Source organism: Lathamus discolor, chromosome 6 (genome assembly GCF_037157495.1).
Source record: "Lathamus discolor isolate bLatDis1 chromosome 6, bLatDis1.hap1, whole genome shotgun sequence".
Lineage (NCBI taxonomy): Eukaryota > Metazoa > Chordata > Aves > Psittaciformes > Psittacidae > Lathamus > Lathamus discolor.
Genome location: NC_088889.1, coordinates 20,785,372 through 21,032,052, shown reverse-complemented (window position 1 = coordinate 21,032,052; position 246,681 = coordinate 20,785,372). Strand labels below are relative to the sequence as shown.

The 246,681-nt window shown below is 40.6% G+C and overlaps 2 protein-coding genes across 6 annotated transcripts; one reads left to right on the top strand and one right to left on the bottom strand.

Moving 5' to 3' along the window:
- The first annotated feature begins 8,087 nt into the window (after positions 1-8,087).
- Positions 8,088-67,544, top strand: ESR2 (estrogen receptor 2). 5 transcript variants are annotated; one of them, XM_065683132.1, is made up of 10 exons: positions 19,583-19,654; positions 27,597-27,687; positions 31,016-31,488; positions 37,540-37,715; positions 40,446-40,562; positions 52,606-52,905; positions 57,883-58,021; positions 59,366-59,499; positions 61,145-61,319; positions 62,449-67,544. In XM_065683132.1, exons 2-10 carry the CDS (start codon positions 27,685-27,687, stop codon positions 62,636-62,638), a joined length of 1,707 nt encoding a protein of 568 aa, XP_065539204.1. In that variant the 5' UTR covers positions 19,583-19,654; positions 27,597-27,684; the 3' UTR covers positions 62,639-67,544. The 5 variants fall into 5 exon arrangements, with proteins under 5 accessions (XP_065539206.1, XP_065539205.1, XP_065539204.1 ...); XM_065683131.1 differs by lacking the exon at positions 19,583-19,654 and adding an exon at positions 25,594-25,676; XM_065683134.1 differs by lacking the exons at positions 19,583-19,654; positions 27,597-27,687 and adding an exon at positions 8,088-8,133.
- Positions 67,545-68,832: 1,288 nt separating this feature from the next.
- SYNE2 (spectrin repeat containing nuclear envelope protein 2) lies at positions 68,833-244,410 on the bottom strand. Its single transcript, XM_065683130.1, has 113 exons — positions 244,295-244,410; positions 235,066-235,127; positions 234,332-234,427; positions 233,985-234,062; positions 233,802-233,894; positions 232,294-232,475; positions 230,914-231,110; positions 230,341-230,441; positions 229,477-229,578; positions 228,555-228,692; positions 227,383-227,547; positions 225,358-225,470; positions 224,497-224,653; positions 222,710-222,806; positions 222,361-222,548; positions 222,051-222,215; positions 220,643-220,816; positions 218,717-218,872; positions 218,271-218,444; positions 216,938-217,072; positions 216,624-216,779; positions 215,236-215,447; positions 214,904-214,979; positions 213,720-213,838; positions 213,031-213,154; positions 212,014-212,171; positions 211,411-211,558; positions 209,095-209,693; positions 208,051-208,230; positions 206,950-207,100; positions 204,256-204,414; positions 203,408-203,569; positions 200,830-200,931; positions 198,246-198,446; positions 197,095-197,260; positions 196,257-196,369; positions 195,288-195,490; positions 194,800-194,919; positions 194,418-194,706; positions 193,495-193,664; positions 191,308-191,620; positions 190,394-190,558; positions 189,118-189,474; positions 187,526-187,687; positions 186,169-186,315; positions 183,146-183,283; positions 182,478-182,743; positions 179,243-181,352; positions 177,412-177,734; positions 175,649-175,793; positions 174,690-174,905; positions 174,066-174,331; positions 173,219-173,372; positions 170,240-170,395; positions 167,255-167,395; positions 166,698-166,880; positions 166,020-166,157; positions 164,419-164,604; positions 162,915-163,037; positions 161,412-161,594; positions 154,056-154,181; positions 151,580-151,774; positions 150,920-150,994; positions 149,738-149,857; positions 148,978-149,085; positions 145,498-145,713; positions 143,540-143,707; positions 141,143-141,255; positions 140,772-140,913; positions 139,688-139,819; positions 138,958-139,110; positions 138,511-138,717; positions 137,213-137,314; positions 136,019-136,138; positions 135,650-135,850; positions 133,957-134,130; positions 133,273-133,404; positions 131,768-131,964; positions 130,594-130,726; positions 129,495-129,677; positions 128,924-129,070; positions 127,386-127,562; positions 125,476-125,631; positions 123,141-123,290; positions 118,952-119,122; positions 117,986-118,119; positions 117,472-117,676; positions 115,344-115,523; positions 114,582-114,710; positions 113,365-113,519; positions 112,902-113,043; positions 111,631-111,725; positions 109,167-109,401; positions 107,536-107,730; positions 106,688-106,813; positions 104,676-104,831; positions 100,818-100,976; positions 99,638-99,804; positions 87,695-87,857; positions 83,614-83,801; positions 83,301-83,451; positions 82,625-82,807; positions 81,336-81,473; positions 77,364-77,558; positions 76,283-76,565; positions 75,858-75,926; positions 74,919-75,055; positions 73,886-74,012; positions 72,519-72,730; positions 71,846-72,034; positions 71,074-71,163; positions 70,825-70,871; positions 68,833-69,869 (listed from the first exon to the last, which is right to left on the bottom strand). The coding sequence occupies exons 1-113, from the start codon at positions 244,371-244,373 to the stop codon at positions 69,644-69,646; spliced, it is 20,406 nt and encodes a 6,801-aa protein (XP_065539202.1). The 5' UTR covers positions 244,374-244,410; the 3' UTR covers positions 68,833-69,643.
- Between the last annotated feature and the right edge of the window lie 2,271 nt (positions 244,411-246,681).

Genomic DNA, 246,681 nt, shown 5'->3' with positions numbered 1-246,681 from the left:
GAGGGATGGAGCAAATGACGCAGAAGGAGAAGCTGGCTGAGCAGGAGTTTTTCAGTCTGAAGAAGAGAAAGGGATGATCTAATTAATCTAGTTCAAAACCTCTATAAACAACCACTAGAAAACACAGCCAGATTCTCCATTCATGTGAACAATGAAGGGACAGCAACAGAAACAAATAGCAGCAAGGAAATTTCCTATCATGTATAAAGAGGAAAATTCTTCACAAGAATGAACTAGCACTGTTACAAGCAGCTCAGAGGGGTCCTGGAACTTTGGTCCTTTGAGATTCTCAGAATTGGACTGCCCTGAGCAACATGATGTAACTACAGAGAATCCTGCTTTGAGCAGTGGGGTTGGACCGAATGACTTAAATTATCCAGTTACTCTAAAAAAATTCCATCACTAGGGTGTTGTCTAGAACAGCAGTGAGATCCCTACCACAAGGCTCTGAGGACAACTTTAAGCCAGAGGTGAACTTCAAAAATTTGAAAAGCTCAGAAAAGAAAGCTTGAGGGGGAAAGTTCGTATACAGAGACAGCAAGATTCAAAAGAAAGAATAGTGGGCCTTGTTAAAGCCACTGTCTTATTCTGGCAATAGCAGGCCTGACATCCTGCTGACTAATTTGCACTATATTGAGCCTTAATGAGGTAGCAGCACTGGGTATAAAGGAGGAGGGGACTAGCCTTAAGGGCACTGGCAACTCTCAAATTCCATAGGTGTTTTAAAACACTCAACACTTCCAGTGAGAAGTGACAGATTTTGACAAGGCAAAAGAAGAGCCCTGTGAGCAAATGAACTGGGAACTCTGTTACAATTTCCTTTCACTACATTTTCCCCCTTAGTCCTGTTTTTTCATTATGCTTTTTCTCATTTCTCTTACCTATTGCTTTCTATGATGTTTCATCCAATCATACACATCCATTTCTTCTAGGATGTTACATATGGGGCTGTGAGAAGATAAGGAGTAAATGCATTTGGCACTTCTGTCAATTTCGGTGTCCTGTCTGCATCCTATCATTTGCTGCTGTGCAGAGTATGAAGGAACATCTGATTATATGCTTTATGCCTAGGTACATCTCTTAACTGGATAATCAAATAGAATTGAGGTATTTTGATTCTATGGGGTTAAAGCTTTTATGACATTTCCTACACTTACAGTAGACACCATCATTCTGTCTTCGCATAATATCTGAGATAATATTCCTTAAAGACAGGGGGTTTCAAAAAGGAAGGAAAATGCTAAGTAGATTTCGAAAAGATAGAGACTGTTGGCTGATTTCTTAGTAATCTTGCCTAGAAGAATAGAAAATTTAACTCTGTTTACTGTCATGTTTTCTGAACACACAAGGAAGAAAGCTGGTGGATGCTGGAGATAAGGGAGTTAATTTTAACAGAGCTCTGGATTCTTACGGTGTTCTTGGAAAAAGTGCAACAGCTTAATGAACAAGACCAGACTATTTCTGCCAGAACAAATTGCACATCTAACCTACAGGGAAAATCAGTGTAAATTTTCAGTTTCACAAGTAAAATCCAGTCTGATTGATTTCTCCTATCTTAAGGTGGCAAATCAGTACTACCAGACTGGGGTAGTCTTACGTCAATTGCTGTGATTCTGTGGTAAACCATGTAGGAATGGGATGAGCAGAAACTTAATACCTTGACAACTGGATTATGAATCTAATGAATATTCATTAATTAAAGTTAAAAATACAAACAAATATTCCCCTTTCAACTACAAACCCTTCCTATGGGGTTCAGGTATTTGTAACTTTAATCTGCAAGTACTTCAGATATAATATCAGGTGGCGAAGTACTCCTTAAAAGGCAACAGTATGTTCTATATATTAAGGCAAGTTTTCTTGGAAGAAAAATTCGGATGAAAAATCTGATCACTAGAGTTGAAAATAGAGTCTGTCTTTGGTGATCTTATCTGAGAGTAGAGAGAGAGCAATCACACATGAATCTCACCTGTGTCTTTGACAGTATTTTCTTGCTGAGCCTCTTGATGGAGGCAAGTTGGGTCTTCCTACTGTTTTAGAAGAGGAGCAGACAGCTTTTCTTCCTCAGAGATTGCTAGAGCATTAGGACATTTTCACTGCTTAGAAACAATTCTAGTTTACTTCCCAAAAATCACGTAAGCTATTAACTGTTACTAAAACAGTAAATTCATAAATCCATGAAAGCATTTTGGGATAGTAATATAGGTATGTTGAGAAGCAACTGTGTCATCTTGCCCTTTCATTCAAAACCTGTTTATCAGATTGTCCTTGTTTTATGGAAGGGATGTCAGATATTAATGGGAGAAATTCTAGTTTTTCATAGCACATGCTGTATAAAATTAATTCTCATAATATGGGTAAGGTTTCCAAAGAGGGGTAATAAATAATAAATCTGCAGAATAGCAGATAATCAAATACAAGAGATTTAAGCAGCCTGAAAAGATGGAGAGCAACAACTTGGCTTGAATGCTGTAAGTTTCTCAGAACCTCAAAACTCACAATGATGCTGAGAAACTTCAGGAATAACTCTGTGAAAGGAAGATGGCAAATCTGCAGGCTCAATTTACAATCTGAACATTAAGTACAGCAATCCTATTAATTGACCAGGTAGAGGACCTTGCTGCAGATTGCTAACACAGTAGCACCAAGGCAGACAATTTTAAGCAGCTCTTTGCAAGTCAGATGACTGAGCATAACGTTACCCAAGTTACGAGAGTGAAGAAAAGCAGTTAGCTGATGCAGTTTTAACATTTTAATCCAAATCTGTACCAGCTGGAACAAGATGTCTATAATTTGATCGTAAGTGCTTCAAGCAAATCAGAAGGTATGTCTGATTCAGTAGGTAGGTTCTTTTAGGACCCGCATATTTCCCAAACTTTAGATAAACATTTGAAGATTTGCCCCATCTTATTCTTCCCACTTTAAACTGCTTATTTGATTAATTACACCAAACGTGTCTGACAAAGTAACTAGTTTGGGGAATTTAGCTCCTTGTTCATAATTTGAATGTTTGAATGCAATTTCTCATCTATTTCCTGTCTTTTTGAAATATATTTTGAGGAAAAAATATCATAGCAGAATCCTAAGTTTTTTGGAAGGATTTTAGAAGACTAGAGAAAAAGAAGTATCTATCTGGAAAGGTGATCAGTTTGAAAACAGAGCAAGCTCCACAGACTATGAAATAGAGAAAGATGAAGAAGGCATATGCTGGAAGCAGTCATTAGTGAGCTACACTCAGCCAAAAGGGCACTTGAAGAAATAGCAAGGTGAAGAAAAAAGAGCCAGGTGCATTTTTTCTCTGTATTGTTATTACAGCAAATCATTAAGGTCTCTTAAACTCTTTAAAAGCTTATTAAACAGTTTTTGGGGTGATCTAGCTAATACAAGTTGAATCTCTGTTCATCTGATGGTAGCTTAAGGAGTTTTTAAGAGACCAGGCCTGGCAGGTGGGGAGGGGGAATTGCCCTTTATGTTAGGGATAGGCTGGAGAGTATGGAACTCTGTCTGGGGACAGGTGAGCAGTTTACAGAGAGTTTGTGGGTCAGGGTTAAAGGGAAAACAGCCGTGGGAGACATTACTGTGGGGATCTGTTACAGGCCGCCTGATCAAGGAGAACCTGCGGATGAAGCACTCTACAGACAGATAGGAAAAGCCTCACGCTCAAGGCCCTTGTTCTCATGGGGGGACTTCAACCACCCTGACATCTGTTGGAGGATGCAAGCAATCCAGGAGGTTCCTCGATTGTGTGGAAGACAACTTCCTTCTGCAAGTAATAGAGGAGCCGACAAGGAGAGGTGCCATGCTTGACCTTGTGCTCACCAACAGGGAAGGGCTTGTTGAGAATGTGGTACTCCAGGGCAGCCTTGGATGCAGCGATCACGAGATGGTTGAATTCGAGATCCCCAGGACAGTGAGAAGAGTGTGCAGCAAGCTCACTGCCCTGGACTGCAAGAGAGCAGACTTTGGCCTCTTCAGGAGCCTGCTTAGTAAGGTTCCATGGGATATAGCCCTGGAGGGCAGGGGGGCCCAAGATTCTTGGTTGATATTCAAGGATCACCTGCTACAAGCTCAGGAGTGCTGCATCCCAACTAGAAGGAAGTGCAGCAGGAGGGCCAGGAGACTTCCTTGGATGGATAAGGAACTGCTGAGGAAAATTCAAAGGAAAAAAGAGGCTTATAAAAACTGGAAGCAAGGACAGGGGGCCTGGGAAGAGTACAGGGACATTGCCTGGGAAACTAGGGACCAGGTTAGGAAAGCTAAGGCCCAGTTAGAATGAAACTTGTCTAGGGATGTTAAGGATAACAGGAAGGGATTCTACAGGTACGTAGCAAATAAAAACAGACTAGGGACAACGTAGGCCCCCTCCAGTAGCCATTCGGAGAACTGGCTACCCTGGATTTGGAGAAGGCTGAGGTTCTGAATGACTTCTTTGCAGCAGGTCGAAGGAGGTGATCCTGCCCCTCTACTCAGCTCTTGTGAGACCTTACCTGGAGTATTGTGTGCAGTTCTGGTGTCCTCAACATAAAAAGGACATGGAACTGTTGGTACAAGTCCAGAGGAGGGCCATGAGGATGACCAGAGGACTGGAGCACCTCCCGTATGAAGACAGACTGAGCAAGTTGGGGCTGTTCAGCCTGAAGAAGAGAAGGCTGCATGGAGACCTCATAGCAGCCTTCCAGTATCTGAAGGGGGCCTATAGGGATGCTGGGGAGGGACTCTTCATCAGGGACTGTAGTGACAGGACAAGGGGTAATGGGTTAAAGCTTAAACAGGGGAAGTTTAGATTGGATATAAGGAAGAAATTCTTTCCTGTTAGGGTGGTGCGGCACTAGAGTGGGCTGCCTAGGGAGGTTGTGAATGCTCCATCTCTGGCAGTGTTCAAGGCCACATTGGATAAAGACTTGGGTGGTATGGTTTAGTGTGAGATGTCCCTGACCATGGCAGGGGAGTTGGAACTAGATGATCTTAAGGTACTTTCCAACCTTAACTATTCTATGATTTTTCAGCAACCTGAAAGAATGATTTTTGTCACAAAGAGATATAATATATATTGCAGAAGAAAAGTACTGTTTGTAAGAGAGGAGTTACAAGAACTGTATTGTTCCCTTAAAAGGCAATCAGGAGTTGGTTTATTCAGTGTCTTAAAAAATGAACAACAATTTTAGAGGTTTAGCTAAAAAGAATCTTGCTATTTTATTAAAACTCATTCTAGTAAGAGTTTCACTGATTTCATACTGTGATAATTATTAGCACATTGCTGTGACAGTGAACATTCACTGGTGCACTACAGCTTGCTGGCTTCAGAGAATATGTAAGAAAGATAACGTGCTTTAATATAAATGCATTGGTGGTATCATATGTAAACATTACAGTAACTGTTGAGATTACTTAAAGAATTCATTAGAACGTTCAAACTGTTGCCATCCATTTCTTTAGCATCAGAGTAACGTGGATGTCAGGAATTCTGTTCAGTAAAATCAGAAAATCCATCCTTGGCAGTGTTCAAGGCCAGGTGGGATGGAGTCTTGGGTGACACGGATTAATGTGTGGTGTCCATGTGCATGGCAGGGGAGCTGGAACTTGATGGAACTAGATGATCTTAAGGTTTTTTCCAACTCTAAGTATACTGTGATTCTGTGATTCTATGATTCTATTCTGTAAGAGAAACCTAGGGATTACAAACTATGTGGAATATCGTAAGGCGTCAAGCAAACACTCACAGTTTAGAAAGTAATTTAAGCAACTTGTATCTAGATTAAATGTCTCATATTCCAGAACCTGGAAAATATTTACAGTGTGCTTCTCCAGTTATGATTGTACAAATTGTATAGTAGCCTAATCCACTTTTCACAGTATGGAAAATTGGAAGAAACTAAAATAAGGTAAAAATCAAAATAAGTACAAGTTGGAGTCAGGAGATAATTACCTATTCCATGTGGGACTAATTCATGTATTTTTTCTTCCCCAAAAATGCAACTTGGAAAATAGTAGCCAAGTTCAGTCTTACTGCACACTCTGTCATGGTAAAATAATCTGTTTCTCCGAAGCTTTGAATTGTGACCTTTCAGTACAAATATTTTTGCTACCTTTGGATCACCTTCAAGCTGGTATGTTTTTGATTATATATGTTAGTAGTGTATTCCAGCTATGAAAGACATGTTTAATCAAGGGGGTTTCACTAATGAGAGAGGAGTTTGACGTGACGTTGTCCCACTCTTGAGGTACTCACATGATGAGCCCTTGGCAAGTGTGTGCAGTCAAGGCAAAGAAGATGGTTGAGACTTCTGGGGCTTCACTGAGCATCCCTCTAGCATCCCACAGGTGGTTTTAGTTTCCCTAAGGCACAGAAGTAATCTTCAATCAGCCTTCAAATCAAAACCTGTTATGGTGATATAAACCCTCATTTTTTTTGGGAAGCTAACTGTCTTCAGGACATTTACATGCTGGGAGCCTGAATATGCTATTTGTGCTTGCTCTTCTTTGGTTATTTTTGTCACAGAATGCAAGTAAAGCCTAGTCAGTGAAGTCTTGGGATTATTCGGGATTTTGAATGTTAATTTTGCTGCAGTTCAATCCCATATGGAAGTAGAGATCCTGGCCCTGGTGGATTTAATAGCAAAACTTCCACTGACTTCAGTGAGGACAGAACTTCTAGAAGAGACTGTGCCCTTCCGCCAGAAATGGTTTCATAGAGCTAAGAATTTGGAGCCAGATAATAAAAATATCTAGAAAGGAGGTTCAGAAAAAAATCACCGAAATAGTTTTGAAAATGATTTCCTAACACTAATAAAGAAAATGTAATAGACCATTTTATGTTCCTGTCCTCAGCCTATGCCTTATACCATGATTAATATAAAAGAAAATTAGATTTCCTTGATTACTCATTCAAGCAGAAAATGAGTTCTGTTACCTGAAAATTTAGAAGTTTCCTGAGTAATTGGGTAGCCTTTGTACATCTTCAATTTTTTGATGTTATTGGGTAGTTTATGTTATTTACTAAGATGTTTTAGCCTAATCATTTTTTGACAGGATAAAATATCACCATTACAGAGGGAACATTCTCCTGACAGATGAAACAATTTAACAAATTAGATGCTGAATGCAATTTGCTGGTCAGCAATGCAGAATATACAATGTGCAAGAAATAGTTTAAATATCAACCAGAAATAACTATGTAAATTACACAAAAGCATCCTTCATTGTGCTGTCTTTCTCTTTCTTCCAAGACTGCCAAAAGCAGAAATAATTTGAATGTCTCAAATACGCTGTATAGAAATCTGTCTGCTTCAGGATTGCAGGCTTTTCTTTCAGTGCTGAGCACACTAAAAAAATCTAGTTTGACATTTGGAGAAGAGCATATTGACCATCAGTATTCACTTAATTTTTCCTGGTACTTCTACCATAGTCGTCAGCTTTTAGGAGTGGCTACCAAAGATAGGCTCATATCTTTCAAAGCCTTCAGAGGAAAGGTCTGTGAGTCTCCTTGAGGTACACTAGCCCTGTTTGAATTTGTGACTAGTGCATTACCCAGCAACAACAGCAATTCAGCAAGTGCCAGAGACAGATTTCCTGGTCCTTGCACCTGCTGAAGTTTCAGTAGTGAGCAGAGGCAAACCAGAGATGAAATAAAACATTCTTGTATTTGCATCTAAAAATTGACTGAATACCATGATCTTCCAACAGATACTGTTTGCTTGAAGCAGAAAGTAGCATGGTAAAGATGCAACAGGACACAGACTGCTGTTATTTCTAGATTTTATCTGTGGTCCCAGGAGATGGGGCTGTCACTTAGTGAAAGACATACAAGTAGCTGCAGCTGCCCTTCAATTCTGTAACATGAAACATGTGCTGCGGGGTATAAAATGGAATAGTTTACCTCCAGCCTCCTTCTTCTCTATAAAATTGATTCAGTTGTCCTAAATGCTGTCGCTGTTAAAGCTTCAGTGCTCCTAGGATCTCTGTTTAGCTATTTTGAGCATATGTACTTCAAATAATTAAAGGACCTAGTGTGTTCAAGTGTAAGTGCTCAAAGAAAAATAATGAGAGCTTGTTAAGCATTGATCCTAGGTCATCTTTGCTAATAGAGGGTGCCTCTCTACCGTCATCCTATGAGAGATGTGTTGAGAAACTGAGGTAAGAGACAATGAAATGCAGATCCTTGAGTGCCTTTTGCTCCTTGCTGGGAAGACAAAATTTTTCATTTGCTCTCATCCCACATGGACCACTCTTGTGAGAATTGGTTGAAGCTTTCGTCTACTTCGTGGGGGGCTCAGCAATTGCACGGAATCATTCTTTGTCAGTGGAATAAGGAAGTGCGCTGGACTGTACAGAAGCCAAAAGGTCTTTTCTAATATAGAACAAGCTCAGACTATATGGTAAATTTTAAATATGTTTGGACAATTAACGGGTGGGGGGGGGGGTCCCTTTAAGTTGTGGTCATTAGATTGTAATGTTGCCAGAAACCATCTGAAATCCATATATGTAACTAGAGAGTTTGGAATCAGTCTGAGGATGCTGCACGTATGGAGGGGGGAGACAGGAGAAGTAAAGACAGTTTTGTTCTCTAGCTCATCTACAGAACCACCTAAAAAAATAAAAAAAGGTAACCTGGTCGAGATCTGTGCCGTTTATCCCTATATTTTTCCCCGTAATCCACTTCTGATATTTTACTTTCTTCTTTAGGCAGTGTGCTCTGGTATTGTCTTATGTGTAATTTCCCTGTTTGATACATTTTTTCATTGTAGTTTCCCTGTTAGATGTCTCTAGATTCCCTAGACTGGATTCATTTTTATCTTGTTTCTTTTGACTGTGTCTTCATATATACACACTTCTGACTTTTTTCTCTAAATCTCTCGAAAGAGACATATTCACCAGATGTCTTCAGTTTACATGTTACAAAGGTTTGATCTGTATGGAATAACAGTCTTTATTTTATGTGTTAAGTTTGTTCAGGCATGGGCTTCTAATTCCTACCATTATCTATTACTACATCTCTTCATATTGCTGCCCAGAGAGAGACTGACAAAATAAAAGATTAATTGATGAAATGCTTCTAATGTTTATGAATTTTTTGGCTATTCAAGATAAAATGGCTTTGAGAGATAAGTATGAATATGTTTTTGCTCAACTACAGCCACTGTTGCTAGTCTCTAACACCCTATTTATTATTCATAACTGGTGCAGCAGAAGTAAGTGCTGTCTGTGCTGTTTTCAGTGTTCATAATCCTGTGGATTCTGTGAATGTCTTTTGCTATCTTTCTTCCTGCCTCCTGGTTCATGTGAGGATCTCTCAGGTCTCTGTTCTTCATTTTATAGAAGGAGAAAACTGACAGAAAGAGATTAAGGTTAGAATGTCAGGTTTCTCTCAATTTTTGGTGCTGATTTTATGTGTCCAGGCCCCGATCCTTTCAAGTGCACTCTGCGTTATTGGACTTTAAGATGAAAGCTGACCTTTGAAAACTAGCCATTGTTGCTTCTTGCTTTTCACATCCTTCAAGGCTGGGTAAAAATCTCCTTTAAGATGATGGGTGTGCTAGTTGCTTTCCATTCTGGCTGAAAGTGGGAACAATGATATGCCCCTTTGTTTAACAGTAATTGAAACATGGGAAGCTACTTCTGAGACCACTTTGAATGCCAAGCACAAACTGGAAAGTTTTGATCTGCTTGTGGGTGCATGTTTAAAAGTAAGCAAGGAAAGAGGCAACTAAAAAGAGAAGTGCTTCTACTATGGGCTTGGGAAGAAAATTGCTTGGAGCTTTTTGTGCAGAGTATTTCTGGAGGAGCAAAAAGAACTTCTGATTGATTGCTGCCCTGATTAGAGAAGTAGTTTTATATGTGCTATGCAAATAAATGGTCAAAGACAAAAGACTGCAGACCCCACATAGTATAAAAGCGTGGGCTTAGGAACAATAAACATTTAAAATTGTTTAATGAGCACTTAGATTAAAAACATTAGGGATGTGGTAATGTGGAAGTCCTGGAACTGAGCTTACTAGGACAGTCTCCATTTAGGTGCCAAGTATCTTCTGTATTTAACTTCCTAATGTTGCGCTGAGCCACACAGTCCTCTCTTTAAACTGTGCTCCAGGAATGAATACAGGAGGAGTACTGAAAGATGCAGTTCCCTTGATTGTCTTGGCGTCATATCTTGTTAACATGTTAATGTATAAGAAACAGGTTCCTTCTAGAAAAAGGGATAAAACAGTTAAATGGCTCCAAATACTGTATTTTGTGCTGCCAATGTATTATGTAGCACTAGGTGATTTTTTAAAAATGGAGTGGTCTGGTTGTTTATCTGCTGCTACTCTCTTTTCCCATGGCTGTCCCCCTCTAGTAGAGAATATAAGTCTGGTCCTTCCAGCTTTGAGAAACTAGGCTACACACGGGGAAGAATTCAAAAAAGCAAGTGTGAAACCAGAGCCAGTCATCCAGCTGATTATCCCTGTTAATCCCCTAAACTAGATAGCCAGACATCTTTGAGATTACAGATTGTTTGGTTTGGGTTTTTATTCCTAAAGTTATATTTTTTCACCAGTTCAAGCAAATAAGACTCTGCTACTTCCCTTTCCCCCAGTTGTGTTTTCTTTAACAATGTAATAGGTGAAAAGAACATGTTCTGTACTAATCCACTGGCAGTAGATTTTCTCTAAACTTCTATTACATTTAAAACCTATTTGTATTTATGGTGTTGCCTAAATTCCTAGTGATTCTGGATGAAAAGCAAAACTGCTTAGTCTTGGAATATACTAGATCCTCTGTCCCTCAGGAGTTATCCTGGTTGAAAATCTGGAGCTGCTTTCTTGGGAGAATGCAGAAGTCATGTCCCCCTGTAGGAATGTAACTCATTCCAAAATGTTCTGTCTCTGCATCAGAGCACTTCGACTTTACTTTTTCCCAGTAAAGCAGTAATGTACATAACATGCTGTTGTTTCATGACTCCACTGAATATAATGTTTCCGTTTTATTACAGCATTCATTATGGAGAGTTGTTTTTTGTTAGAATTCATCTATTTCTCTGTTTCCTTGAGAAAGTGATGTTTAATTTTGTGGGTTTTCGTTGTTTTTTTTTTATTTTGGTTTTGATTTTTTCCCACCACGTAAGTTTGAATCTGAATCCCTTCTCTGCTCTACAAAGCAATGTGAATAGAAGGAGGAAGGAATGTCATCTGGGAGGGTGGATGTTGGTCATGGATCAGCTATTTAGAAAGGAAAGGGTTGTGGTGTAAGAAGTGGGAGGAGGCTGGTGTAGAGTGAAACTGAAGTGAAGGCAGTGCAGGAATGTGCTGTGGAAGAAAGACACACGAGCACAGTGTGTTTCAAGGGTCTTCCAAGCCCCAGAGAACAGAATCATAGAATCACAGAATGGTTTGGGTTGGAAAGGACCTTTAAATGTCATCTAGTCCAATCCCCCTGCAATGGATACCCTAATGTTGGTTTTGTGACACCTCATGTTGGCTCCTGTTGCCCATTGTCCAGCTTTTTTGCTGGATTTTCTTTGTAGCTTTACTTCCCTGGGTGGCAGAGGGGCGTTTGCTTGGGGAGCAAGGGTAAGAGGGATGGTTGCTAAAGGGTTTGGGCAGCGGGCTGACTCCTCCACAGTTAGGGATGGTGGGGATAGGGAATAGGGGTGCATACAGAACGTGTGGCCTGACTTCAATCTAATTTTGTCCAGTCAGTGCCTCAGCCATAGCTAGAAGTCCTCCTTGCAGGAAGAAAGGAACTGATCTGATCTAACAGTTTGCAGTCAGGCATAGGAGCAGTCTTTCTTCCCCCACTCCTGACGGTGCAGCCCTGCCTTTCTCTTGGTTTGCCATTTGTCTGACCTGTCAAGGAGTAGATTCATCTTACTAGCCCAGCAGTGAGATGAAAAAAGAAAACAAAAAAAGGAGAAACTCCCCCTCTACCTCCTTCTCATTCCTTCTCCTTTCGCTGGGATAGCTTTCTATAAAGTTCCCCAGCTGAAGTGGCTTCTCCTGGGTCAGGTGAGCTGCAGAGCCAGTACAAAGCATGGGGCGGGGGCCACGTGGACCTGAGAAGGCAAAGGAGAGACACTGCTGCTGGTGATGGCATTGAGCCGTCAGACAAAAGGAGATGACCCAATCTGACCTCAGCTGCTGCCATTGAATAATGATTATTTTTTGAAGGGGAAGTTGAAATAAACTTACTGCAAAATGAGGTCTGATCCAGAAAACTGTGAATTAAAAAGATATGTGAGAAGAGTAACCTTTTTTTTTTTTATCTACTTCTTCGTGGTAACATCGAACAGAAAAACAGGACTTTTTACCACTGTGATGTTTCTGGTAGTTTGATTTCTTTTTAAACAGACTCCTTAAAGGGTAAGTTGTTTTTAAGTGTCTGTATTGATCAAAGAACAAAGCTCAGTTGCTTCAATTGTAAATACTTTAGGAATCTTTTAGCCACTTCATACGGCTCTGTAATTCTCTTTTCTCTTGTTCTTCCACTGGCATTATCTTCTGCATCTTGAACTTTGCTTTGCTAGTTAGATTCATGTTGTCTGCTAAGGAAAGAAAAAGTATTTCAGTTTGCTCGAGTGTTTTAGTTGTATTGTAAGAGACTCTGAAGTAAGGACAGCTGTTCTTCATGTCTGTTGAAAAGCTGTTGAAGAGCAGTGGGTGTGACCAATTACATTTCATTCCCATACCAAAGCCACTTCTTTAGTGATTGCTTTGAGCTAGCAGGCCTTCCCTGTCTTGCCCAGCTATTCTTCCTCCTCCTATTGCCTACTTTACCTTAAAATCATAGCAAGAAAAGGAGTCAGCAATTATTTGCAAGCTTAGGTTGAGTAGATCTAGTAAACAGGTGTATGACATGAGTCATGTCCTGCATAGTGGTTGTTATCTTCTGTAACTGCATGGTTCATATTTTATATCACCTGCCAGTATATGTAAAGTACTTCGCTTGCTCTGCTTTATTTATTTATTTATTTACTTATTTATTTATTTATTTATTTATTTTTGTTGCTTTATGGAAAGGAGCCTTTTTAAAGGCTCCTACATTATAATGAATATGAATATGTATAATTTTTTTTTCCTGAACTTGTCTAGTAGACTAAGTGTAACTAGATTAAAGAAAAAGGAATTGTGAAGACCCTTCTCAAAAGACAGTTTGGCTGGTGTAACTGCAGGGTGGGTAGGTATATTCAAGGCAAAGAGGTCCAAGGGAAGATACAGCAATAGGCTGCAAGACCATGAGCCATGGCTGAGAGCTGCATCTGGAATGATTTAAATGAGGACAGAAAAGAGTTTGAGCTGTGGTAGCAGAGGAAATTGTTTGGACCCAGCAGACAAAATCTCCTCTTTAGTAAATATCCTGTTTTGTATGTGTGATACAGAGACTTGTTTTTTCATGTATGATTTATATAAAAGTTTTGAATCTGAGTATTTAGGAACCCATCTTTCCTATATTTAAAAGCCAACCTATGTTGAACCAGTCTTGGATGAGGTAAATTGGAGGAAGAGAGAATTCTCTTTTGTACATAATCAAGAAACACATATTCAACTTGCTCAGTCAGTGACTTTCAGCCTTTGCTGCCAAAACTGCAATTAATTGAAAAGAGAGTAAGATACTGCATCAATCTTAAATCCTAGTGTATGTTGCAATAATTTAATATTAAACATTTAAAACTTTAAATTTTTTTTCTCTCTAAAGGATGAACTTACAAGATACTGTTTTCTTGTATTCCAGCCTACTAGATGAGAGTCTTGTTTAAAAACGGAAAGATAGGGATTCCTTGAAATGCAGGCAAGAATGAATCCTTAGCAGTATAGACACCATATGTTTATTGGTCTCTTGCTAGTACAATGGCAGAGATGCTTATCACTGCAGCTGAGCTTCGAAAGAGTGGACCTTCAGAGCCTGCAGGTGGCATTGGGTACTATCTGTATGTATTGCAGCATCCATACATGTCTGTGCTCAGCTTTAAGCTAGGAGCCTCAAGGAGAGGGCTTAGTATGGCAGCAAAAAAAATTTCCTCAAAGTTTAGTTCTTTTTATGGGTGTCTCAGATACTGTAGCTTTTTTTTTTTTTTTTTTCCAGCTATAAGAAGGTGTTCTTAAGGAGATTGCCAGGGGAGTTTAATAATAAGCATGCAAGAACATATAACAACTGATGAACACTGCCCAGAAAGATGCTCTTTGCAGTTCTGTTTCGGCCCTTTTTCTTCACTTCTCCTTCAGTACAAGGAGTCCTTTTTCTATAACAGCTTTAAAACTTGTGGGAGGTGGTGAAAAGCTTTTTTGTTAGATGAATCTTCAAGTTAAACCACTCTTCAGATTGCTTGTATGGAGTGAATTTGCTAGAAAGCCAGGTCATGACTGTGACATCTGGGATGCTATATGTAGTGGGAATGCTGAGAAGAAAACTTGGTGCTATACTTGTGGAGTATACAGACAGTATATACCATACAATCGGCATGGTGAATCTTTTGGTTCAAGGAACTGCTCAGCCTTAAATACTCTCAGATGATAATTATATAAGTAACTCTTTGTGTTAGGCACAAGATAAAATCCATTCATCAATGACGGGCCTGGGGTGCTGAGCATTTACCCATTTTATTCACAACATCGTTGTCTAAAGGAACTGCTTTTGAATCTATTGGCACAAATGTATTCTCCTTCATGCACTTGTACATGCAGGGGAGCATACTATCCTGAGCTACGTCCTATTTGGACTTTTTTTGTCTTCCATCTTGTCCCAAGGCTCCTTGTAGCTGTTTCACATGCCTGCTGGACAGGTGCTGCTCTGGTTACAAACTGCTGTAATTCAGAGTCCTTTCTACGTGTGGAAACTGCTGTCTTGATGCTCATTCCCCCCAAAAAAATTTATCATGAAAATACATTAATTACAAGCCTTTTCATTTTATATTGTTTTAGGAAATAACAATATGTGTTATATATATATAAAAGAGAGAAGAGAAATTACCTTATTTTTCTTTGTCTACTGACAGCTGTTCCTGATTGTTTATCTTGTTGCTTTTTGTTCCATCTGGTTATCTAGCACAAAATCCTTAATACAATCTGAATTTCCCTTGATTGAAGACTTTTGTTTATGTTACCCAAAATAGCTGTGGCTCCTAACTAAGACAAGATGTGAATGGAGAGGAAAGGTACAATTCACAGGTAACTGCTTAATGCTGCTCCTAATGCTTATTTCGTGTCCACAGTCCTTGTTCCCTTTTTCCCCTCCTAAGTCTTCATTTTGTGGACACTTCTGCAGAGCTGCAGGCCTAATCTTAGGCCTGTCTACCAGGCAGAGCATGTACACTAGTTCTTAGATAGGCCTGTGGCAACACATCTGGAAGTTGTTGAAGGTAGTCAAGTACAGAACAGTTTTTTTCTGCAGAATCTGGTGTGCTGTAACGTGACTAATGGCAGGGACTGCTGTAGTTTCTGGTAGATTTACCTGTAAAATGGTAGGTGTCTATTTTACTAGTTGATTTCCTCTGGATTTCATGGAGAGAAAAAACAGGCATAAGGATCTTTTGAGCCCATTGATGTCCTCACAAATCCAACTTCTGCTCATGGCTATGGGTAGCATCCCCTCTCTTCTTCCTGATTCTGGAAGTTTTTGCCATCCATTTGTGGAAAAGGAGGGGCCCTTTAGCAATAGAGTCTCTACTGTTGTCTTGAGAAAAGATCAGGAAGACAGTTGCTATAAATAGGGGGAGCTTTGGCAAGGGTCAGTTATTTAGAGTAAAGGGACTTGCAGGATCAGGGCCTGGTACAGGTGGTTTCAGAGCTATGCCAGGATGTGAGGGGAAAGCAGCTCTTACATGTATGAACAACTAAGATGCACTTCTGTAGTATTTAGCAGTAAACCTTTACCTTGCTATCCCATTAGTACTGAGGATGGTACGGAACGTGACTTTGCCCTGAAACAGTGATTGTCGGTTACCACAGGCATAAATAGGGTTGGATAGAGACAGGTTCAACTCTGTATAAGAACTAATCATTAGACAGTGCTGGCACTAGGGATTTAAATCCTCTGTAGCTTGCAAAAGGCTTTATCTGTTAAACACAAAGATTTTGAGATTAAAAGCAGCTGTGTTTGGACCTGAAAAATAGTAATGAGAGGAGATGGAGAGGCTCAAGAAAGGTGAAGACGCAAGGTAGAAAGAGAAATCTGATGCTGAGGAAAAATTGCATCAGCATAAGGTAATTATGGGAATGACTGACTTAGCGGGTAGTAATACTACCTTGGTTTGGTCCTGGCTATGCTTGCAGAGAAGCTGAAGATAGCAAAGGGGGCAGGACTGTTTCAGCTACGTGGGTTGACAACAGTAAATTTCCTAATTCACGTGAGATTTCAGAACATTATGTAAACTTTGAGGTATTATGGGTTCTAAAATGTAATGGTGAGTAACATGAGGCTTTATCCAAGAAAAATTTGCAAGCATGTCAGCTTCTCTAGAGTAAATTAAATTAATGCTGTGCAACTAATCAAGAATTTTGAAAGCAATCTCAATGTATAATTGAGAATTGAACCTTGCTGCGAGACTCCAGTTTTTTTGTAATAAATGTTAACTTGGTGTGCTTGTTTCGTCTGTGGTAGAGTTGATTTTCTTCATAGTAGCTAGTATGGGGCTATGTTTTGGATTTGTGCTGGAAACAGTGCTGATAATACAGAGGTGTTTTAGTTATTGCTGAGCAGAGTTAAGGCCTTTTCTGCTCCTCACCTCACCCCACCACCAGTGGGAAGGCTGTGGATTCACAAGGAGTAGGGAGGGGAAACAGGAGAGCTGACTGCAGCTGACCAAAGGGATACTCCATACCATATGGTGCCATGCTCAGCATATAAAGCTGGAGGAAGAAGAAGGAAGGGGGAGACGTTCAGAGTGATGGCGTTTTGTCTTTCCAAGTAATGGTTATATGTGATGAAGCCCTGCTGCCTTGGAGATGGCTGAACACCCGCCTGCCAATGGGAAGTGGTGAATGAATTCCTTGTTCTGTTTTGCTTGCATGCACAGCTTTAGCTTTACTTATGAAACTCTCTTTATCTCAACCCATGAGTTTTCTTAATTCACTCCTCCGATTCTCTCCTGAATCCCACTGCGGGGGAATATGAGCAAGTGGCTATGTGGGGCTTCGTTGCCAGCTGAGTTTAAACCAGAAGAGTCTGTTTTGGAACCCAGTGTTGGGCTTGAAGGAGTTGAGATAATGACAAATTTGTCTAGAATGTGCTAGATCAAATAAATAGCTATTGTTGCTGTTTAGCTATTAATCCAGAGGCTTCTGTGCTTGCCATGAGGCTTGCTTGTCTAGCTGTATATTTGAGTCTAGTGCTCATTAGTGGCTGCTTTTTGCTTTGCTGCTTGCTGCCCTGCTTATCGGCTTACTCTGCAGTGCCTGGGAACATTTTATTAACAGCAATGGCCATGCGCCTGGGCTGGCAGATATCCAGGATATTGCTGCTGTTTGTGCTGTTCTATGGGTCAGGCTGGAACTCCAGTGTGAACTGGAGTTGAAGGGACTGTGACCTGTGGATGAATCCATGTGGCAGCAGGACAATCAGAAGCATCTCTGGCTGTGGATAAGTCCATGCTGTAGCAGGTGCATCTTGAAGCATCAGTAGCTATGCATGAAGTCATGCTGGAGTAGCTCAGAGCATGTGGCCATGGATAAGCACATAACAGATCAGGTTCAGCTCTGGAGGGACTGCTGCCATACGTAAGACCATGTTGGAGCAGGCTTGCTTTGAAGGGACTGTGGCTGAGGGTAAGGCTGTGCTGGAGCAAGTGGATCTCTGAAGGCATTGTGGCCAGTGGATAAGGCCACACTGGAACAGGTGCACTTCAAAGCAACTGTCACTGTCAATAAGCCTATGCTGCCACAGGTATACCCCTGCAGGGACTTTGGCTTGTAGGTAAGGTTTCACTTAGAGCAGGTACAACCTGAAGGGCCTGCAGTTTGTGGATAAGTGAAAACCTATGGTGTGGTCCAAAGGGACCAGGCATGGAGATTGCAATAGATATACTTTTAAATTGCTGTAGCCTATGACTTGAGTTGCACGTTATAGGAATTACTATAGCAGAACCACCTGAACCAATGGAGGACAAGCCTTACGAGAAGTAGTGTGAGCACAACAGTAACCGAACTTGAGCTGGCTTTGGTGCACAGTAGCTCCATGTAACATGTCCTCTCTCCTGTCCTGAGTGACCACCATAGGAGTTGGAGCCCAAAATCATGAACTAAATGAACTCAATGGACATTCTGTGGACATTGATGGACGTTTTACAGACATTTCATAGGGGTGATCCATAAACTAAAGGAATATCTGCCTATCAAAGGATTGGCAGGGTGGTGATGGGTAAGTGAGGATGTACTGGATAATGCAGGACCCCAGATTACGTAAATGGTATGCAATGAGGGGTGGACAATATGCTGGTTTTGGCTGGGTAGAGTTGATTTTCTTCATAGTAGCTAGTATGGGGCTATGTTTTGGATTTGTGCTGGAAACAGTGCTGATAATACAGAGATGTTTTAGTTATTGCTGAGCAGAGTCAAGGCCTTTTCTGCTCCTCACCCCACCCCACTAGTGGGAAGGCTGGGGATTCACAAGAAGCAGAGAGGGGAAACAGTCAGAACAGCTGACCACAACTAACCAAAGGGATACCCCATACTATATAGTGTCATGCTCAGCATATAAAGCTGGAGGAAGGAAGGGAGAGACGTTCAGAGTGATGGCGTTTTGTCTTTCCAAGTAATGGCTATATTTGATGGAGCCCTGCTGTCTTGGAGATGACTAAACACCCGCCTGCCAATGGGAAGTGGTGAATGAATTCCTCGTTTTGCTTTGCTTGCATGCACAGCTTTTGCTTTACTTATGAAACTCTCTTTATCTCAACCCATGAGTTTTCTTAATTCACTCTTCTGATTCTCTCCTGAATCTTACTGCGGGGTGTGAACGAGTGGCCATGTGGGGCGTAGTGCCAGCTGGGATTAAACCACGACACTTACTAAAATAAGGATATTAACTTAAATGGCTTCTAGATAATTTGCTTTGTTTCAAAAAGAATGTAGTTACATTAAAAGAAATAATCTCTACTCGTCTGTGTTTATGCATCTGGTGTTTAAAATCAGTGCCAAAGTAGTTTATTCATTGTGCTACCCAAAATGTCTAAAATGAGTACATTGCTGGTTCAGAGCAAATGCTAATTATGTTTCAGCTTTTTCTGTGACAAAGATATAAAAAGTTTGATTTAGCTTTTAAAATCTCAGTATTTACTTCTAGTATTGCTGGTTAGTTAATCATTCATATTTCTGTGCTAAATATGAAAATGCTTGGCTTATAAAACGATTCAATCATGTAAGAGCTTTAACTGCAGTGAACAACAAATTCAGAAGCATGTTATGTCAGAAAGGAGGAGGAGGAACTTCTGTTTAGGTCTTGCCTTCACAGGGAAAGGAAACACTGATAGTATCTGTGTAACCTTGCACTGATGAGCGGGCATCACGTTGCTTTGAAAAGATTCATATTTGAGATCTGATGACTAAGTGGTGGTGGGCACAGCTGCTTTAGAATCAGAGATGAAGGAAAGAAGGAAAACAAATCCAGAACTGCTATGTGAAAGCCTTGCTGACATGTAATGCTGTCAGAACATTTATAAAGAGCAGAAACCCTATTCAGTGTCAATCAGGTATGTGCTCTATTGAATGAAATCTTTATTATTTTAAATGTTGCCAAAGGTCTGCAATTGATTGCCTCTGGATTTATGAACAATAACCTGTATAAGTAAAATGGCATAGTTAAATTTCAGAGAGTTTTTGTTTTGGTTCCAGTGAAAATTTGTTCTTAAAGTCTGACAATGTATGCAGATTAAATGGTATTTCAGTAGGCTTATGTTTTAAAAATTCTCTGAGGATCAGAGAAAATTGTCAAAGTTTGCTGTATTCTAAAATTGTGGAAGTTTGCTATTCCTAAGACAAGTCTTAAGAATCTAGTTAGGATTGCTGAACTAAATACAGGAGGATTATTTTGTACGTACATTTAGGGGTTGTATTTTTTGAGGTTTTTGGAAAATTGCACAAATGAATATGCCAATAAAAGGTAAAAGCCACTGCTTAGCATCATAGTGTTTTTCTTTTGGACCTGATCCAAAACAAATTGGAATTATTGGAAGTCTCTTCATTGACTCAGGTGGACTTTGGATCAGGCTTTTAAAATTCCAGGTCCCATACTGATAAATGTCTCAGGTTTTGGTCTTACAGTTGCTATGTCTACGTAAGTAGTTTTCCCACATTCAGGTTTGCATTCTTTTAATGAGAACTTGAGTTTTGAAAAGACTTTTCCTAATTAGACAAGAAGGTACAGGCTGATTTCTTAAGTTTGTTTTTGGCAGTGCTAAAAAATATATTTAACAATAGGTAAAGATTGGACAGCATGTGTGTAAATCTTCATCAAACCTATCAGAACCTCTGTCTGAATGCTTGTAAAGACTTTTGGCTAGCAGTGACAAGAATGATTCAGTCTTTTTGTCTTGGAGGTTTTAAAAGCGAGATTTTATTACAGAAAATAAATTTCAATCTGGAGAGAGGATGGGATAAACAGCAAATTATGCAATTTAGACCTTGGAATGGGTGGTAAATGTGCTATTTTTTGGGGAAAGAGTTCAGCCTTGTCATATGGAGAATGATGCACAGTTCACATTTATATGCAGAGAAAGTTTTGATAAGGTTGTTAGCTGCATGAGAAACTGCTTTTGAACATCAAATCATTTAGCATTTGATTCTGATGTGCTGAGTATTACCAGCAATCTGTTTCCTCATCTGTATCCTTGAAATTCCTTGCTCATCTGTTGTCCCCCGAAGAGGAGGAGAAATCTGAGACCAAAATATGATGCCTTTACTGAAGCAACAAATGCATTTTGTATTCCTAATTAAAAGCTTTGGAACTTGTATTTGCTATTTCAGAACTTTTTCAAAATTCCTCTTTATGTTTGAGAATGAAGTTCAAACATAGAATCACCCCTCTATTGCTGTCCTCCTTTTTGCATTTCTTTCTTAACTTCCCTGTATCTTTTTAAACAGGATATAACTTACATTTTGCAGACACAGTGACTGTAACACAGTGTTAGAGAAAGACAGCTGTAGTGTCTCCATTCTGACTGGTAACTGTGTGTGTGTGTGTGTGTGTGAACAGCTCAGCTTCCTCGGACTTTCACAGGAGAAATAACAACAAAAATCTAAGACCTGGAGGGATAGACTAAATCTGATGCTTCTTTACTGTTGATCTCTTAAGAGCTATGGTTTATGAGAATCAGTTACCAGAGCTTCAAGTATTGCTGGTGAAAGTTGAATTACAAAAATTTGTTTGTTGGTGACCTGATAAAATATTACAGGAAGAAAATACCCATAGTTTTAGAGATGTTCTTAAAATGCTGCAGTGGCAGAACTGCTTTCAATAACTCAGCCACTGAGAGTGCCTATGATGATATTCTGGTAAAGAACGGATTAAAATAAATTTTTTATAACCACTATAAATCCGTGTTAGTGTATTATCTCTTTAAATACTCTTAATTTTAGTTCTGGTTCTTGAATATTGGCTTAAAGGTAGGAGTGGCAAAGAACTTGCAGGGAAAAGGAATAGTGATCTAGGGGGCTGAATAAATTTTATGTCCACTATGTTATTGTGCTCTTCTTCAGTTATCTGCAACATGCTTTTGCTAGCAGCAAGAAATATTCACATAGAAGAGTTTGCTGATCCATTCCTCCAGGGTCAGGAAATATCAAACTTAGAGAACAGAAATCCCGGACTAATTTCAGCATTTCATTTTCATAAGACCAGGAAAACATTAAAGTTTAGTCATTATTAATATATAAGATAAATGTCCACCTCTGTGAATCAACAATGGAATTCTGACTAACTCAGTTGAGACAGGGTTTTACTCACAGTGAAAGGCACGTTTTCATGTCCAGGTTAATGATGAGACAAATCTAGAACAGCTTTTTTTTGTTCAAGAGACTCAAATGTATACACAAACTTTGGTTATCTGTGAATGATGTTAAATGTATCTGATCTGGGATTTCATGCAGCATTATAACAATGTTTCATAGCTTGAAAGACAAGAATAAGCAATACTTTTATTTCAGTGAATTAGTGATGGTGGGGGAAAAGTTATGGCATAATTATTAATTTTTTAAAGAAGCTAGAATTGAATTTTCTGTTAATGCGAAGATGCATTGCAAAATGAATGTAAGTGAAGTAGTATTTTACGTAAATTCCAATAAGGAAACAAACTGACTTATAGCTAAATCCAAAAAAGCAGCTAAAACTGTGTTGCATCTCACCCATATTCATACAGATTTCATTTCTAACTGATTGTAGAAAAAGTTGTTTATTCGGGCTTTGTGACCAGAAGACAAAAGTTTGCTTTATGCAGTAAAAGGTATGGTAACCATGTATTAGGTAAGGGAGCTTCATATTTATGAACTGTGTGTTTTGGATGCTGAGTAGAGCAAGACATGAACTGGACATTCCTTGCTGTCATAGTCACACAAACATAGCAAGTCTCTCATGTCTCCCAAAGTGCAGTTCAACTCAACAGCTTCATCAGCTGCCTCAGTGGCAATGATGGAAAAGGCATCTTGCATGTGACATGCTTTTCTTGGACAGACACACTAGGTTGTCTTGAAAACAGTGCTGACAAGTGCTGTTAGTTGAAAAGGGTTTGGGCATGTTGCTTAGTAAGACCACTAGTGAAACAGACTCTTTTGCTGTGTAAATTAATCCTACAGCATAATAAATTGCATAGTAAAGAGTCTGTCTGGGGAAAGAAAAAAAAAAAGGTAATTTTGTTTGGGAAAGAGATAATGGAGTATGGGATATGGCATATAGGTCTGACAGGAAAAAGTCTGCTTCAGGCCACCTAGATCTAAAAATAATGATTCCCTGGCAACATGTTTTCAGGAAAGGTTTTCTTATGGCAAAGATAACTGTGGTTATCACTGTTGCTTCTTGGTCTCATAAAGCAAGCGGTAATTTGAGGAGCCTGAGACATGGCGTGCTCAAGGGAACAGCCAATGCATCATATCTGCTTGGCCAGGAGAAATTAAATGCTGTATTTGCTGATATACATGACAAACAGAAACTCACACCCTGTGTTTTGGAGCTATAGCAGATCAGATCCTCGGGTGGTATGGCATTTGCTGCAGAAATAAATGAGTTCATGCTATTTGGGTATATGTCGTGTTTATCTACCCACCTATATAATCTTGTTGCCTATAGATTGCCATGGGGTCTAGGTTTTAGGGGCAGTTATGAGCTTACTTTGTTGTACATTGGCCAAAGGGCTCTTAAATCTCATCACAGGTTTTTATACCTAGTGATGTACAGCTGCTGCCAGGAAAAACCTCTCAACTTAGGTTTCCTCAGAAAGCAAGACAAACGGTCTCTCTGCCTGAGACATTAGGAAGTTTCAATTCCTGCTCTATTCCTATTACCTGATTTACTTGGTTTTCTTCACATATTGACTTTTTCCTTCCCTCCCTTTTCTCTCGGATTTCTGTCTGGCATGAGTGCATTGCTGCTGGCACTGCTCTGTGTGTGCCTGCCGTATATCCTCAAAGGCTTGCATGGGGGAACTGCTGAGGGAATAGGGAAAAAATGGTATTTTAAGACTCTAATTTATGCATTTATAATACAGGAGCTGCTGAATTGTTATAAGAGTAAACAAAACAAACTTGACTGGAGTCAAAGAATCTCAGCTCCTGTGTCAGCTTATGTCTACACCATGACAATAACTAAGAGACAGTTGTTCAGTAACCCTGCAAACTGCGTAGAAGTCCTACTGGGCAAAATGAGGCTATTTATCTATATATGTTTGTCCTTTTTGATGGCAGATGATTGAGTGTGGTACTCTGTTTCTCAGCAGTTACACAAACTAAAGGTGTCCCTCAATATGATTGGCAAATAGCATCCTTCGTGGGTTGATACTGAGATAAGCGCTGTTTCACATCTTGGTCAGTGGCATGGACAGTGGCACTGGGTGCAGCCTCAGCAAGTCTGTGGATAATACCAAGCTGTGTGGTGTGGTTGATACTCTAGAAAGAAGGGATGTCATCCAGAGGAAGCTTGACAGGCTTGAGAGGTGGACCTATGTGAACTTCATGAAGTTCCACAAGGACAAGTGCAAGTTCCTGCACCTGGGCCAGGACAATCCCAAGCACAGATAGAGGCTGGGAGGATGATGGATTGAGAACAGCCCTGAGAAGAAGGACTTGGGGCTGTTGGTTGACCAGAAGCTCAATGTGACCTGTCAGTGTGCACTGGTATCCCAGAAAGCCAACTGTATGCTGGGCTGCATCAAAAGGAGAATTATGAGGAGGTTAAGGGAGGTGATTCTTCCCCCTACCCCACTGTTATGAGACCCAATCTGGAGTACTGTGTTCAGCTCTAAGGTCCTCAACATTAGAGAGACATGGACCTGTTGGAGCGAGTCCAGAGGAGGGTCACAAAGATGATCAGAGGGCTGAAGAACCTTTCCTACGAAGAAAGGCTGAGAGAGCTGGAGTTGTTCAACCTGGAGAAGGCTCCAGGGAGACCTTAGAGCAGCTTCCAATACCTAAAGGAAGCCTATAAGAAATCCAGAGAGGGACATTTTACAAGAGCCTGTAGAGATAAGACAGGGGGTAGTGGAAGATAATAGATTTAGATTAGATATTAGGAGGAGTTTCTTCACTGTAAAGGTGGTGAGATGCTGGAACACGTTGCCCCAAGAACCTGTGGCTGCCCCATCTCTGGAAGTGTGCAAGGCCATGTTTGGTGAGTCTTTGAGCAACCTGCTGTAGTGGGTAGAACTAGGTGGTCCCTTCCAACCCAAACCATTTTATGATGATTCTATGAATACAAGCTTTGCTAATGACTAGAAAGTAACGGTGTGGAAGAAGGCTGGAAGGCTCCTATATGCTTATTCTAGGGTACAGTCAGTAAGGGAGAAATAGTGATTGAAGGTGGTAATCCCTCCTGGATCCCTGCCCTTCCTTGCATCAGAGGGAGATGCTTTCTTCATTGTCGAAAGTTTTTATCGGACAAGGGGGATATTCTATAAACTGGCTTCTGCCATGATACTTCTGTGGATTGAAACATGATTACAGAATCCTGAGATCCTTGTAATTGTTACTTGTGTAATACTTGTAATAAATATTTATTTTCTAATGGAACATGGTAAAATTTTCACACTGAAATTCAAATATTTTTTTTGTTCGAATACGCATTGCGTGTCCATGCTGTACTTTGAAGTAATGACATGGAGAGCAAAGGAGCTGAAGTTTCTCAGCTTGAGTTTGTGTACTTTAGCAGAACAGTGGCTTTTCATTTGTCTGAATCCCAGGTTTATGAAACATAGTTAAAAATGCAAATCATAGCTTAAATCCATTCTGAGGTCTGATAGCATTTTAAGGGTCTACAAATTGGAAGTATAGAAACCACTGCAATCATAACTCTAGTTTGAACTGAGATCAAAAATCTTCTCCAGTGCTAGGCTTACCTTCTAGTGAACTAATCCCATTACAGTATATACAAGACAGCTATCGTAATGTACCATGAAGTGTTAAAAGCTGGTTGTCTTTTGACAGAACCCACAGCTCTTACCTTCTTGAACAAAGTTGACAAGGTGGCCAGTGTCCATGACCCTTTCATATGCTTCATTCTTTCCAGTACAGGTAAAATGGAATTTCCTCTGTTATGATTATTTCCAGTAGTGGGAAGTTGGGAAGGGACATTTGGAGAGCAAGTGTTCCGGCATCCTGTTCAAAGTGAGATCAGGTTGCTCAGGGCCTTTTTCAATCTGGTGGGTTTTTTTTACTATCTCCAAAGATGGAGATTTCACAGCCTTTTCTGGGTATCCTGTTCCTGTACTTAACTTTCACTGTCGAGAATTTTGTCATATATGTGCTGGAATTTCCCTTGTGCTGATTTGTGACTGTAACCCCTTGTCCTGGCTTGTGCACTTTTTCTGAAGAGTCTGGCTTTGTTGTCTTTCTAACTCCACTTGCACTCAGACCCTCCTTGTGTTCCTCTGGTGGTACAAACCAAGTTCCCTTGGTGCCTCTGTGTATGTCATGTATTGGGCCCTGATATAAATTTATAAATGTTTAAAATAACCTAGAAGTTGCCAGTGTCCTCAGTAGGACTAAGACAGGCCAATGAGAGTGCTTATTTTGCTTAAGCATTTCAAAGTGTTCTTGCCTGTGTGCTTTTAATCTGCAGTATTTTCATAGAATCATAGAATGGTTTGGAAGGAAACTTAAAGATCATCCGGTTCCAACCCCCCTGCCACAGACAGGGACACCTTCCAATAAAGCAGATTGCCTAAAGTCCCATCCAACCTGGCCTTGAACGTTCCCAGGGATGGGGAATCTACAGCTTCTCTGGTCAACCTGTTCTTGTGTCTCACCACCCTCTCAGTGAAGAATTTCTTTCTAATATCTAATCTGAATCTATCTTTTTCCAGTTTAAAGCCATTCCTCCTTGTCCCATTGCTACTTGCTCTTGAAAAAAGCCCCTCTCTGGATTTCTTGTAGGCCACTTTAGGTACTGGAAGGTGGCTCCAAGGTCTTCCCAAAACCTTCTCCTGATGCATTTTCCTCAGAGGTCTTTTCGCCTTTGACTGTTGAGAACATGCTATTCGTTTTGTTGGAATGAGTACAATATCTGAGGTCTGGACAGATAGCTTTGTTTTCATTTTGCTTCCTTATCTGTCCCCTATTTGTTGCATCTAGTCCTTTTCAGGTAATAATAAACTTGTTTACTTATATGCCTTCTGTTGGCAGTATGTGGCACTGCTGTGTTTAATGAGTAATAAGTTTTTCACAAAACTTGAAGCACATGTGCCGTGTTATGCACCAGGAATGACTTTCCTTTAATGATCAAATGAGAAAATGATTCAGTTCATTGTTACAAAGAGTTGTGTAAAATGTAACTTAGCAGAATATTAATAGAATGCTTTACAAGATGACTGCAGGGCTTAGGCTCTGGGGCAGTAGAGTGCCTATTAAAATGAAAGGAAGAATGATTGCACTTTAATCTAAGCCTAACAGAGGAAAAGGTCATCTTAATTCTCTATTGGAAAAAAGTCTACTCAAATACATGACTTGTCTAGAAAATTCTAAGCGTGTTGTAGTGTATGTGGATGGAAGTGTGCCTGAGAACATCCGTCATTCTCTTGCTTTTTTCGGTGTTGCATTTCTCTAGGAAAAGTTATCGTATTTATACATTTCCAAGCAGGCTATAAAACACGGCAGCCTGCCCTCTCTACCTATTTTTTCCCCTTTCCAAAATTAAAAAACTTAAATTAGTTATTTCATTCAAGGCTTTTAAAAAGATACTTGGTGTAGGTAATGTGCAATAACTAGCTTTTGAGTTTGTTCAAATAGGTCAGATGGCTTAATTATTTACCCATGTATCTGTTTGACTATGACATCTAAACCAGCTCTTGTGTCTGATCTGGTGTGTCTTGTGTGGTGACTCTCAAGATGCATTGAGTTCAGTATGCAGACCTAAAGACAAAAAGGTTTTTTGTTTTGTGTTGTGGAGAACATTGATAACATCACTTTTTCTTTTTCCTGCATCCTTATGGATAGTGATATCAGCCTCTGGGTACTAGAGCCAATGGAACTGTTTTTTCCTATGCCAGACGTGAACCCTGCCCATGGTGTCTTAGATATGTGAATGGTAAGTGTTACTCAAGGAACTGGACAGAACGGCTATTTACTTAATAATGGCATTTTGATTGTTGAGTGTCCTGCTAAGCTAAACTGACTTAAGTGGATTGAAACATTTGCAGACTCCCAAAAGACTAATATAAAAATAACAGGTACCTGGTTTTTTCTATGTCTGTTACACATCTAGTGCAGTGCTGATAGAGTAGATCTAAATAGTGTACTTTATAGCTGAATCTTGGTTTTAAAAATCTTTCTTCAGAGAAAAAGAGGGTGTTGGGACAGGAATTCACTTTGTGAAGAAGTTAATTTCTGTTTAATGAATGGTGCTTAAAATATGAGGATGGTGTACCAGGATGGAACACATTTATTAGCCTGTTGCACTACTTATTGTAATCCTTGGCTTAAATGTGGTCATGCTTTCTTCTGAGGTATTGGTGTTGGTGGAGCCTTTAATATTAAGATCTGGTTATCTCAATCTGCAGTCCTTTAAGACATAGAACTTCACAGTCTATCAGTCAATTTTTAGGACCTTCTTAGTAATACTGTATAAATTTAGCAGTCCTACTTTATTTGTGAGGCTCTGGGCTTCCCATGCTAAATTGTATGGGTATAAGGAAACGTGACCAACTTGATCTCATGCAGGTCCATGGTCTACTGTGGCTAAACTATTTCTTCTACCCAAGTTAATTGTCTTAAGTTAATGCTGTTATTTTTTTCACTATATTGCAGTCTGCTGAAGACCATAAGTACAGCTTTCTTTAACCTCCTGGAACCCACGGTCCCTTCTCTTCTAAATAACTTATGCCTGAGCAGCCAGTTTTTGAGGAAGGCTGTACTGACTTTTCATACCCACTTCAACTCCTCCCTCTAATACAAACTCCTCTCTTGCTTCTCGTAACTTCTGGGTATGTTTCCAAATCCTTTATGTAGTGCTTTGGAGACAGTATGTCCTGCTAAATACGCAGTTATCCTGCATACCACACTAGTGGATTACCTCTACAGAAAAACACAACCTCAATCTCTGCTCATTTCAGTTCATAAAATTGTGCAGTACCATCTCTGTGTTCTCTCTGCTTCTACAGCTTCTATGCATACGTTTTCCAAATGTCTGAGGGAAAACACACAACCAGTTGCCTGCCACACGAACTATTGTAGTATCACAGGAATGTCTCTAGCTGGCTAGAACAGAGATGTGTAATTCTCCTCAGGTCCTTCCCTCCAAAGGGCTTGGGGTTACCCTGCACTGTGTGCCCTTTCAAGGGGGGCAGAGGGATGCAGTTGGCACAGTCAGCTCTTGCTGGACACTCCAGATGCTCTTGCAGAGTGTCCATATGCATTTGAATGTGCACAGCCTCTAAGACTGCAAATGGTATACAGCTTTACCCATGCAGAGCCTTTAAATGTATTTTGAATTCAGTGTGCTCACTGGGCCCATTCATAGTAACCACTGAAAATAGTCTTAGGATCATTTCTTAGTTCCATCATTTCCTGCTTAAAAATTATTTGGGCTACCCCACCATTATGGTGGAGTGAAAGCACCTTTGAGATTTTCAGTGCTTTTTGCAGTGAAAATTGAATGATGCATGTTTCTTTTAGTGAAGCATGTGGCTGGAGCAAATGAAGCATGCAGATTGTGTGAGGAGTGAGGTCAAATTCTCCTCCTTTGCATTGGAGTTCCAGTCCAACAACTGCTGGACATAAACAGCTGCTGAGATATCTCTTTCCTGTTTCCCACAAAGGAAAAAACAGCAGCTGGGTCTGAAGTGCCTCATCTGATTTAGACGAGTTCCTGGTTATTTCTACAGATAGATACCTTCAGTTTCATCGACAGAGTGCAAAGTAAAAATGAAGGATAGACTGTAAACTATGCCTTTTATTAAAAAATACTATTTCTTATATGTTTTGTTAATGCTTCTACCCTCGGTCCTGGCCTTAGAGGAGAAAAATGTGTCAATGCCTTAAGGTGGCATACTAGGAATTGCATCTGGCTGAAAATTTTTTTGGGACAGGGAGATTATTGGTACTTCAGCAAACCTGTGGTTTAATCTTCCTCGTCTTGCTTTATGGTCATGTGAGGTGAAAAAAGGTAAGAATATTTAGCATCAATACATTGGCCACTTCTGGAATTAGCAAAGCTGTGGGTGTCTTTGAAATTATCCTGTGATTTTTCTTGTTAAGATCTTACTACCATCTCTAAAAGTACACTACAATATCAGTTCTGGGGGCTGGAATTTGCTGGTTTGGAAATAGAATTATTTTGGATTGCAAGCTATGGGAGGGCTGCATGTCTGTCTTCAAAGCTGAAATGAACTGCAGGTGAAATCCTTACTGAAAAATGAAAAAGAAATCTTTTTAAATGCTACTGTAAAATGAACACTTCCAGGACGGGGGTTATGTATTAGGAGGATGCTTTTTGTCAGCTCTTTTTTTTATTACTATTTTTTTCTCCCTTAAATAATTTGGGTATACATAAATCTGGCAAAGATTATTTGCTGTGAGCAAATTAAGGTGCCTGTTTCGATAGCTGGTTCAGATGGGAGGAAGGATGGAGAGTAGTTGAGATGCAGATGGAGAGTGGCAGGAAATAATATGACTTCCAGACCTTATGAAATTGTGCAAGTTCTGTGTTGTCAGCTTTGGAAATCAGCATTTTGCAATTTCTGCATTTATAATGGCTCTGTTCAGAGGTGCCGTATCCAGGGACCTCTCAGTGATGAAGTTGCATTGCTTACTGACATCCATTACATGTCTTCCTCCTTTGTGATGAGGTGTGTGCAGTGGAATTCTGGGTTTGTAAGGAGACGGGGGTGTGTTTGTGTGTTTTTAAAATACCTGCTGTTACATGTTCGTGCTGATAAAGGGAAGGCTGAAGTAGTACACTTATAGTGAGAGCAGGAGGTAATGAGTTCTTACGAAGAGAATTGATTTTTCAGGGCACTCACCCCATAGTTGTGGACCACAGGGTAATTTTGCCTCTGCCACAGAGCAGTTTTATCCTGGTTGTAAGGAGCTACTTGTGTTAAGATCCAAGTTGTCACCTGCATCTTTGTTTCACACTTCAAGTGATATTTTGTTTTGTTTTCATTTTATAAGGTAGTCTAAGCTCAACATCTATCTTAGCCTTTATTTTTAAGGAAGTTCTAGAAAGCTTTCTTTTTCTTAAAGGTAGCAAATTTGTACACATTGACTGTTTAAGTGCATTTGGTATGTAATCTGTTTTAACAGGATCTTTTTATATTTTCTCATTTAATGATTCCTTTTTTTATTCTTTTATAGAAAAGACTTAATACAGAACTTTCTTACTTTTTAATTCAATTTTTTATACCTTCCCACCTTAGGATGAATATTTAAACAGCAGTCTTCAGTCTTGCTTCAAAATGTCCCTGTGTGCATCTTCTCACAAGGATTTTTCTCAGTTGCTGCCACTTCAGGATATTGGATGCAATAAGACAGAAATTAAAAACTCACCTACTAGCATCGTCTCTGCAGTTCCCTACAGTTGTAATCAGTCCACGCTGACAGCAGAACACAGTCCAGTCTATATTCCCTCATCTTACGTGGAAACCAGACATGAATATTCTGCAATGGCATTCTGCAGTCCTGCTATGATGAATTACAACATTTCCAGCAATTTTGGTGATTCGGAAACTGCATCCACGAGGCAAACGTCAAGCCCCAATGTGTTATGGTCTGCTCCCAGCCATCTCTCCCCTCTGACACTACACTGTCAGTCATCGCTTCTGTATGCAGAGCAGCCGAAGAGTCCATGGTGTGAAGCAAGACCAATGGAGCCTGTTCTACCTGTGACCAGGTCAGTACTACTCACTCCCTTAAAACTTTGCTGAAAAATATTTACTGTTTCTTTAGTTGTTTTAAATCTTTTTTTTTTTACACTTGACTTCTCTGTGCTGGTCTCTCTGAAAAACAATACAAAATAAACCCTCCACCAAACACCAAATCAGGCCTGGGTTTTATAGGGTTTTTTACATGTAACTGCTGAAATTGGATTACTTTTTTTTTTTCAATACCTTCTTAGACAACTGCACACCAAACAAAAGTTCAAGACTACTAGGTACTAATTTGTGTTATAAAAATGACTTTTGCTCTGGCAAATTAAGTCCTTTGAGTGAAAGAAGTAAAGATTCATTCTTTTTTCCTTTCCATACAATGTTGTTTGTGTTCCATTTTACCTGTATTTTTTTACAGAATCTAACAGTTATGAAGGGTTTTCATGAACTTAGAATTCAAGGGAAATGTTTTCTTGATTTTGTTTTTTTTTCCTGGTTTTAGTATTAACAGTCCCGCAGTAGCATGCACCATGTTCAAAGTGATACTGCTGCTGAAAAATTATGGCACTTCCTTGTTTGCTCTTCTCAACCGACTCTATAAAGGCATTGTGAACAGCAGATTCATAGCCTCAATTTTAAGCTGTAAAGAAGCTGTATTTGCAAAAACATGTTCCCATTCTGCACATTCACTCATATTACAAACCATAAGCCATGTGTATGTATCAGTAGATGAACTCTATTCATGGGCACAACAGGTATTGGATGGATAAAAGCTCAAGGTTTTGGAGGTGCTGTTCCTGTTTTAGCAGCTGTGTGTTTATTCATAGGGCTCCGATTTAACTTCAGCAGTCATTGTGAGTATGAAAAATAGTGTGTTCTGGCAACAGTTTTAGTTCAATTTATAATAAAAAATTGGTGCTATTTTTGTGACTACCCACTTTCCTTCTGCAATAGATGGGCCTTATGTTGTCTGCACAGGGCTAAGGCGTGAGATCTGTTCTACTCCTGACTTGTAGGCTGCACATATCTTAAGCCTGGTCACCTGACTATTCCGTATTTGGACTCAGCAGAGGGTAGCAGGCAGTTCTGCAGTGCAACTACTTAAGTGCAGGCGTGTGGATTGGGATTCCATAAGAATTCCATAAGAATTCCCCAAGCAGGTCTAATGCAAATGGGGCTAACATCCATGCTCTTCCCGCTTGTGTTAATCTTTTAAAACTTTGACAGCCCTGGGAAGGCTGTGGTAGGTTAATGTCTGAAGCAGTCCAGATGATGGGACAGCAGCTGGGAAAACCCAAGAGCACATCATCTGATGCTCTACAAACCTGTCACACTAGAGCTTAAGTAAATAAGTTTTCTGCCAGTTGTAGAGATCCATATGGACTACTGCTCTTGTAGCTAAGTGGAGAAATCAATGAAATCTAGAGTCTAAATTTAGGAATGATCTATGGATGATCTTTGTTGATCAGCAGCAAGTAACTGCTGTGCTGCTTGGTAGCTGGACCTTCTCAGGGGTTCATTTGTCTCTGCATGATGCATTTTCATCTCCCATGTGTGTACAGAAGTTGTAAAAAAGAAAAAAAACTTTGATTTGACATGGAAACACAAAAAGCAAGAGCTGTATTTCCCCTTATTGTGGATATCTGTTCTGAAATAAAGCTCTAAAGAAAAACCCCAAAATCCTGTGTTTCCTTTTGCTTTATCCCTTGGTGAGATCTTAGACTAATGTCATAAACACTGTATTTATTATCATGGGAACAAAGACTGTGACACTACAGATTTGTAGATTACGCCTTAAAGGAAGAATTCTTGGGATTGAAACTTAAAGGAATAGCTCTGTGAGAAGGGAGAGACTAAGGATGTAAACCGTAATTTTAAAGTGTAGTTTGAGAAAAGGGATTTTCTTTTAAAAAAATGAGTAAGAAAGCATTGCTACATATTTAAATCTGTTACGCAGTTCATTTTACCTTCCAAAATGAAGCAAGAGTCTCTCAGTGAGTATTTTCCCTGGGTGTAAAATTCTGTTGATGTTAGCTAAACTAATGTGATCTACTTTACTAAAACTGATCACTGTGTAATTTGGATCTCCTTGTACATGAGCTTAAAATAAGGGAATGCTGAGAATTCAGGTTCCTTTTCTCACAAATAGGTGCATTACATGAATTTAAAAGGAATGTATTTAACTGTGAAATGCAAATGTTATACAGTGTAGTGTTACTTTGCACCAATAGTTCAGCAAAAATGAATTGTATTTCTTATAAAAATAGGCATGAAGATAAAAGGAATATGACAGACTACTTTAAAATATAATTACACTGAAATTTATTTCTGCCTTTGTCCTCTAAACAAAAGGTTTTAATTAAAGAAATCAAAAGTTTATATTCAAAATGAAAAGAAAAATTGCTTTCTAAAAAGCATTAGGAAACTTCAATGAAGTTGCTGGAGTGATGTTTCTGGAACTTAATTTGTTCTCTTTTCCTATTATTTTTCTTGTGCTTCTGACTAATTGCAGCTAGAGTACGTAAGTAAAGGGGTTTGGGTACATAGGCTAGTAACGCTTACTTAGAATTATTTAGTAACTTTGTTTTCTTCCCTATGCGCTCATATTTTATCTTGCTTAAACTTTTGTCTGAAGCCATAATTATTTGCATTATTCTTTTATGCTTTTTTTTTTTTTTTTTTAAATTGTGTTAATTCTGTAGAAGCAGTTGAAAGTATCATGAAGTGTCTTTGAGGTGATGGATTGGCATCTCTTTTATGGTGGAATAGTTATAGAGATTAAGGAAAAATGTCTCTTAATTTTGAGATAGCTATGTCCTGATTTTCATCATAATAATGTTTGGAGCGCAGCAGAACTTGTGCTTTGGAGAGATAAATACTGACAGTTGTCTGGTATTAACAATTCTAGAAGTTATATGGGGGGAGTCTCTAGAAAATGAGGAAGATAAAGAATGAAAAGTGTTCTTCAGCTGGTTTTTACCTATCATTTTACACACATTCTTGGAGAAGGGAGAAGCCTTCTTCAATCCTACAGCTTTGGCTTGTATGAGATAGTTTGAATTATCTCTATGCACTGAATGAGAAATTTTGAGTTAGAAATGTTTTTCCTCAGTGGTTTTGTTTTGTTTTGTTTAATTTCTCTCATTCTTTTTATACTATAGAGTAGTTTAAGTTTTTTAAAAAAACCTGACAGACAAGAAATGCCATGAGCAAATGTAGCTACTTTCTGGGTCAAATCCTTGTCACCCTTTTCCATTTTTAATAAAATGTTGGGTTTATGTTCAAGTTTTCCAGGTGTGACACGCACAAAACACTTGTGGCAAAGCTAGAGGTAATTAGGAGACTTGATAGATACTGAATAACATAAATGGTCTTACTAATTCCTTCTTTAGGGTAATCATCCTGCCACTGTTGATGACTAGTAGGAAATCACTGACCTGTTACTTTAAAAAAAATTCTTTATTGTTTTTATGGAAACATAACATCTCTATATAGAAACCATCATCATAAAATAGGAGTATTAGGAGGTGTAAAGCGAACGTATGTGGTTCCTCGGAAGCAGCCAGGGAACATCCCCCATTGCCCTTCATCCTTTGGCGCAGAAGCTTTGTGGGCATCCAGCCAGCTACGGCCAGTTCTTCTGGAGGACCTGGCAACTCAGTCATCTCCTGAGCATACTGGAGTGCACCAGTCCCAAGAGCATTTCCCAAGGAGTTGGTCTCTAACCTGCTCCAATTCACTATTGTGTGGATACACTGTCTGATTTTGAGGTTCATATGGTAAAGAATGTGTACCTTAAAGCTCTCATCTATTTCCTAGTTCTGTTGACCATAAAGACAACAGTAACAAAATGACTGGGTTTGAACCCCCTGCTGTGCTGCTGCAGCTATCAGAGATGAGTAGATTTGATGCCACTTTGGTGCACAGGAGGATTTCACTCCAGATTGTTGCTTTGTGTGCAAGCTGTGTGCCACAGCCTGTGGAAGTCACACAGCTTGCACGTGTGTCGGGTGACTGTCGTTAAACTTTTAGGCAGGGAAAGAAAAAGTGTTTTTAAAACAGTTGTCATGTCTGGCAGGTGGAAAGTAACACTCCTCAGTGAGGTGTTGCAGTGTGTGCTTTTTCTTTATTTTCATCCATAACATCTTGATGCTTTAACAGTGGGAATAATTATTGCTCTCTACAGCATATCGATCAGTCACTGAGGTGCTCTCTGGATAATTTTGATTATTTTCTGGCTGTCATGGTTGGATTATGATTTCCAAGTAGAGCTTAAAACCATACCTCATTTGCTAATTGAAATGCTGAATTACTTTTTCTTCCAAATACAGGGAAACAAAAAGGAACAACAATGCTTTTTCCTCCTTGCATTAGCAGCATATTAGGTGTGTGTGATACAGTCCCTTTATTCTAAGGGGAGTTCCCCACACTGGTCTTCCTAGCATGGCAGAAGGGGAAATAATTAGTGATTCAACAATCCATTAGCAGGGCTCCGTGTGTAGTTAAAGACCGGGAACATGAAGGAACATTATTTAGAAGCTTGCAGTAACTTCATGAAACAACAAATACCATAATTTTTCTGTTTGGAATTTGCTCAGAGAACCACCTTTCTTCTTTTCCAGACTTTCTACTGGGAAATTGAGCACATTCTCCTCAAATACATATGAACTTGGTGATATTTATTTGGCACGTGGGTGTGTTTGTCCTTATCATCTGTCATGAATCCAGCACAAAGTCTATGTTAGCTAAAGTCTCTTTGATAGCATTTTCAGCATGTTTCTACTGTTCTGTTTAAACTTGCTCTTGTTAGTGAATAGGTTTCTTCTGCCTTGACAATGTGCTTTAGAAGTCATAAACCATGCTACCTCCTGTCTTATCCAAACTTATATTTCTTCTCCTTCATAAACCATCTGGAAGTTGGGATGAGGAAAACTCTAGAGTTTCTAACTTCTGCCTCTGTGTTTAAGTTCATACCTATAAATTGATTCTCAGGTTTCTTTTGTCAAACTGCTGCTGAGCATTTGCACATGACACTATTTTCTCTCTGTCTTGGAACCGTTTACTATTGGATTTTATGATCTTAAAGGTCTTTTCCAACCTCAATAATGCTATGATTCTGCAAAGGTAAAACATGCCAAAACCACTGAGAAATGAGGCCCTGATAAAAAAATACAATGGATGTGCTTCCTATATATAAAAACCTCTCCACTGATAATATAAGTTCCTTTCCTCTGTTGTTTGTTTACAGGATCTTGTTGTCAGGAATTGGCTGTTATTTCATGTGTCTATCCTGTCCTAATTTTAATCCAGTTGATAAGAATAGTTCCATTAAGTTGTAACTATTTGCAGCACTTTAGGAATGCATATGTATTACTAATTTATACGGAGAATTTTTTCTTTTAATGTATGGAAGTATTTTATTAATTGTGTTTTTCCATTCTTCTTGTATTCACCTTTTACTTAGCATTAGGGTGATCAGTGTAGGTTGTCACCTTGAACAGAAAGCTTTATCTAACATTGTGACTTCATCTTGTAGCCTGAGGTTCATATCTCAAGATATTTGTCTCCAGCATCTCACTGAATGAAAAAAGCCTCATTTAAAGGATGACATACTCAAAACTAGATATGTGTGTATTGCTCCATCTAGAATTTTGCCTTGCAAACAGTACAAAGCAGTTGCTCCTCTGCTTGTGGTAGCATTTATCACGTCCAACTGAGCTGTCTGAGTTCACACTTTCCATGCAAAGCTTCCCAAAGGCAAAGTCCACTTGATTTGCAAATTCCTTTTTTTCCCAGAGTTCATGTGAATAACACAATCAGCAGTCCAGTTTTATGCCTGTAAGTATTTTAAAACTTTTTAGTTTCTCAACATTGAAAGCTCTGGGAATCAGACTTTATGCTTTAAATAACCATAGCAGAAAAAGGCTTATCCTGTGAAACACTATCCTGTGTTCAATAATAGGAAGACTCTATAGAGGGAGAATAGAAGACAATGGAAAATAATGAAACTATTTGCAATGTAGATTAACTTTTTCCCTCTTTTATAACAGATGATTTATTTTTTTTTCCATCAGAGAAACATTGAAAAGAAAAACTAATGGCAATGACTGTACAAGCCCAATTGCAAATACTCCTGGCTCAAAACGGGATGCCCACTTCTGTGCAGTCTGCAGTGACTATGCTTCAGGATACCACTATGGGGTCTGGTCATGTGAAGGCTGCAAAGCATTCTTTAAAAGAAGTATTCAAGGTAGGACTATCAGCTTTTGATAACTTCACTCAAAAATGTTGTTTCAGGGTTGCAGTGGTTGATCTAGTAATGAGTTGACCAAAAATCCTGGCATATGGTGCTGCAAGCTGAAAATAGAGCAACATGTGATTTAACTAACTTAACTTTTGTCTCTTATGTTATCAAGATCTGGAAACATTACAAAGTGAGCAGTTGATTTCTTTAGAGAAGAGGTGAAATACACAGCATGGGAAAGTCCTGCAGCAAAGGCCTCAATGGGATGGCACTGCAGACCTGTGAATTTGATTGTGGTTTGTGTCCCAAAGTAGATACAGTAATTGTGATTTTTTTATAATAGACACAGAGTAGGTAAATATCTGGAGTCTTTTCTAGCCAGGAGCTATTCTTGACAAGAGCGTGTTGCCTGGAGCTGTTGAGTCATATAGCACATAATACCTACATAATATGTAGGTATTATAAATAGGTATACCATAAAAATATGTGGAGCAAGTATTAGGTAAAAAAACGATTTTTGTTATTTCTCAGCCCTCCACCCCCGAGAGCCTACACTGCAGGATTTCTTCCACTGCCAGATCTCTCCAAGATTTGTACTTCAGTGTTTTAATCCTTAAATATTTGGTATTTAGTTCAAATTTGCGGAATGTCTGCAGTATGAAATAAATGTAGGACTCCACATTTGTTATCATAGCCTATGGGCGGTGATTTACGCACTGTGTTGGAGCTTTGGACCCCTTAATTTCTTGAAACATAGCTCTAGTTAACATGTTGTTTGGCTTCACTTGGGGTCTCTTGGTGGAAGCTTACTTCTATTGACACTGGATACTACATGCAGATACTAATAGAAAATCCTGTCATTTTTCAGTTTATAATGTTCCTTTCCTCTTCTGCACACAAAGCCTTTAGCAGTCTTGAGACTTTTTGGGGTTTTGGCTCAATATGGCAGAGTTGGTGTCACCATTAGTATCAATTTTAATTCAAAACTTGTTTGGCTTTTCAACTTACTGTGCAAGTTCTGCATGGATGAATAACAGCCTCTATACACTAGTGCAGGTACTTTTGATTTATAAAGTAATTGAAGAGAACTTTGTCTTCCATTTTTCACAAATGGATTTGATCTCAGAGTGTTTTCTGTCAGGAAAATTATTTGCTTGCTCTGGGTTGCTCACACATGCTTTGGCCATGAACAAGGTACCCATTGTGGCCTTTTGTACATCTTAATGTACCTGTCAGGTAACGTTTGCTTGTAATTCAAGTAAATGAAAATAAGTTCTTGGCATAAAACACTAGCAAGCACTCAGTTGTAACTGTTGTTATGAGGGGTACTGCTTATAAACCCAAAAATCTCCTGGGCCTACTTGTAGACCAAAACATTGGGCCAATCTCTAATTAAATGGTATGACTGAGCAACTGTGTGTGGTCTCCTCTGCTTGCCCAAGTTTGTACTGTAGTGTATTTGTCCCACAGCCCTAAGCATCTGCCTGCAGGCTAAATTATCCCAAGGTCACAGGAGTTTTACACCACTTTATACTCCTGTATGCTTGGGTTATGGTTCAACAGAAAGCTTCTTCCTCCTTTGCCCCGCATGTTGTGTGAAAAGTGATAAAACAGTAATTTGTTTTTCAGTCATATCTGCCAGTAGGAAATGGGACAAACTGTAACCTGATCTTTTTAAAATTGCCAGTGCAAAAATTCAAGGTTAAAATTATTTTAATTTTGCAAGGAAATAGTCACAATGGTTCAGTTAAACAGTTACTCTTTGGGACATGAATTCTTGGACTTCCATCAAGTAAAAAAAAAGCTTCTAGTAACACTATCTTCGCCTAATCTATTCTTAAAGTTTGACAAAGTAACTTTAAAACCCACGAACTGAGAGAAGTAAGAACTGTAAACGAGTGAATGTTTTTTTCATCATTTGCAGTATTTGGCAGGAAGTTATTCGACTGTATTTACACCCAGAGCACCCCCTAGTTTACAGTAACAAAACTTCGGGACCAGATTACTGATTAATGAAATACGATAACGTAGAGGAATTTGGGTAGGGGTGACATGAGGTGGGAGAAAAGGAGAAGAGAACAGAAGAGGCTGTAGTGGAAACTGGTAAAACTAAGAGAAACACTTGTCCAGAGTATCTATAAGTTATACCTTCTGCTTGTGCTTTTCTTTGTGCTAATCAGTACAAGTCATTTTAAACTAGTCTGCTTTCTAGCTTGAGCTGCTTTTTAAAGTAACTTTGATCCAGAGTCAATCGTCCAAAGGCTTCTTCATTCCTGGAACTCACCAAGTCAGAGAGTGCAGTTAAATAGAGCTGTAGTTTACCTTAATCTTTGCAGGACTAGAGCTGTGTGCACTGACTGCTGTTTTCAACTCTGCTAAGGAAAAAAATAATTTACTATCTGCCACCTGTAAGTGTTCCAGTAAGAAGTTGGAGGTTGGGAGCAAATTTCCACAAGACTGTATGTCTCATTTTCATTAATGAGTTGATAATTACAAGGTGCTTAGTTGTCTAACAGTCATCACTAAAACCTGGTGTATGTGCCTGGTTACTTTTTGAGGCCACAGATTGATGTTTTCGGTAAAAGTAAACATACATTTCTTTATCAGTTAAATTAGTGGAGCTTAGATAGATGCATGTGAAGAAGTTGCGATGCTTAAAACCAAGGTGGTCTTGGTTTGGGAAATGACAGAGAGACTGTTGAAGATATTAAATTTACTCCTCTTCCTCTTCTGCAGGACATAATGATTACATCTGCCCAGCTACCAATCAGTGCACGATAGATAAAAACAGGCGCAAAAGCTGCCAGGCATGCCGGCTACGGAAATGTTATGAAGTGGGAATGATGAAATGCGGTGAGTTTTGCATGTCTGTGTTGATTGCTTGGTTTTGCTGGCTTTTTTTTTTTTTTTCTTTTTTCTTCTTCTTGGAATCCTGAAAAGGCACAACAGGCAATTAAAGCAAGGTTTAAGCTGGTTTTATAGGAAGAAATATACCAATTCTTAATGCAAAAGGTTTTCATTTTCAGAAGAAAACCTGTGGGAAGATGTAAGGTGTAGGTTGGGCACATGAAAACCATAGTACCTCTGCAGAGCTCTCTGAAGGCAGTTTACTTCCATGCTGTGTTTTGCAGAATGGGAACCCAAGACTAGCTGCTGCCTGAGCCTCTGATCAGACTGAAATCCTTTCTAATATGGGGTAGATGAACCTGTACTATGCTCTGCTGGCTGAATGTAAGGCAACAACAGCAGTGCCTCATCAAAGCAGTAGTTAATTAACCCAGTATTCTACCTTTAACAATGGCTTTGGGAGGAGTGTAAGAATGAGACTGGCACCTGTGTGAAACTACTGCTGACAACTCAGCTCCCAGAAATTAGCAGTTGAGGACTTCTGGTTTAGAAGAGGTTTCTTGTATGTCTTAATATGTTAAGAGAATGGCAACTTTTCCATTGTCCCTCTTTTTAGTCCTATAAAGTCTTAGCATCCACAACATCCCACAGCAGCTTGACCACCTCTCATGTGAAGAACCAGATCCCTGCTTGCCAGGCTTCTTTGTGGGGCTTTGGTGGGGCAGTGAGGGGAAGGCAGAGGGTAGTCTGTTCTTTTTTACAGCAAGCTATTTTCAGATGATGCCATGCAGCAATTCTATCAAAAGAAGCAGTAAACAAACACTCTTTGTTACTGCACTGTTCAGAATTGTCTAACTTTTTCTCTTTTCCTGTCTTGTACTTGCAGTGACGTGACTCCAATGCAGTTGCACATTTACAGATTGTATTTTAAAGGTTACTTTTAAGAAGAAAGTAACTTGAAAGATATTTCAATATCTAATACACTTTCACAACCAAGGTCTGTTGTTGGTTCTTACGGATTCTCCAGTGTACATGATAGAAATAGGCTGGGAAAACATTATATAGGAACACTGGAGTGAAAAAAAGAAGGGCCCTGTGCTTGGTCTGCTGTGATTTGCAGGCATGCATCTCATTCATCTCATTTAATGTAGATACCTATTTCTATTTCAGGGCTAAGCACTGTTTTAATCCTCCCACTGCTTTAATCTGAAGGCTGTTTGCAGAATATTATTTCTTTTATTAGGAGGATTCTTTAGAATTCCAGCCTCCATTTATTGCTGGACAATTAATGCCCATTTGTTCTCGTGGCAACATTGTCTTGTAGCTCCTCTTTATTGTTAATGGTCTGGTTGTGTTTATGGTCTACATCACAACTGCTCACAATCTTTGTTTTATTATGCTTCATAAACCAAAAAGTCTCCTCTTTTTGCAAAATAGGAAAGTATCTGAAAGTCATCAGGGTAATTTATCCCTCAATCTGCTCCAGAATTAATCCATTTTTCACTTGGATGATCAGAATCATGGAGAGTGTTCCTGTGAACTCTCTTCACAGTAGTAACACCAGTATCTCTTACCATGGGAGCTTTTCCCTGCGTATAACCCAGGATCTTATTTGTCTTGCTCGTAGTTGATTTCAGCTTCCCTATTCATTTCTAACTGATAACTCCCAGCTTAGAGCTACAATTTCAATTGTTCCTTGTATTATTTTTGTACTTGTGAAGTACATTTAGTTTCTGTTGCTCAAGTGATCTAGTTCTTGCTATATGAAGCTCCTTTCTTTTTCTGCACTGATGATGCGTCTCAAAATTACGGATGTTTTTCATTATTACGGTCTTAGTTGCCTTTGCTGTCTGGCCTCCAGAAAGGAAAACCTTACGCTTGCAAATGAGACTCCTTTGAAACCTTATTTTTTGAATGGTGTTACTGTCTTTTTTTTGATCTATGATATTTTATGCAAAGTTTTTTTGAACAGGGCTTTCTATCAAGCCCCAGTTCTAGAGTTGGAGAGTTTTTGCAAAGATTGATTCCAGTATGATATTATAAGGTAGTCCTCCCCAATGCTTTCCTTAAGCTAATGTTTTCTTTCTAATTGTCCAGGAAGTCCTGGTTTGTGATTAGACCTCATAAGCACTATGGTATTACAAGTAATAAATAACAATATGTACTTATGTCAAGTAATAAATAACAATATGTACTTATGTCTTAGCCTGCGTTCTTTTAAATCTTGTCACATATTATAAGCATGTTTTCCTACAGTAATGAATGTTGTAGGACATTAATGACTGTGCCAGACATATGATACTTTGAAACTGTGTCGTGGTTTAAACCCAGGACAAACTGTTAACAGGAATTCTATTTGAAAAAAAAATAGTTTTCTAAGTATTAGCACTGAAATTTGAGACTCCTGAGAATTTTATTTGAAAATCTTAACAGTTTAATTTCCAAAAAATGAATATAAAAAAAATTCAGAATTTTCTGGGTTGCCTGATCAGTTAAGTGGCGTCTGTGAGTAATGCTGATGCATGGACACATCGTGACAGCCATTTAAAGTAGACAGATTTTAAGACTGTATTTCTTGCATAAAATGTAAATGCCATTTCCTGCAGACCAGAGTGATTATCTTTCAAATTCTGTCTTGTTAGAGCCATACTTTAATACCAATTTTTCGTTGTAGAAAGCTGTAAAAGAGTATGTTTTCTTTTTAATGGAGGTTTTTCCCCCATCTCTGCTCCTTTTCTAGGTCACTTAGTGAACACATTGGCTCGCATCTGCTAAAACTGTGAATAAGATAGAATGGTTTGTAAGTGCGTTTTTGCTCAGTGGAGACTTGTTGTCCAGCAGAAGTGATAAAAGAACCTCAATTACTACTTTGTAGTTTATGAAAGCTCTCCATAAAAATTCTGTGCTATTTGGATCAAATCTTTAAGTCCTTATTTTGCATCTTATCAATAGACACCTTGAGGAAAAAAATGTATGTGAATAGCATACGTTTCTGCGTGTAAATGTGATTACGCACTACATGTCATTTTTAAAAGAGGAGGAGACAGTAGGCAAATGTGGCTTTGGAGTTGCCTGGTCTGGAGTTCTTTTGGATGGCATAATATTCGTAAACATTGAGAATCAACCCAACAAGCCATACATATTTCAGTGGAAGCTAGCTGGGGGTTCTTTGTGTTAATGTGATAATGAATTTTCTTACAAAATGTACCATCATTGCCAAAAGCACTATGAGGGGCTTGGACGCTGCAGCTGCCAATTTCACTGTAGGAAGTCTGTTGTGTGTTCTTCCAATCAAGAACAGTACTGCCAGATTTTGGCACTAGGACTACCAGCAATGATAGAAAAATAATTGCAAGGCACTGTGAACAGGAACAAGGAAAACAGAAACACTGCAGTAAACTCTTCCCAGCAAACTCAAATAAACCAGACTGGGATAAAATTGATTTTCTCTTGGAGTTTTCTGGTGTTTACCTGAGCAGCTGAAATGGACTATAGGCTGTTTGCCAAAGGCAGTAACGAAGACAGGAGTTACTTCATCACTTAGCTATAGCCACTCTTGCAGCAGCTATACTTGTGCTTTTCTTCATTGGTTCTTTAGCCTCAAATAGACCTTCCTCCATACGGAGTTCCTAGGCTTACCTTTTATTCCTCCGCTCCATCCCACTCCTTTTCTCCCAGGTGCCAGCTCTCAACATATTGAAAATGTTCCAAAAGTTCCTCCTTTCTGCCCCCTCCCTGCCCCAAGTGAGGAGGCTGAGGAGTCATACTAAGAAGTGACAGAGAGATGCTGCCCTTGAATACTGGCATTATTCAACAAGCTTGCAGAAAGAAAACCAGAACTCTCTGTGGGCTGATATGGTTCAGGAGTTGGCTCTTTTTATGTCCTGTGTGTGGCTACTGTGTGCAGTTTCCGGAGAGCACTTTGGAATGCTATAAATTACTTTCATACAGAAAGTAAGTGGGGCAAAAATATTTCATGGCATTTGCTGGACATAAGATTTATTAATTATATTTTAGCTATTATAGAAATTACTGTAATTTCAGCTCGTATTCCCGTGTGTGCATGGCAGATGGCAGCTTCTTTGTCAGTAGGTCTGCTCTGTGAATACAGGTGTACTGACCAGATTTGCGTTTGCTTTCAAGGGACACTGGAATGATAATGATTTACTAATGTATACTTGAGTAAGTTTTAAGTTCAAACACTTACGAAACTGGTTATAATATATTCAGTGGTAGAACCTGCAGTTGCTGCTGAACTGGTTAGTTAAATTAGCAGTTGCTAGGGACCAAAATCAATATCAAGAGCAATATGCCATGTAACTGCCAACCATTACAAACAACGTTTGCCATTTTCAAAGGATTTGTAAAGCAGGGGTTGCTTAAAAAATAGCGTGTTTCCCTGCCAATGATACTTGTTGTGGCTTGTTCATGGGTGAGTGAACAGGCTCATTTTAATAACTTCTTTTTCAGTGTGTCTTATTTCTTATCTTCCTGTGATCGTATACCCATGTGGTCTATGATGCTGTAGTTTGAGGTCTTGCCCTTGGCTCAATGTTCTCAGCTGAATACAGCTATTTTCTTGTGCAAATAATAGATCTAAATAAGGAGAGTGCTGTAGGAAGGAGGAGGTATTTTATCTTGTGCGTTTCTGTAGTTGCCTGAATTACCTTTACATGAATGAGTATTAGCTCTTAAGTACAGTTAGGGAATTTGTGGCGAAGTCGGAAATAGTCCCTTATCTGGGAAGCATTATGTATTTTAATACAATGACTTTGCACAGATTGATCCACATCTCTGTGTCTCGTTAAGCCAAACATAAAGCTGGCCTATAATTGTTTACAATATATAGTTTTATAAGCACTTAAACATGCCTGTTGGATGCTAACAGACATACATGTATGATTTCTGGGTCCTGCCTAAATTTTGGATTTGATTAGAAAGTACTGAAGTTCCTTTCTGTTGTTAAAATGTGTGTTAATTGGAAAGGCTGCTACTTTCTGATGTGTTAGTTGACAAGCAATTAGCAACCTTAAATATTTTCATAGTTGTGGAGCAGTTGGTATTTTTTGATAGCCCAAGAAAATTTCTCTTCTGTACTGCCTACAGCTTTTAGTTCCTCTGTGCTATTTTTCTTGTTCTGTCCTTCAAGATACCCGTTTTCAATGTTCTTCTGCTTTCGCAACAGTAGAAATAATGTGCGGGGTATTTTCTTCCCTTAGTTTGGATGCCTCCTCGTGGTTACTGTCTCTACAATACACATTCATATGGAAATCAACTATGGATCTCTGTAGAGAGATCACCCTGATATCTAGGTATTTCCTCATCTCTCTAGAGTTGTACTTTTGTTCCAGTTGCTTAGCTCACTGTTGACCTTTCCTCTTTGTCTTCCCTGGTGGAAAATATTTATGTGCTTTTGTGCGTGACATGAGTCTGCAGCCCACTGGGCCATTCTGGTTTTCTGAAGCTGACAAAGCACTTTAAGATTTTCCTCTTGACCTTTGTGCATTACTCCAAAATGAGGCTTAGCACAGAGTTCTCTGAGGCTTATTGAAACTTTCACTACACCGTCCAAGTGTCTTTGTAGAAATTAGTCTATGTCTTGCTGTCCTTTGACTCTCTAATGAAGAAAAGGATTTGCCCAGACAAATGGTTGAAGAAATTGCTCTGTGACTTGCACAGTTCTCCAGCTAACCTTTTTTTTTTTTTTTTTTGCTGGAGCATCATCATCAAGTCTGATTTCATAAACACACCATAACATAGAACCGTAGAATAGTTAGGGTTGGAAAGGACCTTAAGATCATTTAGTTCCAACCCCCATGCCATGGGCAGGGATACCTCACGCTAAACCATGTCACACAAGGCTTCATCCAACCTGGCCTTGAACACCGCCAGGGATGGAGCACTCACAACCTCCCTGGGCAACCCATTCCAGTGCCTCACCACCCGAACAGAAAAGAATTTCCTCCTTATATCCAATCTAAACTTCCCCTGTTTAAGTTTGAACCCATTACCCCTTGTCCTGTCACTACAGTCCCTGACGAAGAGTCCCTCCCCAGCATCCCTGTAGGCCCCCTTCAGATACTGGAAGGCTGCCATGAGGTATCCACGCAGCCTTCTCTTCTCCAGGCTAAACAGCCCCAAACATTCTCAGCCTGTCTTCATACAGGAGGTGCTCCATTCCCCTGATCATCCTCGTGGCCCTCCTCTGGACTTGTTCCAAGAGTTCCATGTCCTTTTTATGTTGAGGACACCAGAACTGCACACAATACTCCAGGTGAGGTCTCACAAGAGCAGAGTAGAGGGGCAGGATCACCTCCTTCGACCTGCTGGTCACGCTCCTTTTGATGCAGCCCAGGATACGGTTGGCTTTCTGGGCTGCGAGCGCACACTGAAGCCGGCTCATGTTCATTTTGTCATCGACCAGCAGCCCCAAGTCCTTCTCTGCAGGGCCGCTCTGAATCTCTTCTCTGCCCAACCTGTAGCTGTGCCTGGGATTGCTCCGACCCAGGTGTAGGACCTTGCGCTTGGCGTGGTTAAACTTCATAAGGTTGGCATCAGCCCACCTCAGAAGCGTGTCAAGGTCCCTCTGGATGGCATTCCTTCCCTCCAGCATTATCAACCGAACCACACAGCTTGGTGTCATCAGCAAACTTGCTGAGGGCACACTCAATCCCACTGTCCATGTCAGCGATGAAGATGTTAAACAAGACCGGTCCCAACACCGATCCCTGAGGGACACCACTCGTTACTGGTCTCCAGCTGGACATTGAGCCATTGGCCACAACTCTTTGTGTGCAGCCATCCAGCCAGTTCTTTATCCACCGAGTGGTCCATCCATCAAATTGATGTCACTTCAATTTAGAGACAAGGATGTCATGTGGGACAGTGTTGAACGCTTTGCACAAGTCCAGGTAGATGACATCAACTGCTCTACCCCTGTCCATCAGTTCTGTAGCCCCATCATAGAAGGCCACCAAATTGTTCAGGCAGGATTCCCCGTTACTGAAGCCATGCTGGCTGTCACCAAGCACCTTGTTGTTTTTCATGTGCCTTAGCATGCCTTCCAGGAGAATGTGCTCCAAGATTTTGCCAGGCACAGAGGTGAGACTGACTGGTCTGTAATTCCCTGGGTCTTCCATTTTCCCCTTCTTGAAAATGGGGGTTATATTTCCCTTTTTCCAGTCGTTGGGAACTTCACCTGACTGCCATGATTTTTCAAATACGATGGCCAGTGGCTTAGCAACTTCATTCACCAGCTCCTTCAGGACCCGCGGATGGATTCCATCAGGTCCCATGGACTTGTGTACGTTCAGGTTTTCAAAATGGTCTCAAACCAGATCCTCTCCTACAGTGGGCCCAGGGTCTCCATTCTCACAGTCCCTGTGTCTGCCTTCCAGGACTTGGGTGGTGCAGTCAGAGCCTTTGCCAGTGAAGACTGAGGCAAAGAAGCCATTCAGAACCTCAGCTTTCTCCAAATCCAGGGTAGCCAGTTCTCCCAAGAGCTACTGGAGGGGGCGTATGTTGTCCCTAGTCTGTTTTTCATTCGCTACGTACCTGTAGAATCCCTTCCTGTTATCCTTAACATCCCTAGACAAGTTTAATTCTAACTGGGCCTTAGCCTTCCTAACCTGGTCCCTAGCTTCCCGGACAACATCCCTGTATTCTTCCCAGGCCGCCTGTCCTTGCTTCCACTTTTTATAAGCCTCTTTTTCACTTTGAATTTTCCTCAGCAGCTCCTTATCCATCCAAGGAGGTGTCCTGGCCCTCCTGCTGCACTTCCTTCTAGTTGGGATGCAGCACTCCTGAGCTTGTAGCAGGTGATCCTTGAATATCAACCAAGAGTCTTGGGCCCCCCTGCTCTCCAGGGCTATATCCCATGGAACCTTACTAAGCAGGCTCCTGAAGAGGCCAAAGTCTGCTCTCTTGCAGTCCAGGGCAGTGAGCTTGCTGCACACTCCTTCTCACTGTCCTGGGGATCTCAAATTCGACCATCTCGTGATCGCTGCATCCAAGGCTGCACTGGAGCATCACATTTCCAACGAGCCCTTCCCTGTTGGTGAGCACAAGGTCAAGCGTGGCACCTCTCCTTGTCGGCTCCCCTATTACTTGCAAAAGGAAGTTGTCTTCCACACAATCGAGGAACCTCCTGGATTGCTTGCATCCTCCAACAGATGTCAGGGTGGTTGAAGTCCCCCCATGAGAGCAAGGGCCTTGAGCGTGAGGCTTTTCCTATCTGTCTGTAGAGTGCTTCATCCGCAGGTTCTCCTTGATCAGGCGGCCTGTAACAGATCCCCACAGTAACGTCTCCCACGGCTGTTTTCCCTTTAACCCTGACCCACAAACTCTCTGTAAACTGCTCACCTGCCCCCAGACAGAGTTCCATACTCTCCAGCCTATCCCTAACATAAAGGGCAACTCCCCCTCCTCGCTTACTGGGCCTGTCTTTTCTAAAGAGCCTGTAACCTTCCACTCCAACACTTCAGTCATAGGAGCCATCCCACCATGTTTCTGTGATGCCTATTACATCATACCCCTGTAGATGTGCACACATCTCTAATTCCTCTTGTTTGTTCCCCATACTATGGGCATTTGTTTAAAGGCATCTGAGCCAAGCTCCAAATGAAGCCGGCTCGTTGGCTGGAGCAGCTGGAATAGATCTACATTGTTCCAAGCATTTATTATAGGTGCTGGCAACTGACTGGGTGTGTTGGGATGGAATGATGCTCCCCTCCCCCAACACATCTTGTTTAAAGCCTCCTTGACCAGTCTGGCAAGCTTCCTACCAAAACTGCTCTTCCCCTTCTTTACCATCAGACCAGCCCCACCAGCCCCCAGTAGACCTGGCCTACAAACTTCGGTCCCGTGTTCAAGACGCCCAATCCCCTGACTATGACACCACCCTTTTAACCATTTATTAACCTGGCCAATCCTCCTAGCTTTTTTTAGGTCCTCCCCTGTATCCTGGAGAATTGACAAAAAGACTATCTGAGCTCCAGTGCCCCTAACCACCCCTCCCAGGGCTCTGTAGTCTTTCTTTATGTTCCCCAGGCTACTACTGTCTAAATCCCTAGCACCCACATGTCTCAAGTTCTGATTGTCTTTGCTGGTACGTTATCTTTACATAAGTTCGCCTGCTCTGGCAACTTCTAGCTAGATGTCATTTGCCCAAGCATTTGGTTCTGCAAATCACTGGTTGTTTTCCTTCAGTCCATTATTTGTGCAAATATCCTGTCTGTTCTCAACCTGTTTTATCCTATCCATATTCCTTTTAAGGATGCAAAACCAGCCTTGCCCCAAATTGTGCAGACTTTCAAGCTGGACTTCCAGCTGATTATGCTTCCAGTTTCAAATGCCTTCTTACACTTGGATTCCTCCATGACTGAGGACTGTTTATTGAACCAGCATTGCCTACTTGTCTTCAGTGTCTCACATTTCCAGGTAGAGGGTGTTATCTGGTATTGAGAACTTCTGTAGTGATCATCCTGTTCTCTTTTCCATTAGAAGTGGTTTAATAAACATGCAGCAAGTGAGAATGATAGCAATATGCAGTTGAGAGTTCCACATCCTTAAAGTCTATCCTTATCCATTCTTTTCAATGTCTTCAGGGTGTCCCCAGCTGGCCTTTGCATCTCACCCTTTTCATGGGTTGACTCAAATGGTGCTTGATAGCTGAAGACAAGCCGTGATTATGACCTGAAAAGCCACTTCATCTGAGGAACTTCCACCACTGAGAGGCTGCATTCACCCAGCATCTTATTTAGCAAGACAAAGCCTTGTCACTAATTTCAGCATCTGAAATTAATTTTTTTTTGTGGCCCCACTGCCTTTATTTTTAATTTGGCTTATGTTTGAATCTCTTTGCTAATTGAAACCCACGGCCAGAATTGCATTGCCTGGATGGAATTTAGACAATGCATGGTGGCTGTGGATGAAGAATGGTAGGAATCACTGAATCCAGTAACTTGACAAGGGAGACTGCCACATTCCCATGTCCACAAGTAGTGAGTCTGAGTGTGTACATATATTAGGCACATATTCACACAATACCTGTATCTGCAGTCAGCCACATGGACCAGCAGAAATAGAAAATATAGTCCTCATGCAAACAAGCAGTGGAAAATACATGCATTCATACAATATGAATCCTTTCAGTAGCTGGGTTTAGACACTCTGTCAAGTAGTTGGCCAGTGGATCCCAATATTTCCTAAGCTGATGGCTTCTGGGACTGCAGCCTCATCCCAGTTGCTGGTATTCAGCCCTTCCCTTCCACAAATGACTGCAGAAACATACATGTGCTATGGATCCCTCCAGTAAGTGGCTTTAGAGAGTCAGTGTCATCCAGTAGCTGGCCTCTGGACCCTCTGTTCTTCTAGGTGCAAACACTCCTGTGTGCATGAGCACACAAAAACACACACATGCAAAACCAGGTCCATGGCAGCATGGTCCAAACCTACTGCCTTACCAGAAGCTGACACCCAGGTCCTCTGGTCTTTCTGGTAGGTGGCTTGGAGTACCTGGTCTCTCCAGGTGAACTGAAAAGCCTTTGCTGTTGACTTGTCTGCAGGGTGTTGTGCCCAGACCATAGGCTGAATATTCTCCTTTGATAGCCCTGAAAGTAGCCTAGGCAGTGTGTTTTTTGTCACTGATTACAAGTTCTTAGAATTCTTCCATCTTCATCATTCCTTTACTTCTTTGTCCTCAAACACTTTATGAAGCCTTTAGTTACATAACCTATTGAAGAAGAACCAGTCTGTGACCAGGGCATGAAGTCTTCAGGCAATATGCTGAAAAGAGTTCATAAATATAGTAATGTCAAAGTAGTAGCAGTAGCAAAAAAGATGCTTTTGTCAAATTTATTGTGGAATTGAAACCAAACGAAAGAACTTATTGCGCTGTAAGACTCCATTAGTCTCTATGCATGCAATACTAAATGTTGATGTAGTATAGATTTATGTTAGCACAGGCATTTTAATATCTATGAAAATTCAACTTTTGAGTATCATATGTCAGTAAAAGTGTTGATGACCAGCACAAAAAATTAACTTCTGAAAGATTTAGAGGACAATTTAGCTGTGATATTAGACATGTTAAGTGCTGAAAGATTCCAGTTGAAGGATCTCTTCAGTAACTTAATATTTTTAAATATCCTGGGTTTCAATACGGTACAATCTATGGTGCATTAGTTACTGCCAAGAATTGTCTGTAAATCAGTAAACATAGTCCTTGTTATAGAATATGCTGAAGGGGTGAGTGAAGCAGAAGCCATGACTGAGTGCTTTAGCAAATACCCATAGCATTTTTTTGGAGATACTTTTAGACTCTTTCCATGGCATCTATGCAAGAACAGGTAACAGTGATCCCACCAATAACACTGACCGAGAATTGGAGAATGTTTGGTGTTAATAGAATGAACAACAAATAAAGTCCAAGAATTTAAAGGGATCCTTGCAATAGTGATAGCATTCTGCATGCAGAACCCTCCAAACAAGGGGCTTGCTCTTTCTAGCTGTAGATACCTGAATTAGGTTTGGGGAAGCTCCGGCTGGCTTAATGGGATGTAGGGAAAAAATGGGTTGCATCTCAGCGAGTTCCCAGCTGAACAGCCAGCTAGCAGTAAAGCCCAGCTGTGCTTCTGGCTGACATATTTACTCTCTATCATGGCCCAGACTTCCAGAAGCCTTCTCTTCCCCCAGTTTACATCTAAACCAGAATTTACAAACAGCTATATTTATTTGCGTTTAAAGACACAATGTATCTCTCTTTTCATGTCAATGAGAATTTTCCCATGGATGTTTAAAGTAAGTTAACTGAAGATCCAAAGCAAACAATTTTAAAAGTTATTTTTTGTTTAGTAGAAGAAATAAAAGCCTCAGCTGAAGCCATTAGAAAACAAAGCTAAGTCAATGCTGAATGCTCTAGGAATTCTGAAGCTTGATGGTCAGTACCAGAATATCCAATATTAAAAGGTTTTCCCGCTTCTCCCCGAGCGTTTGGATTTACATAATGCAACAGTAAGAGAAAAATGTAATCGCATGTCTCTCGTGTCAGGCTCAAGAAGAGAACGTTGTGGATATCGGATCCTGCGTAGCCATCGTAATGCAGAAGATCACATGCATTGCATTGGCAAAGCTAAGAAATACAGTGAGGCAGCAACCCGCGTAAAAGAGATCCTGCTCAGCACGGTCAGTCCAGAGCAATTTGTTTTGACGCTACTTGAAGCGGAACCTCCCAATGTGCTGGTGAGTCGTCCCAGCAAACCATTCACGGAGGCCTCCATGATGATGTCCCTGACAAAACTGGCAGACAAAGAGCTGGTTCACATGATTGCTTGGGCCAAAAAAATTCCTGGTAAGTATTTCAGTCTTGTTTTTTGTTTGATGGCAAAAGCATTGGCTTAAATAATGTGCCATTGTCTACCCTGAAATAACAGCACAGCACAGTAAATGTGAATATGAAAGCCTTAAGATTTTTATACTGTAAAATAATAACCAATTTATTGCTCTCAGTAATTCACGTAGACGTGTTTTGATTTAGACAGTGACCTAGCTCACAATTTGCTACCTGTTGTTAGTCAAATACTTGCTCATTTTGCTAAAAAGCATAGTTGCTGTTGCATGCAATCTCTACCTCATTAACTATAAATGCCTGATTAATCTGATATAAAGGTTCATTAAAAGGGTATTAACTGGTTTGCTATAAAAGACTTTAAGACCAATATTTTCCTTGAATCCTGTTAAAAGGTTTCTAATACAGTTGAAAATGAAATTGTGTCCAAGCACTCAGTGTCTACAATCACTTCGTTTGACATAGTCACTACACAAGAATGTCAGATGGCAAAGTGGTGCATAGTATCAATCTCCGAATTACCATGTGCTGTCCTTCAAAGCAAAAATCAGTAAGGATGCGTTTGGTTGTTGGCAACATAGAAAAAGTACACTGAAGTTCAACTACATTCAACTACATTCAACTACATTGAAGTTCAACTACATTGAACTTCAAGGTGTAATTGCCTTGACTGCCTCAAATACCACCCCAGTATCGTGGCAATGTGCCATTTCACTTCTTACAACCTACAAGTGGTGAACATTTGCAATTCCTTCTCCATTAAGCATCCATGATTAAAACAGAATAAATAATAAAAGTTAGAATAAAAGCAGCCAGCACACAGAGATGGTAGTTGGCAAAAGTGTGCAGAAAAACTTGCTGGCTGGCATAGACTAAACTGTAGACTGTAGTCTTTCAGCAAGAGCTAAAGTGACCAACTAACAATAGCGAGCTGAAAGAAGCGCTGAATAATTGATAGACATATAGCAGCATGGGGCTTAATCCTTAATTTAAGGTAGAGTACTCTGCTAGAATTGGCTGACATATTCTGCAGTGTGTCTGCTGGTCCTAACCCCATGTCTATCACGACTGAGGAGCCAGAACACCACAGCTCCTCACCTGGATTTTATGCTGAAGTTAGTCAGAGCGTTCTGGTGCATGCCCTGGTCTTGTCATGCTTGTGCATGATTAGCAGTATTTACTGCTGCTTAAATATGCACACACAGGAAGACTTGGCAGTAATTGTTACATCTAGAGGCAAACTGAGAGTGCACATAGTACAAGAAACAAGGAATATTTCATATAATCTTTGAACTAAGAAGCCAATCCTGTTTCAGATCTAGGTGGAGTGACTGAAGGTGCTACCAGCTCCAGCTGCTGGACCACATCTTCCAAGTGCAGATTACAGTCTTCATGGCTTAGCCACTGTGTTGGAGCGTGCAGGTGTGATAGTTTTGGGTGTGCAAATTCCAGGTCAGCTGCTAAGCTACTGGGGAGCAGATACTTGCGCAGCATGAACATCTAAAGCCGTCTAGCCATTTGCAGTGCAATAGTGGTTTTGCTGTTAATGCAGAATGTGTTACACTGAAAGCCCAAATCCTTAAGTAGTTGACGGCTATAATTTCTTATCTAATCAGAAAACCTGATTAAAAAGTACCATTTCAGAGGACTCTGTATGGATATGTTAACCTGGAAGGAAGTGAATTGTGAGGGAGAACCAGGGAAATTCTTTGAAAATGACCTCATTTTAAGGAATGTTTGAATGGGGGAAAAAACCCCCAACCAACCTTTCCATTTTCTGATTTTTCTTTTTTTTTCTTTTTTTTCAAACCATGTCAGCTTTTTTGGAGAAAACAACCACAAGGCCAAAGCTTCAGCCAGCTGAGATTGATTTTTTTGATTTGTTTTCAAAGATCAGCTTCCAAACCAACCCAGATTTTGACATTGATCACTTCGAGTTTATTTTCGACATATGTCAGAAAAAACCCCACCCTTTTCTTGGCAGTAAGAGAACTGTATAAAGAAAGCCCACTGAAACAATCAATCCCCTTCAAAACAGTTCCAGGCAATGCTGACCCTTCTTCTTGTATGTTTGGTTTGGGTTTCTTTTTCTGATCACTTCTGTTACACAGAACAGAAACACCATTTTAGAACAATGCCAAAAGTAGATGTGATTGTTTAATATGTTCCTAATGTAAAGAATGTTGCCATAGCACATGGCAGTTAGAACGTTTACTTTAATGTGGATTTATATATTTTTTTACATTAAAATAACCGTGATGTCTAAAGCTCAGGACATAGAATTTCAGGTTTTGAAACTTCTTGCCTGAAGTTAATCATCTAGATCCATGCCTGGTTCCTCGAGGTAGGTTCTTAGGAAAAAAATACACAGCCTTCTTGAGTAATGGCCCACTGAGCATTCATTTAATTTCTGTAAAGCTGAATATTTGCTTTTGTGAGCCTGGGCTAAGAAGCCCATTTTTACCTCTCAGTTATTATTGGATATTATTTTGACGCTCACTGAAAGTGAAAGAAAATCTTTTTCCTCACAGATGCTTACGTTAACAGTAACCCTAAACAGGGAAGATAAATTTTGAGGGTTTTTTTTCATATTTAATATTTAATGAAATTCTTTTGTTTGCAGTCGTACTCTGTGCCTGTAATTTTGTCTGTACGTTCAGTTTAATGGATTATATTTTCGTTGTTGCTCAGTAAACCAGAATCTGATACATGGATTTTTTTCCTTCTCAATTACAAGTATTTTAATCCTTAATTGGCAGATGGCCGAACTTCTGTAATTGCCTTTTACATTGTTTACCTTGTCTAAGATAGTTCAATGTGGTGCAAAGCTGAACTGTGTTGCTAATCGATAGAATGTTGTCATAATACTGACATTTGGACTCATTATGCAGCCTAATGTGCTGCTGGCCAGAGCAGCGTGCCTTTTGCTAGTCACAACCTGTCCAGCACAACAGTTTTTCTAGTCTGCCTTAATAATGTATAATGAAGTGATAAGGTGTAGAGCACACAATTTAAAGGGCATGTAGTACAGCCATAGAAAAGTAGTTTAATGAATTCTTCAGCAAATGAACAAGGACTTCTGACACTCCAGTGGTGTTTGTGTGCAGTCCTCAGTCTTTAATGCACAAGATCCTTACGAAAAGGAAAGGTATTGTCCTTCTAATGGCTGTGCTCCGGGTTCATAAATCATACTACTAGTGCTGATAATGTGAGTTTAGCAGATGACGTCCGGATAAATCTGGATGTTTAAGTACCTGTAGCTTGCACACTGGGATTTGGTCTAACATCTCACTCAGCTGAGATCGTTTTTAAACCAAATAACTGTTTGTTTGAGCTGGAGAAATCAGGGCACTCTTGTGTAAATGTTCATTTAAATAAACTGAACTGTCTCTTGGCCTTTGCTCCCCAGGAAGCTGCCACTTGCAGTTTCTCCCATTCACACTTCCATGATTATTTTTCTAAGAGCATTTTTAAAATTTGAGTGTGTGTCTGGCAGACAATCTGTTGCTGGCTGTGGATTCTGCACTAAATTATGTGACAGTGAAATCCGGGAGCGGAGGTACTCACTGTCTCCTGTTTACCCTTCTTACACAATGAGGAGCAAGCCATTTTGAAAGGCAGCGCGTTTATTAATGATAAGAGTGTGTGCACATTACCCAGTTTATATCAACCCAAGGCTGTCACCAACTGTCTTCCAGCTTAGTAGTTTAATAATATTAAAATACATGGAGCATTTGTATAAGTTACTGACAGCAGGTTCTTTGATGGTGCAGACGTACTGCGTGTGTTTGATTCAGACCTCTGGCAAGAACTGTGGGAACCTGTCTCCCCTGGCCAGGCTGTAATGAGTTTTCCCCATGCAGAGCAGTAGATACCAGCTCATCTGAAAATGAAGCACCTTTGGATAAGATAGAGACCTATCAGCTCTGCTTTGAAAAGTGGCCTGGGCTTGTTTTTGACCACTGAACTGGTCTTCATTGTATCTGTTTTACTCTGACTGAGCAGTCTGCTTTCCCAAATAGTAAATTATCAAAATGGTAATTTACACTTCTGCCCTTTTGGTTCAGGGTGTGTAAATTTTATGTCTCTCCATATGGCTTCTATACATCTTTTTTATTCCTAGTGTTTTTTGCAGGGGGAGGGAAAAGGAGGGCAATGACTGTCTGTACCTTCTGGCTGTGCTGCAGCGCGATCCAGTGCCTTGATATAAATTCTGGAGGGAACCAAACGATGGAACAGTTTTATGCACATTTGCATTAATCCTGTTCTTGCTGCTGGGATGCTGTTTGTGAAGGCAGTGGGGACACTGCTACCTTCACCAACCACCCATCTCTTTTTGTCTGGGTTTGTTTGTTTGTTTGTTTTCTTCTGGGTTATTGCAGTTTTGAGGAAGGAGGCAGCAGGAAAAGGCTGGGAGGGGGTCCACTCACGGCATTTACAGAGGGACTGATAACCCAGAGGCATCAAGATTCTTTAACAGTTAGGCAAGAAACCCAGGAACATGTCTGTCTTATGAGATCAAGAAAAAAACAACCTGCAAAGAGCAACCTTTTGTATTCTGGGGAAAAACCAGACTCATTTCTTAGGAGCCCTCTGCGGTGCGGTGCAGTAACCTCCAACAAACGTGAGTTTCCCAAGTGATTCTCTGAGGCCTTTCTGGATGCTGTCATCTAAAGAACTGGCCCAGCATAAGGCTAGTCCTCTGCAGCCGCTTGAGTTTTACCAGCTGTATCCAGGTAACTGCACTGGAACATCACTCTGTGTTACTGCAGATTTGTGGAAGATTTGAGAATGATACTAGTATATATTTATGTTTCTATTTGAGACGGCAGCATGTTGCTTCTGGTGTCAGTGCTCCCTTTCCTGGCTTTCTTCACAGCACATAATTCTTTCTGTTTCTTTTTGTTTCTCATATACTCAGGCTTCTTTATCAAAACACAGAAATAAAGAGATTGATTTATGTTATTTTCATTGTTTTAGGCTTCATTGATCTCAGCCTTTATGACCAAGTAAGACTCTTGGAGAGTTGCTGGATGGAAGTTTTAATGGTTGGTTTGATGTGGAGATCAATTGACCATCCTGGGAAACTGATTTTTGCACCAGACCTGGTATTAGACAGGTAAAAGCACAATAAATTCCTTGAGAGCACTTCACATTAGCATGCTTGGAGGTAAGAGGAAGAGGATTAAGTATGGAGATGCTATTAATATTTTGTCCACCAACATAATTTACTTGTACTCGTAACAATAATGTCTTGAGGTTCCACATCCTTACAGGGGCTTAAAGGAATACTAAGTATAAGCAGCATTGTTGAACTCACATATTCCTGAATTCCTGTAGCTTCACATGACAGTGTGAAGCTTTTCTGTATTTTTTACACCTTTTGTTGGCTTTGTTCCTTATGGTCCAGGTCTCTGGATGCTGCAGCTGTTGACACAGCAACGCAATGCACTACGTTGGCAATTTTTCCCCATTTCCCTTCAAAAAAAGTAGACTTAACGTCAGGCCATATTTTAATTGAAGTAGCTTTTCTACCTGTTTTTCTTCCTCCCACTGCTGCTGTTCTCAATAGCACCATGTACCAGCAGGGAAGAATACAGATAAGTAAGGAGGTTTTTCTACAAGACATTAGGATTTGGAGTTTTATAATTCTCCTGCATTGCTGTGCTTAAGTCTACCTCTTACTAAAAACATTACAGAGAAGAAAAAGCAGCATATTACAGAAAGCATAAGAAGCATCCCTTTGAATACTGGGTTGCATTCAATACTGTCAATTTTTGAATACTGTGTCCAGTACACATGAAAACCAACCCTAACCAAAAAACTGGAACACTAACTAAAGTGGTGTGAAATTTGCTGCTGCTTAATTTTAAACCTATTGCAGTGACTTATGGTTGTTTGTTTGGTTGTTTGCTTGTTTTCTGAAAATGGGATCACTTCTAATATCCAAAATGGAGAAAGCTGCATTCCGCAAACACTTGCAAACCTTCAAGGAAAAAGGTGCTGGGGGATGAGGGTAGAGCTTGTTTTATTCTTTAAAAGTGTCCTAGTATTCCAAGAAACTTATTTTAGGGAGTCCTTTTTATTCACCAAGTCCTCAGAGCTCCCTCAGGTACAAACAGGTACTAACTCCTTGTGAAAGAAACCTGGAGAATGATTCGAGGTGGTACTGTGAAACACTATAGTGTTTCAGACTGATTGTCAGAATTACACTGGCTGTGAGGATAAAGCCTCTTACAGAAATACGGTCATACTTACCTGTGGTCCGTCCTGCATGTGCTTTAATGCGAAAATCAGTTTCTTAGAGGTGCTGACCTTTTATACCAGTGTAATTTTCAATTTAGATTTCATGCTAGAACTTTTCAATTCCCCCAAAGATGAGATGGATAGGCCTTTTTTATCTGGCTGATTTGGAGTTTCTTCTTTCTACTTTTTCAATGACATTTTGAATGTGTTTCCATAGGGATGAAGGGAAATGCGTAGAGGGAATTTTGGAGATCTTTGATATGCTTCTGGCCATGACCTCAAGGTTGCGAGAGCTGAAACTGCAACACAAGGAGTATCTGTGTGTCAAGGCAATGATCCTCCTCAATTCCAGTAAGTATGTGACTGGCTCTGACACTCACTAAACTGTACTTTCTATATTGAATGTGGCTGTGAAATCAGCCTCTAAAAATGGCAGAATTATCAAACGAGATAAAGCTGTTGAAAGAGAACAATAGGAAAGGACTTCTAGCTGCCAGATTGGTAAGGATGTTTGCTCAGGAAAATGCTAAGCTGTATCATTTGCTGGATTTATGGTCTATGTCCTGTTGTAAGAACTGCATGAAAGACCCAAAGTCTGAAAGCTTCTTACAAGGTAGGGCTCAGGACCCAGGATGTATGTCCTTTTCAGCAAGAGCTTTCACTTGTATCTCTGTGGATCCTGGGGATGTGTAAAGTTGTTGTACAGCTCTACAAACCTGTCCTTAATTCTTAACTGTAGTCGAACTAGCTACTCATTTGAGTGATGATTAATTAGGCCTATGTGTTCCTATTTAAAGGTAATTAACTGGTATAAATGATTGCACATACTCAACTGCAAGTTTAGTTTCAGGATAGGAGCTTTGCTTTGTGAAAGGCTTGCTTTGCAGTGTTTCACCCAAGGCAGACAGGAGCGTGTTTGCCAGTCTAAGGTTGTCTGCAGTGAAATAATTTTATTCCCCCGAACATTCTGTGATTAGTGTTGTCCAAAAAATCCAGCGATAAAATGACAGCTGTTACCTGGGCTGTTTTCAGCAAGGAGCTGCTGTGTAATTCTCAGCCCAGTTCTGAAGGGGAATGGTCCAGCAGTTATCCCACTTGTTTATAGATGGATCCCATTATTTCAACAGACAGCAAAAGCTGGTGCTTTTCTCTTAGAAAATTCCTCACACCACCCAAGCAGAGGAGAACCCCAACAAAAAGCTATGATGTTCATCGGCCCTATTGCCTTCAAAGCCTCACCTCCCAGAAAAAAATCACTCCTTTCACCTCTCCCTGCTCACCTTTCTTGTCAAAGTTCATCTTTTACTCCTAATTTCCAAGGTGTTCTGGAGCTCTGTCCTTCCATAAGTATCTTTACAAGGACTGCCGCCCCCTCCCCCCCGATCTCCTCTGCTCCATCAATGATGTTACTGTGTGTTTTCAGACCTCCTTAGTGGTGATTTCTTCTCTTCCCTCTACCCCCTATTCCCTTCTTTTTGCTGACTTTTAAGATTTCCCACTGTAGGTAAATGTTGTGTAATGGCACCTGCAGTGAGCAGTAGGGAGGCCATAGTAGGCTGGGTCTGTGAGCAGTGTCTCTCGCCATATTCTCCTCTCTCCTTAGGATATACTCACACAAAAGAGGGTTTTTTTCAGCAAGAAGAGATTAGAGCAAGCATAATGCTATAATTCATAATAGTTACTAAAATACAAGGTACAGAGTGATTCAAAGGGAAAAAAGCCCTGGAGAACAGAGGGCACATCTATGTTCAATGTGTTGTCATGGGAGGATTTGGGAGAATTGCTCAGTTTGTAAAGGATGTGGCCATCAAATTTTGGCAAAGGAATGTAAGCTGAAGCTTGGTGTGGCACATGGAGCATCATTTGTACAGTCTTGAGGGGCAGATGTCAGGAAATGTATCTTCTCTAATCCTGTTGAAATATGGTATCAGAAAAAAATGTCTATGGTCGTCGCTTACCTTTTCTTCCTCATGTCTGTATTTGTCTCTCTATTTAGGCATGTTTCCCTTGTCAGGAGAAGAACCTGAAAGCAACAGGAAACTGCATCACCTGCTTAATGTGGTCACAGATGCTTTGATGTGGGTTATAGCAAAGAGCGGAATCCCCTCACAGCAGCAGACCACTCGCCTGGCCAACCTGCTGATGCTCCTCTCTCATGTCAGACACGCAAGGTACATTTTACAGAACACGCGTAACATAAGGTGTCGGTGCACTGCTGTCACCCGGGTTGCCCGCTGTGGAGTGACACCACATCACAGCATCACGGGAGCTCTTGTGGTGACACGATGTGAATACATATTGGGAATTTCGGTAATTTCTTATTAAAACAAGAGTTTTTCTGCTGTGCCTGCCTCAGCCAAAGTCTGGAGGCTACGTGTGACCTGTCTCCTTGCTTAGCAGTGATCAGTCAGTTATACTTTGTTCTGGAAATACTTGCTGCTCTCAGCCTTGATTACCAAATGATGCAGGACTCTCAAGATCTGGGTGCGTAGGAAGGGGGCTGCAATTTCTTCTTTGCCATTAATGTATTTAGAACTTTGAATTGTAGCAGAACCTCATTTTTCTGGAAGCATAGTCCCCCTCCCAGTCCAATCTCCTAGGTCATCTGTGTGCTGACTGCCTGCTACTATTTCCACTGTGATAAAGTTGGTGTTGAGTAAGCCCACTTCAATTTCAACCTCAAAATCTTGAATACATCTGAAGTATATCCCTGTGCAACCGCAACAGCAATAGCCATCTCCTCTTAGTCCAAATCATGATATAGCCACAGAGCATCCAAGCTAATCAGGTGTCGCTGTATCTTACTGCGTGACAAAAAAAGAGGTTGCTTTAAAAGCCTGTAGCCACCTGCAAGATCTGACACCGGACATGCAGAGAGGAAACAAACCACTCGAAGTCAGGGTAATTTGGTCTTCCTACTCAGCCAGGCAGGAGCCAGGTAGTCATTAGAGCTGCACATTGTATATTCTCCTTTTGTATAAAGCTGCAGCGTGTGAACCTCCCACATTTACAGCATCGAAGAGGTTTTCTCTTTGATTTTAATAGGGTCAGTACATCCAATTCTTCTCTGAAGTCAGCTTGTGTGGTGTAAAACAAATCTTGGTTCTTTAAATAGTAAACCACTCAGCCTTAAAGTACTGGGATGCTGTTAGTGTTGATAGTGGTAAGTGGTCTCAGGGACTACAGCAGCTAAATCTTCTTAACCCCTAATTAAAAAAGGTCTCTCTTGAAGCCACAGGCATTTCCTTCTCTACATTGTCAAACCCAGATCACTGACTTATTTTCTGTTCTCCTGCACAGTAACAAGGGAATGGAGCATCTCCTGAGCATGAAGTGTAAAAATGTGGTCCCAGTGTATGACTTGCTGCTGGAGATGTTGAATGCACACACTCTCCGAGGACAAAGGAAGTCCCCAGCCACGCACCCTGAATTTGGCCCGTTGGAACAAATGGAGCCTGGAGACAGTCTGCGGAATGCGGCAGCCCAGTAATTCTGCTGAGACCTGGAGACGTGCTGCTTGTTCAAAGCTATGGGAGAAAACAAAACTGCTGTGTTGGGACTACTGAAGTGTGACCTAGTGCGAGTCCTCATCTCTTCTAGATTTGCACATCGGCATCTTGGAAAGGCTTGTGGGATGCACGCTTCTGTCCGTACTTCCTGACATTTTAATAGCTGCACTTTAACAGTGCCTTTTTGGAGACCCTTCAAAAGCACCTTACAAAATTAAGCCTCAGAACAGTGCTGCGAGACAGGGAATTACTGCCTCTCCTTTTCAGAGCCAGGCAAACTGTGACAGGGAGCTAAAGGGACTGGTTTAAGATGACAGACGTCATCTGTGTCAGGGCTAGGAGTGAGCACCTAGGTTTCTGTCTCTCAGACCAAGGCTTTTATGTGATGACTAGTAAATCTCTTCTTTCATAGAATCATAGAATATCTCAAGTTGGAAGGGACCCATTAGGATCATTCAATCCAGCTTTCTGCTCCTTGCAGGACTACCTAAAGCAGCATGAGACTGTATGAAATGTGGAGCAGCATTTTGGGATAGATCCACTTACTTATCTGTGTGTGCTGGTCCCTGGGTAATCCTGCTTTGCAGCTGATACAAAGTGCCGAGATATGTACAGTGTAAAGGAGTTTCTTCTTTTCTTAAATATGCAATGGCTGCAAGGGCCTTCATTTGAAGGCCATTCAGAATAGCTTCTAAGACCAGCTCAGAGCCCCTTCAGAATTGTTAAAGCAAGCTTAAGTTTGTATTTTGTGAGCCTGTTCTGAACACTCACATTATTATCTGTGTATAATTCTTCAGTGCTTTAAAGAATGACCAAACTGCCTGGATATTTCAGTCAATGCTGACCTTTGAAATGTGTTTTGTCTGTGAGATTAACGTGTTGTTTTACATATTTATTAATGATGTTAAATCTATTATAATATCTAGGTACGAGAGGTTGCTCTGTGAATATTAACTGCATTTGTATATGATCTGCTAACCCGGGCTTGTGAAATCAGCTATAAACAAACCATCTTCCCTCCCCTTTGGACTTGCTTGTGCAATTATGTCCTGCCCACTCAAAACCTCTTGCAGCCATCTTGCAGGGGGGAGGCAGTGGACTGGAGCACGAGCTGGGAGCTGGTTTTGCCTGCTGCCCTCAGGTTTGCTGCTTGCTTGTTTAGAAAGCGCCTTCTCATATCTTGTATTGGACCCTTCAAAGAGCAGGGATGGGACAGTTCTGGCGCTTCCTTCACTGTGCAAGTGCGAGGCCTTGTTTGAGTTTCATTGAAGACGTGGGTTTAACCACCCCCCCACCCCGTCTCACTGATTTCTGCGTGTGTTTAAGCTCCACTGAGGAAAAAAAACCAACATAGGAAATAGCCTGGCCAAGGGCCTCAGTGTAGAGGAGGATGGCATCATTCAGTCTGGCAGCTGCCAACATTGCATTTTGATGTGAGCTAGAATCACGCTAAGTGGATATGTCCAAATGTAATGCATGCATTCTCTGGGCATTTCAGGTATGGAGAAAATAAACTGGGATCAGACCAAACGTCTGTTTTGAGCCAATAAGTCTCTTGGTTAGGGACTTTATTCCAGCTGTGTACTTGGAATATTAGTGAAACTTTTGATCTTGGTGTTTTTTTAAAGCCAAGGAGAGTATTTTTTATAGGAGGACCAGAGTTTTCAGTAAGTTGCACAAATCTGTTGTCTTGTTTTGATCTTGTACTATGCCAGATGCTGCAGGTGGTCTACATTTTTACTCGTTACCTTTTTAGTGTTTTTAAGAAACTGTAATATAGCAGTGCCCTTTGAAATAAGTGTCATATTTACTACAGAAAAGGGAATAAATGAGAGTACAGTCTGGAATTGAGTGGTACTTTCATTCTGAGGGAGGTTTTGCTGTGAGACAGGTGTGATTTGGTGTTTCTTGGGCTCTTGGGCTCATGTTCTGGCCTCTGTGCCTGTTGTTTTCTCTGATTTTCCTACCCTGTACAATCTTTCTGTTCAATACAGTTTTTCAAAGAACTGTTGATCAGTTTGGTTTTGTTTCGCAGTACAAGTGCTGAACCTATGTGCAATCCTGAAACAAACCTCTTCTTAAAAGGAAAATGGGAAGGAGTGCGTATAAATTGTAAAAATTAGCTTCTAAATGGAAATTTACTCTGGATTGACTGTGAAAGGGCGATGCTGCAGATTTGTGCCACGTGTTGTGATTAACATGTGCCATTACTAGCAGAGTGCAAATGGGAAAATGTTATTTTAACACGTACTTCTTGTCTCAGTTAATATACTTTAATTAGAAGTTACTACTAGTGTTTTAAAATGGGCAAAAGCCAGTCGCTGTTGACTCTGGATTAAAGTAGCTGTGGTTGTATTTGGACAAAGAGGAGGTGCACGTCTCTAAACCAGCATGGTTTATAAATAGGGAGCTGTGTGACAAGGACTGAACAAGGGTACCTTTGGCTCCTGAGATGTTGGGTTGATCACGGTCTGTATCCCACAGGCCCTCTCATGTGCTGTGTTCCTGCTGTGGAGCACATCGATGTCCCTGCCACACTGCGTTTCAATTCAGATTTTGGGGAGGCTTTTCCAGTTTCAGCACGAATGAATTGAGGGCTGTGAGGAGGGCAGGGCTGGTTTATGGCTTTCCTTCACTGTGCTGCTGTACACCAGCTTCTGCTGGGATGTGGCTGGAGGTGGCTGTTCCTACTTGAAGACATGATGCTGGAGTCTGGGATGTTTGTGAGCAGATGTAGTTCATGCAGGAGTGCCGGCTGCCATGGGTTTAAAGAAGAAAATTAAAATAGGGAAATAAAGAGGCCCCAACTTTTCCTCACGCTGTTAAAATCGTGCTCAAGTTCTGCTGGAGTCTGGGGCGAGAGCTAAAGAGCAAAACAAACCTGATTTTTTCTTTAAGAACTGTGGCAAGTCTCACAGCATTTCAGGCAGGTGAAGGGCTTTGTCTCCAGGAATGGGCGACCTTTCCCACAGCTCTGCCTTCTTGCAAATAACTCATTTTCAGTATAGTCATGTTGCCAGACAGAGAGGAGAACATGGGGAAAAGATGTGTTGGAACCTTCTCTCGTGAGACAGTGACTGACAGGATGAGTGCTCCTATAAAATGTGTAGCAAACTAAGAAAGGTAGCACTTAAAGATTTCTTTTCCAATAAATATGCATATTTCCATAATAGTAATATATGAATTCCTTACTGACTGAATGATAGATCTATACAAGGGTCATTGCGATGAAAGGAGAGCATCCTTTCAAGTGCTGGAACTTTTTCTTTTCGTCCCGATGGCATGTGAAGTATGGAAGACATTTTCTGTATTTGCATTATTAGAGTGGTTTAACAGAGCCTAAAAATGCAGTGAGGCCCCAGAAAGTTGCCATTTGGTCCTATTCATGCTGTCACCAGTGACCAGCCTCTTCTGAGGTAAGAATTTTTGTCTTGTCTGGACTTTATCATAAAATCACAGAATCTTAGAATGGTTGGGATGGGGCATCCACAACTGCTGGGCAGCCTGTTTCAATGTCTCCCCACCCTCACAGTAAAGAACTTCTTCCTAATCTCTCTCCTTTCCCTGCCCTTCCCCACTAAGGGAAGTGCCCCTGGGAGACAAGTTGCGTGGATTCACATGGCTTTGTTTGAGGGGCCTTAAAGTGAGCACAGCCTAAGGGCGTGTCACAGGAATTACTGCTTTATAGGGATAAATAGTGAACGTATATAATATTCAATAGATCTATCAGGATAACCTGTTCAGTTCTTTAGATGGCAGAGAAGCTTATAAACCCCGTTCCTGGCTGCTGCAAGTGAGCACAGCCAAGGAGAGTCACCAGCAGCTGCTTTTATTCTTAGCCCAGCTATAGGCTGCATGGCTTCTTTCCATGGTGCATGGTCCTGTGATCCTTCCACACACTCAGAGTTGGAAGTCATGGGAACACCTTTGCTATCACCACCATCTGTCTTGGAAGAAAAGCGTTTAACATTATTTATGTCCTGCAAAATAATTGTTCAGCAAAGCAGTTAAGGACGTGGTCATCTGTTGGGCTGAGCCAGTGACTAAACCAGTACTAGAGCATTGTAAATGGGAAAATGAAGAGCAAGCGAACTGCTAAAATCTGGAAAACAAGTATTATTAATTTTTCACAGTGTTTTACTACTGAACTGGGGTAAGTTACATGGCACACTGTTTCCTAGTGAAGACTTCATGTTACTTATGATCTGGATATTTCAAACTCTTTCCATCTTTACACATAGGAGTCAGCTCCACTCATGCATTGTTGAGTGTCAGTGATTTCAAATTAACTGTGTAAGGAAAACAAGACTGCTGTGCTATAAAAATGCCAACTTCTGCTGCTACTGCCTCAACTGACAAAACACCTTCGCTCATCAATAATCACGTACTAAGGAGCCAGCATGGCCATTAACAGTGCTACTGCATGTTTCCTGTATCCGTTTTCCCCAGAATTTTCTGTTCTGAGTGCCATTTTATGTGTGATTTTAGTTTAAATGTTCCACCTTCACTGCACGCTTGTAATGGAAACGGGTTTATGACTGAAGCTGGTGCCTTTTCAAGTATTTTATGTATGTAATTCTAATGTGAAACCCCCCCCCATGATCCCATCCTTTCAGCTGCTCTTCAGTTCTGTGAACTTACTTGTAGTATTTGTCTAGTGATGTGTTGTTTCATTCAGTTGTAGATTGTTGTGGCTGAATAAACAGGTATCATGAAACCTAAATAATACATGGCTTTTTGTTCACTTCTTTCCTGGCAGCTGAGCTTAGCCTGGTTCCATGGGTGGAGGGGGAATAGGGAGTAGGTATAGCTGACAGTAGATTGAGGTCTCATCTCCCTGACAAAGAAAGAAGACTTAACGCAAAACTAGTTTTGGCTTGGTTCCACTCCTTCATAAAATGCATGTGCAAAAGCATGGACATGCGTGCTTGCTCTCACTATTGTTCTTGCCCTCTATTTTTAATCATTTTTCCCTTCCCTTCACTGAACACTAACAACCTAGTCCTGAATGAGAGGATGCCACTAAGAAATCGGTGGGTATATATGGTGACTTGTTTGAAACAGACTGCAGTGTCAGCCTACAGTGCAGTGGTTATTATCAACTAGAAGTAAAACTATTTAAAATAGGTTTTAGGGAAAAAAATAAAAAGCTACTTTCCCAGAATTATTTTTTTTGTGACATTTTGAGATAATTTCATGAAATCTCTTCCTTTTGTATATTACATCAGCTGAACAATTTGCTCTAACTGCACATAATGAAAGGAAATTGTTGGCTATGGAATTTTCTTTAGACCTTTTAACATGGTTCAGGTTTTTTTTCCCCTGCATGGATTCTTCAATGGCAGAAGGACTGAATATCATGTCAGCAACTGACTATTAGCTTTTGGTGGAAAGGTTTGCATGGGCATTTTGTGACAACCCAGCAATGAAATAATGGTTCGAGTTGGCTGACTTCTACAGAGGCAGAAACTTAAATGAGCTTAAATGTCTCTGTGTGGCAAGGGGTGGAGAAGATCTGTCATTTATCTCTGGATACAGCACTTCTGTTGAGTTGTAGCTGTGAGTAATAGCTGGAGCACAAGCCTGGTTCCACAGACACACCTACATGGAGCAGTGTGCTAGCTTACACGCTGTGCACACCGTGAGCTCTGGAAGTGCTGCTGATCCATGTGTCTTTAGCAAGCTGGCGCCTGGGCACTGCTACTTGGAATCATAAGATGGTTTGGGTTGGAAAAGAACTTAAAAGATCATCTAGTTCCAACCTCCCTGACATGGGCAGGGACACCTTCCACTACACCAGATTGCTCAAAGCCCTGTCGAACCTGGCCTTGAACACTGCCAGGGATGGGCCAGCCACAGCTGTCGTGCACTTACCTCTCTCCAGCACTGCCCTAACTCCGGGGTTAGAAAATCAGTTTGGGACGGGGGCAAATAGCTCAGCATTTTGAACTACTAATAAGCATTACCTACTTCAACTTTGTATTCTTCCTTCAGGAAATTAGTCAGTTGCAAAGGAAAGGATCTAAGCCACTGAACACAGGCTCCACTTGCAAGTTATAATCTCTTGCTCTGACAAACAAGTGAGTGGTTGTGCTTCTTCTGACACTTGCAGTAGGATGCAAATTGAGTTGACATACACAGAAGCTGCCCCCGCACTAGACACACCAAGAGTCCCTCCAGACATCAGCTAAATTTTAATGACAGTACTCAAACTGTACAACCAAGAAGCAACGGCAGTGCTGACTGTACACAGTGATTCTCCAGCCACTGCCAAGTGTCAGTTTAATTTTAAAGATGAAGCTTATAAAAATGCACCATTCTCTCCCAAGATACTGTACACTATTCAGCAGGTTAAAAACTGAAAAAATCTTTCATTAAAAAAGTCATTACATGATTTGTATACATCAGGGATAGTCTACATAATCATATTCATCTAGAAAATATGTGCATTATAAACCACTTCCATGCAATGCAACAGTTTCTTATTTCAAAGGTAGTATAAAAAGACAATACAGCAGTCCTAGTCCCTAGAACACAATATGTAATACAAAACAAATGTGCATTAATTTATTAAATGTTTTAGATGAATAAAATACTATGACAAAGATTCAAAACTAGATTTTTGAATATTTCTTTTTTGTTTCCAACAAGTGTCTACAGTGCTAAAAGATACAGGTAACAAGAAGTGTGTGCAGTAATCATTTTAGCCAAAGTGCCTCTTCTAAAGTTGTGATACTAAACCCCAAAGTTTGCTATGCTAACCTGAGACAGAGCACTATCTTTAAGATTACTGTGATGTACTTTCTGCATCTACTCAGTATTTTATCACCTTGCAAATTTAAGACAACTATAAAATAATCTTGCAAGTTTAAGACAACTTAACCTATAAAATAATCTGTTTATTGCATTAAAGTGTGTTGCTTATAGTCTATTTCAAAGTCCACAAGAGTGCATTTTGGTATAACTGAAGAGGCAAGGGCTGCTTCCTAAATTGGTGGAGGCCCATTAAGATACTGCAGCATCAGATGTAAAGAACGGGCAAAATTGTTTGCCCTTGTGCAGCTGTAGTCTTCCTCAGAAGATGGAATTATACAAACCACTAGTAAAAGCAGTAGAAGGAACAACTGAAGTGGAAATGCTGCTCGTAATACACGGTAAAAGAAGTAGGGAGTCTGAGGAGTTGCTTGAGTAGGTTGTGGATGGCTTTCACCTCTGAAAAGGAGATAAAAAGGAGCGGGGGTGGGGAGGGAAGAGAAAAAAAAGGCACTTTAGAGTTTGAATTAAACAAGTCGTTTAACTTGGTCTCTAGGGTTGGCCCCACCCTTCCAAGACGCAGGGCTGCCCATCTACAGCAAAATACACTGACTGTAACTTGAAAGCATGCGAGGCTGCTCAGTGGGAAGCCAGCTGCTGTTTTGGGCTTACTGTCCTTACTGCTGAAGAAGAAACATTTATTTGCCATAGCTTAGATCACTGCATTTTTACCCTATTTTCAGATACAAACTTGACTTTTCCCTTAGACAAACAAGCCACTCTAAATACATATTAAAGTATAAAGGAAAGCCATCATAAAGTATAAAGGAAAGCCTCTTCTGTCTCTTGGCATTACTGAGATATGTCCTTTGAGTAGGCATGTACTGAGAGTGAAGTTCTACCTTTGTCCTTCATGCTCTGTTTGTAAGTGTTGTTGTTAAGTGGCTCCAAGCTGCAAGTTTCTTTTTCCAGGGGTGCTAGTGGAATTAAAGGAGGTTTTACAACTGAAATATTCTCTCATTTGTCACAAAAAGTATTTTCTCAAGAGTAAAGACAAGCCAAGGTTGCACATTGGTGCAGAGGTCTAGGAACAGGAGTGCTAAAGGAAAGTATTCACCAAGATGCAACCCAGAGCTGGGCAGTAGAAGAGACATTACAGGTATGCAGAAATCACCTCTACCTGTACATATGTCAACCTATGAAAATAGCTGCCTGGGTTTCTGCTGGCACTCAGCTCATCTCTGTCTTTCTCACTGTCCTTCAAGAGATCACAGAATCGTAGAATGTTTTGAGTTGGAAGGGACCTTAAAGATCATGGGCGGGGTCCCGTTCCACTGGACCAGGTCGCTCAAAACCCTGTCCAGCCTGGCCTTGAACACTGTCAGGGATGGGGCAAGCGAATATAAAATAATACCTTCTGCTGCTGCTTTTTCTGTCATCTGAAGCTCTCTGTATGGTGATCTGTTGAAAGAAGTAGCTTTTAGTTTCAGAAACTACAAAGAATTTCTCAAAGAAGACAGTTGTAAAATTTAAAGCCCTGTTGTAAATTCTGTAATAAGGTACATGCACCTAAAAGGTAAAATGATTCCATTTCAGGAACTTTCAGGCTAAATGTCAAAATATGCTGTATGCTGACAGGAAAATATTAGGGAAAAATACTTGCCTGTTTCACAGCAGGGTTGGATTTCTCTGTGACTTGATTATAGACCCCTGAGTCCAAGTCATCTGGAACTAGCAGCAACGCTCTGGTATTCTGAAAGGTAACCATGCATTCTTCTTTAAAATGCACGTTCAAAACTCGTAACAGGTAAAGTGCAAAGAGCCATGCTTCACTGCCTCTGTGCGTGCACAAATGCCTCTTTACATGTGCATAACCAGTGGTAAATGGATGATCCAGTTCTCCAGCATAAACAAATATTTTACTATGCACAACCCAAAAGAATTGTAATGGAACAGATGCATACAGGTATTAACTTGAAAATAACTTTCATCTAACAGCTCTCAAGATAAGCAATGTATTGCTATGAACTACAACTCCTACGCGTTCATTACACACTCCTAGCTTATTACTTGGTATAGCTCATAGGATAATTCAGGTTGGAAGGGACATCACGAAGTTCATCTAGGCCCTGTTCAAAGCAAGGTCACCTATAAGACCAGACCAAAACCCTTACTCAAAGCTTTATCCTGTCTGCTCTTCAAATCCTTCAAGGATAGAGACTGCACAACATCTCTGGACAATCTGCTTCTATACTGTACTAACCTTGTGGCGCTGAAGTTTTTCCTATAGCCAGACTTCATTATTCTTTTTTCCAGCTTATGAAGGTGTAAGTACTTAAGTTTAAAGTCAGACTTTTATAAATGCCTTTACTTTTAGTATGTTATTACTTTTCAGTATCAAAGATCCATGAACAAGTATTGAAACTTTGACTCACCAGATCTCCTTGTATGGTTTTTAAGTCACATGAAACCTGTTCAATAAGGTCCTTCAGTTTCCTTCCAACTACGTGGACCTTCTCATCAGTTTCAATGTCATCAACATTTGATTCAAGCAGCAGATAAGCAGTGAGCTCTTGACGCATGTTTACTTTAAGTTGTTGTTCCAGCAGCTCTTTCTGTAGTTGCTTAGAACAAATAAAAACCAGTACAACAGACTTTTACTCTCAACTTTAAGGATGTTCTCATGGAGGAACTCTAGAAGGCTTTAAAGAGCAACTCAACCTGCCTGAGAATCCGCAATACACAAGAATGACAATTACACCTACATATGAAATGAAGATCTCTTGAAGAGACTGGTTGTACCTGCTTGAACTAACAGAAATAATTCCAGTAGTAATTAATCCATAGCAAAAAGACATTAAATGCTTGAAATTGGAAGTCTTACACCAGAATAAAGACTGTCCACAAGGAACTTAACCCATATAATTATTACGATGCATAATTATGGAAAAAAACCACCTCATATAGGCAATCTCTATGAAGAAATTTTCCTAATATCCAATCAAAACTTCCCTGCATTCATGCTGCTGACTGACCCCAAGAGCACAAAGACAATGATAAAAAGCATGAGCATCTTGAAATTCCACTTCTCAGTATGCCATAACTTACCTCCAATTTCTTGACCCTTTGTTCCAACACCTGCATGCTGACTTGAGTTGTCGCTTTTTGCAGCTTCTCCAGTTCTTCCTCTGTTTTATCAAGCCAAGCAGAGATGTTGCTAAGATCTGAGTTCAGCTGCTGCCACTGCTGCAATTTCTGTTTTATTTCAAGGTCACTTCTGAAGTCTTGAGCTTGGATGAGCTCCTGCCTATCAATAATGCCTGCAAATGATAGAACAACAAATGTTTAAATATTCAGTAAGGTGAAGAGTGCGTAAACATGATTTAAGGAGGTTTACGAGTAAATTATTCTCCAATCTACTCAAGGCCAAATAATTGCTACCAAGTACTACTGTTATCCAGACACAATTTTCTTGAGATTCTGCAAGTCTGTAAGTTTCATATTACCGGTCAAGTTATCCACATAGTAATGCTACACATTAGTTGAAGATGTTTTAATCCAAATCTAAGGAGACCGAATTCAATGAGCCAAGCCGTGATTTGGTAGACACCAAAATTCATCATGGGATGAAGTATGATCCTTTAGGAGGATCCTAACAGCAGTTAGGACTTGGGTTTATGATTCATCAGTCCCATGCTAAAGGAGCTGCAGACGCCACCTGTGTGTTCACTATTTCTAGAAGCACATCTAAGCCCTTCTCAGAGGTTTTCCTGTTCATCCCATGTATGGGACTCAGTCCTGGTCCATTTGTGTCATAACCTAAGTAACCTGGTGCATATAGCTGCAGTCTTTTTTTTACCACTTGATTCATTTTTGTGATTGCAGTACAGATGTGTTATTACAATCTCAAGCACCTGAAACCAGGAATGAGGTCCTAAAAGGTTAAGAGAACCAGGTTGTTGGCCTATTTGGAAGAAAGGACTGCAGTGAAAAAGCGAAAACAAGAATACATTACCAGTACTGACAAAGCATTTCTGTAAATGGGAGCTGTGGCATCTTGTCATATGGAATACCAATAACTGAGAAAATTAACTACAGCAATCTTAATTTAGACAAAGAGATGCACTACTTTGGTTTGAAATATGATTAAAAGTCTGTGAAGTATTCAGTATCACACAGAAGTGAAATTACTCCCATTCATTTCAACCAACAAAGAGAAAGAAGTATACTATGAGTGAGAAAAATCTCAAATCTGGCAGAAAATGTAAAAGCTTAGAACAGCAAATACAGGTTGGATGGTACCAGGTGAGAAGGTAGCTCAGCAAATTTTAGCAAAATACATCAATTTAGAGGATATTGGTTTACTTCTATTTTGTTCCCAAGGCAAATATGCTGCCTTTGCGCCATCTCTGCTTTGTCTTACACAGTCACAGGCCAAATACCCCAGCACCAAAGCCACTCCTAATGCTCTGTACCTGACTGCTTCTCTGTAGCTGCTATATTCACAAGCTCTTGCACAAACCGGGGTTCTTCATCGTTCATGTCAGGAGTCGTAATTTTCTCGTTGATGCTGCTGCTGCTTGCAGAGCTGAGCTGATTCACCTGGAATGACATTTTGGTAGATGAGTCCTGCAGGTTATCAAGCTGTCAAAGGTCAAACTTAATTTCTGTTACTTTGGGGTGGCTGGGTGGTGTGTCAGTTTTAGTACTGGGCTTCTGCATCTTTTTTAACAGTTTATTCTCGCTCTCCATGCTTTCTCAGTAAACAAACACATACCATAGTGACACTAATTATTACAAGACCGAGCATGGCAAATTAATTGGTTTTGCACTACATATAGCAGACAATGTACATTTGCTGACTGTCTTTGTTGGATACTGGGTCTTGGCATTATTGACGAGGACTGGATTACTGACTGATAAAAGCAACCAGATAGCAGTACCATCTTGTGCCCAAAAGAGTGCTTACAACTGGTCCAGATCCACTGAGCCTGGCAGCTGCCGGCAAAGCCACAGCAGGCATCCAGCCACCAAGGCTAAGGTACCAATGAACAATAGCTATTTTTGGCATATTTTTTAGTGCCCAGAAACAGATTAAATGGTGGGTTGCATGTTAGAAAAGCACCCTTCAAATTGGTCTGCCTAGGAAAGGGAGATAGATACATCAATTATTATCAAGTGAGGGTATTCATTCAACACTCTCTCCCCTTTGGGGAGGTTATTCCCCTAGATTTTATGACAACAAGGAAATAAGTTCCTCCAGACACTGACTTTTATCAGGAGCCTAGCATGACTATTCCAAATTGCATTAAAGAAGCTTCCCTAGCAAGTGGATAGAGACTCTCACTGGTTACCTGAGCCACCAGAAATAATATCTAAATTTGCACGAAGTGAACATTCTCCCTACAACTAATCTTTTCCTTGGTGCTGGAGGAGGGAAGAAGATGGAATTATAGGAACAACAGACTGTGTAGTACAGGTTTAGTGCCCATACAGCTTCCAACTCACATAGTCTGGCTTATAGCGAGTACTTGTCTCTGTATCAGACAACACATTTCCAACCGCTTCTGCCTGTTTGTATTGGCGTTTCCTGTGGACTGGACTGTCTGGAGAACGCCAAGGATGAGCTTCTGAGACAGACTTTCCTGAAACAAATAAAACCAAACCCATACACCATGAGTGCAAAATCCCATCTCCATAAGGAAGATGTTGCTTTGTGTTGTTAGAAAGCGCTTTGAATAAAATGGCATCAACTTATGGCATAAAAATGACAGTTTTGCAGCTTTCCTTGCAAAGCATGCACATCTGCAAAACATGAACAGTGTTCTAAAGGTAATGAGATGAGAGCCATGCAGTTACGGGACATTCTGTCTTCTTCTGAAAAATGCTTGAACACATGTATGAGCATTCAAAAAAAAAAAAAAAAAAGGCTGCACTGTGGTTTTGGAAAGTTTGCATCCCAATAACACTATAACACATCTGCAACACATGTCAGTTGGGACAACTATAGACATGTCCTCATTTGGGGAATGCTTGGTCTGGATTTAATAGACAGGATACACGCAGTTCTGTCATGCACAAACCACAAAAAATACTTGCAGAGTTGGAACTACTGCCTTCAGTAATTACGCAATCAAAATTAGAAACAACCAAAAAAGTGATACTACCCAGAGCAAACCACCAAGAAAGTACCAAAAGACTTTGGATCGATACAAAGAAATGCACATTAACCACCTTGGCATGTACTAGGCAAAATCTAAATGGTATGTTCTTGACTGCTTTGTAATGTACACGTGAATACTGCAGCATAAGAACACCATGGCAGGATGAGACATGGTGTCCACACAAGGCAGGAAGTCAGACATTATGTATGAGAGAGGTTGAGGAATATAGCGTGCAGCACAGGGAGATTGCCATGTTCAGACACATGCATTAGCAGGTGCCTACCAGAAGATGCTTTCAAAGTTTTTGTGGTCATTTTAAGATATGCCTCAGGATTTTCAGTGATTTCTACATCTGAAAAAAGAATAATGTCATTTTCCTCACTATTTAATATTTTCCAACTATTAAGAACAACTGAAACAATGAAGGACAGCAAAGACAAAGAGCAAAATAAGTTGGTGCTATTTTCATCTAACAGTCTTAGAAAGTAAGGTTTCTAAAACCCTTATGTTTCTGAAAAGATAAGCTTGGTTTAGACAATACCATTCCCTTCACCAAGACATCTAAGAGATGAGACTTCTCACATCTATTAACAGTACCTGAAAATGAAACAACAATGTGGGAGGAAGACCTCAATCCCCCTCCCTTCCCACACAGGGGCATCCTGCAGTTGTCCATGTCAAAACAAACAGCTGGCAATTGGTTCTTACCTGACAGAGCACTGTAGTATGTCGCTTCTTCTTCGTCTTCATGAGAGGAAGAACCTCCCACATCACCTGTGTGATCCCACTCGAGTGGGATGGAGTCAACACTGACAGGGGTTTCACAGCCTGATCTTTCATGACCCTGAGTAGGGGGCATAAGGTGGCAAAGGGACTGTGTTGAATTGGGCCCCTCAATGATGGCCTTCTTACACCAGGGATCATTCTGGATTTCTCTGGAGTCTTCTGGGTCTGTCTCATTTTCAGAGGTGTCTCTGTCATCATCCAATCCCTAAAAATAAATAACAATTATTGCATATTAATAAGATTTACAATAGATCTACACTGCTTAATGAGCTAATGATTGAGCCACACGCTACTACAGGGGACTATTTCATGGTCAGCTGCAGTAATCGAAGACCATGTGCCTAAAACTGAAGAGAAGCATCAGTTCTGCCTCCTTTCTCTTTAGCCAAAACAATCCTCACATCAGCAGCGACCTCCCTTTTTTCATGACACTCAACCACCATCATCTTTCTCTAGTCTGCAGAAAGAGGTACCCAGTTCCAAATAGGCAGCAATGAAATGATGCTCAGGTCAGGGTGAACAGCTGCTCGTAGATGCTCATGTTACTTCCTCTACCTTGCTTTCCAATAGATGTTCTTTCTTTTTGAGCCAAAGTAAACTGAGAATCATCTAAATGTTCCCAGTGAGAACAGCATGATTTTCTCCATTCAAGGTTATCCCAAGAAATTGGACAAACGGGTATTCTAAGCACATCACTGAATTTAAAGAAAAAGAAAGTGATACTACAACCACCAAAAAAGCCCTCAAACCACTACTGTAAAAATGTTAACCCTGTAAACTACTTCCATGCAATTATCCAGATTCTGCAGATGGAGTCCCAAACGGAGAGGCGTGAGGAGAAAAGACTGGTGACAAACGTTTAGCAAAGCTGGCAAAACTACTAAGTAGGTCTTGACACCTTTGAGCTCAAGCCGCTTGATTAAGCTGCTAGGAATAAGCAATGAGCATTGCAGTTCAAACATCAAAATCTTTCCCAAGCATCAAAACAACTGTTGCTTCTTACAGGATGCCTTGAAGTCAGCCTTTGATGGAAGCGGGCAACTCGCCCAAACACTTCCTGACAGTATCGATGAAGTTCTTCCAATTCGTTCTCAATCACAGCAGCATCCAAAGGCTCACTCTTCTGAATCAGTTGCTCCCCAAAAACGATTAGCTGATCAATCTTATTGGTGTTTAGTGTTATTTCCTGCTGGAAACCCTATTTGGAACACATAAGAAAAATAATTATTTCTGCAACACCCCTTTTTAGCTTAAGGTTTGGGTTTCTTTTTTCATTGCACTGAAAGAAAAGCAGCAACTGACAGTGTTATCTAATTTCATTTGGCAAATATACTTTTACTCAAGAGGTCCAGAGGTTTGTTTTATTAGCAGGATTACAGTTCCAAATGAAGTGGCATTTTGCACCCATGTGTACTTCAATATAACTGCAGTGTCCTGGGCCTGCAGGGGATCATGACAGAGGAGCTCAGCTTATCAGAATTTATCCTTCTCTGCTCTCTTTTCCTCAGTAACGAAGAAGTTTGTTTGCCTGGTTGGGCCTCCAGCCTACACAACAGTAAATCTACATCCCAAAAAGATTAACAGTGCAGGGAGAAAGAAGAAACAAGCACATGAACAGGTAGCAAAGAACTAGTATATTCAATTGGAGCTCGTCTCAGATGCCTCTATACAAACACCCATAGCATGGGGAACAAACAAGAGGAATTAGAGATGTGTACACATCTACAGGGGTATGATATAATAGGCATCACAGAAACATGGTGGGATGGCTCCTATGACTGGAGTGTTGGAATGGAAGGTTACAGGCTCTTTAGAAAGGACAGGCCTGGCAGGCGGGGAGGGGGAGTTGCCCTTTATGGTAGGGATAGGCTGGAGAGTATGGAACTCTGTCTGGGGGCAGGTGAGCAGTTTACAGAGAGTTTGTGGGTCAGGGTTAAAGGGAAAACAGCCGTGGGAGACATTACTGTGGGGATCTGTTACAGGCCGCCTGATCAAGGAGAACCTGTGGATGAAGCACTCTACAGACAGATAGGAAAAGCCTCACGCTCAAGGCCCTTGTTCTCATGGGTGACTTCAACCACCCTGACATCTGTTGGAGAGACGGTACGGCCTCGTACAAACAATCCAGGAGGTTCCTCGATTGTGTGGAAGACAACTTCCTTCCACAAGTAATAGAGGAGCCGACAAGGAGAGGTGCCATGCTTGACCTTGCGCTCACCAACAGGGAAGGGCTCGTTGGAAATGTGATGCTCCAGGGCAGCCTTGGATGCAGCGATCACGAGATGGTTGAATTTGAGATCCCCAGGACAGTGAGAAGAGTGTGCAGCAAGCTCACTGCCCTGGACTGCAAGAGAGCAGACTTTGGCCTCTTCAGGAGCCTGCTTAGTAAGGTTCCATGGGATATAGTCCTGGAGGGTAGGGGGGCCCAAGACTCTTGGTTGATATTCAAGGATCACCTGCTACAAGCTCAGGAGTGCTGCATCCCAACTAGAAGGAAGTGCAGCAGGAGGGCCAGGAGACCTCCTTGGATGGATAAGGAGCTGCTGAGGAAAATTCAAAGGAAAAAAGAGGCTTATAAAAAATGGAAGCAAGGACAGGCGGCCGGGGTAGAGTACTGGGATGTTGTCCGGGAAGCTAGGGACCAGGTTAGGAAGGCTAAGGCCCAGTTAGAATTAAACCTAGCCAGGGATGTTAAGGATAATAGGAAGGGATTCTACAGCTACGTAGCAAACAAAAAACAGACTAGGGACAAAATAGGTCCCCTGAGGAAGCTTTCAGGAGAACTGGCTACACAGGATTTGGAGAAGGCTGAGGTTCTGAATGGCTTCTTTGCCTCGGTCTTCACTGGCAAAGGCTCTGACTGCACCACTCAGTTCTTAGAAGGTAGATGCAGGGACTGTGAGAATGAAGACCTTGGGCCCACTGTAGGAGAGGATCTGGTTCGAGACCATCTTCAAAATCTGAGCTCACACAAGTCCGTGGGACCCGATGGAATCCATCCGCGGGTCCTGAAGGAGCTGGCGAATGAAGTTGCTAAGCCACAGGCCATCGTATTTGAAAAATCATGGCAGTCAGGTGAAGTTCCCAATGACTGGAAAAAGGGAAATATAACCCCCATTTTCAAGAAGGGGAAAATGGAAGACCCAGGGAATTACAGACCAGTCAGTCTCACTTCTGTGCCTGGCAAAATCTTGGAGCACATTCTCCTGGACAGCATGCTAAGGCACATGAAAAACAACAAGGTGCTTGGTGACAGCCAGCATGGCTTCACTAAGGAGAAATCCTGCCTGGCCATTTGGTGGCTTTCTATGATGGGGCTACAGAATTGATGGATAAGGGTAAAGCAGTTGATGTCATCTACCTGGACTTGTGCAAAGCATTTGACACTGTCCCACACGACATCCTTCTCTCTAAATTGGAGAGACACCAATTTGATGGATGGACCACTCGGTGGATAAAGAACTGGCTGGAAGGCCGCACACAAAGAGTTGTGGTCAATGGCTCAATGTCTGGCTGGAGACTGGTAACGAGTGGTGTCCATCAGGGATCGGTGTTGGGACCAGTCTTGTTTAACATCTTTGTCGCTGACATGGACAGTGGGATTGAGTGCTCCCTCAGCAAGTTTGCCAATGACACCAAGCTGTGTGGTTCGGTTGATAATGCTGGAGGGAAGGGATGCCATCCAGAGGGACCTTGACACGCTTGTGAGGTGGGCTGATGCCAACCTTATGAAGTTTAACCATGCCAAGCGCAAGGTCCTACACCTGTGTCGGAGCAATCCCAGGCACAGCTACAGGTTGGGCAAAGAAGAGATTCAGAGAGGCCCTGCAGAGAAGGACTTGGGGGTGTTGGTCGATGAGAAAATGAACATGAGCCAGCTTCAGTGTGCGCTCGCAGCCCAGAAAGCCAACCATATCCTGGGCTGCATCAAAAGGAGCGTGACCAACAGGTCGAAGGAGGTGATCCTACCCCTCTACTCTGCTCTTGTGAGACCTCACCTGGAGTATTGTGTGCAGTTCTGGTGTCCTCAACATAAAAAGGACATGGAACTGCTGGAACAAGTCCAGAGGAGGGCCACGAGGATGATCAGGGGACTGGAGCACCTCCCATATGAAGACAGGCTGAGGAAGCTGAGGCTGTTCAGCCTGGAGAAGAGAAGGCTGCGTGGGGACCTCATAGCAGCCTTCCAGTACCTGAAGGGGGCCTATAGGGATGCTGGGGAGGGACTCTTCCTCAGGGACTGTAGTGACAGGACAAGGGGTAACGAGTTCAAACTTAAACAGGGGAAGTTTAGATTGGATATAAGGAGGAAACTCTTTTCTGTTCGGGTGGTGAGGCACTGGAATGGGTTGCCCAGGGAGGTTGTGAGTGCTCCATCCCTGGCGGTGTTCAAGGCCAGGTTGGATGAAGCCTTGTGTGGGATGGTTTAGTGTGAGGTGTCCCTGCACATGGCAGGGGGGTTGGAACTAGATGATCTTAAGGTCCTTTCCAACCTTAACTATTCTATGATTCTATGATTCTATGATTCTTTAGAATCACTGCACACACCTGCTGTCTTTCAGTTGGAAGTCCCAGCTACAAACAATGCACTCAGAGGAGAGACCCTACCTTAATGCCAATTCAAAACAACTTCTAATGAGAAGAAACTACCTGAATTTAGGAATGTAGCTTTTACTGTTAACCTGCATGTGGTCCTTTCCCAGAGAGATATCACTGTCATTGACACTCAGTGTTAGGAAAAATGGGCAGGATAGAACAGCGCTTGAACACTGAGCCTGAATTTAAATACGGTTTAATCTTGGTTCATAGGATAGGCCTTAACAAATGAGTGGTGTCTTAATACAAATATAGTCCTACAGAGATCTGTTGGCTGTTGTGAAGTTCCAGAAAATAAGATGATTCTGTCGAGAGAGGGCAGCCCAATAGGATTAGCCGGGCTGCTGATATTAAACAACTACTTTATAAGGATACGTACATTTAACTGGCGCATTTTGTCATCAAAATTACTTTCCGAGAAGTGCTCCACATTTGTTAGCTGGAGGTCCATTTCTGTGAGCCAAACGAGGATACTTTCTCTTGTCCCCTCAAATTCATCTCTCCGATTGGTGAAGTGCTGAATAGGAAGAAGCGAGCCACGATTATAAGACTTCAACTACTAAAAAAGGTGGTCATAGAAGCCCTCTGAAAACAGTGTTTTGTTTCAAAATTGCTGTTAACCTTAAGGGCTGTCGGGGAACATGGCAGCATGCCATGTATAAAACCTGCTCCTTTCCTGTAGTGATGCTGGAACAAAGTGTCCTAGGTTAGTACATTCTTTATATGAGAGAGACAGTAAAACTTAGGCAGAGCAAGATGGGCTTATAAAATTATATTCCTGCTTCCACACTGGCTATCTTCTCCCACATCATTATACCAGTGTAAGTTATTTGGACTCAGGTTTAACATCTAATTTGTTCTAAATTTAGAAGACAGACAAAGGAAGCAAGCCCCATCGTTAATTAAAGTGCTTAAAACTGTAACATTGAAATTAGTAAACCGATGAAGAAGCTAGATCTCAGATGACCATGCCAGTGCAATTAATGTACCATTTGGCATGGAAGCCAGGAGGAGCTATCGCTGCTGCCATCTCCCACAAAAGCTAAAAGACATGCAGCTTGTGGTACCCCATTTCTTCTCAGTGGATTTACTGTTCAGGAAAGGAATCGCAGAACATCCCAAACTCTAACTTCACAGAGCAAACCTGTCAGCACTCTCACAGCCTCATTCTCTGACTTTTGGAATCTAACCATTTTGCCTGTCAATTGCTTGCAGCACTGCTATAATTACAAGTCAGGGAGTGATAAGTTTTCCCCAGGGCACAGCACAGAATATCTGCTCAGAGATCAGTTTAACTGGACAAGCAGGACACTTCACTGATGTGTCACAAATACATTCTTCTGTGTAATACAACATTCCTCTGTCAGGCAGAAAGCACAGAAGAACAATGTGTTACAGTCTTCAACTACCAAGAGCCCATGGCAGGAGGGCTTGAACTAGATGATTTTAAGGTCCTTTCCAACCCTAACTATTCTATGATTCTATGATCTACCAAGGATATGTTTACACCATATACTTGGTGAGACCTTTCTAGCTCTCCTTTTCTACAATGGTAACTCAAGACAAAAAACAACTCTAGGTAGTTGCTCCAGTATTCGTTTTGCCCTTGGGTAATTCCTACAGACACTTGTAAGTGCTCCTCACTCTCTCACCCCACCGTGCAATTACCTTGAGTCTCCTCAGAATAGCAGCGACTCGTTTCTGGAGATAATCCCAGCGCTGGTTGCCCTCATGTACCATCTGCTTCAACTTGCTGGCTGAGTCTGTGCGGTTCTCGCGGGCGAGGCGCCTGTACTGCTTATTGATCAGCTCCAACTGAGTGAGTCGTTCATGAACTTGCCTCTGGAATGCCTACAAGGTGAATCAAGGAAGTCAGCTCCCTTGCCAGTAAGAGAAAGGATCTGGATACTACTATGTATCACAACAGATGATGATGCCCTCCCCTTAAAATCAGACTTTCTAACTACAAAATTAAATCCAGAGAAGGACCTGTATTTTCATTAATCTGCTCAGACTCAGCTCATTAGGAAAAGAAAAGAAGAAGAAAAAAATTCAACCCACAAAAATCTCCAGCCTACAAAACGCAAATATTTAACTTGCAAGCAGGATCTTGTCTGTTTATAGTATCTGCTTCTCCACAATAAGGAAAAATAAACTGAAACCAAATAAATCGGCCAGACACCTAGCAGCCACACAATGGCCACATTATTTATGTTCTCTATGCCACCACTGCCTAACTGGTGGTTTTTCAGTGATCGACACATTTCATATAGACATTAAGAATTCATCAGTCTGGACATTCAGCCTGCTGCTGACCATAAAGAAATTAAGTTAAAAAATTCACCTCAAATTTCTTCAGTTCCTCCTTTGCATGTGTGTACAAAACCTCTGAGGAATTAGGCCTAGCTGCTATCCATTCTGATGATACTAGCCAATCTTCAAAGCGAGAATAGTCTTCCAGAAACCTCTGCCATAGGCGCCAGGTTTCCTCGATTCTAAGATGTAAAGGAAGATGTAAAAATGGAAAGATTTTATCACAAGCCAACTATTAATTTGGTATTTTTTTCCTTTTCAGAATTTAGCTTGTGGCAAAAGCTACAGCATTTGTTAAAAATGCTGCCCCAGGCTTCTTCAGGAGGGGTAAGAAAAAGACTTACTTCATTCGCCTTTCCATAGACATGGCACATATGTTTCTCCACCTTCTGTCCAAACTCCTGGTAGTCTGCTGAATGGAGTCACACTCTGTCTCGTTAGCACATGCATCTGAATCGTGTAGTAGGACTTCACAAATATTAAACACAGATTCCACCCCTGCGGTGTGTTGCTCTATGTCTCGTTGCAGATCCTGCCATTGGCAAAAGAATAGCTTGAGTAGAAGGAAACATGCATGGCTAGACTTCACACATACCCTTCCAAAATGCTGCAGAAGATGGGGAAAGAGCAATTTGTGTGTCATGAAAAGCTTATTTAGCTTTAGAAAACAGACTTGCAGGATGAGCTGTGCAGATGACAGGCTTACAGGTCAGAACAGAACTACCATGCAAGAAAGGGATTGTTCAGCTTTCGTTTTTCAGTGAAAGTTCTATCTTCTCATTAACAGTCTGCACAATTTTAATGTGCATACAAAATCCAAACCTTACATGTACCATAAACACAAAAAAGTAGCCACATACTTACTAGATTTGACAGTGTAAGATGACAGTACCTCATATCAGCTTACTACCCTGTAAGACTTGACAGAGAACTCATAGAACAGTTCATGTACAAGGACAAGGGGTAACGGGTTAAAACTTAAACAAGGGAAGTTTAGATTGGATATAAGGAGGAAATTCTTTCCTGTTAGGGTGGTGAGGCACTGGAATGGGTTGCCCAGGGAGGTTGTGAGTGCTCCATCCCTGGCAGTGTTCAAGGCCAGGTTGGATGAAGCCTTGTGTGGGATGGTTTAGTGTGAGGTGTCCCTGCCCATGGCAGGGTGGTTGGAACTAGATGATCTTGAGGTCCTTTCCAACCCTAACTATTCTATGATTCTATGATTCTATGTACTTAGTGACTATCTGATCACAGGCTGGTATTAAGAAATACAGCACACGAGTAGCTGGTGTTACACTGCTTTTCTCACCCCCTCTTGTAGAGCTCCCATTTTGACAGACTATTTTAAAGGTTCTGGCAAAGACCCTTTGTTTAATCTACACTGCAGATTTCTTCTCCAGAGCCTGCATATCCATCATAGTCTCCAGCACAGTCTCATTCTGTACCTATATCTAGTCCTACCTATTCAATGTAATTGAATAACAGAAAAACAAAGCCTTATCTAAGTATTTCTTATTGAAAAGACAGCTCTGTACAATGCTAGCAACTGTAAATATTGATGAAATTACAGTGTTCACTATACTTCCATTTTTTCAACCCTTTTCTGGCTTTCCTAATGAAGGATATGAAGATTGTTGCTTGGATAACACTTATTCAAGCAACAGTCTCTATTGCTTGAATAACACTAGAACAACAAACACAAAGGAACATTTTTTTCTGACAACAGTGAACAGAAACTCCCATTAAATAGTATTAGTGATTTCAGTGGGCAGATGAAGCTGAACTGGTGTTACTTTAGACTTACAAAACCAAAATGAAATAAAGCAAATAAAAAAGCCCCAACACAGACACAGCTTGTAGTAAATACAAAAAGAGGTGAAGGAAGGCCTTCCCAGAAGTCAACAAACTGCAAGGAGCTCAGAATCACCCAGTAGCAGTCTTCAGTGGTCTTACATGGGTACCTGAAAGTAGGTCTGAGCCATAAATAGTCAAAACTTGGCTTGTGGGTTTCTGTGGTAATGTACAGCTTTAAGGAATGTGGAAGCCAAAATCTTTACACAGATGAGAGATTGCCAGAAGCAGACCCAACACAATTTTTGACAGCTTACTAAGGATTTACAGCTTTTTTTTGAGTAAGATGCAGCAGTGTCTTTTGAACACAGGCTCTACCCTACTACTGGTACCAGAGAGACTCTACTGAATTCATTAAATTGCACTGATTTACAGCTGTATTAGTGAAAATAAGAATTTGGACCACAGATTACAAATCCACTCTACTTGCACTGTGGTAATGTTGCTGACACAATCTCACTACTTTCAGTCATGCCTGGGTTCAAAGAATAACCCTAGTCAGAATCCTTGCCATTTTCCAGCGTGTTATTCCAAATGAAACAAACACAGCAAACTAAGTAATGGAGCCAGGAACATACACTGAGCCCCAAAAGGTGCTTTTCCTTCCAACTCTGCACAGCATTGCCCAGAGAGCTTAAACAGACTACATGCTACTGCTAGACATTTGCATTACCAGAACAGCTTTGAAATCTTAAAATTAATACTATTAACATTTTACTCTTCATCCTTTAATTGAACAAACATGCTATAAAACATCTCTGTGGATGCACAATGCTTTTGAATGTCATTATTCAAGACTGAACAGGTAAAGATTTTCCAGTCATGGATGTCAAATAAAAGAAGCCTGCCGGGCATATTTCTCACTATTATTCTGCTCTTGCTGAAATAATTATTAAATATAACTGGGGAAGATCCTTTTACTTGTCACATTCAGATAAAGCTTTCCCTATTGCAGAGCAAAAGAGGCTTTTTGCGGGGGGTTGTTTTTTTTTTTAAACTGTGGTCTTTTTAATCAGCATAGTCTTCTCATACACAGTCTGCTAAAAGTTTGCAGCAGGAGTCTAGAGGTGCTCAGAGGTGTGCTCGAAACAATTCAAACAACAAAGCAGTAAGTAGCTTTGAGCAGCAAATGATGGATCTTTACAGTGAGCTGAAGCTTGAACACTCATAATAAAAACAGTTCAGACACAATTCCTTCGTCCCTAACGTTCTCAACCTGGCAGTTTATCACAGCCTTTGAGAATGCAAAACATTTGGATGGAGAGAAAATATTTTTTTGTTCTTTATACAACCATTCATAATGCAGGGTGAAACCACTAGAGGCACCGGACCAAGGCTTCTGGTGTGTGACCAACTCCTGTAGTGGAGCTGGTGGGAGCCATCTCAACTCCTGTTGCAGGGGAGCTGGCCCTTCCCATGATGTATGGACACAAACACATGGAGAGCCATATCAACCATGGAACACAGCCCTCAGGTCTGGGTCACTTAGGGATCTTTCCTTAGACATGAAAGCAGCAGGCTGAGAGAGAAGATGGGACTGACAGGAAGAACACCCACAGGTGTTCTTAAAGGCAGATGCCATAAAGCTTCCATGCTTGACAGCTTTGATCTTGATCCTTGGTTTTAGGACAAATATTCTTGTTTAACTCAAGGGCAAGATTACAGGCAGTTCTCAGCCTTCCCACAGAGGCACTTTGACCTGGAGCAGACTTACAGCACAGCCCTGAGAAAAGGCTGCCTCCACCAGCAAGTCTGTGCTTTGGAGAAGTTTCATTTCTTTTCTTCCTGGCTGCTTAAGACAGACATTTACTCCAGGACTGTCCAAAACACCTCACACTTCCACCTGGCTGGATACCTGGCACATTCAGCTGTGCCCAACCCTTGCCATCTCCAGCATTTAAAACTAGGATAGATCCTGAAGATCTCCCTGGTAAGCCACTGTCTCGGACAAATGCCTACACACACTCAACCAGCACTCAATGGTGCTAGGATTCATGCACCATCTCACCCAACCTTGAGGTGATCAAAGGCCTGCTTACTGGATCAGGCCTCAGTCAAAGGTGTGTTTGCACAAGTCCACCCTCCAAAACTTAAACATCCTTCTTTGCCAAGCTTGCTCTGTTGCCTGCAACTAGTGGAAGAGAACTGAGCTAGTGAGGGCAATATACCAATATCAAATCAAAGCACTTAAATCTGTCACAGCTAGTTTGCAGGAGACCTGGCTTTCACGCCTTGTCAGCCTAAATCATCCTCATGTATTTTGTCCACTTCCTGTGCCCTGCCTATCATTATGAAACCTGCTGTACTTAACTGAGCAAATGTAAAAATGCTTTTGTTTGTATTTTCCATGTTTTCCTTGGGTGGAGAGGACGAAAAGCGGAGGGATAAGTCAACAACATACTGAAATTACAGCAAGCAAATGAAAGTTTTCCATGTAATGCATCTTGGCAGGAATATGCCATGAAAAGCAAACAGTTAGAAGACCTTGCTAAAGAAAAGAAACAGGTGATTTTAAACCAGGACCAATGTAATAAGCAGCATTTTAGCTCATTTACTCTGGCTGCTGCTATTTCCTACCTGCTGTTCTGCCAGTCTCTTCTGGATTTCTTGGTCATCACAGATGTCATAAATCACAGGTTTGGAAAGCTCAGACTCAATCTGGGCCAACCAGGTGCGAAGGTTACTCATGTTTTTGTCCAACAGCTGCATAAATTCAAATGTCTCCTTCAGTTTCTTCACCCTAAGCAGACCAGTAAGAACACTTTGTTACAAAGATCTGCAATAAGTGGAAATGATGATAGCAGGTGGTGATGACAGGCATGGCTTTATGAAGCACTTACTGTTGCACCAGTCTGTTGCCTGTAAATCAGGAGCCATGTTTTAGTCAAAACCTACCTAAATTGGCTTAGCAGGGTCCCACTCTACAGCTGCAGGAAGCTCTTGTGTGAATTCTTTAATGAAACTATATGACCAGAGTGAATTTTCACATGCTAGTTAGCTCTTCAGTCAGCTCCTGGACATTTGTTTCTGTGAGAGTTTATACCATAACATGCCACAGTTAAACTAAGATGGGTATCTATGGTCTGATTTTCCTGCTGTGAATTATATCCAGTGTCGTCTTCAGTAACCAACAGGACCATTCTAATCAGCAAAGGTACCACTCTGCCAATGGAGGCAGAATTTTCCCAAAGCACAGGCCCAACACCCTGGTCAAATGGATGCTGACAAGAGAGAAGGCCTGAACAAAGGTCTGAACTGACAGTGCCACAACATTATAGCTCTTCTAAATAACATGCTGAAATGTGTGAAGATGTACCAGGTTCTCCTGGCGGATTAAAATGAAAAAAGAAAAACCCCCAAACAATCCTGAAGAGGGAGAACATCCAAGCACTAGAGAGAGTTGTGCAAGAGACAAGCAAATGAACCATTACGACCATTTACTTTTCTTATAGCTGTTTGTAGCACAGGTCTCAAACTGCAGACAAGCTTTTCTTTATTCCCAGCCTTTATGGCATATTCCCTTGTCAAAACCCCTTACCAGCCCCTTAAGTTATGCGAGTAGCACATTTGTACATTTTGTGCTACCCCATGTGTTGGAAGAATTTCTGTTAAACTACCTCACTGCTCTCAGGTCTTTCCTTGAAATTCTCATTTATTGCAATTCCAAACAAAAATCACTAAAAAGCACAACAGTGGGATGACACTTCTCTCTTCTGACTTCAGACTGGTATCAGAACTTGCCATCTAGACTTTGTAGTTAATGGAGAAAAAAATACAATAACCTAGATCATGATTTCCATCAGACCTGTATTAAACATCCAAATCACCAGATGAGATGAACAGTACCAAAAAGGACGTACTTGTCTCCACGAACTATGATGGTCTACCCTGCAGTACTATAAACATGAACATCGCAGATGCTAAGTCAGGTGAAGTCATTCCGTGCCTGCCTTAGAGAGACCCCACTTCTAAGCCAGCATTGCTTCACTGCGCTGTTCTGGCTGCTTGCATTCCTCTGATGTGTAGTTCTGTCCCTCTGCCTTGGGAGGGATTTTTGGACCTTGTATGTAATTTTTAAAATGCAGATTCCTGAATTAAGCCCTCAGTTACTGCCTATTCTAGCAACTACCCAGATTAGCCTCATTATCTAAGCGCAGGACAAAAAGTATGCACTGTGAAAAGGCCAAAACATTCTTCATTAATTAACCTCCTCTGCTGGGAACTATCACTAGGGGTCTGAGATGAACCTTAACATACTTTGCAACACCAGTGTTGTGCAGGCTAGGTCTGGAGCATCATGGGGGGGATGTAAACTCATCTAGTGCAGTGAAGGATTACATCAATATAGCAGTGTCCTGACAGGGTACCTGGATGCTGGTCCTGCCCTTCTTTGCAAGAAAAATCCATTTTCTGGTCCGCCATCCTGCCTGCTGCCAAACTATTCTACAAAGTTTTAGAGGAGAGGGATCCAAACTGCCTGTAACAGAGTGGCTTTTGCAGATGCCTGTTGCAGAATATGATACAATGATGGAAGAAATACAGGACAGCTAATTCATAATGAATATGTCACTTGCTAAGCAACAACCCATCTTCTCAGCAACCAGAAGGTAATCAAAGAGGATACACACATCAGCTAGACCTGATTTAAGGTAAAGCACTTAGAGAGGAGATGTGGGAAATGATCCTGCTGGATTTCTTCAGTCCTATTCGTTATTGTGAAGGTACTGAGTAAGGCCAGCAAATTTGGAGTCTCATATGGATTCACAGCATGGGAGGCACCTTCCCCTGCCTCTTGTCCCAAAAGGATGAGTAAGTACTTTCAGTTGTTTTACAAGGAGGGTGAGAAGAGCACAGTGCTACAGTAGGACTCCTGGCAAGTATTTAGCACCTCTGCACACTCTAAAACATAAAACTAGTCTTGGCTGGTTGATGCAACCCTGCAAGCCAGCCTGAAGAATTTGACAGAAGTCCATGGTCCACCTTGTTCCTTGCAACCACAAAGTCATTGATACTGGTGTAAAGTGGAAAGCAGCTGCTTCTGCCCCTGTGCACTGACAGTACTTTCTACTGCTGCAGCTGACAGTGAGGAAGCCAGTGGATAAGAAAGGCATTTAGCTGCTCTCACTTTCCTTAACAAGCTCTTTTCAGAGCTCTGCTCCCAACTTCAACCCTGCATGCAGAATGCATCTGGCTCCCAAGCAAACAGCTGCTATATAAATCTTCCTGCTCCTGGCTCTGCTTCTATTAAGTGGTGCTCAATGAACATGTCATACTCTGGTAACTGTAACTGCACTTTCTTGTGCTATCATAGGCTGGCAGTAATTTACCTGGGAGAACAAATTCTTCCTCCAACCTATCCCTTGCTTCTGCCTCACCAGTCACTTTAGATCCAGTTGGTTCTGATGCTCAACAGGGCTTGTGACTCCCCAGGGTATGTGGCCCACCAAAGACAGGTGACTCGGGAACTATTCTTCCTGGAGAGATATGATACATGAAGAAGCACTAGAAGAGCCAAGCCTGGGGAAAAGTCTGAACCAAACACCCATGCTGTTGCATTGTTAACTTCGCATGACTTCAGGCCAGTCAGGAGGAAAGCAAGGCTCCATTGCTGAGCTGTCCCTCCCTGGCTGTATCCAGTGACAATTTATTCATTGCACATTCTGTGACATTCCTCACTAGTGCTTTGGTTATGTCTCTCTGGTGAACTGCAAGAGATGAACGTGTTGGGACCATCTGATGCCACAGTTGACCTCCTGAGACAACAGTTTACTGTGCTTAGTATCATCTGTGCTTCCCTGTACCCCCTTCTCTTGTTGTATCCACCTCTTTGCCATCATGAAGCTGCATTACAGAAAAACTCAGGGGTTGCAAGATATCTTTCTTCAGTCTGCATATTGGATAACAGGTAGGTGAAAGTAGCAAAGGAAGAAAAACAAAGCAATATTAGATTATAAATAAATTTCTCTGACAGCACATGGAAAAAATTAAAAACCAAGAGTTTTAGAACCCAAGTGGGGGGTCTGCACCAAAAGAATCCCCAAGAGTGTTATTTTGGCTTAGGCATCACTCTAAAATCCAAGTTAGTGATTATTACCATAAATAGGTTGGGCTTTATCTACTAGTGTTACTAGAAGCAACAGTATCAAAGACAGCAACACTGTTGGTAGTGCAGCCTTATACTGACTTTCTAGCAATCGCCATTACAGACACCTCACTGTAATTTAGTAATTTAATCTTTTACATATTCTGGATAGAATATGCCATTTGTCAGTAATTTAACCACTCTCCATGTTCTAAATCATTAATCTCCAACTTGAGCTAAGCAGCTAGAGAAGAATAAAACCCTAACAGAAGTTCACACTAGCACAGTGTGTTGATAGGAAGGTAGCCATGTCCAGATGCTCACACTGCCTGATCTGCTGTTGCTGCAGTCAGCAGACAAAGAGCCCAGTGTAAGCTGGTAGGGTTCTACACCGAAGCAACAGAAGTCACAGGGAACTGCAAGTTTACCGGCTACAGCTCAAAGAAAAACATAAAACACTAATTACAATCACAAAAGTATTTCCCAACAACCATTCTCAGCTGCATTTCCGCACACTGTCAGTATTCTTGCAAATTATCTGCTCTTTGCATGAAAGAAACCTCATCAGCTCATTTGAGATACATCCTGAAGGCACTATTTGTTCAGAAAGACAGGCCTCCTGGGAGCTTTGGAGGGGGTACACAGTGCAAGCCTCCAAGCCTGGGGGCAAAAGCTCCCCCAACGTCCAGGTAACAAATCACCCACCCAACACACACTGAATGAAGAGCAATAAAAGTTCAAGTGCAGCAGCTCAAGGAAACAGCTCCTCCCAGTTACCCAGAAGTTGAAGAGGCTGCCACCACTGTTGCTTGAATTCTTCCTCTACAGTCTTATTCTCAAGTTACTTGGTCAAACAGGCAAAACTGACTTATTATTGAATAAAGGACTACCTACATACAGCTGACTTCCCAATGAGAACCCACCATTCAACATGCCCCCAGAAGCAACAACAACAACAAAAAAACCCCAACAAACTCAAACATCTGTTGTACTTTGCAATGGGCCCAGCTTAAAAGATATCCTGATCCAAAACAGTGTTTGGACACATGCATAAGATGCCTGGAATAAGCCGGGGAAAAAAAGCCAGTTTCTAAATGTTTTAATCTTTACAACAAAATAGAAATGGCAGAAAAAGAACAAAACTAGTAGATTATAACTAAAAGCTGGCTGCAAAAGTGAACAGAAGGACTAACTGACCTGACTCAAGATTGGATTTGAATCTTAATACCCTCCATGAAGCTGCCAGCACTGGGTTACAAGAGAAGTGTGTTAAGCTGCTTCAGGCTGAACAACCGCACAGCCCCACAAATATACAGAATATTCTGTAGCAACTACTCAGGAAGTATATAGGAGTAGAAGGTACTCTCAGGTTCACTGAAATGTATTCACACAAAGAATCGCAAAATGCCTAGCAATTGCATCGCATTAGTTGCCAAAATGCTGCATTAAAAGGTATAGGGAAGCTCAAATAAGGTAAAAAGTAACATTCAAATTTTAATGCCTGATGAAAAACATCCTGACATATATTCCAAACTCCCCTTCACAAGCACAAACGTCTTCAGAAGAAGATACCACATACATTTCTTTTTAACAGAAGAGGAGCTGAACTTGCCCTGCCAGCTGATAGGATTGTTTACCATCCCGTGAAGCAAATGAGATGCACAGACCAGGAAACCTTTGTTCAGTAAGCTGCCGGCTGAGCTTAACCATGTGAGGGACAAAAGACCTGATCTGGAGAGGTGATGTCAAAGGCAAATTTTAGGCCTTCATATAAAATGCAAGGCTGTTTCTTTGTACAGCACGGGGCCGCAGTACAATGACAGGAAGCCCCAGTGTCTGTGGGCTGTGTTAGCACAGTAAGCAGAGCAAACAGCGCCTGTGCCGGAGAAGGCTTTTCTCATGTTACCCTGCCAGGGAGCCCAAAAGGTCGTCGCAGCCCTCCACCGCCGTGGGTGCAAAGCCCCTAAACACGGCTGATTTTAAGCGAGAGGCGTCTGAGCACTATTCCTCCTGCTAACGTGCCGCATCTCCCCTCACCCACTTGTCCAAGGCGAATCGCAGGGAGCCACTGGCTCATCGGTGCCCTACCCCCCCCCCCCCCCCCCGCCAAGGCCAGACCCGGTGCGCCAGCGATGCCTGCTCCAGCTAACCCCACCGCGACCGCAGCCGCCTACCAACATAGCACTTACGGTTTGCAAGAAAAAACCATTCCTCAGCTTGCGAATTCCAAGCTGCAAGGGGGACCAACCATCTATGCAACCACGGCAGGCATGGAAGAGGAAACCCCTCCTCCACAGATGCCCTATTTATTCATCGCTTTAGCATCGCATGTCGGGGGGGAGGCTCGCCCGTCATCCTCCTCCCCGACCCCCGAGGTGGGGAGACACTGTAGCTCTCCCCAGTTTTAACCCCTGCATTTTGGGTTGGTATTTTACCTGGCAAATGGTCGCATCCCTTCTCAGAACAAAGCCACGAGAGCTTTATTCTGACACAAGAGAATTAGCACAGAAGGAAACGCAGCTGAGCGGCTGCCTGCAGCTGGCGACAAAAAGGTTGCACGCTGGAGGCTTCGGCACTGAAAAAGGTAGATGTGGTGCTCATTCTTGTGAAAGAGAGAGACTGGAGCCTCGGACCCGGATGATTTGCAGCAGAGTCAATTTGAAGTGAGCCCAAAACACCACGAGAAAATGTACATCCACGCACAGGCACCACGCACACAGATATATCCTTACTTCCCCTGCGCCCTGCTCTCACGCCTTCACCACTGTATCCCAGGTATTTAAGCATGAATTAGATCTCCCACACACTAACCTGTCCTCTCTTTAACCTTCCAGTGTAGGCAGAAGGCCTCCCAGTGCAAGTAGCTTGTTATACTGGAGGACAAAATAACCCCTAATCTTCATTTATGTCATCATTCATTTGTGAAAAACACAATGTCATGATTTGTGTTATGACTGCCAGAGATCACGGGGTGGGAAAAAAAGGCGGAAGTCAGAGAACCTTGGATTAAAAATCACTCCCCACCCAGGCAGTATCAGGGAAAAAATAAGGAAGCTATGATAATCCCACCAAAAATGCAAAGGTTTTTCAGTATTCAGGTAATTTTCCACAGACCTGTACTGGCTTGCCAATCACTCATTCAATACATGGCAGGATAAAAAGCGCCTGGGAAGACCCTGCACACCACTGAGAGAGCTTCAGACATCTGCACAGGTAAATCATGCCCAGTCACTTGGCAGTTTAACCTGATCATGGCCCGGGGAGGTTCAAAAACACATTCAAAATGGTACATCTCAGAAAATGGGGAAATAATGCTTGCAGCTTGACAGGCAGGCACTGGGAATGGTGAAAGCATGCAGGAGACAAGGACTGCCTTTGCACAGCCAGCTCACCCTGCTCCTGGCACACCTCGGCACACATTGCATAACCAAAATAAGTCCAACCATCCTGCCTAATAAGATAATGAATTCTGACACAGGTTTTGCACTGAAGAAAAGCATAATCCCTAAAGGACAGGGAGACTGGAGAACACTGAAAGAAATCAAGCACTTTGCAAGGGAGACTTCAACTGTCCGGATATTTTACTTTTTTTTTTTTTTTTTTTTCCACCAAAATAAATACAAGAATGAGATTTTTACAGTGGTACTGACACAAACCAGCACAACTCTGCTGAACATGGCTGTTAACGTTCACCTGGGGGCCTCCCTGCAGCATACTTTGCTTCCCTTGCCACGCAATACTGATCTGCAGCAATTTAAAAAGACCTTTGAACTGACTGTGAGCTGCAGCAGGGTAAGACAACACACCAACACGTGGTGCCTGAGTGTTTGCCCTGCCAAAGGGTAATAAGCAATGTGGTGGAAAATAAAGAGAAAGACCAGCCAAGAGGCGCTGTGAACTTGCTTGCTCCCTGTGCCTACCAACGTGAAGCCAGCTGCTGCTGGTGTGGCAGCCCAGCTGCAGTGCAGTGCAGGGAGGAAGGGTAGGCACAGAGCAGTAGCTATATAAATAAAACCTCCATGGAGCCCTTGCATAGCTCAGAGTGGTGTCACTGGAGAACTTCAATTCCATACCATTTTACTGCAACCTGCAGTTTCAGGCTGTTTGGGAATTTCAGCTAGGGTATGCAGGAAAACGGCTGAAAACACCATGAATCTCCCAAGTGTGAAGGAAGGGGATGACTTTGGTTGTGGCAATTTAAGATTCCTGGATACTGCAACGATGGCTGAAAGCTTCTAAACACTAGTTGCTGAGGATTAACATTTAACAGAATGAGCAGGCACATCTGGCCTTGCTGGCTTCCCTGTTTTCATGCTCACATTCATGGGTCATTTGAACCAATTCCTGCTATGTACACAAAAAATGTGCCTTTCTCTACAAGGCTGAAAACATGGACCAGACCCACCAAGTAAAGAAAACACATCAGAGTTCCCACAGCCAGAACAGCTGAGAAATGGCATCCCCCATCCACGGCTTAGCAGCAGTGAGAAGAGCTGCCAGATGCCTTGAGGTACAGAAATGCAACATGTGTTACTGTAAAGACAATATTGCAGACCCAGCTCTGCTGGAGAAAGCCCCTGATGAAGCTTGTAGCTTTAATAAAGGCTCAAGCAAAATCCCAACACACTGCGCTCATTATGCCAGGCAGTGCACACATCCTCCCATAGCACATGGATGCTCCTCCAGCCTGCCAGCAGGCACTATGCAAACATCAACACAGAAGGCAAACACTTCCCCGTGGGACTGGGAAGCTGGTATCAGTGGCGAATGGGCCAGGGAAGTACACTGAGGAACATGGCCATGCACACCACAGTTCCCTGCAATTCTTGCCCATTACTTCATGGCTGGGGATGTAAATCCTACTCAAAGGGGTTTTGGCGGTCTACCACCCGCATGCAGCATGTGCACTCCTTCTACTGTTATATATCAAGTGCATACCAAGCATGCAGCAGTTTCTTCTGACAGAGTGCTGCTACAAGGTTGGTGACAAGAGAACAAAAGAGGTTTGCTGTGTCCATTCTTACATATAGCCCAATGCTCCCTTTCTGCCTGTTATCATGTTTGCATTCCTGCTCTATCAACAGAGACTTCCTAAGAAGTCTCTGCTGATAAGAGTATCTTTCAAGCTGAACAGAAATTCATTTGTTCTCCTTTCCAGGTGTGCCAGTGTCTTGATGGTTACTTTATCCCAGTAAGAATTAACATTCTGAGACTTCTAAGTTTGCACCAAGCCACCCTCTGGCTGCGGCACATGCAGCAAAGCTTCTGTCACCACAAAAGCCAAGCACAGGCATATAATGGAAGTGTTAAGTCCTGCAAGTGCCACCATATGGCCAATCTGAACTTGTCACCATGAACTATGAGAATCACTTCAGGGACTAAATGGAGAGCTCACCTAATCTGTCCATCTGTCCCAGGACATTTATTGGTTTAAAAAGGTGAAACAAACTGTCTGGAAGAATGCTCTGCATTGACACATTGGCTCAAGAATGGTTTGGTTTCATGTTTGTTATCATACAGCCATATGCTACACTATAGAGAAGATAAAATGTTACTCAAGGTTTCAGGGTCAGTCATGGAGACATCAGAAACCACAGAATTGATATTTGCTATAAATCTCATTTAGACTCCATTATGGATACAGATTATTTTATACTCCTCCCACCTTCTCATTTCATAGCACATGGAGGTGCTGTAAAAATAAGTTTCTACAAGTAGCTTCTTCAGGACCAAGACAAGATTGCCTCCCTGTCACAGCCAAAATCAACCATTTCTCTCCAGGCAGCATTTTCCTACCTCAGCTGTCTCAAAGCTTCCACAGCCCTCTGGTAGTCCCTTCCCTGAAGCATCTCCTCCATCTCTTTCATCTTCCCCAAGAAATGAAGCAGTGCCCAGTATGCTGCTACAGCAGCAGTTGTGCAATGCTGCAATTTCTCTTCTGCCAGACAGCAGTGGTTTCATAGCCCCTGTAACATGTCCCACAGGCTCTGAGCTCTCTGGAGCCCACCCGTTCTATCACTGTATGAAACTGGTGACTGTGGATTTTTGAGATGGTGTGAGGCTGTCTGAACTGTGCAATGGGACCAAACATGATATTCTGCCGCCACTCTATTTTCATGAGCTTTTCCTACACAACTTAAATACAATATGTATTTTCTTAAGGTTTTTTTGCAAAGCAAATTGAAGAAGAAGGAGACAGTTTGTCAGCATGGGACATTACAATCCCTGCTCACAGCTCATCTTGCCTCCAGCCCAAGGCTCCTTTGCTCTGCCCCCACAAGAGGCCCAACTTATGGCACATCAGTGATCGGTAGAACTGCTGCCTCCCCCCCAGTACTTGAACTTGAAAGGCTACCGAAAAGCACAGGAAGATCCTCCTCCCAAGTACCCCAAAGCATACCTGTGACTGAGGTGTAAATTCCAGTCAACTGAAGCCTAATTTAATTCCTTCAAACCACCACTAAAGCAGGAATCTTGAAACAAAAAGTTGGAAGGTTGTAAATAGGGCAAAATAGACCTTTAGGACCATACACAGATTCTACTGTCAGAGTCCAGCCTGAAGGTTAGTGATGACTGAGGAGCTGAGAACAGCTGATCTGCAAGCCAAGCCCAAGCAAGATGGATTAGGTGAGGAAGGAGATGTGCTACAGCCATGCTGTAAAGTGCTGAACCTCCGTGAGTATTAATTAAATCCGAGAGGACCAGCAGAGCCCAATGGGCTGCCTGATAACTTAGGACCACTGAGGGAGCTGCTTAATAATTAGTCAAGTCCTTTCAAATTCATTACTCTGGCACTGAGCACAAAGTTGGTGGAAACCACAAGCAGAAACTGTCATGTTCCAGACCTTTTTTGGGATTAAGAACATGGGAACAAGCATAAAGCATCACACCAACTCTCCAAGAGCTGCAATATCCATTTAGATATCCAATACTGGGAGCTATGTTGATGCTCTAGGCAAATCTGCATTAATGTACCTCAAAGCACCACCATACACTTGTCTGAAGGTGAAGATTTAAGACATCCCAGGTAGACAAACAAGTGCTCTGCTGTCACAGACTACTTAAGACTGACAGATCTCTCTTAAAATATTCTATCAGTTCCTTAGCACATTTTCCTAAAGGTTACTAGAAATATGCCATGTTTACTGCAGTTTTAAAATTATGAATTTTGATCTGCATTTTAAAATTACAATTCAAAACTAATGCACAACAGAACATGATCATAAGTGCTTGAAAAGTGACATGTTACCCTAATATCTGAACAGAAAAAGTGCTGTTGTAAGAGCCTTTCTTTCCTACACCATATCAAGCACAAAGACACCTAGAGACAACTGTTGCAAGACTATCTGCTAAGTGTTACATCTTAAGAAGGCAGCTTCTGTTCTTAATTATTCACAGCTCATGTGTCACTCTTCATTCAGATCTCATTCTTGATTAAGATCCAGCACACTCAGCAGTACACTGTCACAGCACAACCACCCGCCTTATCTGTCCCAAAAGCTAACTAAGCAAGAGAGTGTCTGAGGGTTCAGAGAGGGTGGTTACAGGCAAAGCAAAACCTTCAGAAAGAAGTTTAGACCAACACTAACTTGATGTTAACCTTACTATTTCTGGCTTACTAATAAACCCAGACAGGCCATGAGACCCAGCATCCTCCTCCCAAGCTGTGATAAAAACTCAGACATAACAGTGAAATAGCATCATCTCAGTAAGGCTAATACTAAAATGATCATGATGTTCTTAGCTTTGTCAATTATAATAAAGATGTTAAATCCTTTAAAAAGAGGTTATTGCTTAGACTATGCTGGTTTTTGTTTTAATTTCAACTGATAGTATTTTCCATTTCATGATCATGAAGAAAATCCTGAATTTAAAAAATAAACTCATGGCATGGTCTTCCAGATGCTTTTAGGAAAGAGATTGAGTAAAGAAATAGCACTAATATTAAATGAAATTTCATACACTTTTGAATGTAAGAAAGGAACATTATCATTATATAAATATGACTGACTACAGAGGTAGGCCAGGAGTCTATCTCAAATTTCTCTGCATTCAGACACAGGGTGAAACACAGGCTTGTCTTAAAACAGGAGACTCTCCTAAGAGCCAAAATGAACTCTTACCACACCGCCTTAAAATTAAGCTGCAATTCAACACATGCAACAAAGAAATCACTTTGACTCTTCTTTTTATGCAGTTACCATTAAAATTATATTACATATGACTTTTTAACGCTTTGCCCTCTAACCATCAAATAAATTAAGACATTTAGTGTCACAATACAGCAACAAGTTGTAATGAAAAAACATTAACTTCAGCGTAATTTGACACTCAATAAATTTCAACAGAACTGAGAAGTCATGTCAATCTGTTTCTGATGGTCAAGTGCACTGGCCTCTAACTTGTCTCATACAAAACATTGAAAATGATTTTGTTACCGTGCTCCGATGACATCGAAGAGATGCTGCCATCGATCATTGATCTTGTTGAGTTTATCATTTATTTCTGCAACCCGGCTCTTGTTGCTAGCCTTTATTAGCTCATCGCCCATTTGTTTCAAATGAAGCTTATTTTCACTGAACAGATTTATTTCTTCCATGTAATCCTGATAAAATACACACAAACATTGGTTAATTCTTGGGCAAAACAAAGCAACAAAACTAAAACAAAACTATCAGTTTCTTTTCCCATGTGTGTGATTTGAGGTCAGGTTTGGCTTGCCATGACTGAGGTTTCTACATTAGCATGTAGAACTCTTTCACTTAAAACAAACTAAAACAAAACCAAACCTCAGTGGAAAAGCACTCTCACAATGAAGCCACTATGAAAAACATAAGCAGCTTAGAGACTTGCAAGTGCCAGGAGCAAGTACTCCTAAAAATAGCAGTTTAATGTTCTAATTTTGTATCTGCTTTCCTGATTTAACATAATTTTTCAATCAAGCTACCTCAAAAGAATCCCAATTCAAGTCAACGATGGCTTTATTTTGCTGGTATTATCCAGAGAAGACCTGGGATTAGATATCGAGACATTTAAGCCATGGGGAGCAACACTGCAACAAAATAATGGTTCTGTTTAAAATCAAGCTAATACAAAAGTATTAAAAAGCACTAACTGCACTGGCTACCAAGGAGAAAGGGGAGATTTAGGTTTTCTTTTTGGTTGTGTTAACTTCTTGTTTGCCTGGCATAACACCTACCCATCCTTCCATCTTTTCTTTGCCCTCTGACTACTAGTTTTGTAATTGCTGACAAGGGTGGAGGTGCTGAGAACAGTGAGGCTCCCAGGACACAGCTGAGCACCAGCAAGGAAAGCTCTGAGCAGCGCTGTATGTACATCTGGCACCCAACAACCCAGACCCCCCCCCCCCACTCACATACATCACGCTCCATGCCTAAATGCAGTCAGGCAGCATTTCTGTTTTGCATTATGCTCCAAGTCTAAACATCAAGAAGAAGGTAAGAGCTGATCCTAGAAAAAGCTCATCTTCTCATAAAAGCCTGTACATACCGGTTTTATATCACGTATTGCTTTTGAGAGCCAAGGAAGAAATGAGGAATGGTGTCTTTATAATGAGCTATCAGACTGCAATTGAAGAAAAGTGGCATTAGTACTTACCTTCTGCAATTTATCTATCATGTCTTCAATGCTAACATCTGCAGTCTGCAATACTTTGCTTTCCATTTGTACCAGCCAGGCGCACAGCTCCTTATTCTTTTCATTGAACACAATCCAGGCATTGAGCTTGTCCTCGATCTCCTGCTTACGCAGAGACACCTATGGATAAACACACACATCAGCTGCTGGCAACATCTTTCTCAGGAAGGAACCAGCAATTATGAGCCTTCTAATTTCTAGTCTGCATTGATAATATTCCATTTTGCAAGAGCAGTTATCAAATATCTCTAGCTTCCTTTTCAAAGCTGGCAAGCAGATTGTTACTGCGGCTTATTTTGGATAGCAGGGCAAAAAGTTGACTAGCCAGATTCTCTCCCTCAGAAGAATTAAACCAAGTGACAGCTTTATACATAACGAGCTTATATAACAATTTGAATATTCCTCAGTGAAAACCTGAAAATTCCAAACAAAGAACTACTACATATTGTTTAGTATGGTCTCATTTATAACACAAGAGAAGTAACAGCTAGGTAAGTTCTTATTTTTCTGCAACTGTAAGAGAAACTTTGCAAGTACTGACTGCAATTATTTTGTCTATATAAAATCCTCCCTCTTTTCTTTACGTTTGCTCACCGGTTCTTGGAGAGCTTCCAAAAAATCAGCATCAAAAAACTATCCTTTTTATTGAGAACTATGGATTTTTTTCCCATCAAAATTACATTTGTCATGATGGATAAACAAACTGTTTAGACAGAGAAATTAAGATCTGATGCTGCCTGAGCCACCAAAGCTAGTACCACTGCTCCAACATCTCAGAAAGAAGCAGGGTCACTCTTCTACTAGCTAACAGTACTTGTTTTTAGCCTAGGGGTCTTAAATAACACATTTTTATTAATTTACCTACTTTGATGGATTCCTGTACTAAGATATATGGGACAAAGGAAGCGAAAAATGGTCAAAGTTCTACTAAAATAAAACAAGACAAACAACTAATCCTTTACCCTTGACAAAGAACTCTGTGTAAAGACTGAGCATTTTGCTTGCCTTGGCCATAAATCGCCACTCTAAATATCACCCAATGGCAAGAAACACTCCCTCTTCACATCTCATGTGCACCATATACAACATGTGACTCCTCAAAATTCTATTAGTGATTCTGCTAGGCTAATCTCTAACACTATTTTATATCTCAGGGTCAAGTTTAAGTGTGGAAGCAAGAACAGCTCCACATAACACAAGGATCAAAACATGAGGCACCAAGTGATCTCCCAATATATTGCTTTTGTCCTTTAAATTTGTGCTTCTCTTTTTTAAGCAGGGAATGGGGAATGAAAGTGATTTCTGAATCTTTAATGCGGATCTAAGCAAAGAGATGAGCCGAAAGCACTGTCTTGGGACACAGAGAGACCATCTTTAAAGTTCTGAATGGGAAGAAGCCTCCTGGAGACCCCAGGGACCTCAAAAAGGCTCCCTAAGAAGGCCTCTGCTCTGGAATGCTCCCTCATTCCTTCAGCCTCAGAGGTATGAAGGGTAAATCCTTCATCCTTCTTCTACTACTTGCAGCATCCTATAGAATCAAAGAATAATTAGGGCTGGAAAAGACCTTAAGATCATTTAGTTCCAACCCCCAATCTCCCATGTGCTGAGACAAGTTAACTTGGTCAGTGGAATAAGACACTATGCATGTCAGCAAAACCACTGTTGCAATCCTGAAACAATCCTGACTCAATTTTTGCCTGCCAAGCACAGACAAGGCAGGATTTTATGAGCAAGAAGCACCTTTCAGCTGGCTAAGAAGTACAGACTGGGGGTAAACTGGGAAAAATCTCCCAGACAAGCTTCTAGGAACACAGCCCCTTCGAGCCACTGCTTTGAGCACTTTCTCCTTGGACCAGGTGCTCTGGTAGCAGCTCCATTTTGTACTTACAGCATGATGCAGTAGCAACCTGAGCATTCCCAAGGGAGGCTAAAATACCATCAAGGTCAGGTGCAACCTATACCCTAGTGTTTGTTAGGACAGGGTACTTGCTGATATAAGTAGTTGAATCTTTGACCTACATGTACCTTGCAAGGGCAGCTATGTAAACACCGATCACTTGAGCGCATATGCTCACTAAGTGTACATGTGTCCCTGCCCAGTCTAGCACAGGCATGTGGCTGCCCTGCTCTTGTGGCTGTGACAGATGTAGAGTGGTTCACTCTAAACAGTTTTCACCTCTCTGCATCTATACTGCAGATTTTTCTTCACACAGTACATCCTGACTCCTCTATTTTGTTAGCCAAAACAAAGCAGTCATGCTAGCAGCATAACCCATCAAGTCTGCTTTCATACCCTTGTGTCTAGTGCTGAGCATTGGCGCAGGCTGAGCAGTGAGGCCCACCAGGGCTGTGTAAACATTTCAACACATCCCTCCACTCCAGCACGGAAGAGATTCCTTCCACTACAGATTTCTGCATGCCTAACAGAGTCAAATTAATGTCACCCTTTTCTTGTCTCCAAGACAGACCGAGCTAAATGTTGTTCCCTCAGGAAATTAAAATGGAAATTTTTAATAAAATCAGAACTTTAAATTACTACAGGAAATTACTACTTGGGTGGAGTGTAGTGGGGTACACACAAAAGATAGGTTAATTTTCAGAGCAGCTCACAACAGTTGAAACAGCATCAGCAGTTGACCAAAAAACCAATGAAGTTCTCTCACTTATAGGTTCAACCACAGATTTCCATTAGGAAGATGGTTCAGGCATTTTGATTTAAAAAAATTGGTCTATCTCAGGAGGGGGAAGGTGTCTCTAGAATTATTTTCAGAGTTCACAAACAGTTAACTGTTAGCTGGCTGTAGATAAAGGCAAAGCCCAGTTTAAGCCAAATATATTAATTTTTCTTTCCCACTGCAATGCAAAACAGAATCCAAACACCAAAACCAAATCACTATTTTCATCACACCTAAGTTTTTGAAATAAGCACAGCTGTTCATTACTCTGCCAATATTCCCAGCAAGACTGCTTTACCTTTGGCCAATTAAGGCTTAGGCACGAAATGCTAACTCACATAATTACTGCTTTACAAAGTGTAAAATAAAAGCTATTGACTTGTGAGTAAGAGGCAAGAGTCTGGCTTGTGGGCATGTAGAGCCATCCAGCCTAACTTAAGACCCCGAAGTATTTTACTTCTTCCAATCCTGTTAACAGGGCGAACTAAATGCATATTCAAACTACATAATAATGTCCTGAATCAAGTTCATGTGACTCTGCTGGTAAATGTTCCCCAGCAGTTTTACACACAGCACTAAATTAAGTGTAATACAGCAACAAGCTACAAAGAATGCAAATGTTTTGCAGTATTGTACTGCTACAGAAAAAACAAGTGAGGTCTTAATGTGTTTAAACCTAAGGAGCCAGTATTTAAACACACTGAAGTTTTCTTTATCACCTGGCATTTTTTTTACCTGGCATCATTTTAACATCAGATTGCGTGACCTCCCCCTTCCTTTCCCTGCCTCATACCCTCAGGCAATTCCTGTATTTCTCCCTCTCCCCTCCCTCCCCCCCCTCCTCCCTTCCTCTGGCAGCCCAGAACAAAGCCACCTATTTCAGTAAACAGCTGCATCAGAGCTCTGTGCAATTCAGGCATTCGCTAGTTACAAAGGGTTTGCAAAGAAGAAATCTCAGCAGTCTAGGTTCAGGAAACAAGGGCAAACTTCAGCCTTGGTCAGCAGCACCAGGAGAAACCACGTTCCCATCCGAGACTGCAGAAGTGAGCCCAGCCCAAGAGAAATCCTGCCTGCTGACCCGCTGCCCCTTTGCTGCCAGGCCCTGTGAACGTCCCACAAGATCCAGAGGAAGCGTAAGTCTTACCCGCAAGCAGAGCTCTCCCCACTGCCTGTGCAGATGTTCAACGTGCTCCTTGAGCACCGACGCATCCTCGGTGGGGACGCAGTCCACCAGCTGCACTGTCCGGGCTTGCACCTCCTTCATACTGTGGGCCCAGTCTGCCAGCGACTGCTCCAGCTCCTGCATGGAAACGCACCCAGAACAAGCCTTGGCATTAAGCTCTTCTGGTTTCCAAACCTGCTCATTAATCCTCTGCCCGGCCCGTGGGGGAGGAGAGGATGGGAATGTGCACAGCCCATGCAGGCTCTCCGGTGGGCTGAGGCCCGGCTCCGAGCCCCCTGGAGTCCAGGGCAGAGCTGTTGAGATGTGCGGCAGCATGATCCCTGCAGCGCCCCCATGCTCCAGGGCAGCGTTTGGGGTGTCACATCCCAGAAGGAATGCGCCCACTTCTTTTTTTTTTATTATTTACGCCAAGTTGCTTTTCACCTGCATTTTTTCCCCAATTTCAGCTTATTCATTTAAATAAAGTAAAATTGGTTCCCTTCTCTAATTAGTGATTTAACAGGCACTTCTATCAGATTGTGGATATTTCGAACTGCTCATTCACAGAAACACAGTCTCTTTTCTCCAGTGTTCCTCCGACTCTCCCTTTATAACAAGCTTAGGCACTTTCCTATCAGTGTTAAAATTGTCACCTAAAAAGCAGAGACACCACTGCACACAGCTGGGAAACACGGTACTCTACATAGCAGGTACCAGGTCTCATGTTGCAAAGGAGTTACTGGGAAGTCTCACTGGCTCCTCTAACAAAAAACAGCTCCTACAGAGGATCCAATTCGTCTCATTTTAGAGGGCACAAATGGCGAGTGTTTGTATCAGGAGAAGTGTACTGGGTCCAAGCCCCAAGAGCATTTTCAGAGGTCTTTTGAGCCTGTCACTCACCTAAATCATAAAAGAACTCTGATCTGCTTCAACACTGGAGGAAATAAAACCCCACAACCTGAGACTAAAATTTACTGGAGCTCACAACAAATCACTCCCTATGGATGTGCAAAGATGCATTTATATATCTTGACAAGGGTTGAATCCCTGCATTAATTGAACTAACGATGGAATTTCATGGGATTTTGTATAAGCCTTGTATAAGGTCCAGGCTTATAGAGAAAAACAGCTTTACTCCATAAAAGAGTGAAATGCAGGGAGAGGAAAGAAGGTCCCCCCTATGCCATTTTGGTTCTTTTTTTTTAATATACTGTGACACTCAAGAGCAGTAACTGCAGTGGCACTGCCTGACCCTGATGCCATTGCAGCTAAATTTCTCTTACCAGAGTGAGGGGCAGGAGCTGTGTACTGCCATCTCACAAATAATTCAGGGCTACAGCAAGACTGCTGCTGTGGGAAGGGCTGCCAGAAATCACAAAGAAGATTTCAGACAGCTGATAATGAGTTCAAAGCCTTGGCTCGTTAATAAGCTTATTTGTTCCCACTACATAGGTCAACAATTCACTTCATAAAAGGATGATGAAGGATTGACCAGTCCAGACAAAATGCCTCCTACCTCTTGGAATTACTTTCTTTGCCATTTAATTTTCAGGATGCACTATGGGCTGCCAGGGTTTCTGCCACTCCCTTACTCTTAATTTTCCTTCTCTTTAATTACTGTCAGATCCCACAGGTGTGCATGGTGTTCTGCAGACATACGAAGTCTCTCACTTGAGGAGCTTCCCTGTCCAAAATGGACTGAAAACAAAAAGGGAGATTCTGCCACTAGGACACCAGCCAACTGAGCTGAGACCAGGAGCTTTTTTCCTTTTGTTTAAGGAACTGCTTATTTTGTAAATTAAGTCTGTGGAAAGGGAGCAGAAGCAGGAAAAATAAAATCCAAACACTACTATTCTTATTAGCAGCAGTCAGGATGGTATAAAGGAGAGAAATGCACTGTCACTAAAGACAGGTAAGAGAGAAAACTGGTTTTACAGGGATCAGGTGTCCTGCAAAAACTACATCTATTTAAATACAATACGGCAGTTTGATACCTTCATGTGTTCCTTGGCTTTGTAGAGCTCTTCATGTTCAATAGGAAGTGGATCTTTTACTTTCTCCTTTAGCTCTTGCAGCCTGCTTTCTAATTCCTTCGTTTGCTTTTCACAGCAGTCCCAAATCTGCTCAAGGAGACCCAAGGAAGTTATAAAAGGTGAAGATACTTCAGTATGGCATACTGAACCACATGGATGTGTTGCAAAATAGCCTCTTCAACTCACTTAAATAAACAATCATATGCTCTGGTTATTTGCATTTTCTTTTCAATACACCCACAAGAATTTGACTTATGGATTTACATAACTTGAACCCTCTCTTGTATTTAAGGTTTCCCTTACAAAGCATTTTTGCCCATCTTGTTTTGTCCAACCCAACAGGTGTTAAGCATAGTCTTTGGTTTTGGGATAGTATTGATGACAGCATGTGTGCTGTTAGCCATGAAAGAAAATTCACTGCTCTAAGGAAATGGCTACCCTTCTTTTTGGAGATGCAACAACACGAGTATCAAAACCCTCTAAGCTGAATTTTAGCTCAGGCTTCACATCCCAAAACAGGAAAGCGCTACAGGCCACAGGGATCATGAGAATAATCAGAGCACGTACAACCATTGCTGCAAAAAATGGATGCCAACCCATTTCCTTTGGAGAATCAGGGGATCAGTTTGCTGCAAGCTTTAATGGCATATGACAAGCACTTACCCCAGAGTCCCTCTGCTGTAAGCAGCAGTTCAGCATTTGCCTTGCTGCTAGAGAGCTCAGCCCTGAGGACAGTGGGGCAGGGCACCTCTTGAGACCCAACGCCAGAGAAGCAGGTGCTGCTCCTCCCTGGGGAGGGCATCATGTACCTGTATGGTGCTGCTGAGCTGCATTATTTTCTCCTGCAGCAGGGTCTGGGTGTTCCCCCAACTCTGCTGTAACTGGCTGAGCTCCTCCTGGAGAAGAGTGCTGGTCTCTTGATCGGAGACAGTGCGCAACTTCTCCCCAACATCAACGGTTAAGGAGTACATGGCTTGCCACCTCTGAAGAATCACTGCCTTAGCCTTTAAAAGAGAAATAAAAAAGTTTCTAAGCTTTTCTTAGGAAGCTTTAGAAACACACTCCTGGCATTTCACTTGGGAACAAGTGAAGACACACAAAGGGAGTTTCAAGGCACTATTTGTTCACATTCATGAAACGGTAATGAATAGATCATTTCCTATCTGCTTTTTTAATTTCAGAAAAAAACAAGATTCTTTTTGATCTTATTTATAAAACTCTACAATAGCTTTTCACAGACTGAATCTATAGAATGAAACTGCAGCAATTACAAAAAGATGGAAATTGAATTGTATGAATTATTCAGAGTAACAAACCAGTTTAAGTTCTGCTATTACCTCCAGCATCAACAACACAATTTTTTCAGAGATAACAAGTCTGTTGACCATGACATGTTCCAAGTGAAGTAAGCCATCATTAATACTTTGCCTGAAACACAAATTGGTCTATAACACAAGCAGATATGATAATTGTTTCTGCAAAACAGCGGGAGGGAAGGCCAACTTGGAGTAGGAGGGAGAAGACTTTTATGGCTTTTCTCATGAAGGAAAAGCATGAACGCTAACTTGTAAAATCTACTGAAAATCATCTTTCCACAGCAGGTAAAAATACAGATGAAATAAATATGGCGAGCACCAAATGGAATGCTGGTAATGTGCTAACCCATCAACATTAGGGGTGTGGGAACTCAGTAAATCTCGGACTGTGCCAGTAGCATTCAGTAATATATTTTTTAAGGGTTTTAGATTGCTTTAAGCAGCCATCAAGTTCACTGCTTGTTTTTACTTTCCTATAAAACAAAAAGGTGCATAATTAAATGGAAACCCAAAATATAAAAAATTAACAAAGGAGAATGTTGAGGTTTTTTGTTCTGGTGTTGTTTTTTTTTTTTTCTCACTGCATGTAAAATGCAGAACTCTAATGCTCTGAGGAACTGCTGCCCAGGTCTGTGCATCCCGGAGTGGTGGCTCCAAGGACAGACCCCTTCCAAGTGCTTTATTCTGTGCTTCTGGCTCCTCCTGCCTATCCCTGCACACACAGGACTCATAGCCCATCCTGCCATGCATGTTTCTGCTTCCTTCAGGCGAACTGCAAGGCCTGCATTCAGCAGCCATGTCAATAAGATCCACACATACCTAGAGGGCATCTGTTTACCAGGGTTTCTGCCTGATTTCCCTAGCACCCCGCATTTCCATGTTTATATCAGTAATATTTTTAAAGCGTACAAGGCTACTAAATGACCAGGAAGTTTCCTGGTATAATGAGTCTTTCACAATGTCACTGTTTTCTCATCTGTGCTCAGCTTTAAGACAAAGTGTCAGCAATTGGTTTTCCCCATAAAGCATGCAATTATTTTTTTTTTTCTCCTTATTGGACAGAAGTTGTTTCAGTCTGAGAAAAACCCACAGATTTTAGATTTATGAAGAGATAAATACAGTACCTTGCAATCATAAATTAGAATTCTAAGCTGGTAAAGGCTATAGCAGTCTTGGCTCTTCACAGCCACAAGGAAACTGTTTGTATCATCAAGAAGTCTGCTGAGACTCTGCAGGGAACTCTTGAAAAGCTGCCACTGGTTCATGCGTCCATCAATATCCATCTTCCTCTGCTGAACCATTCGAATGACATTCTGCCACTGTTCTTTCAGCAATGTGAGCTTGGAAATAAACTCTGATCTGTAAATGACAAATGCTGAGTTTTAACATATTTTGATCTCAAGGCTGCATTTTACAGTAACAGTGATGAATTTCCATTTGCAACACTGTATTCCAGTCATGATGCTCAACTATGCAAAAAGCTCTATGCAGACCTAAGTTCACCCCTGCTCTCTGTATTTCATCTTTTATGCAATCCAGAAAACTCTTACATGATACAACAATGGATAATGCAAGTAATTCCTGCTGTTTTGGTACAGTAACATACATAGTACAGCAATCACAGAAACAATAAGCACTAAACACTTCTCTGAAGAACAAGAAGGTCAATGCAAGTAAGACAAGGTCTGTGATTATGCTGTAAAATTGATCTCCACTTTTATGAGGCTGTAAGCAGGAGTTCAACCATCACTGTATCCTACAGCAGCGGGACCTGACTGCAAAGTGAAAAGGCTCTGTGTTGTTATTGAACCCATTCAAGCCATTTTTTGGCTTCTTCTACAACATGGTTAGATCATTGAATCATAGAACGGTTGGGGCTGGAAAGGACCTTAATATCATATAGCTCCAATCCCCCTGCCATGGGCAGGGACACCTCACACTAGACCATATCGCCCAAGGCTCTGTCCAACCTGGCCCTGAACACTGCCAGTGATGGAGCATTAGGCAACCTGTGCCAGTGCCTCACCACCCTCATAATAAAGAACTTCTTCCTTATATCTAACCTGAATTTCCCCTGTTTAAATTTAAACCCATTACCCCTTTTCCTATTGCTAAAGACCCTGATGAAGAGTCCATCTCTGGCATCCTTGTAGGCCCCCTTCAGATACTGGAAGGCTGCTAAGAGGTCTCCACGCAGCCTTCTCTTCTCCAGGCTGAACAGCCCCAACTTTCTCAGCCTGTCTTCATACGGGAGGTACTCCAGCTCCCTGATCGTCCTTGTGGCCCTCCTCTGGACTTGCTCCAACAGCTCTATGTCCTTTTTATGTTGAGGACATCAGAACTCCACACAATGATCCAGAGGGATCTCACGAGAGGAGAGCAGAGGAGAAGGCTAACCTCTCCTTCGACCTCCTGTTTATGCTTCTTTTGATGCAGCCCAGTATATAGATCCAGCAGGTCTAGCTGGAGTGATTAAGACAACTCCCATCTATAAATTCTGCTCCTCTGCAGGAGGACCTAGCCCCCAGAATAGCTCTTACACAAACACCTATATTTGTGGAGCTAGCTTCCATGTAAAAATCCAGCACCTTTGCTTAGCTTAGTCCTACTCTATCAGGGACTGTAGTGATAGGACAAGGGGTAATGGGTTCAAACTTAAACAGAGGAAGTTTAGGTTGGATACAAGAAAGAAATTCTTTATTGTGAGGGTGGTGAGACACTGGAATGTGTTGCCCAAAGAAGTAAATGCTCCATCCCTGGCAGTGTTCAAGGCTAGGCTGGACAGGGCTTTGAGCAGCCTGGTCTAATGGAACATGGCGGGTTGGAACTAGATGATCTTAAGGTCCCTTCCAACTCAGATCATTCTATGACTATGACTTCCATAGCAGCTTTAAGCTAAGCTATGGTTTTTGTACTGAAGTGGTCAGGGGGAGCACACACAAAGTCCTGCCACAACTCTGGAAGCAGCAAGCTCTGGCAGAGAGAGGTGATGTGTTCACAGCAGAAACGCCTAAGGCAGTTGAACCTCTGCTCACAATAATTACTTGCTGCTTCTCACTCTACATTGATTGAGACAAAAGTATAAGATCATACTGATAAAAACCAGGTTTAGTTACCATATGTTTTGGATTGTGTGCTGGTGACTCAATGCCCTATCATGTGTGCCAGGGGCAATGTGGATAATCTCAGACCTCTGCACTTGAAAAAGTCGAAGTCTAGAAAGAGAGAAAGGATCCTTCATATGCAGCATTCTCATTATGCTCTGTAAGAAAGTAGCTTCTCAACCCCTGTAGTTCCAACAACTGCAGGGTAGCAGTAGACAAGGAAGCCTCCTATTCAGGAGTAATTATTTTTGTTAGGCAGAACATCCAGTTATGATCCAAAATGCAGTCTGGCCAGGGCACCAGCATTTCTTTGGCTTTGCATCTCTTCACACTTGTGCGAAATGTGCCATGAAGTCATTTAAAGAGTGAACCGACTCAAGAATTCGGGTTTATGTCCTCATGAGAGCAAAGATTCAACACATCCAAGGAAGAGAGCATATTCACTAAATTACCGAGATCTTACGGAGAAAAACGGATAGATTACCTTTGTGCTGCTTCTCCAGATTCCAAGGAGAGTAGAACTTTTGCTATGATAGAATTAAATGTCTGCTGACTTATGGAAATCTCAGTTTGCAGCATCTGAAAATACCATAAAAAACAAGTTTTATCTATTCATTGAACAACTTTCACTGTGAAAGCTGGTTCTGCTCCTCTAGAGACAGCTGTTATTTAATTTTAAATGCTGAAAGCTCTATTATTTTCAAGAGCTATTTTCAAATGCATCCTAAAAGATTCCACACTTTCTGGATAGCAGGAGGAATTTGCACATATGCAATAGCAGAACCCACCACAAGCTGCATAAGTAATCTGATGCCTAAAGTTTACTGGACTCATTCAGGAGAAATGCAATCTAGACAGAAATCCACAGAAAAGGTATTAAAAAAGCCACCTATAAGTGTGAATTTACTCTTTATCACAACAAGCATAAGTTTATTCTAGAAATCAATGACTGAATTGATCTGGAGAGTCTAAGTAAAAGAGAGAAAATAACTTTCTGTAGACCCTAATGAGTATCACTAACACCACTTAACACCCCATGGAATTAGTGACAGCACTTTGGGTAGGGTCAAGCTATGCTCCACTGCGGCAGCGCAAAGCTCACCCTAACTGTTCATGATGTTTACCATTTACCACTTGGTTTTACGTTATTTATTTTCTGCATTTTGGTTGCTTTCCCACCCTCCCACCACTAGGACAAAGTCTGTAGACAGACACTTTGCCTAGAATTGCATCCACATGTTACCACTAGCATGCAATGAAGCTTCTCCTCTGAATGGATAGTATCATACACGTGTGAAACACTAATGACTAGCAAGTGTTTAGGAAAATGCCAGAGAAACAGACTTCCACCAAAATCCGACAACAGGTCAAAACGGAAATATGCTGTGAAAACATTTTGTTTTAAAAGCAGTTCTTCCAGAAACTGTTAAGGTGCCTGCCAGATTGCCAACAAACTGCCTAGCTAGTTGCCACAGGCTTCAGTGCCCTTGGACAGGCAGACAAGCAAGCAACCTCACGGCTGGAGAAATCAAGGACTTCCATGACACAGCACTTGAGGATGCACTCCTAAAGGTCTAATTGCTGCCCAAAAAAAAAAATGATTTTCACATTTCAAAGTTTTCCTCTCAATAAGTACAAGGCCACGTTTCAGGAGCAAAATGCTCTGTAAAACTCTGCCCAAGTCTAATTTCAAAAGGTGTAGCAGTTTTAGTGATTTCCCCCCCAAGATGCTTCCATTTTTGGAGTTAGCTTTACCTCATACACTCTTTGTTGTTCTTGCAGTTCTTCAAACTGTACTGGAATATTTGTTTTTAAGGTCTCTTTCATTTTTTCTAGGAATTTCATCCAGTTTTCACATTTTTGAAAGAACTTCTTTTCATCATTTTGAGTTTCCATGCTGTAAAACAAAAGAAATAATTAGAAGCTATTGTGTTGGTGGTTGTTTTTCTGACTATGCTTGAATATGGTCTAACATGGCAGTTGCTAATAATAACATGGTAGGGTTTTGCTTGGCACTTTGCTACCTTCTTCACCTATGAATATCTGGATTTTTGCTCCAAGTGATTTGAAATACAGATAGCTACTGAAAGGGCAAGAGTTCAGCTTGGAAAGCTCCTGAGAAAGTTGAGAACACACTGCAAGACTTCCCATGCTTTAATTTGGTTTTGATTATTCTCACAGAAATGGTTAGTGGTGATTTTGTGTTTGCATTTCGGACCTGCAGTATTCCAGAGCAGCTGCTGTTTTCTGACTCCACTGCCGAATCAGGCTCTGCATTTTCTTCAGGGTGAAGTCACTGAGTGGCAACCTAATGCTTGCTTCATTCAAACTCTCTATGCTTGGAGAAAGTGCAGCAAGCTTCAGAGTGTGATTCTGGAAGTAAAAAAAAGCCAAATTAATTGCAAAAAATACTGCCTTTCATGCATTTCAAAGAAATACAGAAGCCTATTCTCTTCTGTAGGAAGCATCTCTATGTTATGGATCCAAAACGTGCACCCAACCCCCAAACTATTTCTGTCTAACTTCAGCTATATAAAACAAAAAATTTGCAATTCCCTTACACAATGTCCACTTTTCCAACAGTACTGAACAGATACTCAAGCGTTGGTACCCATATGTTGGGGGCCCCAACATAAGAAGGAATTAGACCTTTAAGAATGAGACCAGAGGAGGCCATGAAGATGATCAGAGGGCTGGAGCACCTCTCCTGTGGATATAGGCTGAGACAGTCACAACTGTGCAGCCTGGAGAAGAAAAGGCTCTGAGACCTTAGAGCAGCCTTTCAGTAATTATAGGGTCCTACAAGAAAGCTGGAGAGATCTTTTTTGCAAGAGCATGTAGTGACAGGACATGGGGGAATAGCTTTAAACTGAAAGAGGAAAGACTTGGATGAGATATTAGGAAGAAATTCTTTACTGTGAGGGTGGTGAGGCACTGGCACAGGTTGCCCAGAGAAGCTGTGGCTGCACCATCCCTAGCAGTGTTGAAGGCCATGTTGGATGGGACTTTAAGCAATCTGGTTTAGTGGAAGGTGTCCCTGGCCATGGCAGAGGGATGGAACTAGATGGATCTTTAAGGTTCCTTCCAACCCAAACCAGTCTATGATTCTGTGATTGATTCTATGATTTACTTTGACCCTAAATTCAGGGCAACAGGTTAGCCCCACACTAAATCTGGGGAAAAGGATCTTCCATCAATCTCAAATCTATGTGATTTTCCTCCCCTCCATGCAGGTGTTTGGCCTGCAATGCATATCTAGACTTTTTATGAACTTAAATCAGTGCTTTTTGTGTTTTGGATGAGATTATAGTTACTCTGATGGAAATGCGGTAACTACATTGCTTGGGACACTAAGAATTTCTTGAAGTAGGCAACAGTCCTATAGACTCTAAAATCCTGGTTACTGTCTTTTTGTACTTAGCAATCCGAACATACCATGAGCAACTCTGAGTTGTCTGTTTCTCCCGCTAGAAAGAGACTATCAAAGGCATCTATGCAATTATTGACATTACTCTCCAGTGTTTCGAGGCGGTTGTTGAAATCCTCCAGTTGTAGAAGATTGAACTAGGGTAAATATTGCATATTTATGTTAATTATTATTTAATACACAGTATACAAAATACACAGTATACAAAATTTTAATACACAGTATACAAAAAGGTGCAATAAGCAGTACAGTCAGGAAACCAAAAAGATGTTAAATCCAAATTCCACTGTATTTTTAACTCACTCACTGAACTTTTTCTTTTTGCACCGATAAGATGAAAATCTAAGCCAAAGCAGAGGACAAGAAACCGAAACTCTAAAACTCTAAATCCTGAGAGATTCATCTCTATCTGGAAGGAATAAGGACACCTGTGATACCTTTTTGTAGCTTTGGGATGTTTGATTTTTTTTTTTTTGTGAAATTTAAAAGCCAAAACTTAGCTTATCAGAGGGAAGAAACTTGTGAAAATGAGTTTCCTTTGAGCTACACACAGGGCATGTTCCCATGTGCTTACAGCCAAAGCAGGGAAATAACTAGGGCTGGAATTCAACTGGTCTTATTCCCTAGGTTGGTTTCTTTGTGTCAGGCAGAAGAGCACCGGGAAAGTTTCTTCTTTCTTGTAACAACTATGCTCCACATCTCTTAGAACATCAAAGCAGCACATTTTAATAAGGAATGAATGGTAGCTGATTTAATATTCAAAAAAATACCTCAAATTCATGTAACTTCCCCTGTACCATCTTTTCCAAATAGAATGGTCTCTGGAGTGGTTCCATCTTCTCCAACAGAAAGGCTTGTACAGCTACTCCAGCCTGCTGTTTTATCCTACCAGCCATTAAAGAAATCTGGTCACGGCACACTGTTATGTTTAGAAGGTCCTGCTGTAAATTCTGATGAGAGAAGGGGAAAGAAAAAAAAAAGTCAGCAAATGAATCAGATCATCAGTCGTGCCAATTTCATTTAGTATCATTTTTTTTCTGTAACTGAGCTCTTTTTGTTGATCTGCTTTGGAAGCTAAATTCGGCTATGGTGAAAGTTTCAGTCTTTTATTGGGAGGATAATTGGAAGTGCATCCATTGACTCTCGTGTTAGAAAAGGCGCAGTTCAAAGTTCAGTGAACACCAGGGACTTCAGGCAGTGGGATGCTACTACTACAGAGGAGATTAGGGACAGAATATTCTTCTCTATAGAGTGAATATACACTAGCAGATGGATAAACTGGCCCATGCTGCAGATGAGAAATGCTATTATGTTACAAACACATCAGTACTTTGGATCCCTTAGTGATGGAGGACTATGGATTTGGTTTTATTTGTTCCCCTTTCCTACAGAAATGACACTATAAATTTAAACCCTAAAGACAGCACAAGAACAAAGATAAGTCATGTTGTACTTGTTCAATGTACTTAATAATTTTTATTTTTTTTTTAACCTGGACAACTGCAGTTTACTTTTAGCCATGAAACCCCCTGGAATTTGCTGCTGTATATTGTCTTTTCTGTGAGTATTGAACAAAGACTTCCGATTGATAGCAAAGAACAGACATGTTTCCCTAAAAAGCAAGATGGCCCTTGGTTCCCAACCCCTGTCTTTGGAATGGATCATGCTGTAAACTGTCACTTCAGCCACTTAGTAAATAACCTGTTTTGATTTCTTACTCTTTCTCTGCATTTATTTTTATTTATTGTGGTAAGAGAGTTCTATAAACCCATAATTTTTTCTAATATACACTAGAGAAAAATATTAGAGATATTAAAATAGAGTTTTGTAATGCATATGCATTTTCAAATGCACATAATCATATGCCACATCACTGATCTCCGTTCTTCTAACTTGCCACTTTAAAAAATCCCACAATAAATTCTATGTATCCTACTCACACACACCAGGACAGGATCTACACTGTTAATGGCACTCTAGTGGTTATGCCTTGCTTAGCAGGTGCAAAACTCTTTCCAGAAATTTCCAGAAAATGTGATGCCTTTTTGCTGACACACTGACAAATTTATGTCACAGCCATTAATAGATTAGAAGAAAGTAAAAATGTTTTGGTCTAAACTTTGCTGCTGTCAGTTTTTTCTAACATACGAAGAAATATATGCATTTTCTTTCTCATAATGTGAAGTCTCTTAATTGGGCACAAGCACAATGGGCAACTTCGGACTCCTTTCAACATATGGCTAGAGGTGCATAAAGTATGATTAATCATTGCTCTGTCCTGAAACAGGATTATTATATTTCTTTATTGCAGTGTGAGAACCTAATGACAGTTTTGCCGCCTGACAGAGTGAACTGTACCCTGTGGTCTCAGCATGAGATCTCATTTGCCTGAAGTCAGAAGCATTTAGAATAATCTAATAAGCTTAGAAATCTGTGAATTTATCAGACCAGGCTAAAAGTACCAAACCCAAATAAAGCCTATCTGAAGACTGTAGAATACCTCAAAATAGTCTGGTGTTCTGGAAAACTGGTCTTTTTTTCCCCAGTTCTAGTAGATATTATCTCTCCTCCCAAGCAGTGCCCCATAAAGTAAATAATTTTTGTTTAATGATTCTTTCCACCACGGGTCTGGTTCTTTGTATAGAGCAGAAAGGGGCAAAGATGGAAAACAATTGCTCCCTTCTCTCTCTTCCCATCCTAAGCTAACTCTCGCTTGGTTTGGTCTCAGGATCTGGTCCAAGTATTTAAAGGAAATACGAAGTGCTTGTTACTAGAAAAATACACAGATTTTTAAGTTTTCTACTGCCTGGATTTGGGTGAGGAGGGGGAAGAAGGTATTCTTGCTCAAAAAAAAATTAAGCCTGGTTTGTTCCAGGCAGCAAAAACATATTTACGTACCCTTAAATCCTGTATCCTCTTCGTCAGGGTTTCTATCATGTTATCCTCAGGCATGTGAGCATCCAAGAGCTGAGTGCACTGCTCTCTGTGCTGTTGCAACTTGGCTGCTGCCTCCGTGCATGAAGAATCAAAGGGCTCCAAAAGCTGCAGGGTCGCTTGTGCTGCCCGCAGTTGATCTGTGATGTCTTCATTTACTGAGTTCCACCTGCCAACATATCAAAAGATAAGAGCATTCTCCTAGCACTTTCTCCTCCAGAGTATGATTTGGTGTAGGATTCCTGTGGGAGTTTCTTTGCATTCATACCAATGCTATTGAAAGCCGACTAACACAGCACCATTTTGTGCTCTGATCCATCATAAAAAGGTAGCCTCAGTAATTCACCACACAGGTACCCTTACACAGGTGAGTTGTATTAATATGGATTTACAAATGAGACAGATGTTCAAGTTCTGCTTCAGCAACTTTGTTTTTTTTTTAAATACTAGTAAGTGGGGGTCTTTTCTGCATGCTTACCTAGTGTGTGCCTCTGTGCACTTCCGTTCAATAATCTCTGCAAAGGAGGGAGAGCAGTTCTTCTTCAGGTTACTGGCAGCAGCCTGGAGCTTGGCCAAACATTCTTCATTGTTCTCCGATTCATCCTGAAGAGACTGCAAAATGGATTAGAGCAATTAGTTGTGGAGATGAATGACCTAAGTAGAGTTGCTCTTAGAGTTTGGTAGGGATAGGGTAGCCATAATGCTACATGTTTGCAGCACGGATCAAAATGTTTGTGAAAAATGTAATAATACCTGATCCTAAAAAGAGGTGAAATGGTTCAAGTTTAAAAAATAAAAAAATCATTCAGGAGGTAATTTATTTGCTCTTACAGAAACCCCTCATTTAACAAACCCACAGCCTTGAACTGATTACATTAATTCATCAGAAACCAGAATGGTTTTTATTTTAGGCCACTGTTTCAGGAAAATTTCTACTGCAATAAAGTTGACTTGACAACCCCTGTCCATGGCTGCATGAGGACCTGATGCTTCACATGGGGACGCCTTTCAGCATGTGCAGAAGACTGAAAACATCAAGGGATCTTTGTAATCTAAAATGGAGGCTCTGTGGGGAGACAGGCTAGCAGCTGACCTGTACTTATTTCTTGAACCTCGGTACCTAACTTTCAATGAAGTTGAATTTAAGCACTAAATAAAGTAAGAAGTCTAAAAATACTCCTCAGTATCATAGAATCATAGCATCATAGAATAGTTAGGGTTGGAAAGGACCTTAAGATCACTTAGTTCCAACACCCCTGCCATGGGCAGGGACACCTCTGACCCAAGGATCTCTGGAGGTAAAAGAAAAAATAATAAAATTCTACTGACTTTGCTCAGATAAATTTTTCTATCTTTTTTTCAGTGGTGTTTGGGGCTTTTTTGTCTGTTTAAAGGCACAGGAAGAAAGTTATTTTTGGAAGTAAGACAACTTCAGTAGATTTACCTGAAGAGTTTTGACCTGGTTTTTCAAAGCTTCCAATGACACCTCAGGAGGTTTACACTGGTCTATGCAGTACAAATATCTTGTCGTCATCAGGCTGACTTCTTCATAAGCTTCTTCATATACTCTCCACTGCTCCAGTATTGACTGCATTGAGGTCTTTAACTGTGCAACCTGCAAATGAGTCACTCTTGTTACTACTTCTTAGGTAGTCTTGACATATAAATCATCTTAAATTGACATAAAATCTAAGATCAGTGCTCACTCCATGACAATCCAAAGAACTGGAGTATTTTCCTACTTGGTAAGGGACTGTGCAGGCTTCAAACCATGCATATTTGATGGAAACAGAAATTTAACCAAGGTTCAAAAGTAGCACTATTCTATCAGCCAAAACTCCAGAAGAACCCAAAAAGTAAGAGATACTGAAATAATGAACTGCTTATTTCTTCCTGTCAAAATCAACCTGACATGGGAAGAAGTTGAGAGCCTTAATATTCTTAGGAAGCAGACAGTTTGATCCAGAGATCAAGTTTCCTTTTGAAGAAAATTTGAACAGAAATTGCTTTGTATGGAAGAAGATGATATTACGATACTCTGGAGAGGTATCATCTCTCTTACCCCATTGTGCTTTAATAATGCAGGCCCCTCTGAATCACAGTCTAGGAACTTCAGGATTCTCGTATAAAACTAAATTACAGATATCCATTTTCTTTTCTATGCCTCTTTAATTGCTGCAGTTGCTGATATGGGGACAAGCATGGTTTCCATTTGCTACATAGTCCTAGACACTGCAAACACAAAACCACAATCCTAATCCATCATTATTTGTTCTTTTTATCTTTCTCTACTTGGTAAGTATATAAGGCATATCATACGATCACGGGATGGTTTGGGTTGGAAGGGACCTTGAAGATCATCTAGTTCCAACAGCCCTGCCATGGGCAGGGACACCTTCCACTACACCAAATTGCTCAAAGCCCCATCCAACCTGGCCTTCAACACTGCTAGGGATGGTGCAGTCACAGCTTCTCTGGGCAACCTGTGCCAGTGCCTCACCACCCTCACAGTAAAGAATTTCTTCCTAATATCTCATCCAAGTCTTTCCTCTTTCAGTTTAAAGCTATTCCCCTTTGTCCTGTCACTACATGCCCTTGCAAAAAAGATCTCTCCAGATTTCTTGTAGGACCCTATAATTACTGGAAGGCTGCTCTAAGGTCTCCTCAGAGCCTTTTCTTCTCCAGGCTGCACAGTCGTGACTGTCTCAGCCTGTCTCCACAGGAGAGGTGCTCCAGCATCTTCATGGCCCTCCTCTGGACTAATTCTTACACGTCCATAACCTCTCGTGTTAGGGGCCCCAGAGCTGAATGCAGTACTCCAGGTGAGGTCTCATGAGGGCAGAGTAGATGGCGATATTCACCTCCCTTGACCTGCTGGTCACATTTCTTCTGATGCAGCCTAGTATATGGTTGGCTTTCTGGGCTGGGAGTGCACATTGCTGCATCTTGATGAGTTTCTGGTCAACCAATAGCCCCAGGTCCTTCTCCTCGGAGCTGCTCTCAATCCATTCTCCACCCAGCCTCTTATTTGTACTTGGGATTGGCCTGACCCAGGTGCAGGATCTTGTATTTGGCCCTGCTGACGCTTATCCAGGGTTAGATTAAATATTTATCTGGTTCAATATCTATTTTCAGTCATGCCAGTACAAGATACTTTTAAGAGCATGAAAACCAGGCAAATGAACAAGCATAGGACCTGACAAAAATAGATGCCATATTTCAGTTCTTACTATGAATCCACACAATGGAATATGAAAACTTTTCTATACCACAGTTCACCCTGAATATACTATATAGAGCGTTGTATCCTAGTATCCAAGTTCCAGGCATGCACGTGTTGATGGATTAATCATCCCTGTTCTTATTTGAATCATGGTATAGGTGGGAGGAATCTTATTTCTTGTAGCCTGCAGCTATTACTGCCACACAAGGAAGACGGAAAGACATTATGCTCATGAAATGTCTGGGCCACAGACTCACAGTCTTGAGATCAACCTATGAACAATACAATCAAGATACCGCATCTCCTTAGACCTATATCTGAAATCACATCCTGGCTATGCTGAGAGCAGTCATCCATGGGAAGTAAGCAGTATTCAGTGTTTCACTGCACATGCAGACATTCTCTGCAGCAGATGGTTGTGTATTATCACAAATTTGCATCTAAATAAATGTATTAGTTATTATATGTTCTGTGCCTATCAATTAAATCTAGATTAAAAAGATCAGTTCCAAGTATAAAGAGAATATAACTACAAAAACAAACTGCTGGAGAGTCAATCTGCATGGGAAACCAATCTGCCAGACTCTCCTTGAAACAACTGGAAACTACATAGGATTTAATGATAGCGAAATCCATCCAGTTGTGTGGACAAAAGAATAGCTGGGGGATGGAAAAGCTGCAGTGAGAATGGGGCAGGAGTAGTACCTTCCACCAGTGTACTACAGGGGAGAAAGACCAGGGCATGAAAGAGAAGCAAATCAAGAGAAAACAGGTTTCTGTTTCCAGCTTGACAGAAAAATAGCAGTGCTATTTTTTTTTTAAATTTTATTGAACTGCAGATTATCTTCTACTACTACTTTGAGATCAGACTTTCTCTCTTAACATTGGAAATACATTAATTTACATTATGGTAAAGACTTAAAAATAAAATCTTAGGTTAAAAATAAGGAATACTTTGCATCTTTTTTGTACCAGCTCCTGCCATCCCATGAAGAATACTGATAACACTGGTGGTAAGAATATGCACTGGAGGAAAACTAAACTCAAACAAACCTTCTACCTGGTTTACGAGTCTGTCCATTTCACACAGCTCAACTATCCTGAGAGAATGAGCTTCTGGGTGTTGTTCTGCACTACTAACCAAAGCCAAATACTGTCGGAGCTCATGAAGAATTAGGGATTTAGTTGTGAGCTGATTTTCTAGCTTCCAAATGAAAAAAGGAAAAAAAAGGAAGAGTGGTACTTAGTTACCAGCTAGGTTTAAACCACAACAGTCCTTTTTTGCACCCAGCGTGCGGATCAAAGGGTTGAGATAATGACAGATTTGACCAGGGTGTGTCAAAACAAATTTGCTATAAGCATTCACTTTATTGGATTAATAGCTGCTGTTCACAATGTTGATTTATTTGCTCTTGTAGTTGTTGCACTTGGTCCCAGAGTTCTGTAACACCATAATTGCAGCCTGAATTCCCCGTTTTGGTGTTTATTGGCTTTGGTGCCTGAGCTAAGGCTCTTGTTTTGTTGTGCTTTATAATAGTGGCTTGTGATACGGTAGAATTGCTGGTCATGAAACTTATCTGGTATGTGTTCTCAGCATTTTCATCACCTCTGTATTTTGGGAGCCAGCTAACGGGAACTATTAATAATTCTGCCTTTTGCCATTTCTCTTCAGAATGCCAACCAATGGAGGATATCTCCCTCACCAGGTTATTTACAGCAGCATTTGAGAATTTTGAAAGTTTTGACTATTCTGTCAGCATCTTGGGATGCTTAAACCAGCCTGGCCCTATCACTAGGAGTCTATGTTGTTGAATACAGTTCGTATCTTGCTTAGGCTTAAACAGCTACATGTGGGCTATTCCAACCTGCATGAGAAGCACTGCAGCTTGAAGGAGAAGAAGAGGAACTCAAGCTTCAGTGACAGCCACTGTGGCTACTCAAATTCCAGTGACAAGGATTTTGGCTGCTTCAGCCCTTGCGACACACACTGTAGAGCTATTCAAACTCCAGTGACAAGCACTGGAGCTACTTCAGCCTCCACAACAGGCACTCTAACTACTCAAATTCTTATGACCAGTATCTGCTCAAACTCCAACAGCAGCAGTTGCAGTTATTTTTATCCCCTTGACAAGCACTGCAGCCACTCAAACCCCAGCAGCAAGTATGGTGGCTATTCAATCTTCAGTGACAAGCACTGCAGCTGATTTAGTTCCTGTGACCAGTACCTGCGACTACTCAAACCCCAACAACAAGCATGACAATGACCCAGACCTTGGCAATGAGTAATACAACTGAACTAGAGAACCAGTCCAGGTTTACTGGACTGTGTGGACCAGATGGCCTGGCACATGAGTCAGAAGGTGGCAAAAACATGTAGTGGAGGAAATCTGAATGCAAACAAAGCTTTTACCTGGTTTGTAAGGCTGTTCAGCATTTCACTCAGTTCAGCTAATGCGACAGGCTGAGCTTCTGGGGTTTGTTCTGCACTACTATTCAAACCAAAACACTGTTTGAGCTCATCAAGAGTTCTAGATTTAGTTGCAAGTTGATCTTCTAGCTCCTAAATGAAAGAAGAAAATAAAAAATACATAAAAAAAAAGAGAAATAAGATCTTTTGACAAGACCATAGAAAAACCTTCTGTGTGAAGAGCTTAAACATTCCTCCCCTAAAACCAATTTTGTGTGATTCTTCAGTCATGCAACAAAACCACCTTTTCAACTCTCATACAGAACAACTGCTTTACAGGAATTCAAAATGATAGTGACTGCTTTAGACAGTGTCCTGCAAGTAGAGCGAGAATCAGTCCATTTAGTATCAGCATGAGCACTGTACATCATACTTGGGAAGGAAATAATCATGAGACAATTCCGCAGCCACCACGTAGGCCTCTGTACCTCTCCTACATGATACCAAAGTTTTCGTGTTAATGCAACTGAACATTTTCTTGGGCAGGGTAGCATTCAGGTCTCCTCTGTTCCACCAGACAGATGTTAAGATAGGAACTGATTTTCAATATAAGAGTCCCTGACATCCTAACTACTTCTAGACAATTATTTTCAGCTTGTCCTCCCAGGCGAGGAACTTCACTGAAATCAATGGAAATGCCTGGGAGAGTAACTTCACCCCCCAACACAATCAACAAGATTATAATCTAGTCTTAACATGCCAGGGAAAGCTCAGCAGTAAGCTCTTCACAATGTCAGTAAATATCCATACATGCAATGGGCTGTAACATTTTCCTGTAACACTGTACTTAAAGCCATGACCATTTCCCTTCCCCCTTCTTACTGTCCCCAAAACATTTTCAAATTTGGACCTAATTTTTATTGAGAAAATGAATTTTAATAAAACATTTTAGGCACCTGCATGCTAGCAGTGTACCTTTCTGAAAGCAGGTTAGTATTTTAGTCAGAGATGCCCTGTGCCTTTCTTCCATTCTGGCCCCTCGATATATTTCAGAGTACTTCAAAGACACAAGTGTGTAACAGAGCACTCTGGGCAATAAAAGCAGCCCAAGAGAGAGCCAAAAAGAGAGAGACATAACCATGGCAACGGAAGAACAAATATTCCATGTTAAAAAATAGAGAGGGAACACCGTAGTCAATGAAAAGAGCAGACTGTCAGAGAAACCAATTATTGGTTGGCTCCACCTATACTAATTTTGAGGGAGCTGATGCCTAGTAAAACACAACAAAACCAAAGGACACCCGGATTCCTGAAGCTGGTGCAGACAGACTACATTCTGTGACAAGAGTAGAGGGAGTTGCTATTTTTCCAAATGGGACTGTGCAGTTTTCCAGCACTTCCACCACAGTTCTTCAAACTAATGGGATGGATAGCTTTTGCCATGGCTGTGATGAACTGAGAACAACTTTTGGAGGCATCTCAGAATAAGATCTATAGTATTGCTGCACAACACTCCAGATACCACAGAACAACAGCAGATGCATCTTCAATTGGAAGAAAAAAACATAAAATAGCAAATCACATTAAAAATGTGTTGTGGTTAAAGCCCAGCCGGTAACTCAGAACCACACAGCCACTCACTCACTCCCCGTCCTTCCCCTCCCACTCCCAGAGGGATGGGGAGGAGAATCAAAAGAATGTAACTCCCATAGGCTGAGATAACAGCGGTTCAGTAACTAAGGTATATCACAAACCCAATATTTCTACCACCAATAATAATAATGATAAGATAAATAACAGGGGAAGAGAATACAACAGCTCACCACCCCCCGATTGATACCCAGCCTGACTCAAGCAGTGATCTAGCCCTTCCAGGTAACTGCTCCCAGTTTATATAGTGGGCATGACGTGCTGTGGTATGGAATATCTCTTTGGTTAGTTTGGGTCAGGTGTCCTGTTTCTGCTTCCTCCCAGCTTCCCCTCCTCCCTGGCAGAACATGAGACTCGGAAAGCCCTTGGTCAGAGTAAATATTACTTAGCAACAACTGAAACAATCGGTGTTATCAGTGTTGTTCCCAGGCTGAAAGTCAAAAACATAGCACTGCACCAGCTACTAGGAGGGAGAAAAATGACTGCTACTGCTGAACCCAAGACAAAGTGGATCTGGCTCTTTATCACCTGAATCTAACATGCTTTAATTAGAATTACATTGCAGCATTCTTCTAGAAAACACCAACTTCCTTTATACTTTTTCTGTTAAAATCTTTGCAGTTCTTTAGTCTGGATTCAACAAAGCGCTAAATGCTTTTACAATAACATCACACATACAAGGCTTTACCTTGCAATCATCTAATGTGTTCTGTGCAGAGATCAGACTTGCTGGAGTTTGTAAAGACCTCAGTCGCTCACTCTGAGCTTCCAGCCAATTGTGTAGATTCTGTGCTTTGTTCTCATTTTCAGTAATGTCTTCCAAAGCATCTTCCAGGTCTTGTATCTGAAAGTTACAGAAGTATTTTAACTTACTTAGACCTAGAGGTGAGCAGAAACAGGGCTCCCCCTTCCAGGACAAAATTTGAGATGACAGTATCTACATTGAAAGTATTGTTAAGAGAAAACATTTTGAAAGAAAAAGGTGAAAAGTTTTATTGGCTTTTTAGTATCTGACCTTTTCTCTAGGAAGAAAACACAGCACTGTGGGTTTTAGAGCTGGCAGCCTGTAGACCTGACAAGGTGGGGGACCCTAGGCTATGTGGATACATTCATATGGAGTCTGAAAACCTCATTCTTCCTCAAACCCACCAACAAAGTTACTAACAAGCAAGGCACCTCAAGTCTCCTATCCTCAGTCTTAGGCCTTGAGGATCTATTAAAATCCTAGAATGCAGTTTCTTGAAAATGGTTAGAGAAGATAACTTCCCCCTCCAGTTGGAATTCCATAATGGATAGTTTCAATTGTGCAGGAACCAGATTTTCCACTTGAACATGTTTCTTGAAGGCTTTCTGAGACAGAAAAATTTGGGAATTTTCTGTTTGTTCAGCAGTCTTTGTATCTGGATTCAGGGTGGGCAGCTTCTCCCAAAGTTGCCCTAAGCACAGGTTTCTCCCTGTACATTCAGGAGAGAAAAAGATGAAAAAGGAATGTGCTGGCAAAAGGCTGCATTCCAGCAGCCTCATGCTTGCATTTTGGGATTCTAACCTTCCCTATATCACATGAGTCACATTAGCTTTTCTAGGCACTGAGGCACACAAGCAGTGGCATCTAATTCTGGATGCATGGATTATTTTGTAGCCTCACTACAATAATTCCGAGACACTGCCTGAAACAGATTTTCTACTGAGAAAGATGATCTATAGTTAGCCTACATGTAGACTATAGCTGCTGTTCTTCAAAGCACTCTATTGGGAAAGCATATTTAATTACTTCAGAAGGAGAACGCAGACAGACAGCAACCCCTTTCCAGTGACCTAGCAGGGCTGGAGCAAGATGGGGGACTGATCCCTGCCATGCCTTTTCCAGCACATATATCTCTATCTGAATACAGCTGTCAACATTTCTTTCTTATTAATTACTTTTTTGGCAAATCCAACTGCTACAACAGGAAAATGGGTGATAGCTTAACTATATCCCCATGTCTTATTTGCGTCATATGGCATGTAGAGGGGTTGTCTGCTTTTCTGGTGCTGTGTTTGCTGAGCAGGGCCTGGCTGTACCAAGCAGTGTAGCACCTCTTCTTTCCACAAACCATCCAGTATTTTTTCCCACTAAGTTTTAAATGCCCCAAATTTCACAGCTCCCCAGTTTCCCCCAATTGACAGATCTCACTACCCTGAATTCTTCCTTTTACATAGTTTTCTCAATATAGATCTTCTTTGTTGACATGTCACTGACTGTATTTTCTTCATATGAGGAATCTTATTTTTTTCACCTAATAGAGTTAACTAGGGTAAACCCCAGACTGTCATGAAGAGCAGGTTTTGTCTTTGTCCATGCAAGTTACAGGAGAGTTTACCCTCCCAGACCTTGCGGATGTTTAGATGCCTGCCCACCAGCTGATAGCTCATGTGCTACAAGGCCACTCCATAGGCTGCCACACTGGACAGCAGCATGGAAAGACAGCAGAGAGCACAGGGAGCTTTACTGTGTCCAGCAGTATTTTCAGACTCAGAAAGGCTGCTTGCACAATACAGAGCACTGGCAGAGGCAAGACCAGAGCTGTGAGAAAGAAAGCAGGAAGAACTCAGTCAAACCTTTCTGTTCAGAGATGCCTGCACCCTGTGCCACTGCAGGTTCATTTCTCCAAGATACTCTGCAAATTCCGTCCTTTCATATCTCTTGCTTTCCACATCACAAGTGCTCATCTGCAAGAGTGATTGGTTAACAAAATCTACTGTCCACTGTTTAACGTTCATTTCCATCATATATTCCTGGAGGGGGCAGGGAAGACACAAGAAAAAACAAAAGCATAAAACAATCAGTTTGCCAGTTTTATTCTGATCAATTCCACAGATGCTTCAAGTATAGCTATGGGACGCTGATGGCTTATTCTGAACCATGGCCTAAAATATTTTTCTGAAAGACACCTGGCTGTAGGAATAATTCTCAATTTTTACCATTCTACATTCTTGTAGCTATTTCCATTCACTGAAACTTTTGCAGAAAATCCCTACCATTATGTGATTAGCTCAAGGTAAGAACTAGTGCTGGAGCAGAGAATAAACCTATGGGTACAAGACCCAGTACTTTATCCACTGGACAATACCATCACACTGCCATGGGCCCAGATTAGACTAAGACCGAGGCCTTCCCACACTCCTGTGATTCATAGACAAGTGTAGACAAGGGCTTATGCTCCTTTATCAAAATACCTGGTATCAGAATATCTGGGAGGAGAGTGTCCGCCAGTACGAGTGTCCTTTCCCACAGAGATGAGTGAGAAACTACATGCAAAGTGAGAATATCATAAGGGAATGCCTTTTTATTTCAGGTCTTATAAGAGAGGAGGAAAGGGCTCCTTACTGTATCTAGTAGTACCTGGAAAAAAGCCACTAGGGAATACCACAGTAGAGGTACTGAAGCTGTAGCTGCTTCCCTGTAGGAATTTGTGACCCTGATCCCAGCTTCTTCCCGGCATACACATCCCCACATTGCTGACAAATGCAGAAGACACACCAAGAAACTGATGCCTAAATATCCAAGGTGTTAAAACCAGCACCTCACCTACATGTTCTAACTACCAAATCGAACTGATATAGACCAAAATGTTATATAATGCTATACTAATGCACTTTGAAAGAAATGTTTACGTTGGCACTTGCCTTATGTACAGTACCAACGTGGCTGTGAACTGCAGCTGATGAAACATAGTATTCAAAACCCCTGTTGTCTAGTTAAATGGATCGTGGTTATGGAGCTCCATTACAAGGTATTCCTTCTTGAAAAGACAGACTAAAATACAGCATGAACACAGAGTCTATCTTCCTAAGGAAGCAAAGCTTTCCTTGTGAACATGTTTTATAATCTAAATGTCAGAGAAAATAAGTGAGACAGATGGGACAGCATGAGATCATTACACAGCAGGCAGCTGCTGTACTGCAGGGCCGGCAGTGTTTTGTGTGCCATGGACAAAAAAGGTTTTTATAAAGGAAGATGTTAAGGTACCTTTCAAACTGTTTAAGGAACCCTCTTTACAGCAAGGTGAAGGATATCACTGTGCTTGTAGGCTCTTTTCATCCTTTCTACAGCTAAACACCTTGCAGAAGGCCTGGACTTACAGTTTCTCATTTACCTTGTACTTCTGAAGGAGGCTTCTGACTTGGGCAGCACTCCACTGTGCATTTATTGGCTCCTTGTATTTCTGCTCAAATTCCACATCGTACAGCCAGCTCATTAGGTCAACAACAGCTTCCAGTGATGAACGTTTTTCCATCTGAAGCTGGGGAAGAGCATATAATGAGTCCCCTACACTCTGCTTGTTAGAAAAATCAAGGAAGATGACACCCATATTTTTAGAAAGGCCCGGGCACTATAATTGCAATTACTGGAGTATGAACTTGAAAGTGAGCCCTGTACTACAGAGGGATATATGACGTAAGAAAAGGTTAAAAATTCAGAAATTTGAAGTAAAATTCTAACTGTCACAGACTTACATATCAAACTGTAAATATTATAGACATGTACAAAACAGCCCAGAAAGAACACAGCAATAATTAAACTGCAGTACAATACTGGGGATATTCTGAAAGCAAGAAGACAGCTAATTAGGAAGGAGATGCTTTATGGAGCAGCCAACTAAATCCCACAGCAACATTTTAAAATAATTACTTAGCTTGAACTGAGAGATGTCAGCAGTTTCTCACCTGGTGAAGCTTTTCTTGGATGGCTGGGAGCTGTGTAATCAGTTCTCCCCATTCTTGCTCAATCTTTGCCAAAGATGACTTAATTGCTGCAGTATCACCTTGCTTCATGTGAAAGAGCTGGTTGGCAGTGCTCACCACAGATGACTTCAGAGAAGATTTTTCATCAATCTCCTTAGATAATGTCTGAAGTGCATGGGAGAAATTTGAGGGGGTAAATTTTTATATATTTTTTTAAATAAAGAAGACAAACCAGTTTTTCAGTCAAAGGATGAGCTGTCTGAACAACCAGATTTTAGCAAGTTTGCAAAGTTCAGAAAACCTAAACTCAACATGTTCTGGCAGCAGGCAAGGCCTTTTCCTGCCCACCTTGATACAATGCTGAATTCCACCTTTTGCTCCACAGCGATTGGGAATATCCTGATCCCCACTTCACACAGAGGTCCAGGGAGCAACCCCAGTCCTCAGGTCTCTGGCCAGCTCACACCTATCAGTCCACCTTCATGATGTTTGCTTTCCCACTGTGCAAGAGTCGTTCTGTCAGGCTTCACAGTGGGGCTGAACCTCCTGACTAGTCATAGAAGGGAAGCACAGCACCAGGGGACATGCAAAGACATGAAATGTAATTCAGCATGTTTCTCTTCTCTGGTTTTGGAAAACCATCTTCACAGACCTGGTCCCTAGTGAAGAACAGCCTTAGTGTTCACTACGCCCACACTCCAGATTCAGTTGGTAAGTGGCCCATCAGCTTGGCTGAACTGCTGTATTTGGCATCAGGAGCAAGACAGAAATCATACTATTACGTTTCAGGTGTTCAAGAGATCCTGTCTGGGCCGTGATGCCTTGCAGTTGAGTTTATTATGAGAACTCCATTCCAATTTATGCACTCTACCTGGCCTCCCAGTCAGAAGGAAGGTCTTTGATAGCTTCCCATTCTCATGGTTCTCACACAGATAATGGGGTGGCTTTGGGACACACAGTCATTCAACGCTGTATTATGTGGGCAGCTTCTGGGTCATGGCAAATACAAAAACCACTGAAAAGGCCATTTTCACTGAAAGACACAATGTCTTATCTAAACCTGACAAGAGAAATTACTTACAAATGAGCTCTTGATATTATTCCGGATGGTGACAGGATATTGTGCCACATTGAGAGACTCCTCCTTCAAAAAAATCATTCTCTGCTGAGCAGAATCCAGCCATTTCATTAGTTCCTCTGAGTGTCTGTTGTAGCTACAAGGAGAAAACAAAGCACACAAGCATACATCTCCAAGCTGAATGTAGGATACATTTCTCCCCCTCCAAGTTGTCCTCTCTGTTAGGAGGCATGTGCTATCTGGCACCTATGCTGCTACATAACCCTACAGAATGGCTACAGGATGGATCAACGTGCAACACAACAGTTCTGCTGGATGTACACAAAACTGTTCCTATCAGCTGTTTTCAGCTGGTCTGCTCTCCCTGAAATTCTCTTTCTGTATTTACCCAGCAGTTGCCAGGACAAGCTCACATGAAGAAAGCTTTGCTGGACGTCAAAACCACCAGAGGAGATTGTGCACACTCCAAGATACAGTGCACAATACATAGCAGGGGTAAATACCAACAAACACTAGTATGCTCTGTCCACACTAAGGGTCCAGCTGTCCTGAGATCAGAGCACACAGACAAGGCATGCTTGGTACATCAGCTGGTGGACTGTGATATAGAGCCCCAGACTTTCTCCACCTGACTGCCAGGACTGCACTGACAGTTGGCTTGGGGCATGTGAAAACACTGGGTCTTTCCCCTTCGAAGAGCTTCAAAAGAAAAGTGTATCAGCCAGTATTCGATGTTTGTAAGGTGAACAGTGTACATGCACAGATGTGACATTACACCTTTCCATATGAATCAAGGCTAGCTTGCATTTGTAGCAGGCCAAAATGCTTAGGGCAGCATCAGAGCTTCTGTTAACACGTCCAATGTAAAAATTGCAGCATGATGCAGCTCTCACCATTGCACTGACTTTGCAATGGCAGCAATTAAAACACTGATCCTACAAAGTAAGCAGGAAGTGAATGACTTGTCTACACAGTGAGAGATCAGCTGTGTAATAAGGAGCCACTCTTCTGATCACCACTGCTTTTGTGCTTGGTTTTGTTGGGGTTTTTTTCCTCATTTTTAGCTCAAAGGAGCTCTCATATTTATTAATTCACAGCCATATTTCAGAAAATAAATCAACAGGAGATCAGAAAATAATTTCTAGCTGATACCTCTTAACTGCTTTCCTATACCCACCTGACCAAGAGTTTGAGTAACGTCTGCAGTCGGTGTAGTTCATGGCCAACTTTTTTAGTTAAAGATAACCATTGCTCTTCCAGCTTCCCAATCTGGTAGTTTATTTCTGGACAGCTCACAGCAGTCAGCAATTTCTTCCCTTCTTTCACCATCTGGTACAGCCTGGCATGCTTTTCATTAACATTGTTTTTGATTTGCTATGAGAATATGGGAAGTTTACAAAACAATAATATTTTAAAAACACAACCAGCAAAATGCATAATTTGTTCTAACTTCTTAATCTCACATTTTCTCTATCATGCATTTTGTTTTCCAAACAGAAGGAATCTGTACTTCATTACATGCAAAAGGTACGCAGTTTGCTTTGGTTCCTCTCAATAGATCAAGACAGATCTCAGCATAATTTCATACATTAGCAGAATGACTGTCTTATGATTTGATGGGCTTTTTTGATACATTTAAACCTCAGGCAATGGACAAACACTCTCTCTCACATCTGGTTGCACTGTCCAAACATATTACTGTCCTCAGCAGAAAGTTACTGCCTTCCTGTTCTTAGAGGGTCTTCAAACTCTATCCCTGTTTTAAAAATATCACCAGTCTTTTGAAGGAAGCTGTTAGTGTAATTATTGAATAATGATGGCAGGGAGGAATGAAGAATTAACAGTGAAGACATTAAGTAAAGGAGTGGTCTGGTTTGCTTAGACGGGTGAAAAAAAGCAAAGCATCATTTTAGCATTACTATGCTTCACAGCAAGGTCAAAACAAAAAAAGGGAAAAAAAGAAAAAACAGCTCAGGAAGTAAATCAATTCCAGGGAAAAGGCAGAAAGTAGCAATTCTGTGATTTGCCTCCAGGAATAAAGGGCTTGTACAATATTGTTAGTAGGGATATTTCTCTCACAGGAATTAAGAATTAAGAATAAGGAAACTTGATTCTGCTGTGTCCTTGAAACTGAGAAGCTCTAGTGCTGGGACTCCTCCCCTTCCCCCCAGAAGACAGAAATCAGAACATTTCAGTTTGAATTCTCAGGATTTTAAAAGTAGCTGATAAACCTGTAGACCTTCTGATCAAAACTAAATAGCAGTTCAGATATTTGAAGCTACGAGGTTGATTCTCTTCTTCCATAGGTTTTACATCATGGCATGAAAACCATTCCTGAGTTACAGAGAAGTAGCTCTGTGTTCATTCCAAGGCTCCCTGCTGTCCTTGGGATCCATGTAGCCACCACAGCATGTTCTCCCAATTATTTGTATTTGAAGACCAAGTTCTAAGTAGCTATAGTCATTATTCCCACTTAAATGAACTTGTAGTCCTTGGCTGAAATTAGCAGCCTGTACTCCTACTACTTTTAAATGTAGATTTTCAGCTTGAATCTACACACAAACAAGCACACAAAGGAAAAAGTGCCCTGCAAATAATCTTCTCCTCATATTCTAACTATTCTTTTTCCCGGTTCTACAGATACATGAAGAAAACAAGTCAGAAAGACAGATGCATAAATACCTCCAGAAGTGCAATCCTTTCCATCAATCTTTCTTCTGTTTCATCAACCAAATTCACAGAAGGCAACGTAGAGGTAATTGCCTCCATCTCCTTACTCAAAACTAGGTATTCATCATCAAATTCCATCCATTCCTAAAAAATACATTGTAGCATGAACATAGCACATATCTATCTGCATTCTGGCCACACTAGACTGCTTATTCTAGCATGAGCAGCTCTCGCTTCAATGAAACTGAACACAAAAAAAGGTGAAGAATGATTTTAGCACAGATGAATTAATTACTTAACTAGACAATATTTTTAACATTTCTTATTTTAAAGTGGTATGGTTACTTTTTTATTCTCTAAGGGTGTTTTAAGATCTATTTTATGTTTTATTTTAAAACGGTGTTGGTATTTTTGTGCCTTAAAGGACTTTTCTGTCAGTCTGGGCACTCAAAAATGATTGTAAGAAGTCATGAATTCCCACCCATGTCAGAGTAATGGGTTGAAATGTCCACTTTCAGAGGTTTTCAAGGAAAAAAGCCAGACACACAGAGAACAACTAACAGACTTTTGCTGTCCAGTGGAGACATGAAAGGACAACTACTAGACCAAGAAATCACTGGTGCAGAAAGGGTTTCCCTAGATGCAACTCTTTTTCTTCCCTCCAGCCTTTACTCTGATTTTCTTTTGACTCATTACCTTTAATAAGCTCTCTAGGTGTATACCATACTGGCAGGCCTTCTGCTCCAGCAATGTGACTTCATTCACCATCTCTCTCCAAAATTCCTCTTTGTTTTGTAGGATGGAAGGACTCACTTTCTTTGAAAATGCTTGTATGAAAGCCATGTGGGTCATGAGGCTGTGGAAAAAGTCCTGAAAAAAACAAGTTTAAATTTGCTCTTTAAGAGAGACCACATATCCACAGCAGGAGTATGAAGAAGACAGAGAAGACTCATTGAGAAGACCATCCAGTTTTAGGGTCTCTCATAGCTGGAGTCAGGAGCTTTCTACCCAAATTCTGCATCACCCCTAGACATGCAGTTACTGATCATTTTACATTTAGTCAGGAACCAGTGATGAGTTGCATACACTAATTTCACATATACATTTCTAAAGGAAAAGATTTACATTTATACCTTCAGTTCATATGAAATACAAACTATGAAATACATTGCACAAAGATGATGGTAGGAAGAATTTAACTATAACTAAATTCATAATTTAGCATGAGGTAGTTATCACTGGATAGCCATTATTCAAATTGCTCCACCTGGATGCAAGATGACTCCAAGCACCAAAGGTATTAGCAGTTCTAAGGGTTAAGTAGTATGCAAGGCACAGTAATCCTTTGGGATAACTACAATGTAACAGTTTGCTTTAGCTATGGCTCAGCTGAGCTCCTGAAAAATGTCTGAACAAAATGCTTACCCCCACAAAAAAAGTTTTGAGGGTTTAACTTCACACTCTTCAGTCAACATCATCTTTACTAAGGACTAATAGACAAGTACAAGAATTTCACTTAAGGACCGGACCCCAGGCATAGGTTATGTGAACCTCCTGCTAAGTCCTGATTACCAGGGGAGGGAAAATGGCTTTTGTACTTTTTTTTGCTTTTGTAAAACAATGTATGTATATTAGGACTGCAGACATATTCTTTGCTTTTCTTTGTAAATAAATTCCTAACATTTTGCTTTGGACAATTAAGGGTTAATTTGTGAGTGACAAACACCATTCCTACCACTCTGGAATAGTGATTTGCAGTGCTTAGCATCCTGAAACAAATCTTACAGAAGTTTGAGCTATGTGGACCACTTAAATCAAAGCACTGACATAACAGAGTCATCGTCAAGTGTCTTAGCATTGGCCAGGCCTTCTTGCCAAACAGCAGGACAGTGAGGATACAGGTGCATTCTCAGCCGTCTCCCATCGAGCATGTAGCAGCTGGGTACAGGGATGCAGGGCTGCCAAAGGGAGGATCTAAACTATCCTCCATTTAGGAAAGGAGCTAAGGGGCTGTTAAGAGTAAGTTTCTTCCATTCAATCACGATGGCTCAGAAGGCTGAAAACAAAAGAGCCCTCCCAATTGCTAAGACAGCAATTTCAAGAACCTCACTATTGATTATTACCAGTAATTAGGAGTACATGTGTTTTCTTCACACATCAGTATCTTCTGAGGTAAGCCATCCTGATCTTGATTGATCACCAAAACTGCAGTTGTAATAACAACCTCTCTTTCATATCTTAGTGTGTCCTATTTTGATCTATGGAAAAACTCTGCTTTCTGCATGCACTCCAGTCCCTCCCCTATGCTATAAGCTAGTTATTTTCTCCTTAACACTGGAGAGAAATCAGCTATGTTGATCTGAGCAGTGCTGCGATAAGTGTCTTATACCTTGTGATCTTCCAGGTGAGACTGTAGAGCTGCTCTGCTTTTGATTAGCTGTTTTGGATCTTGTGCAATCTTCTCCTGTCCAATAGCTACCAACTCTGCAAATCCATGCAATAACTCCTCATACTGGCTTCCACTGATGGAAGTAGAGTTCAGCTCCTCATACTTTCTTTTCAGGATCCCCCACATGTCGTCCAAAACATCCTACAATGTAAACAGAGTTTAGTGATTTATTAAGGACAAAAATGAATTTTACAAACCTGCACATACACTCCCAGAATGCAAAATAATCATCGGCCTTTTGATGCTAAAAATATATTGTTTGGAGGACTAAACCTTGCTGAGTAAGTGGAAACTGTACTGTGCTCTTACCTCTAATTTATAAACTTCCTGGATTAAGGTGATGGGTAATTGAAGTCTTTCCCCATGGCCTCTCAGTTTTGCTACTTGGTTTTCAAGGTCTTGCAGCTCCAAAGCACAGGCATCAGTTTTCTGAATTAAGGACAAAATAAGCTATTAAGAAGAGTTCTAGTTCCATTAAACTTTCCATTATCACTAGTAGCACAGCGGATCCAGCATCTGGATATAAGTTTATAAGCCCAGCGTCTTCATAAGTTTATAAGGAGACACTGAGATCCCATGACCTTATAAACAGGTAAGATTGTTCGTGACACAGCTTATTGGGTTCTCATGGCACAGCCAGAAGACAATTCAGGTCTTGTGTCTCAGTCCAACATTCAACATGCACTTCAGTTTACTAATTCAAGAGCAGCCACTAAAAGGAATCATGTGCTCAGAAAATACCATTTTTTCTTATGACATAGAACAACCCAGTCAGGGGTGGATGAGTCAGGTTCTTTCTGAAGGAAGGGAAGCTATATACTTTTGGCATTTCTTTTTCAAGAGTGGTTACTTGACAGAATATATGTAAAGCAACAGTCCTTGCTAGGGGATTCAGCAGTTCTGAATGTAGTTTTCTCCCTGGCAGAAAAATTCTGCCTATAAACAAGGTTATGGGCCTGTAACAAAAATGTTGCTTCACCAAGAAGTAGACAGATAGCAGATGACCATTCTGCGGAGGATATGTAGCCTGTAGAGAATTTTAATTCTCTGCTTGTCCTTATGAAAGTTGAAGAAAATAGCTTAACTGGTCAAATGTCCTATGATTAAGTGCTCAGAATTGCTGAATGAGTAGATATAAATACTGTAGTCCTATTTCCGCAAAGAAAACTAGTTTTGCATATAAAAAGAAGCGTGACGTGAAATGCTCTAACTTATGTAGCTCTTTTCTTCCCTGCCAGAAGGTGGAGTGTATTTGCTCTGAGAGACTGTGGAGAGACTGGTTCCTCCAGTCCAATTACTAAAAGGACTGGAATTTGGTCAGACTGTAGAAAGGGGTGTAGTAACAAAAAAAGGGTGGCAAATACTGAACTCTCTTCTTTACCATTCTTAAAACCTAAGTGAGACTCAAACTTTAGAAAACATGAAACTTAACAGATTGCAAAAAACTGGAAATAAAATCAAATGCTGAGAGTTCTTCCTCTCCTTTATGTTGAATGAAATTACCTGAAGCTGTTCAGAAATATTATGTCCATGTATTGCATTCAAGCATTGCTGCAAAGCAGCTTTTTTCTCAGTTAACTGATCATAAAGCAGCCTGGTTTCATTCTGCAAAAGCAACAAGCACCAGAGGTATATCACGTAACAGGAATATAGTAACAACCAGACAAAATTGCGTAACAAACAAAATGATTACCTGTTATGGCAAAAGCACTTTTTTTCCTTTTAAAAACCAACCAAACAAACAAACAAAAAACCCCAAACAAAAAACCCCACAATCCCACAAACCAAACCACCACAAAAAAAAATAAAGCATCTGTATTATTTAGACTCATAGAATCATAGAATAGTTAGAAAAGCAGTATTTTAGAGAAGGAAATTCTGTAGTCTGTGTTATGTATAAAAGCAGATTACTCCCATAACACTGATCCTCTATGACAGTAAAAATCTGTGAAACATATAAAGAAACAAATTCTTTCCTTCTGAAAATGTGCTCATTACCGGCCACTGATGGAGCTCCGTGGATCTGCATGAGCAAACATTGTAAGACTAATCCTGCTACTGTCGGGAGACAACATCCCACTGTTCAAAGGAATTGTTTTAGTGTTCAGCAGTAAAGAACTAGGCTGACTTGCAGATGATGAGCACACTGGAGTTTTGAAGGACACTGCAAACTGTATTTCAAAGACTAGGATTTTCTTTCCTTACTTGAGCCTAAATACCTGATCTGAATATTTCCCAGCAATAGCTAGCAGATTTAGCCCAACATGAGAATCTATAGAAAACTTTCTTATTATCTGCTTTTCTGAAGATGAACAAAAAAGGCAAATTTGCAGAACTATAGCTTCTGCTACTATGGCACAAAATCTAAAGTAACAGTAAATACAAAGGGTCAAATCAACCTCCAATATATAGCTGCCCAGTGCCAGACGTGGCAGCAAAGGGGAAGAACCCAGGAAAGGGGAAGAGCCCACAGAGCAGCAGAAAGAATATTCAAAACCTTTCTTGGTCTGATCCCTACACACAGAAACTTGCTTTAGCCTGTAGCTCAGTGTGCATAGGATCCCTGGTTACTTCCATCCTTTCTGCATGCGAATTTTCTCCAGTGATCAAGGCCTCTCTGGTAGTCAGCACTGCAAACAGCACTGTATAAACAGCAAAATTAATTTGCTTCTTGAGAGGCCAAGACAAGCTTGTTTAGTACCAAAAAAAAAAAAAAAAAGCCCATCTGCAACCCAAATGCATTAACACTGACAAGCCTAACAGATGGTGTGAAGTAAGATGTGCATTTGGCAGTGGAGTACCTGGTAATTGCTATTATGATCCAGCCCAGCTTTCATTGAGTTGCTCCTTAAAGCAGTGGCAGCTTGAGTTTGTTCCAGCCGTGCCTGCAAGTTGTTAAAGCACTCAGAGAACACATCTGTGCTCCCACCAGCATGGCTAACAGACTTTAGATCATCCTTTTTATCACTCAGATCAGCATGAAGTTTTTGCAGCTCCACAGAAAGAGTCTAAAGGGTTGAAAGAAAGATAACAAGAGTAAAAAGGGTCTCTTTGTCCAAGGACTCATGACCATAAAAAGAAGCAGGTTTCAAGTTGATAATTGTTGTTAAAAGCAATAGGCTAAAATCTGTGCAAGTTTGATGGTGTTGATCTCTGAATGACAGAGAGAAAATATCATGCCACATTTATTCTGTTGTAAAAGAAATCTACTGGGGATTCTCTTTCCCTGGATGCTTTAGGACAGTTACCTCGTAAAGAGCCTGCTGCACGGGTGCCTCTTCAGCAGAGAGAACCGAGGTGTTTAGCATCTCCTCCATGTTATTCAAACACTGGCTGATTGCCAGAAGCAGTTCAAACAATTTTCTGTCCAAGTAAGAAGAGACTTCCTCTGCAACATTATCCTGGTTAAAGGCAAGTAAGAAGTTTTCAGTACTTTCATCCTTGTCATGGCTAAGATTTATTCACTCGTGAAAAGTTAGAGGCTCAGTCAGCTAGTAACAAAATGGAATTAATGAAATACTGAGGAACAGACTTGGATGAGCCAGTAATATGCATGTAATATTCAGAGCTGTCAAGGTCAAAGCTGAGAGAAAGACCATTTATGTATTGGGAGTGGCTGTGGTCTTACAAGTCTCTAATCTCATGAATGGGCACAACACAATTTGTCTTGTCAGCACCAATACTGCAGATTTACTGAAATCCTTCACAGGCTCCTTGCTTCATACAGTTTGAGGTGTTCTACCCACACTAGCAAATCTTTGGATTCAGGCAGCAGAAACATCACAGCTGAAGCTTAGAATGTTTCCTCTCAAAATCCTAAACTGATTTCTATTTCATAGTCCACACCTGATGCAAAAGCTACGCTGCAGTGAGCGCCATTTGAAATAATATGATTATTGTTGCTTCCCAGTGCCCAAACAGTGCCTTGTGTCTAGAATTCCTTGTATTTTTTTCAATGCTGGGACATGACATTTTTACCTGTGAATGAACCACATTTGCTTCTTGGCTTAGGTCCCCCAGCTGGACAGTGTAAGTTTTCAGCTCTTCCACAGTGGGGGTTCCTGCACTAGTAAATATGCCTCGGGGTAGCATGTTCATCTTTGCTGTAATCTAACATTTGGAAAAAGAACATTGCAATTAGGTGAAAAGCTCAAATGAAGACAGGGCTATGGGCAACTAGACAACACACCTCTCAGAAAGCATTAAAGTTTCAAGGCATTATATAAAGCACTTGGATAGCAGGGTTCCCTTTTTACTGGCAAAAATCAGTTGGGTAGTCTATGCCCTAATGGGACACTGGTTGAAATAGCTTTAAGGGCTACAAGTTGTAGTTTGTGATAGGAGAGGCCTACTGCCTACTGCAGTGGAAGTCTTGCCTGAAAAAGCTGACATTCATTCTTCTACGTGACTGATATTCCATGTAATGCAGAAATTTTAGAGAACAGGAAATGTAGTCATCTTAATTTAATGTGAACAAAACTGTTAATGACAGAAATTACAGCTTTGTCCAAACAGTAAAATTCTGCAGTCTGTTCAGAATACATATATATATATATATATACACACACAGTGTGCTCCTGTTGCAGTTCAAACTCTGCTTTTGATATGTGAGAAAGACAACACAACAGTGAATGGCAAATAAAATTTAAGGCAGAGATTTGTTTTGACAAAAATGTTTTTTTTTTCAACTTGCAAGAACTGAGACTTAACCCACATCCATGAAAATCATCTGGGAGCTTGTTGGATAACTCTCTTAGTTCTCTTGAAAGAATTAAGCAGATAACATCTTGTCTGAATGTCAACTACAAGGATTCACCAATCTGCTCCCACACTGTGCTTAGCAGTCACTACTTCTGAGACATTATTAACATTACTGTGCAGTAAAATCAAAAGACAATCATGAAAACAGTATGCAGTAACAATTTCATCTGGAAAACGTTTGCACAGATTTCAGTTACCTGATGAAGAGACATGACATAACAATGCAGGAAGATAGCCTAATTGCTATCTTAACCACAACCAACTACCCACAGAAAGAGTGTTTTACTGAACTTAAACAGACCTGAGGTTCCACAAGCTGGCAGAGAGGAGATTTCATCTTTGATGACAGCTCTTGTTGTAAATACTGCCATTTATTACCAGTTTGGTCCTTTGGAGCTAAAGTGGAATCAGCTAGTTTGCTCTCTGGATCAGATTCTCCATTGCTGCATTGAGAAAACACTATTAGCACGGCAAATACTGAAACAGAATAAGCAAAATTAGATTTGTAAGACTTTCTACTGCTCCCGCCTCAAAATCAAAGTGAAACCAAGTGCATGGATGATCTTTAATCCAAACTTTGGCACATTTCTTCAGGCTTTTTCCTTCCTGTGACAGCCTCCATCTCTCAGTTTCACATCACTGAATCTGGTAACTGGTTTTGGTATTTTGTACCTTGATTCTAATTTTGAAGTCACACTGTCCTCAACCTGTGGCTGCACTTTTTCTACGCACAACTCAATGAAGTCAAAGAGGCTTTTCTGTGCAGCTGCTTTTTTTTCTGGATCCTGTGGACAGAAAATAGTATGAACAGTAAAATCATGTGCACTGTATTAATCTGATTGTGCTTTTCCAATCACATTTTATGTGAATACATTTAGCAAAGAAAATAATAGAATCACAGAATAGTTAGAGTTGGAGAGGACCCTAACATCATCTATTTCCAACCCCCCTGCCATGGGCAGGGACATCGCACATTCAACCACGTCACCCAATGCTCTGTCCAACCCGGCCTTGAACACTGCCAGGGATGGAGCATTCACAACTTCCTTGGGCAGCCCATTCCAGTGCCTCACCACCCTTACAGTAAAGAACTTCTTCCTTATATCTAAATATAAATAATAAATATATAAATATAAAATAAAAAACATCTATCAGAATAAAATGCAGTTTATATGCAAACATGAGATTACCAAACAAACCTCTTTCTGAAGATGTGTATTTTTATGGAATATTTCTGCCTGAGCCAGTTTTAAAAGCAAAACCCATCAGTCATAAAAAAATTATGCACATACAGAAATTTAAAGCCCATCAACTGCCATCTTTCTACAGAGAAAAAGGGAAGAGAAAATGGAGATTTGCTCAAATATGAGGCAGAGTTCCATTAGTAAAAAAGAGTGTCAAGTGAAAAATAAGCAATTTTAGCAGCTTATGCTAGATCATTTTCTCTGACTCTTTTCTAATAGCAAGAAAAGCGCAAAAGCAAATTTTCAGTTAGCAAAACAGAAGTAGTTTACAGAGCATAGAATATAGTAGGATTTTTTAATTGCGTTAACAACTTTAAAGTTATCGTGAGTTAGCCCATAGGAAAACATTCACAAAGCTTTGGCTTTAGCAATGTCAATAAGTAAGTTCAGACTTCATAATACATCAGTGCTTCAAACATAGAAGACTGGAAGGATGGGTGATGCCATCTGAATGCCTACACGGCAAGTGGCAGGGTACCATCCAGCTTTGCAGTGCTACTAAACCTTCTGGACATGGGATTTTAGTGGTGAGGCCTTTTTCCATCCTGACCAACACATGCAAACAAATCCTGGAGGTGACGGGTGGCCAAAACCAACCCCGGACAGATTTGATCCCACACGGAAAACTGCAGCAGGTAATAAATGCACCTGTGCCCCCCAGCCACAGGGGATGTGGAACAGCCTGGCTCCTGGATAGTAGGGGAATTACCCGTCAAATGAGCGGCTGTTTAGCAAGGTCAAAATGGGGCATGCTAGAGCCATTTGAGTGCCAGATCTCAAGGGGGTCTTTTCATCCTCTTTTGTGAATCCGTAAAGGGAGGTATGCTGTAGGAAGGCTTCCAGACTTGACAAGGCAGCAGAACCTATAGGTGCAGTTTGGGGAAATGGCAAAAGTGGAGCTGTCTCAGACTTAACCATACACAGAATCAGCAGTGTATGAAACACAGCTGCTACTCTTGCAAACTTTCAGTTCTGTTTACTGAATGTTTGATCTACTCTAACTTGCTGCTGAAGTCCTCGCACTTCTCTCCCTGACAGTTACAAGGCTTGTTTTGCTTTTCCTGTTAGCAGATGAATTTATACTAACCCTTTATTCTTCCTGTTTGACCAAATTAAAGGGATGCGTAATTTATTCTTAGAAATTTGCTCACACACCTGCATTTTCTATCTGTCTGTGCTCACAGAGATATTTCAACAGGAGCCTTTACCAGTACTAATTCTCTCCTGGGCCATGCAAGCTCCCGCTTAGACTGTGCTCCTCCAGCACTGGAGAGACTGTAGCCGCTTTAACCAAGCACATCAGGTGAGCTTCTCCAGCTCCCTGAACAGTGAGGACTGCTTCTGAGCCAGGAGTTACTGTCTCATCCACTGGAAAACTCAGAAAAGAGAGCACAGCTGTGGCCCACAAGAGCTGGCAGTCACTATCATTGCCATTTACAGATTCTTCAAAGAGAAAATTACTGATTAAAGGCCTCTCTGCTGTGATGCTGTCACAGACAAATATCATAGCATTTTAAATGCATTAAAAAAAAAACAACAACAAAAAAAAAACCCAAACAACCCCTTTCCTGTACTGCTTGCAAAATTGTGACTTGTCACTGAGAACTTAGAGCAGAAAAATGTTGTGCAGAGACTCATAAAAAATCCACTGCTTGCTGCAAACTATAAATAATTCTACAGCACCATAAAGCAGAACAATAGCAAGTCTGATGTTTCCGATTCACTTTTTCCCCTTTCTTACTTCTAACTGTTCTTCAGCAACTACCGCACATTAAAGCGCCATAACTCTCTCACTCTTGCTCTTCATAGCATTCATACGCTTTACCTGTTCTTCATTGCATTTTTCTTGAAGCATCATCTGGAATTCTTCCAAACTGCACTTCACTTCCTTTAGCTTCAGGGAAAGAGCTTCTACCTCTTGTTCATAGTCTGCACTAGCCCCAGAATCTTCCATTAAATTAAGGATCTTTAGTTCAATGTCTGCTATCACCACCTAGAAGGGACAGCAGTCAATTATTCATTCTTAGAAGTACAACACTCCTTTCCTGATAATGTTCTGAAGTCAATGCTAACACTTCTCCTCCGCCAAAAGAAACATGGAGGCGAAAAAAGACATAGGTTCAAACTCCCCAGATTTTCTCTGAACAATTAAATAAATAAATTTGGTACAGTTAGTCTTAAAAGTGTTTCAACAATAGCCTCTGCAGGAATTTGTATTAACTCAGATACAGAATAAAAGAGGAGAGCAGAAATGAAAGACTCCATTTGGATGCAGCCAAGAAGACAACATACCTCAGTGGGGAAGGAGGAAGCGCACAGACTGATCACATCACCCTTTGGGAGGAATGATGCTGAATTACCAAAATATAGTAACATTACTGTATGTCAGCCAGGCTATTGTAAACTGTTGGGACCTGGTTTTGATTCAAGCTGCTGTGAATCAAAGTTACTGCGTTACTTTAAACTCACATTTTTCAGGTGAGTGTGGAGACAAGGTACTATGGCTCAACTGCAAAGTAATCAACTGCAGTAAATTAACTGCTTTACATCATACTTCCATATCTAGAAACTGTTTCTGCTTCATGCTATTTGAGTTTTTCTCTGTAAATCTTGACTAGGTTAGAAAAACCTCCCACCACCACCAAGTTCTTGTCTTAACATCGAGGCAAGTCATTAAATGCTGACAGGAGTTCAGCAGCACTTAGAACTGCCTGAAGCCTCCTTGTTTTTACCATCTGAACTGCCCTGCCTTTGCCAACACGAACCCCAAAAGGGATCCAGACACAGTTACTTAGGGGCATTCAAGATCCTAATTCCTGCAGAGTTCAGCAGCTGAGTGTTTGGCTGAATAACAGCCTAAACCTAGGGGCATTTCTTGGCATGGACTCAGTTCCTATTAAAAAAAACATACCACCCAACAACAACAACAAAACAGCTGGAAATGTCTCCTAGCAATTTTAAATGGGGACATTTTGGTGTTGGCTCTTTTATAGCAAGTGAAATTTATTGCTTTATGTAGAGACAGTGCTTGGAGCAAACTGGCACACCAGACTGGCACCACAGGAAACTTCAAAGTGGCATGCCTGCCACTTTCTTATAATCTGCATGCCAGAGAAAAAAGCTGCATGCCAGGCTCCCACCCAGCCCCGCCTCTCATGTCAGGCCTGCTTGCAACCACCTGTTTTTACCAACAGGTACCACCTACTCCTATCCTGCTGCCATCTGGGCCTGGCAATAGGATGCCCTGGTGGTAGGTCCAAGTACCACCACAGCTCACAGAAGGCAGGGGACAAGCCCCTATTTTTCTACCTATGCTGGCAGCTGCCCTGCATAAAGAAAATTTTACCAGCTGGGAAGCATTCTTACACCAGTCTTTTGAATCAAGTGAAAGTCCCACAGGAAACAAAAAAATTGTTTTATCCTAGCTGATTTTTCTATGATTGAGACCAATGAAAAATAGCCTTTTAATGGAGGATTCAAACTATACTAAGCCATGTTTCTGAAAATAATCCAAAGACAAAAGAAGCTTTAAAAATACTCAAGTATTCTACCTAAATCCCCCAATGCATAAAGATCCCAAATTTAAAGATAGTTTTTTTAACTAAGCCCTTGGAAAGCTGCACCTGAAACTGAAGCCAAGAAGTTACATGTTTTCTCTACAGTGTAATGAAGGTGATTAAGTGGGAAGAACAGAAGCAGTGAGCATTGCTTTTCTGCAGGCACACACTTCAGGGAAGTGCAACTTGTATGGATAGCAGCAACAAACTGTCTGCTCTGTCTTACCTGGTAATAGGCAAGCTGCATTTCCACCGCATGCTGCACTTTGGGGGTCTGGGGGTCTGACTTCAGGGACACTTTAGTTTTGTCTAGCCACTGCTCCACCTCAGCAACTTGGGCCTGGCACACTTGGAGGATCTTTTCTGGTTCCAACCTGCTGGGACCCACAGCTTTCCCTCGAGAGCCCCAGGTGATGTCAGGGAGAGGAGGCGGCTTGTCACTCTGAAGAAAAGCACATGGAAGAAATGTGGTTATCTATCTGCTTTATCCTTTCTTTCCCTTCCCCTTACCAGTGGGAAATATTTAACTTTTGCAGTCACAGAGCTCCGAAACAACTCTGCCATCATGTTCCCAAATTAAAAATGAAAGAAAGAAAAGGAAAAAAGAAAGAGAAAAAGAAAGGGAAACTCAGCTGCCAAATGATCCAGGATCTGGTGTAACAGGTTTTCAGGCATTAATTTGCATTTGCACAGGTATACCTGAACAAGAGGAAGAGGGATGACGCACCATTAACCAGCTCTCCGCTGAGGAGAGATGTTTTCCTGTAGGAGTTAGATGTAAAAGCAATGCAGTTTATAAGCTCCAAAGCAAGCTGTCGGGCAATGCTTACAAGCTGTTTGCACATATTCTGCTCCAAAATTCAACCAGGGCTTTATTAGGGCTTTAGGTCACACAGAAAAATAATATATATTTTTAAGTATGTCTCATGTAATTCTTTCTAACTTGCACTCCTTTAAAAAGCAGTATTTTACACTCTGTAATAAGGAGAAATCTAGAATGTGCTAAGACATCTGCAGTTGCTTGGAAGGCTGTACAGGTGTATATATACCTCCATACATACAAATACTGATACTTGATAAGTAAGTCAAGCAAAACACCACAAGAATAAAATTACCTATACGCTACCATGGCCCTAGAGCATACATTCAGGCAGCTGAGACAGTCACTGGTAGTGTATAAGCTTCATGCTAAGATGACATTTGGCAGAAAAACAGGGAGCAAAAGCACATGGTTTCACCTAACAATGTCTTAATCACTACTGTTCTTTGCCTCTGAGACACCATGGGACAGTGCCATTAAACACAAAACCGGTATCTGAGCTTACAATTCCCAGAACAGTCTAACTGTGTCTCCTGAGGTATACATGACTGAAGAAATAAAAAAGTACCAACTTACTTCAACCTCCACCAGAAACTTCCAACTCTAGTTCTAGGCCTGTTTGTTCTAGTTCATTCATCTAAATAACAAAACAGTACATATGTATAATACTGTGCTGACACCTTTTCATCACACACGTATGTGAACCTAAGCATTTAGTTTACACTGTCAGCATGCTCTGCCCCTCCCCAGCTAGACAGTGTTACTGCAGTAAACTTGGTCCCTCCTCCGCCACAGAAATAGAAATTCAGATATATAGTCAAATTAGTTTGATGAAACACACCATCTACATAGTTGTCTCTGCACAGTACATGGAAGCACCAGTGGACGGTTGCCATGGCTCAACTGACAACACAAACATAGAATCTTCTGACTGCATTCTGACCGGGTGTCACGGCTTTAGAATCACTCATATGGGAGAGCATGTTTTGATAATAATATTCCAAGGCCATACCAGGCAACCAAACTTGCTAGCGATGCCCCTAACCCAGGCGCCAGGGAAGCAGCGGACTTCTCTCAGAGTAGGATCTGTCCAGAGTACTGGGCCCTCTGTTACCCTCAAGGGAGTCACCTACCACTACAACCCATCTTTTCTTCTTCATCCAGTAATTCAAATGTTTTTCCAAATCCTAAATCATGTTTTAGGCTGCTATAACTGAATTTGGAAGCACATACGTTTCCACAGAAGGGACAACATGCCAGAGGAAGGATGTGGTATCATTTAGCAATCAGTAACATAGTAGGAATTATTTAATTTTAGCATGCAGTTAAGCTCTAAATGGAGAACATAATCAACTTCAGAAATCTGTAAACATACATACATTTCTAGGGAAAACAAATAGATTTACCATTCATGAAAATGAATGCCTTTCTGACTCCAAATAGTAACTGAACTTGTAAGTACATCATTAAAAAAAAAATTAAAAAAATCACTCTCTACAGGGATTTGCATAACATATGGAATTGTCACAGTATAGCAAAACACTGAAGTGGAAAAGTGGGATCTCGCTAGATCAGAGTAGCGGGGAGGAGAATCACCCCCCTTGACATACTGGCCACAGTCCTTTCGATGTAACTCAGGATATGGCTGGCTTTTTGGGCTGTGAGCTGCCAGCTCACGTCTATCTTTTCATCCACCAAGTCCTCCTCTGCATGGCTACTCTCAATCTGTTCATCTCCCAGCCTGTGTTGATACTGGGGTTTACTCTGACCCAAGTTCAGGACCTTGTGCCTGGCTTTGCTGAACCTTATCAGGTTCACATGGGCCCATTTCTCAAGCTTATCCAGGTCACTCTGGATAGTATCCTGTCCCTCAGGCACGTCAAATGCACCACACAGCTTGGTGTCATTTGTAAACTTGCTGAGTGTGCACTCAATCCCACTGTCTGTGTCACTGATGAAGATATTACACAGTACTGGTCCTACTACAGACCCCTGAAGGACATCACTCATCATGATCTCTGTCTGGACATGGAGATGTTGACCACTACTCTCTGGATGAGACCAGCCATCCAATTCCTCATCCACCAGTCTGCCCATTAAATCCACCTCTCTCCAGAAAGGATATTGTGGGGGACCATGTCAAAGGCCTTATAGAAGTCTGGTCTTACAGAAGTCCAGTCTTACAGAAGTCCAGACAGATGACAACCATAGCTCTTCCTTTGTTCATTGATGTAGTCATTCCACCATAAAAGGCCACTAAGTCATGCAAGACCTCGACACATTCATGTCAGCCTCTTGCCTTCCTTTCCTGATTTCTTACAGCCGGAGATTGAGATCTCTTGTACTCTAGGGAAAGTGTCATTAAGATCTGCCAGCTCTGTTCTGCAACCTTGTCCCTGAGGGCAGTTCCCCAGGGGGTACTGATTAACTCCTTGAACAGCCAGAAGATATTACTGTGTATAACCTATAGGCTACTGCCCACTCCTCCCTTAGACTGTAGCATGCCTTCCACAAAGCAGCAATATATAGGAGTTTCAATCTCCTTAATTTCTCCTTTAACTCCCACTTAAAAATCCCATAGTTGATGTATGCTTACATCACTTGAACCCCTCCATTAATGTCTGTATGAATGGCAGCTTCTTATTTCCTGAAAACACTCCATTTTGTTCTCTAGTAAATGGCATTTTCAAGGAGCAAATCAAAATCACCCAAAGCAGTAATATGAAGAGGCCCACAAAGGGTTGTCGGTATCCTACCATATCATAAATACTGCAACAAACTCCAGTAGCATAACCATAATGAATCAGGGCCTCTGCCTACTAGGTAGGTTGCACAATGAGCGGAGAAATTCACCTTGTTCAGCCTACTTCATGCCTTCAAACTCACCATAGTATGACTGCCATCACCTGCAGCAGGGTCTTCAGTACTCTGCAAAGTTTGCATAGAAGTTTCCTCACCATGTTTACTGTGCAATTCCATCATGTCATCAACATCCTGTAGAAAGAGAGGCAACACTGAAAGTATCTGTATCATTAGTAGCATGATGTGTAGTAGTGTAGATGTGGCACGAAGGGAAGTAGTTTAGTGCTGGACTTGGTAGTGTTTACAGTTGGAGTCAATGATCTTAAAAGTCTTTCCAACCTAAATGATTCTATGATTATCACTTTGTTGTGCAGAAACAATTGCAGTTATTACATTATTGAGACACTATGCAAAACAGACCACAACCAAAATGACCAGATGCTGGTCTTCTTATGTACAAAGAGAACCTCTTCCACAAATCATCCCCCAACAAGATGCACATTTTATAGCCTTTTTAGTAATTAGTGAAACAAACTGCTGCTACCAAATGTTCATTTCTGTCTTTGCAGGTTTTGACAAGCTAGAAGAAATTAATATTCGATAACAGAATCCCTTAGGTTGGAAAACTCAAGGTCAGTGAGTCCAACCAAAATGTGCAACAGAAGAGATTTTAAATGGCAAGATTTAGCATGATGTGGAAGATGGAAGATCTGAACAAGGCCATCATGTCCTGCACTTCTACAGTTCTCTTGCTTTGCACACTTCAACAATACCTAGGACTTGTGCAAATCTTTTCTACAAAGATGAGACTCATTCCCCATGGAGATAACCCTGACTGCATTACCTGAACGAGGCCATCGGACAAGGTACCAGAAGACCAGGAGGTTGCACTGTCTTCCTTGTGCCTTTCATCATCCCTTTCCAAAGGCCAGAATTTTGCATCTTTCTCTGTGGCTGTACCTCCCTTTGAAAGCAGAAACAGCTATGCATTAGATTGTGAACAGGAAGCTCAGATATTGCTTCAAGCAATGTAAATTACTGCAAACCTTCACTAACATATTTGTCTATTTCTGCTAAACCTTCAGTAACACATTGGTCTATTTCTGCTAAACCTTCAGTAACACGTTGGTCTACTTCTGCTTTGTTTATCTACCCTTTATTGTGTTTCCCAAATCCCACTCCTTCCGTTGCTCTGTAGCACTGCTGCAAAATTAATGGCAGTTGGATGACACTAACAGTTTTCTCTAGAGACCACAGAATATCCTAATTTTTTTCACGCTATATATGAAAAAAACCCAAACCTAAGAAACAACCCTCCTCCTGTCCCCTAAAACATCCTGTATGTAAAGCAAACCACAGCAATGAAGGAGCAGAAACCTTGCACCTGAAGTGCTTGGATCACAGTAGTAAGACATCACCTCTATGCAGGCTGTTGGGACTTCTTCACACTGTCAAGCCATGTATTTTCATTATTGCCTAGCCTAAAGCAACCCCTTCAACACCCTATCACCTCTTTGACTCATTTCCTTTTGATTCTTGTTGCAAAGGTGTAGCAAAAATTTAGCAGGTTGCTGAGCAGTGTCTACCATTCTCCCAGAAATCTCTCCTTCGCTTCCTTCCTATAGTCTGATCATGCCCTTTTTCTTAAGCTCAAACATACAAATAATTTTGATTAAGTTTTAACATTTCAGAGGCTGCTTAATTCTCTCTAAACCCCATTCCACATATAAACGTTTGTATTTAGGCTCATATTTTGCCATGAACACTTATATAAAGGGGGTAGTACTGTCTAAGCAATGCCACCAAAAGCAGGATCACGCATAACAGAATGAGGTGCTGTGTAACATTGATATTGTAATACTGGTAAGCTGGCTCAAGCGTAATTTCTTAGTATCCTGGAGCAATATAAGATATTTTAATTTGTTCTAAAGTGTTTTGGATTAACATATTTTTCATAATTCGCCCTGTACCAAAATCTTCTGTCTTACATACGCAGCTTTACAGGCAAGACACGTACGAAACTCACCTTGCTGTGGAAAGAACAGTCTTCTGATTCTTCATCCAAGGAAGGCAGAAGAGAGATCATTCCTCTTTTTTTCAACTACAAAAATACACACAAAGAGACAGTCCAGTTATTCATGACAAGAACAGTAGAAGCCTCTTCTCTTCTGCCTGTAAACCAAAAGAAAGTTACCACTTGAAGTCAATTTTTAGAGAAGCATTGAACATCTGCCACTCTACATTAAAGTAATTGAAAACTGCAGATAGTAAGCACCTCTGAAAATTGAGACTTTTTCTGTGCTATACTGTTTTAACATCACAGCTATAATAAGGCCAAATTTAATTTTGCTCCATAAAAGCAATTCACTGAAAATCCCATAACAACTGATTATCAACAAAACTACACATTGAGGATTTTGCTGTTGATTGCTTGATGCAAACTTCATGTTGGATCTGCTCATGCTAAAAAAATAATCAGAGGTACACTTCATATGCCTTCTCCTAAACATGCATCATACTCAGTCCTTCTAGGATAATTCAGAAGCACAAAGGGGAGGAGAAGAAGTATTAATTCACAGCTGCAGGGGTGCTCCTCTCTCAATACCACTCCTCCTAGAGGAAGAAAGGTTATTTACCTGCCTCCTCAGCTCTCAGGTAAGTGATCACAACGTGGTGCTCCACTTACCCACTGACCAGAAACATCAGTCCCAACCAAGTCACTTTCTGCTAATACAGAGGCTGTAGGTTCATCTTCTGATTCAGACACTTCTTGCTGTAAGCGCAGGTGAAGCTCAGACATTGAATTCTTCATTCCGGTAAGGACATCTTCCTTTCTTTGGCACAGCTTTATGATTTCTTCTTTTACAGCTTCCATGTCTCCCTAAGAAGCAACAATATCCATAAGCATCCATTTTTATTACTTAACCAAACAGCAATGTAACTGATGCTAACAATGATGCATCTTACTGAAACTGGGGCTATTTCCCCTTTTTCCTTTTTCAGTGCATTTGGACAGTTCCCCATTGTCACTACAGAAGATGTCTAGATACATGCAAAACAGCAGCAACAGATTGAACTCAGAACAGCACTTGCTGCCTGTAATGCAGAAGTTGGTAGTCTGGAAGTAAATGTGAAAGGCTGAGTAACTAATTCTAACTAGGTCTTGCATAGCCATGGGGATATGAGTTTCCTTCAGGACAGAGGGAATGCAGCTGGGTTACATTACTCTGTGTGTCAGAGCAGGTGATGAACTACCTTCTCTGGAAACCTGACACAAACCACTTAGGATAGCCTTGATGAGGTCAAAGACAACAATAAGGGTAGCTCAGGTAGCTGAGTTTTCTTTGTTGAAGCTGGCATAAAAGAAGGAAACAAACTCTTCACTGGCATTTAGTGACATGTATTGGGCCAAAACTATCCCATGTCTTTCAATGTGATATTGGGAGCAATTATCCCCAATCTGCAGGGATTGAACAATAATCCAAGTAACTGCCATTTATAAAGATGGAAACAAATCTGTCTTTGTCTCCTCCCTGAAGAGCTAGAGCTGGCTCTAGCTGGTGTTCTGCTCAGACCTTTCCTATTCACCCAGTCTCCAGGTGAGCAAAGAAAGCATAACAAATCACAGAATAAGACAGGGCAAGGAATAAGATGCCCTACTCCATTACTGAAAGAGCTAAAGCTCTTTGAAGCATTTTTAGTTGCTCAGAAAACTGTAATGTGGCTAAATATCCCATAGCACACTGGGCTCAGTCCATCAGACCAAGCTTTGATGCTATGCAAGTTATAATCTGAGACAGATGAAAGCAGTAAGCCTGCTGCTTCCACCTCAACTACAGCTTCTTCTGTTAATAATGTTAGTGTGACTGCAGGACTGGGTAAGTAGAGGCAAAACCCCGGGGAATTTTCAAAGGACATGGAAACTTTGCTCAGGCAAAGGTGGTTTTTTCCTTTTGTACACTCAAACCCACAAGGTAAAAATCTTCCAAAGGTAGAGACAAGAAAAAGCCATTGGAATGAAGAAAAAGCCATCCATGACAATTTGGCATATTTTATAAATGTCCACTAAGAAGCGTATTTCTATTTGATTCATTGCAAGAGAAGACTTTGCAGCATACATTCACCAGATACTGTTTGGCAAACTTCACTAGCCAAAAACTTTCTCAGAAACCAACTCTTTTATTAACTCCACGTCTTCATATGAAGCCCCACAATAAGACGGGCAATCCCATTGCCCACATCTATTCAAGAAATGCTACAGTTGTGAAAAGGTTTTCCTCTAAAACAGGAGCTATAAACCAGAAAGTCCTATACTAGAAGACAAAAACAGGAACAGGGAAATGAGTCATGCCTCGTACTAACATCAAGACTGCAACATCCAACCACCTGAAAGCAAAGCAGCTATGTACTTAGGAGCCTACCAAGTGATTATAGTTATTAGGCAAGTACAACGTATGTATATTAACTTCACTGTGACTGACTGCAAAAAGCTGAATTTCAGAGGCACTTTATAAACAGCTATTAACTCAATTAGTCATTTCCTGACTTTTGCAGTGCTGTTCTTAAAACACATCTTACTTTTGATTAAATAATCAATTCACCCACTATAGAAAGCAGCTGATTGCAGGGAGAAAAGCAACACATGTTTATGAGTTAATGAAAACAGTGTGGCAGTGAGGACAGTGAAAGGAGTCTAAAGAATCCCTAAACAGAACCACCAAAAGTACTGCTGCATGGTCAGTGATCAGAAATGGACTCAGTTCTCTGCTTATGCATTATCCCAAGCTGCTACCTCAACAACATTATCTGGACACTGAGCACAGGCAAGATATGAATGCTGCATATTGTTTCACCAAAACAGCTGTCAGCTGTCATGAAAGCATCATTCTAATTTTTCCTTAAAAGTTGATATAGGTACAAACAACACATCAAAATCAATAAGAAGTAAACTATGGAAGATATACCTAACTAATATTAATTGTAATATCTCTTGGTATATGTCAACTTACATATGCATAGTCACACTATGTCATTTAATTGACTGCTTGACCATGCATAGTGGGGAGGGGAAGCACACTGATATTTCTCAGTGCTCTGCATTATCATGATTAATGTTAGTCAGGAAAAGTAGCAGACAAGAGAGAGTAAACAGAAAAACTCACCTCTGGACAATGAGTCTTCTGAGCCAGTGGCTGATCTTCTTGTGATATTTCTACCAAGGGGTTCTTTAGGAATTGTTTCAACTTTTCCATTTCTTGCTCACATTCTTCTGTTTTCTTTACAGCTTCCTGTGAAATTGTAATCCTCATAAATAATTGTGAATTCAGTAATAGAGAAACAAACTAGTCAGTAATGCAAGAAACTTGTACTGAAGAGTACTGACATCTCCTTTGTATTTGTAGTTACATGTAAAAGTATTTGGTCTGCTAACTTTGCACAACACTACCTTCACTAAGTTTATTATTCACTTGCTAAAGACAAACTGCTCTATCCACAAGCCGAAGTATGGTGGAGTATTCTGCCTAGAAGCACCTCTTTGCTTACTCCAGAGTAGAACTATGAATTTGGTTATAAAATGCAAAAAAGCATATTTAATCATATTCACTACAATTTAGAACAGGTTGAAAAAAAGGGAGAAATTGCAGGGTGTGATATCAAGTTAGAAAGCCTACCTGTTTTTTATTGGTGCTCAGGTCTTTACTGTCAGCTAGTTCTGCACTGACCACAAATGAACTGTGCTGCACACCAAGCAGACACCGCAGCTCAGAGGATAAGCCAACCACAGTATCTGACAATTTGAATACTTCCTATAAAAAGGATTAAGTATTTCTACTTGGTGTGAGCTTCTGCTGCTTACATGGCTACTGGAAAACATACACACTATAAAGAGCCAAATTTACTTTTACTTATTTGAGAGCGACAGCAAAATCTCATCAACCCCCCATGCTTTACTGTTTGTGCAGAAATGGGCAGTTTCCTCTCCGCAACACTGCTGGTGTGTCCTGGGTTCAGCAGTAGCACTCATTTTTCTCCTTCTTAGTAGCTAGTGCAGTGCTATATTTTCATTTTTTGGCCTGGGAAGACAGCTGATAACGCTGATGTTTTTAGTTGCTGCTCAAATGTTTGGTCTGGCCAAGGACTTTCTGAGCCTCATGCTCTGCCAGGGAGGAGGAGAGGCCGGGAGGAAGCAGAGACAGGACACCTGACCCAGACTGACCAAAGAGGTATTCCATACCACAGCACGTCATGCCTAGGATGTAACGGAGAGTTACCCGGAAGGGCTAGGACTGCAGGGCTGGACGAGGGATCGGTCAGTGTTCGGCTGTGGGGAGTGGGGTGAGTTATTGGTCTGCTGGTGCTGAGGTGTTGTATTCTTTCCTCTTGTTATTTCCTTTATCATTATTATTATTGGTGGTAGCAGTAGTGATCTGTGTTATACGTCAGTTACTAAACTGTTCTTATCTCAACCCGTGGGAGTTGCATTCCTTTGGATTCTCCTCTCCGTCCCTCCAGGAGCAGAGGGAGGGCAAGAAGGCGGGGGGGGGGAGTGAGTGAACGAGGTTTGTGGTTGGTTTGTCAGCCACTGCCTGTTACAATGTCTCAGGTAATTAAGAAACTGTTACATCTACAAACCAGAATATTTTCTGAAAACATTTAACTCGCAGAACACATTTGGTGTCTCTCTGTTTTCTGACCTGTGAGCTGAGAACCAAGGAATATTTAAGGGCTATTCCTCAGATGTCTGCAAAAGGTAATGAAGAAAATGCAGTCTACTTAAACTTGAAATGCTGCTGATAGCAGCATTTTTTCGAGCCTGACAGGCTGAAATAATCTCTCTGCAAACTTTGCACAGAATCTGCCTTTCAGAGCAGAAAGTCTCTCCTGCTATGAACAGTAACAGAAAAAAAGCCAGATTGGAGAAGAAGATATTTAATTGTGGCCTATAATCTTAATACAATAGCATTAAGAATCAGAGGAGGAAAACAAAGAATAGGTCTTCTGTTCAGTCTTTGAGTGAAGTGTCTCCTGACTCCAGGACACTCCAGTGTCTCCCGTCATGTGCCAATATGTGACCATAGCCACTTGCCTGAAGAGAGCTCACCTGTTCTCTGCCTTACACTGAGGCACAAAAAAAAATATTTTATCCTTCTCTTAATATAACATAAATTATGCCATATATGTGGGACTGAATATCTTCCTAGAAGCATTGACTCTTAAGTTATTTCCTGCTTGACATTTGCTCTTCACTTTTCCTGTTGCGGTAATACTAGAAGAAGTACCCATGGCAAAGGGCCATCTGCCTATAGTGTACAGGCAGGCAGGCAGGCATTATTTTTTGTTATGAAAGAGCCTTCTAAAAATGAACACAGTAACTCAGCATTTATGCAAACAGAGACACTCTCTTGCACAGAAAACCAGTAGAAGCAGCTGTGGCTTCCAACTCCTCCTCCTGATGATGCTCTTTAAGTACTTGACAGGCCATAATAATAACAGAGGGCAACATTCAATTCAGATCTAAGTTACCTAAAATCCTTCCCCAAAGCTTTCACATTTTGTTACTGTTACACTTTTTCAGGTGCAACTTAATTATGCAAAAATTACTACTGCAATATCCTGTTGCATCACCAATAGCAAAATATGGGCAAATGCACCCAAGCACCAAGATTTCAAAACTAATCCTCAGGAAAAATAATAGTATGTTTATATATTTGTACAGGAAACTTGCCTCCCATTTGCTTTCCTCTCTATCAGGACACTTACTACCTTTTCATGCAGTACTCAACATGCCATCCTTTAATAGCTTTATTCTTTGCTATGCCTTCGCTGGTGTTAGACTTCTATTGTAGTACTGCTTCTTTCAACCCATTCAACAGGACTGGAAAAATCTTTTTTGTACAGTTTGATATCCTAGCTGCCAAGAATTGCAGTTTTTCCAATCTGCTCTCTCACAAAGAAATTTCACTCAGCTACAGATTGTTGGGTGCCTACAAGACAAAGGCAAATGCTGAGCAAAAAAGGTTACAGCTGTTTCAAAAAGGAGAAAGATCTAAACCTTGACCTAATGCTTCACGTAAACCAGTTAGAAATCTTACGGTAACACTTTATAATTGGAAAGCACCCTGTTTCTGATAGTTTTAAAGTGTTTTGAAAATTCTTGAGTATTTAATCTGGTAACTTGCTGAAAAAGGTACATTTTACCACATCCATTTTTCAGACATAAGAAACTGTATGTACTAAAAAAACCCAAGACTGCAGGAATCATATGGATCTCACGCAGCCATTGCTCTTTTTTTTTTTTCCCCAAACTCCAAGCATTAGTCATGTACCATGTTAGAGTTTTTCTCTTGGTGTGCTGCTCTTCATTTCACAAACTGAAAATCAGAGATGGACATTCACGTTTTAGCTGTCACTTGTTTCTGCCTGGCTTCTGAAATACGCAGTAGGAAGTTGGATGTTTTAAAGCATCTGCTGTACTGTAACGGTGCTAGAAAACCAAATCAGTAAAGACAATGTATTATTTTCCTCAGTGCTGCGATAATCCTGTTGAGAAATATGAGAATTCTCATACCTCTGCTCGCTTGGGAACATGAATAACCAAATTCCAGGTTGTCCACAGGTATATATACCCTGGGCAGTGGAATGTGATGATAATATCCCTGAATTAAAACCTTCCTAAGCTGGTACAACCACATCACTTAGTGAAGTGCTGCAGAGATACTACTTCAGGTTTGGGGCCAGTATTGCTGTTTCATAATCCTTACTGCCCATGAGTTAACACCCACTGACCCATCAGCGCTGCCTTCTCTTTCAGCCATCTGTCACACCAATGCTGTTACATCATTTCTGTTTCCAAACCTGTCAACAGCATCTCCAGCCCCCCTGTCACATGTTCACTTATGTGGACACATCCTTGGACCTTCTGAGGGCAGGAGTTGGCGTGCCTCAAAACCAAGTGACACTGCTGGAAAACAGTCGCTTTCCTGGCTCACTGATTCCGGAAGATCATCTTTACTAAACAAGTTTCTGCTGTCATCAATTTCTATTCAATGACCATCAAAAAAAATTTTCATGTTACAGAAACATGGTGGGATGGCTCCTATGACTGCAGTGTTGGAATGGAAGGTTACAGGCTCTTTAGAAAAGACAGGCCCGGCAGGTGGGGAGGGGGAATTGCCCTTTATGTTAGGGATAGGCTGGAGAGTATGGAACTCTGTCTGGGGACAGGTGAGCAGTTTACAGAGAGTTTGTGGGTCAGGGTTAAAGGGAAAACAGCCGTGGGAGACATTACTGTGGGGATCTGTTACAGGCCGCCTGATCAAGGAGAACCTGTGGATGAAGCACTCTACAGACAGATAGAAAAAGCCTCACGCCCACAGGCCCTTGTTCTCATGGGAGATTTCAACCACCCTGACATCTGTTGGAACGATGGCACTGCACGGCACAAGCAATCCAGGAGGTTCCTCGATTGTGTGGAAGACAACTTCCTTCTGCAAGTAAAAGAGGAGCCAACAAAGAGAGGTGCCATGCTTGACCTTGTGCTCACCAACAGGGAAGGGCTCGTTGGAAATGTGATGCTCCAGGGCAGCCTTGGATGCAGCGATCACGAGATGGTCGAATTCGAGATCCCCAGGACAGTGAGAAGGAGTGTGCAGCAAGCTCACTGCCCTGGACTTCAAAAGAGCAGACTTTGGCCTCTTCAGGAGCCTGCTTAGTAAGGTTCCATGGGATATAGCCCTGGAGGGCAGGGGGGCCCAAGACTCTTGGTTGATATTCAAGGATCACCTGCTACAAGCTCAGGGGTGCTGCATCCCAACTAGAAGGAAGTGCAGCAGGAGGGCCAGGAGACCTCCTTGGATGGATAAGGAGCTGCTGAAGAAAATTCAAAGGAAAAAAGAGGCTTATAAAAGGTGGAAGCAAGGACAGGCGGCCTGGGAAGAATACAGGGATGTTGCCCAGGAAGCTAGGGACCAGGTTAGGAAGGCTGAGGCCCAGTAAGAATTAAACTTGTCTAGGGATGTTAAGGATAACAGGAAGGGATTCTATAGGTATGTAGCAAACAAAAAACAGACTAGGGACAACACAGGCCTCCTGAGGAAGCTTTCGGGAGAACTCGCTACGCAGGATTTGGAGAAGGCTGAGGTTCTGAATGACTTCTTTGCCTCGGTCTTTACTGGCAAAGGCTCTGACTGCACCACCCAAGTCTTAGAAGGTAGACGCAGGGACTGTGAGAATGAAGACCTTGGGCCCACTGTAGGAGAGGATCTGGTTCGAGACCATCTTCAAAATCTGAACGTGCACAGGCCCATGGGACCTGATGAAATCCATCTGCGGGTCCTGAAGGAGCTGGTGAAAGAAGTTGCTAAGGCACTGGCCATCATATTTGAAAAATCATGGCAGTCAGGTGAAGTTCCCAACGACTGGAAAAAGGGAAATATAACCCCCATTTTCAAGAAGGGGAAAATGGAAGACCCGGGGAATTACAGACCAGTCAGTCTCACCTTTGTGCCTGGCAAAATCTTGGAGGACATTCTCCTGGAAGGCACGCTAAGGCACATGAAAAACAACAAGGTGCTTGGTGACAGCCAGCATGGCTTCAGTAACGGGGAATCCTGCCTGAACAATTTGGTGGCCTTCTATGATGGGGCTACAGAACTGATGGACAAGGGCAAAGCAGTTGATGTCATCTACCTGGACTTGTGCAAAGCATTTGTCACTGTCCCACACAACATCCTTCTCTCTAAATTGGAAAGATATCAATTTGATGGATGGACCACTGGGTGGATAAAGAACTGGCTGGATGGCCGCACACAAAGAGTTGTGGTCAATGGCTCAATGTTCAACTGGAGACCAGTAACGAGTGGTGTTCCTCAGGGATCGGTGTTGGGACCAGTCTTGTTTAACATCTTCATCGCTGACATGGACAGTGGGATTGAGTGCGCCCTCAGCAAGTTTGCCTATGACACCAAGCTGTGTGGTCCGATTGATACACTGGAGGGAAGGGATGCCATCCAGAGGGACCTTGACACGCTTGTAAGGTTGGCTGATGCCAACCTTATGAAGTTCAAGCATGCCAAGTGCAAGGTCCTACACCTGGGTCAGAGCAATCCCAGGCACAGCTACAGCTTGGGCAGAGAAGCGATTCAGAGCAGCCCTGCGGAGAAAAACTTGGGGGCCCTGGTCGATGAGAAAATGAACATGAGCCGGCTGCAGTGTGCGCTCGCAGCCCAGAAAGCCAACCGTATCCTGGGATGCATCAAAAGGAGCGTGACCAGCAGGTCGAAGGAGGTGATCCTGCCCCTCTACTCTGCTCTTGTGAGACCTCACTGGGAGTATTGTGTGCAGTTCTGGTGTCTTCAATATAAAAGGGACATGGAACTGCTGGAACAAGTCCAGAGGAGGCCCACGAGGATGATCAGGGGACTGGAGCACCTCCTGTATGAAGACAGGCTGGGAAAGTTGGGGCTGTTTAGCCTGGAGAAGAGAAGGTTGCGTGGAGACCTCATAGCAGCCTTCCAGTACCTGAAGAGAGCCTATAGGGATGCTGGGGATAGACTCTTCATCAGAGACTGTAGTGAAAGGATAAGGGGTAACAGGTTAAAACTTAAACAGGGGAAGTTTAGATTGGATATAAGGAGGAAATTCTTTCCTGTTAGGGTGGTGAGGCACTGGAATGGGCTGCCCAGGGAGGCTATGAGTGTTCTATCCCTGGCAGTGTTCAAGGCCAGGTTGGATGAAGCCCTGGGTGGGATGGTTTAGTGTGAGGTGTCCCTGCCCATGGCAGGGGGGGTGGAATTAGATGATCTTGAGGTCCTTTCCAACCCTAACTATTCTATGATTCTATGATTCTATGTTCAGGTAAGTTTAAGTACTTGAATGTTGCAGATGTGAGCACCTGCATGTAACGCTGGACTTCAATCATTAGTTGTGCAAACCAGGATCATAAGACACTTGGGCCTTCATTTCTTCGGCAATACGCTAAACCACATGCTGTCAGTTGTGACTGAATTAGAAAACTGAAATGAATTTCAGGACTATTCAGAGTGCCCTGTTGTAGTATCAAATTACAAAAAGACTCCAAAGCATTACATAGAGTCATAGAAGATGTACTATATACCTGTGTTGTGGTTTAAGCCCAGATGGTAACTCAGAACAACAGAGCCACTCGCTCACTCTCACCCTTTCCCCCACTCCCCTCTCCCAGAGGGATGGGGAAGAGAATGGAAAGAATGTAACTCCCATTGGTTGAGATAAGAACATTCCAGTAAGTAAGGTATAACACAAATCACTACTGCTACCACCAATAATAATAATGATAAGGGAAATGACAAGGGGAGAGAAAACAGTTGCTCACCACCTGTCAACTGATATCCAGCATGACCCGAGCAGCGATCTGGGCCTTCTGGGTAACCCCCCCAGGTTTATATACTGGGCATGATGTGCTGTCTAGTGATTAAAATTATTACAAAATAAAGGTGGTTTAGGTGACATTAAAGAAAACAAAAATAAAAATCAGTTACCTCCAGAAGATCATTCTGTTCTTTAGTAATTTTTTCTAATTTCTTCAATTCTCTCAAAAGCTGCCTTGCTCTCTGAAAGACTGAGAAAGGTTGCATTTTCACTCCTGGTAGCAGTAGCGCATCTTCATAGGACTGTATATGTACAATGCTTTCCATCATGGGACCAACATGGTCCAGTATAACCTATTAGGATACAGGAGAGATGATTGACATGATACTGAGTTGGAAAAATCAAAACTGAAAATTAATACTACTGTCATGATGTGTGTAAGTTCTCTCTAGTAAGTTTCCCATTTAAGAATGAAGAATATTTTAATCTTGGAACAAGCAAGTGAAAATCTATAGTGATGTTCTCTAAAGCAAGACAAATATATAACTAACATTTACAATTTTGCCTTTTCTGCGCATACATACAGTTTGCACAGTGACAAAGGATCATATTAATTACTATTTACTAAGCATATTGTTTTAATTTAAAACGAGGAAGTAGATGAACATTATTTTCCAGAACAAATATCAGTTTATTTTTTCCATGTAAGGTAGCCGTTACAAAATCATTCTCTGGATAACGAATCTATGAAAAGTATCATGACACTTATCTCTTCCCTGATACTTTTTGCATTTCAGTTACCTAACTGAAATGCATGTGGTATAAAAGAAAAGATATTACAATGCTTTGCTTTGCTTCACTCAAGCAGAGAAAGGAAAACCATGTGGTTGAGATATCTTTGCAGTGAAGCCTCTGCATGATGAAACGGTTTTATGGCAAATCACTCCAGCCTGCCTTTCCAGAAATGTCGACTAAACTTTGCCTCCATTTTTTGAAAAATAGGGCCTGATTTTGAGACTTTCAGATTACTTACTGTTTGATGCTAAGTAGAGTGATATGCAGTGTCACTGAGAGTCAGGCCATAAACTTTTCAAAAATGGAGACACTCAAATATAGAAGGTATGTCTGACAACATGTACTTAAGTTACATATTCGAGTTCATTATGGGCATTTTCTCAACAGCGCTTTAATTTAAAATGTTTTCACTCAAACCATGACTGTGCTTCTTGAAGGGATCTCCCAACAGTCTCACCTTGGTGTTTACACTGAGCAGTTGTCTTAGACCATGCAAACTGTATTCCTTCCAAATGAAGCTAAAGTGGAAGACACTCAGCCACTAATGAAAGTCCATTCTACAGGATCAGTCCAAAGTAAGCCCCCAAGACACATACAACACGTATCAGGTCCTCTGCACCAACTGTTTTGCCCTACCAATGTGCTCCTCTTGGATTGCACTACTTGCTACTGTAGAAATACGTAGCCGAAATGATGACTATAAAAATACTTTCAATCTTTGACCTGAGAGTTAGAATTTGTGTGATACTAACATTTCAAAATCATATACTAAGAGCTGATAAATTGCAAAAGTCACAAAGCAGCTTGTGAAAACATATTTATGCTAACATACGCATAAATATATAGAGAAAAAAGTCCATATAGCAGTCTTCACAGACCTGCCCATGTTTAAGTTGGTCTTTAGGAGAAAATTCTAACAGATCTTCAGATGACAGGCTTGTCTTCATTTTGACAATGTCCTTCTCAAACACTTTAATGTGAGATTCGATGGCATCCAATTCCTAGATTTTGGGAAAAGAGAGTATTTGTAGATAGCACAAGAACAAGCTAGCCTGCATTTCTGCCTTTCACTTACATTTGAAAAGAAATACTGAAAAACAAGTGCAGTGTATGCAGGATATGTTAATGGATGCTATCAAACAAAAGGTTAGTTATTATAGATTATGTATCATAATTAACTTCTGAAGGAATTAAATTTCTAAGGTTCCCTGGTCTGTTTTAAACCCTGAATACAGAATTGAAATATCCTTGAAAAGTCACATTATAAATTACCAGTAATGACATTTCTGCAGTGGTGACAGTTATCAGCATAGGAAACTGTTTAAATACACGCTTGCAACTTTCTGTTGGAAGAGTCTTACGCCACATCGAAAATGGATCCACATAAAGTCCAGCTGCTGTGAACTCCCATGGAGTCAGAGTCACAGAATAAATTAGGTTGGAAGGGACCTTGAGAGATCTCTGGTGCCCATCAGAGCACATTGTCTGGGGCATGATCCTTTTGATAGTTGCGTATCTCCTAGGATGGGGACTTGACCCTACCCCTTTGGGCCCCTGATCTAGTTTTTAACCAATCTCACTGAAACAAACAAACAAACAAACAAAAAAATCCTTTTTAATATGTAGATGGCATTTCCTCTGTTATCATTTGGGTCTGTTACTGCTCATCTTTATTCTGCAGACCCTAAGAAAAGTCTGGCTCTATGCTATTATGTAGTAGTAGATAGCAGTAATACCCACCCCCCAGCTGTCTCTTCTCCATACCGAACTGACCCAGGTTTCCCAGCCTTTCCTCTTACATGCCATGCTAATGCCCCCCAACCACCTTGAAAGCCTTCCTCGATTCACTTCAGGAATGTCTATGTCTTCCACTGGGAAACCTAAAACTGGGTACAATACCCACATATGATCTCTCAGGCAGTCCAGGAAGCTGATGGTCTTGTTGCAAGGCCATGCTACTATGCCATGATCAACTTGTCCACCAGGACCACACCACTTTGGCAGAGCTGCTTTCCAGTTGGTTGGCACCCTGGCCTCTGTTTGGACATGTCCCCTCCAGGGTGCCAAGACTTTGCATTTGTCTCTGTTGAACTTCGTCAACTTCTTTAGCCATGGTGTGAGTCTGGGTGCCTCTGAACAGGAGCCCTACCCTCTGGCAAGATAAGTCCTTTGAATTTGCCAGTCAACAAGCCCTGCATTTCTCCTCCTAAACAAGGAGTTTCATTAATATTCCTGAACTTTGCACCTTAATTAGATATCAAACACCTTCTGAGATGGTTCATTTCCAAACAATTTATTTCCTCACTTGTTGCATGTACTAAAACCAGCACACCTTTTTACCTGTGAAGGCAATATGACGAAGCACTGATAAAAGGCACTTACGTCAGCCACATGCTGGATCTGTGGAAGAATCTCTGCTATCTCATGCTGTAAAGTTGCTACTTGCTCATCTATTTCATTTAGCTGTTGCATTACACTGTCTGTTTCAAAGACTGGTGTTAGCTCCTCCAGCTCCAAGTAAACACTGTGTAGAAGATTTTGCTTTTGCTCCGAGTCTTCCAAGGCCATCTGGAGACAAAAAAATAAGAGCTTACTTTGATTCATCAATGGTGAATATGAAAGTTTCACAGAGGTCAGTACCAGAATGAATCAGTTTTAATTTTCTATATGTCATTGACCACTGCATATATTCCCAAAAGCTTAGTTCAGACCAAAACATTTCACTCCTAAGGGAAAGTGAACTGCTGCATTCTGCAGGCAGAAAAGTGAGAGACGTGGCACGATTTTAAGGGAATCATTTAGATAAAATAAGTCTACATGAGCATGACAAAAGGTACAAAGAGGAAGATGAACTCAGAGAGAGGACCCACTACAAAAAAAAAGTATGAGATCCTGAAGAAGATTCCTCTCCAGCTCCTTTGTAATGGTCAAGCTGACCCCAAGTATATGAGCAAGACATGTCAGCCAGACACCCGAAAAAGGTTTTCTGCACACCAGCTTGCAGATAGCAGATGTAATAAAATGCTCCAGAAAGTACCTGGCCAGCTGTTCATGATGGGAAGATTCTTCCCATCTGCAGCTAACTGGATGAGCTTTTGGGTTAATTATAGTACATGTCTTCACAAAGAAGAAGTGAGGATTGCAAGAAACACATGTGATCCACTTGTCTCTGTGGCATACGAAGGAAAGGACTGAATGCATACCTCAACTCTAATGCAAACCTTGGGTGCATTTTCAAATCCACTAGTTTCCCAGCTCAGAACACAAAATTCACAAAACTCAGGGGACAATAAAATTATGTCACAAATATATTCACAGATTTTAGAAATCAAAATCTCCTGATTGTGGCTACATGCTCTGTAACATATAAGGCCAGAGCAGTCAGCTAGTTTTTGTAAGGAATTCTTACTAGCTTTAGTATGAAAACCTGTGTTCAGAGCACCAACTGTCCCTTGGCATAAGCCAAGGAGTGGACATACAAAAAATTAAATTTCAAAATCTGGAATTTCCAGAAATCCTCTTGGCACTTGCCTAGCCCTGATCTTCCCCGTAACATTACAAACATTTGATTCATGAAATTACTAGTCAGAACTCCCTTTAAAATATAGAGAAAATGGCCTTCCAAACCACAGTTTACTTCGAAGTTTCCATCTAACGCACAGACATTAAACACCACTTTACCCTTTTTGGATTATGTACACACTATACAAAAAGAACCATGTATATTCAGGCAGCCAAAACCAGTTATAGCCACACAGCAGGGTAACAGAAGACCATCACATATTTCAGCACTTTCACAAGACAGGTATGTCCAACACCGAAAAGTATCAATCTATATTTCATGAGTGTCTCTTTGTCTTTTTCACTTAAAGGCTTTACCGAAAACGGTAAATTATTTATGTCAGTAAGACTTAAGAATGCAAAATTGTGTCTCTGCAGAGCAACCCATTCTAATAAGACCATGTATCTGCATCAACACTTACTTGAAGGTCATCAGTATGTTTGCATAAGCTTTTTGCAGAGTCATTTTGAGCATCTGCTCTTAGCAAGCAGTTGGTGTTTTCTATCCAAACTTTCACATTCTTCAGGAGTTCACTGTATTCTTCCATCTTGTTGGTAGCCTAGAAATTTTACAAAGAAGCACAAACGACAAAATTTTACAAAGAAGCATAAATGCACTTTTACTCACTGTATAGAATAAATGCATCTATGGACAAGACTAAAGACAGGATGTGTTTTCATGAAGCTCAGTTTAATTAGTATGATGAAATAAAGATCGTAAGTTTTCTGAAACAGTTTCATGATTTCAGGCTATTTCCTCTAATCAAAGCAAATTATCAGAGGCATCGTCTCTATGTTAATTTAATAGATAGTGCATTAGCACAGCCGTAGAGATCCCTCCTATCACCCACCCAGAGGCATGAATTTCCCATGCTAACCCACATCAGCCATGGTGCATAGCTGGTCTTTTGGGATTGCAGCTGAATGTGATGTTTGTGAGTCCAGAAAATGAGCTACAATAAGATGACACACCTACAGCAGACTTTTGAACTTTTTGACTCATTTGACAGCTTTGGATGATATTTTATGAAAAGACTTTATATAAGGTTTTTCTAAGATGTGGGGTTTTTTTTTTCTTATACTTTTACATTTGCATCTACCTTGTTTAAAATGGCAGTTCTGCGCTCTGCAAGTTGTGAGACCTGTTGGTACTGCTGAAGGGGGGACACTAAGATATCCATCAACTCCTGTGCATGGCAGGAATTTTGCTCTACTATATCATGCACTTCTGCATCCAGTTCATTGAGTTTGTAATGCCAAAGGTCCAGCATATCCCAGATTTGCTGCATGGACAGAGAGGGGAAATGAAATAAAAGGTTAGGCTCAAAGATAACAGCAGAGTTATTTGTTCTTCATGTGGGGCGTGAAGAATTAAAGATTTAGGAACTGATATGATGAGAACAGAACATGCTGCATTTACTGGTGTGATTTACAGTTGAAAAAAACCACGTATTTTACTATGAGAAAGAATTGGTAAATATTCACCAGCTAAATGCTTGCTTGTACCTCCCCTTTTACAGATGTAAAATGAATGTAGGGCCATTTTCTGATCCTGCTAAATCAGGCTATGTAGAAACAACCAAAAATCTTTCAACATTCACAGGTGGTTTTTTTATTGTTGTTTTTTTTGGTTTTGTTTTTCTTTTTGCAAGATTACCTTCTGAACTTCTTTGGCTTTTGCAATGTTTTCACTCTTCTGTTGCAACATCTTTTCAATAGCTTGAAGGCCATTGTTAATAGTTTCTGCTTTTCTTTTCAGCACATTCTGAGGAGAGCTCTTTAAGATTTCAAAGCTCACCTGTAAAGAGAAAACGATAGGGAAGACTATAAAGGTTTGCATGTTTCTCTGCACCTCCTCATAAAAATTACTCATATTCTTTTTATGTTTCTCTTGACGAGTCACTTAAAACCTCAGGAATGGAATTACATTTGCAGGAAGAAGCGTTAATGTGAGCAAGTTCAACGTTTACATGTTGTTCAGTAATTTCCTCTCACTCAAAAGTAACTGTTCAAGAAATACAATCTCTGAAGAAACTAACAATAAAACACTGCAGCTCCTGGGTGCTTAGCTGCCCCTTTCAAACAAACCTGTAACAGAGGCTAATCATGCTGCATTGTGGAAAGGGTCATATTTAGATTCATACTATAAGAAACCTAGAATGACACCTCTATGTCTCAGCTGACAGCTATTACTTCCATGTAACAAATACAGGAATATAGAAGTGCATCAGTGTATTATGAATTTCTAAATAAACATTTAGAGATTTAGCAACAAAATAAAAGGCTCCGAGCCCCAAAAAGTATGTGGAAATTAATTTTAGTCTGTAGAACTCCACAGGAATGAAAAGTCAGTACACTGGAGGGCCGGATTTTTTACGTAAAGAGAGAAACTCTCAAGTAAGCTGAAGCTGAGTAATTGCCTGAGCACAGGACTGAGCGACACAGTTACTAGGCACCAGGTTACTATGGACTAGATGAAGTGCAGGTAGTGAGAAAGTTCTTGCTCTTGGCCCAGTTTTTCATCTTCTCTTACTAAACCCCACTAGCTCTTAGGGTCAGCCAAGCATCAGGAAATTGTTAAATCATGGTAAATTCTGTGTGTGCTGCAGCCCTAGGATTTCTGGGGCACACACACACTGAACAGCTTTATGTTGCACTGATACAAAGATGTCTAGTTTAGTAGTTATTCTGCTCTGAAGCTCCCTATACATTACCCTTTTTCTGGGAAGAGAAATTAAGATTATTAGCAAGTTAATAAATACTTTATCTATTTTATTTCTTAATTTTATTAAAATTATTCATTATTTATGGATTCCAGCATGTAGTGTCAGACCAATATAATCATACCGATTGCAAAATATTGCATTGATAAAATTGCATTATCAGAATGAATATATACCAGAAAGAACTACAGTGCTCCTCTCAAATACTCATGCTTATACAAAAAAAGCTATGATGTCCAAGCTGTACTTAGTGTCTAAGACTCTTTAGAAGAAGGAATTCAAAACTCTAATCACTAAACACTTGACCATTACTACTACCCTAGAGCATACAATACATGAAAAAATCCTGATGTTCGTAGTGCTAGTTTCCAAAATAGAAGAGAACCGTGTAAGAGTGACACAACAGCTGGAAATGAGAAAGCAGACCAAGCACTGACTTCATATCTTTCCTCAGAAAAAAGGCTGCATCTGTCAACGCTCTCATCATCAGCAGGGTAGGATTTTAATTTCAAGAGTTCTTACTGTGACAAATCTGGGATAAATTTATTATATTTTTTCACATAAAATACATGGCATCAATATTACGATTTATTTTCATCTTTAGGTTAGCAGGTTTAGAAGGAGGCAGAATGCCATCAAAATATGACAAGTTAATTCAATTTAACACATGCTGGTATTTTTTAGTATGTAACTATACTGACCTCCAGTTCCACCAGGATTTATTTTGTTTCCTAAATGCACTTTGAACATTTCCAAGATAATTTATATTGTTTTCCACTACCCAAATGTGAAAAGAAAATGTTATCTAGTTTCCAGTATCAGTTCTTTCACTCTGACGTGTAATGTGCACATTGGGATAATCATTTACCTCAGTAAATGAAACGGCAAACAACAACAAAAAAACCCAACAAACCCAAAGCATAAATACTTCCCTTTACTTCCCCTTCTTCTCCTCTTTCCTACCCAGTTGTTGGCTCTGAAAAGCCTGGTTCCTTTTGAAATAGATACTACAAAGTTAACTAAATGAAAACTATTAAGCTGTAATGAATAAGTCTCTAAATATTTAATGCAAAATAAAATGAATAATCTCATAGCTACTAACAAGTAAGTGTACTTCAAAACTGTTTTATTAAACTTTCAGATTTCATCAAATTAACTGAGATTTAGCCTTTAAAGTTAGCATTAAACTTATTATTCCTGAAATAAGAGAACTAAAGGTTTTTTTTTCTTTTTAAAAGTAACACAAATAAATAAAAATGACCATAATTATACCAGGCTAAAATTTCACCCCAAACTTACAGTATGACTCCATTTTCCTTTAATTTTGCTTCCAGTTAAATTGTTTATATCCCCTGTAAATAGAAAACACTGCCAAAAGCCGATGCAATGTCAGTTAGTTATCTAAATTCCCTGCCTGCTTTTAAAGGAATGCAACCATGTCCCAAGCGGTGGTATAAAGAATGCCATGATACCCTAGCACATGTGCAAATTAGATTAAAAAGAAAAAAATCTGTTTTCAAAGTCCTCTTTTAACTCAGTTTAGAAAATATCTTCTCAGTTAAGCTACACAACCTTCCCAATCAACTCTTAACTACTAGTTCAGTTTAAGAACCAGACTGGATACAAGATAGCACCCATATCATATCCAAGACTTTATTGGTAGTGGGTCTGCCATGCCCTTTTTTAATGGAAAAGAAAAATCTTATATTTACACTGCTTGCTGTAAGGTCATTCTGTAAAGGAGACAGTTAACATGAGGAATCTTTCCTCATGCATTCATTTTCACAGAGAGGAAAAGTGCAAATGAATATAATCAATGTTTCAAGTTGAAAAATTTACAGTTACAACTTTCATCAAATACTACTATACTTATTTATACATTACAAAAACATAAACATGAAAAATACATCAACAGTTACCTTGTCTTCTAGGTCTTGCAATACTTTCTTGCAGTCCTCCAACTGTGTTTCGATCTCTGCAGGAATTATTGTATGCAATTCAGAATATTTGATCCGGAGTTTCTCCATGATGTCCTTTAGAGTTTGACTTTCTTTACCAATCACATTCTGAATCTCCTACAAAATTAAGAATAAGTTGGCAGTTTCACCCACTTCACACTGAGTGCATATGCATATGCACATATGTATATATATACACATATGCATATGCACATATGTATATATATACACACACATACATATTGTGTTTTATATTTCCTACCATGACTATGGTCTGGAAAAGTTGGGGGGCTTATATCAAGCCTCATTTGACTACCTCTGCAAGCAGATTAACTTTGAGAAATACTCACTCATTTAACCAAATGATGCTTTTCAATCTGTAAGAATTAATTAAACTTGATAGTACTCCAGGTCAAGCAACTGACGCACTTATGTTTATTGAGAGGTATAGCAATGTAATATTTGAAGTGCTCCTATGATTAAATGTTAACCTCTGTGCTCTCCCTTTTGCCAAAAGTGCATTTTTTCTTTGAAAGACATTTAATATCCAACATTCATTCCTTCATTATTATAAACAACACAAAGGCCACAAAAAGAAACAGGTTTCAAGCTGAAGTGTCTGCTTTCAGGCAATTACGCAGAGCAGCACAGCAGGCTCCTTTCAAAACAGTAGTTTTCAGTTCTGCACAAAGAATGCAGGTTTTATGAGATAAAAGAAACTTGAACAACTGCTTCTAGACCTGTGGCCTAGAAATAAGATCCGATCTAAGTTCTCCTGCAGAAAGAAGAAACTCATTTGTTTTGAAGGTTTTCTAGAATTTCAAGTTGCAAAGTTCTGTTTGTTTGCTTTATGGTTCCTTTTCCCACTGTTCAGCTATTTAAGAAACTCAAATTTTAAGTCAAGTTATTGGGGAAAATGATCCAAAGCTCCTACCAATGAAAGGCAATGAAAGACATTAAAATTAAATCCTTTGCTTTTTCAATCAGGGGTAATAGTAATCCATTAACTCCTAGTCTTCACTTGGAAATCATTTCGCTCACACAAATACAATGTACAGAAGAAATATGTAGGAGTCTGAGATTGATTTATTTTCTATCATCCCGTGACAACTGGGTCTGATATTAGAAAACTCAAAACCATGAAACAGCTGCATGCCTAATTCTACCATAGAGAAGGCTGCTGTTGTCAAATGACCCAGTTAAGATTGTGCCAGTATTTACAGGGGTTTATAGATCCCCTGACTTGAATTTGAAAGAATCAGATACAACATTAGTCTCCAAAACAAAACATTTCTCTGCAAACTGGTTTCTGTATATAAATGCATGTTCTAGTCTAGATAGTCTAGTTCTATCTAGACTGTTTAGCTGGAAAGCATATGCTTGTAAAAAACTGTCCCAATCTTTCTCGTAGTGGACTAGATGGTATTACCTCCCATTTGCATACTCATCTATGTTGGTGAGTTAAAACTTCACCACCTGACTAACCTAGATTTGTCATCTGGAAGGGAAACAGGCATTTCCATTAAAAAAAAAAAAAAAATGCAATGGAGCCCCAAGTAATGTTATAGACTTTCTAGAAGCTAAGTTTTCTTTAGAAGAAGAGATGAAATTGTGGTGCAGATTTTGGCTTACTGGTGTTTGTATGAGTTAAAATTAAGGAAATTTTCAATCCTTTCAGCTGAATTTTGTACTGCTACAAAGAAATCATTTAACAGGATTGCTGCTAATATTTGTTTGTGCCAATTGACATAAGGAACAGGAACAAGGTCTAAACTCACTTTTGCATGAGTTTTAGGTGCTCAGAGTAGCACAGTTTCGATGCAAGGGAAAAGATCAGGCATAAAGCACTTGCAGTGGTAACATCTCCTCTTGGACATGAAGAATTCAGTAAAATAGTAGACCCAATTCTAATTCTAGATAATTTTTGACAGAAAATCAGACCTTTCAGACAAATTGACAATGTTTCACCACAGTGATGCTGGCTCATGTGTTTTCAGATGTAGTTAACATTTCTCTCTCATGCCTATGATAACTCTATAATAATGCTTATATCTGCCACTATGGTCTTCAACTTCTGTGCTTTTCCTAGTCCTTTACCAGCTTCAAGCATTCATCTTCTAAAGAAAATACATGGTGGGAACTTGCAGCTAGTTTTCAGACAAAACTCAACAGAAAGCCCGAATTTGTAATAGACCTTAGTAGGTTAGAATAAATAAATTATGAAGTTCTATTGTTAAAAGATAATTCAAATATAATTAAAAATATTTTTAATCAAGATTAAATAATTAAGACAGTAATATAAACAGTTAAACCAGTTTGAAATTAATGCAATTAAAATAATAAATAAACTGTTAGGAATAACAGAATTTCATAAAGTCAATAATTCAAAGAAGGACAACAGAAAAATAGTTAAATGACATAAACATATAGACTAGGTTGCTGCAGAATGCTGGTTGCTGCTGGTGGAGACTGTTGTCTTGATTACGATTTGATTCCTAAGAACCATTTACCAGGTTAACCCCTGATGCGGGTTATAAATCCAGAGCACCTGAAGTGGCCCTGATAGGTACCAGATGGGGATGGGGAAGGGAGACAGGACATACACTAAGCAGTCCTTCCTAAAAGGCATGCATCTGGCTGTGGACATGACAGGGCCAATCATGGTCTGCTGAGCCAGATTCATTCTCTTTAAGTCAAGACCAGGTTGGACATACCCTTGGGTGACATGGTCTAGTGTGAGGTTCCATGCCCATGGCAGGGGGGTTGGAACTAGATGATCTTAAGGTCCTTTCCAACCCTAACCATTCTATGATTCTACGATAATGTGCATATGCCTATGTATATACTTTGCCACTAATTTTATTTGGAGCAAGTTCAAGCCCCCGCATAAAAGAGAACATATTCTGAATGTCCACGCACAATAACGGAGCCTTCACCAACCTCCAACTGCCCTGGCTTTCCAGCAGCACCTTGTAGTAACACAGCAGCATTCTCTAACGCATGTATCACAGCACTTATTTCTTCAGCGAACTTGTTCCTCTGTTGAATCTCAGCTTGTACAGAATCCTTATGGTCCTGGATCTTTTCATACAACCTATGAAAGTTTTCCAGCAAGATTACATTGTTAGACTCTGTATTTTAGAATTATTTTCTGTAACAAATCTCTGAGATTCTGGCCTTTATTGTCTCATTTTCTTCAAAAATGAGACTTCAGATATTGCTAAGCAAAGTATGTCTGGTAGACCGAATCAGACAGCATGCACATTTAAACTGCAAACAGCTCAGGTTCTCAAAGTCTCAAGATGCTGGAAGAAGACATCACGAAGACTTCCATGTCAAAAAAAATGGGCACAGAGAGGGCAAGTACAATCACAGATTTTAAATAAAAAAAAAAAAAAAAAATTAAATATCTGAGGCAAATTTCAAACAGTAGTATTCAGTAAGGCAAAAGCTGAAGTGTTGAAAAAGCACAAGGTCTCATTTTCATAAGACTGGAAGACCCACAAACCTCATTCAAGTTCACAAGAGCCTGGAACCTCCAAAATTGATAATTATCCCTTCTGATTCCTACTACATTTAAAGATAAATTGCAGCCCACACATGATATGATCATATCACCTCTAACTTATATCTCCCAGTGCCCATGGGGGAGATAGCAGCTGGGTTAGATGGAGCATTAGTCTGACCCAGGAGAGAATTCACTATCTTTTTAAGTGCATACCCAATAAAACACTGTGCTTCTAAGTAGTCCTATGTCTATCTTCAAGAGAAATTTCACACTACTTACTTTTTACAGCGATCTTGCATTGCCTTTATCTCACATAAAGCAGGAAGGGCAGCTTCTGCCTCAGTATTTTCAGATGTATTTAGGATGTTTCTTATTCGGTGAAGAAGTAGGAGTAAGAGGAGCTGTTGCTGGTTGATGTTTTCCTCAAATGAGTTCACAAAATCTAGTAATTCTACCAGTTCCTCTCTGGTGGCCTTTTCTTTCTCTTTAAGACCTTCTGGCTGTTCTTCCTGGAGCTTATCGAGAATTATTGTTTCTCGTTCCAGCTAAGTAAACAGCATGTCAAAGCATGAGATAAAGTGCTCTTTTATTCTATCACCTTAAGTTACATTATTCATTTACTCATACGCATGACTAACTACTGGGAATTACATAGCCAGAGAGCTTGACTCTCTTTAGTGTGCTAAAACATTTGGGTTTGCTCTAACAAAGCACATAATCCCCCACAGAGTAGTTCTGGGTCTAGAGAATTCATGCTATAAATATCCCCATCATTTCTGTATTTAAGTTCAAGAAAGGCTGGGGATAAGTGGCTGATCAGTGGGAGAGAAATTATGTTCTGCACTAACCTCAGCCTCATCCCTACCACATTCCCCAAAATTTACAGTTTGTTGAGCAACTCACCTCTTCATTGATGAATTTCCATTCCTGCTTTAGTTCTTCACAGTTTATTTCCAGCCCTTTCGCCATCTCAAGCAAACCCAGCCAATTTTCCCACAGTGCTGTCACCATCCTGCTCAGGGCCCTGTCACTTCTCCTGCATAATCTCATCAGCTCTCCAGAGACCTGCCTCAGCTTCACAAGATCATCTTCAGCCGACTCAATGTTGGAGACTAAAATCTTATACGAAAAATAAACCAATAAATCAACAAAATTATGCAGTCAGAAGTGTTAATGAAGTATTCAGTAACATGATTAGGATCCTCAAATAAAAAGGCAATCACTCCCCTGAGCTGGTTAAATATGATTGTAATACCAGAATTCTGTTTGCTAAGAATGTGGAGAAAGGTGGGGTAAATAAAACAAACAAAGCAAACAGAAGAACAGTGTGCCCAGGCAATCACATTGTTCTTACTTCTTTGTTGTTATTTGGAAGGGAAGAGAAATGAGCAGGAGTTACAGATACATAAAATGATAAGCTTGCAATATGATGAGTAGTAAAAGAGAAGGCAGGGAAGAGGCTGCTTATAGCAGTGGCTTGATGGGGAGGCAGCAAGGGAAAACTTTCCAGGAAAGTGGAAAATCTCTGATTTACACTTCTGAGGGAAAACAACAGCAATGTTAGAAAATTGATCAGTCCAGGTGCTGCAAAGAAGCAACAAGGAATCAGAACAGAAATGCAGCACTACCATAGGCACTGATAATGTTTGATTTCTACAGCAGTAAAATGTACTCATTTGACATGGCCTATTACAATCCAGTCTTTTTCTAGGTATATAAATGTGTCATGTGGGTTTATATATACAGAAATACAGGTCAAAGAATTTCACTTCTTTCTACTAGGATGGAACACTATGATACAGTGTTCATAACTGCATAACAGTTTTGCATGAGATTTTTCAGTTCTTCGGAGCCTTTTTTACCTTGCTTTCTTCTAAGTGGTCCAAAGCTTCTTTATAAGACATCGGTGATTGAGACAAAGACTGTCTAAGCATCTTTTCCAGTCTGTTAAGATTATCACACACCTTATCTTTGGTTTTTGTGTAGCTTTCGTATTTTTCTAAATACCTGTAGGAAACAATAGACCAATTAAATTTGTTGTGGTTGCTCTCTCCAACCATAATGCTCACTAGAATTAAAAAGAAAATCTTCTCAGCTGGTAGTCCTTACTATTTTAGAAATTATCTTCAATTAGCATTTGTTCTTAGGGCACTGGAGCATTGTTATTAGGTCAAGAGGCCTAAAGTGCCCCAGAGGTAAAGAAAAGCAGGTATGTATATCCATATATCAGACATGGAGCTACTCAAAAGAATTGTATGCCATGATCTAAGTCTTCGTCCTCCCCAGGCATTACCAAAAGTTAGTTCCCACACATTCACATATTCCACACAGTCTATTTGTCCCTACAATGTATGGGGACTGTACAATTCCAGTTTCTTATTTCTATATCTTGCCATCTCTTTGCTATTAATAAAGCCTTTCAAGTCATCCAATCCTTTTATTATAAAAGCAGATTTGAAGGTTATGCTCAACAGAACCAGAAGCACTGAATCATGAGCACGCAATTTAAGAAACACAGAAAGATTGAATGGTTTTGGTTGGAAGAGACCTTAAAGATCAACTAGTTCCAACCCCCTGCCATGGGCAGAGACACCTTCCACTAGACCAGATTGCTCAAAGCCTCTCCCAACCTGGCGTTGAGCACTGCAAGGGATGGGGCATCCACAACTTCTCTGGACAACCTGTTCCAGTGTCAAAAAACCCTCACAGTAAAGAATTTCTTTACAATATGTAATCTAAATCTACCCTGTTTCAGTTTAAAGCCATTACAGGCCCTTCTTATGTTGGATACAGTACCCCAGGTGGAGTAAGAGAGGAGTAGAGAGTAGAATGGCCTCCGTCAACCTTCTGGTCACATTTCTTTAGATGTAGCTCAGTATACAGCTGGCTTTCTAGGCTGCAAGTGCACAATGGTTTAGTGTGAGGTGTCCCTGCCTATGGCAGGGGAGTTGGAACTAGATGATCTTGAGGTCCTTTCCAACCCTAACTATTCTATGATTCTATGACTGTCGGGTCATGCTGAGCTTCTTGTCAATCAATCAACACCCCTAAGTCTTTCTTCTCAGGGCTGCTCTCAATCCATTATCTGCCCAGCCTTTATCTGTGCTTGGGATTGCCCTGATGCACGTGCAGGACCTTTTACACTATCTTCCAAACTTTTTCTGTGTATACACATGGAGGTACATCTGAAGGTATACAACTTCAGATCTCTTCCATACCTACATTTGAAGGAAGGAAACTATTCCTGCATCTTGTTTGGTCTTTACTTCCTTAAGTCATCAGAACAGTCTATGGAAAACATGCAATAGGGTCCCTGGGCACCTCTGAAGATTGTTCTAATCTGCACCAGCACTGAATTAGAGACAGCGGAAATACGTTTTCTTCTGCTTGTGGTACCCTATGACCCTCAGTCATACCCCATAGATACTTTTTTGAATATGCTAAAAATGATTGCATTGTAAATTAGTAGCAATGTAATTACTGTCTAGTAATTTTCCTTCCAATCACACCTTGGAACAACAGAAGTGCTTAAAGTTCTTTCTGCTAAATTACCATAAAACCAACACTGCATTTATTATCAGTCGAATTTCTTATAATAAGGAACATTAAGATCTCTAAAACCTACCTCTGTTCATCAGCTTCCTTTCCGTGAGCCTTATTCCTCAATGCCAAACTCTTATTGATTAATTCTGTTAAAGTATTTTCCAGATACGTTTTGTCTTCTGGTTTCACTAGGTTTTTCAGCTTGGAGTACAGGTTTTCTATGTTAGCCTTTGCAGAGTTGAACACTTCTGGTTCCCATTGTGGGGTCTGATAGCCCTCCTCTGAGCTACTGAGCTCTGGTGCGGCAGACTGGACTTGAGTTTTGTAGTCCTCAAGCAACCTGGCAGTCCTCTGAACAGCCGTGGTATAAAGCTCAACAGACTTGCATGCCTCCTCCAGAGTACTCTGAAAATGTTAAAAAGACACAGGAACAATCAAAAAAACCTACTGTGCTCCTCTGGATATCAGATGGTCTTCTCAGATTTTCACACCTAGCTGTCTCTGAGACCAATATTCCCCTAATTGGCCTGAGGAGGTTACTATACTCCCTAGGCAGGCATAGAGCAGTGCTGTAACTATGGACTGATTGCCCTCAACCATAGGAACAGGTCAATACTAGAAAACTCAAGAGAGAAGGATGGCAGAACACAAGAGGTGCAAGATCCCTTATGGACATGGCAGTATACAATCTTATGATCTGCTCAGACAAGGAAAGCCCAAACATTGATGCTGTATTTGTTTACAGAGGGGATATATCTGCTATGACGTGCTGAACTGCTTCAAGCTAAAGCCTCTTCTTGTATGTATTTATACACAGAAAAATGTGTGACGTGTGACTTCGTCAGCTACTGGATTCCCACACGGCAGAGAAATTTTGGCATTGTGCTTTCCACACAATACCCAAGCAGCGAAGATATAGCACATCAAACCAGGAAATCTGGCAGCAGGACTGTAAGTCCATCAGGGACACTGAGTTCCACTCCCTGTTATTAGCTACTACCTTATATTTCCTTGTTTGTACCCATCAATCTCTTGGGCAGTCAAGGCACAGGTCTTGACCACAACACAATTCTGGAACCTCTCTGCTATGAAAGTTACCACTCTTTTGGTTTCCAACATAAATTTAACACTTTCTCTTTGTATTAACACTTCTCTTTAGCTCAAGCAGTCCTTTTCAATCCATTAAGTCTACTCCCTGCTTAATTATATCTCAGCTAGATTTCCCATTTGTCCCCAGTTTACCAGCTTGAGCAAATTCAGTTTTATTAACTGCTCTCAACACTCCTCATCCCTCTAACACCATCTACTCTTTTTTAAGTGGACTTTACCTGACAAAGGCATCAAGAATCAGGTCAAGCCTCCAACAATCCTTTATCAATGCCTTATATATTTGTAATTGAAGCCCTGGATCTTGGTTGCCGTTCACTTCCTCACTCTTCCTGAAGCCTGATCCCACAGGTTTGACCTGTGCTTTACTCTCCTTGATTATTCCCAACTTATAAGCTTTTTCTTTACAGTAGAAACAAGGAACTTCTGGGATTTTTTATCATTGCCACAGTTGAAAATGGTACATAAAATCAGTCCCAAGAATAGTCCCATGAAAATTGCACTCAGTCTCTCTTCAGCTCAATATTTCAACACAACCTTTTCCTTCCTCCCCTTTACTTTTCTTTTATGCAAATCCCCACTGCTTGATTATAACCAAACTGAAAAAAACTAATTTTTCTGTATCCTTATTTTATTATCATGATTCCTATCATATCCCTCAATGCAGAGATGATCATAAGCCAATTCAGTTATTAGAATAAAAGAAGGATATAAGTCATGAAAATATAAACGCTAGTCACCCACAAATCATCTGATTATTGGGAAAACACAGGAAGCCACACCTTACTTTTATTAAATATACTTACAACACGGGCAGCAATGTCTGTCTTCAGTTGTATTTCATGATCTTGCAGTGTCTCTAATTTTGCATCTGTACCATCAGCAATAGATTTTTCTTCTTGTTTTTCCCTCTCTTTTTCCATTACACATTTAATAGCAGAAAACTTTGCTTGGATCATATTCTGAATTGCTTCCCATCGTATCTTTTCATACTGCATTGTTTTTATATCTACCAGAAGTGGCTGCTGGAGCTCTGATTGAATATACTTTATGATGTGGGATAGATGTTCTGCTTCATTCTGACTGCCTTCCTTGTTTACACCCTGGAGACCAGAGACCAAGTTTTTAAGAAGCCAATTCAATTCCTCAACATCTTTCTCCAGGTTCTTTATTTCTTTCCTCTTAAATTCTTTGAATGATTTATCAAAGACCTCATTTTTGTTTAGTTGATTTGCTGCCTCCTGGATTAAGTACAATATTTGTTGAACTGTCTGAAACAGAATCAGGGCAGATATAAGATTCTCAGCAGGAGAAGAGCTAGAGCTATCATTTAGCATGTTAGCTTCTTTTCTTACAGTGGATATCACTGTCTGGATTTCATTTAGCAATACTTGAATCTTATCATATTCCCTAACAACATTATCAAAATGTATTATCTTCCCTTTAATTTTATTTTTAATTTTTAAAAAATTAGTTTGCAATTCATCCAGCTGCAGTGAGTCCCATTTTAGGCCTACACATTCAAAGATTTCTTTGTACTTCATTATTTGTGACAAATTGGATTGAAACGCTATTACTTCTTCTTGAAGTGCTTTGCATTTATCCTTCACTTCCACCTGGGCACCCAATAATTCATCTTCTTCCAGGTTAATTTCACCAGAATGTAGCTCATTAAGATCTCTCTGCAGTAAAATTACTCCTTCAGCAAACTCTTTGTAGACAACTATCTTTCTTTCTACTTCATGAAGTTTACTCTGAATTTGCCTCTGGGTCTTCCTTGCTCTGTTCTTCAGACTTCTTAACTGATCAGTCAAAAATAGTTGTTCAGACAGGCTCAGTTCCCCAGCTGTGACCTGGCTTTCTGTACAGTGGGATGAAATAAGCCCTTCTATTTCCTGTATGTCCTTTAAAATCTCCTTTAAAATGGCTTGTTGGTTGATTAACTCTGACCATGTGCTGCTTTGGTTCATGTCAGGCCTGGCAAGAATCTCAGCATTGCGAAGCTGACAGTGAACTTTTTCCACTTCTGCAATAAGTTTTTGCCTCTCCTCCAGCTGGAGCTCTAGGTGTTGTAATCTTTGAGCAGATTTTAAAACAAGAGCCTTGTATGAATTCTGCAATGTTTGTACAAGGAAGGCCATATCAGAGCTCTCCTCTGGCTTTAAGTTGGGAATGACGTGCTGGAGCCCATAATTCAGTGATAGAATCACAGGTTCTCTGTTTTGAACTTCTGTGATAAGAAGCTGACAACTTCTGATTTGTGATTTAACATCACTAGGAAAAAGTGCTGCTTTTTGATCAAGAGAGGACAGTGAATCTTTGACCCATGAAATATTTTCTTTCAGCTTCTTCATAATTTCATTTTTCATGAGAGCAGGACCAGTGACCTGAACATCCTCTCGAAGAGTTTGTTGTGCTGATAATGCTTCCAATTTGCTCTGCAAATCATGTATAGAGTTCTCCAAAGCTACCTTCTCTTGATCACTCCAAATTCTTTTCATCTGCAGTTCAATCCTTCTTTTTAATAGAGAAAGACCATGTTTAATGTCCTGTAGCTCTGTAGTCCAAAGTACAGGGTAATTGGCTTTTCCTGCAGCTGAGGAATGTAACTCTGCTTGTACATACTGTTCTTGTATCAGTCTCTGAATATCCCGTGCTTTATCCATAAGCAGGTTAAATTCATCGATTTCTGCTACAACTTGATCATGTTTCTTTTGCACTGTTTGTTCCATGTGTTGCCACCATTGCTCCAGTTGCCTCATTTGGCTTTCAGTTAACACTTTATCCATGCATGTTAAATGCTGAGATAAACTTTCTTGCTGAGTCTTCAACTGGTTTAAGACATCTCTTTCTTTTTTTAAGGACTCTATGCATGCCTTAATTTTCTCCAGAAGAATTGTGTTGTTCATAGGGCCCCTGCCAAAAATATGAGTAGTGTTTAAGAATAACAAAACAACTCCTAAAACATGGAATAGACACATTAAAAAAAAATTAATTTTAGTTTTTAGAAAATTATCCACTCGCTTTATTTATTTAATCATATGTATCTCTCAGTGTTCTCTCACAAATTTCCTCACCAGTTTTTCAGTATCATTATTTCTTGCTTATCTGTTCAGCACTAGTTATTTCTAGATAACTCTGCAAGAAACATATATTCTAATTCATATTCTCTAAAACTGCAGTATTAATACAGAATGTGTGATTTCCTAAAGGAATGCAGCCTTCCTTTACAGTTATAATAAATAAAATTTCAAAAATCAGCAATAGTGTTTGTTCATCTCTAAGTGAATATTTTATGGTAATTTATGATTTATGATGAAGATAGAGCTTAGTTATAAGAGAAACTTTAAAAATTCCCATTTATTCAAGAGATCATCTACTCATATTTTATTTCCAGGAATATTTTGAAGTTCCCACCTAAAATACATTTAGCAGCTAGATTTTTATTTTTATGAATCTCTGTGCTGTAAATTAACAGTATTTATTTTAAAGACTTTAAAATTATTGTGATACATTATTGTGAATGATAGGCTATTTCCATGTTTTGAAGGCTAATTCATAAAAGGTGCTAAATATTTTGTGTGCCTTGGTTACCTCTGAATTGACACTGTAAGACTTACTTCCTGCCACAGAATTCTTTCTATCAAATAAGATTAATTTCCAGAGTAATGAGATATTTCACTCAGGAAAAAATAGAACTGATGAGTCCTTAAAGAAAAATTAATATTTCACATCTACCATAATTTTTTTAAATTTATTATTAATATGGTTTTTACATAGGTTTTGATCACAGCAACCATTTCTTTGTTTTGCCTAAAAATAAGAGTTGATGTTGCTAAAGAATAGCAGAGTACCCCCAAAAATGCTTCTGTTTAAGGTTCTTCAATTTACAAACCGATGAGACTTCTCTGGGTACCCAATATTAATGAGATGGATAAAACATCGTGTTCTTACTGATCATTACTCAAGCATGGCACAAACTTCAGTCTAGGACCATATTTGCTCTCCAAGCTATTATGAGAAACCCTCAACTATACTTACAGCTTTATGTTATCTTTTTCTGTTGACAGATTTTTCATTGAGGACTGTGCAGCAGAAAGATTTTTCTGGTACTCATTAATTAAACAGTACTGTTGTTGCTTCACTGCCTTAACAGCATCAAGTTCTTGAAGCAGCCTGTCCCAGCAGGGCACTGTAGGATCTGGGGTTTGCAGCCCTGCTCTGCTTGATCTTGTTGCATTGGGAAAAGCTTCTTGACTATGACACAAAGATTTTGCCTTCCATGTTTCCAGTTCAGCTTGTAAATTCTACAATCAAGCCCACCATAGAAAGGGGATTAAAAGAGGATTTCAAAACGCTTTCAGCTTTCAACACAAAATACAGTTAAATACCAATATATCTACAAATACACACTTAGTCATTCGCATGCAAATGAACATGCATGCCTGTGCACATCATGGAAGCACATGTGCAATCATAGCTGTATCTACTACTGCACTCTAGAACAGCAGTACAAAATATGGTATTTACATGGACATACTTGCATTAAGGCACAGTGTTTGTAGATTACCTGGTAGATATACTGACTAATCATACAGTCGAACTTCAGATAGGATGATATGCAACAATTTTATTTTGCCCAAGTGAATCATAATTCTGCAAGTGTATCACTACGTTAACAATGAGGAATGGCTTTGCACTTTCCATACCTCCAGCTCTTTTAATTGTTCATTTATAAGCACAATATCCAGTTCAGCCGCTTCATTTTTCAGCTCATTGACCTTTTGTTCCTCTTCAAAATATTCAGGAAGTAGCTCCTTCTGGACAACCACTTTTGCATCTGTGTTCTACAACACAAAACAGGATTCTTATTTCTGAAGGTCCTAAATCAGAAAGTTTTCTGATTGCAGTACTTTGCTTCACATGTTTCAGTCATGCCTAAATCCTACTGCGGCATCCTCCACGGCCTCTGTGGGACAACCACAGCTCAGAGACTGGAACCTACACCACAACCACCCACCTTTGTGGTCACCCCAGCTTGACAGCACTGCTCAGATAGCTATGTAATTTCTGCCCATCATTTTAAATTTGAAACTCTGATATCCCCACCTTCAAATAACATTCTCCCTGCACCCACCTCTGCTACTGATATATTCAGAGGTCTATCCTGTCTTTTTCCTCTCTTCCTTATACATTCATAGATCTTTAGTCTCCTCTCAGCCCCACATTCCTTCTGCTCAGCACGAGCCTTGATACACTGATGCAGCCTTCACCAGGACCTGTTCTTCAACTGTTCTTCACAGGGCAACTCATGCATGAAGCACAAAGCAACTCATGCATGTGACACAAAGCCACGGCTGCTACTACAAATGCTATCTGACATCAGGGGTAAGACAAGAGTGCTAGAGAGCCATGTCTCAGTTGGGGTGGGGAGGAAGGGAATGGGGGGCTCCTGAACCAGACCCTGGCACATGATATTCCCACAATGACAGAAGGACAAATCACTTGGGGTGTGCCAGGTTTAACAGCCCATCAGCTGAGCTGAGGTTGCCCAAGTGGACACTCACCCCGACCCAGTTCAGATGCAAAATGTAATCCTCTGTATCAGCTTCAGCTATTGCAGACAACAATATAAATGAAATGTCACAGGCTTACTATCACATGGCAATAATTTAAAAATCTTTCTGCGCTTACCTTCCCCCTATACCTGGTGTAAACTGTGATGTGTTTCACGTATAGACTTTGTGTGAGTGAATACATACAAATATACAGATGTGACTACAGCGTGAGCTTGTCCATAGTACCAACATACAAAACAAGTAACAATGACATATTCTTGTTTGACAAATTTACTATATTGATACTTTAGATTATTTTACTAGGAAGCAGCCAGCTATCCCAGCAGCCATATCCCTTGTAAGCTATTGCTGTCTCTGTCTCCCTGTGGGTTGTGAGCTATCCAAAATATACCTGCTTCCAATTGTGGGAAACAGGTAGCACATTGTAGACATTATCAGAAAATAATAACGCTATTCATTTGAACTCTTTTGGTTATTTTCAGTCAAAACTGAAGGGGAGCTCTCATGGTCCATCAGAGCTTTTTTTACTCAGAGAACTTTTCCATTTCTCTGTGTAAACATCTGTAACAGTTGTATCAATTCAAACATAAGATTTCATCTTAGGAAACTTTGGAGTGCCATCAAATTAAGTAAGCTGAAAAACTCAGGTAAGCTATCACAGAGTGAGGAGTAAATCCACTTTACCAGAATAGAAATATAAACACATCAAAACACACAGTAAAGTGTCAACACTAAGAAGAACCTCAGGCTTGCTGTGTAGACATTTTGCTTGTTCCATGATGTTCTCAACGTATATTGTGGCACTGCCTCCCCATATGCACAGACACATAGACAGTTATCAGTCTCCCCAGACACTAGTTTTAATGTTTCTTGTATGTTTTCAGTATCATCAGATGGTTGGAGAGGGATATAAAAATGAGGAGAGCATGGGTGTTGCTAACCAGCTACTGTCTTTCAGGTACAAAGCCAGGGCTCCAGCTAACCAGCTACTGTCTTTCAGGTACAAAGCCAGGGCTCCAGTGCTGACTCTTCACAGTGTAGGCCCAAGGAAAACTGACAAAACATGACTCTGGCTTCAGGCTAAGGCATAGCCCTCAGTCTAAATACTTTCTTATCCAATACCTTCCTCAGGAAATCAGCAAAACCTACTTCCCTTTCTCTTTGCAAACCCCAAGTTCGGCATGCTTAAACACATGCTTAAAGATCACATTTAGAAGTGACAATTAGTCAATCTAGAATAGAATACAATATTTTTAGTTGGTAGGTACCTACAGCCATCACCTAGTCCAACTGCCTGACCACTTCAGGGCTGACCAAAAGTTACAGCATATTATTAAAGGCATTGCCCAAATGACTCTTAAAAACTGACAGACATCAACCACCTCTCTAGGAAGCCTGTTCAGTTTTTGACGACCCTCTTGGTAAAGAAATGCTTCCTAATGCCTAGTCTAAACCCCTCCTGGTGCAGCTTTGGACCATTCCCATGCATGCTATCATGGATACCAGGGAGATCAGCACCACCCTTCTCCACCTCTCCTCCTCAGGAAGCTGTAGAGAGCAATGTAGAGACCTCAGCCTCCTTTTCTTCAAACTAGATAACCTCAAAGTCCATAGCTGCTCCTAATAGGACAAACCTTACAGCCCTTTCACAAGCTTTGTTGCTCTCCTCTGGATGCATTCAAGGACCTTTACGTCCTTCTCAAATGCGTACCTTGTTATTCATTCAGCTTGAATTAATTCTCCTTTCTCTATTTCATTTATTTTCTTATGCTGGATCACCCTTGGATTTCAGTTTTCTGATCTGCCTTCCTTGGGTTGGCAAAACTATCACAGCTAACTACAATAACATGGAAATAAGTTGCATTGATTAATAATTTAAATAGAAACTCTAAATATCATAAAGATTTATTATGATGGCTCTGAAAACCAATATTTCTCTTTTTGAACAGATCCACTGAAAAATATGGTGTGGCTACCTTTCGATAAAGTTCATAACTACCACAGACACAAAGCAGAACCACACACAATGGTCTCGATTTTGATGCGAAAAATAGTTCTTCTTCTTTTACAAAAGAACTTCAGCTGAAGCCCATATGGAAACAAAAAAAGCAATGAGTGAGAAATTTAGTTTGAAATAACAGAATGTGGGTTACCTGATGTGCAAAAACTGAGGGATTAGGTTCCAGACTATCTTTCTCAGCTGCTGAAGATTTTGGGACACAACTCTTCTGGCACACCTTTTGTTGAACCTGCTCCATGTCTTCTTTATCTGACTGATTCTTGACATCACTACATTTCCCCTTTTTTGTAAGAAATGAAAGAAACAAACAAGTATTCAAAAAGCCCTAATCAAACCTGCTCAGTAGTAATAACAGTGCTCGAGACGACAAAGTTACAGAGCCCGTAATTATAGGTAGATGAGGAAAACCACAGTTACATCTCTACTGTGGGCAGGGTTATGGCAGAGGAAACCATTTAGAAGCAGCAGTGCTATAATTTTGTTATAAATTTGTAGAAAAATTGCAGTTGTAATTCCTCTGACCTATGCTACTCATCTTTCATTATTCTAAGCATGGACCTTGAACTGTGTACCCCTGGATGTAGTCTTGAATGCACTTTTTAGAAGGTTTAGCTTCTTCCTGGGGCTCCGATCTTGTACTGTAGACAGAGAGTCTGTGGTTATGACACCCAGCCAGGCAGGATATTCCCATGGGCAGCCTGGGGATTTGCAGTATTTACATGCTAAGGTATTTGCTGACTGTAAGTTCTGCCCAAGTTTGTTTATCATATGGAGACAGATAAAATAAATCAGCCAATCACACAAACTAAAGAATGGCAAAACCTTACAGTATGACCATGGGAGAGAGAGCACAGCATCAGGGACCTGTCCATGCTGCACAGGTATCTCAGCTAGTGGCTACAATTCAGATGTACTGAAAGTAGCCCAGAACAACCAGAATAAATTTACCCTAATTCTCAGCCACCTCATGGGTGCATACTATGCTCTATCTTGTCATAACTACACTGCTTATACCCCTCTTAGGCTTTCTGTCTGCAACATGAACTTAGCCTCTTCCCACTTATTACAGTTCCAACTCCTAAAAGCTGCTCTAGTCTGTCAAAATTCCCCTTGTACCAGGGTGCACAAAACAGGACACAGCATTTCAAATACAGCCTCATACATGCAGTATATGTAAATTAGAAATCTAAATAAAATAGACTCAAGCACAATAACGGAATTCAAGGCAAATGGTAAGATGACCTCACAATACATCCAGGTGACTCAGAATGCAATATCCTTAGGAAGCCACTAATGAAGAAAATATAAATCCCTCCATATCGGTTTTAAATGTACAGAAAAGGATTCAGAGAGTTAATGCATACTAAGTATACAGCACATCAGACAAAAATAGCTTGATGTAACTTAAGTTTTTTACTATTTATCAGAGGTATCCCCACTACATATACTCTTAGACTCAATCACTGTTGCATAATCTCCTGTCCAGTTACCTCTGCTGGATGTGTTGCCTTTCTTGTGTCATCACCTTCAATATCAACACCATCCTGATGTCTTTCCAGTTCTGCTTCACCACCCTGAACTGCATTGTCCAAAACTTCATCTTGAACCCTACTACGCTTTTCCATACTTGGGCTCTCTTTATCAGCATCCCCCTGCTTTGAAAAATACAAGATGTTTACAACTAGTAAAAGCCACAGTCCAAAATCTGAGTTTACAAAGAAATGACACACGCCACAAGCTATCTTCAATTAACTTAATGAATGAAGGAAAAGGCTGAGGTAACCCAAACCCAGAGTCTTTTAGCAACACCTGTTCAGATCAGTTTGCCATATCAGGACTTTAATCACTATGAAGAGTTTCAGGAGAAACTGAACTGGAGTAAGTGCTCACATTATTTTCAATACTCTCATAGAAGTTTCTATTTAGACACATTTGGCAACTTTTAACTACCGGTCTTTTTCCTTCTCCAGAAATGCCAGTACAGATGGTTTCTACTCTCATAATATGGATGGTCATCTCTCCCTACTGCTATTACCACTCAATGTTCAGGTCAGTGAGGGAGTTCTCCAAATTGTTCCCTCAGCTTTGTGCATGTGAAGTCGTTTACAGTATGACTGTCTTTCTTTATGTCCCCTAAAGATCAGCAGTTCCAGGTCAGTGATCTCTCATTATATCACATTTGTCACCACGTAGCTGACCAAACCTGTTGAAATCACAGGTATGTGGCAGGTTTTGCATCATGGAGAAAGCACGTCCAAGCCCTGTGGGCTTATAGAGATCATCACATTAATCTCTCACACACTTCTCATGTGCAAGGCTGAAGGGATAATTTGGAGAAGATACTTTATCACTCCTTTCATCAGAAAAGTAAATTAAGTCTCTGCAAGACTACAAATTTTAAGGAATGAAATACGCATTTCTAGTGGACAGACACACACGGATGTATATACACTGACATGTATTGGAACATATTGGTCAGGCACCTGAACAGTCTGCCTCAATTTATCCTTGCTTTGACAGACACCCTGCAAAAGGCTGTCTGACAATACACTGTTTTCCTCCAAAAGTGGATCATTTTGCTTCTCCTTCTCTGTCATATTTCCATTTACATCTTGACTCTAAGAGAAATGATATCAAACAAAACCTATTTGTGTGACTGTAAATATTGGATTTTACCATTAGATCTCTGAATGGCAAAAATTGTTATCTAGGAAAACAAACAGAACAAATACTGTGCTGCAGTTGTAAACGAGCCTTACTGGTTTAAAAGAAGCTCTCAGAGTTCTCTCACAGAAGTGTATCTGAAATTTTCTCATCTATACACCTTCTCCCTCAGTGTCCTGATCAAGGATACCTGTTCTAATTAAGTGCAAGGGAAAGCTGTACTACACTTTTGAATAGATACTACTGGCTTGTTACAGACTTCTTATAACAAATTAAGGGAGTTCTTCCCCAGATATTTGATTTTTATACAATTGTACTTACAGAAGGCTTAATTTCAGTGAAATAAAGGATGTATCTGAGAGACAGATGCCTTTTTAACCCGTCTTCCACTATCATTACTGTCAGCAAATATACTCACATCATGCTTTTCCGAAGGCTCCTTTAACTCCAGTGCAGTTGGGCTCTCTTCTGCAGCAACAGGAGTATCAGAAGTGATCTGTATGTCTCTCTTCAACATTGTATCTGCCTTATCTTTCATCTGTATTTCAGTACCAAACTCATCTTTAAACTCAAGGGCTCTACTTGAAATATTTTCTTTCTTTTGCTTGACATTTTCAAGTCTCTCTTCCAGACTTCTGTGTTCACTCTGAAGTGTTTCAATCTCATCCTTAATAAACTTCTGTCCTGGTGAAGAGGTGTTTTGTTTAACAGTTTCTGCTAAAACCAAAATCTTCTTTAACATGTCTTCGCATTGACTAAGAGGTCCTTGTTGTTCCTTTAAACACAAAGAAACATTTTATTGGAAAGTATCCTCAATATATTTAATGTTAAGATCTAAAGTCAATCACTAAAATCATAAACATTTGTTATGAACAACAAAGTGTGCTGAAAAGCACACGCAGACCTATTTGCTGCAAAAGGTCAAATACTAAACTAGCAATTTCAGTTAGTCATTTTAATAAGCAAAGAACACCTGAAGCTATAAGCATCAAGACAATGATAAAATAATCAGATGGTATGTTGTGAGGTGCATGATGATCTTTCCAAGTTCTGAGCAAATAATCCCCACCCTCTCTTACTCCTTTTTCCTAGTTAGAGGTATAGCAAATACTGGAGGATGGGGAATTGCAGTGATCCATATCTGAGCTATTGTCTCAGCTTTCAGTAGCTCTCTATGCTCACAGCTACAAGACTTTGTTATCCAACCTCCCAAAGTGCAAACGAATGTTTACTCATGTGTGTGTGAAGGATGCTTCTTAAAAATGTTCACCAACATCTTTCTAAGCTTTCTGCTCTGGCTAATTTAAAGACACTGACTAACACCAAATTTAAGCTCTCTCCTAGTTATGCCCAGACAGAAAACATCAAAACCCCACAAAATTCAAACAACAACAACAACAAAAAAAAAAAAACCCCAAATGAAACAACAAAATTGAAGAAGCCTGTGTGCTTGAGCTAGGACAATTCTATCTTCAGTTCAGCTGACAATAAAAGTACACTCGGTTTATTAAGACTGTGTTTAGGCCTACAGTTATCTTGATAAAATGAATATAACATATACTTCATATTTTGGAAAGATTTCTTATTTTTCGGAGGTTTGACACATTACCAGTTCTTGTCAATAAATGTGATAGTCTGTACAAGTCCCTAGGACATAGACCCACTTTCTCCATGATGCAAAACGTGCAGCATACCTGTGATTTCAACTGGGCTTGCTCCACTGATGGTTGCTCTGTTGCTGGACCTTCACAATCAGCAAGCTTCTCAGAGAGTGTTTTCAGCTCAGTGCTCAGGCCTGATACCATATCCTGAAACTGCTGGTGCTCTTGAACATGACTTTCCAATGTCTGCACTATGGTCTAGAAACCAAGGAATTTCTAGGATTAGTCTATCACTAGCTCAAACAAACGTAATTTACCCACAGACTATTACAACTTTCCCAGGACCTCAGCAGCACAAAAACCCTGCCTGCTATAAAATATATAGCTAACCACAGGTGCACAAAAAATACCTGGCCCTCTTTCCAGCACATCATGGCCTCCATGGTGAACAGAATGTTCATTAGTAGCACGAAGCAGAGGAGTTTGCACTGCATAATAATATACCTCTAAAAGTGATGTCTACTATTCAAAATAGATTAAAGATTAGATGCAGAATGCCACACAGGGTACAAAAGCAATTTGCCCTAAACTGGATGGAATCAATAACAAACAAGATGCAGAAAAGGCCATTCATCCTTCCAAAAGAAAAAAAATAAATAACCAGGTTATTGTGGCTTGGAGTTTATAGGAACAAATGCTTCAAATTACAGCTATCTGAATTTGTTTATACAGGTACAAAGTGTTCTTCATACTTCCTGTGGTTTCATTTGTTTAAATTTATCCCTCTGCAACGCACAAAGTGGTGAAAAAAATGATCTGCTGCTGCTCTTTTTCCCACTGGGGAGAGGGGAAGGGGGGACGGGGAAATTCCCTGTTCTACAGAGGAACTTTCAACCCCCAGTTTTACCTATAAACTTGCTATCTGAATGACACTACAGGCAAACAGTGAGAAATGTAATCAACAGGCATACCAATAATCCTGTAAGGAAAGAGAGTGAGATTCCAACCTGTAGCTGGCTAAGCAGATTTTCATGTTGTTGCTTTAATTCCAACCATTCCAACTCTGTGAAGCAAGGATCCCCAGCGTGACCCTGTAGGTGATCTTCTTGGCTTTTCAATTCATTAAACAGGGAAGTCAAATCTTCTGCTTTCTGCAGGAGGCTGGAATAGTTTGTCAGCTGAGCTTGCTTCTCTCGTAAACCAGGCTGAAGGGCAAAACCTATCTCCTGTTGCTGTTTCTCCAGATTGGTTAAAGCCAGTCTCAGATCTTCTTTGCTTTGCTCATATTGCTCCCTGTTGAACTGAAGTTGCTCCTGAGGACTAATAAAAAATATTGTGTTTAATAGTATTAAAAATTTTTATTAATTTTCTAGAAAATGTCAAACTGAACAAGTCAACAATTAGACTGAACTTAAGCATACTGAATACTTTGTTTTCAGGTTTTAAATTGCTGAAGTTATTGCTACTGAACTGGACAAGTGACTAACCCGCTAAAACCTTAGCCTTCTAAAGCCTTAGTTTCTAGCATCTGAGATGTGATGTTCAGGCTTCATATTTTTTCACTTTTCATTACAGCAGAAGTTCTGTTTAAAAACTACACTATGGCTATGAATCCATTTTCTTTAACAGCTTCTTATGACAGTCTCCTGAAAGGGAATGTTCTGTAGATGATACACATTGCATTAGTTGAGATGGGAGGTGCAGGAGTGTTTTAGAGATATAGACAACAAAACTAGCATATGGAATATGGGTCATGATAGCACAATCCAGTGCCTACTTTCCTGACCTTGAAATTGGATTGGAGATTGTGTGCTTTATGAGCATGCATGCTGGCCTGCTGCAGGTGAACAAGTTGCATCTGCCCACAGGAAATATGCAACTATGATCAGTGAGACAAAAGTAAGATTTCTATGTTCACATTTAGTGATGAAGCTCAGATATTTTCCAGATGGAACTTAAACGCCAACATTTGAAATTATGATCCCACACAATCAAATCCAAATAAATAAAGTCTGGTTATAATTCTGTAAAGTACATGAGGATAAGTGAAGACAAAAGCAAAACTTTAGTGTTTCATCTTTTGCTCTTTATGATTTGTATTTTTTGGAAAATGAGAAATAAAGTGTTAGCCTCACATATGTCAAGTACTCTTGCTTCAAGTTCCCTATTCCAGCTTTGCATTGCTGCCATTACCATGTCACACCTGTTATTCATAGATCTGATCCTGCAAAGTCCTGAACATCTCTTCAGACGTACTCAGCACCCTATCTCCTCCCTCCAACATATTGTGAAGAGGGTGCTCTGCATTCTGCTGTATTGAATCCAATACAGTCAATGCTCTACCTTTCTGAATGCCACTTGTATTGCTTGCATCAAGTGCTCAGTAATAACAGAAGGCAACTAAATATTCTCAAAAATACTTGTTTTAGTAATTCATTCCCTGGACATTTTTAAAGAAGCATACAGCAAAGTTCCCAGTGTGTTTACTTAAAGCTGGTTCAAGGAGGTTATGGCAAACAAATCTCTTGAAAGTGTCTATATGTGCAAGTTTATCTTCATGCAACATACCTGAAATCATCTGATACGTTTTAAAGGATCAATCTGGCTCTAAGACAGTTGCCACAGTGCCAGCAACACTGAAGTGCCTTTACCAGCTGCTACAGCCAAGAATGCCTCTCAGAAAGCCAGAATAAAACAGGCTTTAAAAACAATTTAAAAATTCCAACCTCCTGGATTTACCCCAAACTCTCTTCTGAAACAGTACAAATCTGTGGAAAGGTAGATCCCACCTTTGCTAGGCACACCTGGGGCACAGAGCAGGGAAGGGCCACCCCTGTGGCTAAATCAGTGTACCCTCACTGCACAGCCTAACGCAACAAGGAGCATTGGGTGCATATTTGTTTGGGTTTTTTGTTCTTTTTTTTTCCATTTTCTTACAGGAGTGGATGAGCTACTTCAGTATCAAAAGCAAATCTGAGGCAAGCTAGGCAGACCCAATCAGCTGTCCTGCCACATCCCTTACACCTCCTGGCTACACCCCCCACCTGACCTTTCAATCCAACACTGCAGAAAGACAAGTATTTCTGTAGGTATCTCATTCTGTCCCTAAAGAACACAAATTCAATGGAACTGGTACAGGAAGAAGAGAAGAAAGTCAGAATAGCAGAATTACCTCTTGGCAAATTCCACATTACCTTCGATATTCAGTGGCTAGCTGACAGGTGCTTTCCCACTTGTGCTGGAGCTGAGAAATAGTCTGCTGAACCATTGGCTTCTTATTTTTTTCATTTCTCATTAAAGTTTCTCCTAGAGCTACCATGTTCTGTATTTTGGCCTCTCCTGCATCTTTGAGAGCTGTGATTTCCTGTATTAAACAAGACGGAGATGCAGTACATCCACAACTATTTTTGGGTACAAAATAGAAGGTACTACCAATGAGTTGTCCATACTTTGTACACTGCTGTTCACGACAAAAGAATTCTCTTTCCAATATATTACATAATTGATTCATAAATGGACAGATTACCTAGTTTTAGAATGTCTGGGATAATGAAGCTGATATATTAATTGTTCTCTACGTAAAAAAAAAAAAACACAAACCAACCCACAGTATTGTGCTGATAAATAAAAAAAAAATGCTTCAAATCTTAGAGAAAGAGATCTGTCACAATGCCACCCCTTCCACATATAAAACCCAGCATCTTTATCCTAAGTAGTCAGAGAAAGGAGATACTGAAGAAGCCTGAGAGACCCACCACTCAGGCAGTGAAGCAGCCCAGCACAATGGCACTTCAGCACACCTGAAAAGCCATGAGAGATGTCCCAGCTATAATACTGACCACACTCTTCACCTCTGGAGCAGGCTACGATGGGAAGGTGCACAGCCACCTGGCGCTGCTCCACCCAGGCATGCAACAGAGAATCTCATCTTATATGCGTAATAAGCTACACAAAAACAAATCAACCCATCCAAACACACTTCTCTGCCCCCAAATAAGTCACAAAACCACAGGCAACCAGCAGTGACAGTATCTTTTACAGGGTAGTGACTCATAAAACATTCCCCTGATATTAGCATGAACTATGAAGTGGAAAAGGAATACTTTTTACACAATACCTTTACTTGATTTATCCTTTCGTCTGATGGCAACTCACTTTCCTGTGAACTCAGCTTACTAATAGCCTCCTCGAGATTTTTGATCCAGCAAGAAACATCCTGGGCAAGTTCTTCAAAATTCTGTCCTTCCACAGGAAGTCTCTCGATATTCCCTGCCATTTCACTTACATGTGTTACCAGTGTCTGGTATCTACTAATAAGATCACTGGCTTCTGAAACAGTTTGATATTCTGTTAGCCCAGCCTCCTTCAAGGAACTTGCAAGCTGAGCCATGGAGTCAAATGGTTTTCTGAAAAATACAAAAAACTAATAAACACCTATTTGTTGTGACAACAACTTCTTTAGAAGACAGTTCTTAGATAGAGACCAAAGAAAACAATACCTCTGCATTAACAATGTTCTAAACAACTTTTCAAGTTTTGTCTCATCATTTTTGATCTCCTTCAGTTTTTCTTTCTGAGCAGTGAGCCATCCTTCCAAGACTGTACTGCTTTCTTCAAGGCTAAAGAGAATATAAATACATACATAGGTCAAAGTAAGAGACATTACATGACTAAAACTTGCTGACAGCAGTGTTTTGCGGAAAAAGTAACATAATGTACTTCATCATGTAGTTTTAAGCACAAGCTTAATTTTTAGTATCTCAGTTCAGGTCACTAAGACTATCCATAAGCACATAGTCCTATATAACACTGAGTCTCCTATGAAGTGAAAAAACACACAAAGCATATAACAAAACACTCATTACCTTTTATGAAAATCCATCTTTAATAAAAAGCAGGGTTGTTTGCCATTTGCTATGACTGTTTAATAGTGAATCATTTTGCATCCCTTGTGATTAATATGTCAGAAACTACATTAGTTCCCTACCTACTGAGCTGCTGGAGAGATGCACCAAGTTCCTTTGCCCGTTTCTGACATTTGGATATCAATCTTTGTAGTTCTGCTTCTTGATCTCTCACACGGCTGTTAAGGTGGTTAACGCTTGCTTTAGGCAAATAATGCTTCACTTTATTCAATAAAGTTTTAACTTCTTGGATATCTCTGTCTTTACCTTCAGATGTTAGGAAGTGCTGAATAAGAGCACAAACACAAGATGCATCTGTCAAATTTTCTGTTGTATAATAGATACTTATGTTACAAGAGTTTTTCAATTCCTGTTATCTCCATAATACTTTCTACAGCAGTTCCAGTCCCTGAAACAGAATATATGATAATTGACAGTTTGCTGACAATTCCACTTGTAAATTGAAAAGTTGCTGTTTGCAAAATAAGGAGAAAGTGAGGCAGATGACTTGGATTTACCTCTCTACAGTACAAATACACAGAGAAGAAATAGGCAAGCAGCATTCAAATGTAGCACTGGCATCACTATGTCTTCTGCTGCTGCTTAACTGTGATTGCTGCTCACAGATGTTGTGATTTTCCCTCTTTTCTGTTCATTCTGTCTCACTTAAGAGTGAAAATTTGGCTACAGCAAAGTGAATGCAATTTTTCATATTTGAGTCAAATTGGGGTCAGAATTTCATTTTACTCTCCACCTATTTGATTTTCTGCATCTTTGCACATTGAAGTACTTGGTCCATTGACTTTCACTAACTACTGCCTGTCTCTCACTTGCCCAGCTATGTCTGAACATGAACACTGATACTCTACTTTGAAATAGCTTATTTTCAATCTACTTACTGACATAATGCTTTAAGTTACAATAAATGTTCTTTCAGCCTCAAGTTACGAAACTACTGTAGATGAATTTGCTCCCAAGAACAGTCTCCTGTGTAAAAAATAAAACTTAAGGGGACAGTCAACTTTAGAAATTTGAACATTTTAATACTTTACCTTTAGCCTCTGCAGTCTTTCTTCCAGTATTGATTTTGTTTCTGAGGGGTCAAAGCAGTCCTTCAAAGAGAGCTGAGTGCTGCTGAACCAGTCATTAAAATTCTTGCACTGACCTGAAAAAAAGATACATTCCAATTTTCTTCATTAACCATATTGTGTAAAAGAAAATCTCATTTAACATGAAGATTTCAGACAATATGTAATTACATTTGTCAGTGCTACTGTCAAAGGCTGCTTTGCACACCAGGACACGTGACAAAAAATGCTGTAGCTCATATTTTTTTCTAACTGACAATAAACATATCTGTTCATTTGGGAGGGACAGTCTGCTTCCCGGGTTTGCCTACTGGCAACTTTTATCATTTCCACACAAATAAATATCACTCAAAAACTATCTGAAGATGAGACTGCCTTTGGGCCTAATTCTACACTTGCACAAGCCTGTATCTGTATAAAACCAAAAATTACCTAATAATGTTATTCATTCTCATAACTAAGATTGAGTAAAAAATTACTGGGAAAAATGAAAACGTTTTGATTTTTGTATTTTTTCATGTAATGTTCTGACATACATTCCTGAATTATGATTTATATTTCCTCTATTTTTTTACATGTAAAAATAAGAAACAAAATACTTTTATTCAGATTGAGTGTTTTTTTGGAATCAAAAGCCATTTTTATCCAAATCTTTATCTTGTTCAGAACCCTGAAGCTGTTTGAGCTATTGAAGCAGTTTCAGACACCAAGCCAAGAATAAATTAATTGTATAACCTTTAAGAGATTATGATGGTCAATACAAACCTATAAACCTATGTAAATGCGAAATGTGTTTGCTTACGGTTCAGAACACCAATAAAGTGATCTTGAAACACATGTTTCTTCTTATTAAATAAATCAGTGACACATTTAAGCTGCTTATTTAATTCATCCACATCAGGACAATCTGTCTCTTCTTGGAGTAGTGTCACATAGTGTTCTTGTTGCAGAATTTTCTGGTGTATCTCCTGAATATAAAAAAAAAAGACAACTGTTACAAAGAAAATGCTGAAGTGCAAGCAGAAGTTTCCTTTAGTACAGAGTTACTGTTGTACCAACCAGAGTTTTGCAAAAGGATTTAGTCCTGTCTATGTGCCAAAATAATTTCTGAAAGTATACTGAATTAATAAGGCAATCAAATAGGTAAATACAAGCACTAAACTCTCCTTGAGCAGTACGTATACATCTGTATGCATACCTAATCACACATATAGTCACTCTTGCACAGTTTCGCATCACAAAAAATAGGTGCGTGAAGTCCACAGTAATATAGTATGTTCCAGAGAATATAATATCTAGAAGCTATAATGCCTTAGCTGCCACAGGTATTATTCTACTCCTAAATGCCTTCCTCTGTAGATCAAGTCCCTGTGGGTTGAAAACAACTTGGAGGGAGCTGAGAGAATTAATTAAAAAAGCATCTTTCTTCCAATGCCTGTGATTTCACTGCCTCAAACACTAGCAGTCTGACGCTCAGAACATGCATAATCCACTCAACAGGAGGCTTAAATCTTGCCAGCCTTCAACCTCCAAGCAAGAAGCAGCTTTATTCACCTCTCTCCCTGGTGCAAAGAGTATGAAAAGTTGGCTCAAATTGCCTACTGGGAGCTTCCCTTTCACAAAGACAACCTCTGTGTATTACCCAGTCTTGGAAAAGATATAACCTAGTACCCCCACTACTGCTTCAGCCTACAGTGGGTAGTACACTGTTGTCATGCCCATCACTAACTATTTGCAGTAGCTGCAAGGGATAACTAACTACATCTGATAACATACAGTGAAAACAGGCTTGCTTTCATGCTTCTGGCAGCTTAAGGAAATATTCAAGCCAGGCTCTTCACCTGAGTTATTCTAGCACTTTACAACATACATAGGAGAAACACTTAGGAAGTCTTGCCCAGGAGAGAAATAATGAACAAAATTATAAAAGATGCATAATTTGTGGCATGCTACCTCTAACTTCGTAAAGATCTCTAACGTGTCAGAAGGAGATAAAGCTTTTAAAAGCGATTCAGTCATTCCAATCTGTGTCTTGGCCAAATCAAGGTCTCCTTTTAGTTCTGCTGTATTCAAGCTGAGTTCGCTGGTCCCCCTCTTCGTTGACAAGAGCTCTTTTATTAACTCCATTTTCTGCACAACAGATGATCTGATGACCTTAAAATTGAAAATAAAACATAGTTGAGAAACTATAGCAGATTGATTTCCTACAATATTACTGAACTCCATGACAGACATAAAAACCAATAAAATTACCTGAAATCCAGATATTTCAATCACAGCTTGTTCCAGTTTCTTTCTCTCCCACTCCACAAATTGAAAAATAATAGTATTTAAGCGCTCCTCTTCCTAACATGGCTGATTTCATCTTTATTTGTGATGGCATTTACTGGTGCTGCTTTACTAACAAATTTCTTTGTCAGTCTACCCTCAGCTGGATGAAGGCCTTACCTCCACTTTGGCTACCACGAAAAAGAGGGTGCCAGCTCCCACTTTAACACGCCTCCCTGCAGTGATCCCACTAGGGCAAATTTCCCATGCTGATCCAAACAACAGGCAAGGAGAGCAGAAAGGTAGGGAGCTCTGGCTCAGACCAGTCACAAGGAACAATAGGTCCTTAACCCTGTCCTTAAGGCTTGTGTAGATTTGCAAGAGACAGCAACTCAAGGGCATTTGTTGCTCCCAAGGAGCAGTGTGGACAGTACAAGGTTGCCGAGCCTTTTCCTAAGCTCCTTAGATCACTTTACCCAGTGAATCTCCTCTGAGTTCACTGCCTGCTGAGGATAAACACAAATACGCAAACCAGGTCAAGCTCAAGGTGCATCTGACAGACACTGGGATCACATGTTTAGGGAACTGGTACAGGACAAAGGTAGGCTAATGTGGTCTCAAGCAGTGGAGAACAATTTATTCTTTGCTGTGTGAAGTTAACACGAAAAGATGCAGATCTCCTTATGATATCCCAAAGGAAAACATCACAGGAAAACACCACTCTATGCAAATAGCTACATGCTACCAAGATACCTTAAACCATATCCAGGTAAAGGTATAGTTTAAAACAGTCAGCATGCTGAGTTACTGGGATCCCCAAAGGGATGATAAGGCCCACTGTTACTGGCCAACAGCTAAAAGCCAGGAATCACTCATATTGGCCTCTTTCAGCAGGTCTGCAAACAGTTGGGTCACATCTAAGTTCCTAAAAGGCACAGGAATGAAAGAGGCCTTTGTGTTTAAAATGACAGGTTTGGTTCTAACAGCTGTAGGAAGTCAACAAATGAAAAGTCTCCCACAGCATCCTCATAGATAAGCTAAGGAAGTGTGGGCTTGATGATCAAGTAGTGAGGTGGATCGAGAACTGGTTGAAAGGAAGAAGGCAGAGAGTTGTGGTCAATGGCGCAGAATCTAGCTGGAGGTCTGTGACTAGTGGAGTTCCTCAGGGGTCGGTGCTGGGACCGGTGCTGTTTAATATTTTCATCAATGACCTGGATGAGGGAACTGAGTGCACCCTCAGCAAGTTTGCTGATGACACAAAACTGGGAGGAGTGGCTGACACACCAGAGGACTGTGCTGCCATTCAGCGAGACCTGGACAGGCTGGAGAGTTGGGCGGGAAGAAACTTGATGAAATTTAACAAGGGCAAGTGTAGAGTCTTGCATCTGGGGAAGAACAACCCCATGTACCAGTACAGGTTGGGGGTTGACCTGCTGGAAAGTAGTGAAGGGGAAAGGGACCTGGGGGTCCTGGTGGATAGGAGGATGACCATGAGCCAGCAATGTGCTCTTGTGGCCAAGAAGGCAAATGGCATCTTAGGGTGCATTAGAAAGGGAGTGGTTAGTAGGTCAAGAGAGGTTCTCCTCCCCCTCTACTCAGCCTTGGTGAGGCCGCATCTGGAATATTGCGTCCAGTTCTGGGCCCCTCTGTTCAAGAAGGACAGGGAATTGCTTGAAGGAGTCCAGCGCAGAGCCACAAAGATGATTAAGGGAGTGGAACATCTCCCTTATGAGGAGAGGCTGAGGGAGCTGGGTCTCTTTAGTCTGCAAAAGAGGAGACTGAGGGGTGACCTCATCAATGTTTACAAATATGTGAAGGGTAGGTGTCAGGATGATGGAGCTAGGCTTTTTTCAGTGATATCCAGTGATAGGACAAGGGGCAATGGGTGTAAACTGGAACATAGGAAGTTCCACGTTAACATCAGGAAGAACTTCTTTACTGTAAGAGTGACAGAGCACTGGAACAGGTTGCCCAGGGGGGTTGTGGAGTCTCCTACACTGGAGATATTCAAGGCCCGCCTGGACAAGTTCCTGTGTGATGTACTGTAGGTTACCCTGCTCTTGCAGGGGGGTTGGACTAGATGATCTTTTGAGGTCCCTTCCAACCCTTGGGATTCTGTGAAAAGTCACTGCTAATAGCCAACAAAATGCTTCCAATTCTCTTTGGCTTGATTTAAGTCAAACCAAGACATGTTTGTGGCAAAGATGATAACAGAAGCATGGCTTCAGTAACGAGTACTGGCGTATTAGCTGTAAAAGTGTCTTCATACCTGTAGCTCCAGTGGAGGTTCATCACTATTTAAAAGTTCTTCTATCTCAGCCACTGTGTTATCGAATTTCTGCAGTTTCTCCTGTTGGGCTTGTAAGCATGCCTAAAGGTGGAAAAACACATTGGTAACTGTGTTTCCCCCAGATTAAATTTCCATCTTTCTCTTAGAAAATTACATCGCTAATATTGTGATTCTGCAATGCGGCATATAGAGCTTCCACAGCTGATCCAGATCCTGATTTTAGTAATTCAGACCTTTTTTTGTGTTAGTCAGAAACACTGTTTCACAGGCAAAGCAGTTGTTAATGCAAATCTACCATAAACTTAACAATAGTTATTATTTCATTTTATGATATTTATATAATTATTATAATAATATATAACTACAGTCTTATGAATAATATTATATAATATATATTCTATATTATTATTATTCTATATTTTTTATTTTTATTGTAGAATAACTTATTCTATATTAAACAAAATATATTTGCAAGAAAATAATCTTTAATTTTGTATTTATTTCTTGCTGCTACTATTAAAAAGGGATATTCTCAGATGTTTCAGTCTAGAATTGGCATCCTGATGATATACTTTGGTAGGGACTTGATAAAATACAAGCCATGCTCTAAGCACTTTTTTAACGTAGATCCTTCCTTTGAATGGATTTTAGAACAAGCCAGTAATATGGAAGGAAAATACCAGGTTCAATTTATGAAACAGGATAGTCACATTGTCTCATATTCCCAAACTGATACTCCAAATTCCCTCAGGATAAAGTACTCCTTCTACAGTCTCCATAGAAGCAATCATCAAAACCTGTTCATGTGCTGCAGCCCTTAAAAGAGTTCCCATTTGCATTTTTATACTTGCTACAGTGGAAAGCAGGACTTCTCTCACATTACTTATACTGAAATTATCTTTAAGTATACAGTCAAATAATTCGTTACTCTTTTCTTTGGTGGCAGGCTTCTTGAAAGCAGGTGCACCAGTGTTCTGTTGGGCGGTCACAAAGGACCCTGGGTTTCAACCCTATATAACGTGATACATATCGCAACAGTTGGTTTGGTTTTTTTTTTGTAATTAACATTAATGTAGAGATGCTTCAGGATCAACAACAAAAGAAATAATAGTAAATGGATACATGAACCTGAGGTATTTAAAAAAAAAATAGCAACACATAGAGTTCAGTTTTCTCTATTTTGCTTTTATAGTAGCTCATAGGAAACATGGTTTCTCTCTCCCTTGCCCTCTTCTCCCCTCTCTTTTGAGAGCTATCCTCTCACAGAGGAGCAGCAGAGGAACCTTATCGCAGCCACCTCCAGCACAGCCCTTCCTAAGTGCCAGAGGCATGCTGGGCGCATGGTCACATCATGCCAGGCTTGAGCAGTTTCCAGGTAACAAAATGGCTCTTAAGATGCAGTTGCCAGCTGGTGCATTTTTACTGGAGCCATCAGGGACCTGAACCACCCCAGGTAAATTTCAACAATACAATGGTAAAGGCAATAACAATTTGACAAAATATCAACCTCTGCACAGTGTTTATACTACTGGCTCATTGAGAAGATCTATATACAAAGAAGACCTTGGCTTTTTACTGCTCTGCAAATAAAAACAAATGAACTGTGCTCTGTGCTAACAGTAGCAGTAATGCTGCAAATAAGTGTAATTAAAACCAGGGCATTTGTAGTGTGTAAACACCAAGAAAAAAATGCATGCATATTTTCAGACAAGCATATATGTGATATATTTATGTCTCAACCCTAAGCAAGCAAGAAATATTTTTGTTTAGTAGATACTGTCATATAGCTAGTATATACCAACAAAGTGGCATAGCTGGTCAGTTACAGATCTAAAGCCAGAAATCTAAATATTTACCCCTGAATGTGAGGCTCTTCAATGGCACAGAGCTTGTGTGCGTGTTTTTACATCCAACTGCACCCTGATACCAAGAGTTAAAGCTACAGTCTGTGCAACAGGGGCATGGGCAGCTCAGGCTCTGCTGGTGCAGCCTCTGGAGACCTTTAGCAGCCAGCCACTACTAAGGCCACACTATGTTTGCTGGAGAGCACACCATAACAAAGATTGCAGGAACAAATAAGCCACCTCTGCAACCTCTTCCTGAACCGTGCATTGTCCGATCATTTCTGAGGCTCCAGCATCTTCACTGATAGGCAATTTCTAACTAGAAAACTAATCACTACCCTATACACAATCTCTTCTCTTTCTTCTCTAGGCACAAGGAAACGTGCACCATTGTACTCTACACTACAAGCTTCCCAAGCCTTCCTTGCTGTTTGTACAGCACAAAGGAATGCGAGGGCTTCTGTAGTCTGAAGCAGCACTTGCAGTGTTCCATTAATTTCAAACAATTTAGTATACATATAATCCATTTATTAGTTTCCAATACTTTTAACCCCAATATATTGTACAGTATCTTGAGTGAAATGATGAATATACAATTGCAAATGTTACAACTTCCTCTGCTTTTGCAGTGCTGATATTTCTGTGATGTGCATGTTTACAGTCCAAAGTCCATATCACTCCAGTTAAGAATAAAAAATTTCCATTCAACTTACCTTCAACTGTGTAAGGTTCTCTTCAGTCAGACAATGGCCTTCTGCATTCTTAAGTTCTGCATGTGCCCAAGCGTCGACTGTACCAGATAAACTAAGAAGTTTGTCCCACAAAGCCTGAGCTCTTCCCAAATTATCACAGTAGTTTTCAGTCTTTTCATTGATCTACCATGAGATTTATGTACAGAAAACACACATGGATTTCAAAATGAGAGTTATATTCTAAAAGCAAAATCAGCATAACAAAATCAGAGCAAAATGAAACCACTCACAAAAACAAGTGCAGCAAGGGAAAAAAAAAATCTCATGCCTTCACAGTGAACTGGTCATGGAGAAGATATTTAAATCCCTGCCACACATGTCACCAAACATACCAATCACAACAGCAGCTTGCCAGTTTTAGGGCAGGTTTAGGAAGGAGCCTTGCTCATTAATGTTTATCTACTCTCAGTAAATACCATCTAATCTCAGTATTGATGCACTGCTTAGATTGACAGGGGCAAACATTTCTCACCAAAAGCACCAGCACTGTAATTCTCCAGATTGTCTCCAAAGTCTAAATCCACAGAAGTTGCTACGGAAGCTTACAGATTCATGCAGAAAGCACAAATATTCCCTTTCTGCCTTTCCTAGATTTATTTACCGTCTAGGAGTACCCATGATATAAACTACCTGAGAGATGACAAACATTACGCCAATAGCCGCTCAACAAGCTCTGCTCTGGTAAACACTTGGATTTATCCCTTAAGAATCTCTGCACTTAATTTATTGCAAATATTACACACATGTCAGAATCAATTACTATAATGCATAAGAGATAAGACCACCCTGATAATTTACTTTTTACATACATCCAGCCATCTGTCCACAATAACGTTAGCCTCATTCTCAAACGGAGGCTCCTCAAAGCTTCTCATTTTATTGAGCTGGAATTGAAGATTTTTGCAGATCTGATTTATTTTGTCTACATCTTCAGCATGATCATTAAATTCCTCTTTTGCCTCTTCAATCTGTGAAAAATGTCAAATGGATACTTATGAACATGTTTACTTATGACTGTTTATTCAGCAAAATATTTTTAAATGATGTACTGTTCAGTATAGAGAAAAAACAGCCTTACAAAAAATAATCTGTTTTTTATATCAGGAATTTCATATATGACAAGACTAAGAATGCATCCTGCGTTGTTATATCCCTGTCATGCTGATAGGCACATTTCTTTGTTAGAAATCTGTATTATTCTGTTATTGGTTACAAAGCAGCTGAGTGGGAACTGTGGAGAATATGTTTCTGACTAAGAGAGCCAAACTATGGTTTGCTTTAAAATTTGCAATTGAAAGATCCAAGGGGACTGCACATCCATACACAGAACCTCAATTACAGAAATAAACAATGCACAATATAAAAATCATCTTAGATACTATTACAACTAATAAAAAAATATAACCTGGCATTCTGATCCCTAGTTTTTTAACTGCTTTTTTATAAAAGCTTAAATCCTGCTTAAATACAGTACTGTCAAATATGCCATTGCCAGAAACTGTTATGCACCTTTTTCCTACTTTCTATCTAAACACTAGACTGCTTCTTTGTGCTTAATTGTAACGCTAGTGTTTACAAACAACATGGAGGCCCGCTAAAAAAGAAACACTGACCTCTAGTGTTAGACAACTTGATATTAAAAGCTGTCATTTCCCGGAGACAAGCCGGTTACAGCCACTGTGATAAGCGGAGCAGCACTCACAAATCAAAAAGTAGAGGAGCTTTTCTGCTACTATTTAAATAAAAAAATTACCAGTCCTCAAGGACATGCCTGTACTGTGCCACAGCTATTGTAGACCACAGTTCTGAGAGTGGCAATAGCAAAACTGAGGGTGAGGATGAAGGGCTGCTACCAGAGAGAGGGGTCTCCATATAAGCAGGGACCAGGGTACGCAGGCAATATCCCCTGCAGCAGGAGCCTGAGTGATATGACACACCAGAAGTCTCACTGGTGAAACGATGTGATACGCCTGAGTGATACGAGATGCCAGAGTCTTGTTCCGTCTCACCTAAACACAGCATGGCACACAGAGACACCATCCCAAAGCCTGGAGGAAGAAACCTTACATTCCTTCTTGAATTTAACCATCCCAGGCACTGTCTGAGAGCAAGTGCTCATATGGGTGATGCTTCACCAGAAAGCCTAAAAATCAGATCTGAACAGTCAGCTATATAACCCATTCAGGAAATGTGAAACCTGTACACTAAAATGGTCACAATGGACATGCTGCTGTTCAGTAATCCATTAGCCACGGACAATTATATCCAATGATTGTATTCACTTAGCTAAGAAGAATGTAGCTGGCTGTCCAATTTTTGCCTGAAAAGGTGGTAAACTTTAAATTGACGGGGTGTCCAGCAACACCTGCTCATTCAGTCTCCTCAGCTAATGTAAAAGCTACTCAAATGTCTAACTCCTATCAAAGACAGCATGGAGCAAATGCTAATTACAGAGGCCAAGGCTATTATACAGAAGGTCTGTCTTCCAAGAAGGTTTGTGACCTAAGACAAGTGAGAGGAGAAATACTGAACTATGTTGTTACGGCTTCTAACCACAACAAATTTTGGTCAGCAAAGCCAGCGTGATGGCAGAGAATCACGCTGCAAGTGTAAGCAGCTCAAGGAAACACTGTAAAATCACTCAAAACCATTTTGGCCTCCTAATCCACATCCTAAGGCAGCACCACGCCAGCAAACTCCAGGCTGTCTCTGGTGGCAATGACATACAGTGAGGTACACAAGCTCCAGCCTGGGAAGCAGGATAGATCTGTCATAGCCCAGTCTCTGAGCAGATGTGCCATGCTGACATAACCTTACTGCTACTGTTCCTGATCCAGCTTGCTTGAAGATCTCTGCACAGCACTGGACAGTGCAGACAAAACCCACAGCCCTGCCTGGGACCCAGCAACATGAGCAAGGAGAGAATACAGGTCTAAATTCTTGGTTATAAGCTACAGTGATGGCAGAGAAACAAGCAGCCACAAGGAGCTGCATTACCTATTATTTTAGCTTTTGGTGGTACAACATTTTAAAGCATCTTCTTAGCAACAAATTAATTCACCAATTTTGTATAGTTACAAACTGACCACTATAAGCTCTTTAACTTGGCAGAAAATAAATATTCTAAAGGGTATGGGTGAAAATGGCTGATTTCAACATGTAGTTTTGGTAGGACAGGATTTTGTCTTATTTTCATACTAGATCATAGTTTTCCCATGTTGTTGAGTTTTTGTGTTTGTTTTGGGTTCTTATTTTGTTTTGTGTTTGATTGGTTGGTTGGTTGGTTTTTAATCCCTCTGAATCTATGAAACAAGAAGACATAGATTCACTAGACATCAACTTAAAACAAAACCAGGGTATAGGCTCTATATCTGTTTTGGAAGCCAAAGTGGAAGCAAGGTCTTAACATACACCTTCAAAGCTGAGTGTTCAAGGGGAAACTTACATATAAACACTCACAGGAAAGGCTTTTGGTTTCCTTTTCAGTAGTTCTTGTAACTCACCTTTGTTATTAGTCTGTTCAAATTCTCCTTCCCCATGTAAGAAGTTTGCTGGGAAAGCACAATCTCCTGTTTCTGGATGATGCTGGTCAGACTAGTTTTGCAGCTTTGATATTGCTTCAGGAGCTCCAGAGCCCTTGCACACTGCTCCTGGCTAGTAAAAAAAAAAAAAAAAAAAAAAAAGAGATATGCATTATTTAAGGCCTAAGCATAAAACAGCAGCCTCAACCTCTTGTTAGTTTCCTTCTTCTATATTCAAACGTGGGGATTTTGTATTACTATATCTGGAAGAGAGAAAAGGGAGATAAACTGTACCAATCATAAACCCTGCGATACTGTGTGACATGTGGTGTGGTGTTTGGACAGGTTTTGCAATCAGAAGTTTCCTTCACCAGTGGATGCTTCTGATTTACATTTAATTGTGATGTGAATTGAGCAGTTCTGTCTGTATGATACTCTCCACCTGAAAGGTGTGCTCAGCCACCAGTAAACTGGAATAAAACATGCAGCGTATATCACAACGGCTTGGGTGTTGGGCAGTGGGAAATGCCACCTCAGCCCAGCCTTCAGTGGGATATGAAAACAGATTATTCCTACTGACACCTGTGCAAGCCATGAGGATTAGCAGAACTGTGCCAGTCCACACAAAGTCTCCAGGCACCTTTAAAAACCATAAGAGAAGGATAGATGCTCTGGGTGATCAATCATAGCCTTTCCCAGTCCTCACTCTCACAGACTTATCAAAGCAAGCTCCTTTAGTCATTTCCTGAATAAGAGACTGTTTTTCCAGCTGTCTTCTTTCATTTGCTTCAGTTTGACTGTTCTTTTTGAATGTACTGGCATGAAATTCACAGCAAATACAGAAAGCACATCATTCCCAGCAACAGCCAGGTTCTTATTTTGGGTACCAACTAAGTCCAACATGCCACTACATACCTGCTACATGATGAGACTGTGATGTCTTAAAAATATGTAAGATTCAGGAGCACTGTATCAGTATTTCATTTACTTTAAAGTATGGTCTAAGGCTTTATTGCTGTTTCATCTTACAAGCAAACTTCTTACTTGTACAATACTACTTTAAGATGTAGCCTTTCTCCTTACCATTCAGCAAGCAAGAATTTTGTATCCTCCCATAATCTCTCTGTAACTCTGCACTGTTCATTTGCTTCCTCTGCTTTTTCCTCTTTGATCTGTAGGAGCTTATTAGCAATTTCTTGCATAGGCTTCATTTCAACGGCAGCACAATCCAATTCTTTTTCCAATTCTGTTAATGATTTTACCCTTCATTAGGAAAAAAATGAAATACAGCTTGATATTACAGTAAGTCTCTGATTTTTCCCCAATGTAATTATAGAGTTCCTAAGAAATTCATCTTGAGCTTGACATACTATATTGAATGACATCATAGAAAGTCTTATCTGATCTTCAGTTTCTGAAGTAATTTGACACGGTCCTTCAGATAAGTTATACTGACCTAAGCCCTTTGAGAAAATAATCAAAAATCCTAGAGACCAACAGGGTCTGTATGAAGGTAGCGAATTCTTTTGTATTAAAAGGTAAGCACATTCTGGCTATCTTAAAATACGGTCTAAGAAAGGAAGCTATACCATAGTCTGGGATTTCACAACTTAAAAATGGTCACATCTTATCATCCCCTCTCCCCTCGCTTTTTTCCTTCCCATAAACAGTACTAAGTTGTTTATCCATCCTTTGCAAGGCTGCACAAAGCTCCTCTGACAGCCAATAACATGATCTGAGACACACAGATCATGTTATTGCTTTCTCAGGTTGTGGTAAAGTAACAGAAGGTGAAGTTTCATCAGACCACGTGCATTAATGCTCAGCAAGAAGACCCATCTCCCTGTTTGACAGTTTTCTCACGCAAAATTAAGATCACAACCAACCTCCTCCTATTTTTTTCTTCATTAATGCTGCTTCAAACAAACACATACATAGGAGTTTGAAAAAAAACATGGAGAAGGCTTCCTTATTTAGGCTGTGGCAAAACAAATAAAATGTAAGTTCACTGCTTCTTCCAAAGCTCCACAGATACTTCACCACACATTCAGATTTCAGTGAAGGTGTCACAGGCCCTCTGAGTTCACTGAAATTATGAAAGTGAAAGAGCTTTAAAAACAAATTCACCTTTGTTGAATAGCTGGAACTGTTGGATCCTTCAAGCCTACTTTGTTAATTCTGTCACGTAGATCCTGAATGCTTTTAAGGAGTTCACTGTTTTTTGCGGAAAAAGTCTTGTATAAGTCTTTTTTGTCTGTAAGCACCTGCTTCGTTGAGGGATCATAAGTCACATTTAGCTCTTCAGATAAAGTCAGAACAAGGTTTTCACAGCAAGTCTTTCTCCCACATTCAGAATCTTCCAAAGAGATATCAACTGTTTTCAAGCGTTCATCCAAACATTTGGCCTCTTCTGCCATACGAGAAACTTCTTGTGCAGCCTCTCTCAATGCTTTTCCATGTATTTCAGGCTCACCTGGGGGATCTGTGAGGCATTTTATGGAAGACTGAATATTCCTCAATGAGGCCATGAAGATTTCCAGATCTTTAAGGACTGTCTCACGGATCTGCATTTTATGGCTCATTTCTTCAAACTGATTTTGATAGTAAATCATAATTTTACTTGCAGCTTGCAGATCTATTGGATTAAACTCATCTCTTGCTGAACTATCAAGGTGTTCCAATTGCTTGCACACTTCAATCTGATTTAATATGGATCTCTGCAGTTCCTAAAATTGAATGACAGTGTTAGCAAGTGAAGGAAAACCTGTATCCTGCATTAAAGCTGAACTTATGACTGAAAAATAAATGATACTAGCAATAAAATAAGTACTAAACTTACATTATTAGGGTGGTGATTATTTTATTTATTATTTATTTATATTAATTTTTTTAAGGGCTGTGAAGAAAGAAAACCCCTTTTTTCCTAATCTACATTCCAGTGGAGGGAAGGCAGAAACAGCTAAATCACCACACACAGAGAATTTGGTCAGTACAACAGAAACCCCAAGCCTCTTTCCAGCAATCAGTCAAAAAGGAGAGAAAGATGACGAGTCCTGGGACTGAAACCAGCAGGCTCTTGCAGTGGGAGATCACTCAGAGTACAGGCAGGCACATAGATGTTACTCTGCCATCTTTTAATTTCTTTGTGCTATACTTTTTGAGACTTACATGCATTTATAAATCTCTTGGTGAAGTCTGCATTCTACCTGCTTGCAGCCCTCAGACAAACAGCAGTGTGTCAGTGTCATGAAACTCCAAAAGTGCTAAGAGCTGGGAAAAAAAAATCAGGGTCCTTCCAGCCAGAAAGAGTTATCTCAGACAGAGAGTCCACATGCTCACTGCCCTACAGCTTGAGACACCTAAACCATACTTTGCTTGAGAGCCAAGGGCAGACAAATGCAAACTTGCAGTTCTGGACAGCTGGAGCACCTCACATATGAAGTAAAACTAAGAAATTTGAAAGAGACACCTGGAAAAACAGTCTCTTATGCAGAAAAAGACTAAAGGAGTTTGGCTTGATAAGTCTATGAGAGTGAGGACTGTGAAAACAAAGACAGGGGCTGCTCAGCCTGGAAAAGACAGCTGTGTGGAGACCTCATAGCAGCCTTCCAGTATCTGATGGGGCCTTTAGGGATGCTAGAGAGGGACTCTTCATCAGGGACTGTAGCAACAGGACAAGGGATAATAGGTTTAAACTTAAACAGCAGAAGTTCAGGTTAGATATAAGGAAGAAGTTCTTTACTGTGAGGGTGGTGAGGCACTGGCACAGGTTGCCTAACGAAGTTGTGAATGCTCCATCCCTGGAGGTGTTCAAGGCCAGGTTGGACAGAGCCTTGGGCAGCATGGTCTAGAGTGAGATGCCCCTGCCCATGGCAGGGAGGTTGGCACTAAATGATCTTAAGGTCCCTTCCAACCCAAACCATTCTATGGTTCTATGAATATTCACCCTGTGTAATAGAGCAGAGCCTAAGCATAAGATACTGATAGCAGGTGAATAAGTTTCTGCATACATGCAGAGCTTCCAAAAGCATCCTGAGGTTTGCTCAGACACCTCAGCAGATATGACACAGGCATCTTAGCGTGGTTCACAGATTACCACCACATTATGTAAATAACTCAAATAAGTGATACAAAAGCCAGGAGGGAAGACTGTAAATCTGGATCAAAGGAAAGTAAGCTAAGATGAAATGCTCACGACCATGTTTTTTACAGTGTAACCTTGTCTGACTTGTCAAAATACAAGTCCTTGTCAAAAATACAGTCCTTGTCTGACTCTACAGGAACAATGACATTTAAAGGAGAGGAAGTAAAATGCTGTTACAGTCTTTAGAAGATTCAGGAAGTGGTCCCAAACTCCTGAATGAAAATCCCATGAAGTTCCCCAGTGACTAGACATATTAAAAAATATTCTGGTTAACGTGTGGTCTCTGCATTTTCCCTTACCTTTAGTTCCCTATATGCAAGATCACTATTCATCAGATTAAACTGCTGGATGTCCTTTCTTTTCAGGCGCTGATCTAATTCACATAGAAGAATGGATTCATTTTCTATTGGCAAAACAATTTCCAATGCAGTCCTTAATGAGTTTGTTCTACAAGAAAGGCAACAAACATGAACTGTGAAAACAAGCAAGAAGAGACACACAACATTTTACAGCACAAAAAGCCACAAAGATAATGTAACTGACTGACAGATCTGATCCTCATCCTCCTGAGGTCAAAGGACTTTTTTTTATTGATTTATAAGAAAAGCAGTGTGAATCCCAGTGAATTTAGCCGAAAGGTTGAAGGAACTAACAGTAAACATGGGAATACTGCACAGGCATGTTACAAAGATCTGGCCCTATGCTTATTGGAGAGATTCGCCCTATCTACGGTGTGTATATGAAGCAAGGATAATTAAGAAAAGCTTAATCATATTAATTACTTTTTTTAAAGGTTAAAAATGCGCAGGTATTTTCTGTAATGCGCGCTATTCCGTTCACAATACACAAATTAGCTACAATGAACTGTTCCTTAGCTAATATTATGAAATGTTATTCTATACCTGGTACTTATAATATCTTGAAGCTCTTTCCATTCTCCTTTCAGCTTGCCTCTTGTCTCAGAGATAGCAGCCTGCTGTGCTTCAACCACAAGATTTTCTAAGGTAGATGAGATGTTTTCCAATTGTGTCCACCCAGAACTGGTTTCACTCTCTATCACCTGAAAGATATGCAGCGTTACCTGCGTTAATATCCTAATGTATTTCTCAATGGATCGGGCAGATCATAAAATTACAGTCACAAGAGTCTACAGAAAAAGTGAAAACATCACCCAAAAGTAAGAGTTATCTATTGCTTTCTTCTTCATTAAGACTCTATTTTTAGCTACATGCAAATCCCTCCCAACTTGTTATGATGAAAATTCCCAAGTCAGACATATACCTTGTCTACATTTTAGAGAAGGTTCAATAAATATGGCTCAACCATTTTTACTACAAGAATGAATGGAAAATGCCTCAACTTAGCTCTGCTCGAAAGAACAAAAAACAAATGTAGAACTGAACAAAATTCTGAGATGCTAGATGAGCTTTGTATTCTTTTCAAAGAAAGACTTGAAAAATTGCAGTAATAAATTTCTCAACATCAGTTGCAGGCCTTTTATCATCCCCTTAAGGTTCGCACAAACATAATCAAGCTATAAATTCTGGAACAGTTTCATTCTGCATATAAACCACAGCCATTTGATGGTTCAGTGATGACTCCTCCAGCCCTGACCATGGTCCATCACTTACTACTCCTGCTGGAAAAAAAAGCTGCTTTCTGTAGTTATTTTTTGCATTAGACCTACTTCAGCCTGCAGATCACAAACTGAGATACCCCAATTTCTTCTTCCAGCAACACTCTTAAAACTCCATTGCTAAGTAGGAATGCAGTTCTGCTGAATGCTAAACCTCTGATTTCCCCTCTACTTCTAATAAACCTGGTTGTAAGGATGCTCCTTCTTCCTCAACACACATAATGGAGAGTTGAGAAAATAGCAATTTAGGCACCAAGTATATTTGTGAAAGACAAATACTTACCTGTAGCTCCATCAGCTTATTCTGAAGGCATGAAGTGCCTTTTATTTCATCAGTAAAGCCAGATGCTACTTTATCTCTGCTGATTCGTAAAAGTTCCTCCATGTTCCTTATCTGTGTATTATAGCTAAAGAAAGAAGCAGTCACTTGCAGAAAAAATGTTACGTGTAATTTCATGGAACATGGCAGGGTATGGGACTTGCTGACCAATAGATTACCATATAAAATAGGTACAGTCTATTGCAAATGCATATTTTTACCTAAATTCCAAATGAATGGGCATAGATGAGAAGCATATCAAACAGCTGAGAAATTGCTCATCTGGCTAATTTTCAAGCATGAATGCCTGCTTGCACACTCTACATTCAGATTTATGAATGCAAAAATGACAGTTCTTTAAAATTTTGCAATATTTGAAGTTATTAGTAGGGCAGGTAAATTTTTTTATGGCCCAAGAAAAGAGCAGAAGAAGTTTTGCAACTTTAAGTGTTCTTGCTCAAAAATCCTAATGGTTGAAGCATGTAGCTACTCTAGTGCTTTCTTATCAATTACAGAGCAACAGTCAGTAAACTATTGAACAGAGTTCTGCATAGCAAAAGTGCACTCTATGTTTATTACATTCAGTTGATTTATGAATGTCTAGCATAGTATCATCTTTTAATATACATGCATTTTATCCTTTAAAAAAATACCTCTCTAATAAAGCTGATACGGACAAATCACTGTCTTCCTCAAATTTCTTTCCACAGCTTTCTCCATTGTGATGTTTCACATCTGGTTCCAAAACTGTATCTGCAACAGGTCTTGAGGACTACATAAAAATAAAAAGGTGACAGTGACCTCTGCATCATGTGTCAATAGTGAAGACCAACAAACACAGAAGACCAATTGCTCAAGTGTCCCGCAGGAGATGAGAGATACCATTAATGAATACAAGTTGTTTTTAAACTCTATCATGAACCAAAAGAGCAAATTTTTGAACACTTGCAGCCAGGTCATTCATTCCTTCCACAGATAGTGGGTCCTTGGCATGCACAATCCCCTTGTGAAAGTTTTTGCTGCGGTTCCATGGACATCCATGGGCAAACCACAACTGTCTTCTGCAGCTTTTGTCAGGCTGCTTACACGAAATGCTTTTGCATATCTCCTGCCTGTATTCCAGAATACTTTCTACTACTCAGTTTGATACAATTCATACTTTTGATTACCCAGAACAGATTTCATCACTGTATTAGGGACAATATTAGCAGCCTTACAAGAGATGTTCCTTCTAAATAGCCAATTCCTACATATCTTCAAACTTCATGTAAATGCATTGGGTCTCTTCCTATAAATCACCATTCAGGAGGCTGTCTGATGAGCTGTCTTCAGCCTTACTTACATTAATGTTTACCCTAAATGAGACGTCTTCTGTGGCATCCAAATCACAAAGTGCAGCATATTGTCTCCTTGAAGTTATTTCTAAGAAAATACACGTGTTCTGTTTCTCCCTGTATTTTTCTAAGGCAAATACCTCCAACTCCTCACTATTTTTAATCTCTCTGTCCTCTGAAAATTAATCAGATTACTTGGACACTATGGAGGATTTGCACTTGAAAACAGCTTCACATATGATTCTTGCAGCTGAAAACCACCCTTTAGAAAAATAAAATGCAAAGTTGGAGACATCTCCTCAGATGCCTAGTTCTGTTCCTTGCATGTTACTTTTTAGTATTTACTCAGTCTACATTCCCAAGCACAATGGGTTTTTGACATCTGACCAGAGGCCTGAGGTCCTTCCACAATAAAAATAGCAAGAGAAATAATCAGTTTTCCTTTTGGCAATGATCTCCCCTAGGCAGAGCACTGTTTTCTACAGTAAGTACAGACTTCTTACCTCCTGTACTGAAACAGTATCTATTTGTTGAGAAGAACTGGGTTTTTCTCCATTCTCAGAAGCAATAATGGAGCTCCTATGGTTTAAAAGAAATTTCAGCTGAAGAACAAAACATGAAATACAAGGGGAAAAAGAAATCCTATCTAATGATTAAAAAACAGTGCATCTGTGATGAAAGGTACTCATATATTGTACTTGCTAGTTTATGAAGCTTAATACCAAATGTTTAAATGTACAGTTGTCCACAGTAATGTACATTTACAGTATCATAAAATCTATCCATATATCTGACTTCAGTGAAGCTACAGTACATCAGGCACTGAGTCACCCACCCTTTCTTAGATGGCTGTCCTTTTCCAGCTCGAGACAGCAGAGCCGTATAAGTATCTGCCACAATTTGTTGAATCTTTTCTAGTTTTTGTTCACAGTCGGCAGTCAGCGTTCGTAACCCTGGGACAGTTTCTTCTAATAGTCTTCCCAATATTTTAAGGTCTTCTAATGACTTGCTAAGTTCCCTCAGGCTGCCTTCATGTGAAAAAAAGGCCTAAACAAAGAAAAGCAACAGAATAACATCAATGTTAAGTCACGCAGATATGCTATTATTCTCATACATTTTTTTCTATTTCCATTGTGTTCTCGGATGAGTGCACTTAAAGCGTAAGCTGTCAAACTAGGAAAGAAACATTTATTTTCCCTCAATTCTTTTTCAAATAGAGCCAGGAATGACACTGGGATTTCTGGCAACATGTGCCCCAGCTGCATTCACAAGACTATACTGACTCTTGTTTGATTTTGAAATTAAAGTAGCTAAAATTGTAGTAACATAATGAGAAGTCCCAAATTGTTTTCACACTGATATGTCTCATTGACAACAGAAGTAGAATTGGAAAACCTATTTTAAATATCTCCCATCAGTATTTATACTTCCCATGGTGAAATCAAGGTATACTAAACATCTAAGAAAAATATGAGCAGAAGAATACACCTGAAAACACCTATTTCTCTTTACTCTTGCATAGGTAATATTTGCTGATCGGGAATCCATGAGAAGCAAAGACTAAAACTCCACTGAAATCAGTAAAGACCAGAATTTCTTCAACAGAGCAATTACTTACCCTTGTAAGTAGTAAACTGGCCAGATCAATGCATCTCAAAGACCAAGAGGAAGTAAAATACTAGAGGCAATGAAGTGTGAAACCCATTGCTTATGCAATATGTAAGATTCACTGTAACTCACTCTGGCAAAAGAAACATGAACTTCTGATGTCTAACTCTGTGGCTAATATATATATATATAGCACAGACACAGAGGTAAAGGGCAGCTATGGCACTGTCAAAAGATACTCTCACTTGAAGGCATCTAATACCATCTGTGCAGCTCTAACAAATCAAGGGACTGGCAGAACAGGTAATCATTCTTATCTTTATACTCTGCACAGGTAGATCTGTTTTAATGTTTCAAGGCTCTCACAAAAAAAGAAATGGAAAAAAGATACCATCCATGCAACAATTCTGAAAGTCTGCAAGAAGGCAAATATCTGCAGTCAAAATAGGCAAAGGAATAATTTGGGTGGCCTCTTTGTTATGTATTTACGTAACAGGCAGAACAAGGGCCATGTTCCACAAACACATGTGGCAATAATGTACCTAAAGAGGAGCAAGGACAGACAAAGCATTCGCAAAGAAAGGTAGGTGAGCAGAAAGGGAGTGTGTCAAGTACCTCATGTTCCTTGATGAGCCCCTTGGTTTTATCCATACTTAGGAGTTTCTTCTCTTTGCCTAATTGCTTATTGATTTTTTTTAAAGTTGCATTAAATTTCTTTTTTTCCCTTTCTACTATGAGCTGGAGGCAGGATGTCATTTCATGATGAACTGCCTGCAAAAATCAAACACATTGTACCTGTGAGGTGGTGAGACACTATTGGTAAATAAATAATCACAGAACACATTGTGACAAAAAAAAAAAAATTGTTTTTCAGAGGTCCCAGGCCTAATGAGAACAAACAGTGGATCCTCCTTCCTATATTACCTCACCTCCCATCTTTTACGAACATCTTTACTCTTTTCTTCCACTGCCAGCTTTTCACAATCTGATAAAATGTTTTTCAGTTGTTCAGCTGTTTTCAAAAATTTGTCAAGAGCTTTATTGTCCAGGGAATTATAAAATTCCTGCAAGAAAAGCATCATAATGAAAAACAAACAGAACTGAATGTAGCTTATTTACCTAATAAAATTACACTAGTAGTACACAAAAACCATCCGTAAAACATGCATACATTGCATGAATGGGCTGTGGTGGCCCTTGCATGAGTGGGTACAAGAGCATTCTGCAGGCAGTATGAGTGTATGCTTTTTGGAGAAAAGTAGGTGATTTTTCTTGTAGCTACTCTGTTACAGGCAAATTCGGTACCAAAAAAAGATTAAGGTCCCTGAACTCTGCCTCATTTCTAGGGAATATACGTGGCCACATACTCTGCCTGTCAGAGGGAGGGTGACAGGCCTGCATCAGTGCAATGGGGTCCTAGAGACAGCCTGGAGTGAGGCTCTGCGCTGCTCCCAGCACAACTGCTGAGGCCTCACTGTGCAAGATGAGGCAACACAAATTTGGGCACTTCCATTTTTGATATCTCACTAAGGAACACCTTTAAGAGATTGGACACTCTTACTAGTTTGACACTGGGATAAGGAAGAGATTCAGTATTTATAACACTTTAAAAACCTGCCCAGGAATTCAGGCACAGTATTCTTGATGGGAATCTTCATTATTAATCAAGCAATAAAAATGGCCATAGTTCAGAAGATAAGGAGTTCTGATGGGATGATGGAGTAATTTAAGACAGGGTCCTGAACTAACTGCTGTACAGACTGACATTTCTACATTTCCACAGAATCACAGAATTATTGCGGTTTGGGCTGGAAAGGACCTTAAGATCATCTTGTTCCAACCTCCCCTGCCATGGGCAGGGACATCTTTCACTAGTCCAGGTTGCCCAAAGTCCTGTCCAACCTGGCCTTGAACACTGCCAGGGATGAGGCAGCCCAAGTTTCTCTGGGCAACCTGTTCCAATGTCTCAACACCCTCACAGTAAATAATTTCTTCCTTATCTATATCTCTATCTAACTACTTTCAGCTTAAAGCCACTACCCCTTGTCTTATGAATACATGCTCTTGCATAAAGTCCCTCTCCAAACTGTCTGCAAAGATAATACATGCTAACAGTGTTAAATCAAAAAGCTGAGAAAAGCATTAATAACCATAAAAAAAAAAAAAAAGCCGGTATTTTTCTTGCTGTGGTACCTTAGATTTTTAGAGACTAAACAGCACTAAGAAATACTCAGATTCAACTATCTAGGAAAACAAACCCACCTCATATCTTGAAATAGATTCTTCAGGACTGAAATTTTGACTGACAAGTTGCACAGCCTTTGAAATGGAGGCCTCTAGTTCTTTCTGCGATTCTTCAAAATTGAGCAAAGCCTCCTTCTCTGCGGGTCTCTTCTCAGACTTGGACAAGCTGTTGTTCATGTTACCCATGACAGCCTTGGAAGAAAGAGACTTTTCAGAACACGCTTGAGTGTCAGTAATTACATAAAGTTATTGCTTCATAACATCACTCAAGTTTTTCTGGTTGAGATACTGATCTTTGCAATGTTCTTGGTTTTGCCCAGCAAGAACCTGGGAGACCAATTTCAACAGTATAAAGCCTTTTCTATCTTACATGACTGACAAGCAGTCTTCATAATCACATAATGCTAAAATTAGAGACAAGATGTCTGTGTGTATAAAGTACAGTAACAATAAAAAAGTTGTACCTCTATTTTGTCTTTGGCTTCTTTAATTCGCGCCTGCAGCCCAGCATAAGAATGCTGTTGGGACAACTGACTTGAAACATTTTGCGTCAGGGATTGCAATCTCTCTTCTGCTGCCACAACTTGTTCTCGGCATGAAGCTCCCCTTGCAGCCAAGCTCTGGTTGAATGAAAAACATTAGAAGCCTCTATGGCATTTGTGTCTTTTTGTTTAAAGGAACTGAATGAAAAAGCCAGTCTTGATCATGGATGATCAATAGTTGGTCAAATAAAAATCTTAAATTCCAGTTGTGGTGAGTACATTGCACTGCAAAATCTCTGTGTAGAGAAAGACATTTGCTGCCCTCCACAGGGGATTCTGTTTGCTGAAACAGTCTGTCAATGTGATCTCTCTCATGTCTTTGTCTCAGAGCCAATTACAAGTATTTTTTAAATATGTGCTCCCATCCAAATAGCTTTCCAAATGAATGTACAAACCACATATTTGGATATGCATTGTCTGATCATGAAGTCATCCAAAAGTAAGCACCTATTAAGGCTCTGATTTTCTTGCAGCATTCACTACTAAAAAGCAGGAAGCAGCTGAATATTTTGCATGCAAAAGTCGTGTGCAGTATTTGAATATTTATCATGAAATGTCGTTCTGAGAGCTGTTTTGATCTATGAATATTCAACACATTTTCCTGTTTGAAGTTGTCAGTTAGCATTCTTCTAATGATAATCAATGCTTTATTCTGGATTTCGACCTATTGTACCGCAGGTAATAAGCGACATGATCTCTTCTGCGCACAGACATAGAGATACAATAACAGTCACGTTTTTGGAGGCTCTATTTAGTTACTTCATTGTTATTTAACAAACTAGTGTTATACTGCAAAATGAGGCTTATTTTATAAACATATGCCCATAATTACAAAAATATTAATAGATTCTTTTGTAGGCTCACACTCAATTCTGTCAACTAAACACAGTGCAAGAAGGTGCAAACCAAAAGTAAACTAACAGTAATTCTGATTCACAGTTACTGTAAGTGGATTTAATGTATTAAAGAAGATTTCTGCTTAATTTTAGCACTTAAACAGAGTAGCTCCAGTGAAACCTCCCTTCTGGTGGTCATCTTCCTACTGTTATATTATACTGGCCCTGCTGCAGAAATAGAAAGACGCAACATAAGACAGTGCTCCACCTTCTGTAGTGCTAAGGTTGGCATCTTTCTTCAGTCTCACCTTCACTGGCAGGTGAAGAAAACAAATCTGACATTGTACTGAAGCTAACAAGTTGTATGTACATACTGCCACCTGCCATCTGCAGGGGGTGGGGGGTGGGTAGCGATCCCTGGCCAACAAACACGGAAAACAATGGAGACTAGTGGAAGAAACTCATCAGTGCTCACTGTGAATATGTAGAGCAACTGTCTATATGCTGAGATACACAAATTACTCAGCATGCTCCTGAAAATACTTCAAGTATTCCATTTTTTGACAGGACAGCCTTCAATACAGCGAAAGTTGCCTCAAACACCCTCCTTGCACTGGAGGGTAGGTGCTAGAAAGGACTGTATGACAAGGGGAAATTCTTAGCTTGGCACCCTGCAAAGTTTTAGACTGCTGCAAATGTTGTGCTGGGCAGGGAGTAATTAATATCACTCCAGAGCAAACTGCGATCAGCAGCATCAATGGCATTTCATTGGCACCTGCTTGTCACCTGGACACACTGATGTTGGAAGATTCATTTATAGCTCATCTGGGAGTGATCCTGAAAAACAACAAAGCACTAGCACTGCTTTGATTTTTTACCAGTGTTACAGCACAAAATCCACATTCGTTTCTACTTCACCGATGATGGCTTATTTTACCCCAGCCATGAATTCCATGCTGCAAGATGAGAATCTGACGAACAAGTATTTTAAGCAGTATATTTCCATTTTCACCTGCAAATGTTCCTCCATCTCAGGCTCCACAGGCCCCTCATGACTGTTCTCACTAAGCAGGTGCCCAGTCTCTGCTGTCCAGCTGTCCACCCTGCTGAGGAGCTCTTCTATTTTCTCCAAGCTCCCTGGAAGTTCTCTGGTCTTTTCAGCATTATCTGTGCTCTCTTCACCAAGCTATAAACAAAGAGCAGGGTAAGATGTTCATTCCCATCATCAGTTCATGTGTCTCTCCGCTACCTTCCTGTAGCACACAGTCACCTCTTAGGTTACTTCCCAGCTGTTGCACCCAACAGGGATTAAAGGAGAGGTAAATGCATAAAGCATGTAAGGTTCAGTTTTTCAACCCAGAGGGCAAGTGGAATAGCACAACCTGTTCCCCCCCTCTATAAGCAAGCAGCCACAGCCACACTATCATGGAGAACAGCTCGTTGGCTGCAGCATCCCCCAACTGGTGCAGATCAAATCAAGACCAGGGAGTATGCTAGCAGTTTAATGGTACAGCAGTCACAGGGCAAGCTCAGGCATTTGCCTTTGCCGTTTTGTATAAAAAGGTAAGTATTACCTATATTATAGCCCTAATGTCCAAAGCAATGACAGAAAAATAACTCCTGAAGTCCTTAAGGCCTTGTAAGGGCGCAAGAGGCTTTTTTATCTCTGCTTTATGAATGTATTTTCTAATAGCACCTCCTCCTAAGGGTTTTTCTAGGAAACCCTGGATATCCCCCACCCTAGGGAATATGTTTCCTTTGATCTTCTTGCATTCTCACTAAGCTCATCTACAAAGATATTGTAATCTTTTGCCACTGTTTGATGTCACAGCAGTACCTTTAATAAAGGTCAGTGAAAGGCTCAGCTTAGAAAATTAAGAGCTCCAATATTCCCAGGCAGAATGAAAATGTCATTTTTGTGAAAGCATTCTAGGAAATGTAATATGTGTAACATTAAGCATGTTGTATAGGAATTTATAGCAGCCTAAAAACCTGCCAAGTGAGCTGGTGTAATGTGGCACAACCCTAGGAACATCTATGCTGCAATAATTTCTTTCTACTAGCTGAGGCAGAGATTATAAAATTTAGCAAAGGCTCACAAGCTCTTACCAAATTGATTATTTCCATCTCTAAAACTGAATAAAGAGCTTTATTCTGCAAAAAGATTTCCTTTTATAAGTTGTTTAAAATATTCTATTTAAATATTTGAACATTTTCCAATGTGTTATAAAGAGCATTTAACTGAGTCACAAAGACTTAAGAATGGAATGCCCTTGTGTATTCTTTGTTCCCATTTTAAAATTGGCAATAGTGAGTCGACTGAAAGATTTATTCATCTCTGATTAGCAAGTTGATAAGTCCAGAAAACAGAACTTTGAAGGCTGCATGGCAAAAGAGTCATATGAAACTAGTAAACTTACAAACTGTGTTCTCTTGATGAACTTAGCCCATCTCCTGTTCAACTTCTTCAGCTCTTTGGCAATATTTGACCCAACTTGGTCTTTGCTGACTTCAATGAGATAGTTACCAGCTTCATTTAAGGAACCATGAACCAAATTCCACTTTGCCAGGATCTCAGCAGGGATCTAGACAGAGGCATTTAAATAATTTAAAGCAGAACCCTGTCAGAAGTTTATTTCCAAAATGAGGAACAGAAAAGCAACAACCACCACTGTCCTATATAATGCTTTCCATCCAGGAGGCTTCCAAGTATCTCTGTCATTACATTACCTCATTCGGATGCTCATTTCGTTTTTCTTCAAGCCACGTCTTTAGCAAATGGATGTTTTCTGTATAATTACTCCAGGAAGACAGGACTTTCTGTAGGGTGGTATTTACATTGGAAATATAGTCTCTGCACACAGAAATCTTTGACTCCACTGTCTTGAACAGTTTGCTAATTTCTTGAGGATTTCCAGCTAGGACATCAAAGAGGGAATAGCATTATATGTTTGGAAACAGAGAGGTTAATTACATTGAAGCAGTATTTTACACAAAATATAAGAGGGAAGTAAAACTGGTGACAGCACATCAGTTCAAAATAAGAGGTCTTCATATCAGTTTATGTGCACAAACTTACCTAAGTCAGGACCGGTTATGTTTTTGTTTTTCAAATCTTCACAGATGTGAGTAGCAGCTTCTAGTTGTGTTTCAAGTCTCTTCTCTTCAATGAAATTCTGCCCAAAGGGAAAAGTAATTTGCATGGGTAACACTAACCCACATAAAACTAGGTAGGAAATGCAGATTGGGATACATTACCTTTTAAATATGAGTCTAAAACCTGCCATTAAAAGTGAATTGAGCAAAGCCCATTCAGCAACTCATTTGCACCCTGTAGTCCTAAACAGACCTAGGGTTTTTTCTGCACATTCAGAGAGTAACTTAAATGAGAATATTAATTCCTCAGTGCCATTGTCTGAGTCATAGCTTTGCATGATTCAGGGTTGTGTATTTCAAAAAGTTACAGCCCTAGGGCAATACTTGCAAATGGCATCTAGAACAAGTCAGGCAGAATTTAGTCACCTACGTCAGAAAAGTGGTAACAGGTAGGTTTCCCTGCACACACAGAAATATTGACTTGCCTAGCTCCTACCACAGATCAAACAAGGTCCAAACTGGGGATGGAAAGAGTGAACGAGGAAGAAATGGGAGCAGAGGAGGGGAATTCTGCTTTGAACATTCAACCCAGGGAAGGAGGGTTGATCCTCAGCCCCACTCTGAGTGGCATCTCACGCTAGAGCTTTTCATTTCTACAAATGCCCTATCTAGCAGGCAACAGAACAACCACTGCTGTGACCATGACAAGCCTGGGACACCACGCCACCACTCAGCCAGGACTGCACATCATGAGAGCAGAAGAAGAGCCAGCAACAAGCCTTAAACTCCTTGGGAAAGCTCTATATTCTACCAGCTTGAGAAAGACCACAACTGTAGAAATAACATGAGCCATGAACCAGAACTGTAGAAATAACATGATTAAGTATTTATGAAACCAACTGAATCGAGAAACTCAGCACAGATTTAAGTCTGTACTCCCATCTCACCACAGGGAAGGTTAATACTGCTCAGGAAAACCGATATTTATACAATCTCTTGCTGGCTCCTTCCACAGTTCTAAGGCTGGTGTAATTCCCACTAATTTAACTAGTGATGTGCCTCTGAGAAAGTCTTAAAACAAAATTCACAAGGAGTCCCATTAACTAGAAGTGGAACAAAACCGACGGCATAGCATTTTCACATCTCTGCCTCTGTTCTTTATGCAGTATGATTTGTCAATTATTGGGGTAGGGTAATCCAGTGCCTCCTATAAGCCTACATGTGGCATCACTTTAATAACTTGAGCCCAGAAGCTGAGCTAAGCACAAAACGAACCAAGACAATTCATATTCACTATGAAGCATAAGGAGGTAAGGAAGGTGGGAAAAGGAAAGGCAACAGCAAAATGCAGTATTAGCCAGCGTCGTGAATGATAGTTGGCTTTGAAGATAGGAACTACAGAACTACCCCAGAGAGGCTTGTGTTGATTTAAGCTAGGGAAGAGCTGCTACTGCTGGTTCTAGAACCTAAAAAGAAAGAAATTTTCACAATAAAGAATAAAAAAGGACAGAGAAAATTACAGTCAGTTTGCTCTATTTCTCCAAACTAAAGAACTCTCATTCAGAGAAAAATGGGAAGATGCTTGGGGGGAAAGAAAACTTCTATAGAGGTCTACCTGTCCTTCTTTACATAAATCGCAGATTTCACAAGTTTGTCATTCTTCTATCAACTACTGTAGTATCTTTCAATGAAGACAGACACAAACTTGACTCAAAGAGAGGTGGGAAGAAGAATTATTGTCAGGGTGTGATATGTATATTTTAAACTTACGTTCCAGCTTTCCAGCAGTGATTCCACAGAGTCTTTTGCACCATATTTTATGTCCCAGATATTTAGCTTTAACATCACCTCATTGGCTATAGCTGAGCACAGTCCATAGTGGTATTCAAGAAAGGTGTTGAAGTTTGTGAAACGAATATTGCTGAATCTGCAAACAGTGAAATATTCTAAAAGTTGATTCAAAATCACTGGATATAGAAAGCATTAATGGATAAGGTTTTTAGCTTAAAAACCCAAAATTACATATATGTAAACATTATTTTGATATGACAAGAGTAAAATTTTAAGATGACAGTTCATTTTTTTTTTTTTAAGTAGCAACAATTTTGAGTCAATATTGACTGCGTAATTTATGAAAAACCTTAAATGTCCAGAAAAGAAGCATCTGCCATCTGTATGTCAAAGTGTCTCAGGTTACGGACACAGATTCACTGGTCATTTTTTTAAATATCCTTCAACAGATATATGAGGGTGCACAACCTGTAGATCTCAGTGATTTTAAAAGGTGGAAGTTAGAAATTTCAAAATCCCCCCCGAGAAATTTTCACATACAAAATATTCATGTTTCCTACCCCTAATGGATGTTTCCTATCCACACTAGAAAAAGGCACTTGAAAAGGTCCTGTTCATGAGCCCCATTATGAACACATTAATTAGACATTCACTGGACCCATAAGTGAATAAGTAAGTAAGTGCCTGCTCCACTTAACAGCTAATCTGTGCTTAGGTGGAAAATGGTGTTTTCCTGCAAGGCATGGATAAATTGTATGCTTTTTTCAGAACATCAGAGCAAGTCAATAGCAGAGCTAGAATACAACACAGTCAAAGTAGCAGGAATATGAAGATCACAACCTTCTTTTCATTTCCTCTAACTTTTCAGGCAGGACTAGTGGGGTATTCTTCTCATCTTCATTCTTAAATGATTGAAGAGCATCCAAGTGAGAATCAAAACAATCCATCAAGCCCTGGGGAGAAAAAGACATGGTAAGCCTTTAATGTTAATTCTAGAGTCTTACATCTGGGAATCAGCAAGTCACCTGCCATTAGGGTGAGAGCTATTAAGAACTGGCCAGCACAAGACAATATTTCAATGTCTTTACTCATATAAGTACAATGCAAGTATTTCTCTCATCACCTCATAAAGTGCATATTTAGTGCAGTACTGCCTGATTTCTCTTAGCACTATGCATCTAGTTAAGAAATGTTAACCAACACTACCCATCCTATCAGTTTTTTCTGCACTTTCATAAGGGCAGGCTGTGATAGGACAAAGGGGGATGGCTTTAAGCTGACAGAGGATAGGTTTAGATTAAAGGAAGAAATTCTTTACTATGAGGGTGCTGAGATACTGGAACAGGTTGCCCAGAGAAGCTGTGGCTGCCCAAATAAACCTATTATGTCACTCCTATTGCTTAATACTTTATCTGATTGCTCAATAAATTTCCATCTAAAACCATGCTGATGGCACATCACATTAATCTTCTGATGGCCGGTTTCACATGACTGGGAAATATTTTACAGGCACATGTCTGAACACCAAATTTGCTACGTAAAAATCAAATATAAAATGCATTGCACAGAATATATGCATATTTGTAAGTGGCAAAAAAAGAAGTATGTTTAAAGTTAATTTCTATGTAATACAACCTGCCAAAAAACATGTTAATGGAAATGGCTACATCCTGGGGCAGCCCTCAACCCCCAAAGTAGTGCACAGATTTTAAATCCTTGATTTTGTAACCTTAATACTATTACAGTCAGACAGTTATGAACATTGGCGGTAATTTGAAGGATCTTAAGAGAAAGTAAAGTTTCCATTATAAGGCACCACTTCGGCAACAGGATCCCTACATGAGACATACTGGAAGGCCTGACTAGAGGAAAGGTGGGGCTTGGGGTGGGGAATTCTCAGCAGAATGTCTTCCCATTAGGAAAAGTGGTTTGACAGGAATTAAGTATCTTGGGTTTCTTCTTAAGGAACTTAATGATTTTATATACATGTTCAATGGGAAAGAAGAAACCCCTAAAACAATGATATTTCTATCTCATTCTTTGAAATGCCAGAACTACTGAAGCTGAACAATAAAAATCATACATAAAATGGCTAAAGTCTGGCAAACCTGTTACCAGTTAAAAAACATCTCTCATATGAGGAACTGACTAGCAATAGTACAAAGAAGTGACGTTACCAAGCCACTCAAGAACCTCTATTTCCCATTCTTTCAAATTCTCCCTAAGGACATGTCACGAAAACATCCAGCTTCTCCCCATTCATAAAAAAAATCCCAAAAAACTATGATGACCAACCAGGCATCAACACATCTACTCTTTTCTAATTTTTCAGACTCAAAAGGACATTTAAACTATTATCAGTGCAATTATTAAAAGATCAGAATAAATCACCTGCGTAGTTATCAAAATACCTCCCGTCGCTTTGAATGGAATTACAGAGTGATTCAGCAAATACTTAACTTTCAACACACAAACTTCGTGAACTCGCTGGAATGTAACCCTGAGCCCAAGTGCTTTTCTGAACGGGTATGCATTAAACAGATTTAAAGATAAGGATGCAATTACCCTGTGTTATTACCTCACAAACAAACCAGTTGCAGGAACCACATAAAAAAGAATACCTTAGTTTACTCATTCAGATAGTATTCAAATTTAATTTCACCCCAGTGAAGTCAAAAACCTTCCTTATAGACTTATGCAGTGACTTCATTACATTCATCATTGTTCAAAGGTATGCTCATAAGAGCTTTTAATCTTCAGAAGATAAACATATACACACCACTACCTAAATGTCAAACAGCAATTCCATAGCAAGTGCTTTGCTAGGTCAGACTGCGGCAGAATGTTCCGTTGTGATCAGCATACCTTAAATATTACAATGATTTCTCTGAAGACAAACATTGCTTTAAATGGGTCCTGTAAATCAGGCAAATCTTCTGCCTCCAGATGTTCTACTTCCTGAAGCCAAGCCTCAATGCTATCCAGAGGGGAGGGCAACATCTGGTCTAGCTTCACTTTCCATTCATTAATCTTAAAAAGAAAATCAAATGATTAAATTTCTCACTATTATTGTCTTTCCCATCCCCAAGATAGTGATATAAACTCCATAAGCTGATGCTCAAAACACCCCAGGGGAAAAAAAAAAATAATAAAATAAATCAACAAATCGAAACAAATAAACACCTGTCACCACCAAGAAAAGGGAGCTTCCAATGAAGTCAGCTGCTAATCAGCTATGTTTACCTGAGACCAAGGTTTGCTCTTCAGCCTGTATTCTCTGTAAATACTACAGAAAATTTGGCAGTTGATATCCTTGGCTGGTGACCATCTCAAGGCCCAGCAACAGGTAAATTTAGAGTAAACTAGTTGCAGAACAGAGGCAAAACAGGGATGCTCTGGACAGCCTTCATCATGGGCCTGAGAAGGGAATATCATTCCATAAAGAGCATTACCAGCAAGGACCAATACATCCCTACTCATGGCAGACAGAGATGACAGAGTTGAACTCACTGGAATATCATTCCATAAAGAGCATTACCAGCAAGGACCAATACATCCCTACTCATGGCAGACAGAGATGACAGAGTCGAACTCACTGCAAAGCACCGACCAACCAGATTTCACTATATCACTATCCATGCCACGGGAAAAGAATATATTAACATACTTTTGCCAGCTGCATCATTATCTGAGCCTTAATTATGTCCCAAAAGACTCTTTATAGCATAGATTGGCCAAAAACTTTGATCACAAGAGTGCTTAAAGATAATCAGGTGCAGGCAATTTTTTGCAGAGGTTTCAAGTGTCCTGAGGCTCAGGTTTCAAAAGGGTAATACAAAGTCATCTTCTGCCTCCTCTCAGGCACTGTACACCATTCAGTTTGTCTGGACTTCAGGTTCAGGGTCAATACCTCTTTTATCAATCCAAATAAAGTATCACCTCCCCACTTCTCCGTGTGCAAGTTTCTGGGGTAGACCTAGGCTTCTTCATCAAACATGCTCATGCTGGTAACAAGGTGAGCTAAAAATGCCTCTAACCTGAGAGATCAGTTTATCCCACTCTTCTATTATCTGCTGCTGGCCTTCACTCAGCTCAGCTTTACTTCTTTTTGATGACAACACAGGCAGAAAGGGTTTTTTTCCTTGGTTAAATGCTTCCATAAATGATACCATTTCCTAGGGATAAAAAGAAAGATTAATTCATGGAAAAATACTTCAGATACAAGCTCATGAAGCCAAGTACTGCCTTTGAACAAGCTGGTATGACTTCCATTAACTTCAAAGGGCGTGATGCACAGGAAGGCAAGATGGAAGAAAAGAGGCCAAAGCTGTCTCCAGACAGTATTTGTGTCTGAAATCATAGGTGCCATTCACTAGCAAAATCTGTATTTAATATAATGTCAGTGTAGTCAAGACATAGCTCTCCCCTCCCACCAAGAGAAGGGGAAAATTCCTCCCCTCACTATCCCCCATGGTCTGTTTTATTACGAACTCTGGCTACAATATAAACTAAAGACAATTTTACTTCAATACAATCTACAGCAAACATTTCAGCTACTACCCAACATTAGTTGGGTAAAACCTATTGTTATTATTATCACAGAAATGGTGAAGGTAACCCTGTAAAGGACCTATGTGTTGAGTTTTCCAAGTCTTCAACTATGTCAATTAAGACACTAATTTAATCGTTCAAAAAAAAAAAACCCAAATAACCCTTTTTCTGTTCAGACACCAAGCAGCACATCTTTTTCCTAACAATAAGGATTTTATCCTACCCTTCCCTTTGATAAGTGCCCTTAATCAGATGAGGGCGGTTATCAAATTCATTGTCAGATTTTCAGCTCTTGTTTAAAAGGTTATTTAATGCTTCAGTTTAGGCAATGAAGATGAAAAATACCAAAAATGTTCCCAGAAGCATATATTGTTTCACATAAGCAGTTAAATATGAAACGCAACTTACTTTGTACTTCTGATAATATGTTTCATTCTCTGTATCGATCAGCAACTTCGCTAACTTCTTCTCCTGTGCAGCCAACCAGCTCTTAGCCTCTCTTTCTATTTCCTGGTAATAAGAACAGAAAATTTCATTTTCCCATTTTGAAAGCCTTGTTTGTAATTTGCATTGTGCCATAAAACAGCACATATTGAGCATATGATAAACTCTGTTCAAAGCTATTTAAAAAAAAACCCAGTAATTCCTAGGACTCTAATGAACTTTGGGTCAGCCACTATTATAGAGTAAGGTCAAAGTTTTAAACCTGGCACCTTGATGCATAAAGGTATCTGAAAAGAGACTGATTGCAGTCCTGCCGAAAGGAGGTTATCAGTATGGAGATACATGAATAACTAATTGATACATAAACTCTTACAGGAGAATACAGGGAAAAGAAAACTTGTTTTTTCAACCAGTGTAATCTGTGAGAGACAATTTCTGTCCACTTTACATGTGAGCTATTAAATTTAAAGCTGGTTATTTTGCACATTTGCAAATCTGCCTCTACCCTAGAGGTAGACAGACTAGACTTCAGAGCACACATGAAGACAACCAGGCTTGAAAATGTCCTTTGCAATAGCTAAATGAAAAAACAAGACAATCTGCACAGCAGTTCCACATATATCATCAAATATCTATCACATTGAGTCCTGACTACCACAAAAAAGCATCAGAAGATACAAGCCAATTCAGCCCTGTCAATAGCTGAATCAGAAGATCTGCTATCTGTTATTGTTAGGTTAGAAACTGGACAAAGACAGTACTGATATTCTTGACATCCATGATGCACATTCATTTAAGACTGCCTCAGTGATAAACCCTATGACATACCTGCATGTCTTCTTCAGACTCCGGCAAATTCCTGGAGTATTGCAAAAACTGAGCCACATAAGTCATGATGGATTTTTCATCTGGATTCATAATGTCAACGTCTACAAGAACCAATACACCATTTACATAATCACGAAGCCTTCTAGGCCTGATCACATAATTACATGCTATGCTGCAGTTACTAAAACACATTACCATAAACATATTTATTTTGCAGCATCTCGGTTAACATACCATTGACAGAAATTAATATGTAATGAACAGTTTTTTTCCTTGAGAATATTTTAATATAGCATGATTAAAAATTGGAAAAGTTTCTCCCATGAAGAGGAAAGTTTCATATCCTTTCTTATGCATATTGTTCCTGCATTTACTACCAATTCAAAAATCCTACAAATCCTAAGTGCAGTTGGTGTTATAAAGAATCTCAGGTTTGAACACTACAGTAAAGATCAATGTTCCATTTCAAACTTAAGCAGTCTTTTTTCTTTTCCTGCATTACAAGTCAACACATACAGGATTATATTAATCTCACTCTTGATTACAATGATTAAAAAAAGGAAAATTATTTACCTTCAGGTTCAAGAAGCCGTGGAATATTCAGCTCCAGTTCTGCAATTCTGAAAGCCTCTTTCAGGTTTTCTTTATTGCTTCTAGCTTTTGCCTTCTCCAAATCAACTAGACCTGGTCGTAAGGTTTGGATAATGGCTAAAAATGGGAGTCCACTTCTCCAGCTTGACTTGAAATCGGTCACATTGATAGAGCCATGCCTATCCCCAAAATGATTAGAAACAAAATGTTATAGTCTGTTTCCTCAGATGTGCCAAGTACAAATTTAGAAACAGAACATACATTCAAGAAAATGGAGTATGAAGCAAATCCAAGGAGTTACTGAGACCTTCTGCAGATGCTTCATCAAACAATAGAGCCAGTATTATCAATTGCTATAATTACATATTTTATACTTTTTTGCAAAATGACTCAATTTTTTTATCTTATGTTGCATTCTCAAGATGAACTCTTGTTGATCCAACATCCTTTCTGAACATCACATTGGAGGTCAGTATCAGTGTATTCTATGGGATGGAAAAACAACTAGCAAAGCACTGAAGAACATGTAGATATTTGTCTGTAAAGGCACTGAGTACCGGAATCATCTCTGGCATTTTAGAAAATACAGACCTTAAAATTGATCTACCACCGCAAGAAAAATATTTTTTCCCTTATTTAGCTTAGTGTCTTTAAAACATCTTCTACTAAGTGCTCTGAGGTATCCAGCTCTGCAAACTACAGTGAATTCTGGGACAACTTTCCAGAAACAGCCTCCATATTATGAGTATGTTATGGAATGGAAAAGAAGTGGGGTTTCAGGTGATTAAATTTAGTTACAGAACAATGGGCCAGGACTCACGAGATTTGCTCCTTTACCAAAAGCTACAGTATGCACTGATAACAAAGTTGTTCAACACAATCACAGTTCAGAAAGGATGCTACAGGACAGACAGCAATATTGCTGAAAAACAAGCAATGCAGTGTTTTGACAGAGAAACACGAGATGCAGGAAACCCAGAGAGCCTATATTTTCCATTAGAAAAGAATAAAAAGAATTGAGACTTTGTGAACCAGTGCCAACCATGAGGATTAAGACTAGTAAACATTCCACTGAACTTACTACACAGAAGCTCCTGAAAGAGAAAAGCCAAACAACTCAATATACATTGTGGTATTTTGTTAGTAGGATTAGCTTCACATATTATATTTAAACGGCTCATGTCAAAACATTTAAGGCCTGATTGATGCTAAAAGTACTGGTAACAGCTTCTAAAAACCCAAAGGATTTTCTGCTAAGCTGTCACTAATATGTTTAAAAACCAGGGAAATACCACCACATTTAGAGGAAAACAGTAAATACAACATGTAACATATTATTCATAAGTCTCAGATGATACTTACAGTGAACACTGTTCTTTGGCCCACAACAAAAGAGCCTTTGTAGCGGACATCTTCCACCGTTCCTTAATTTTAGCACTTTTCTTAGCTGATCGGCTTGCCTTTGGAGAGGAGTCAACAGCACTTGAACAACCAAGTGAAGGCTGACTGTAAGTACAAGCAAGTGTCCTGGCAAGTTCTTCAATCTATCAGAGATGATGGGAAAGTTAATCAGACTTCAGTGAAAAATTACGACAACAACAACGGCAGAAAATCACAGACAATTGGAAAGAACTCAGTCACAGCTGTAACAGTAGTACTCTGCCTCCAAAGATCAGAACAGGTTTTTTTATCTGTTCAATCTAAATTATTTCATGCTGTATTACCATCTTCAGGTGATTTTTTGGCAGGAAATATTCATCCAAAGACTTCCATATGGGTACCAGTAATGGACCTCTCAGCTCAATGCACTTTTCTACTCCTCCTAGCAGTGAAAGCAGCCCCTGGCAGCTGTGTTTTGTGTTGTCAACAGCGTCATGTATTAGGCATGCCCAGAGTTTGCCTGCTCACTTGGAGTGCAGGAAAGATCTCAACAGACCTGAGAGATCTGCATTTGGTTAGAGAAGCTTGGTTTTGGTAAAAAGATAATGCACAGTCTACGTGCAGTACAACAATCTTCAACACTGAAGTACCTTTACCAAGAAAAATGTAGGCTACAATAATGTTAAAATAACTTTGCTTCTTAGTGCTCTCCAGAGCCCCAGTCACCAGTTCACCCCCAGCATGCCCATGTTAATTCACTGCTGTGTTCCTGCTAGAAGACAGTTTGGCTCCATAATCCTCTACAGTCCTACAACATGATTAAAGCAACGCCATGTGCTTTCAAAGATCGCCATAAACTCATGCTATGCAAGATACAAGCTCAGTATCTTGTATAAGACACATCGCTGTGAAAGCCTCCATGTTATTTCAGGCACCAGCACTTGTAAGGTACCTGCCAAAACAATTCTGCATGTAAGCGTTCGGCCTGCAGCTGGTACATCTTTGACCCAAATGTGGATGAGTGACCACAATGTGAAACTCATCAATCCACATAAAATCAGACATTTATATTTGCATTATCTGGTCTCTCTAGTCTCTGTTTCTTGCAAACCCCCCCAACAAAGTTCCTGCAAGGAAGGGTTTGAATGCAGGCTGTATTCAGCCTACATACCATTACAGGCCTTACACAGGCAAAGTTTGACCTATTTTTTAATTGGCTACTTAAAAAAAAAAACTCAGTGTCTTTTCTTCTCACCATTCGCAGCTAGATAGTATTCATCAATCAGGTTGTAATGCCATGATTGCACTGGTGAAGCAGCTAAGAGACACACGAAAGACATACTGGTACATGTTCTCCCTGAGCCATCACTTCCAGATGTCAGAATATAATCCTCTCCTTTGTACTAACTCATCTTTCAACCACGTTAAGACAACACATTTTTGTTTTTCTCCCCTCTACTAAAATTCTCTTACATCGCTGAAATACTTACATGAAAATGAAATATAATTGTCCAAATTAGGCCAAGCACAATGGAAGGTTTTCCTTCAATAATGTCAGCAACATGAATATTTATGAGCTTGAGCTATGGGGAAAAAAAAGGATCATTGTTAACAAAGAAAATGTTCCACCAGCTAAACTGGCTTTAGTTGTGAATTTGGAAGTTAATACTCACTGATCTGCTCTTTAAAAATGTCAAAGCATTTTCTATGTTACTTCTGCACTGGAAGATATTAAATCCTTTTTCCCGTGGCTGTAAAGCAGAAAGAACAGGTTACATCCTTAGTTGTAAAAACTCATTTTATTTTATATTTTGATAAGGGAAGTCCTGCAAAGATTCACTAATTACTTTGGATCAACTTATTCCAGTGTGTTTCAGTGTCAGTAGTATACGAATAAATTACTTGCAAAAAGCTCTATGACTCCAGAGGGATTAATCATATGATTACAAGTAAGCATACCCAGAAATCTTTGCTGGATTTGATGAAGGATTGAGGTAATAGTTTTATTACTCTGTCTTACCAGATGTTGACCTGAAAGCACTTCCAACAGATCCAAAAGCAAATGTCCTTGCTGTATGTCTGTATAGAGGTCTGAGATAACATAAGGAGGTGTATGCTGCAAAATAAATTTCAATGCTTGTCACACCATCTTTTGTCATTTTGAATTCAACATGCTACAGAACATCACAGGCTACTCTGCTGTTAAAAAAATTCTTAGCACCCTTTAATTTTTCAATACAGTGAAATATAAATCCTGCATCTAACCAGCCATATCCTGCTTCTAAAAACCCATTATTACATTTGTCTTGTATTCCCCTTTGCCTTACCTCTGTATTTTATAAGGGTTATTTAGGCCTCATTTGTACTTTCCAAGCAGGCATGTGGCAAAAGACCCCAAAACTCTGACAAAGGGAAAGGTGCAAGGCCCTGCGTTTGGGTCAGGACAATTCCAAGCACAAATACAGACCCCCATAAAACCCCAAAACATGTGCCACAATCCAGCACAAGTTTTTTGTTTCACCACATCAGCAAGAAAGATACTGTTCTCTTCTTACAAAACACCTTACGAATGTCCTTGGACAAACACCAGAACAATGCTGTTGCACCTATAAAACAAATGCTTTCCAGAGGCTAATTTTTCCAGGCAGTACCTAATAATCTTTAATGTTTATTCCCAAAATTTTTAATCTCCAAGCAGCACGTCTGAAGCAAAACGGCAAAAAGCATGTCTTTCTTAAAGAATTCCCTTCTTACCTTTGCCAATATTGAATTTATCCAGCTAGTGAAGGTTTTCTTCTGTGTAAACTCTCGCTGCACTGGGGGGGCGTGGGGAAGAAGAAAACAATGGTTAATGGAAAAATTATCTGGTTTTATTTCTCTTTCTCAAAAAGATACATGGCATCCATCTCACACCTAAGGTCAGATATTAAGCGATATTTAATATCTCTTTTTTTCAACTCTTATTTTAGAGCTGGTATTTTCTTGCTTGCACTGCAACGACCTCTACAACCAGCAAACGTACTTCTACTGAATACAGCAAAGAGCAACTAATGAAGGTTTTCGCAAAAGCTCAATAAAGGCAAACAGTGGTATAAACACATAATTCTACAGAGCAATACATGTAGAATAACTCTGCCTATCCCTATGTGTTTCTTGAAAGACTCAAGGACATCATCAGCACAAGATCCATCTTTAAATCTGGGAAAAGCCATTAATGCAGTTGAGTGAAGAGACCAATTGGAGGCTGGGGTTAGGTGATAAATACAGATCTGGAGGTGAAGCCAAGGAATGGGATGTCTTGCCTAACCGAAAGGCTGGGGAGAGTTATTAGACTGTCATCGGGGAATATACCCTCTATATTCTTTCCAGTGCTGGGCCTTCCCGAGGGTATACAGACCACTAATCTGGACAGAAAGGGGCACACGGGGTCTTAGAATAGGAGGGAAGAAGAAAGAAATGCTGGAATTCATGCCCTCGTTAAAAACCAGTGAAACGGGACTCAAAGTGTGACCTGGTCATGCAGAGATCCAGCTCTTCACCCAGGTCCTCCAGGCCAGTACGAAGTGATAAGCTACCAGCAGTTGTGAAGGGAGACAGGAAGCTGGTTAAGCCCATGTTTCAAAGATCAGACTATTTAAACTGCTTCTTGCACCAGTGTAGAGTTAAAGAGAGGAAAAAGCCTTTCTCCATGCCTTGTGGGCAGCAGAGATGAAGAAAAGTCTGATTCCCCCAAAGGTGAAGCAGAGTGCGAGCAGCAGAAGCAGACGAGACCAGCTCTCCATTCCCGTCCACAGTCACAGCCCATGGAACGCAGCCCATGCTCCCTTCCCAAAAAACCATCCCATTCCCAAGACACACCACCACCAAAACCACACATTCCTGCTAAACGTCTGTAAACAGGCCTGAGGTAACAGCAGGAAGTGTTGGCCCTGAGGTTACACCCCTCCATGCATGGCTACAGGCAGCTGCCCCAGGGATTGGCCTGCAATGCTCCTGTCTCTCACTGCAGGCAGCAGAGAAGCAAACAGAGCCAGGAGAGCTAAAAAGCAGCAAGCAAGAGCAAGCTCCTCTCCCCACTGTGCCAGGCAGCAAGAGGGGCTGCATGAGGTAGCCTGGAGTGGAAGATGGGGCTCTGGGTAACAGCAGACACAGGATCCAAGCTCCTGCGTACAAGGAGGCAGATGGGCCTTTGGGTGCCAGCCCTGCCAGCAGGATAGAGGAGGATGATGCGTGTCGTGCACCATGGCCCCAGTGCAGCTCTCTGAGGAGCGGCAGGTGGTCAGGCAGTGTGCTAGGCCTGGAGAAAGATGGTGGGCAAGGCGGCTGTGGCAGTACTCACTGCCCACCTCCCAGCTGAGGTAAATCCCCCCATTGCAGGGGCAGCACAGCTGGAGAGTGACAAGGCCATCAGTTTGCAAGAAACAAAGCTGGGAGATAAGAGTGGGAGAGACCATCTCTTTTGTCTCTGAAAGCACTCTCTTGAACAAAAGTTAATGTGAAGGCAAGTCTGACATCATAAGGCAAGTGCAATGCTACTCAGCAATAGATACGTATGTTTTTGTAGGCTGGGCATGATGAAAGATACCAAAAATAGCAACCCCTTGGGGAAAAAAAACCCAAAATCCTGACTGCTCTGAACTTGAAAATGCCACTCAGAGTAAAATGGCCCACCGTTTATCACTCTGGGAATCTGGCAACCACAAACCCCAGTTCTGGGTGGCTTTTAATCATCCAGAATTGCCTGAAGGGCGCAGAGCTTCATCAGCTCGTGAAGCAGAGCAAGCTGTGCAAGGATAACACAGGCTCTTGCTCCCAAACCCACCATCCAACCCACAGACCTCCTTATATGTGTCCGCTGTTTTGGGTTCTGTAGTTAACACATCTTTCAACAGTCCTCCTCTAATCTCCACTACTATTATCCTGTCGGAGCTGAAACAGCCTATTTCCTCCACTTGCTGGATTGTTTTGTATTTAAGTATTAGAGAGATTGTGATGAACTGTAAGGGCAGTCTTGAAGCCATGAACAAAAATGCAACCTCAAAAATCTGTTTTGTTTGGAAAACAGAAAATGAGCGCAACATGCCACATAGGCCAATCAGCGTTTCAGTGCTCACAAGGAGGACATAAATAGCATGGAGATACTGGCTTCATGTTAGCACAGGGCTCAACCACACCCTTTGGTTGAATATGCATGCGGGAGCCATCCCAATTACCTAATGAGTGATTATTGAGTAGCTGCGCTCAATTTTATCAGGCAGGCAAGGCTGGTATTGCTGGCACTCGAAAGGAATGGAAAACAAATATTGACTACTTTGCCTGACGCCAGTGACTGCCAGCTGCAGCTCTTGCCAAACACACTCTACTGTTACTGATTTAGAGAACTTGCTCCTGGGGTTGGTCACAGAAAGAGGGTTAGGATGAGGATGTTTAGACTTGTTGCGGTCAAATCTCTCCCTATTAAAGTGCTATATTATGCAATATGGGCCAGACAGTGCAAGTGTTGGTTCACACTGGCAGCTCTCAGGCAAATGTCTCGCCTGGTGAAAGTACAAGGCGGTTATTTCACTGCACACACCTACGCAACACCTTAAACCTTCCCTAAGCTAGAGCCACTGCCCAGTGCAATGCATCAAGATGCCTTCCAAGCAGCTGCCACCTCAGCTGCAGTGTGGCTTATTTGCCTACCCAAATTAATAACAGTAATAAAATCTCCTCCTGAATTAATAACAAAACTCCATGCTTGCCAATATTTCCCCAGACTGTAGTGCAGCACTCACTGCTTCCACCCAGACCACACAACCCACAGCTTGGTACAGATGTGCTTTTGTCACCATAGCAGACAGTCTTATTGCAATTTTCAGGCTGTGTTTCCCATCTTCCATCTTGACTCTGCTGTTCAGAGGTGCTAATGATTTAATCAAGCTCTCAAATTCTTATCTCTACCACGTGGTCAATTAATACGGATTTTTATTTTTATGAGGATGAATGGATTCTTTGTCAGGCCTTTTTATAGGACTCTGAGCGATCTTGGTTTTCTCTTGCCCTACTTTTCAAAATGTCACTGACCCAGAATAACAAAAAAACCACAACAAAACACTATCAAAAAAACCCTGATAATTTCATTCACTTTGGGCCAAAAGTCACCAAGTCAGAAAGTGGATGTAGAGAGCAAAGAACTCGCTAATCTTAAACCACCCAAAATCTATCACATTTCACCCTGTGTTTTAAAGGTAATCTTCAGAACAACTCTTTAGAGAGGAATAACACATAGAAGCCGTGTGTTACATAGGCTAGCCAAAAATCAACACACACTGCTGGACAATGACTGTTTTATCCAGTAATGAGCTATCAGCAAATGCTAAAAACCACACTAAACATTAAAGCCTGTAGTATGGAGACTCAGTGGGAACCATGGCAGTGCTGAGCTCTCCCAGGAAGAAGAGGAGGGCAGCAACACTGCCAGTCGCGGTTTTACTCTCAGACTTCCTTTAATGGCAATACAGAAAAGCCAGACTTAATATTAACCTCCTCTCCTCTGTTGCCTGCCATGCCTCCCTTCCTGTGGTGGGAGACAGCAGCTCCAGGGAAAGCACCATCTCCTCCCTCGGCAGGGAGGTGGGGGAATCAAACTACAGCAGAGCAGATGTAGCCTGTCTATCCACACTCATCAAGCAACGTCACCAAACCGCAAAGAGATTTTCTTCTACCACGAGGACTGGTGCATCACTGCCAGTGAATCATTAAAAACTGTGAGGCTTTTTCTTTAAAATAAATTTTAAAAATTACATCATTATTTGAAATTAATGAGCACAAGTCTGTCTGCCACCTTCCCATCTCTGTTTTGTCAGAAGGAATTATCTCTTGTGTACGATATTTTTGTATCTTCCTTTCACCATTCAGGTCAGCTCAGGCTACATCGACAGTAGCAAGCAGTGGAGCTCAACAGGAACAGATCAGCAATTCAGAAGAGCTGGTGTTCAGGAAGCAGAGAACCCACCACATGTGCAGGGCAGAAAGGCTGTGTTAGACCAGCTCTATCTAGCCTGAATGCCCACAGAGAGCCATGGAGTGCTCCATCCTTGGAGCATTTATTTCAGTTTCATCCCAAAAAAACAATTTCCACACTCCCTGATGGCTCAAACAAATGAACCAAAGCATGGTCAGGAGGGATAACTGGGAGAACTCCTTCAAGACAGTACTGCTGATATGAGCTAAACCACAGAGTGTGAGTGATAGGAACTATCAGAAGGACTGTTAAGTACTTGCCAGCCTAGGGAGAGAGAGAGTGAGCAACTCACCCCTGAACCCTTTATATAATCCTTTCCCTTCCACCCAGTAACAGAGTTTGATTCTCTGCAGACAGGAAAGCAGGGAAAACAGTTACTTCCAGCATTTATGTTCAGCAACATGGTGTTAAGCAATTAAAAGAAAACAAAACAAAAAAGAAAAAACCCACAGTATGTTTTTAGTCAAGATTACAAAGTTTATCCACAGGAAGGTGATGAAAATACTTCTACAGGAATGGGCCTTTGCAAAACCAAATATTGTATAAATATTAACGAATTAACTGCTACCATGTCTGTGCGGCAACTGGGAACTTTCCTTTCTACACTATTCCTTTCAACCTCCTTTTCCTTTTGAAAGCAAATTACCAATTTACCACAAGTGCTGCTAACTCAGGAAGCGCGTTCACACTGAGTTTTGGCCTCCGGCTTCCTTAAACCCTTTTGCTCTTCTCATTGCTGGGATCCTGGAGCAGCTCTGCCTGGAATCACCACTGTCTTTACTGCCACAACAGCCCAAGAAGTAGTACTGCAGTACTTGAGGGCATAGGTTGCAGGTTAAATTCTTCAAGGTACTAAGTCATATCATTTAGAAATCAACAAACTTTTAAAGATAAGGGCTTAAGTGGCTTTTCTAACATTTTAAAGAAAATACACAAATGAAGGAGAGGATTGAATATAAATCGCCTTTGGTGCTCTATATAGCTGCCTCTGAAGCCATCCGCTCTTTAGGCATTTCAATGCCAGTTTTTAACCAGTTACGTACTTGATAATGCTTTTAACAAATTGAAATTTATCTAGCAGGGAACACATTTATACAACTACACAATCTATTTATTCATTAGGCATGTGAAATGGACAAGAATACCCATGACTTATTCTTTTTTAGGCAGCATCATGTGTCAGTTGCCTCTCCAGTGCCATCAGCCGTATCACATGCCACGAAGCTATGTGGTTAAGGGAACTGCAGACCAGCTCCTTGCCCAGACAGCAAGCAGCATAGACAGGGCATCCATTTCCATGTGGCTGCCATAGATCTTTTCTATTTGTAAAAGTTACCTTGAAAAACCATAATAAACATGATCAGAGGGCTTGAACACCTCTCCTATGGAGACAGGCTGAAAGAGTTGGGGTTGCTCCCCCTGGAGAAGACTCTTGGGGAAAACTTAGAGCTGTTTCCAGTACCTAAGGGGGCCTACAAGAAAGCTGGAGAGGGACTTTTTACAAGAGCACGTAGTTAAAGAAAAACGGGTAATGGCTTTAAGCTGAAAGAGGGGAGATTCAGATTAGACATTAGGAAAATGTCTAATGTAGATGGTGAGGCACTGGCACAGGTTGCTCAGAGAAGCTGTGGCTGCCCCATCCCTGGAAGTGCCAAAGGCCAGGTGGGTGAGGCTTTGAGCAACCTGGTCCAGCAAACGTGCCCCTGCCTATGGCAGGAGGGTTGGAACTAGATCTTTAAGGTCCCTTCCAACCCAAACTGTTCTATGATTCTATTATTCTGGTTGTAGAAAGAACAAAGTGTAGTTACAATAACATTCTGGTTGCAAACGATGAGGCATACAGCTAGAAACAAACCAACAAAAAAGCTGGGTAAGAACTAGTAGTCTACCTGATCTCTGGATGAATTAAACAGGTCTCTTTAATTGGAGATATGATCTACTACAGGTTGCACAACAAACCTATGCATATATATCACCATATTTCCAATCTCACTTGAAATCATTCATAAAGGATTAGACACAACTGCATGAAAATAGCATGATTTATTTATATCATTAAAGACTTTTAAAACAGTTTCAGCAGACACATTCTTACACGATCATCCTTTGGGTTATAGTAATAAACAGACATATGTATGGGGATTAATAAGCAGAGCCAAAAATTAGGACCCCTGCAGTTAAACAGTGAAAGAGTAAGCACATGCTCCAAATTCCAAGACCTGAAACACACTTTCCTGTATCTGACTTAGTTCAGCAAGGTAGAAAAGAAAGGGAAAACGGAGTTCTGCACAGGCTTGGTGGGAAGCATAACACATAGTATCTGCTGTCCTAGGGAAGAAAGGGGAAGGATTTGTGCATGGGAGGGAAAGTGGGGGTTGGATCCTCCCACAGGTATAGATTTACATCCCGAAAGCAAAAAATATTCCCACATTCTCCTTACTGTAATCCTGCACTCCTGCTCATCAGCAGAGCAGTCAATCTCCAGCAGTTCTCAAAGCACTGCCACAAAGCCTTTCTCTTACCAAAGGAGGTGACATGCCTCCTTAGTTCAGGTAGCCGAAAACAATGCTGCATATTGTTTGACCAAGGGTGCATGCTGCAGCATCACAGCTCCACACATAGCACGCATCTGTACCATTAGTTGCATCTTTAATCACTACAAAAATTGCTTATGTCACTTCTAAGGGATGTCTCCAAATGTTTTACAACAGTCAGGTACATACAGCTTGGCCCCTGATCTGCAGTGTGTTCATTTCAGCATCATTTGGAGCTCAGATTATTACAGCAGAGAAATATAACTTAGTCATTTCGATTTTAATAATCAGGGCTCCTCCACTGAGTAAAATCCCCTGACTAAACTGACTAAAATCCCCTACTGTTATTCGACACATAAACACCAATATGACTTTTCAGAAAATAGCATTAATATTGCTTCAAAATAAAACCCTATTCTACCATCACATGTAACTAATTCAGCACTCTCTACCTTAAAGCTAGATAGCGCTTTGCAAACCCATTTCATGACAACAGCCAACTCTTTCTACCAAAAGCTGAGTTTGACTGGCACAACAAATGTGTGTCTGACAATCTGTGCTTAGTGCAACAGGCAGCCTAGCTCTTGTCTGCTAGGACGTTTTGCTTGCTCTCCTGAAATGTAATACTGAAGCGAAATGGAAGAAAATTCACCATTAAAGACATTTGGCTGCAGATCACTGTTAACACTCATCAAAACACACTGCTTCAACAACACCAGTGCAAATATGGATCGTAAAAGTGACTTCACGCAATATTCTTTTGCACCATCTGTTTGAAACATATTTTTTCTCCAGTAAGCACCATAGCAATTTCATTGCAAGTGAGCTAAAAGGAAATAGCTCTGTGGAAACACGACTTACTCCATCCTTCCTAGAATAATCAGGCTCTAAACACATCAAAGACAGGCTTGCCAGCAGTGCTAGTCCTGCTGCCTGGACTAGCCTCCTAGATAGCCTCCATTAATGTTTTCATATATACATTCAGAGGGAAACCATCCTTCCCAGGAAACAGCATGTGATTAGGGAAAACCCATAAAGCCTATCCAAGAGGCCAGCTCTGATGCGCTTATCATCACCTAACTAGTCCAGGTAGCTGCCATTAAATAGGAAGAATTAAAAATCAGCCAGTGAGTGCCTCCTTAACGAGTTGTAACACATTGCAAGTAAGGATGAAAGACTCTGACCTGCAAGAAATTTGTTTACAATTCACAAAACTTTTCTACGTGTTTTGGCCACAAGCTATCCTTCTGCACTTGCAGGGGATATAGTGGTAAGAACAGAAAAACAAATCAAATTGTACTGTAATTAACAGCCTCATTAATGCAACCAACTAATTGCCAGCAAATTGAAAGCAAGGAAACTAACAAAATGACACAACTGTTTTCATGCTGGCAGTTCCTTTGAAAGTAGTTTACAGTAACATGTATTCTGAGTAACAAAATGTAAGAAGGATAGAATCATAGAATCATAGAATAGTTAGGGTTGGAAAGGACCTCAAGATCATCTAGTTCCAACCCCCCTGCCATGGGCAGGGACACCTCACACTAAACCATCCCACACAAGGCTTCATCCAACCTGGCCTTGAACACTGCCAGGGATGGAGCACTCACAACCTCCCTGGGCAACCCATTCCAGTGTCTCACCACCCTAACAGGAAAGAATTTCCTCCTTATATCCAATCTAAACTTCCCCTGTTTAAGTTTTAACCTGTTACCCCTTGTCCTGTCACTACAGTCCCTAATGAAGAATCCCTCCCCAGCATCCCTATAGGCCCCCTTCAGATACTGGAAGGCTGCTATTAGGTCTCCACGCAGCCTTCTTTTCTCCAGGCTGAACAGCCCCAACTTCCTCAGCCTGTCTTCATATGGGAGGCGCTCCAGTCCCCTGATCATCCTTGTGGCCCTCCTCTGGACTTGTTCCAACAGTTCCATGTCCTTTTTATGTTGAGGACACCAGAACTGCACAAAATACTCCAGGCGAGGTCTCACAAGAGCAGAGTAGAGGGGCAGGATCACCTCCTTCGACCTGCCGGTCACGCTCCTTTTGATGCAGCCCAGGATATGGTTGGCTTTCTGGGCTGCGAGCGCACACTGGAGCCGGCTCATGTTCATTTTCTCATCGACCAGCACCCCCAAGTCCTTCTCTGCAGGGCTGCTCTGAATCTCTTCTTTGCCCAGTCTGTAAGGATGACCACATCTGTATCAAAAAAGGCACCAGTTCTAAAAATATCCCAAGAAAGGGCTACAAGAGCTGTTATTTCTCATTTCACTGCTGAAGGGTCACTCATGAAAACACACGAACATCTGCAAAGAAGCACAGACTAACTACAGTGATCATCTGCTACCTTTTACAAGTTTCTCAGAATTCTCTTCAACTTATACACAGTCACAGATTTTTGCCAAAAATCTACATTAAAAAGGCACAGAAAAATACAGTAACTTACCTTGCAGCAACAGATAGAGATCATCTATTTCTGAGGAAGCCGGCTCCTCTGTTGAGGGAGATGACTGCTTTGATGCCATACTGAATTCTATGGAGAATCTTTAACCAATCTCCAAACTAAAATCATAGGGGGGGGGGGAAAAAAAAAAAATCAGTAAAGTTTTACATAAAAACTGATGACGCTCAAATGTATAGTGCATTTTGCTTTGGGTTTTCTTCCCTTGGTAGGCTGTTTCTTTAGCTTATACAGAATAAAGCAACTGCTCCTACTGTGTGAATCCAAGCTTTGGCCCCTTGACTTCTCTAACAGTGGCCAGCAGTACTCCACAACACAAACCATGGGCCCCAGTGTGTCTTGCCATGAAAACAAAAGCACTGGGATTAGGGAAATTACAACACTTGCTTTCTTTGAGAAAGTCAGGGTACCTTCTGCAGATTTGTTGCTGCCAAACATCATTTTTAAGATCTTTGTACTTTTCAAGCCTTTCTTCCTGTCCAGATAATTACTGCAAAATGCAAACAACTTAGGCAGAATCTACAAAGATTAAGGTGAAATGAAAAAGCAGAGGTTATCATACAAGAATAATCACAACCACTGTCTCTGTCTGATACCTTTGTTACTCCTCAACCCCCATGAAGGAGTTTCTTTTTCCAACTCCTCCATTTTCTAACTCGTGAATACCTCCCCATCTCTAATGCAGATTTAGTGAACAATATCTTTCTTCAAATGCTAACACTGTTTCTGGTACTGCAGTATGTATAATGCTCAATCTGCCACTGTAGTAAAACCTGTACACTTAAATACAGACACATTTTAATCAAGAATTATAAATTTAAACAAATTCAAAAAGAAATAAAGCTGAAAATTAAATAAGGGCTAACCTTAAACGTTTAAGTTTTGTAACCTAACTGTAACCTTTTCATCAGAAGTACCAGGATTTACACAGTTTATATTAATAATTAATCCACCAAGAACATGCCAAAATAAAGGGCATGAATAGATGAGTAAAGAAAACACAACATTAAAGAATGCCAAAGAAATTTTACCTTCATTCCCTTGTTCATATGAATCATGAGGCAGCCTTTGTTTACTCCAGTGTATGCTATACTTCCTCACTCCCTGTCTCCCCCACTGCACAGAAAGGACAACATGCATTTAATGAGGAGCTATTCAATATTTTGTTTTCCTCACTCTGAACCATGTGTGTCCTTGTGCTTTATCCAAGAGCTGCTCTCATGACAGGATTATTAAGTTCCTCACACAATTTTCTATGGCACTTATCACCCCAGCATCTGAGCACTTCACAAACATCAATCAATTCATGTTTACAGCATCTACGTGAGATCAGGGGTTATTGCCCACATTTAGAACCACAGAACAGTGTGGGTTGGAAAAGACCTTTAAAGATCATGTAGCCCAAATGCCCTGTCACAGGACATTGCTTTACCAACAACTAGCAAAGGCACAGAGAAAATAAAGGGAAAAAACAGCTGCTAATTTGACTCTAGTCTTCCAGAAAAATGGACATTAGTTCATTTTACTGAAGCACTGATTCAGCTGCTGTGGTGAGTATGCAGCATTTCTGCAAGTCACTGACAACTTAAAACTGAAACTCAAGGCATAAGATTCAAGAAAGGGGAATTCTAGCTGGGGCCTGGCAAAAAGACGAGAAAAAAGACTAATTCAATCTTTGGCAGGCACAAGATGATACAAATCAGCCATGCCTTGAGGTTAGAATAGAAATCAGAAGATTTCTAAATAGCCAAGAAAGCCAACAAGATGCTGGGTTGCATCAACAAGGACGTCACTGGCAGAGATAAAGAAGTCGTTGTCCCACTCTGCATTTGTCAGGCCACGCCTAGAATACTGGGTTCAGTTTTGGTCCCTGCTATACAAAAAAGATGTGGACAGGCTGAAGAGGGTTCAGAGAAGGGCCATGAAGATGATAAAGGGCTGGGAAGCCATGTGAGGAAAGGCTGGGAGAGATGGGCTTGTGTAGCCTTGAGAAAAGAAGGCTCAGGGGAGACCTTATCACCATGTTCCAGTATTTAAAGGGTGGCAACAAAGAAGATTGAGACTCCCTTTTTACAAGGGGTCACATAGAAAAAACAAGGGGTAACGGGCACAGGTTACTCCCAGGAAGATTCTGACTGGACACAAAAGGAAAAGTTTTCACAATGAGATCAGCCATTGGAATCATCTCCTCAGCAAAGTGGTGGATTCCCCAACATTGGACACTTTTAAGATTCAACTGGACAGGGTGCTGGGACATCTTGGTAGATTGTGCTTTTGCCAAGAAAGGCTGGACCAGATGATCCTTGAGGTCCCTTCCAACATGGTATTCTATGATAAATATTGGGTTCTAACAAAGCCTTCCCATACTGGCA

Coding starts and splice junctions, on each gene's coding strand:
- ESR2 (XM_065683132.1), top strand. Junction 37,716..40,445: donor CTTTAAAAGAAGTATTCAAG/GTAGGACTATCA, acceptor CCTCTTCTGCAG/GACATAATGATTACATCTGC. Junction 61,320..62,448: donor TCTCATGTCAGACACGCAAG/GTACATTTTACA, acceptor TCTCCTGCACAG/TAACAAGGGAATGGAGCATC.
- SYNE2 (XM_065683130.1), bottom strand. CDS start 244,373: ATGGCATCAAAGCAGTCATCTCCCTCAACAGAGGAGCCGGCTTCCTCA. Junction 209,694..211,410: donor TTGCATATAGGGAACTAAAG/GTAAGGGAAAAT, acceptor ATTCAATTTTAG/GAACTGCAGAGATCCATATT. Junction 75,056..75,857: donor AACTTTGAAAGCATCTTCTG/GTAGGCACCTGC, acceptor TATTTGTTTCAG/GAAAGTCTGTCTCAGAAGCT.